Here is a 264,351-nt window from a genome sequence, read left to right on the forward strand (position 1 = left end):
GCAATGCAGAAGTAAGGATGGCATGATACGGTCTGCTGCTTTCTGAGCTGGGTCTCCAGTCAGTAGTGGTCATACTCTGGCCACCCAGCTTTGAAGGCTGCAATGCAGAAGTATGGATGGCATGATATGGTACGGCCATTAGGGATGTAAAATCCTGTTTAATTGGTTAACAGATTAAAGAGGATGATGAGCAGGGGGATCCCTCCAGCCTGGCTGGAGCAGCCTCCCCCCACCCACTGCTGGGCTGGAGCAGTCCCCCTTCCTCACCACAGGCAGGGGCTGCTCCAGCCCTTCCAGAACAGACCCTACCTGTGGCCCCCTGTCTCCATAGTGTGGTCAACTCACCACCGTGATGCCTCCTGTTGGTCACATGGGGAAATTGGCTGTGTCTGTTGAGTGTGCTGCCTCCTGATCGGTGTCTTGCCCGTGGTTGTTCTGCATTCCTTGTGCCCAGACTCTGGCTCTGGCCCCGCATTGCTCCTGTGGTCTGTTGGTGTCTGCTTCAGGAAACTGCCCTTTGGCCGTGCCCGCTATTCTGTTCTCCCTGCTTTTGGAGGTAACAGTAGTACTCAGTCCCAGCACTTGCTTCCATGGCCAGCTGCAGCCAAGATCTAGCCCCTCACTTCAAGGGCTAGCCATAGTCTCTAACAGCTATGCTCCAGTGTGGCAAGGTGCAGTGCAAGGGGAAAGGGGGGGACCAAGGCCCACCCACTACTTTGAATCTCAACCAAGGACCATCTGGCAGCAGCCATGTGCTGCCCTCCTTCACTCCCTTTGACTACTCTTGTTCCCTGAACTGCTTCTCTGTGACCCTTGCATATTCTCAGCCTCTGTATCAAGGCCCACAGCCTGGGAGGTATCAGGTTGGAACTTCTCTCCAGTTCCCCTGAACCTGTCCAGCACTGCTCTGTCCAAGCTGCCACTGATTCCCTCTTCTACTGGGACCCAACTGGTCAGGGCAAGAGAGAGATACGCTCAGCTCTGCAGCCTTTTATAGGGCCCAGCATGGACCTCATAGCTTGCAAAAACCTGACCATTCTCTGTCCTGTTTTTAATCCTCTCCTTGCTGGAGTGGGCTACAGCCCAGTATCTTTACAAACATATTGTTTAAAAATGCTAATTTATAACAATTATATATGCAAAACATATTGCAAAGGGCTTGTGCATGCCCCTCTGGAGATCTGTGGATTCCAAACCCATTTTAGGTTAAAGTGAAGATGAATTTGGAGAGATCCTGCTAGTCCCTCTTAAGTATTTGTATACCTTACTAGACACAGTTGTCATAGCTGGGAGTCCCTACTTACGAGTCACCTAGTCCTGAAATAATAATACTGTAGATCAGTATTGAGGGGCATTGACAAGCTGTACTGAGGACACTTTCACAAGCCCCTCTTTATGACATTAGTTGTTGGCCATTCACAGTAGCGCTGAAATCTATTACAACTGAGTAAAAATGCAAGATTCAAGCAATTTAATACCAGTTTTGGAAAGTGCTATATATTGACCAGATACATTATTTTAAAAACAGGATCAAGCACAATTTAGGCAAAGGAAAATGCTTTTTACTAAGAAAATAGAAGACCAAAACACATCTCCATACAGGTACAATATTATAAAAGGAGAAAAAAAAGAAAATTCACATTTCAACACAATTTGTGTTTCAGCTGACCACTGACCCTCCAGAAATAAATTAAATCCTAGATTGAATTTGAGATCTTAAAGATTTATTTTGTCTAAATTAGAATTGTTCCCACAAACATTCCAGTGTCAGAGAGATTTCTTTATGCCATTTGCAGTATTTAAAATAGACAGCAGTTAATTTTGCCATTTATTTTGTGTGTGAAAGACAGGCAAATCTACTGGAGTAGGGTTACCATACTTTAAATTCCCAAATAGAGGACGCTACCAGGGAAGGGCAAGGTTGAGGAAAAGAAGTTAGTTTCTTTTTACTTTGAATATCTAACATTTATAAACAAGTGTAATGGCCTTAAAATAAGTGAAAATCAAATGTAAACATACTTTACATGCAGTCTGTCCTTTCCAACTCTGCTGCTTCCTGTTGTGTCCATGCATATTTCTCTGTAGAACGTATTTTTGTCAGCACTGTCTGATTGCTCATCAAGTAGCCATAAAAGTCTTTGTGTGTCTGAAGTTGTATAGTACAAGCAGGATCCTTTTCAGCAACTCAACAGTCAATACCATCCCACCCTGACTTCCGGGCTGCTGCTGGCAGCAGTGCTGCCTTCAGAGGCAGCCTGCTCTCCAGGTGCACAGTAGTGAAGGAAAGCGCTACCAGCAGCAGCATCACAGAAGTAAGGGAAGCAAACCTATAAACGATGCTGTGAGGGCCTGCCAGAAATTGCAGTTCTACTAGAAACAAGGTTGAAAAAAGGATAATTTGGGGGGAGGGGGGAGGAATCACAGACATTTGTTCATATTTCAGAATCCACCTATGCAGAGATTGAAGGACCAAAAAAAGAATTAATGTGCAGGAAAACCCTAGATATATGGTAACCCTAGTCTGGAGAATAATTTCAATTTTCATATTTGTTATAAAAGAATTTAAGGACAGGTTGCCATGGAGTTGCCCCTCTCCCTCCCCCCACTGTTGCAGACAAGGGAGGCTGCCATGAAAAACAGCCTCTGTACACGGGCAGGCAGCAGCCAGTGTGTGGAGGGTTTAAGCTCCCTGCTACACAGGGCTCTTCTTCAGGCTTGAAGTGTGCTGTGTAACTCAAAAGCATGTCTCTTTCATCAGCAGAAATTGGTCCCATAATAGATATTACCTCATCCACCTTTTCTCTGCAATATTCTGTGACCAACCTCAGCTACAAACTTCACTGCAAACAACATGCATATTTTGTGCAATTAGGCCATGTTCACTTAGTTACTTTAAGTGTGCATTCCTTTCACTTGTAACACAAATATTTCTCTCTGTCCTCTAATGGACTGATCCTGGTCCCAATGATGTTAATGGGAATATAACTGGGACCAATCCTGGAAGAGGCTCAGTACCCTCGACTCCATTGCTTTTAATGGGAATTTAGGATCCTTGTCACCTTGTTGGAAGTTCTCAGCACTGCTTAGGAAAGCAAGCAGACGAGAGCTAAAGCAGTTGCTATGTGTGCACAAGTCATTGGGAGAGTATGGAGAGCGAGGACAGGATCAGGTCCTAAGCAATGATTTGTAAAAAGCAGTGTATGCCTGTTTTGCACCATTCAGTGCTATAGAATGCAATATCAGTGATAACATTTTATTTTATTTGGATTAAGATAATTTCCTTTATTGAAAAATATGTATAAGTGTCTTTGATAATGGTCGCAAGGCAAAATCAGAATTATGTTAAAGTATGAAGCTGAACATTATGGAGTTTCTTTTCCAGATGACAGATCAGTGAATTTTCAATCATTTAATTAATGCTCTTAGACAGTTTGAATTAACTTATTAAATATGATAATGTATGAATCTCTCTCATCCCTTTCAGCATGCATTTAAAAAATAAAAAGGAAAAGTGAAGTGCATCCAAAGTGTGATTAACTGAGCTGGTATCTCTGTCACAAATCTAAAATGCAGTGGTGATGAATTACATGAGTAATCTTAGGCCCTATCTATGATACACTGATAGCAAACAACAAAACTTGGTCACAAGTTAAAAGCTGCAAGTTAGAGGAGATCTGTATACTTATAACTAAGGTAAAACCTGGCTGTTCTATGATTTTTACCCAGTTGCAGAGACATTACCAGACCCTGCCTACATTACAACTCGGTCAGGGAACCAACTACAGTAAAACTCCGATGGTCCGGCATCTGATGATCTGTCACTCCTGATGGTCCAGCAACATCAGGAACCCGGAAGTGCTCCGGGCAGCCGGACCATTGGAGCTGCTCTGCCTCCAGCTTCCCCGATTCAGCTGCTGCTAAAACTGGCCAGCGGCTGAATCGGAGAAGCCGGGGGCAGAGCAGGTACCAACCCAGCAGCGCCCCAGCTGCTCTGTCCCAGGAGTCCAGATTCAGCTGCTGTTGAAACTGATCAGGGGCTGATTCCAGGAAGCCCAGGGAAGAGCAGCTCTGCCTCGGGCTTCCTGGAGTCAGCCCCTGATCAGTATCAGCAGCGGCTGACTTGGGGACACCTGGCGCAGAGCAGCTGGGGTGCTGCCGGGTTGGTCTCGCTGCGCCAAGGGTCGGCGCTACCGGACCAACCCGGCAGCACTCCAGCTGCTCTGCTGCAGGGGTCCCTGATTCAGTCGCTGCTGAAACTGACCAGCAGTGGCTGAATCAGGGACACCTGGGGCAGAGTCAGACTATCGGAAGGGGGGGGCTATGAGGGGTCTGGGGTGGCACCCCCCCCAGCCCACCTCACCCCAGATCCCTCATAGCCCGCCCCTTCCAATAGTCCGGTATATCTGATAATCCAGCACCCCCTGGGTCCTAAAGGTGCCGGATTATCGGAAGTTTACTGTATATTTTAAATAGGTCTTCTGTTTCAGTTATAGATGTAATACAGACAGGGACTTAGACTCAGGCAGGAGAGCTATGCTTCTTCCTTTCCTTTACAGTGGCATCTTGTATTTCAGATGAAGTTTCAAAAATATTCACAGCTGGTCAATGCCAAAACAAGTCACTTTTGAGCAATGCAAATGCTCTTGGCTCCTACAGCAGGAAAATAATAGAACATGTTTTATGCAAACAGGAATCGAGGTACACACACCTTTATTGGAAACCACTGCCAATTTTTTCAGTGTTTTGGTTGACAGTATTAGCTGCTACCCTTACAGCCTTAGGCTGTAACCTACTGTGATCAGTCTTAAATGGCCTGATTTTCACAAGTGCAGGGTACCTATAGTTCCCATTGACTTTGAATTGTGGCTGCTCAGCTTGTCTGAGAAATAAGGCCCTAAATGGATCCATGTATGTTCCTATTTAGTCACAAGGTATAATAATGGCTGAGCACACAGTCTCCAAGGTCATTGCTGTCCCAAGTTACAAAAGACTCATCTTCAACACATGCCATGCGGGCAACACATGGAGTGCTTTTTTTTTTTGATTTGCTATATTCACATCTTCACTAGAAGAAATGGGGAAACATTTGTTGCATAATGAGGAATTCCACTTATATACAAATAACTAATTCTCAGTTCTTCCTTTGGTGAGATTTGGGTTTTCAGAATATCTGGTAGTTATTTTCTGTACTAAATAAATAACAATCTCAGAATAAGATTCACGTTTAAATTAACGTATAAATACATTAGAAACCAAGCATCACAAAAATAGATGAAAAGGCATTCTTTGTAAAAACACCACAAGTGTTGGTCTTTTTTATACATATATAAATTACAAACCTCATAATTCTCAAAACACAATGTAGAATTTAGAGCCATTACCACACACTGTATTTTATCAAAAGCCTTAGTAAATTGTCAAGTAATTTTCCCATCATTGCTTTTTCCAAATATCTCAGCAGTCTCTCTTCACCTAATTAAAATCCCCTGCAAATTGTACTTTTCTTCCTATCACCTTTTGCTCTTAAAAAGACTAAAGCAATCTATCTATTTATTTTAGGACCATAACAGAGTAAGCAATAAAAAAAGACAGGGGGCTCTACATCCTCTTCAAGGGGGAGGGGGAATGATTACTTATCCTGTTGTGCACACATTTGCCTCACCAAGTTTACTCTTGTACCTGGATCTTGGCTTCTAGCCTATTAGCTCAGGCAAAAGAGTTATTGATTTCTGCCACTGGTTCTAGACACAGCAAAACATCGATAAAGCACGTGGTCCCCTTTGTCTAATCTTATGTTACCCTTTCTCTGGTTTTAACAACATCACAGACAATCAACAATAGCCACATTCTGGGTCTACTAATGTGGAGCACTGGATTTCACTCAGAGAGTATATGGGGAGAAATGAGAAGGAATCCAAAAAATAATAGTCATGTCAAATTCAGGGCTTTCAAAGCAACTGGAGGATAACTTGAATGAATCTGTGAGGGAAGAAAAAAGAGCTAATCTAGCAATGATCTGGCCACAACATCTGACTTTATATGGAATAACTGGATAGAAATGAAATTAAATTCACATTTTGTGGCACGAAGAGGAACAAAGGATCAACTGACAACCTGAGAAAAGTCACACCTTTCAAGACTTCTATTCACACTGAACAACTGGTAGTCTACTATGCAAAGTCTGTAGGAAACAAGCAGCCAAACCATTGGAAATGCACATATCAACAGCTGGTGCAAGACCCACTGTTCCAGCTTTATCAGTACCAGAAAAAAGGGGGGTGAATAACCTTTGTTCAAAGCACCAAATAGGTCTGTTTTGGAGTCATTTCTGGTCAGTGATGTTCCACCTGGCTCTACAAACTCCTCATGTGAAAACAAAAGATACAAGTTTTTGGAAGAACACAATGCTGAGAGGTTTGCTTAAAGCAGCAGAACCTTAAAAAGAAAACATATCAAACTAAAATCTTTTGGCAGATAGTGTCCAAGTTCTGCAGCTAAACTGAACCACTCATAGCTTCTGCAGCTCTCTATAAAGGATCTTCATTTATAAACTGCATCCCAAAAAGTAGAATAATCTGCAATAATTTACCTTCTTTTGCTTACATAAAAAACGATGATGTGATTATTTGCAGTCTTCCCAAGAATCATGTTTTTCAAACTAATTCAGTTTTTTCTGTTAATGAATTCCATACAATGATTAAATTGTAGAGTACAAATATTATTCCAAATTTTAAATTGCACACAACATTGGACACCCTACAGCCAAGAATTTCAAAAGTACAACCACAGAACAGAAGGCTGAATGAAGCAAGGACACCTGTAGCTTTGTTCTGCAGATTGAACAGAATCTGCCATTTGGATACATCTGGCTTATTCTCTTGACAGATTCTTCCTATGGTGTCACAATTCATTGGTTGTGATGACAGTGAAGAAAATAGAAGATTTATTAAAAAGCAAAATCAAATATCTTGGCAATCAGCAATGATGAGATGAAGAGATATAGTTCATTATCATTTGTCTATGGCTAAAATGCCTTTTTTGTTTTTGGTGTGATGAGGGCTCCAAATTCAAATTACAACATTATGTCATTTAAATTAAACTTTGGATAGCTATCCTATTCATGTGATAGGAGCCATTGCCAATACAGTTTATCAGATTTTTATGGGAAACTGTCACGCAAAAGGGGGTAGATAGGAGACAACAAAATGATGGAAAATAAGTTACAAGTTGCAAAAGTCATGATCATAAATTGGTCTGAAAAGGATTCCCTGCAGAGTAGAAGTCAGCACACAAGGAGTGCAATCTTTTGGTATGTCAGTGCATTTTAGATGGCTTTGCCGAAGACGCAGGCCAGTCATACACATCTGGCAAGAAGGATTCATACTCGTAGCTCCAAACCTTTGATAGTATATATTGGCTCTTGTCGGCAGGTTCAGGGTAATGAAAAGCCATGTTGTTTGCGTACATAAATTCCATAACCTGAGAAGTTAAATCATTGCATAGATTGTGCCTATTAATACCATTTGGGACAATATAATAGGAAAACATAACAGAACTTTAGGTAAATTAGATATATTTAAAAGGGTTTGGTTAAGAGTAGTAGATAATGTCAAATTTCAAAAAAATTTAAAATTGCACATTCAGATAAAATATCATTATATACATTTCTAAGGCAGCCATGAAGCCACAACCTACATAAAACATCAACACCATCTAGGAGAATGACCAACTATCTTCGCCTCAGATTAAAGCCAGTTATTTATGGGACCATTCTATAACTTGTAAGTTAGGTGAAGGCATGCTGAAAGAAAATCTTGCAATGTGACCTAAAGGATGTATGGCTGGGTTCATTCTGACTTCTGGTGTCAATGAGTTCCTGGGATGATGGCCCTCAATTAAGAGAGCCATGAGTTCAAATTTTGGCTTCAAGAGCAAGAGAAACCATTATGGGGTATTATAGGGCTATGGTAAGTGGAAGAAACATTCTAGTCCTTTTAGAACATTAGATATAAGGACCAGAACCTTTTAAGGGAGCTAGAAATGAAATAATGTCAAAGAAATCAAAGGAACAGTTTTGACAAGTGATCATTAACAGAATATAAATAAACTAATATTTCATAAATCTCCCTTGTGACAGAATAATACAACTGTAGGGCTAGCAAGGACATCAAGAAGTCATCTGGTGCATCACGCCATACTGTGCAAGATTAAGTATACTTGGTCCAACCCTGACAAGTGTTTGTCTAACCTGTTCTTTAAAGCTTCCAATCATGGAGATTCTACATTCTCCCTGAATCATAGAAGATTAGGGTTGAAAGAGAACTCCGGAGATCATCTAGTCTAACCCCTTGCTCAAATGAGGCCCCATCCCAATTAAATCAGTGCAACCTCAACTAAATCACGATAATCCATTCCATTGCTTAACTATCCTTATAATTAGAATCTTTTGCTAATATGCAACCTAAACTAACTCTCACTTGCCATACACTAAGCCAACTATTTTTGGCCTATCATGGATGGGTGTGGAGGACAACTGCTGTTACATATTTGAGGACTAACCAGGTCCCTCCTTGCCTTCTCAGTTTTTAGTACCTTTCCTCATAGATCAACTTTTCTAAACCTCTTATTCTGTTGCTCTTCTAGATTCTTTAATTTGTTTGCATCTTTTTACGAGTGCAATGCCCAAAACTGGCATAAAACTTCAGCTGAGGCCTCACCAATGCAGAGCAGAGTTAGACAACTACCTTTTATGTCTCATGTACAACACTCCTGTTACTATGTTCCAGAATGACATTTTTTTTTGCAACAGCATCTCATTGTTGGCTCATAGTCAATTTGCAATCCTCTATAACTCCCAGATCCTTTTCAGCATATTGCTGCCTAGTCCAGGTGTCTTAAACTCCTGGCCCGCGAGCAATCCCAGCCAGAGCAATTGTGCAATCCAGCACCAGCTGGGAACGGCCCATAGGCAAGGAGCTTGAGACTCTTGGCCTTATTTCCTATTTTGTATTTGTATATTTGTGCATTTGATTATTTCTTCCTAAGTGTAGTACTTTGCACTTTTATCAATAGCCTGAGTGTTGGTCTGTTCTTTTTGGTCCCAAATATGCTATAGAGCTCAGGAAGTGTATATAATGCACAGTGAACCTTTCAGCTCAGGCCAATCACATCCACTTACTTTAACAGCAATGCAAATAGAGACTTCTTTTATGTTGGACATGGGTGGATAAAGCCTTCCTTGAGCAAGTTCCTCATTAGTCAACTGGTCTGTCAATGCCTGTATTCAAAACATATATTAGCAATTTATTGACCCCTTGCAGGAGGCAATGCACCACTAAGCTGCAAACAGAGGAATATATTTGTGAGTTCTGATTGGTACAGTTGACCTAAAATAAATATAAAAGTGCTTTCTATAAGTCAGTCAAAGCCTCAAAAATTACTGTAATATGCTCTCTGCAATCTGTGACCAAAGCAACAAGCCTCTTCATTTTATTATTAATTATTATTATTTGTATTATTATTATTATGTTACCATCTAAGCCAGTGGTCCCCAACCATTTAAGGTTGCTGGGTGCTAGGGGGCGTGGCCGTTCGCCTGCCAGGCGCCAGAGGGCGGGGCCCCCCCATCTCCCACAGCCGTGCGCCAGGGCCGGCGCCCCCTTCAAGCACCGCGCGCCAGGGGCGGCGCTTCCCCCCCCCCCAAGCGCCGCGCGCCTGGGGCAGGCACCCCCTCCCTCACAAGCGCTGCGCACCCGGGGCTGGCGCCCCCTTCATGCACCGCGTGCCCGGAGCCGGCCAGCGCTCCCCCCATGAGCCGCGCGCCCAGAGCGTGGGCGGCCAATCCGCGGCGCTCCCAGGACAGGCGCTCACCGTGCGCCACATGCCCGGGGCCAGGCCAGCCCCGAGCACTTGGAGGGCATACACAAATGCCCCCGCGGGCACCATGGCACCCGCGGGCACCATGTTGGGGACCACTGATCTAAGCTGATGTCAGATGTTTCTTTGCTAAAGTGCCAACGTCTCTACTTTAATGACAGTAAAAAATTAAATTTCAAAGAAGTCACTGTACTGCAGAGTTGGCCCATTTACGATGGCGGCACAAAATGATGGATCCCCTCATTACACTGACCTTCAAAAAAATCTCACCAACATATATAAGTAAATATAAAATGGAGAAGGGCAAGTGAAAAAACAAAGAGACAAAAGAAGCTGCAGAATCTGATGGAAGAATGAAACAGAAATTACTACCAAGACTGGACAGAGTGCCTTTTCCCCTATGTTTGCAATAAAAGAAACCATACACAATAAAAATCACACATCCTGTATTTCCGGGTTTAAGATTTTTTTTCTACCTTTGATCTGTCTTGTAGCTCCTCTCTGCTCAGGTAACCCTAAAAATTCTGGCTACAAGTTCTGACAGTAACACCATCAAACCATCTCATGGATGATTTCCTCCCTCTCCCTTTCCCCCAAGTGCAGAGACTCTTGTTGGCAAATCAAGTACAAAATTCCCATTCAGCTGAAGAAATGGGTTGTACCCAGGAAAGCTCATGATACCATCTACATGTTTTGTTAGTCTTTAAGGTTCTGCAAGACTATTTGTTGTTTTTTACGTTTTTCCAGTTACAGAGCAACTCGGCTAAATGTTGGACTACACAGGGCACCTGGGGAGAGAAAACAACATCAGCCCTAGACTTGGACAATAAATGGGGCTTTCCCCTACCTCTGTAGAACATTTTTGTTGTTGGAAATTTGAGAACTAAAATATTTTGGCCAAAAAAAGTTAAATACAGTATTTTGATTTACTGCTGCAGTTCCTCATGTGCCCATTATGCTCCATAGGTCAAGATCCCTCAGTAAGCTCCCAGGATGCACCAAGGTCTTCCCTCATGAGGAAGGGTAAATATGCGTTATCAGGATCCCTGGCTATGGTGCGTCAGAGTACAGTGCATTGAGAAGAATGAACCACAAGGTAACCAAACTACAATTTCCATAAGCCACTTGCAGCTGCATTTACAAGTTGAAATATTTCATATTTCAGGAACTCTATTTTTGGACAAAAGTATAAATCTTTGGTCATAAGTAGACATTACCCACAAAAATATTGATAATCCAAACCTGTTTTCCATTGAAAAATCATGTCAAAGGGACTGATTTCGCCTTGCAAAAGCATCATCTATGTTTGAACACATACCTTTGCAGCCTCAAGGAAGACGTTATCACTAATATGCCGAACACCACTGAGGATGACAGCCAGAGCCACACCTAGAATACAATTATTATTATTATTATTATTATTATGATAAAATCATTTTTAATATGCAGCCCTGTTATTGAAAGGGTGCAAGAAATGCAAAAAAGATAAAAAAGGGTTGCAGATTTATGAATGATTTTTAACTTCCTATGTGAAATGCCAGCAGATTCATAACAAAGGAGAGACAGAAGTACTAATTTTGCTACATTAATAGACAGACAGTGGTATCAAGTGTTGCACTGGATTTGGCTTTTTAATTTTAAAAAAAAATTTATTTTTTTTTGGTGAGTGAGCTAAACTCTTGGTTCACACATTGACTTTAACTGAATGTTAAAACACAAGTTCTTAATACTAACTACTGATGTCCTAGTAACATACCAGAATGTTCAAAAAAAATTTGGAGGGCGGGGGGGGAATACAGGTTTTCTTTTTTAAAAAATTATCCCATGATGCCTCTTTTATACCGTTATCTGTACAAAAGTCATTAGACAAACAAACCTGCTTCCAAGAAACAAGTACTTAGGCAAGTGGCCATAAGGAAGCAATATCTTCAATAATATGACTTGGTAATTTATATGTATAAAATGTAATGAAATTGAAACCTGCTAATTGTGCACAGAGACAGCCCAGGTAATCACATATTATGATCACTCATGCTTATCAGATCACGTATCCTTACCAGCCTCCATTTATTTATTATTATTTGCTTAGTAAGTTTTGTCTTAAATTAAACTACACTCTTCAGGGCTGGGAAGGTCTAACTGTGTGTGCCTGTATAACATAGCCTCAGTCCTGAATGGGGTCTTTAGGCAATGCTGCAATATTAGTAACAATTTAGAAATAATCCAATCTTAAAGTGAAATGACAGAATTCTTTATACTACCTGGAAAAATATAGGCATTGTTTCCCTGGCCTGGTCTGAAGGATCGTCCATCTTTCAAAACCACATGCTCAAAGGGACTACCACTGGCAAACAAACACCGCCCCTGTTAAATGAGAGGGAGTAATTCACAGAGTCTGCATTACAAAAAAATAAAGTCACTATGAATGAGAGGCTGACCACACAATGTTTTCACAGTCAGCTAGAACCCAATGAAATAAAGGTACTTAAGTAGGAGTGCTGGAAAAGGAGTGTTAGGTACCATGGCCCCATCACGTGCTAAAGTGGGATATGCCCTCTCACTTTTTACCAGCCATAAAGATGAGCAATGGGGGAAGGCAATGAGGGAGCATGTCAGGAAGAGGCAGGACCACAGTTTGATTGCCAGTTGCCCCCCTACTTTTAGAGTTTCCTTCACTTCTGAACTTAAGCATGAGCCTAATTTTTTTTTCATATGCTTTATGTCAGAGCTATGCAAGTGCCTTGCTGATTCAAAGCTCCAGAGACCATCACAAGAAAACCAAAACTCCCACTACAGCAGCCTCAAAGAGACAAAAATATTAGCAAGATTTCCTTCTGAGGTACAAACATAAGGAAACTGAAAGTAGGACGCATACACGTCAAACTCTGAAGCTTTCTAAGGAATGGAAGATGTCTACTTGTTTAAAAGATATTAATTCCTCTTAATAGGACACAGTTCTCTAGGAAAGTAGGTAGCAAAGTATATGTGAAGTCAAGATCAAAAGAGGATAGAAACTAAAACAAAAAAATATTTCTGCAAAGCAGCAGAGGGCACCAAAACATCACCATACTCTTGTGTGAAATCCAAAAATAAGCAGCAAGAGTTTCTTGATGGTTTCTTGATGCTCTTATGAGGTTTGTCTATGCTGGACTCTCTCATATTAAGTGTTATTTTAAAGTTTCCCATTTATAATGTTTAGGCTATTTCTGAGGTCAAGAAACCCAAAGGGCTAGGAGAGAAGGACTGGTAATTACAAAGACAAATTACAAGGAGAACACAGAGTAATTTTGGATAATCAAAGTTTTGGCTAATAAAGGGAATTCTCCATGTAATTATTAAATGTTTAAGATCATGATGAATTTTTGATAACCAAGGCTGTACTGACTGCACTTGAGAGAAATAAATATTCTAAAAATGGACATAATAGTGGGTGGTAGTATATATAGTGAATAAAGTAAATAAAATTAGAAGGATTAGAAAAATTAAAATCTCCTTTCAATAAATCTTCCGTATTTCACAGCCTTAACATTACAATACAACAGTTTAACACATACATGTGAATGGCAGATTGAAATAATTAAGGCAGCTCTTTTATTGGAGAAAAACAAAAGATTCCCTCCCAACCTACCAAGGACTAATAGTTTTGAGAACTGTCCTGACAATATTTTCTTGGTGTTTACCTAAGGAAAACACTGCACCTGGATCTACCTACCCAGCACTATATTGTGCTGGAAACTGACAGTGGTTTTAATTCCAGGGAGTGCATTTCGGCATTCTACATATACACATGGGGGGATTCAATGGAGACAGGTAGGGTTGCCAGATGGCTGAAACAAAAATACCGAACACCCCCCCACCAAAAAAAAAAACCACTGGGAAAAAATTTTGTTGAAGGAAAAAAAAAAGGGGGGGAACCAAAGCAAAAAAAAAAAAAAAAAAAAAAGACTCTAAGAACCTGGACTACTGCTAGGGCTTACCAGGTAGTCATTTAAAAAAAAAAAAAAAAACGGACACACTTCACGGGTGGGAGGACCAGCCAGGAAGGGAGCAGTGCTGGCCGGGAAGGGGGGGGGGGGCTGGAAACAGCTAACGGGGGAGGGGGACAACGGGGCTAACCAGGAAAGATGGGGGGGCCAACAGGAAGCAGGGCTGGTCGTGGGGGGGGTGGAATGGGGCTGGCCACGGGATATTGGGGGGGGACCGACTGGGAGGGGGCGGGGCGGGGCTGGCCCGGGAGTAAGGGGGCGAGGGAAGCACAGCTGGGGGAGGAGGGGTGCAGCGGCGCTGGCCAGGAGGAAGGGGGGGCAGGGAGAAGTGCAGCGGTGCTGGCCGGGGGAGATCAGGAAGAGGAACGGGCCGGCGGGAAGCAGAGCTGGGGAGGGTGCAGGGAGGCTGGCCGGGGAAGATCAGGAGGGGAAGTGGGGGAGAACCAGCTGGCCGGGGGGGGGGGGAAGGGTGAGCAAATTGGCTGGCAGGGAGCGGAGCTGGCAGGGAGCGGGACTTGCTGCCTGTCCCGCGCAGGCTCCTGGCGACGCACGAGCGAGAAGGAGGCTTCCCCTTCTCCTCACACTCAAGTGACTGAGGGCTCCCGGCCGCAATCGTGGCCCCGCCTCCCAGCTGGGACTCCCAGCCGCTCCCCCCGCCCATGCCAGGCTTCCGTCCCGTGCGCAGCCGGAAAAATCAGAAAATGCTGGACATTGTACATGTCCAGTATTTTCTGATTTTTATTTTACCGGACAGAGCGCGCAAATACCGGACAGTCTGATACAATACCGGACACCTGGCAACCCTAAGCTGTTGTTGTGTAGACTCTCTCTAAAGTGAGAAACAGAACTGGAAGACCCTCAATTAGATCACATGTGGGTAAGTACCCATTATACACATTATTGGAGCTACACTGAATTATAACAGCTGAAGATCTGGCCCTATCTTCTGTTTCTGTTTATCTTCAATGCAAAGTGTCTGAACTGTGAATTTTGAGTTGTATATTTTATTCACCAAAACATTGCCTAAGAAACACCAGGGGACTAGCCCATATACAAAGAATAAATTGTCCTGAGGGACTAAACAAGTCTTATGTGCATGCTGCATAACAACTGTGCATATGAATTCCCTTGTGTTGTAGAAATACAGCACCCAAAAATCCAGATTTGGTCTCTTCCTAGAGTGGGCGTTTGCCCCTTCAAAGCCCCCACTACCGACCGCCTCACCTGGTGGATAGCTAGCAAGACAGACGAGAATCTCAGCTTTCATTGGGGAGACAAGGGTGAAAGGTAAGTTTCAAGCTCTTTAGTTTGCACAATAGCCTTAAAACATATACAGCACTATTAATCAATATGATACCCAGCGCTGAAAGGAACAAAGCACAAATACACATTTCTGCCACAGGAAGCACCTAAAGATCCCTCCCCACACACTTTACTGAGTCACTTAAGTTTGGGATGTTTTCCAAAGAATCAGTTCAGTGACTACCTGCTTCTGAAGTCCCAATGCCAGTCCATGGATGATGGGGAGATCACACAGGACAGGATTCAAAAAGGTTTAAGTGGGAGGCATGGCAAAAAATTGTTTTGCAGGCCAGCTCACAAGTGTAAGCCCAGCTCTGCTGCTCCTTCTTTCTTCTCTAGCTCTTGCCTCTTTGCTCATTTCCTCAAGCAAAAATCAGTCTTATGTGCATGCTGCATAAAAACTGTGCAAGAGAAAGCTTCTGCTGGAACTGAACTGATAGTGGGCTAAGTTAGCTGTAGCAGCACTGAAATCAATTGAATTATACTCGTACAGATTGAACCTCTCTAATCTGGCACCCTCAGAACCTGACCAGTGCCGAATCAGAGAATTTTCCAAACAATGGGAGGTCAGTATTGTCTAGCAGCATTACCAACACTTCCACTGCTTACTGCTTACTGGGCTCTTAGAAGACATTTATGGGTAAATTGGAGCTAAATAACAGAACACAACACTGAAAGCCAGGACTGATAACGATGTTAAATTTCAATTAAGTAAATGAATAGCTGATAGGATTTCCATTGACTATTCAATTAGTCAATAAGGACTAGTAAGGAGTTCAGCCTTTGAAATGTACAAGAGCCCCAAGTGGGCTCTTGTGCATTTCAAAGACTGAAATGCAGAGTGGAGCCTGGTGTCAGCAGGGGATTCCCTGTTGGCCCCAGGCTCCATGCTGCAATTCAATCTTTGAAACGCACAAGAGCCCCTCCTGGGGCTCTTGTATATTTCAAAGTGGAAGCGCTGGATGGAGCCCGGGGCCAGCAGGGAGTCCCCCGCACGGACACCAGGCTCCACATAGCATTCCAACTTTGAAATGTACAAGAGTCCCCACTGGGGCTCTTGTACATTTCAAAGCGGAAGCCCCGGATGGAGCCTGGGGCTCCTTGCAGTGCTTCCGCTTTGAAATGTACAAGAGCCCCAGTGGGGACTCTTGTACATTTCTAAGTTGGAATGCCACCACTGCACTCCTACCCCTTCCCACGGAGCTGGAGCTGGAGAGCTGGCTCACCTCACCATCCCCTCCTCATCCCCTCGCTACCTCTTTGTGACAGAGGCAGCAAGGGGAGGGAAAGCAAATAGTCAACTAGCTGATTAGTCACTTACATCCCTAAGGACTGGCAGCTGTAAACAAACTTTATGGAACCACATTAAACTAGGCCACACCCATGATAAGTGGACATCTGGCTGATTAAAATCATGTGGAAACATGGATGTTGCCGGACCAGAGAGTGCTGGACTAGAGAGGTTCAGCCTGTTTATAAATCCAGAGTGAGAGAGATCAGAATCAGTCCACTTCGCTATGCTTAATTTTAAGTGTTCTGACCAATTCAAATACATAGGAAATTAAATGCCAAGTGTGAGCATTGGACTGCAAGAGACAAGCAGTGACATCCCCTGTTCTGAGGATCCAATTCAATGTTCAGTAAAGAGTGCTTTAACCACTAGGCTGTAGCTAGTTTCTGTCATGACTATTACATAAAATAACTTTCTTTAAAAAGAAAAGCTAGAAATAGTCTTGGAAACGTTAGTCAAGGTTGAAAACAGAAGTTACTTCTAGTAACCAATGATTGCATTTCAATATTGCTGTCAAAACAAACAAGATTTAGACCTCATCACGAAATATTCACTTGCCAAATGTAATAATTTAAAATAAGAGCTACTTTTTAATTTATACCAAGCCAAATATGCATTTGAAACTGGAACACAATGAGCAGTTGTATTCTTTACCTGGAGAAATCTCCAAGTTTAGAAGCTTGGAGGTTTGCATTCTTATTTCATTTTTCTGTCTGTAATATATGTGCATTCACATTTTCATCATTATGTACCTCTGTTAATGTATAAGCTTCTTCAGCAGTGCATTCCGCTTTCGCTGTAGGGTTACTTAGTGCAAATATGATAGGTCTTTCATTGATGGAACCCATTGCTTTGATCACATCATGTGAAAAAAGCCGGCCAGCCCCTGCAACTCCTGAAATAATTTGAAAGATACACAAATTACAGTTACACATGTAACAAAGGACAATGATTCCAAGAACTTTACACTGTATATATTGATGTGCATCAAGATTTTCACGGCTAAGGTCAGTCATGCTCAGGAAAAAAAACAAATCAAAGGCTTTGAACAAATATTCATCATCTATTAAAACAAGTTGAATCTAAAAAATGAGCTCTGGAATACGACTTTGCACTGTCAGGAACTGGACAAGATGACCCAAAAGGGTTTTTTTCCATCTCTAATTTGAAATGCCTTGTAAACTTAAAATCCTACAACATTCAAACCCATGCAAAGATACTATAAATCAGTAAGCTTGAATTTTCAAAGTTCAGATATTTGTTAGTTATTTAAGAGGGGGGAAAGAGGCTTTAGGATTAGGAGTAAAGGATTCCTCCTCCTCACAATCGTTTTTAACCTCAATTTAATGCAATTGATACAAATACAGAAGAATGAATACAGACTTATACATGCACACATGTACTCTCTCAGAGCAGAGACTCAGTCCAAAACCATATTTTGTAGAAAGTTATGTGTTAGGAGATATATGGAAATATAACAGAAGCCATGTTGCAACCTTAACGATTGCAATGGCTGCTAGTGGTTGTTATAATTAACATGTGCATACACACACACACACACACACACACACACACACACACACACATCCACTGACACAATTAATACTGTGGATCAGGAACAGGCTTGTACAGCAGCTGTTTTGCTCCAAATTGCTGGCAGATACTAGTTCAAATGTCAGTGCACCCCACTATGGGAAAAATCACTTCAGTGTAGGGGGTATCGTGCTGAGACAGAGTACATGCAAAGCAGCTCTGACCTATACCTTTCAGTAGAGGTAGGAATGTGACAAGAGAAATGGGGGCAGTTGGGTCTTCTCTATTTCTCATTGAGCGGCAGCTGCAGTATCCTTTGGGGGCCAATGGCAGGCTGTTCTAAGCTACACCAGCAGACTGGCCAACTCAGGATTGGAAGAGGGAACAAAAAAAGTCACATCCCTTAACTGCACTTTGAGCACCTTGGCCATAGCTAAGGAGCTGAGCTGTAGGTATTATGCACATGATACACTGAGCCCCAAAGACATTTTACAAGTATTTTAAAACAGTGGACCAAATTCTGCTGTCATTTACTCCAGTGCAAATGCAGTGTAGCTCTATCAACTTATGCATGGTTATGCCATAAGTATACTAGTGAAAGTAGTAAAATCTCATTATATATTTTGGAAATGTGCAACTACCTGTCTGTCCATTTGTTCAAGAACTCCTCCTAAACGGCAAGAACTAGGACCACCAAATTTGGTATGAAGCTTTCTCTTAACATAACTTAAAGCAAAGTCAGGGTTTGGTTTTGCCAGGATAATGGGATTTGCCTGGAATTCAATTGTTACTCATAAAATGGAAAGGGAGGAGTCTGGCAGGAAGGAGTTATACTGCAGAATGACCACAGGAGGACAATGAGGGGCCACAGATGGGGACTGTAACAGCTATAATTCCATTGGACCAGCAAGAGGCAGGAGTGGAGATTTTGTGTCTGTCTGTTCCCTTACTAGGGGACATGCTCCCCTCCCCTGGCTGTGCCTGTTGGAGCTGCAGCAGCCATGGACAGACACTTCTCACATGGCCCCAAGCTGCTGCAATGAGAGAGATCTGGAGTTTTCCTCTCTCCCCTGGGCATCCTGCATACTGAACCCTCATCCCAACCCCTGAACAATGATTTTCATGAAAAAAAAAAAACCCCAAATCTTATTTGAGTTAAGGACCTGAGCAATGCCGGGTAAATTTTCTAGTTAACAACATACATTATCTAAGGACACTGAAATAAGTTCACTGACCAATAATGGCTGATGGCTGAAGTACATTCACTGCATCTACAAAGGTCTTTGGCACCTGGTCTGGAGGTTGGTGCGTAAATGGTTCTTGATTGGCGTCTACCTTTTGTTCTCGGCCCTACAGATTTAAATTGATTCTGATTGTGAGAAGGAAAGGAAATAAAATGGCAATAAGCACTGTGTTATTCCAAAGGCTTGGGAGACCCTCACCTGAACCAATAGACCATATTTATCAAACATCCATATTTTTTTATACGCCTCTTCTGCAGAAATACCACTTTCCATCATAGCCATAACAATGAGGTTTGCAATCCCAAGAGCAGCCTGGCAGAAAAAGAACAAGTACTTGAAAATAAAGGAAACATCCATAAGTTCAACTTACTAAGAAAATCATTGCACATTTCCATTCACTATGCTAAGAACCAACGATTACTCTCTCTCTCAGAATTATAATTCTGGGGACAAAACCCACCATTGGATGCCTGGGTATATCTTGCTTTATGAAATCCGTGTGGATGAAGTGAGAATCTGGCCCTTTAAAAGTAACCTTCTGTAAATGTTAAAACCAAATTTCAATCTAAACAATAATCTTCTGTAAAGAAGCAATTCCTTTATTTTAATACATTTAATAGGCCCCTCATACACTGAGTTCTGTAAGAAATCACATAGAACACCCATGATCCTTTGTACAGTTCTATGCGGTTTAACTTTTAATTCATGAGAGAGCATTGCAGAACTTACCTCTCCTGCTCCAAGAAACAAAACTTTATGCTCTGTGATTGCTTTCCCAACAACCTTCTGTGCTGCCAGCATTCCTGCTAAGGCCACTGCGGCTGTTCCTACAAAGGAAATGTAACTCTGTCAGAAGAACTGACCAGCCTAACATGACAGAGTATATTTTTAGGAGAAGGTTTTCACACAAATATCAAGAGTCAAAACCAAACATTTTACCCTGAATATCATCGTTGAAGGTGCAATATTTCTCTCTGTATTTTCTTAGAAACCGGAAAGCATTATGATTCCCAAAGTCTTCAAACTGAATAAGTGTGTTGTGGCCATACCTAAAGAATACAGGAAAATATTTTATCAACTGACACAATAAATCAAAACATTCCTATAAATACAGAGTTGTTTGGGGCCAGGTCAACTCTCTTCCTATAAATACAGAGTTGGACTCTTCATGGAAATGGCTACATGCCATCTCTGTCCTACACAAGTATAACACAGAGGACAGGAAACATGCCCGAAGTCAAACACAAAGTCATAGGCAGAACCAGGTCTAGAATTCAGGTCTGCTGATCCATCCATATTTCTGTACTTGACTGCCTTTTCTCCCTATATGACATTTGAAAAGGAAATCATGTGATGTTTTCCATGGCTCACTTCTTGACATATTTCTGAGTAACTAATTCCATTAGTACCATACCTGTCTGTAATGGCTTCCATAAACTCATCAATAAGATCATCATAAAGCTGTGAGCGGTCTCTTTTTTGGTACAGGCCCATGTAAAATGGATCTTTTAACAAGGTCTATAAAATAAACCAAGATAACAGCAGAATGAAACTACTCACTCAATACACACTCTCCAAAGTGTTAAGTAACGTATTTCAGCGACAAAACATCTTGTTAGTCTTTAAAGTGCTACACAGTTCTGTCTTCTGTTTCAGCAATCCAGAGACTGAGAAGGATTTCAGCTCTCTTTCCTTTAGTGGGTATTTTCACAGTTGAGTATCTAGCTAGCCATACTGTAGAAATCCTAGGGTTTTTTATGGCAATTCTCTGGATTTTGTTAGTCACCTATCATTTTTACTCCCTTTCTCTCTCTCCCTCTGCTTTCTTCCCCACTCCATCATATTCACCTGCTTGAACTCTAGTTGCCTTAAATGATAAAGTTTCATGTCTAGCAGAGCTTGCAACTTAACTGGAACTCAAAACAACATGCATGAATCTGAAGTATTTGTGAAAAAGAATTTTTTTGGGGGGGGGCGAGGAGAGATTAGGAAACTTGGGAAACTGGTTAAAATGAAAATGTTAATTAGCTCCTATTTATGCTATTGGCAGTCTCTCCCCCAGATGCCTAATTTGGAGAGATGTTTCAGCACCATCTTAAGTCCTCTCTTTTACAGTTTTGCTAGTAGTTACATACAAATTATTTGCTAAGACACTGGAGTATTGTTTGATGTTGCCTGTAGTGAATCCATCCTCCTGAAACAAAAAGGTCTAACTGGAAACTTTTCACAGCAGGGACTGTGGTCTTCTTCTATGTTTACACAATGGTTAACATCAGGGAGGCCCTGTCTCTGCTTGGGCATTGCTGCAATATAAATAAAATAGATAACAATACTACACTGGAAACACTATGCTTCGCAGACACAGATATAAAGGAAGAAGTTATGAGATTGGCCGATATCGATGGGCACCTGAAAACATTACATCATTGTCCTTACAAATGGGACAAATCAATATTCAGAGTAAAGGTGCTTTAAGAATCTGGTTTGCTCTTCTAGCAGCTTTAAAAAAATCATGTCACCTTGTTCCACTGCTTTGTAGTTGAGACTAGCATTCTGACTAGCAATCCAAATGCACCACTTCACTTTATTTACATAGGGGCTGCTTCTCAGCTATTCAGCATTAAATTAAATTCCTGACGATTTAATATTACACAAAAGATAATTCAATCTTAACAGAGTAGTCATTCAGATATATATGCCCTCTTACAGTACTAAATTTCACTACAAACCACCATTAAAAGTGTTTTCTTTATGGCGGACAAAATACAGTTTAACTTACTTGATTGTCAGTACCAACGTCGATACACACAGGCAGGCATTTATCTGGCCGTATTCCAGCACATGCTGTATACAAACACAGTTTTCCTACAGGAATTCCCATTCCATAGACACCCAGATCTCCAAGACCTAGTATTCTCTCTCCATCAGTTACTACAACAGCCTTAAAATTACACAAAGAATAAAAGTAAACTTTGGTAATTGAGGACATAAAGGATAAAGCAATATTGCACAAAACTTGTCCTGGCAAAATGAAGCATTAAAACAAATTAATATTAGCATGCAAAAAATTTATTCTCTCTAGTGACACCACTTAAGAACTAAGAGCAAATACACAAGGTTACCTCAGTATCTGCAGTGTTCCCCTTTACTTGTCTAAGGTGATCACAGGAATCACCTATCTTGCTGCAAATCAGTGGTCTCCAACCTTTTTACATCCAAGATCACTTTTTAAATCTCAGAACAGGTGAAGATCTACCGCCACGCCCCTTCCTCTCTATTCTCCTCCTGTCCATCACTTGCTGTCCCCAGCCCTTACTGACACACACTTATAAACAGTTTATTTTTAAATTATGCAATACATACAATTAAAATCAGGTGTTTATAGTTATGAAATAAATGGTCTGTTTTTTATTCATGCTATTTAAATCTAAAATGAAGCATTTATAATTATACATTTTGCGGGGACAGAGTTCTGCGGCTGGGGGCAGGGGAGAGGGAACAGGGTGCTGGGAGGGCTGAGGACAGGGTTCTGCAGCAGGGGACAGAGTGCCAGTGGGGACAGAGTTCGGGGAATGGGGACGGGAGTGGGGACAGAGTTCGGGGAGTGGGGACGGGAGTGGGGACAGAGTTCTGAAGCTGGGGACAGGGGAATTGGGACAGAGTTCGGGGAGTGGGGACAGGAATGGGTACAGAGTTCTGTGGCTGGGGCCAGGGCAGTGGGGACAGCATTCTGTGGCTGGGGAGTGGGGTGCCAGTGGAGGCAGAGAGTCCCCTGCATCTCCCTCCTCCCAGGATTCTCCCCTCCCCTCAGGGAAACCAGCCCATGACTGCCCCGGGGCCGATGCCCCCCCCCGCGTAGGGAAGCCCCACGCGCGCGTGCCTGCCCAGGGTGCCGACCCCCCCACCCGCACAGGGAAACCCCGCGCGCACCTGCCCCGGGGCAAACCAGTGCAGGGAAACCCCGCGCGCACTTGACCCGGCGCCTACCCCCCTGCGCAGGGAAGTCCCCCCCCCCCACGCAGAGAAGCCCTGCGCGCGCTTGTCCCGGCGCCAACGCCCCCCCGCGCAGGGAAGCCCCGGGTGCACGCCTGCCCCAGGGCCAAACCCCCACCCCACACGCGCGTGCCGGGAAACCCCCTGCACGCTGACTCACCCCTCAAGGTAAGTAGTGGGGCTTCTCGGGGGTGGGAGGGAAATGGGGGCGGGGCAGACAGGATGCCTTGCGAGCGACTGGTCAAGGCCTCGCAATTGACCAGTAGCTCGTGATCGACCTGTTGGTGATCATGGCTGTAAGGCAGCTAACAAGTTTTTAAATACCATCACTGTAAATATACTTTGTACTTCCATTAAAGTTACTGGAAAGTGTTTTGAGATCCTCCAGTGGATTTAACCTCAGAACACTTCCTCAATTTAAAAAATGAGCAAACAGACAGAGTTTTGTTCAAGGTTGTACAAAAAGTTTGTGGCAGAACTGGGAAGAGAACCCAGGTCTCCCAATTTCCAGTTCTATCCCTTAACCCTAAAACAACCACAGCAGGTACTTCAGAGAAAGATGGGCATACTAAGAAACAAACCTCAAAAGCCTCACCAAATCGAACAGTCATTTGTCAATTTTATTCTAGATCGTGAGGGACCACAATTGGCATAGGAAACACTGCTGATCTTCAGTTTTCATGCTGTAGATCTTGAATGCTAAAGCTTGGATTCAGAGCAGTGTTTCTCAAAGTGGTCCACGAAACCACTCTGAGAAACCTGCTAATTGGCTGTTCCAGAATGTCTATTTATCAGCTCAGCAGCCACAAAGCCTCTTGGCTCCCATTGGCTTCATTTCACTGTTTGCAGCCAAAGGGAGCTGTGGGAAGCAGCATGGGCCAAGCCCCCGTTGGCTACAAATGGCACACTGGAGCCAATGGGAGCTGTGAGGCTCCGTGGCTGCAAAGCCAGTAAATAAACACACTGGAGCGGCTAGTTAGCAGGTTTCTCAGAGTGGTTTCGCGGACCACTTTGAGAAACACTGATTTGGAGTACTACTCCACACATCTGGATGCACATAACTGTTAAATATGATATAAAGCTATCACTGTCATACAATTGCCCTGAATGCATTATTTAGCACCAGCATATCTCTCCATAAAACTATCCACTTTTTTAAAAGATGAATTGGGATTCAAAAAGAAAAAGACAATTAGAAAAAGGAGTACTGTGGCAGTAATACCTTAACATCAGTTTCTGGCCAGTTGTCCACAATTGACCTGATATGACCTCTGTCTGAGATAGAAATAAACAATCCTCTGAAACAAAATCAGAATGGAAACACTTTTATATCTGATAATTAAAACTTTAAGATCGTGTTTTGCAAAGCAGAATTGAAGACTACATTTTTTGTTTAATTAATTCTAAGTTATGCAAATGTTTACACAAAATAATATTAAAAAGCGATAAAGAATTAGTGTTATAATTAAGTCTATACAACCAAGATAACATACTGGATTAAAAACATAACTGTAGAGTAATACAATTGTTCACAGGAAAACCTGGATTCTGTACTGCCATGAGTCAGTCTGAGTCACACACCCAGGTCAAAGTGACCCTAAAGCTTGTGCCAGCTGCCATGGCAGTATGACACATCTCCCAAATAGATGGCAGATCAGTATAGAATTGGTGCATCAATTCTTCTGCCACCCACTTCCCTGCTCTTGATGCAGGCAGTAGCTGGAAGAAGGGGGCATGGCTAGAGCTTCCTTATGGCCCACTGAATTCTGGCTGCCATATCAGCCACTGACTTAACTCAGAGCTGTTTTCAGGCTTTTTTAAATGACAGGTGGACTGGCCAAACCTAGCAAACATCTGATCCAAGATCAGAAGAATGAAAAAGTCAGCTTTATGCTACCATCATGAGCTAAGCACTCCTTAGCCACAGACAAAGAGTGAGCCTTTTACTTTCAATATACCGAAATCTGCACATTAAAGTTTGCCATATAAATTCTGAATTGCAGGAGAAATAAAAATCATGCTTAAGAAAATTACTTGCACTTATTTAAAAAATAAAATTACTGGCCTTACTTTGGTCTCCTAAAGATATGTCCATATTGGGAACAGGCTAAACCTACTGTTGGTGTATAAACTATTGGCATTAATCTCTCAATATCATCCTGTAATATCCTGTAAAATAACTTTTCATTTCGCTCTTGGATTCCCATTATGTAGATATACCTGTAATCAAACAAGAAAACAAAGCAAAAGATTAATTAGGTTAAAATGTTTTGCATCTATCTATATAGAAACATATAGCATGAAATGTCGAGGCATGAACCAAAATGCTTTATTTTTTTTCTAGTTCATGAATTTCTTTCTCTGACCTAGCCTTGAAAAATTGATGTAAATTGGAGAATATACAATTAAACAACAACATCTAAGTACAAATATTGGATAATATACTGAGCTATGTATAGTAACACACCAACCTTTCCATATACACTATGATAGGAGATCAACCTCCCCTCCCCTTTCACAACTGACTTGCACTGTAAAGGTTGATTAATTTTCTTGGGGCTCCTAATGTTAGGATTTCCTATCATCGTTCTTTTTTAAATGAAAAGTTTCCACATTGTGAATTTTTGAACACTAACCAGAATCTCATGTAGGTCCTATGATAAACAAAGGAGTATAATATACTCTCGTGAAGTCATTCTGCCGCTCTACTCTGCACTAGTTAGGCCTCAGCTGGAGTACTGTGTCCAGTTCTGGGCGCCACATTTCAAGAAAGATGTGGAGAAATTGGAAAGGGTACAGAGAAGAGCGACAAGAATGATTAAAGGTCTAGAGAACATGACCTATGAAGCCAGGCTTCATGAACTGGGCTTGTTTAGTTTGGAAAAAAGAAGATTAAGGGGGGACGTGATAGCGGTTTTCAAATATCTAAAAGGGTGTCACAAGGAGGAAGGAGAAAATTTGTTCCTCTTGGTTTCTGAGGACAGGACAAGGAGTAATGTGCTTAAGGTGCAGCAAGGGAGGTTTAGATTGGACATTAGGAAAAAATTCCTAACTGTCAGGGTGGTCAAATATTGGAATAAATTGCCAAGGGAGGTGGTGGAATCTCCCTCTCTGGAGATATTTAAGAACAGGTTAGATAGACATCTGTCAGGAATGGTGTAGACGGAGCTTGGTCCTGCCTTGAGGGCGGGGGGCTGGACTCGATGACCTCTCGAGGTCCCTTCCAGTCCTATGATTCTATAATGACATTTAATTGTGCAAAAGAAACATTTCATTTGTTCTAATATATGACGGTTGAAAATGGATTTTGGATTTAAGATACAATTTGTAACATGCATAGTTTAGAATGGAAACAAAGTAGCATTCTCCAGATGTTTTTTCCATAGTCATCTGAGGTCAAAATGGAAGTTAGAATACAAAAATACAACATTAATTCAGTTCATTCGGGGTTTGATTCTGCAAACACCACAGATTTTAAATATTGAAATATAAACCCTTGTATCTTTGTTTTCTTTATTGCAGTTTAGATTCTAAAGACATTTGTAAGGGTTCATTGGGACAGTCCCAGAAGTATTCCTAATGAAACTATTTCATTGTTCCATTCCAACAGACTATGTGATATGGATTCAAGTTACCTTGTTTTATTATCAGTGGACGCAGTAGGAATCTTGATGTGGTCCTAATGTAAATCAACGATAAACCCCAAGTCATTTTAGCTTTACACTCACTGGCTTTTAGAATATTGCATCCTACTATAAATCAACAACAATATGACAAGAACTTCAAGCTATTGCAACCAACAGGAGAAGCCTTTTAAAAGGAAAAAGTATTTTCTAGGCTAGAGAGTTAAAAATAAGAAAAAATGCCAAAGGACTAATCATTAAGTGCCTCTGAATTGTCAAAACTAGGGATGTAGGAGACTAGTCAACTATCCAATAAGCAGAAGTTTATTGGACAGTCGACTAGTGATTGACTAGTCACCTCCCCCCCTTGATGCCTCTATCAGCAAGAGGGAGCAAGTGGGGGGTGGTGTGTATGGAAGGAGCAGAAGCAGGTGCTGGAGAAGCCAGCTGAAAAGCTAGTTCATCCCCAGCACCATCTCTGCGGGGGGCAGGGGAGGTAGAGGCACAGCTTAAATAGCATGAGTGGGGACTGAAGCAGTCTGGTTCTGCTGCGATTCTGCTTTTGAAAAGCATTTCAAAGCAGAAGCATTTCAAAAGCATTTGAAAAGTAGAAGCCCCACAGAGAGCTTGGGGCCAGTTCCCCGCTGGTCCTGAGCTCCCTGCGGGGCTTCTGTTTTGAAATGTACAAGAACCCTGCCAAGGCTCTTGTACATTTCAAAGGCTGAGGCACTGCAGGAAGTGCGGGCCAGCAGGATGTCCCCTCTCCCTTCCCCTTCTTCCTCCCCTCGCTGGTTCCATGCTCCCTGCAGGGTTTTCTTGCGCTTGTACATTTCAAAAGGTAGCCCTGCGCTCCCTGAGGGGCTTCTGCTTTCGAACTGTAGCAAGAGCCTGGTAGGGCTCTTGCTACAGTTCAAAAGTGGAGGTGCCCTTAGAGACTAATCAAATAGTCAATGGAAATTCCATCAACTATTCAATTAGTTAACTCATCTAAATTTAACATCTCTAGTCAAAACACCTTTTATTTCCTTTAGACATGACACAATTAAATACTTTATTGTTTCTATGTAATTTTTAAGTCCCAAATTGATTTTCTTTCCCCACATTTTTCAAGGAATTTCTACAAAACTCTGAACAAATTACATATCTAGAACCTGCCACTCAACTCATCCATGTTATAAATTCCTAAAACTTAACAGAAGTGTCGCCAGACATGTAATCGTAATACTTCCATCAAGATGCTATAATGCTAAGGCCTGACCCTGAAATTCTAACTGAGACAAATCTCCTCTGGAAGTAAACAGAAGGTTTGCCTGAGCAAGTACTGCAAGACTGGACATTTCCTTTAAGTATATTCTTTTCCAAACCTCATTACAATTATGGAGTAACACACACATCCCCCTGTAAGGCTATGTCTGCATTACAGAGTTTTTCCGGAATACTGGAGGTATCCCGGAAAATCTCTGCTGCGTCCAGGGAACGCATCCGCTTTTTCGGATCAGTTTCTGAAAAAGCGGGCGCATTCTTTCAGAAGCCCTTTATTCCTTATTTTGTGAGGAATAAGGGCTCTTCCGAAAGAGGAGGTTTTTCCCACATTTGGCCCCATGTAGATGGGCCAAATGTCGGAAAAGCCTCTTCTGAAAAAAGAATCAGAAAAAGGGACGCAAAGTGTGGCTCGCAATTTGCGTTCCTTTTTCTGAAAAAGAACTGCAGTGTAGACATAGCCTACACACAAATCAGCACAAAACATAATTAGCAGCACAAGTGTGGGTGATAAATATAGTTTGTGTTACTTTTACATATAATCTGTCAATTATAAAACCCGCTGGATGCAAAAGACTTGCCTTGATATTATAATAAAATAGATTGTCTCAAGAGTCCTTTAAGCTTGCACTAAACATAGGTAAGAAAAATATTAATTCTTACTTTTCCAAGGGGTCACTCATTTTTGCCAAATTCTTATGGAAGCGTAAGGCTTGAATGTCTTGTGTCTCTATTTTAGGAGGTAAAAGCCCTTGTAGCCCAAGCATTTGTCTTTCCTGTAGTGTAAAAGCCATGCCCTGAAAACAAAAAAGGGGAAAAAAAGTTATTTTATTATTTATTGTTTATCTGCTAATACAGGTATTTTGTTTAAAATTTAAATGTATCTCTATGACTATTCATTTCTATGATGTCCATCACTACAGTTTCTAAGCATCTCACAAATTTTAATAAATTGAGCCTCACTACACTGGTAAGAAGGAATCTGTATCCCCACTTTGCTGTTGAGGAAACCAAGTCACAGTGAAGTAGTTGAGTTCTTGGGCAAATCGTTTAAATCGGTGCCATGAACAAACACAGAACCCAGATCTTTTGCCTTCCAGTTCTGTGCTTTAATCATCTGCACATATATCCTCCTTCAGAGCACCTCTCTCCCTCACTGCATATGCAGAGGGAGATTGCTTTGAAGATATGTTACTTGAAGTGTTACTTGCTTCTTGAAATGTTCCTTTTGTCAGGAAAATTTCCCTGCACACTTCTGATAATTTATGTAGCCAAAATTTATTTGCACTGCCCTCACATCTCTGTTGGGATAGACAGCATCTCAACATGAAGCCTTACTTTTTGTTAAAGATAAAACTGATCCTTAATTTCTTCAACTATAATCACCTATTACAAAAAAAAGCTTTAGCTTCCTCCATCTGTTGAAACAAATTAAGTTTATGAAGGAAAAAAAAGATATAAAACATCTTTAGTTGTACTAATCTCAGATGCATACAAATGTCTATGAGTCCTTAAAACATTTTACTCCTTTAAGAGTAAATGATCTTCCTGATATTTTGCACAGACAACTCTTGGGGTGTATCTAGACTACATGGCTCTGTCGACGGAGCCATGTAAAGTAGTTGACCCAACATAGTCAATGAAGTGGGGATTTAAATAATTCCCGCTTCATTAAAATAAAAATGGCCGCCGTGCTGTGCCGACAAACAGCTAATCCAGCACAGTGCAGCATTCGAGACGCGGATCGGTTGACAAGGCAAGCCTTTGTCGACCGTTCCTGTAAACCTCATTTCATGAGGCAGAAGGGAGCCGTCGACGGAGCCATGTATTCTTGACACACCCTTGCAGGTGAAATTCAAAGTATTTTGGTTAATTCTGCTAGTTGTTGTTTGGTTGGACTTAACCTTCAGGCTGATAGATTTATTGATAGTAAATTATTTATTGAATTTACCTTTTTTTTCTGTTCAAGAGTCATTTGGAAACAGATCCTGATTTCTGCAAATGTACTAGTTTTTCCTCAAGCATTCAAATATTTTATGCAAACAAATTTAAACACAGTTTACTTATTAATTGTTCACTTTGACTAGCTGTAATTTTGTTATTTTAAGACTAAATTCAGCATTTTTTCTTTTCACTCCCTATAGAATACTTTTAATACATTCCATAGAAGTAAACATACCCTGGAAAGTTATGTGAAAACAAGCTATGCAAGTATATACATCAGATAACCACTGTTTTTCTGATGTACCTCATTAATTCATTACTGTGCAGCAGTTCATGTTCTATTACATGACCATCCCTCAAACTCCACATTTATCATCAAAAGAACAGGTGCAGAATCTGAAATTAACTGACAAACAGTAACAATATTTTCACCATATTTTAGGCACTACAAAAGTAAAAGAAACATGAAGATTCCTGATGAAAGGAAAAAAGCACAATCTACACTTCAGAAGGTATAAAAAACATGGTTGAATAACACCTTTAATGTCTAGCCAATTTACGCTGTAACCCTACAGTATATTTAGCTGTGCTATAGTAGTCCAAGCTAATATTTTATCCATAAGCATGCAGCAGTATTCCACCATGAAAACTACATTATCTCTGTCAAAGTTCTTGGTTAGGCCCCTTAAAACAATTTACATAATTGCTACTGATACCTTAAATACTTTGTCATGACATTCTCTTAATTCGCCTGTGTAACTGAATCAATGACCACAAGTTTTCTGGTTCCTTAATAAAAAGCTCATGGCTTGTTTAATATACAGTATATCCTTGTGGTGGATATATACCCTTCATGTGACTTGCTTTTTTTTTCTCTTTCACTTTCTGCCTTTAGACATCCTAGAAGTTCAGTGTTGCTTGAGTTGCTGTAGTGTTAACACGTTGGAATTTATTTTTCAAATGACACTACAATTTCCCACATTGTGTATCTGGACAACTCAAATGAGTCGATCTCTGAAGCCAATGATACAATACTTCAGCTGTTTCTCCTACTGGACCTTTCTCCTCCTTCCCACCTCCCCAAATCAGGATGTGACCATATCCAGCCTAGGACACCATTATCAAGATTCTCCAGGGACCTGCCTTCACTTGTTTTCTCTCAGATAGCATGCTTTTTGACTAAACCTTTCCCTTCCTTTCCTAATCTCATCCTCTCCTCCTTACAAATCGCCTCACAAGTGATGATTACCCTCAGTCCACGGTAATTTGAATAGGAGCAGAAGAGCCTACACATCTCTTAGCACTCATTCCCTGAGAGTCATTTTCTCTACTTAACCACAGCCTCTCTCCATTTGTTTGAGGTGTCCTTCTCCACTGCTCTCTCCCTTGACTTTCACCTCCATTAGTGTCCTAATCCTCTTTCCAAGAGATCCAAGAGCATCCTTTCAAGACTGTATGCCCAGGGCAGGAACTGTTTTCTTCCTGTGTAATGGAAATCACCTCACACAGCGGCGGAAACCACAATCTAACTAGTCTTCTACTGATCATTACAACATACTGCTTCAGAACCAAAAGCAGCACTTTGTTCTCTTGTTGAGACCCATCTAGTGAATCCACGGGCACATCTGTGCATTCTGTACTGTGCCTTAAATCCATAAACTCTTTGGCATAGGAACCTGTTCATACTCTGGCCTTTCTATCTGACAACTCCTACGCTAACCGAATGGTGATGTACAAGTGAGCCTTATTACAATGTACTCATCCGCTCACATGAAGGTGACCAGGTAACAAGGTTCCCAGTAAATTGTGCCCCTGCATCGGTGCGCAGCTCCTTTCTGAGTTCTGCACAGAGGTTCAGAGCTCCCACACAGGCAGGGAGCTCAGCTGACCGGCTAAGGAAGGTGGGGGCGGGACATTTACCCTCTTGGAGGAGCAGAAGCAGCAGCAGCAGATGCTGCTGCCTGCTATAAATAGAGAAGCTGGCTCCAGCCTCTACTACAGGGCTGGGCAAAAATGATCTGTAGGCTGGATCCTGCTGCGAGAGCCTCAGCCATTTCCCTGTCTGCCCCACACCCACTCAACACTCAGGAAAGCTAGGTGCAGGGCCATGTGTGTGTTTCTGAACGCTGAGCGCCTGGAGGGAGGGAAGACAGGCTTCTCATGCTGCCCCTGTCCCCAGTAGTTCCCATTAGCCAGTTTCAACCAATATCAGCTGCCTGTTTGCAGAAGAGGCAGCATGTGAAGTGCCCCTCATCCCCAGGGGCTCACAGCATTCAGTTTAGAGCAATAAACATGGCTCCTGCAGCTCTCCTGAGTATGTACAGGGGCTGAAAGGCAAGGACCCTGGCTAAGGAACCTGCTGGGCTACTGGCTTGGATCTAGATAAGGGCACCCCCTCCCCCAACCCCTTGCCTCCCTTCTGCCCTCCTACCCCATCCCATGTAACCCAAACCTTCTGCACCCCGCACCAGCCCCCAGTCACCTTCCCAGACACTGCATCCCCTCCTACACTCCTCCTTGGGTCACAACCCTCCCCCCCAAGACAGACTTTGCACCCCAATCTGCTATCCCTGGTTACAGCCCAAATCCCTGCACCCACGCCCTGCCACCCAGCCCCCACTCTCCAAGTCACAACCCCATCCTAGGCCCTGCACTGCTCCTTACTCCAGTCTGTTGCCCCAGGTCATGATCCCCTACTTCACCCACACTCCCTCTCAGATCCCACACACCAATCCTTTATCCCAAGCTCCCTTCTGCACCCAACCTCCATCCCACATGCCCACACCTCCTCCATTAATATAATGGAAGCGTGTGGCCCTTGACTACTTACCAAATTCTTGGAGTGGCCTCCCAATCAAAAATTATTGCCCACCCCTGTGTTAATGGCTTAAGGTAAGAAAGAAAAAGATTCTTTTAACAGAATTTTTTTGAGAGTTGCAGAGAACTAAAACTCTGATGTTAATGATTTTTTTAAAATTCTGTGTTACTAATTAATACATGGTAAATTGTGTTGCATTAAGGCCAGATCTTTGCTATCTGGTAGAGTTCTGGCTCTCATGAGTCAGAAGCAGCAAGTACTAGGTGTGATGCTAGTTGTTTTGTAGGATGAAATCTTATTTGCAAGATCTATGAAACATGCATCTGTGTATTAGAAAGGATGAGGACGTATGTTCTCCAAGGTCTCAGAGGGGTAGCCGGGTTAGTCTGTAACTAAAACAAACTTAAAAACAATGGTTCTGCGGCACGTTAAACCAACAAAAATATATAAATAGTATTATAAGCTTTGGTGGGCACAACCCATTTCTTCAGCCAAAGGTAGTGTTAATTTTATTTTTATTTTATTTCATATTAAATAATCATAAGCATTGCTCCTTGATAATTATCTCTTATTTTAAATATATTTTCTTCCACACACATGGACTATTTAAAATATATATTTATATCTATGGTTTGTTTGTACTGGTGGGTGCACATTCACATGCTACCTCAATATTGGTGTAGCGCATAAGAAATTTCAACCTACCCAAAAGAAAATTCAACCTACCCAACGATGGAAAATCTTAGAGGGACCACTTCCAGGTAAGCAAAATTCTGCAAAATGGATGATGTTAAGACCAGTAGGAAAGAAGGGTTGGCATTTTTTTAGCAGGAGGGAGGAGAATGGAGGAAACCAATATGTGAAAATATACTGATTTTTTTAAATTATTACCAGTCGTAATAATTTGGTTGGGTGAATACATTTTGTACCAGGGCTGATAAATGTTCATGACCATTTTGCAAAATTAATATAAATAATTATTATTAATTATAATTCATTTAAAGTTTCTGATGATGTGTAAATGCAGGATGCACCAGACCTTCGTTAAACTCTCATTTTCTAAACCTGGTATTTCTTCCAAAACATAAAATAAAAGCCTCTTTAGATTTAGTAGCTTAATATCACAGAGAGCTCTCATTTTACTATTAAACTACTTCCATAAAATTTTACTACACATTAATATAGTTTAAAATATTCTCATTAAAGATAAAACTCAGTTATACTTATCAGAATGGATGACTACAGCACATTTTGTGATGAATAGTGTATTTTTGTGTCATGAGTGGGCTGTTCCTCAGTTCCCCATCTATCAAAAGCAGGTAATAGCACTTCCCTACCTTCCAGGGATGCTGTACGGATGAATCCATTAAAATTATGAAGTGTTTTGAGATCTATTGATGGGAAGAGCTATAGAAGAACTCGGAGTCATGTGCTTTAATTGTGCTTGGCTGTTTACTTGCTAACTCATAAAGTTAATTTTCCACAACGTCTCCAGTCACCAGTGCAAATTAACACAGTTCATTCATATGAATGAAATGCCTATTTTATGTCTCTCATAACTCTTATGATCACAGTTGATTGGTCACATAAATACAACACAAGAAGTATGAATTTCCTGTTATTTCCTTACTTTCCCCATATTTTTAAACTTAATTTAGTGCTTGTGGAGAGCACTGACTCGACAACAGTGATTGTTGCAGATGATATAAACCAACAGCAACACTACAGGTACTGTAAGCTTTCCTGACTTTCCCATCAATGTACTTCACACCCTGACATGAAACTACCAGCTAATTTGGTCTGTGCCCAATGCTTGACCTTGCTGGTAAGACCAGAAGCAAGAATACAAACTGTTATTGTTCCAAATGTCCATTTGCTTGGAACTAGGTGCAAATCACAGATCTAATTCTCAAAGGCCACTAAACAGCCATCAGATAGCCAGGGGTAATTCTCATTAATGATCTAGGTTGAATATGAGCCAGTCACTTAGATGCTGAAGTCTCTGCCTACCAGCACTGATCACCTGAGCCACCCAGGTCCCTAGCACTTATTTTTAAGCACACACTAATTTGGCAAAGCTGAAAATTACAAAGCTGAAATCACTAGTATGATGGACTGTAATTGTTCATCTATCATTTCATCTAGACTGTGCACTGTCACTAACTGACTCAGTTGGAGAGACTTTGTTAAACTGCAGCTCTTCTAAATGAACTAAATGAACTGTCTTGGCTAGGGTTATTGTCTCTTGAAACACTCAAAGGCATCACACATACAAAAAGTTCAGTGGCTTTGAGGAACATGGCTGAATTAAGGTCTGTAATGAGCAGTAAGTAGGGTTGCCAGATGGCTGAAACAAAAATACCGAACACCCCCCCCCCCCACCACCAAAAAAAAACACCGGGAAAAAATTTTGTTGAAGGAATACAAAAACCCGGACACGCTTTATCGGAGAGGGGGGGAGGAGGGGGAGACTGGCCGGAAAGGGGGGGACCTGGAACCAGCTACTGGGGGGGGGGGAGGAAGATGGAGGGGGCAAACAGGAAGCAGAGCTGGTCATGGGGGGCGGGTGCAGCTAATGGTGGGGGGTTGGGCGGAACAGGGCTGGCCACAGGATATCAGGGAAGGGGGGAACCAGCCGGGAGGGGGCGGGGCTGGCCGGGAGGAAGGGGGGCCGGGCCGGGAAAGATCAGGAAGGGAAGTGGGGGAGAACAGGCCAGCCGGGAAGGGGGGGGTGAGCAAATTGGCCAGCGGGGAGCAGGACTGACCTGGGCACTTGCTGCCTGTCCCGCGCAGGCTCCCGGCGACGCACGAGCGAGGAGGAGGCTTCCCCTCCTCCTCACACTCAACCGACTGAGGGTTCCCAAGTGACAATCGCGGCCCCGCCTCCCAGTTGGGACTCCCAGCCGTTCCCCCCCCCCGCCCAAGTCAGGCTTCCGTCCGGTGCGCAGCTGGAAAAAAATCAGAAAATACCGGACATTGCACATATCCGCTATTTTCTGATTTTTTTATACCGGATAGAACACACAAATACCGGACACCTGGCAACCCTAGCAGTAAGTCTGACTCCTACCTACGTCTTTTGACATGTTGAGCACCTTTCTCAAACAGAAAATGAGAACATTTAGGTCCCTTCAAGAACAGATAAAAAATCCTCAACCCAACAGAGGCCATTGTTAAACTTCGACTGCCAGTATGTTTTTAATCTCTTGAATAATCTAAGCACCTACTAAACAATCCTTGTTATAATTCTTATCCTCCCCAATCTCTTGGCCTGCATCCTTGCCTCTTTGCTTATACTTTGAGTGTAAGCTCTTTGTGGCAAGGAGCTTCTTTTTATATTGCCTTTCTGCACTGCCTAGCATAATGAGACCTAGGTACCTGACTGATGGTGTGAGGCGCTATCACAATTTAAATAGTGAATAACAACTTTTATAGTTGCCTACAGTAAACAAATGTATTTGGGTAACTATATTCCAAGCAGCAAAGACGCTTCCATATTTTACACAGCAATTAACTCTGCCATAACAAAAGGCCTTTAAACGTAATTCATGTTAATTGGAATCCTTGTCATACAGCAGCTCTGCAAAGTCAATCATGGAAGAATGCAAAGATAGTTACTGTACGTTCTGCAATTGTTTGGTTGATGTGACAAGGTCATTACCAAAATAGCTTCTGACCTTTTTGGGGCTGCTCTGACAATAGAACTTGAAAGCTGGATTTTGAAACAAACAACTTCAGTTAATTTATGCATTTAGCAGCTGTGGGAACCAGTTCCTGGGCAAAAAGGTAAGATCAAATAAATGTTTGTGCTTGCCACGCAGTGAAGCAGGTGCAGGAGTTCTGGGGTGGGAAGTTAAATGGTCACAAAAGGTGAGGGGGATTGGCTCTGAAATGTCATAAACTGGCATCTTAAAGCTTTTAATGTCATTAATCCCCGTTATTTTGGGTTCCAACCCCCAAATCCCATGTGTTAAGGGAGATTAAATAACATAAGTGAATGAGAATGCAACACAAATAGACCTGCCAACAAAAGATCCTATAATGAGATGACAATCTCAGCAGTTTCACAGCAATGGATACTGAATCTGTTACTATCCATACATTGGGTGCAACAGTGCAGTTTTTCCTCACACCAGTCCAGTCAAAGCTCTCATTTCCACTACAACAAAATGACTCATTTGTCTGAGTCATTAAAACACTGATACAGTGAATAAGTGCGACAACAAACTTCTTCCCTTTAAATATTGCACTCTGCCCGGTTATCATAAAACAGCATCCTTCTGAAATAAAATTTAGAAGCTACTGCCACAAGCAATTGTGTAGGCAGTGCTTGAAAAAGCTTGAGAGCTTTGAAATAATTTCTACCGGTCTGCCAAAAGCTTTGAGCTCTGAGAAGTCACACGACTTGGTATTCAGAAAAGTCATACAATTCTACTAAATCACTCTCCATTCCGTCTTCACTTTCTACATGATTTAGCAGGCACTGAAGATCTCTATTTGTCTACATATTTATACAGCTCTCAGGCTCGAGCATCTGACTAAATCATATAAATCGATGTAAGCAGTCTGAACACTAACATATGCGTTTGTCTTCTCTCCCTCCTTTCAGGGGTAGTTAGAAGTCACTCTTTATCTCTCACTATTCTTTTCTCCACCATTCTAGGAACAGCAGAGTAATGAACTTTTCCCCTCCTACTATGGGTAGGAGACAACAAAGAGATGGGTTTTACATTTTTCCCAAAGCCAGTCAGGTTTGTGATCTTCCTCATCTGTTACAGAAGGAAATGTTTAACCTTAGACCAGCTGCCAAAAAAGACGGGGGTAATGGGAACTTAAGACAACCTAACTTTTGAGAGTTTTGCTGTCCTCGTGGATTGCAGCTGTCCTGAAAAATTTCCTTCTGCAGTTAAAAGGCTGTTTTCTTAGGGTGAATTTCCTCCCCTGTGCAGAAGGCCAGCACAGTGTTGATGGACAACTTAAGTCCCACCTAAACCCTGTCTTTTGCTGGCTCTCATCATAAGGGTGTTTCACACTGAAATGACTTATTTACAGCCCATGACAGTAATGAAGGACTTAGAGAGTTAGAGGTTAATACTTGGAAAATGGAATTCAAAGCTGCTATCGTAGACATAAAATATTGGCTTTGAGCTTTAGTGTTTCTTGCAATACTAATATCAAGCTGGAATTAAACTAAGAAAAAGCAAAAGGATAGTCACAACGATGGTATTTTTAATTCATGATAGAGGATGGGAATATAAATGAAAATGTAATGGCATTGGAAATCAAGGATATGTAGGAGAGATAATGGCAAAAAATCTTTGTTGCTAGCCCTGATATCATAGTTCTGCAATACTGAACTGTAAATCATCACTGAATCATTAAGTCTTTTCTGGCACTGATCCTGCACTGAGGAGAACAAGTTCATGACCTCACATCAGTATAATTTTCAATTCCGGAACAAGGTCCCTCTGGAGATAAGATGTTTGATAAACGCACACTACTAACCTTGTTTGTTCTTGGATTTAACATCAGAGGCTTGCCTTTTTCTTTGGTGTGCACGGTGCGACATGCCAAAACACAGGGAGTGGCAACTGCTCTTAATCGGGAGAGCATTTCTTATAGTTCACCTAATAAAAAAGGAAATTTAAAAAATTCAGCTATAAACATGCTTATCCACGTGTACACATTTCTGTGCCTGTTAACCAGAGAAGAAGAAATAGATACACATCAGATAGTGCTAGCCTGGGGACTCCTAGGCTTATAAGCAATCATATTTTGTGGCAGCCAGTAAGAAGAAAGTATCTTTGTGGAAGGGGACACATGGCGGAGTCTCACAGCAGTCCTGATGTGTCCATACTGCATTACACAGATCTTTTGACTTGGGTCCCTGGCTTGTGCTGCATGCACACTGCAAAACAACAGGGCCTGCGTAACCACCACCAGGCAGATTTGAACCTGGAACCTTTGAAGCTTAGTATAGGAGCCTCTCTACAGCTTGAGCTATAAAGCCACCTTGTACTCAGCTTAGGCTGTAGAGCTCCCTTGTTTTTATCTCTCGCTGGAAGTTGTCTAAGTGCCACTACATGGGACAGGGAACCACACTAGGTGTGTGGGTTACACCTGGACCAAGTGTCAGTGGGACTTGGGCTCTGACTCACCCCCCGTCAGAATCCTGGGACTCAGATCATGAGTGCTTGCTGAACCAAAACAGAGAGATTTGCAAGTGGACAGAAATGGTTGCTGGGTTCAAACCTGAGTCAGAGCCATGGCTTAGGGTAAGTCTAGATTACTACCCTCTTTCGATAGAGGGATGTAAATTAGACACTACAAAATTAAAATGAAGCCGGGATTTGAATTTCCCATGCTTCATTTGCATATTCACATCGTGGCGCTCTTTCAAAAAAGCGCTATTTTGAAAGTCTAGATGTGGTTCTTTAGAAAATAGAAGCCTTCTCCAAAAGATCCTGTAAACCTCATTTTTGAGGTCTCTTCCTTATTAATTTCAATTTCATCCCATTTTTGAGGTTTACAGGATCTTTCGAAAAAGGCTTCTATTTTCGAAAGAACCGCGTCTGGACCGTGGTTTTACTTTCAAAATAGCGCTTTTTCGAAAGAGCGCCATGACTCGAATATGCAAATGAAGCATGGGAAATTCAAATCCCGGCTTCATTTGCAATTTCGAAGTGTCTAATTTACATTCCTCTGTTGAAGGAGGGATGTAATCTAGACACAGCCTTAATGAGCAAAGTAGACATGCACCCAAGTATGTTACGAAAAATCTCCATTCCCGGTAACTCTGAGGTTCTACTGTAGCACAAAGGTACCCCTATATACACAGCAACTTGTCCTGTTTCTCAATCACTGGTCCTTTGTTCACATATTATATACTTTTCATTTTAAGAAAGCATGATTTGAAGCATATATGTGCAGTGAGCTTGTCATAAAGTGTTGGTAGAGAGATTATTGGAAATCTTGGTAGTATTACCAAAGCATGCTGCTTTTAACAGAGTAATTCCTCACTAAACTAGGTGGTGGTGGACTAAACACAGCTGGCCTGTCACAATTAATCAGCAGTGATGACAAAAATAACTTTGTAATGAATAGGGTCTGATAAAATTAAATTTGTGCTACAAAACAGCCATCATGTGTGCACAGCAAATTCAGTTTTGAGTACAGTTTAAATTAATAAGTAGCCACTTATTTGCCATGATCACACAATTTCAAATCAATGGTCTATACAGATGAAACCAAAAATTATTTGTAATTGAAATGCAAAAGCAACACCTTTCATGAGCACTGAGTCTGGTTCCAATTGGTCAATTCCAGAGACCTTAAACAAAGAACTATAATTAAGCCAAACAAACCACCCCAGTCGCTTTCCTGTAACAGAATTCAATTACTTCACAGTGAGCACTTGTGAATAAAACAGTACTCCCTTCCCTCTTTTGAATGCAGGAGATTTAATTGTAGGTAGTGGATAGCCCAATAAAATCTGATTAGTCACTTCTTTATCTCTTTTCCCAAGGTCTCCTTTCTTATTAATTTCAATTTCATTCCCATCTCTCTTATCATTGCCCTGAAGTGACCTCCCTTCATCCATTCTCCTCAATTCACTTCCTCCCTTACAGCTCACATGGACCCCTGCATTTTAAAATCAAAGACCTATATCTTGCCCCACAAAACTTTTTGGCTTCAGTGGGACAACACACATTCAAGGGCAAAACTTAACTCTGAATTTTAAAAATATAAATAAGAGCTACAGTTATTTTCTTCATTATAAAAGAGTTTATTAAGACCAACAGACCCCTTCATTTTCTTAAACCAACAGACCCACATGGGCAGAGTCAACTGCAGGATTGGGCCTCTATCATTTGGACTTGCAGCACACCAGCTTGTCCGATGCAGAAGAATCACAAGGCAGCACTAATGCCTTGTAGATAGCTTGTAAGGGGTTCTGGGAGCTTTTGTAGAGAGGCATGTGTTTTTAAAGAGAAATCTGAGTCATCTGAGAAATCTGGTTGGTACATCACAACCAGGAAGCCAATTGTGGGGAAAAAAATATAAAAAGGGAGGTTTAAAGGAAGTGGAAGCAGAGATTTAAGTAGCAGCGGAGTTGTGAACAGGGATAAGAAGAGAACACAGGAACTGAAAGAGGAATAAAAATACTGTCTAAAACCTGACTCAGCATAATCAAATTCAAAACCAGACTTTTTTCTTTTACTTTCAGTAACTGATAGTACAGGGTAGTAAGCAACAGCTCTAAACAGAAATTGTTTTATGCAACCAGGTTTGTTTCAATATGGCCAGTAATTTTTAGCACAATATTGCTTGCACCCCATGCCACTGTATAACTGAGTCTATGTTCTTCAGCATATTGGATAGCGGTTTTCTGCAATGGAGTATCTTATCAGGAGGCATCTGGCCAGTTCAAACTAATTATTAGCATTATACAAATGCACTTATCTAGAAGCAAATGTTTTTGTTAGTACAATTATGGATTGGTCAATTTCAAAGGCTACTTTTAGGAAAATATATTCATTATACTTCTAAAGGAACGAATTACCTTCCCAATTGAGTCATGTAGTTCACAGCCAATTAAAGCAAAGTCTGTTTCAATTAACACTGAAGCTATCTGGGTCATGAATTGTAGCTTTAATACTTAGTAATATGTTTCAGCAGATTTGCAATTCATGTTCAAAGGCTTTGCAGTCATTCCCCAGTTTCAATGACAATGGATCATAAAAAATATCGCAAGTATTTCTTCCTATAGAAAATTTCAGAGTGCTGGGATAAGCAAATTTGTACAATTTCCCTAAAACATACAGAATGGACTTATGAATAACTGGAACCAGTAATAAATATTTTAAATATAGAGTGCAACCCTTAATTTAAAGGACTCAATGAGACTCGCTAAGCTTCCTCGAGTTTGCATGTGAAAACAATGTTTTATGACAAAGCCCACATTTAGCCAAACTAACATTATTTCACACAGAACAGTAGCAATTGTTTTATGAATCTATAAAATCCTGAATGGCTAAACCCTTTCATTTTCGGTTTAAATCAATTTTTATTGAAAAATTCCTGGGTTTTACAAAAAGCATTATTCTGCCTGGGTGTTTTTTTTTTTTTTTTTTTTTTAATTTTCACCTTACTTTGGTATCATTCAACTATATAAAAACTTGTTTTATTTTAAAAATGCAATACATTGCCTGAGATATATACAATATGATAATACATTTGCCTGTGTATATATACACAAAGCTGCACGTTGAAGTAAGGCTATATATAGAGCCCTACTAAATTCATGGCCACAAAAAACATGTCACAGACCATAAAATCTGACCTTCTCCAGTGAAATCTGGTCTTTGTCTGCTTTTACCCTATACGATACAGATTTCACAGCAGAGACCAAATTGGGGATTCTGACACAAAAAGGAATTGCCGGGGAGGTGGCAAGGCTATTTTAGAGGGATTGTAGTATTGTCACTTACATTTGTGCCACCTTCAGAACTGGGCAGCCAGAGAATGGCGGCTGTGGACTGAGGGCCCAGCTCTGCAGGCAGCAGTGCAGAAATAAGGGTGTCAATGATGTTCCGTGTCATCCTTACTTCTGTGCTGCAGCTGGCGGTGGCTTTGCCTTCAGAGCTGGGATCCTGGCCAGCCGTCTCCACTCTCTAGCTGCCTAGCTCTGAAGACACTGCCATAGCCAGCAACAGCATAGAAATAAGAGTAGCAGTACAGCAGCCCTGCTACACCATAACCTTAAGACCCTCTCCCCCTCACACAACTCCTTTCTGGGTCAGGACTAAGGATGTTAAGGGGGTACTTCAAAGCAGGAGCGCTACACAGAGCCCAGGGTCAGCTGGGGACTCCATGTGGCTCCATGTGACCCCGGGGCTCCATGTGGCATTTCCATAGAACTCGGGATCAGCTGGGGAGTCCCCAGCTGACTCCGGATTCTGCATGGCATTTCTACAGAACCCAGGATCAGCTGGGGAGTCCCCAGCTGATCCCAGGTTCCGTAGAAATGCCGCGCAGAGCCCGGGATCCAGGATTCGCCTGCTGAGGATTCTTGTACATTTCAAAGCTGGCACGCTGCATGCAGCCCGGGTCCTGTGGTAAAATCCTCTGGGTTGTGTTGCATGGGAGAAAGGGCCTTGGAGAAGGGGTTGAATGGGGATGAGAGGGGCCATAACAGAGGAAGGAAGAGGCAGGGTGGGGGCAGAGCAGAGACTGGGGCAGCACAGGGCAGGGCCTATGCAGATGGTGGGGTTGTCCTGGGCCCTGCACCCTCCCTACGGATGGTACTGCCTACCATATACACATTTCAAGCTATTATTAGCAAATAATAGATTAAAGACTTGAAACACTATAATGAGGGAGAAGGGAACCAAAAATCTGTATTGGAATATGTTTCAGAGCACAAGGAAGTATTCCAAGGTTTAAAACAAAGATAGGAGAAAAGGATGAAACTGAGGATATGCACTGAAAATGGTGCTACCCAATTACTAATGTTAATATTTATAGGATAATAGTTCCAAGCCTACATCATTAAGTTTTACAGTATTTGGAGACTAGAGATATATTGTTCTCAAACTCAGAGGTTCAATTATGTTTTGAGTTTGTTTTAGTTCTGCAGCAAACCACATTGATGAATTCAAAGCATTTATTGTATACTTTTGTCTTGCCTTTCCATCCACCAAAATAACCCCAATATTAAAAAAAATTAATAGTGATTGCACTGATTTTCACCTGATTTTGTTCTTGTAATAAACACTGATAAATTCCTGAGAAAGATAAAATAAAAACTGAAAATGAAGAGCCTTAATCATGACACAGACATTGAGGTTTGGGGTTTATTTTTGTTGTTGTTAATTAAACATGGCTGATTTTCCCAGGTATAAACACACACTCTCTCTTCCTCTTCATCACTTTACAGACATAAAGCAGACTACTACTACGAAATTGGATGAGTTCCATGTCTAAATGAATTACAACTTTACAAGTGTATTTTTTAAAAAAACCAACTTCCCTCTACCTAGCAGATGCTATCTGGGCTACTTCACCTGGAGGGAAGTGCTTTGCTGAGTGTGAGAGATAGGGCAATTTTCATTTGACTTAAGAGTGACCTTAAATTACATCTGTGTATATATAAGAGAGCCCAGATTTCCTATTCAGGAATCAAGTGTTCTGAATTTTAGTCCATGTTATACCTCTGATTCACTCTGACACTGGGTTCATCAATTCAATGCTGTGTGCCTCAGTTTCCCCAGCTACGTAACAGGGCTATTTAGACTTGATCTACTCTACCAGGGGCCATCAATCTAAGTACACAATTTCAGATATGTGAACTAGCTGAAGTTGATGTACGTAGATCTACTTACTGCTGTGTCTTTGCTGCAGTAAGTCAACAGCTGATGCTCTCCCATTGACTCCGCCTGCCCTTCTCATTCTGATTGAGTACCAGAGTTAATGGTAGAGTGCTTGGTGGTTGATTTATCAGGCCGACACTAGACACAATAAATTGACTCCCGCTGGATCAATCGCTGCCCGTCAATCCAGCAGATAGTGTAGACAAGCCGTTATGTATGTCTCGCAGAAGGCAACACAATTTTAACTGACATCTGTAAAGCACCTTGAGAGTCTCGGAGGAAAGAAGACACTACAGAATTCGAAAATATACAATGCATTTGCTGATGCCAAACTGCCTCAAGTAGCAATAGTGAACAGGCCATCTGAGACATGTGACCTCTTTTTCCCTTTTCAGCACATGGCACAATCAATCCAATAGAGACTATGCAGCTTCCAACAAGGGAGAAGAAAAGCTTAAGCTAAAGCATTTATATGGGGAACAATGCCTCTGATCTACACAATTTGAAACATTCAGCTTTGAAAAAAAAAAGAAAAGATGGCAGGATACATGTAGACTTAACTACCTGTGACATGAGATAAAGCTAGAGCTCTCAGAGTCCAAACAGAAATACTGGATCATAAGACTGTGTCTACACTACAGACCTTACAGTGGCACGGCTGTAAGTTCTCCTGTGTAGCTTCTCTATGCCATGGAAGAGATTCTCCCACTGACATAATTAAACCACACCCAAGAAGCAGTGGCAACCATAGGCATCAATGTCTAGGATTCCCTGAGGGTATTTCGCCCCCACTCAGTCCCGAGGCCCCGCCCTCAGTCAATCCCTTAGTCTACGGCCCTGCCCTTGCTTTACCCCTCCCAAAGGTCCCTCACCACCCCCTTTTCTCTGCACTTACCCAAGCCTCTCCCTGATTAGCTCACTGGGGGCTCTGCCAAATAGCTGTGGCTGGTGGGTGCTGAGCCCTGGCACAGCCATGGAGTTGGCACCAATGGCGGCAGCTAAGTCAGTGAGAGAGCATCTCTCACTGACATAGTGTTGTCCACACCAGCGCTTTTGTCACTGAAATTTATGCTGGTCAAAGGGGTGTTTTTTTACACCCCAAACCGACAAAATTGCTAATTGAGAGAGAGCTTCTGTCTAGAGTTACCAAGAGGCTCATAAAAGCTCTCATCTCACCACACAATGAGTGAAAAGCCTTTAATCGAGTAACTGATGGTTCTTATTGTTCAGTTCTTAATACAATGATCTTGTTGGGTGCTAAAATAGTCTCATAGCAAAGCAATAGCACTATTTTGTAGAAGGTGCTGTTCTGTTTTTTAGGACTCAGCCATCCAAAGCCTTATGTATGTTCTTAGCTCTACTATCATGAGTAGTTCCACTGATGTTAGGGGGAAGATTGATGGTATGAAAGTGAAGCATGTTCATAAACATTTGACGCAATCAGTGCTCTAAGCCAAAGAATTTTCATAAAGATTGAGGGATGCTAACCTGCTCATGAGGCTCCCCTCAATCAGACTTCCCAATATGGGCGCACTGTGAAAAAGTAGGGTGGGGAGAGAAAGCACGTTTCAAAACAATGTTCTGGGGTATTTCCTGGGGATACCCAGAACTGCAACCCAGAACTGCAACAGACTAGAGACACAGAGAGGGAGAAATGGGACAAAGCCAGAGGATACACATAGTCATTGCTCCCCCTGATCCAGCAGCAGGTCCCCTGCTACCTTACACTTGCAAGAGAAGATACTTTCCTGCAAAGAAGCCCAGACCAGAGTAATGATTTGGACTGCATGCTAAATTTAGATGTAGCCTAAATAGCAGTAACATGGGAAAAATTCCCTGTGAGAGGCTGAGTCATTCCAAACATACTAAACGGCAAAATATGTCTAAACGGTCTCCCACGCTATTCTTGCCAGCAAGTTAAGGGAATGTGGATTGGATAAATGGACGGTAAGATGGATAGAAAGATGGCTAGAAGGCCGGACCCAGCGGGTAGTGATCAACGGTTCGATGTCAGGATGGCGGTCGGTTTCTAGTGGAGTACCCCAAGGTTCAGTTCTAGGACCGGTTTTGTTCAATATCTTTATTAATGACCTGGATGAGGGGATAGATTGCACCCTCAGCAAGTTTGCAGATGACACTAAGCTAGGGGGAGAGGTAGATACGCTTAAGGGCAGAGATAGGGTCCAGAGTGACTTAGACAAATTGGAGGATTGGGCCACTAGAAATCTCATGAGATTCAACAAAGACAAGTGTAGAGTCCTGCACTTGGGACGGAAGAATCCCAAGCATAGTTACAGGCTGGGGACCAACCAGTTAAGTAGTAGTTCTGCAGAAAAGGACCTGGGGGTTACAGTGGATGAGAAGCTAGATATGAGTCAACAGTGTGCCCTTGTAGCCAAGAAGGCTAATGGCATATTAGGATGCATTAAGAGGAGCATTGCCAGCAGATCCAGAGATGTCATTATTCCCCTTTATTCGGCTTTGGTGAGGCCTCATCTGGAGTATTGTGTCCAGTTCTGAGCCCCCCACTACAAAAAGGATGCGGAAGCATTGGAGAGGGTCCAGCAGAGGGCAACCAAAATGATTAGGGGTCTGGAGCATATGACCTACGAGGAGAGGCTGAGGGACTGGGTCTGTTTAGTCTGCAGAAGCGAAGAGTGAGGGGGGACTTGATAGCAGCCTTCAACTTCCTGAAGGGAGGTTCCAAAGAGGCTGGAGAGAGGCTGTTCTCAGTAGTGACAGATGGCAGAACAAGGAGCAATGGTCTCAAGTTGTGGTGGGAGAGGTCCAGATTGGATATTAGGAAAAACTATTTTACTAGGAGGGTAGTGAAGCATTGGAATGGGTTACCTAGGGAAGTAGTGGAGTCTCCATGCCTAGAGGTGTTTAAGTCTCGGCTTGACAAAGCCCTGGCCGGGTTGATTTAGATGGGATTGGTCCTGCCTAGAGCGGGGGGCTGGACTTGACGACCTTCTGGGGTCTCTTCCAGTTCTATGATTCTATGATAAGGGGATGGTTGGATGAAATAACATGATCGTGGTAACTAATTGACCATTCATTATCTGTTGGAAATAGGTCAATGGAGGGATGATAGGAGTTGCTATAGGGAACTTTCTGGGTGTCTGGCTGGTGAGTCTTGCCCACATGCTCAGGGTTTAGCTGATCACCATATTTGGGGTCAGGAAGGAATTTTCCTCCAGGGTAGATTGGCAGAGGCCCTGGAGGTTTTTCGCCTTCCTCTGTAGCATTGGGCACAGATCACAGCTGAAGGACTCTCTGCATGTTGGGGCCTTCAAAGTATTTGAAGGCTTCAATATCTGAGACATAGGTGAGAGGATTATTCTAAGAGGGGTGGGCGAGATTCTGTGGCCTGCCCTGTGCAGGGGGTCAGACTAGATGATCATAATGGTCCCTTCTGACCTTAAAGTCTATGAGTCTATGAGTCTTTCAAAAGTGTTACCTCCTGAATAACAAAAAACAAAACAAACAAACTCTGAAAACACATACCCAATATTAAATACCAGTTCATACAACAGTTGGAAATGGTTCTTTCCATAGTTACTGTTGAAATGGAAACCTCTATTGCAATTTAACAAAACATTTAATGAGCATCCACCGAAGCACAGCAAGCTCTATATGCCATGACAATGGCCCTTTCTGTTAATACTAATAGTATTCTCATAGAACCGAGCAACACTAGTCATAGACTTAGGCCCCATTGTGGTTTGTGTTACACAAAAAAGGACAGTCTCTGTCCCAAAGATCTTATAATCTATAGTCTCATCACATTTCTAGTTTATATGAGACAAGCTTCTAGGTTCTTGTCAAGTATCACCCGGCAGACTCAAATGACACCAGCATAAGTTAATTCCAAGGAGTCAGGAGCTTAGAAAGCCCTTGTATATTAAAAACTGAACACACCAAATTCATGATCACACATACGTACGTAAGCACATCAACAAATCAAATATTCAACTATCAGTAACCTTACAGTAATGTTTTTCTGGAACAGAATACTATAACTTGATCCATATATTAAATGCATTAGAGCTTCCTTTAAATCATGGATGGGGAACCTTTTGGGGGTCAGGGGCTGCTGACCCACAGAAAAAAATCAGTTGGGGGCCGCAGACAAGTGAGAAGCAAAACAAACAAACAAACCCCCACTGAGGAGAAAGATACTCCCCATATTCCCCTCACACACCAGAGCCTAAGGGGGCCCAGGCTAGTAGATTCTGTGTGCCCCAGCACCAAGGTGGGATGGTGGGGAGGTTGGAATGCTAGTACGGGGGGAGCCCTGAGCCTTGGGGGCCAGATCGAAGCAAGCCAGGGGCCTCATTTAGCCTTTGGGCCTGCACTTCCCCATCCCTGCTTTAAATGACTACTGGTCAATGCTATTACTTGACTCTCTCAGTTTTACTCATACAGAACACAAGAATCTTAACATATATGGTAATAAGATGAAATCTAATAAGAATGCAACAAAGGCATTTGAAATCCTCACTGACATTTCTTTTACCAGACAGAAAACAACAGGTCTAACAAAGGACTTGCACATGCTAGTCCTAAAAATATCAACTGGCCTAACATTTCATAATTAGTGGAAATGCTGACACAACATAGGCACTTTTACTTTCAGGGCTTTATGGCTCTGCCATAAAAATTCCCTCCAGGTTGAATGTCAGCACACAAACTTATCAGCTCAGAGACAGGGCTTCAGATATTTCAACAGCACCTAAGCTCTGCATCTTTTCACACTGGCATGACTCAAGAGGCTTCATTTTACAGCTGCAAAGCCTTTCAATTGATTAGTTTGTCATTTTCATCCTCACTTTTACTGTTTTGGAAAAACAACTCAGTAATAACCAACCTAATTTACCGGGTAAACAACATACATCTTGTTTCCTTTCATAAAAAGATTATGTTGTTGATAGGGACCTGCCCGAGATACACACTCCCTTCCTGACTAAGCAAAGATAGTATTAGAAACCAGTAAGAGGTACAGAGGACTGCAGACAGCTCCCATAGTTATTCAAACGGTTTAATCTCAAGAGGCAGCATTTGAATAGAGTAGTCTGCAGGAAGTGGAGCAAGAACAAAGCCTTTGTGAGTAGGATGACCCCAGTACCTTGCTAAAAGGAGAAATCGTTTTCAGTGTAATCTAATTGCAGACCCAGTTTGCTCTCCAGAGGCATCTCGTGAGTCCGGAAATTTGCAGGGATGGTTTAGCAGTAGCAAGACACAGAATCACATCATCCTACATCAATGTCAAGATGGCCTATGGGTAGAGCAGGATAGAGCACGCAGACAAGCTGGGTTTAAGCTCCTTATAATGCTGGTATTTGTGCAGTTTGTGACTGCAATAATAAACAGCAGCAGCCCAGGTGTCTCTTTCCTTATCATCTTGACCACAACCTGAAGCAAACATTGAGACTCTCCCCCATGCCACACACAGAGCACACTGGACTCCCCACAACAACGCTCCTAAGGAGAAAGAGATTCAGGAAGGAACTGACCAGGAAATCAGTCTTATACAAAATGCCCCCAAATGTGGCCTTAAAACAGTAATAATGCTCTTAATATGGAGCGGGAAAAGGTTACCAGAGTAGAAACTGCTGCTGCTTCTTCCTCTGCTTCCGTCCTCTGTGTGATGCTATCCCAGAACTGGAACCTGCCTGTCTCTGCACCAGCCAGCAGCTCTCCTCCACCAGAGACCTTTCCTGCTAGCTGCCGTGAGCAGAATGAAGCAGGCAGGGCAGAGTCTGGGCGGGACACTCCAGAGGGCGGGGCGTTTCCTCTGATTGACAACTCAACTCCACTAGTGAGAGGTGGCGGCTGGATGACGTTCTTCTACTCGGCTCCCGACGCCGCCGGGAGAGAGGTGGGGCTGAGAGCGGGAAGGAGGGAGCAGGTGCTAGAGATGCAAATAAGGCCAGTATGAACAGCCAATCAGCACAGAGTGGGGGGGGGAGATGGTTTAGCTTAGCCCCATGTCCATACAAGCGCATGGCAGGGGGAAGCTAGATGCAGAGACGGGAGGGGGGCGGAAAGGGGAAGGAGTGGGCAGATGATGGGGTGGAGCAAGGGACACGAGGTGATTATAGGGGGACTGAGGTGGTGGAAATGGGGCAGTGGAGGGGGATCTGGGGCCTGAAGGGATGCAGGATATGGGAGCCTAGGGCTCTGGAGTTGAGGGGCCAGGAACAGAGCAGATGGTGAGGTGTTACCCATGTTGCATGCTAAGGGCTGGCTCACGAGTGTTGAACTCAAGCTGTGCAGCCCTAGAGGTGGGGTGCGCTGGCCAATGAGGGACAGGGCTTCATCATTCACACATAGAACTTAAAGCACTGGGGTTCCTGCCATTAGCAAACACAACACTTTCTTGGCATCGGGGTTCTTTGTGTTGGACTTCATTCATTTTCAATGATACCATGAGAGGACCCCAAAGTGTATGGAACACAATGTCAGGACTAAAACCAAGGCATTTGAGAGGACAGAATGTGAAGCCCCTCTGGATTCATCCAAACCAGGCCAGCTTTTGTCGTAAGTAAGACTGTCACAGAAGTTGCAGATATCCCCACCCACTCCAGCCCTTCCTCCAAATCCCTGTTCCTGGCTCTTGCTACACCCACTCCACCCTCACCTCTTCCCACCCATTTTCACCCCCTCCCCTGAACACGCCACATCCTCACGTCTCCTCACCCTCCCCCCACCCAGAGCCTCCTAAGCACTGGGTGGTGCTAAGGGGAGGAAGGGAACTAACAGGGAGACTTCTGGTGGGTGCTCAGCCAGCCACCAATTTTGTCCCATAGGTGTTCCAGCCTTGGAGCACCCATGGAGTAAGTGCCTTGCTGGTGGGAGTGACTCCTCCCCACCAGCAGCTGCCTGCCCCCAGCACCTATGGGGCTAGGCCAAGGCAACCAAGGGAAGCAAGGAGCGGTTTTACTCTGCAACAGGAGTGTGGAGAGAGTGACCTAGCTTCCCTGGCAGGGGATGGCTCGAGGGGGTGTGACTAGCTGACACTGAGCTCTGTCAGAGCAGAGGCAAGCATGGGCACAGGAACAAGGGGTCCAGGGAATGGCAAAACACACCAGATTTTAATCGGGGCTCTGCTGCAAGTTCCCTGTACCGGCACACTGGGTCCCTGCCTGCATACCCCCTTCCTTCCCGTGCTTGGGGTCCCAGCTGCCAGCCCCGCATTTGAGGTCCTGGCTTTCGGCCCTGAGGCTCCACTGTTCCTGGCCCCATGCTCACCCCCAGGCTGATTTTCAGCACCCTCACTGTCCTAAGTGTTTCCGCTCCACTGGAGGCGTGAATGTGTCAGGGGCACAGCTCAGAGCACTGTCTCCTGCCCTTCCTGGAGAGCACATGCCTATGGAGAACCAGCCAACCAGAACCCTGGCTCCCACAGCATGAAGAACAAGGAACTTGAGCATGCCAGATGACTCCCACCAGCTTCCAATCTGCCGGCTCCTGGCAGGAGGCACCATTTTCAAACTGTGGGAAGGTGCACAGTTAGTTTTGGCTCTGGGCAGAAGGGCAGCACATGTGACAGGCCAAACCCTGTAGTGGCAGGGCCCACTAGAGAGTCGCAACATGAAACTGCACAGCAGCTGTTGCATCCCCTTTAGCTCGGGGCCCTGACACAGCATGAACCACCCCTGCTAAAACCCCCTGGAGCCACTTGCTTCTCTTTTCTCTGGGGACTGTACCTTTCCAGTCCCATGCTGTGCAGCCTTATTAATGTTAAAAGATGCAAAGCTATCCATTTTGGCTGGTAGCTGTGATGACTCAGATTGTTCGGCATGCAAATTAGCTCTGTGCAGTTGAGGCAGAGTTGCTATAGTAACAACTGTAATAAATATATATACTACAACCCTGTTTAATCAAAGCTTGCTCTTCTCCTAATCATGAAGTTGTGAGTTACATACACAGCTGCTTCCTCCTTCTCTCCCCACATTTATCAATATGGCTTTGATGTCCCTGAAACAGTTCAGATAATCATAGTGTGGAAGTTGTAAACCAAAAATACTTGTTATAGTAACATGAAAATGCAAGGCTGGGGGTCAGGCTCAGACAGCTTGAAGGAGAGAGACTTAAAAACACTGATCTTCACTGGCCGTACATCAGTGTAGCTCTCTTCATTTCAGTGGTAGTAGTTGAGGATTTGGTCTACTGTGAGTGAGGAATATTAAATGCCTTAGTCACAGTGGAATGTGCTGCAGAATCATTTCTTGTGCTGGGGTGATTCTTTAAAAATTGTCTTGATATTAATCCAAGCAGAATCATAGAACTGTAGGACTGGAAGGGACCTCAGCAGGTCATCTAGTCCAGTCCCTGAACATGGTAGGACAAATATTATCTATGTAACCCCCAAGGAGATTACTTAGATTCCGGGGGCTTTGTGTGCTGGCAGCTCAGGGAGAGGCACTCTGAGTTTGCCTTGGCTCCCTCTCCCTACCAGGGACAGAGTCTGCCTGGCAACCCATAGGGAGTGAGATGCCTCTCCGAGGAAGTTCAGGAGGGGGAAGGAGAGGCCACTGTGGAGGGGAGTCTGGAGCCAGCCAGGGCAAGGGGAAGACTGCTGTGTGGGAGCTAGTAAGCCCCAGGCTTGCATGCAGGGTTCCCCCTGAGAACTAGCCTCTAGGGACCTGAAGGCAGGATCCCTCAGTTGGGTTTTATGTCTCCACTGTTGATTCCCAGTTTGTGGAGTTTGCTGGGAGGCTTCCCCAGCCAGGCTGAGTTGGCTCCAGCTCCCTGGGTGAGAAGAGTCACCGCATGGTCAGCTCGGCTCTAGCAGCAAGTTCAGGGCTGCTGCCTGCTGTGTGGGTCTGAATGCTGGGCTAGGAGGTTATAGTTTGAATTTTGGTGGAGTTGTGTGGCCTGCACCTTGAGCCCTGCACCCCTTCGCAGTGAGGGGAAATTCTGGGACCGAAGCAGCCTGATTCCTGCCTGAAAAGGATCCCCGCAAGGAGAGAGCAGCCCCTCTGCAGTGACTGAGTCATCTCTCAACCTGAGGCTCATTCATGGAGTGTGTGAGTGCACCAATTTTTAGTTAGTAAGTCAGGGTATGTCTACACTACAAAGTTAGTTCGAACTAACGGACGTTAGTTCGAACTAACTTTCATAGGCGCTACACTAGCGCTCCGTTAGTTCGAATTTAATTCGAACTAGCGGAGCGCTTAGTTCGAACTAGGTAAACCTCATTCCACGAGGATTAAGCCTAGTTCGAACTTACTAGTTCGAATTAAGGGCTGTGTAGACCCTTAATTCGAACTAGTGGGAGGCTAGCCCTCCCCAGGTTTCCCTGGTGGCCACTCTGGCCAACACCAGGGAAACTTGTCTGTCCCCCTCCCGGCCTCGGACTCCTTAAAGGCGCATGGGCTGGCTACAGTGCCCATGCCAGGTGCAAGCCTGCCAGCACCCAGCCAGCAGACCCTGCACCTGGCACGGATTAAGCCACCCACCCGATGCCCCCCAGCCCTCCCCCTCTTCCCGGGACCAGGCTGGCGGCTCCCGGGAGCTTGCCTGGGACCGCAAGAGGCGGGCACCCGCCTGGGCTAGTGCGGACATCGTGGACCTCATCCACGACCTCCGCACTAGGCACAGGAAAGTGGCCGGCTAGGGCAGGAGAGCTGCCAGCCTGGCCACCCAGGACCAGGTTTGCATGAAAATCAAGGTGGTCCACTGAGACCCCCGACCCTGAGGGGTACTGTACCTCAGGTTGAGACCCAATAATTTAAACCATCCCGGACAGATGTTTGTTTAACCTGCTCTTAAAAAACTCCAGTGATGGAGAATCTTCAGTGTCCCTGGGTAATTTATTCCAGTGCTTAATTTATTCCACCCTGGCAGTTAGGAACTTTCTCCTAATGTCCAGCCTAAACTGTCCTTCCTGCAATTTAAACCTGTTGCTTTTTTGTCCTATCCTGTTCTTCCTGTTAGGTGATCTGTTACAGCACCATTGTTTTTTACCCTTTTTATCCATACCCAATAAGTCTGTCTCTTATTTCTATCTCAACCTCAGTTCATGTGCACACATTTTTAATATATAAAACTATACCTCTTCCTTTTTCCCCTGCCTGCCCTTCTATGCCAATATTCCAGACATGTGTATTATTATCCCACCTCTTTCATGCTAACTATGTTATACAGGCAGTCCCCGAGTTACGCGGATCCGACTTACATCGGATCCGCAGTTACGAACGGGGCTTTTCTCGCCCCGGAGGACTGGAGCGGCGGGATGCCCAGATGTGCTGCAGTCCCGCCGCCCCCGTCCTCCGGGGCGAGAAAAGCTGCTCCACGTCTCCCTAGTCTGCTGGGGGGGAGTCCCCCCCAGCAGACCAGGGAGACGCGGAGCAAAGCCGCGGAGGACGGCCGCAGCGGGACAGCCCGGGCGCGCCTGGGCTGTCCCGCTGCGGGCGTGCTCCAAGGCTTTGCTCCCCGTCTCCCTGCAGACCAGGGAGACGGAGCAAAGCCGTGGAGGACGTGGGCGGTCCCGCCACCCGCGTCTCCCTGGTCTGCTGGGGGGGGTGCAGCTAGTGACCCCCCCCCCTTCCCCAGCAGACCAGGCTTTTCTTGCCTACGCCTGGGGTAGAGCAGCTGGGGCGCTGCCGGGTTGGTCCCGCAGCGCCGCTCCTCGGCGCTACTGTACCAACCCGGCAGCACCCCAGCTGCTCTGCCCCAGGCATCCTGATTCAGCCGCTGCTGGTCAGTTTCAGCAGTGGCTGAATCAGGACGCCTGGGGCAGAGCAGCTGGGGTGCTGCTGAATTGCTCCAGTAGCGCCAAGGAGCGGCGCTACTGGAGCAACCCAGCAGCACCCCAGCTGCTCTGCCCCAGTCGTCCCCAAGTCAGCCGCTGCTGAAACTGACCAGGGGCTGACTACAGGAAGTTCCGACTTACATACAGATTCAACTTAAGAACAAACCTACAGTCCATATCTTGTACGTAACCTGAGGACTGCCTGTAGTTGTATTTATTAACGAGTATTTCTAATTCTTCCTGGTTATTCTCCATACTTCTCATATTATACAGACAACTGAGGTGCTGATTTGGTTTTCACCCTATGTTCTCTCTTGTCTCTGCTATAACAGCTCTTGCTCCTCTAAATTCTGAGACTTCTCCCAGCTCTTCATGTTTTGGACATAACCTGTGAGCTTTTGTCACTTGCCCCTGTTGAACCAAGTTTAACCAGTCCACACACATTAGGTTCACCATTCTGTATCAAATATGTGGTTCCCTTTCATCAATAGATGGGCCCATCTCTGCTTAGCAGCCCTTCTTGACAGACCCACCACCCATGGTCAAGGAAGCCAACGCCCTCCTGATGACACCATCGTCACAGCCAGGCCTTCATTTCCAGTTAGTGAGATGTGGCAGGTCTGGGGGTCTAAAACTCACAGCAAAAGCTCTCAATAGAAGAGGGGAGTAAGGGATGTTGTTTCATTCCTATACTGAAGGGTCCAGCCAGGCTGTACTTGTGGGGCCCTATGTAACTCATGAAATCATGGCTACATTTATGTGATTTTCTAAATTGCATATAATGAAAGAAATAGCCCCTCACCCCACCCCTTTGAAGCCCGTGGTCAGTGCTCAATCCTGAGCAGCTTATTTTGACTCCTATAATGGAGGTAAGTGTGGGGGCATTCCCTTCATTATTGCCAGAAGAATTACTGGCCCTATTAATAAATGCTGGACTCATTAATCCCAGCTGACCAGACTTCTCAACACCATGTGGTTTGCAGAGGACTCACACCTCTCAATTTTCCAGCTCATAGATCCATGCTGACAATTTAAAGCCAGAAGGGACCATTAGAGTATCTAGTATGACCACTGTTATTATCAGAAACTCTAGAATTACATTCCGTTTTCCCTGTGTTGAGCCCAGCAACTAGTGTTTGACTAATGCATGTCTTCCAAAAAGGCATCCCGGGCTTGATACAAAGACATGTGGAGACTCCACCTCTTCCCTTGTAGTTCACTCCAGTGGGTAATCACCTCCCTGTTAGATGTGTGTACGCAGAGGCACATTTTCTGGCTCGTGAATAATTTTTGTGGCTCTTTTCTATAGCCTCTCCCATTTTTCAATATCCTTTGAAGAATGTTGACACCAGAACCAGATGCAGTGGTCCAGCATCAATGTCATTGCTGCTGTGTACAGAGATGAAAACCATCTCCATACTGCTCACTTGAGGTCCAGGGATAGAATCCAGGCCACCTGACACCCAACGCCGTGTTCTTTCCACTAGTCTGCACTGCCTCAATGTTGACAATCATAACTATCCCTCATCCTAGAGAGCTGGATAATTTGTACCTAACATGCACCTACGTTTCCTGCCTCCAGTCAATAGCATTACACTGAATTTCATATCCATATCCTGAAGTGCGGAATCTGGCTCACAATCTCTCTTCCCACTGGATTACAGACAGGTTTTATTCACAACACAAAGGAAAAATCAGAGAAAAAAATAAAAATAATACTCATTATGTACAGATTCTGAAAAGATGCAGTACAAATATAAATGTGAACAAGAGACTTTTAAGAACAGCTACATTAACTTCTATCTATATCCAACTCTAAATAAAACACCTCACTGTTTAGATGTATGCTGGTGCAAAGACAAACAAACCGTTTTAACTCTGAGCAAAGACCAACTGGAGAAAGTTACCATCCTTTGGTAACAGTCATGCCCTTCACTGGCCTTCCTCAGCCAAGTGGCTTGAGGTTTAATCAGTCTCCGGATAGTCCTTTACCCTCAGATTTCAACACCATCATAATTCTGATTAGGGTTGCCAGATGGTTTCAACAAAAAAATACCAGACACACCTGACATTACATCACAATCTACATTACATCTTATTTAGAAAATACGGGACATTTATATTTTCTCATTTATATTTTCTCAATTTGTTTCATAAACAGAAAGCTCAACTTTCTGGACTGTCTGGTTCAAAACCCAACACCTGGGAACCCTAATTCTGATAGCTAGAGGTGCTGCTAATTTCCCTCCTCAGTTGTCTATCCTGGAGCTGCAGCAGAAACTGCATCATAAAGGTGGTAACTGCCTTTTAATTATGTTCCTGAGTGTGATTCACCAACGCCCTCTACCTTTGTGTCAGCTGACGGTCAGGGCAGTGTGTGTGTGTATGTTTCCGAGAAAAGGTTTAACGTCCGTGCCTTTACTGCTAGGATCGGGGTCCCATCGCAGAGGGTGGCCAGCAGGCCAACAGACGCCCCGTTATATAGGAAGAGCTTATTACATCTTAGATTTCAGCTGCTAGAATTTCATAATTCCTTCGCAGCGGGCAGCCTTGAGGAAAGACTGAAAGATGCCCCAGTGGGTCCTGTCACCTGGGAGTGACACAGATCCAAACGCCCAAGCTCTTCCTATAACTGTCCCTTTAGACCGGCTGAAGTTCTTTTAAATTGTGCTTGGTTCTGTTACAGCAACTGAAGGAGGCAGGTTAAAGCTTAAACAGTTACAGGTTTATTGAGGAAGCTTATAAATCATATGGTTGCAATGGCTATTGTTCTATTTCTTAACTATTAGCAAAATATAGGTCTTAAAATGGTTACAAAGAAGATAAAGATAGAAAAATAGAAATAATGGTACCAAGTAACAGCTTACTCTTGCTATGTGTACACTTAAGACAGAGGACCACATCCAGGTACCATTTTTACCCCCTTCTGTGCCTCTCGACTCCAGCATGTCAGGCCAGGGCCGGTCCCTCAATTCCTAGGAAAGACGAAAATACGAGGTGGGCGTCCCCATAGAACCTCGGGAGGTCAAACACCTAACCCGACCAGCAGGTAGAGGGTAGAATGACACTCAAAGTGAGTGTGTGCTGGGCCCATCTTTTATAATCATGAGGTCACGTATTTCTCTTTCTTATCTGTCATGCCAATTGATGCTGGTCTGTCTGCTGTGAGACCAGTTCTTACAAGGGAGTTGTGAACTTAATTTACACTTGTAAGAGAGAATTGAGATGATTAAATTTTGAAGTACTGGACATTGTTTTCTCAGTGGGAAATTCCTCTTCCTGGGACTGTGTGTTCGAATCAACATAGGTGCCAGCCGCAGCCTCGAGGCCAGCTTATTGACTTAGCTGCTCTCTATCCACATATCTGTGTTTCAGCTTCTCAGGATCAGATGAGCCAGCATAGACTATGCTGATATTATTGCTCCTTCTCTGCCCTGTGCTTCAGAGAGGCAAATAAGATGGATGATATGGGGTTATAGTCTGTCTGGCCACACTTTGTCAAAACAAAATTACTTAGCTTAAAATGGATTGTGTGTGATCTTTTGGCATAGAAGGCTTTGGGGAAAAGAGGGGTAAATTTGATGGGAATTCGACAGGGGGTTCTTCGCAGATGACTTTTTAAAAAGAAATCAGAGGTATATTTCACTCCAGAGCAAGTCTCCTCAACTGGTTTTGGCCCGTCACAACCTGTTTGATTTACAGACTTGGTTGTTACTTGCTCCCTCGCTCAGCGGCTTTGAGTATATTGGGGATGTCTGAATGGTTACTAACAGAAGGTAGTGCTGACACCTTCCCTAATAGCCCAATGGTTAAGATATTCCTTAGGAGCTTCCAGACCCGGGTTCAAAGTGCCACTCTTTGTCTGATTCACCACAGTAACTTGACCCCAACTTGACATAGGGGATTTTATGAGTGGAAATAGGTGCCAAAGGACTTTAAGCAGCAGCTGAGTAGTCATTCTTTGAACGCCACTGGTGCCTAAATGTGGGCCTTGGGCCGTTAGACATTTAAAGGTCCCTTGTAGGGATGTGAATGGTTTACTGGTAAGCATCACCCTAAACAGGCAATGCTTACTAGATACGGTTAATGGGTGGGGGTTGGAGCAGCTCTCTGCAGGCAGGGGGCTGCTTCAGCCCGTCTGAAGCAACCCCATCCACGGCAGGCCTGGCCCAGGTTCTCCACGGGCAGGGGCACTCCAGTCTGGCAAGAGCAGCCCCCATCCAGGGTGCGGAGGCTGCTCCAGCGTGCCTGCCTCCATTTAATTGGTCAACTGGTTAAACTTAATGTTTAACCAATTAATGGGATTTTACATCCCTAGTGCCCTGTGAATCCAGCTTTTGTTGTGCTTAATATAACTTCTCCTACCATAAAAAGAACAACAAATATGTAACTTTGATCACTTTGCTTGTTAACATCAGCTGAAATTTTTGGAGCCCAGGCACTAATTAAAAATCAAGTCCAGAGTCTTCATGTGTTTCTGGAAAGCACCTAGAAGCTGCTGAAATAAAATTAATATCATTAATACTTTGGTGATCTGCAAGTAGGACATCTACTTGGGAGGGCATTTTTCTATCCACTGAAGTTCTTAAAAGAAATTCTGTTTCTGAGTTAAGTATGTGTGATTTTATAGAGCACTGTTTTTCAACCAGTAGTACGAGTACCGTTGGGGTACTCAAGAGAAGTCTGGGGGATACATCAACACAATTGAAATTTGGCGAAAACTGAATTTTTATTTTAAGTTTGACAGTGTTTTATTATTTTTGTACTTTTTACACACAAAAATGTCATCGCCTGCCCAGTTACGATTAAGTTGTTTAAACAAATGTGTTGCAATGGTACAAAAAATTGTGTGTCTGAAAGCTGTAGGTACTGGGGGTACTTATAATTTAAGGGGGTACTTTATAAAAAAAGGTTGAGAAACACTGCTATAGAGCAATAATTTTTGCAATACAGTAATGTATATGATAAAGAAGGGAATGTCTGCCCTCTTCTGGCCATTTGGTATATAATAGATTACGGTTTCCTTTTTTTTTTTTTTTTTTTAAACACCATTTGATTAAAGCAGAGATTAAACCCAGAAGCAATCTAGAGGCAAATTCATATAGATTTACACTCCTTGCAATGCCATTGACTTCAGGGCTTTCCCTGGAGTGTAACTCAGGGCAAAGCATGACATTTTCTATGTTGTTTAATAAGGTAGCATTAAGACTTAAGGCCCAAGAACTAATATATGGCCCTCTCCCCATCCACATGTAAAAGGGCCTGTGCATGTGAACTGCAGAATAAGAATGTGGTCATCCTAGGTACCGTGACATCAAGCTCTCTCTCAAGACAGGCATGACAGGCTCACTAAGAAAAAGTTCCTGCCAGAATCCTCACTATTCAGAGCTGACACCAAAGACTGGGGAGATGTAATGGATAGGAAAGGAGCCCCAAGTGGTTTATTTTTCTTAGCTATATTGATCCTTGAAAGTAAACAATCCTGTGAAAGCTCAAAGTCCTTCAAGGCAAAAAGGCACTCTCATTCAAGGAACCCTCATGCAAGACCTGGACTTTATCATGGGTTTATTGGGTGATGTGAGGTAAGCATTTGGCTCTCTGTGCCTCAGTTTCTCCATCTGTAGAATGGGTATAAAGATATTGCCCTATTTTGCAATGTACTGATATTTAAAATCTCCTCTTTAATGAGATGGTATACAAAGGGATCAGTGAAAGAGAGAGAAAATGTGAGAATGATGCATAAGAATGGCAGAGACTAGACAGACTAAGAAAAAACAGGCTGATAAAAGGAAGAAGTAGAGAGAGAGTAGACGAGTAGAGCTGGATCAGAAATGGTTATTCTTTCCTGGAAAAATTTGAGATTTTCAATTTTTTCCTAGCCTGAATTGCGACAAACTCAAAATCCTGAAAATATCCAGAACCCCAACATTTGAAATAAAACTAAGATTGGGTCAATCAAAATGTTTTATTTCAATTTCAATCTATAAAGTAACTTACAATTCTAGATGGAAAGTTTTTTCAAAGCAATTCCTCCTGTCTCCACTGCATTCACCTTGCTTCACCTGACATTTCTATTTCAAAGATGTCAGAATGGAATGTTTAAACAAATTTGAATTTTTTCCAAAAATATTTTGAGTTGGGAAATTTGTCAAAACCAGCCCTTGCCTGTGGAAAGTTTCAGTTCTGACAAACTGAGCATTTCCCAGTGAATATAAAAACGCACAACCAGCTCTGCTTACCAGTACTATAGTCACCTCTTGCTCCCAAACTTTTTTCTTTGCAGGGCATGTGTCAGATGTCATGTGTAAACAGAGAGGCCAGTTATTGGACAGTGGGAGTAGGAACTTCCTTCCTACAATATCTGGAGAGTTGAGATTATAGAGTGAAACAAATACCTAAACAACCTCAATTTCAAATCCCAGGCAAACGAGATCCCAGGTAGCTGGCTGATTAGTGGCTTGCTTATCACAATATCATCATCCGCATCTGGAATAGCTTGAGACCTCTTTGAGTATCAGGCTAGGGAATGAGGCAGCAGCTCACTGGTCAGTAAGAACTCTGAAAACAAAGGCAGCTTTGTAGTCTATCCACTGTGCTCCCTTGATTGGGAACTGAGCCTGCAACTGGAACAAGATCCAGCTTCTGAGCAGCTCCTGTCATTTTCTGGAAGCAAGGTCCTTTGGTTTTCCCAGAAATTCACCCATGTTCAAATAGCAGATGTTTTCCATTTAAAATTAACTTCTGTGTATCTGTGCTCACAGCCAATGGCTGTCAGGACTGACCCTGAAACTTTAGGGGCTAAAGCCATGTGTCTTTGCCATGTGCCACAAGGCTCTTAGCTATAACTATAGAAGAGACTTCATTCCCCCTTGTTAGTGGCCTCAATGCCTCTGGGTTACATGGGGATCAAAAGGCCCTGAGCTCACATACACTGGTAGGGGTTGGACCTCTATTGTCCGGCACCCTTGGGACCTGGCTGGCCCCGAAGGAGGAGATTTGCCAGACCAGGGGAGGTCCCTCCCTTAATGGCCCGTGCTGCCCTGCTGCCTCCAGGCTAGGGCTTGAGCCTGACCCTGCTGCTGCCCCAGCCCTCCGGGGCTTTCTAGCTTCTGCCACCTCCTGCCACTGCCACTGCTGCCATGTTTACACCTCACGGGGTTAGAGCTGTGGTTTCTGTTCCCAATACCCAGCTCTGCCTCCTCTATATTTCTCTCCTCCCCGGGTGAGCCCCAGTAACAACCACACTCTCACCCTGCAATTCTTCTGCACATCACATGTGATGAGCAACAGGAAAACAATTAAGTGCACGACCAGGCCTTTGCCCTGGATAGTGAGGGTCCATCCCCTATAAACTCATGTGGGGTTGGCCTGTGGTTTTCAGTCAAGGCAGTGGAGCAAAAAGCGTAAGTTACAGCAGATCACCAGCAGAGGACACATATTCCCTGCCTCACACCAGCAGCTGCCTTATATAATCCTGGAAAGTGAAGCAGATTCATCCCATGTAACCTCAACTGTGAAGCTCGGTTCCTTTTTTCACCTATTCAATGGCTGAAGAAAATTGCCCTCCAGAGCTGACAGTCACATTTCCTGTAGAGCGCTCAGACTAACATGTTATAGAATGAGATGTTCCTGCCCTCCAGCTTCCCAGACACCGTTCTGACTGAACCAGCCTACAGCCATCAGGCCTGCCTCAAAATCTTCTGCCTACCACGTTAGGCATTCTTGTTGTGAGCTGATGCAGGACCAGGTGCATCCTAGTGGCCTGTGTGTGCATCCAGACCAGGGACAATCCTGTTGCTTCATAAGGAAGGGTCACATTTTGAGCAGCTTACAGTAACAGAACACACATACTGCATTTTCCTCTTCTTGGCAAAATTTCAACTGACATTTAGCAAGACTGTTGCAGCATATTACCTGGCTGCTGTGTGCTGGAATAATAGGCATAGTAAATGCAGTGTCACCTGTCAAATACTAACTTGTGTGTCTTGCAATGCTCAGAGTGAGCCCCGAAAAGAAGACACCTGTTGAAGCTGGAAGGATTGTCTGTTAGCTAGGACCCTAGCCTAGGAAGTAGGAGACCAGGGTCCAGTCCCCTACTCTGCCACACACTTTTTATGTGACCTTGGGCAAATAATTTTTATCCCCTCTCTGACCCATCTGTAAGCATGGGCTAATAGTACCTCTCACACCCCAACCGTATTGTGAGGATAACTACATTAAAGATTGTCAAGAGCTTTGAAATGTGATTAAGGTGGGTTTCAAGAAGCATGCACAAGAACATTAGATGAAATGTGTTGCTTGGGCTCATTCTTAGGCTGAAAGGTCTTGCTTAAAATGGCATTTCTCTGGGACAAGGACTAGGTCTCCGTGGAAATGAGCATGCTGTGGACACTAGCAGACTCCAAATAAATACAGACTCCAACCGAGCACCTCTCATCATGGCTGTTTCAAATCCAAATAGAAATTTTGCAAGTTAAGATGAACCAGTGTTCCAGATCCAGACACTCCTGAACAGCGGGGACTTTAAGACGGAGCCTGCCTTTTACTGCCTGAGCCTAGGCTGAGTTTTAGTTTGCATTGGGCTCATTTCCCTGAGTATCACATGCAAACTGCAAAATGCCAAGCATAAAGGGAATAGACCCTGGAGTATTCCACCTGGCTTGGAGGGTCAATACTTTGCTAATGGGTGGTGAAGGCTCCCCAAGAACCTGTCATGCTGAACCTTGTGCAAGTTTTAGGCTGGTAACAAAGTGACCAATCTCACAGCTTCAATAGGATCAGCCAAGATTTTAACACTAGGCTCATAAATCCACATTTAGGCACCTACATAAGTGGGCTGATTTACAATGTGTGCCCCTGAGTGCCCCACACTTGAAAGTCTCCTTCCACATGCAAACCTCCCACTGAGAACAATGGGCATTACCCAGGTGTAAATGCAGCAGGATCAGGCTTTCAAAATGCTCCTTGAAATGTTTTATTAAACTGTGCCCATTAAAACATGTTAATGTTCTGACCCAGCATGATGATACTGTGCAAGTCTTAATGACTGGTAGACATAGGCAGAGTTATCAGTTTCTCTCATGTACCAAAAAGATCCCTTGCCCAGACATTTTAGACAGCAGTTCTTTACTCGGGCTTCAATGTGACCTCTCCTGGATGATTCTCAAATAGAAGAATAGTAATTGCCAGATAGGAAAGCTGACAGCAAAGTTACAGTATGCCGGGGGGCTGCGTGAGCAAAATATATGAGCTATTGTTTAGACAGTGATTAAAATGTGCAATATTTTGGAGCTCTGTAAAAGCCACAGTCTAGTAATTTAAATACTCTTTGCTGTCCCCGCCTCCCATCAGTCGCACTCTAATTAGCCACTAGATGGCACTGCAGCACCACAGTTTCCCATTTGAGCTTATCCGAATTTTTGATGATTGGATCCGGCCCTTGCCCCAGGTGGATCAGATGAATGGGATTGTGCTGTAGTTGACAGACTGACTTACATATTTCTATGCTACATATTTCTCTTTGCCAGCAGATGGCATCCTTTCTACTAACCAGCGTTAGCCACCACACTTTATCATGCTCCTGTTGTAGGGGCCCTCTCCTAGCATCAGTGACCCGGTCTGAGGAGCCGGTCTGGCTGAGCAGAAACAGGAACAGAAGAGCTTGTCTCTGGCAGGCTTAGACTCTTTTCTGTTCAGCAGTGTGTTGAGTGGGAGTAACACAGTTCATGTGTGCTGAGCCGATTCCCATCTCTCCAAGTCCGAGTTAGTTTATGTTCTCTGTAGTTCTCTTTCATAGTCAATATATGGTGGCAGAACTCAGCAGTAATGTTTTCTTGGGACAATCACTTGTCAATATGACATAACTGATCGATGCACTTTTCCCTCCCATGTGCCTGTTAAGACTACACCAGACCAGTTAACAGTGGCTGTCAGCACGGAATCTTTTAATTTGTTTTTAAATAAGGAATACTTGTTATATTAATTTGTCATTTCAAAAGCCTATTTTACATCATGCACTGAGTGTCACACATTCCATGACTGAGCCGATGTTGGTTTGAGTGACTGTTTGGAGCTGAATGAAGTGCACAGCATTCAGTCTTCCTGTTGCCTCGGTCTCTCTGCATTCAGCTGAGGATTAGTCCCGGTTGGCTTCACTCCAGCAGCCTTGGTTCTCTAGTTAGACCAAGCTGATGATTTTCATGTTTGTAATCTTAGATTTATGTTCAGTTCATGTTGAATGCTTCGAGAGTGTGCTCAGCTGAATTGTTAGAAGAGTAATAGCCACAGTCAAAATAATATAACAGAGCTGCTTATTCCATCACAAGGATGCACATGACATCAATACTGATGGAAATGCAGCCCTGCTCTGTGGGTTTGCTTGTATATCATTCTGTTCATTGCCATTAAATGTTTTCCCTTCTGGTACAGCATCACAAATGAGAAAGATGGGGTGGCTGGTAAAGGCATCTTTTGGCCATTATGAAAGCTAGAGGGAAGGCTAAAACAGCATACAACTTGCAGTATCTTTCATCATCTGCCATATGTGACCTAATGCTTTAAACTGAGTTTATTTAGTAAACCAACGTTGCATTCAGCATGAAATAGCAATGGCTGATCTTTAGGGAGCATGGAGCATTCCCTGCAGCAGCACAACTCAACTCCATCTTTTCACCTCCAGGTCCTCTCTGCTGCCCTCTGTTTTCAAGGCAGCAAGCTGGGTTGCCTTAAGTGGCCATTTACAGACAGGCTGGAGACAGTGTCAGCTGCTCTGGTGGCCAATATGTGCAAGACAAGAATGAAGGATCTTGGCTTTAAAAAGATTTGATGCTTTCAGGAATTGTTTCATGAGGTGCTTAGTACAGACTGTACTCATGAGCTTTAAGCCATTTTTATTACACTTTGATACAGGATTTTAACACAGCACCAGCAGATTATTTTAATCAGAGATCTCATTATCAGCTGTATGATTAAAAATAATATTTCCCTCTCGTGGCAAGGCCACTTTCCCCAGTCTGGTTTCAGGCAGGCTGCTGACAAGTTTCCCCTCACAGAGGCTGGCTCTGCCCACCTTCCTAGGAAGGACTCATTGCTACACCCATGTTTCTTTCTAGGCCCAGTTTTATCATTCCAGCATAAGAGTAATAAGCAGCGGAGTGGAGGGTTTAAAGTAGCAGTGGCACCTGGAAGCCCCGGGGCCTTTTGAATCAGTAGACCTGGTGCAATTGCCCTCTTTGACCCTCCCTTGTCTGCAGGCCTGATGTGAGCAATAACTGGCTCATGGGTCAAACACAGTTCACTGTTTTTAGCCACCAGCAAGCTGCCAGGTGCTTTGTTTACCTGAGTGTCTGTAAGTACAGCCACTCACAAGACCCAGCAGCCATGATTTGCCATTCCTAGCCAATGGAAGCTGTAGGAAGCGGCATGGACTGGGTATGTCTACGCTACAGAGTTTCATCAGAAAAACGGCCGTTTTCCCGACAAAACTGGAGGAACATCCATGCTGCAATTGCGTTCTTCCGCAAGAAGATAGAAATAAGAGGGGGTTTTCTGGCAATCCTCATTCTGCGAGGGAGAAGCCTTTTTGCAAAAGAGCTCTTTCACAAAAAAGGCGTGTGTGGACAAGGAAGAGGGAGTTCTTTTGGAAGAAGAGGAAAGAGGAAAAAGCACAGGTGCGCTGGTGGCCACTCCATCCATAGTAATCACAGTTTATATGAGACAGCATTCATTGTGTGGATGCTCTCTTTCAAAAAAGCAGTGTGGATGCTCTTTCGGAAGACTTTTTTTGGAAGATCTCTTCTGAAAAACGCTTCTTCTGAAAGAAGCCTGCAGTCTAGACATAGCCTCCGGTAAACAAAGTGTCTGGAGGCCCGCCAGCAGCTAACCCTGGCGAACTGTGTCCAGCCCACAGACTATTTAAAAAACACCATTTCATAATGACTGGTTTTGCTTATTTGATAAATAAAATTATAAGTTTTTCAGTTCAATAAAGTGAATATTATAAACTTTGATTCCACCATCCACAGTTTCCAGAATGTATTTAATGCAGTTTTGTGGTCACTGTTTTTACAAAACTTCAGATGCTTGCAGTTTGAGATTATCAGATTCACCAGAAGTTTGGATTACAGGCAGTCCCCGGGTTACGTACAAGATAGGGACTATAGGTTTGTTCTTAAGTTGAATTTGTATGTAAGTCGGAACTGGCTCCAGATTCAGCTGCTGCCACTGAAACTGACCAGGGGCTGACTACAGGAAGCTGGAGGCAGAGTTGCTCTGCCCCCAGCTTCCTGGAATCAGCCTAATCAGTTTCAACAGCTGCTGAATCTGGAGCCTGGGACAGAACAGCTGGGGCGCTGCCCGGTAGGTTCCCACAGGACCAACCGGGCAGCACCCCAGCTGCTCTACCTGAGGCGTCCCGCAACAAAAGCCTGGTCTGCTGGGGAGGGCGCACTAGCTGCGCCCCTTCCCCCCCCCAGCAGACCAGACAGACCCGAGCAAAGCCGCACAGGCGGAGGGACCCCGCTGCCCATGCGGCTTTGCTCCTGTCCCCCTGGGGTGCTGGGGGGAGTCCCCCAGCACACCAGGGAGACCCGAGCAAAGCCGCACAGGCGGAGGGACCCCGCCGCCCGTGTGGCTTTGCTCCTGTCCCCCTGGTCTGCTGGGGGGGTACAGCAAAGCCGCTGGGTCCCCCCAGCAGACCAGGGACACCCGAGCAAAGCCGCCGCCTGGACGGCTTTGCTCGTTTGCCCGGGAGCAAAGCCGCCCAGGCAGCGGGACCCCCGCAGCCTGGGCGGCTTTGCTCCTGTCCCCCTGGTCTGCTGGGGGGGGTCCAGGAGCTTTGCTGGACCCCCCCAGCAAACCAGGGAGACCGGGAGAAGCTTTTCTCGTCCCGGAGGACACGGGCGGCGACCCGTCGCCCGTGAGCTCCAGAGCGAGAAAAGCCCCGTTCGTAAGTGCGGATCCGACATAAGTCGGATCCGCGTAAGTCGGGGACTGCCTGTATCTCAAAAATCAAACTGCCCCTTTGAAAATGAGAGAGTATTTATGAAAACATGCTACATGGTATATTGGTGCCTTCTTGAGGTCCCATTATAATCAACAGAAAAATCTGGATCAAGTCTTTAATTACAGTAACAGGACAGCCACTTCCTGAGCCCTGCCCCATGGCCAGAGCTTGCCTTGTAAGTATCCTGCCTCAGTTTGCCCTCTTTAGGACTCCTTAAAGAAACTCCACCAGTCAAGAGTCCTTAATACATTTCCCTTCTGGGTCATGTTTATAGGATTCCAAATGAACTCACCCCTGGGGCTTTTCCCCTTTCTGGTAATTCCCTGATTTTGGCAGGCTATTCCCAGCTCTACCTGGCTGAAGTCTTTCCTTCCTGGTGTCTCAAATTCTCTCCTAGAACCTTGTAATTCTCTGACACTTTGCTTTGCCACAATTTCCTCTTTTACAAAACTCAGATGCCTTCCTTTGAGCTTAACTGAGCAGCAAGTAATCCGTACCAGCTGCATTAACTCCCCCCAAAAAACCTCCTATTCCTTCAAGAGCCCAATCACCCTGTGATATTGCTTGCATGCAGCATTGTACAAGATTCCAAAGAGTCTGTTGCTCTGAAGTTTCTCGAATATAGATTTGTCTCAGATGGAAACAGACGTTATAAATCATAACCCATAGTCAGATCTCCAACAACCCTGGAACACCACTAGCCATGACTCTGTTCATGAGCTTTACAGAGGCTTATATAGGAAATAGTAGGATGCCAACACAATCATATTAAAAAGCAGAGTTAAAGTAAATTGTTCACATAACTTCAATGAACAGCCATTTTAATGCAGCTCAGCAATAGTGCCAAGCAATGTTCCATCTAATTTTTTTCATCTCTGTGCAGAATAAATTTTATGTGCACCAAGGCATGTGCAGATGTACACCACCAGTAGAAACACATATTGCCGGCTAAGGGTGCTCTGTTAATCAAGTAGGCAGCATTTGAATCTCTCCTGGCTGGCGTCTGGTAGTAGGACTCTTCAAACAGAATTGTAACAAAAAGGGAATTTCTACTGGTTAAATCTTTGAAAGCAGAACATGAATAGTACAGTGGCTAACAGCAGAATTACTGTGCAGCATTTACAGGAATCTGAGATTGTCAGCAGTCAGAAGTGTGATCCATTCTGGAGATAAGGACCAGAATAGCAGCCATTCTCTAGCTGGGTTGTGAGTTACCCACCTATAGTGAAAAGTCCATTTTTCTAAAGATTTCTGACATTTTCTGAAACTTTTAGAGAAACAAGGTTGTAGTGTACAGGAGATCAAAACTGAGCTAAGGCTACATGGGGGTTCAGTGAGTAGCAATGCTGCTTTTCTTTTAAATAAAAAACTAAAATTTGTCCCCAAAATGATTTTCACCATAAATACCATTTCAGCTAGAAGTAGAAGTAATTTATAAACTGAAAAGGCTATATTGTCCAATCAGGGGACTGCACCAATACTACGTGATTTAGATGGCCAGGCCCTTATTACAAATCTGTAATAATGGTAATGATTATTGTGCAAATAGCCTAGCATATAAAATGCATTCACCAAAATGATTCAAACAATTGAGAGAAATGTGTACAAATAACTACAGTACCTATTTGTGAATAGAAAAAGGGTCTAAAATATTTAGGCTATTCCAAGGAATAGTTCACTTTGCTGTGGGCCTGACCATTGAGTTAATACATTGTATTCTACTACACAACTGCTCTATAGAACCCAAAATAACCTAAATGCAAATATCTGTGCATCAAAACCACTCTGACGTCTTTCATTAGACTGAGTAGCATGAATGGCCAAACAAATCCCGAACAAATAAGAAATCAGGAACACCAATAGTAATACCAAGAGCGGCATGAATGTCACAGCTCAGCGATTATCCTTCATTAAACTGTAGATGAAATGCAACCTTAAGTAAAATGAGAAATCTGATTAGATCTCATCCAGGAGAAAATGACCAACTTACCTCTTTATAAAACCTTAGGAAGCACTCGTCATAATTGAATGCATGAATTTAGAATCGAGTTCTGCAATGAGCTTTTCAAGTGTCTCTCACTCCATATCACAAAAAGAAAAATGACCGAAGACCATCAAGCAGGGAAGAATCAGAACTTAAATTTTATTATAATTACATACATGAGAAAAAAACCTAGAGTGTCATTGGCTGAAAATCAGGTGACATTTCCACTGTTTAGCTCCGGACAGATCAATAATACTGACATTTGGAGTAACCTTAACTGATCAGATCCCAAATCAAAATGGAAAATCCTGAGTAGCTGCAATGAGTTCCATGAAAATGATTATTTACTTCTTTGAGGTTTCTGTTTCTGGCCCTCAAACTTCATCTCCCCATGACATTGCTACTTCCAGCAGGAAAACTGGAAGCTTTTGACATTCATTGCCATAGTGAAGAAATTCCCAGGTACTTCTGATGAAGACATTCAAATTGTATGTAATAAAACACATAAAATGTTTTTTTGTTTTAGGGAACCTGAAGATTTATCGTCCCTCAGGGAAAATACTGATATTAATCAAACAATATTGTCTACTCAGGCTAGTACATATTGATGTTGAACACACAGTTGCTTTTCTATCAATAATACAGTGTTAAAAGTCACTTCCAGCACTAATTACTTGTTCATCCTACAGACTTACTCACTCTGTTGTGTCCCAAATGTTTCCTCCCATCTGCTGCAAGGTGTGTGCATCTCCTGCTAGATGTTGGGCGCACACAGCCTGCTGTAGGGCTGAACCTAGGCCAGGTTTTTATTCATTTAAGGACAATGTCTCTTTTCTGGAAGCTAGAGAGGTGGGATATGCACACCACACATTTTGTAGTACTATGAATAATGTTGTAAATTCCCACAGCTGGTTCACATAAACCGTGCACAAGAGTGACAAGTTAAAAGCTCACTGGGCCAAATTCACCAGGAGGAAACAGGTGTGCCACTGGAAACACACGCACTTTCTCAGTCTGAATTTGGCTCATCAGGAGTAAATGTGCTAAGCGTCTATTGAGGTATATAAATATTTTTAACAGACTTTAAATTATTTCTTCCTGTCCATCCCACTTTTCTCCTTCCAGGATAACATGTCATCTAAAAGTAGGGCAACCAAACAGTCAACTCTGAGAACCAGTGCATAGTTCTCCTCTTTGCTAGATGTGTAGGCAGTCACTTTCTTTGCATTCCAGGTGCCTTTTACCATTACTGAACTAGATTTTCACCTGTACCTCACTCTGTTCAGGTAGCATCCTAAATTGGGCTACTAAGCAACTGGAGTAACAATACTGAAAGAAGCTTAAATACAGTACATTCTTAACAGTAAGAACAAGAACATTATTCGTTTCTTGAATATCTAGCACAGGTTGTCATAAAGCTGAACTTGTCCCTAAATCCTAATTTCCCCAATAATAGAAACGTTGGTTACTAGCATGAGATGCTGCATTAGTCCTCATCAGATTTTCCTTCACCTCAGTGTTCTAATCTTTTCCATCCATGTGCAGATCTTTTCCATCCATGTGCAGAATATTTTTTATGTGCACAGAGTCATGTGCAAATATGTACCATCACTAGAAAAAATTGCAGCTGTAGGTGATCTGCTAATCAGCTGGGTGGCATATGAATCTCTCCTTAGCAGCTGCACAAACACTGCTTCATATCTCTCGGTATTTAATAGACCATTTTCAAAATGGGTAAAAATAATTTTTAAGGTGATGGTAGTGACATATGAACCTTCAGTAGTTTTATACTTTACAAATAAAGGTAATGCCATCATGCTGGGAATCAAAATGGCACAATGACAAGAATACAACATATTTTTTTTAACACTATTTACATGTTTTCAATTTTTTAAAATTTGATCAGGCTGGTTAAATATCAGTATACAACATTTATTCAATATACAAACTCTAGTTAGCTGATTAGTTATTAAAGTGCTCAGAAGTGTGGATGAAAACAGAACCTACAGCAGATCAATTGTGTTTATAGTTATTTACAAAGCAGCGTTGTTTTTCCATGGATTTAGTTACTTTCCAAGGAAGCTGAACGCAAAGGTCCTTGGAAAGATATGAATATTTCTTCATATCCAAAATGTAAATACTTCCTATATATATATATATATATATATCCACACTGTATGTGTATATATGCATTCTGTATATTTACATACACACACAGGATGCGTCTAGACTGGCAAGATTTTGCGCAAAAGCGGCTGCTTTCGTGCAAAAACTTGCCAGCTGTCTACACTGGCAGCTTGAATTTGCGCAAGAGCACTGACTTTGTAATCAGTGCTTCTTGCGCAAATACTTTCACGCTCCCGCTCAGGGAAAAAGTCCTCTTGTGCAAGTATTCTTGCGCAAGAGGGCCAGTGTAGACAGGGAAGAATTGTTTTGCACAAAAAAGCCCCGATGGCTAAAATGGCAATCAGGGCTTTCTTGCGCAAAATCGCATCTAGACTGGCCACGGATGCTTTTCCACAAAAAGTGCTTTTGCGCAAAAGCATCCTTGCCAATCTAGATGCTCTTTTGCAGAAATACTCTTAACGGAAAAACTTTTCCATTAAAACTATTTCCGCAAAATCATGCCAGTCTAGACGTAGCCACAGAGTATAAGAACTATAAGTATATGTACATATATACACTATATATAGGGTAAGACTAATGCCACTAGTAAGGGGATCACCTTTCCTGGTCCTCGTTGTACAACCTGCACAGAGGATCATCTTCAACAGCCAAACCATTGGTTTAAATTATCACTTGAACTTATCTTGAAAGTTTCTAGTTAAAATTTGTTCAAATTTTAGCCAAAGTCAACCAATTTCTGTTAGAAAATGGCATAACAATATTTTGCACCTATATAGTACTGAGGCTCCTCAAAGCACTGTACAAAATTAGGCTAATTTACCCACCCAACATCTATGTGATCAAGGTATTATTACACCTATTTTGCAGATGGAAATTTTGTAATGGGGACAATAAGTGACTTGCCGGAGGCTACATATACCGAGCGAGTGAGTATGGGGGCCCTGACGTCTGCTGCCCACCCCACCCCAGTGCCCTACCCCTGGTAGCCCCCAAGGCTGCGTTCCTTGGGAAGGGGGCTTGAGGAAGAAATACAATTGAGGTGAGAAGGGGGGAAAAGGGTTTGGGGGATAGGGATGGACACATGTCCTTGGGTCGCAGGGACTCCCGGGCTGGACTGTGAAACTGCTTGGGCTGTGGATAGCCTGCGGGGCCATAAATTTGAGACCCCAGGTGTTGGGTCTTCAAAACATGGCAGACTTCAGAGCCACATCTAGACTGCAGAAGGAAAGACTTGTTTATGTGAGGAACCAGATTAGAAGAATGTGCTTATTAGTGAAAATTCTTTCTCCCAATGAGAAAACCAAAATGTCCCTACATTGTGGGTCAAATTCTTTCCCTATTAATATTCTTGCAGCCCTATTTTCTGCCCTGATGGCCAAATTCTGTCCTTAGTTACTTTTCTTCCAACCCCTCTTTCCTGATTTAAGGCAGAATTTGGTCAAAGGTGTATATAGGACTATTTACTTGAAAAAGATACCCTTACATGACTCCTCTTTGTACAGACAATACTCAGATGAGTTCAAAGAAGCCCTCTGGGTCAACATGTTTTGAACCTGTCAAACCAGGGGAATGTCTTGACCATAATGAAGGGATTCCCCTTCATCCTTATTCCTTTAAGATACCATTTATAAAAAAGGAAGTTGATTCAACTTCTGTTTGTAAACTTGTACAGTTATCTCTCCATTGTACATTGAAGTACCATATAGGTACCAGAGGTTACAAGGCAAGATTGGTAAGGCAGCATAAGAAACTCAATATTTCATTCACACCTCTTGACTCCTTTAAGTGTATTTCTAAGGCATCAAAAGGGGTTCTTTTTGAATTGTGCTTGCCTTTCAACAAAAAGGCATTCATTATACTGTAAGAAACTGACATGTTCATGACAGGTCAAACCTTAATTACTGTTCACCATCCGGTAATTGATGCATTATCAAAGACTTACAAAGAGATGAGCAATGAATATCAGACATTGTTTCTTTACCACCTCTCTTTTTGAAACACCTCTGTCTGTACAATCTCTTTGGGGTGCTCTGAAATACAAGCCCCATTGATATCACTAAGCTTACTGTCTGGGAGATCCTCTGGTTTTGTGCAAAGTTTCAGTGCCCTAGAGATGAAAACATCCAAGTCAAACTGAGGGTCTGTTTCACTGGTTACATCGTTGGATTCTTTATGATGATGGTGAGGAGAAGATGTCAGACTCTGTTCTTGAAGCTCTGGAAGAGGACTAGGGCATTCAAGCCCTGCCTGTGTGCTCTTTACCCACTGAGCTATCTCTAGAAAGAGGTTTGATGGTTCTTCTTCCAGTGACAACTCTGTAGTGGGTGCTATAGTCGCTGTTTTCCAGTGTGACAAGTCTAAGATGAGTTTGGGTTCTGAGTAGTGATGGGGCTTGTTGTCTTTCCACAGCAGTTTGTCCAAGTAGGAAGGTGACCCCACTTTGTAATCACATGATTTCCCATAATCAGTATCAAACGTGCGGTCCATCGAAGAATGTGATTGCTCCAAGAACCTCTCTGAGCTGCTTTGAGAATATTTGCGTGGATCAACTTGTGCTTCTTCACAAATGGAGTCGGAGCCTGCTCGTGGGTCTCGTTGCACCTCCTCTATATCATGGTATTTGTCATGTCGCCACTCCAAGTCAGAAGAGATGCTTACTTGATACCTGGGAAAGACATTCTGTTATTAGACGGACAATCGTTGGCTTTGTTTCTAAGCAGAAGGCATGTTCGGGGGAGGGGGCTGACAGCCTTGCTAGGACCCTGGGGAATGTGGGCAGGAGTGGGGGGGAGGTGAAGAGGACTCCATACTTCCAAAAGAGGTGGCGCCTCAGGAGGAAGTGGTAGGGCTGGAGCAGCTAGCCCTCAGGGCTGCCTGGAGTGTTCCAGGCCATAGGTCCCCTGGGCAGCTCTCAGAACTGCCCAGAGCTCACTGCGTAGCGCTCCAGCAGTGATTTAAAGGGCCACAGTAGCAAAGTGGTGGTGGCTGGGAGCCCCGGGCCACTCTGAATCGCCAGGCCCGAGGGCAGTTGCCCCCTTTGACCTCTTAGCCCCTGTTGGGGGGCCTGGACATGTTTAAATAGATGTGCACACCGTGGCTGCTGCTGTTGCTTTTACCTTTCCTTGCAAAAATAACTTTTATCCACAATTTTCAAGGGCCTGGATCCTAAAAGAAATTTAGGCACCTAACTCCCACAGATATCAATGTGTTTTGCAGAGAGTAATTAATTAAACCTTCAAAAGCTCTTGAGAAATATTAACTATATTGTACACATGCGTCAAAGTTAGAGAGTTTAAGTGATTTGCCCAAGGTTATACATGCCAGCAGGGGCAAAGATGGGAAAAGAAACTAGTACTCCAAACTTCCAGTCCCTTCATCTAATCACTAGGCATATGTCTCTTCCTAGGACAGTACACTCTTGGGCCAATATTTTCAAAAGTGACTTTAGGGCTCCATCTAGAAACACTTTTAAAAGGCTTGTTTTTCAGGGCATGGATGCTCACTACTTTCTGAAAATTAGATTTTTTTTTAAAGGTGTCCCACGTTGGGCACCCAAAAATCACAAGTGACTTTTGAAAATCTTGCCTTGTGCTATAAAATATACTTCTTTGTACCAAAAATCTCTAGCTCGCTGAGAGAAGAGTCAATGTAATTTCTTTAATGTCTCATACTGGGAACTATAAAAGCAAAGGGATAAAGGAGTGACAAATTGACCTTGAGATATTGATTTGCTGCTTCAGTGACTGTAACTGACAAGGATCTAGGATATACAGGTCACATTGAAAGCATGATTAGTGAGGCCTGTTAAAGGCATCCTTCAAAAAGTGGAAGTTAAATCCTAGTGAGGAAAACAAAGGATCATAAAAATCTGGAAAACCAAGTATAAAAATATAATTAGGAAGGCCAAAAAAGAATTTCAAGAACAGCTAGCCAGAGTCAAAAAGTAATAGCAATTGTTTTTAAACACACCAGAAGCAGGAAGCCTACTAAACAACTAATGGGGCCACTAGACCATGAAGATGCTCAAGGAGCACTCAAAGGCCACGTCTAAACTACAAGCTTCTTTCGGAAGAAGCTTTTTTTGGAAGAGATCTTCCGAAAAAATGTCTTCCAAAAGAGAGTGTCCACACTGCAAAAGTGCACTGAAAAAGCAATCTGCTTTTCCAAGAGTATCCAGACCGAATGGACACTCTCTTGCATGTAAGGTATGATTGCTATGGACAAATGGCCACCAGGGCACCTGCGCTTTTTCCTCTTTCCTCTTCTTCCAAAAGAACTCCCTCTTCCCCATCTACACATGCCTTTTTGCCAAAGAGCTCTTTCACAAAAAGGCTTCTTCCTTGTAGACCGAGGATTACCAATGCTGGAAAAACCCCTCTGTTCTTTCAATTTTCTTGCGGAAGAATGCAAGTGCAGTGTGGATGTTCCTCAAGTTTTGTCAGAAAAACAGCCATTTTTCTGACAAAACTCTGTAGTGTAGACATACCCAGAGGTGGTAAGGTCATTGCTGAGAATTCTCTGCATTAATCTTCAGGGCTGAAGATGTGAGGAAGATTCTCAAACCTGAGTCATTCTTTTTAGTTGACAAATCTTAAGAACTGTTGTAGATTGAGATGTCATTAGAGGAGGTTATGGGACAAACTGAAAAACTAAACAATAATGTCACCAGGACCAGACAGTGTTTGCCCAAGAGTTCTGAAGGAACTCAAATGTGAAATTGCAGAACTACCGACTGTCGTCTGGAACCTATCATTTAAATCAGCTTCTGTACCGGATACAAGATAATTAATGCAACACCAATTTTTAAAAAGGGCTCCATAGAATATCCTAGAAACTGCCAGCCAGTAAGCCTAACTTAAGTATCTGACAAAGTAGTTGAAACTATAGTAAATAACATAACTATCAGACACATAGATGAACATAATTTGTTAGGGAAGAGTCAACAAGGGTTTTGTAAAGGGAAATCATGCCTCGCCAATCTACAAATATTCTTGGAGGGGATCACCAAGCACGTGGACAAGGAGGATCCAGTGTACTTAGATTTTCAGAAAGTCTTTGATCAGGTCCCTCACCAAAGGCTCTGAAGCAAAATAAGATGTCATGGGATAAGAAGGACAGTCCTCTCATGGACTAATAACTGGTTAAAAGATAGGAAACAGAGAATAGGAATAAATGGTCATTTTTCTCTACTGGAACCAGTCTTATTCCACATAATAATAAAAGATCTGGAAAAGGGAGTGAGGTAGCAACATTTGCAGATGATACAAAATGACTCCCAAGCAGACTGAAAAGAGTTACAAAAGGCTCTCACAAAACTATGTGACTGGGCAATAAAATTCAATGCTGATAAATTTAGCACATTGGAAAACATAATTCTAACTACACATATAAAATGATGGGGTCTAAATTAGCTGTTACCACTCAAGAATGGGATCTTGGAGTCATTGTGGATAGTTCCCTCAAAACATCCACTAAATGTATAGTGGCAGACAAAAGTGAACAGAATGCTGGGAATCATTAATAAAGGGATATAATAAGAGACGGTATGTCTACACTACCCCGCTAGTTCGAACTAGCGGGGGTAATGTAGTCATCCGCAATTGCAAATGAAGCCCGGGATTTGAATTTCCCGGGCTTCATTTGCATGAAGCCGGCCGGCGCCATTTTTAAATGCCGGCTAGTTCGAACCCCGTGCCGCGCGGCTACACGCGGCACGGAGTAGCTAGTTCGGATTAGGCTTCTAATCCGAACTAGCTGTACTCCTCATTCCATGAGGAAGCCTAATCCGAACTAGCTACTCCGTGCCGCGTGTAGCCGCGCGGCACGGGGTTCGAACTACCGGCATTTAAAAATGGTGCCGGCCGGCTTCATGCAAATGAAGCCCGGGAAATTCAAATCCCGGGCTTCATTTGCAATTGCGGATGACTACATTACCCCCGCTAGTTCGAACCAGCGGGGTAGTGTAGACATACCCAGAAAAAAAATATCATATTGTCCCTATATAAATCCATAGAAAACCCAGATCTTGAATGCTGTCTGCAGATGTGGTTACCCCATCTCACAAAAAGATATACAGGCAGTCCCCGGGTTACATAGATCCGACTTACATCAGATCCCTACTTACAAACGGGGTGAGGCAACCCCGCACTAGCTGCTTACCCCCAGCAGACCAGGGAGATGCGAAGCTAGCGCCCCACCCAGCAGACCAGGGAAACGCGGAGCGGCTTTTCTCAGCAGACACCTCAGCTTGAGAATAAAGGACTGAGGGAAGTGAGGTGTGGGAGAATAAAACTGAGCTCTGGAGAAATGTTAGGCTAGAGTTTCCCCTACAATATGTACCAGTTCCGACTTACATACAAATTCAACTTAAGAACAAACCTACAGTCCCTATCTTGTACGTAACCCGGGGACTGCCTGAATAGGAACTGGAAAAGCTCCAGAAAAGGTCAACAAAAATGATTAGGGGTATGGTAGGCTTCCATATGAGGAGAGATTAAAAAGACTGGGACTTATCAGCTTGGAAAAAGAGATGACCAAGGGGGGATATGGTAGAGATCTATAAAATCATGACTGGTGTGGAGAATGTAAATAAAGAAGTCTTATTTACTCCTTCTCGTAACTCATGAAATAGGGGTTACCAAATAAAATTAATAAGCAGAAAGTTTAAAAGTAATGAAAGGAAATATTTTTTCACTGAATGCATAGTCAGCCTGTGGAACTCCTTGCCAGAGGAAGGCAAAGACTGTAAGAGTGTACTGTGTTCAAAAAAGAATTAGGTAAGTTCCTGGAGAACAGGCCCATTGATGGCTATTTGCAAAAATGGGCACGGATGGTATCCCATAGCCTCTGTCAGAAGCTGGGAATGGGAACCAGGGGATGGATCGCTTGATGATTCCCTGTTCTGTTCATTCCCTCTGGAGCATCTACCATTGACCACTATTGGAAAACAGGATACAGGATTAGACAGACCTTTTATCTGACCCAGTATGGTCATTTTTATGAGGCTCCCAAAATTGCTTTTTATTGAATTTAGCTGCTTGCTCCCAGATGCTTGTTCACTCATACGGATAAATTAATAATGTTGAACAGGACAGATATTTTTAAATTAGTGTTTTTAGTGATGGTGAAATGTGGAGAACTGATAGCTCTGGAGACTTGCCTCCCAACCTGATATGGCACAAGTTGGAGTATTGGCAGCTTCTACATACTGCCTGCTGCCAACGTGCCTCTACTCTGACTTGGAAGGAGCAACAATCAGGATTGAATGGCATTAGGTCTCTCTGGCCTATTCTATCCTTGATCTCTCTGCTTAGCCTGTAAACAAATTGCCAGTTAGCCAGATGTTTTTGTGATAAAAGACCCCAGTTCACTAGGAAAAGAACCAGAACAACCACATTCATTTCATATAGGCTGCTGATGAACAGCTGTAACAGATGGTAACTGTTCTTAGTCACTATCCACCTACTGTAGATTTGAACATGGAACCTGGATTTCAAAGGTTCCATAGCTCAGTAAAAATCCTCTGAGCCCTCCAGCCTCTCCAGAAAAGGAGTTAACATTGAAACACAAATTTACCTTTTCATTCCCTCCTCCTGAAAGTTCAAAGCCACTGCCATTAAAATAATCTGCCAAGAACTGCCACAAAGGTAGTAGCTGATATACTGCAATTATTTCTTGTTCCAGGTCTATTGAGAACCTGTAGAATCTCAGGGAGCTCTCTGTGGTAACACCAGGCACAAGTTGACTTTTTCATACCAGCTTTTATATTACACCGCTACCAACTAAAAAGCACTGTTGTAAAAAAAGAATAGCTTCCTAGGCACAATTACACTATCCTCCTGTGTCCTTTGTCCACACTGTAAAAACAAATCATTCTGATTTATTTTCAGTCCGAAGCATCACAAGACAAAGCTAGCAGCATTTTGAAATAGCAGAAACAATGAAAGAGGGTATTGAATCAGCTGCTGCCTCATAAGCAAATGCCTTGTTTAGTAAAGATGACATTTTGAAGGAGCCTTGCAATTAATTCAATTGTCTTGTTCATCTCATCTACCGCTATTTCCCTCAGGACAGAATGGAAGGTAAATTATGTCTCAGGAGAAAAATTACGTCAGTGATGAATTTTAAGTCTGAGCCTCACTTGGATAGCTTTTATAGCCTCAAAATTTAAAAGGGTTAATAACAACCAAGGGATTGAGACATCATTTGACTTGACAAACTCTTACTCCTGGAGAACAAGAGTCTATGAAACTCCATGAAAAGATAATTAATCTTTGGGACACTCAGCAGCTTAGCAGCACTACTCTGCAAAGATAACACACAAGATGAATCCTCTCCAAACTGTAGGGTTTCATTCTGGAAATAGCTACTATATATTTGAGAGAGTCTGTCAAACAAAAATTAATTGGGTTAAGGACCCAAGCAATGCTGGGTAAATCTGCTAGTAGGCTGTATATGTAATATCCAGCACAGAGTATGGCGATTTATTGTTTCAAAAAAATGTGCTGACGGATACACAGAGAAACAGTAAATTGCTCAGCAGCAGAATTATTTAAACATGATTATTGTTGGTAGGGTTCTAGAGCAATTTCTCTGACCTTTGTAGACACGGATGGTTTGTCTGAGAACCATGGAGAAGCTATTTTAATGACTGCCTTGTAGGATCAGCTGTTGCAGAGGTGGGCAAGAGGCTGCCACTGGATCTGGCCCACGGTTGCCTCGCTGGAACCCTTAAGCACGGCACAGCAGCAGCCACTTTAAAAGTGACTGCTTTATTCTGGGAGCCAGGAGGGAGGCTTTATACTCTGTCCCACCCCTCGGCAAAATCTCTCAGCTCCCATCGGCCAGTTTCTGACCAAAAGCAGCTGAGATATTTTGCTGGCGGCAGGGATAGCCAATGAAGCCTCCTCCTTCTCCCTTGCCCTCCACTCCTTCACCCTGTTCAGAGCAGAGCCACATGGAGCAGCTTGTCACTGCAGCCTTCAGATTCCTGCAGGGCTTCTAACTGGGAGCTGCCTAGGTAAACGCCTCCCAGCCAGAGCCTGCCTCTGGCACCCCCATTCCCTCCCCCAACGACGTGCCCCAGGACACCACCCAAACTCTCTGTTCCTCTTTCCTCCAGGTCACAACTCCCTCCCAGACCCTGCACCCTCTCCTACACCCTTCCCCCAGGCCAGAATCCTCTCTGGCACCCATACTCTCTCCCTGACCCTGCACCCCATTCCCCTGGCCCAAGCCATCACCCAAACCCTTAGCACCCCCTTCACACAGGTCACAACTCCCTCCCAGACTCTGCACTCTTTTCTAGAGCCCCTCCCTCAGACCAAAATCCTCTCCCGCACCCATACTCCCTCTGGACTCTGCACCCTAAGCCTCTGCCCCAGACCACAATCCCCTCTTTCACAACCCCCTCCTTCTCTCAAACTCCCTCTCAGACTCCATACCCACATCCTCCTCCCAGTTTCCTACCCCAAGCTCCCTTCCGCACCCAATCTCTGTCCCAGACCCAAGCCCCCTCGGTAGAAATGTGGTCCCTGACCACTTGCCAAAATCCTGCCCCCCATTAAAAATTATTGCCCACCCAGATCTACATCATAGGTTAGCGAGTATAGTTCCCAGAATGAAATAGCCCTTTTCTTATAGTTAGAAGAAGCCACGCTCAAACCCTGTTAGCTACAACTTTGTCAAAATATAATGGAGAAATAAAATAATGTAGAACACATACCATAGTCCCATCCCATTTGTGACTAAAAATGCCTCTATCATCGAGAAGCTGAGATAATTATGTTATAATAGTACACTATTAACAGAATAAGTACTTTTACTATGCAAGCCAAAAGATCAAAGTCATTTTATGTATTACTAGAAGATTTACCTGGTATTGCTCCGGACCTTAATCAATTAATTTTTGGCTTTTAGAAAAGAAAACGAAAATGTACATGCTTCATTTGAATTATTGCTCTAGGGATAAGGACTAGGGATGTTAATTTAGATTAATGGGCTAATCAAATAGTCGATGCAATAATTCCGGTCATCTGAAGAAGTGGGCTGTGCCCATGAATGCTCATGATACCATCTACATGTTTTGTTAGTCTACAAAGTGCTACCAGACCATTTATTGTTTTTTTTTCCATAACAGACTAACTTGGCTATCCCCTGAAGCTTCTCTCAAATATATACTAGATGATGAGGTCATGGTAATTTGTATGGTTTTGTAAATAATGATTGTTCACCTTAATGGTGTACATTAAAAGGGGACTGCAGCACCAATCTTAAGGCTGAATGTTCTGCAGAAAAGTAACTGATAAAGATTTTGTGGCCAATGGGCATCTCAGATTTATGGGTTACAAGTCCAGAAGAGACCACTGCACTAACTAATCTGACCTCCTACATAGCACAGGCCACATGACTCCCCTGAATTAATTCCTGTTTGATCAAGAACGCCCTTTTTAGAAAAAAATCAAATTTTGATGTAAAGATTTCCAGTGATGCAAACTCACCTCAGCCCTTGATAAGTTGCTGTAATGTTTAATTACACTTATTGTTAAAAATGTGCACCTTACTTCATCTAGCTTCAACGCCTCTATATTGTTTGCTTTTGCCCAGATTACCAAGGAACCCACAAAAATGTGTATCAGTGGCCTGACCTCTTTGTAATTTACCACTCCCTCAGTTGTTGGGTCATCTGAAAATTTAATCCATAACAGCTTTGTTTTCTTCAATCCGATTGACTTGACCGTCCTTTGGGGGGAGGATGGATAAGAACACAGGCTGCACTCCTGATTCCTTCACCTTCACTTCCAAAACCCTAGAGTCACTGCTGATCTGCTTAGGGTCAGACCTGGCAGTATCTCTGAATGAGCAGCATTCGGCAGGGGTCAGAAGGAGAAATAAGATTTGGCAACCCTTCTGTGATGGTTTGGCTGCAGGCTCCAACCAGGCAGCACATCTCCTGGGACATCATGTCAAGTCAGCAGTTGGATGCCTCCATCTGTCTTATATTATCCTATATTAACTATATTACCCTTCTTTAATTCTTTATTAATCTGGTCCCAAATCGACCATTACCTTAGTTTGCCTTGCATTGACTTGCATCGGCTGTGTTCTGAGAAAGCCTGTTTCTACCTAGGGAAGCTATAGATTCTCCTTCACTGGAGGTTTTCAGAAGGAGGCTGGATAGCCATCTGTTTTGGATAGTTCAGACTCAAACAACCCTGCATCATGTCAGGAGGCTAGACTACCTGACCCTCCTAACCCAATGGTTCTAGGAGCCAATTGTAAGTGCAGCAAAAGTCTTCTCCACAATTGTGTGAAGCAAATAGGTATGTACCAGTCACGTTCTGGAGCAATTAGACAAAACTGATATTTACATGCATTTGACCTGGTCTGGACATACAAACTTCTAAAACTGAAAGACCCTTGAAAGCGCCACAATTACAACCTCCCACCCCAATGTCATTTCTACTGTCTCCAGAGTGCTAGACCGTTATCAATATCTGCATGTAAACTGAGCTCTTTGGGAGTATGCCCCGTAAATCCTGTAATGAGCTCAGAGAGGGCAACTTAATTGTCAGCTGAGAAAATGTCAAATATCTTGGGAAGAAGTTTTAATTATCCGCAACGCAAAAGTACTAGGATTTCCCTGGCATGCAGCTCCATTCTAGAGGAACTATTCTGCCATCATCTATGTGCCCTTAATATTTGGTGAGTGAATTGGCAGGTTTAAAACAAACAAAAGGAGGTTTTTCTTCACTCAGTGAACAGATAACCTCTGGAACTCCTTGCCAGAGGATGTGGTGAAGGCTAGGACTTTAACAGGGTTAAAAAAAGAGCTAGATAGATTTGTGGAGGTTAGGTCCATCAATGGGTATTAGTCAGGATGGGTAGGAATGGTATCCCTAGCCTCAGTTGGTCAGAAAATAGGTGACAGGGGAGGGATCATGTGAGGATTACCTGTTGTGTTCTCTCGCTCTGGGGCATCTGGTATTGGCCACTGTTGGCAGACGGGATACTGGGCTAGATGGACCATTGATCTGACCCAGCATGACCGTTCTTATGTTCTTAACCTTATTCCCAGCTAAATTCTTAGTTGCTTAAAAACAGGGTCCCTATGCCAGGCCGAGACCCATTCCATGCCCCCTCACCCTCCACCCACCTGTAGCAACCAGGGAGGTTTATCCTAGCCATAGAGTAACTCAGTCAGACTGCACATCCCACCCCTAGAAAGGGAAATGACTGGGAGATGCAAAGCACAAGAGATGGGGAGCGCCACATTTCATAGCTGCAAAACTGTGAGCTTGTTGCCAGTTTGGAGCTCTGTAGCAAACCAGCCTTTCAGCTTCTGCATTGGCTAGGTCAGGCTACAGACCCAGATCTTATGCAGCTTGAAAGGTGGCAGATACAGTGTTCTTAATCAGATCTTTAAGGGTCCCAAAGGGCCCCAAAACTGGTACTATAGCATTTGGACAAAAAAAAAAAAGAGTTAAATTCTTCTCATTCAAAAAGATGCAACTTAGCTGAAACCAATGTAATTCCACTCCTGTAAGAGAGCAGAATACACCCTAGTAATGCACACACACAGACTACAGTTGGTCCCACTGGGAATCAATGACAAAATTCTCATTGATGTTAGTGGGACCACATATGGGCTAGATCTGTAAAATAAACAACCACCGTCCTTCCTGGTTTTAGAGCACGTATTACTGATTCGTATAACAATGGCTCAGAGAAACGCACATGAAGTCAGTGGGAGTTCATGACTGCCTACCCTGCTAAGCTATGGATACTGCACCTGTCCCAGTTGGACATCTGGCTCTGGTTGGCTTCCATCAGTAAAATATCATCAATCTCATCCTCGATCCGGAATGGATTCTGAGAAATCGGTTCATCTTCAGGACAGGAGTAGGGGCTCATGTACGGATGCTGCAAACCCATCTCTGCAGTTAATCGATCCCCGGGGTTAAATGTCAGGATCTTCTCCAGAAAATCAATAGCTGTGTGCCGCAGAGAAACAGGCTCGTTAATTCCCCCAAAGCAAAACGGATAGTATTAGAAGAGAAAGAGGCTCCTGACTCCATAGTGACCCATTGGTTTGGTGTTAATCATCCTTAAAATAAGAATGGAATTAAAGGTTAACTCCTATGTACATCTAATACAGAGGTATATTGGTCCTTGATGCAGATGTACAGATGCATAGGTATTGGGAGTCATGGGCATGCATTGGAATGACATGGTAACTAGGGATGTAATATCCCGTTTAATTAGTTAACCAGTTAAAATGTTATGTTAACTGCCACAGATGGCCACGCTGGAGTTCCTCTGCCTGCAACAGGCCCTAGCTGGTTAACCATAACCAGTAAGCATCACCCAGTAAGGGTAATGTTTTCCAGTTGACCGTTCACATTAGGGATGTTAAACAGTGGTTAAGAAGCCAATCGAGTAGTCAATGGTGGCTCTTACTACATTTCAAAAGCAGAGCCACAGTGTCTAGAACCCCGAGTGAGCTGGGACAGCTGAGTCCCGGCTTGCGCCGTGCGCTGTTTCCCACCACTGCACCTCTGCCTCCCCTGTGGAGATGGTGCTGGGAAGCTTTTAAGCCAGCTCCCTCCAGCACTGGCTCCTGCCTCTGATAAAGAAGTAGCAAGGGGGGGGGGAGGGAAGCAACAAGTTGAGTAGCGACTCAACACACAATAAGTCTAGGCTTATCGGGTAGTTGACTAGTCGCTTACATCCCTTTTAATAGAAGAAAGGGTATGGCGGAGATACAGCTACATCTCCAAGACAGAATTTCAGAGTCAAGGCTTTGATTCAGCAAGCAGATTCTTGTACCTGAGCAATGACCAACTTAAAGATAAGGACCTAAAATGTTAGTGTGAAATACTAATGTCCCAGTCCAGCTCCCACAGAACTCAAATGGACTGTTTATAGGTGGGTCTATAATTCGTTCAATATGGCTAAGAGGGGTCTCTGCTGAATTTGGATGCGTGACCAGTGCTTCCATGCTTTCAAATCCATTTTATGGGCTCATCTCACTACCGGAAACAGGGACAGCTGTCAATTGACTGTTCAATGTTAATGTGTAACTGAGGTGGAGTTAAATTAAAAGGGCTATTTTTAAAGTTCTGGGCATGATCAAGACAATGAAATAATTCTGCCCACTAACATTTAAAGAATTCCCTGTGCTTAAAATGTGTTTCACAAAGTACCGTGCAGCGTGAACACTTTCAATCTACACAAACACATGATGTATAAGCAGGAACAGTGCAATTAAAGCACCCACAATATAATGCAAACACCTATGATACCTGGTGATTTTTCTTTCTCTTTATGCTTCCTTTTCTATAGAGTACGTGAAAATATCAGTGCCTGTTAAGGATGTTTCATTTATTGGGATGATTCTGATTATTAAATTTCAATAATAAAAATAGAGATGATATTTTTTTCCAGTCAGATCATGCCTTTATCATTAAATCCTTCAAATATTAACTTATTATACCTGTAACAATGCAGGTAAATATTCCAGTTCATCTGGAAAGACACTGATCTGAAGGCTTCTTTGTGTGCTCCCAGCAGGAGTTCACAGTTAATCACAAAGAGGAAGGGAAGGGCAATACCTGTTATACCATTGGGTAAATATTAACCAATACCTGTGGTTGTCTCTCACTGGAGGATTTCACTGTTTGCGTTAATTAATTATGAAGGAATCAGTGGTTTTATAAGGTCATTGGCTTGCAACAAGAACCATGATGAAACAATTCACTGAGAGTTCAAGTCATTTGGCAAGAAAAAGTCAGTCAATTATGTAAGCCTGGCAAGTGACATTCCTTCCCATAAATCACGGGAGAGAATAAATCCCTTTAGTACTTAATGCCTAGAACTTGACCCAGACTTACAATAAGGAGGCTGAGTATATCAGTGTTGATAAGGACCAATAATGGGCTACTTTAATTCAGAATCACACTGATATACATACCTTGGTTTCTGCTTTGCCTCTGTGTCCATGTTGATCTTGTCTGTGGAATGCCAGCCACACAGACAGCCCAGCATTAGAGAAAATACACTGCCCCATGGCAGCACTTCAGCAGGGCTTGGTGAACCATGGATTTCAAATAAGAACCCAGTAAGCTGCCTTTTTCATCCGGCAATATGAATGCAAAGCCCAAGACATGGTATTCAGAAGCAGAGAGGTGGCCTTGGCATCCACTCCCTGCCAGTGCTCATGAAGTTGTCCTGCCAAAGGCCCATTGCTTCCAGCACTCAAGCACAGAGACAGAGCTCAGTTTCAACTGGTTCCTTAACCACAGAAGGGACCAACTGTACTATACGTGACTTAAGTGCTACCAGTCATTCTAGGCAGGCAAGTCTTGAAGGTAAATACACCTACTGCCCCAACCCCACAAAAAACAGCCATTGGTTTGGAAAAACTGCCTTGGGACCAGACCTGCTAACCGGGGGGGGGGGGAGGGAAGAGGAGGAGGATGCAAAGGGAGCATGCTAACTCGGGGGGGGGGGGCAGGAGAGAGGAGGAGGATGCAAAGGGAGCAACTGTTCTAGGCCCCTTAAATCACTGATGGAGCCCTGAGGTGTCACTGAGCTCCAGCCCAGCCCCTTCTGCCTGAGGCCCTGCCCCCTTCCCCAGGGGTCTGTTGAGTCTGTTGTCCCCATAGATTGGGACACTAGAGGGGGTACTGGGTTCTCAAATCTACATGGGTAAAATGAATTGTTCTTTCACTGTGCACATACATGTTTATCCAAGAAGAAAGGAGACGAGAAAATTATCCTAACTTGAAGATAAATTCTGGGTAAAGACATTAATAACAACTTCAGAACAGACACAGTTGTAAGCAGGGTCTGAATCAATGCTTCCATTACAGCCAGCTGGAATGAGAATGGAATCCTGGGTGTGGATCACTCTGTTTCTTAGACCTCTAAAGTATTCAACTATGGTTACGTAAATACAGTTCACTCAGTTGCTTAGGCCTGCTAGATACTGCATTCAACTTTTAGAATGGTATCTTGCCTATTGTAACCAATTTGGCTGTTGTTGGGTCACAAACCATGTTATCCCTAAATATAGGAATTGTAAAATATGACCACCAATGCTTGCTGTTATTGGGAATCCAGATTGTGTCTAATTCAGTTCAAAGGAGAAACACTGTCATTGTAAAGAATCTCAGATGGACAAGGCTTTCTCTTCCAAACTCCGTGAAGGGGGCTGGAGGGAAGGGCAGAGCTCTGAACCAGCAGGATACACACCCTCCAGGCATGAGCTGTACGACTGGTTCGACCTGTTTCTCTCACCCCCCCCCCCCGATCTAACGATAAAACTAAAATAGACTCCATATGGAGTCTCTTTATTATTTTAAATTATTCCCATGGATGCTGGAAACTTTTGGCTGGATTGCACTGAGGGCCAAGAGCTAAAATTACTGAGAAGCTGAAATCACAAAGAGTTGAAATCACTAGATTTGGCCCAGAGCCAAATCCTTTACATGGCCAGCGGCCGGTGGGAGTGACCAGCAGGAGCAACTGGCAGGCAGCCAGCAAAGCAGCGCCAGAAAGCAGCGAGCAGATGGGGGGCGAGTGACCAGCGGAGTGGGTGAGATGCCTCCTACATCAGGATGGGAGGTGAACTCTTCAGATTACCTCTGAACTCTGGTCTGCTTTGACCTAGGGCAGCAACTGTGAGTTGGGTGCAGAGAAGGGTTGGGTATGTAAATGGGACACTTACGTTGCTGGGCTTGTGAGCCTAAGAGGAAAAGACATTGCCCAACCTACTCGAGCTGGGATGTTTACTCCTGGTTTGGTTATGAACTCTGTTTGTGGTGTGTTCCCAAATTAATGCCATGTTACTTCTCTCCCTCTTTTACTAAAAGTTTATTTTCTACTCTCAGGCTCTGTGCTTGTGAGTGGGGAAGCATTGCCTCCCAGAGACACCCAGGGGTGTGTGTGAATTTTCCAGGTTACTGGGTGAGGGCTTAAGCCAGTTCTGTGTTGGGTGGATGAAAAGGAACCCCTAGATATTGAACCTGACCCTGGCTGCTGCTGGTGCTACCTGGCAGAAGGGTTACACATACAAATGCAGCCAAAACAGCATTCACCAGGAACCAGAGTGGCAATGTGTCATACTTCACCAGTGTTACACTTCTGAAAAGTAAGGTATCTACTCATACAACACTGCACTGCTGCCTTGTAGCCAGACTATTAAGATAAAACTTCTATCTTAGGATCTAACACACCTCTCTTTTCCCACCAGCAAGAGTGGGGGTGGGGGGCACGGGAGGAAGGGGAAAAGAAATGATCTGGGCGGAGGTTTAATGGAAAGGTGGGAGAAAGCCATCTCTCCCTTCTCTATATGTGCATGTGTGTGATCCATGAAGAGGCGGGGGAAGAGTTTGCCAGTGTGCCTCAACATCATATACCAAAAAACCTACAGCATTTCCCCAGAATTACACTGATCCAGCAAGCATTAACTTAAGACATTTTCCAATGCCCTGACGTGATTCCTTCCTTATGATGGGGCTGGGAACCTACTGATCTGGGGGACACCACAAGACCTAGCTGCTGAGGAGACAAGATGCGTCAGAGGGAATTCTTCCAGCAGCTCCACAGTGCTGTTTGGGCTTGGAGAGTTGTTCCTTATGTGCAGCCTACAGGAGGAGAGCAGGGAGATCTACTCTTAAAATCACGAGGATGAGAGGAACCTGATCAAAATGTGATTTAAAGCTACAGTACCTTCGCCGTTTACTTCGGGGAGCAGCTTGCGTAAAGGTTTCTTCACTTCCCAGGTACTGCTGATGAAAGTTGGCATCACTTTGAGCAGCTCCTCTTTGTCCTCTTCGTGGACTACGGGGATCGTTTCCAGAATGAGCTGCATTTGTTCCAACTCATGGCTCCCTATACAAGCAAACAACAGGTTGTCAGTGCTGGGGAGTTTTTTTTTCATCATTCGGGGCCTCTGTGGTGGTGTTTTGGTTTGGAGCTTTTGAAAACAGAAAGGGTTTTTTCTGATTTTTTTTTTAACCTTAGGAAAAATCAAGAATATAAAGTCTTGAATTCTGTGGGTATTTCTCTCCCCCTCTCCCCCAAGAAGGCTTCCCCATAGGCCCAGAAATGTGGGAGGAGAGCTCTCTCATACTTCAGTTTCCTCACAAATGCTTGCTTTTATTAACTTCAACACCTCACCACCAGTTCTAAATAATAAACATCCACACCCCACTCAGCTGCTGAGCTTTTACTTCCCTGGTACTTGTGCTGTTGTTACCCACAACTTAACTGGGAGTTTCAGTCCAATGACCCAGACTGAATGGACAGAGTTGGAATTTCCTCCTCAGAGATGGGAGCTCTCTAGGTGACAGTCATGGCACTAGTGGGCACTGCTACTGTCTGTGCTGTGCCTGTTGAATAGTCTAGAGGAGGACTTCACTCCCCCAGCCTAACAGCCCCCTGACTAACCCCACTCAGGATGGCCACCCAGAGGAGCACCACCTCTGCCTGCCAGCCCCAGCACAGAGCTGCCAAATTGCCATGGCTTGAAATGAATAGAGATGCCTATCTCCTAGAACTAGAAGAGACCTTGAAAGGTCATCAAGTCCAGTCCCCTGCTTTCACAGCAGGACCAAGTACCATCCCTGACAGATTTGTGCCCCAGATTCCTAAATGACCTCCTCAAGGATTGAACTCACAACCCTGGGTTTAGCAAGCCAATGCTCAAACCACTGAGCTATCCCACCCTGCTCTTGCATGGCCGGGAGACCCTGCCCCTGCCCCTGCCCCTGCCTGGTGCTGATTGGCTAAGAGGTGGGGCAGGACATGCCTCTCCCAATAGCTGAGGAGAGACAGGAGGCACTGGGTGGTGTGCTTCAGCCTGCAGAACTGCTGCAATGTGGGCAACAGCGCAGGGCTAGGAGAGGGGGGCGGAGCAGGCACTGGGGGCTCCAGGGGTGGGGCTAGTGCTGTGGGGCTCTGGATGCCAAGCAATTAGTGGGGGGGGGGGGTTATGGAGACAGGGCTGGCATTGGGGGACTCTGGGGATGGGGCTAATATTGGGGGCTGGCACTGGGGGAGGCTCTTGGGGGTTGGGTGCAGTGAGGCTCTGGAGAGAGGAGGCTGGCACTAGGGGGATTGGGTGGTAGGGAAGCTCTTAGGGGTGGGGGCTGGCACTGAGGTGTTTGGGATGGGGGGGTTGGCACTGGGGGGCTCTGAGGGCAGGAGGCTGCACTGGTGGGGATTGGGTGCAGGGCACTCTGGGGTCAGTAGCTGACAGTGGGGGGTAGGAGGCTCTAGGGATTAGGGCGGTCACTGGGGACTCTGTGGGCTAGGCTTTTGACAGACTTATGCAAATAACAAATATGCAAATAAAACATTATCAATCTGTCAGAAGTCTGTGACTAGGTGTGCCGGCCCTGGTGCCAAAAAGGTTGGGAACCATTGCACTAAACAAAACAAGAGAGGTCCAACGCGGCTTTGGCACCTCCCTTTTGTCCTTTAACAGGATGGATCAATGATGTAGGCCAGGTCTGGAAAAGGCTACCAGGCTGGCAGTGCCAGTGTAGCTAAGCAAGCAAACCCTTCTAGTGGAGATACAGTTTATATGGGGGGGGGGGTGGGGAAATCCTTCTGCTGGTATAGCTTATATAAACCATACCAATAAACACACTGTAGTGCAGATATACCAGGGCTTTTGGACAACACAGAAATATCACACACAAAACTCCCAGCCCTGCCTAATCACACTGCTATGCCAGCAAAAGTTATTATTAGTGTGGGCCTGGCCTTAGGCAAACCCCTAGAGGAGGCAGCACAATGAATGACCGGTGGTATTTCACACAGGGATGCCTAGGGAGCCCACCAGGGGGCGCTACTCTTCCTCTTCTGTTTCAGGCTTGCCCAGTTCTAAGTGCAGGTCTGGAACTGGGGAGTGGAGCTAACTTGCTTGGAAAAGCTCCAGATATAAAGTTCCAGTTTTGGAGGCTGGTGGGCAGGAAACTGATTCTTTATCAGAAATACGTGTATGGGTGACGTGGGTTTCCATAGTGATCTACCAACACAGGGCCAGATCACTCACTGCACAGTAGGACAAGAAGCTGCTGAACTTCTGCTCCCACATGGTACCTGCTGCAGACCTTGCACATCCCCAAGTGTAAGGGCTTCTCCCTCCATGCACTCCAGGTGGCTGAGTATACTCCAAAGAGTATGGAGAGTGCATGGGCTGAGGGGGCAGTTCCAGATCTCTTGCAGCGACTCAGCTATGAAATCAGGCGAGAAAGGAAACTGATTTGATCTCTTGATATGTCCTCTATCATTGGCACCATGTATTAGTGCAGAGCCCCCAGTGCCTCTCAGAAACTAGGGCATGAGTAAGAGGGGGAGACTGGTCCACAGCACCAAAAGAACAAGTCGCCGCTGCTGCCTCATTTCACTGTACCCAATTGCCATGTGATGTTACTGCAGAATCGTTGTCAATTAAATGCCCATCTTGCCTCATTTTAAATTCTCATACAAATGAACAAACTTACTCCTGACACACGCTATTACGATGTGGCTCAATGTCAACTGAACAGTTGCCCGGGTTGCCAGCTTGCAGGCTGGTAGCTGCTCAGAAACCAGCCATGAGAACACTCAGTGACCCTCTAGCTCTGCCTGAACTCCCCATCTGTCTTTTCCAGAAATCACTCGAACAGCAAGGTATTAAAAAGGCCTCTTAGCATTTGCAGACCGGGCTGTTAGCCAACATTCTGGCCTCACATGGGCTTGTCGAGGCTCGTGTTTTCCTGGGTACAGTTAAATGTGACAGCTGAGGAGCATCTATTTCTTTAGCAGTAGCACTTCAGGCTGTATCACACCTAACTCCATATTTGGGAACTGAAATAAAAGTGGTCCAAGTTCCAAAGTCCAGAGACCCGCTAGCTCTCAATGGGATTTTTGGGTGCTCCCAAGAACAGACCTCTTATTTAAACTGATATGCTGGACAAATCACTCCTCCCCATCTGGGAACAGGTGGGTCATAGGATAGTTTAGAACGGTTAATAAAGAATTAGCTGTACCCAGCTGAAACTGCAGGCAATGGGGGAGGCTGCTACAACGGTAGCCTCCCCCCGTGAGATTTAGGTAAGGCTATGCAAAAAGTGCTATGCAATCTTTAATGATTCTCTAATGCTCTGAAATATATGAGGGTATGTCTACACTACAATGTTAGTTCGAACTAACAGACGTTAGTTCGAACTAACATTCATAGCCGCTACACTAGCGCTCCGCTAGTTCGAATTTGAATCGAACTAGCGGAGCGCTTAGTTCGAACTAGGAAAACCTCATTTTACGAGGATTAAGCCTAGTTCGAATTTACTAGTTCGAATTAAAGGGTGTGTAGCCCCTTAATTCGAACTAGTGGGAGGCTAGCCCTCCCCAGGTTTCCCTGGTGGCCACTCTGGCCAACACCAGGGAAACTCTATGCCCCCCTCCCGGCCCCGGACCCCTTAAAGGGGCACGGGCTGGCTACGGTGCCCGTGCCAGGTGCAAGCCTGCCAGCACCCAGCCAGCAGACCCTGCACCTGGCACGGCACAGAGCCACCCACCCGATGTCCCCCAGCCCACCCCCTCTTCCCGGGACCAGGCTGGCGGCTCCCGGGAGCTTGCCCGGGACCGCAAGAGGCGGGCACCCACCTGGGCTAGTGCGGACATCGTGGACCTCATCCACAATCTCCGCACTAGGCACAGGAAAGTGGCCGGCTTGGGCAGGAGAGCTGCCAGCCTGGCCACCCAGGAGCAGGTGTGCATGAAAATCAAGGGGGTCCACTGAGACCCCCGACCCTGAGCTTACAATGGCCGTCCTGGGTCAGACCAAAGGTCCATGTAGCCCAGTAGCCTGTCTGCCGACAGCGGCCAACCCTAGGGACCCTGGAGGGGATGGACCGAAGACAGTGACCAAGCCATTTGTCTCGTGCCATCCCTCTCCAGCCTTCCACAAACCTTGGGCAAGGACACCACTCCTACCCCCTGGCTAATACCACTCCATGGACCCAACCTCCCTGACTTGATCTCACGTCCCTTTAAACTCTGTTCTAGTTGTAGCCTTCACAGCCTCCTGCAGCAAGGAGTTCCGCAGGTTAACTATTTGCTTTGTCAAGAACAACTTTCTCTTTCTAGTTTGAAGCCTGCTACCCATTCCTTTCCTTTGGTGTCCTCTAGTCCTTCTTTATGGGAACTCATGAAGAACTTTTCTGAATGCACCCTCTCCACCCAACCCCTGCTTTTAGAGACCTCTATCCTGTCCCCCCTCCGTCTCCTCTTGTCTAAGCTGAACAGTCCCAGTCTCTGTAGCCTCTCTTCATATGGGACCTGTTCCAAACCCCTGATCATGTTAGTTGCCCTCCCCTCTCCCAGCCTTTCTCTTCCCCTCTCCCACCTCCTTTTCCCAGTCTCCCCCAGTTTTGTTCAATAAAGACAGAGTCAATGTTGGAAGAAACGTTATCTTTATTTTGTACATCAATAAGAAGGGGGGCCAGGGAAGGGTAAGTGGAAGGAGGTGAGGGAGGAATGGGGTATGAGCCCCCGATGGGGAGGACTGGGTTGGCTCTGCAGGCTTCTGGGGGTGGAAGCTCTCCTGCAGCCCCCCGATTGCCCCCTCTCCCCAGATGGCAGCCTGCGGCAAGTGCAGCCGGGCTGATGGCCGAGTGGTGTGATGTGCCCAGTGTGGGTACTCCGAGTAATCCAAGCCAGGACTGCTTTGCAAGCGGGGCGCCCCTGAGAACTGTCTGTCCGGGGTGGGGGTCGGGACCCTTTAAGCGCAGCCCTCGGCTAGCCTGAGACAGCATCTCCACGCTCTAAGTCCTCCTCTGATGCCCTGCCGGCACTGCTTCCGGCCATCCTTAAGCCCTGTTCAGAGTCCACTCAATGTGGACTTGCTAGTTCGAATTAGCAAAACGCTAATTCGAACTAGTTTTTAGTTCTAGACGCGTTAGTTCGAATTAGCTTAGTTCGAATTAACTAATTCGAACTAAGTTAGTTCGAACTAGCGCTGTAGTGTAGACATACCCTGAGTGACCACAGCATTACCGCTAGGGATGTTAAAAATTGTGTGCTAGGATAACCGTGCCACCACTGAAAATCTCAGCGGTGACACAGTTACCTGCACAACCCACAATGAAGCCCCTTCCAGGCCTGGGAGCCAGCTGAGTATAATCAAGACCATTAACCCTCTCTGTTTCTTGTGTTATGCTTAGTGTATTAGCTCCTCTGAGCAGGGACTGTCTTTCTGTTCTTTGTTTGTGCACAGCCTGGCCAAAAGCCTATGACTGGTGTCCCCTAGTTGCTAACACAATAGAAATAACAGTTAAGAGGACATTAGTGGAAAAAAATCCAGTTACTGTAAAAATCACATTTTAGCTTTGCCCATGTTCACACTCCTTTTATGTTTATTTCTCTCAAATATTCAGCACAGCAGAGTTTTCCTGGCATAAATGTTTGTGAAAGTGAATTTCAGAGGCCAAGAATACTCCTCCACGTGAAAGTGAATTTTGCATTCATCAGTATTTGCTCTAGAAATATTTCAGCACTCATCTGAGCAGGGACCAGAAACACTATCATGTGACTTATCTGACAATTTGCAGGAAAGCAACACAGCTGGAACAACAAATAGAGAGACGTGATCTGTCAATTTCAAACAATAGCAGTGTTTTAAAGAAAACCAATGGCATAACAAATGCAAAGGAACCATGGATACTCTATGAGAAAAAAAAGGGCTGATTTTTTCCAATAAGTCCTTATTACAAATTGCCTGGCTCCAGATACTAATATTCCTTCTCAGTTGAGCTCAACAATTTCAGTTTGCTAACAACAGGTTGAATCTCTGTGGCCCAGGACTCTCTGGTCTAGCAGCATCCATGATCCAGTAGGACCACAGATGTTGCTGGACTAGAAAGCTCCAGCACAGAAGTTGCCAGCAGCTGGGTGCAGAGCCAGCCAGCAGGACCAGGCCCCCTGGGCAATCGACTTTGGCAGCCCCTCTCTTTCCTGGCCTTGACAGCTGTGAGTTCTGCTGTCCCCACACTGGCTTTCCAGCTGGACTGGCTGTAGGTTGCCCTGTGCAGAGCTCACAGCTGGCAGGGCCAGGAAGGGGAGGGGGAGGCTTCAGAGCCCACAGCTGGCACGGCCTCAAGCACTAGTAGGGCTCCTGGGACCAGAGGGGCTACGAGAACTTGCAGGGCTGCGGCAGCAGTGGCAGGTAGGGCAGCAGAGCCAGGGGCTGGGGCAGCAGTGGCAGGTAGCTGGGGAGAGGAGCCCAAAGGAAAGGCTGGTGTCCGTCCCCCCTGACTTTCCCTGGTCTGGAAAACAACTTTGTCTAGGACCGGTCAGGTCCCGAGGGAGCTGGACCATGGAGGTCCAACCTGTAGCTGCTTAATTGCAAAGTAAAGGGCAACTATGTTAAGAACCCAGCAGTTGGCGCTTGGAGATTGTATTAAAAGAATCTTTTTTCTTGAAACAGGCACAGGCATAAATAAGAAAAGATTGACACACAGTGAGAATTGCTATAAAGAAAAGACACATATTAAAGCTGCACAGAGAGCCCAGGCAAGGGTTAGCAGGACCAAGGGAAGAAGTTTGTCAGTATATGTTGGATCTCCCTGGGCTGGCACCCTCAGGACCTGACTGGTCCCAGATGAGGGATTTTGCTGGACCAGGGGAGGTCATTCCTGCCCACCCCCCCCCCGCCACTGGCTCCCCAGCCCTGAGCTGTTTAGTATCATCTGCAAATTTTGCCACGTCACCGTTGACCCTGTCTTCCAGATCATTTATGAATCTGTTGACTAGGGTCAGTTGCCGTACAGATCCCTGCAGGGCACCACTCCATAGCTCTCTCTCGTTGATAAAGGGAGCTAACCTATGAGCTTTCCCTGTGTAAAACTTTTGCACAAAAACAGATTTATCTGGGGTTGAGACCCCTTTTGGGGGTGGGTTTCCTGGGTGCTGAGCCCTAGTACTAAGTGCTTCCAAAGCTCAAGTGATTCAGTTCTGTATTGCTCTGCAGGGGGGTGGCAACCCCAAATCTATGCCTAGTCTGGGGGAGACCAGAGACTCTGGCCCAGCACAGCAGGGTGGTATGGAGCCCGAGAGCACAAAGCCAGGCATCAGTGGCATGATCAGCACACAGGGGAACAATCCCCAATGGACTTCTCTGAACGCACCCCGTCACAGTTAGACCGACACAGTGTCAGGGCAGTCACCGTATTGTTTACATCCATTATTGTTGCCTTTCAGCAGCTGTTTCACAATGCCCTACCCTCGTAGTTAAATCAGTGCAAGCGCTCCTGGTGAGGACATGTGCTGCTGACACAGAGAGAGTAGTGTGGACATCCAAAAGCAATTAAATTACTGTAGTTGCTGTTCCTCGACACAACTTAGGTCAACTTAATTTTATAGTGTGGACTTGCCCTCAGTTACTGTACATAAAGTTAAGGGCATGTGCAAAATTTTGCAGAATTGGGAGCTAAATTAAATGGTTTCCATGCAGTAATGTAACTGTCAGTGATACCTCTGTTAATACTGGTAAGTTTCTCCATTGCTAAAAATCCCAAGATTTAGCAAATGACGCATTTGTCCAAGTATTACTAAATTTCCATTTAGAAGTGATTACCAATCAGTGTCAAGAAATAAAGAGCGAAGGAGTTAGACTGGGCCAGAGCTCACTGTGTCTCCAGCTCTTAATAGAGCAAGTCTGAAGCAAAATCACTATTTTAATTGTTAACCATACTCTTTATCAAATTGGATTTTGGACCACGAATTCCCAGGATGGTTTTATTGTACGTGTACTGAGAAGCAGTGCTGCATACATACAGAGTGGTATGATCAGCCTGCTGCCTGCCTGAGTCTCTGATTATAAAACAGTCTGTCACTAGTACTAAGCCTATTAGCCAAGATCAGCTGGATGGCTATAGCTGATAAAAAAGAGGGGATTTTTGTATCATGAAGCTCTTTGATGACTGACTGAATTTTTGTTTCAACAGTGGGCTGCAGAATCATGGCAAGAGCATGGGCAACGCCGGGGGCACGAGGGGGGCATGTGTCCGAACAACCACTTGCCCCATTGCTGCTGTTGATCTGGGGGGTGGGGGAGAGGCCCTTGCTGCTGGCACTGATCTCCAGCCCTTCTAGTCCCACAGACTGTATTGCTTGTGAGAGGGTAAAGTGGTGAGGCGGGGATGAAGCAAGGGCAGGGAAGAGGTGGGCTGTGCTGGCCCTTCCCTAGGCTCAAGGGGGTCCCTCAGCCAACAGATCATTCAGCTAACAGCCCTAGAAATGAGTATGGCAGTGGGTATGTTGCCCCTGGGTTCGTCTAGACTACAGGCTTTTGTCAACAGATACTGTCGACAAAGCTTCTGTCGACAAAGAGCGTCTAGACTACAGCCAGTTCTGTCGACAAAGCAAGTCGCTTTGTCGACATGAGAGTGTAGACGCAAAGGACAGTGTAGATGCAATAACACCTTCTGTCTACAGAACTCTGTCGACAAAAGGCATCATTCCTCGTAGAATGAGGTTTACAGCCGTCGACAAAACTGCTGAGTTCTGTCGACATTATGTCAACAGAACTCAGCGGCAGTGTAGACGCGGGTATAGTTTTTTCGACAAAAGTCCACTTTTGTCGACAAAACCCTGTAGTCTAGACAGCCCCCCTGAGTGCTGGGGAGTTCAAGGAGGTCTTTTGTCTCCTGGTGTTCCATACTGCCCAGGGCTCTCTCTGGAGCATGCATCTTCACACCCCTCTCCCGGTTCCCTGGAGTTCTGCTAGTGGCCTGACAGAACCCTTACACAACATGTGGCAATGAGTTTAAATGGACATTCCAAAAGGCAGTGAATAAACTAGTGCTGATGATCATCATCAGTGTGGGAGACTCATGTAAAGATATTTCTGATGAGGGGGTCAGAAGAGGAAAACAGACTAATTTAAATGATGGAAAGACCTAGCCTGACTTAGCACGAGAGCTGAACACTGCAGGAAGGTGTATTGGAGAAACTCTGAAGCAGAGAAGCAGGTATGAAGTGGGAGGCAGAAATACTTTTTTTTTTTTTTTTGCCACCTGATATTACACTACCACAGTACTTTCTCCTTTAATTTTTCACTCTCAATTTCACTTAGCTTCTTCTTATGAATTCATATATATGGGATAGGTCCAAATTCAGCTCTGGCCCAAGTGGGTGCCGGTCTATTGCTTTCAGTGGAACTGCACCCTATGGCACCAGCTCTGACTTTGGCCCTAGAACTCCGGCACATATGAAGGATGCTGTACTGTTTGATCCCATGCTTACACCACAGATTCCTCCTCTTGTTCACAGGAGAGAAACAATCTCACGTCCAAAAAACATGTTTGTGTGTTTTACTGCTTTGTCGATACATTCTCAAGCCCTACTGGAGCTTCCCTGGGTGGAGCAGCATGGCCCCATCTTGACCTAACACACTGCAATGGGTTTTAAATATCAAACGTGCTTTAAGTTGGCTGCTCTGGGCTGGCTGAGAACAAGCTGAGAATGTGTCAACTTGTTTGCGCTTCTGAGTCCAAACCAGCCTTCTCACCAAAAACTGACCGAGCAATTGCTGTCAACAGCTGACCTCAGGGCGTGGGTTGCTTGGGAGTTAGTGAGGGTGTTTAGAGTGTGGGTCAGGAGGCTACAAATCCAGGAAAGAATCACTTGGGAGAGGTGTTCAGTGGCTTCTGCGAAGCACAAACTAGTGGGTCTCAGTCCTATTCTTAGTGGACATGTCATCCACACATCTGCTGGGTGTGATGCACTGTCCCATCCAGTGGCACTGAAACAACTTACAGAGTAGTCTGCTCTACTGCCTTAGCTACCAGCCAGCTGGCTTTTAGTTCACCCAGTAGAGGCTCGTGCACTAAGCTCCAGAGGTTTGCTTCCCCACAGCTTCCACCACTGCTTTGAGGGGATGGGGGGGGTGGTGACCCCCCTGCTTCTCTCCTGGCAATCCCCAAGGCCATGTCCCTCAGGAGAGAGGTCGAGGGGGTAAAAGGTGCCATGCAGGGGCAGGAATGGGTAGGACTTGGGGGATGGGATGGGGCACACTCGCCTTGGGCCGCAGGTACTCCTGGGCTGGACTGCGAAACAGCTTAGACCGTGGAGGACCCGTGGATGACCAGTTTGAAACCCCCTGGTTTAACTGAAAATCAGGGGTTAGGCAGATGTTGAGGGCAAGGGAAGCAAATAAACATCCAATTCTCTTTCACAAACAGGGGGCAAGAGAGGCAAAACAAGGGGCCTGTTCTTCAATGATTACACAGAGACATAGAAAAGCTGCAAATCAGGCTACTCAGTGCAATCACAAGAGGCCACAGGGCACTGCTATGATTATTCATGAAACTGTAACATTCTATTGAAGGAGGCACTGTGGCCCAATGGCTAGAGCAATGGCTTAGGCATGTGGCAATGCTGGTTCTTCACTGGCGTGCTGGGTGACTCTAGACTTCCCCACCCTGTCTCAGTTTTCACACCTGTAAAATAGGGCTAATGAGATTGTCCTCCTTTGCATCGTGCTTTAAGCTCTACTGCTGAAAAACCCTTTATTTGTGTTCCAGCTCAGAATGATTCATGATGTGCTTTTACATTTCAAGCATTTTCTCTTTGGGGGCCTGGTAAGAACAGGACTCTTGGTAGTTGCCTAGCTTTGAATTCTGTTCTCAAGGTACAAACAATAAATTTGATGCTGGAGGTGGAGAATTTCAGTTTACTAAAACTTCAATTTTCTGATGTATCCTAATTATCCTTTGATGTATTGGAAGCCTTCTAATTAATTTATATCCTCTATTTCTCACCTTCCCCCATCTACTGTAAAATGTAGGCGCAGAGGACAAAAGTCTAACAGACACTAGTTTAAGAGCTGCTGCTTCCAATAATTGATCACCATTATTCATCTAAATTGTTTTAGCATACCAGATAATTTATTGAGCTGATGCTATTGATTGATGCTAAGCAACTAAATTAAACTATATAATTGAAGCATGTAAAAAAAACCAATTAACAGTATAATGTAATCATTAGAGGTCTGCAGTTGTCTCTGTGAGCTATCATGCAATTGTCTCTTATGCTCAATTTACTAGGGAGCCAAGACCATGAGAAATATTCTGTGTAAGCTCAGATGACAAGATCAGAGACCTTAGAAATAGGTACTGTGTTTGTGCAGCAGGGATGGAACAGCTAACCTGAGATTCTATGGGGCCTGATATGCAAACAGCTTAACCTGCAAACAGCTGTAAACCAGACTACTGGTCAAATCCCGTACTTAAAAACAGATTTGTAAAGAGAGAACAAAGAGAGCGCCGCAATTGCAGACAGAAGACTGCAAGGGTGGGTTCCCTGAAAAGAAGGGCAATCAGTCCTAGTGCCAACTCTGTCTACATATCTACACAAGCAAGTCCATCACTGGACACAACCACATCACTCACCACATCAGAGGCTGATTTAACTGCACATCCACTAATGTGATCTATGCTATCAAATGTCAGCAATGCCCCAACTGCAATGTATATGGGCCAAACTGGACAGCCTCTATGGGAAAGAATTAATTGACACAAATCAGATATCTGAAAAGGAAACACACAGAAACCTGTTGGAGAACACTTTAACCTGTCCAGGTTCTCATGAATGGATCTCAAAGTCACCGTGTCGTTTCAGGCCAATTCCACAAGCCAAATGCACAGGGAAGAGTTGGAACTTAACTTCAATTACAAGTTTGGGACACATCACAAAGGTATGAATAAAGACATTACCTGGTTAGCACACTATCTTCCATATCCTAATAACTTAACTAACCACACAATGGGTACTTAAGAACAATTTGCACCTTCTCTATCAGCTTCATGTAACACTCTAATTCACTATTTTTCTTCTTTTCCTTCCTTCTCCTCTCCCTCCCACCCCCTATTTATTTTGAAATTGGACTTTTAATACTCCATTCATCTGAAGAAGTGGTTTGTACCCACAAAAGTTCATGATACAATCTACATGTTTTGTTAGTCTTTAAGGTGCTGCTAAACTATTAATTGCTTTTAAGTTCTTCTTTTCAGGTGTGATGCATGCCATAATAGGTCATGTGCCCCCTCAAATAGCCTGAGTGGAAGAGGCCAGCCAGGAGCTGGCAGGGAGACTAGCAGGGGACCAGCCCCACTCTGAGTCACTGGCAGTGAAAATGAAATGGTGGAAATCAGAAAAACAAGGAGCAAAGCACTATTTTAAATTTCTGTCTCCTCTGGTTTATGCCCAATCCTGCTGTTATGGACTAAAATCTGATTTGGGCTCTTAAAAAACCCAAAAAACAAAACCAAAAAACAAAACAAAAAACCCCCCAAAGCAAGTTTAGATTTTATGGAATAGTATTTCTATTCAGCAGCTGGAAGAGTGCTTCCCAGCATGAGTAGTCAGAGATGTGCTAGTTCTGCTTGAACTACAGGCAGTCCCCGGGTTACATACAAGATAGGGACTGTAGGTTTGTTCTTAAGTTGAATTTGTATGTAAGTCGGAACTGGCGTCCAGATTCAGCCGCTGCTGAAACTGACCAGCGGCTGACTACAGGAAGCCCGAGGCAGAGTTGCTCTGCCCTGGGCTTCCTGGAATCAGCCGCTGATCAGTTTCAACAGCGGCTGAATCTGGACGCCTGGGACAGAGCAGCTGGGGCGCTGCCGGGTAAGTCCCCGCAGCGCCGCACCTCAGCGCTGCAGGGACCAACCCAGCAGCACACCAGCTGCTCTACCCCAGGTGTCCCCAAGTCAGCCGCTGCTGAAACTGATCAGCGGCTGATTCCAGGAAGCCCGGGGCAGAGCAACTCTGCCTCGGGCTTCCTGTAGTCAGCCGCTGGTCAGTTTCAGCAGCGGCTGAATCAGGACGCCTGGGGCAGAGCAGGTGGGGTGCTGCTGGGTTGGTCCAGTAGCGCCGAGGAGCGGCGCTGCGGGACCAACCCGGCAGCGCCCCAGCTGCTCTACCCCAGGCGTCGGCGAGAAAAGCCTGGTCTGCTGGGGGGAGGGGCCGCAGTAGCTGCGCCCCTTCCCCCCTAGCAGACCAGGGAGACGCGGGCGGCGGGACCGCCGAGATGTGCCGTGGTCCCGCCGCCCGCATCCTCCGTGGCTTTGCTCCGCGTCTCCCTGGTCTGCTGGAGGGGGCCCCCAGCAGACCAGGGAGACGCGGAGGACCCGGGCAGCGGGACTGCAGCGCGTCTGGGCAGTCCGCTGCCCGCGTCCTCCGCGGCTTTGCTCTGCGTCTCCCTGGTCTGCTGGGGGCCCCCTCCAGCAGATCAGGGAGACACGGAGCAGCTTTTCTCGCCCTGGAGGACGCGGGCGGCGGGACCGCGGCACGTCTGGGCGGTCCTGCCACCCGCTTCCTCCGGGGCGAGAAAAGCCCCGTTCGTAAGTTCATAAGTACGGATCCGACGTAAGTCGGATCTGCGTAACTCGGGGACTGCCTGTACAGCCCACAGGCTGCCAGCAACTTGGACTAGCCAAGGATGTACCTAGATGGTAAAAAGGCATAGCAGCCACTTACCCGACCAAGACCATCCTGCTATCTAGAGCAGCAGTGCGCAACCCGTGGGCTGTCTTGATCTGGGCCCGCTTGGTGCCTAATGTACATGCAGGGGGGAGAGGCAGGGGAGAGGACTGGCATTTTAACTTAAAGGGGCCACAACAAAATGTTCCTGGCCTTTTTTTTTTTTTTTTTCTTTTCTTTTAACCTCAACAGAACTTCAGAATGAAAAAAGGTTGAGAACCACTGGGGATGGGGGGTGGGGAGGAGGAGGGAGAGAGAGAGACACAGAGAGAGAGCGAAAAGGACAATTTTAATGATCTCTTCTAAGTGACACTGAATGTTTAATTTTGCTTTTGCAAGAGAAATATGAAAGTTGAAAGCTTTGTCCCTTGGTGGAAATAAAATAAAAGGGATAAAGCAATCCAGGCAGTGGCTGCAGATAAAGAGCACAATGCAAGTGCACTGAAATATTTTCAAATAAAGGTTTTTCTGCATTATTAATGGATCTGATGATTTATTTAGAAAAACCTAAGCTTGGCTGCTTATGAACACATTAAACTCCTCCTGTCTTTCAAAATAATAATGGGCAATGAGAATGACAACAGAGAAGGAAGACTATTGAATACCCCAAGAAGGAAGCTAGGTATTTTTGATAGCTTCAGAGTATCTGCTTCATTCTTGAAAAAAATTACTTAATGTCCTAGATTCATATTGTGCTTTTACTGCTAAAATGCTGCTTGTTTTTACCTGGAGCTATGAAACTATGCTTTTTTGTAAAAGGAATATAAGAGTAGGAATGACAGTCATTTAATGTAACCAAATTCTTTGCACGGCACCTTTAGATTTCTATTAACTACCCCCTCCATGTCAGAGCTCAGCAACCATTTTGTTCTCAGAGTTGATTTTGCCTGCACTAGAAGACAGACATGCATATTCTACAGTAGCTGTTGAAGTCAGTGGATAGCAAGCCCTGCTCTGTGACGGGTACTGCCCAAAATTCTCTACAGTGACTAGTGGTTCACTGTATCTATCTACCTCTATCTTGAGTGCTCAACTTTAACTCCCTCAAAGGGGCTTTCTTTGGGCACAACACTTTCTAAAAAACAGGCCCCCTTCAGGTATGTTAAGCTAGACACACAGTATGTTTAGTTGCCTGTAAAAACGTTGGCCATTTCTCATCTTTTCTAAACCTGACCCACTTCCACAGAAACTAGCTCACATCTTATTCTGTCTTGTTGTTTTCCTTACTCAGCAAGAACTCACTTTAGAGCGCACATGGATCTTCTGAAGTTAGTGTACAGAAACAGAACTATCGCCACACCAGCATAAAGACAGTCAATGCCACAGTCTGGAAGGAAGCAAACTTTATCCCCCAACTTCTAATGTGCTCTTTAGTATCCTGTATTCTCTTTATGCAGCTTTGAACAATTCCAAACTTGTCTTCTGATCACACTTTTACTTTTTCCACAGCTTCTCAGTAACTCTCTTTCGCTATGGTTTTATTGCTTCATTTTTATGCCATGCTTCTTTATTTATTTCTTACTGATACAACTTGTCAAAGTGACACACAGCTCGGGGAAATGCTGTTGAAAGAAAACTAAAATCACATGCAGGATCTGGGGGGGGGGGGGCAGATTTATTTCCTTGTGCAAAAGCCTCCACTGATACATGCCAGAGAGGTGCCCTTCCAATGCATTTCCAGAAGCGTGATCCCTGAGGAGTAACCGCCATCTTCACAACAAGAGAACAAAATGATGTCAATTCTTTATCTTGCCTTCCTCCTCAGTCAACGCAGAAGGCCTCTTTCTGAGCTCATTTCCACAGATGTTAATCAGAAGGCAAAACTATTGGAGCGAATGGAGGTAACAGCAACACTGAATGCAGAATAACACTAAAGGAGAGAGAAGCAGGACTTAAAATTTTAGGCTCCAATCTTGCAAAGGTGCATGCATGTGCAGGGGAGCCGACTAGGGTTGCGAGATGGTTGAACCAAAAATACTGAACACCCTCTCCCCCCCACACAAAAACAACGAGGGGGGGGGGGGAATTCTGTTAAGGAAAAAAAAGTGGCGGGGAAGGGGACCAAAAACAACAACAAAAATAATTAAATAATAAAACAGCATGGCCCCTTTCAGAGTGAGTGCAGAGTTAGAATAGGGATAGAAACAGGAGAGCGGTTGAACACTAAGACCCAGGGAAGGCATTGCTTCCCCTTGGTCTTTAGGCTTTTTGCCAGCGGCCATTTTGTGTTCTTGTTCAAGCCAGAACTTAGCTTCCCTGTGGAACCAGGTAATCATGGGGTCGGGGGACTGGGGGTGATAGGGTCCAGGGGAGGGCTGGGGACTGGTCCCAGGCCTGGGTGCTAAAGTTGCCAGGTGTCCGGTATTTTTGCCTCCTGGCCAGAAAAAAAAAATCAGAAAATACCGGACATTTTAGGTGTCCAGTGTTTTCTGAATTTTTTTTAACCAAACAGGAGGTGAAAATTCCAGACTGTCCAGGTCAATTCTGGACACCTGGCAACCCTAGAGGGGAGTTGGGCATGTTCCCAAAGGGGTGGAGCCTCAGACAGAAGGGGTGGAGCCAGGGCAGCCAACCCTCCATTGACATCTGCAGCAAGGTGTCCCCCTCCCCAGCCTCAGAAACGGGCACTGCTCTAGCAGCTATTCAAATGTCTTGGCACTACGGCTGCCACCACTACTTCAGTAGCAGTGGCTGGGAACCCCAGGCCCTTTTGAATCACTGGGTTCGGAGGCAATTGCCCCCACTTCTCCCCCACCTCCCCAGTTGGTGGGCCTGTGCATGAGTTTATGCAAGGGAAGTGCAGTATTATCCTTTGGCTTTAATGCAGGGGTGGGAAATTTTTGGGGGGATTGGGGCCACTGACTCTCGGAAAAATCAGTCAGGGGCTGCACACAAGTAAGAAGCAACAACAACTCAGGTAGTCCCTGACTTAGGAGAAAGACACTCCCCACATTCCTCTTGCACACCAGGGGAGCCAGGCTAGGAGATTTTGTGTGCTCCAGCCCTATGGTGGAATGGTGCAGGGTCCGGATCCAGGCAAGCCGGGAGGGCCACATCTGGGCCCCAGGCCTGAAGTTCCCCACCCTTGCTTTAATGGAACTATGCACAGTGCAGAATTCAGGCAGAAGAGCAGCAGGCACTAATCAGTATACAGTGAACTTCATGTCCTTTCCAAAGTGAAATGTTATTGATGGCAATTTTATAGCAAACATTGGGATGTTCTCTCTCACAGTAGAACAACAGATTTTTAAGATACTGACCACAATTCAAATCCACCACAGAGCACAAACCTCTTGTACCAGAGTGGGTCAACATTTTGCATCATTTATTTCTAAACAAACTAAAAAAAAATTGCAGTAAATTTCCATTTTTGTTGAAAACCCGAACAATCTGAAAAATTCTTTACGATCCAGCTAACGGTGTGCGCATGCACGCGCGCACACATACACACACACACACACACACACACACACACACACACAAATTGCTTTTTTGTGGAAAATAAAGTTCATTTCCTGAGCAGCTCCAGTTTGTGCAGGGTCTTGCACAGGGAGGCCTGGATCTTAAGTGGGGCCTCTAAGTAGTACAGCAATAAAAACATTTAATGATGAGAAGAAATGGTTGATGGCATTCTGTGGTCAGTTCGGTTCCCAGGGGGATACAGAGGTAACAAAAGCCGCCATCACAAGCAGCAGCACTACCACTGTAGGCAGAGTTACTAAGGACTGAATGGAAATGAAGATAGTGAACTATCTTCTCACTCTTTGAGCCTAGCTCCAGGAGTGGAATTTGCACTATATAATATAACACATTAATACAAGTTCAAATATGGTAACCCTATCAAATAGTAAACACTCCAAACTGCTTTAGACAATCACTTGAGGCACAGGATGAAGGGAGTAACAAACAGGAATCAGAAACCTACCAGCAAACAGCATCCTCCCCGAGAGCATTTCTGCCAGGATGCACCCTGCTGCCCACATGTCAATGGCTTTGGTGTAGTTGTTTGGTGAGAGGAGCAGGCGTGGTGATCGATACCATTTTGTTACTAAGCCTTCAGAAAGGTAACCCTGAAAGATTAAAAACAGACATGTCTCTATAAGTTACTTTGGAAAACACTTCACCCATCCCCACTTTTTGGTAACTGCTGGGTGAAGGGAGGGAGTTTAGTTCTCATAATCCCAGCTTGGAAAGATTTTGCATTAACTGGTCCCAATGACATGATGAGGGAGTAGACAGCATTTTTTTTTCTTTCAAAATTCTGTGAAAGAGGAATGCTGAGAAAGAGGATTGTTACTGCTGGAGATAGCAAGACCAACATCCTCACTGCACAGTCAAACTTGATATGTACGTGTATACAAACATGCATGCCCACACAGCGGTGATCTCCATGACAGCTTACTCATTGTATCCATTATTAATTCAAATGAAAGCAGCAAATGGGTTATTTTTGTTACCCCATTCTCCCTCCCTGCCTCCAGACTGTGTGCTCATTTCATCTTCTCTTTTAGACCCACAAGCTCTTCAGGACAGGGACTTGGACTTACACTTACCATGGCCCAGCATTTCGAAAGTGCTCAGCACCCACAACTGGAGCCAGGTTGTTAGAACAGCCAGTACAATGACTGTGGAGCGCTTGGAAAATCAGGCTCGACATGTTTGTAAAGCACTCAGAGTGGCACCCCAACCCCAATATTGGATTATAAAACAATGTGCTAGAGAGAGGTTTTATTCTACCTGTTAGAAAAAAAACTGCCCCCCCCCCAGTAAAAAGTTTGGCCAGGCCACTTTTGCTATAGTGGGCTACAGTACTCCTTGGGAGAAACCGGCCACACCCTTCCTGCATACCATTGCCTTTAGAAAAAGGGAAGGTGTGAAAAGGGGAAAATAGCCTCAGACTCTCCCACCCGTCACCTTGGCGTGAGAACTGCGGGGCTTACCTGGTCACATGAAACCTGCACAGTTTCAGCCCAACCCCTGGGACATAGACCCCCTCCCCACTTGGTGACCGTTGGGCCATATATGGTAATATGCAAGCGCGGGAAAGCGATGTGCAGATTTGGGGATAAATACCCAACGCACAGTTAGCTCGAGGAGGTCTTCGCAACACACTTACCACCGTGTGTGTGCCTCCCGTATACTCCAAAGCACTGCGAGCCTGATCAACCAATCAGCCACCTCCCCCGACTCTCAGGCGTAACCAAGGCCTTTGCAACCGAACCGATATCTTTGAAATGTTCCGTGTGCTGTGTAAGTTGGTATGTATGATTTGATATTTTCTTGTTGTATAAGCTTAGTGTTGTAGTTGTTTTGGGTAGTACATAGAGTTTGTAGTTATCACTGTTATTTAATCAGCGTAGCTGGATATTTTTAGAATAGAGACTATTCCCCTTGCCATTCCCATCCTTATATCTATCTTTAACTAGAAATCATAGAATAAATATAATAAATAGTGTAAATTCATTAACATGGTCTATAAATTCATCACTGTTATAAATATTTTTTATTTGCTAAAACGGTCCACCTGGTTCTGTCCTTCCCCCCTTGGGTATGCATCATCGGTCCTGTGATTCTCGTAACACTACCCTCTACTCCTCCTATCAAATGTGGAACCCTCCCAAGTGCATGAGTCTGAGATGATGAGCCATAGAGAATCATGATGATTGGTTTAAAATTGGTATCACATAGGAGGTAGAAGTAGGAGGTTTACATCACTGGAAAAGGGAAAAGTGCAGCTCTACAATAAGAAAAGCTCTCACTTCTAACCCATCTGTCTTAGGGTTTCATCCTGCTGCCAACCACTGTAGCGTATGAGCCCCTTTCACAAAAAATCAGTAATGAAAGAGATGTGAACTTAAAATCACAACTTTATCTCACGTACCAATGTGGTTTTAGATACTTGTTAACGGTTTCAGAAATGTATTAAACCAAATTCAGCAAAGCATTGAAGTCCACGCTTAAAGTTAAAACATGTGCTTTACTTAACGGGCTAGTTACAATTTTTCTAGTTACAATTTTCTGTCTCTGAAATCTGTACCATGGACCAATTGTTTCTATTAAATCATCACAACCTGAGAGTGGACTGACTGATGAATTTTAAAAACAATGAGTAGTCCCGTGGCAGCACCTTACAGACTAACAATAGGGCCACGATAAGGTGGGTGCATAATTGGCTGGATAACTGTAGTCAGAGAGTTGTTGTTAACGGTGATAAATCCTGCTGGAAAGGGATAACAAGTGGAGTTCCACAAGGGTCTGTTTTGGGACCCGTACTGTTCAATATCTTCATCAATGATGTAGATATTGGGATAGAGAGTACGCTTATTAAGTTTGCAGATGATACCAAACTGGGTGGGGTTGCAACTTCTTTGGAGGATAGGGACATAATTCAAAATTACCTTAGCAAGTTAGAGAAATGGTCAGAGGTAAACAGGATGAGGTTTAATAAAGAGAAATGCAAAGTGCTCCACTTAGGAAGGAACAATCAGTTCCATACATACAAGATGGGAAGCGACTGTCTAGGAAGGAGCATGGCAGAAAGGGATCTAGGGGTCCTAGTGGACCACAAGTTGAATATGAGTCAACAGTGTGATGCTGTTGCAAAAAAACCAAATATGATTCTAGGTTGTATCAACAGGTGTGTTGTAAGCAAAACTCGTGAAGTCATTCTGCCGCTCTACTCTGCACTAGTTAGGCCTCAGCTGGAGTACTGTGTCCAGTTCTGGGCGCCACATTTCAAGAAAGATGTGGAGAAATTGGAAAGGGTACAGAGAAGAGCGACAAGAATGATTAAAGGTTTAGAGAACATGACCTATGAAGCCAGGCTTCATGAACTGGGCTTGTTTAGTTTGGAAAAAAGAAGATTAAGGGGGGACATGATAGCGGTTTTCAAATATCTAAAAGGGTGTCACAAGGAGGAAGGCGAAAATTTGTTCCTCTTGGTTTCTGAGGACAGGACAAGGAGTAATGGGCTTACAGTGCAGCAGGGGAGGTTTAGATTGGACATTAGAAAAAAATTCCTAACTGTCAGGGTGGTCAAATATTGGAATAAATTGCCAAGGGAGGTGGTGGAATCTCCCTCTCTGGAGATATTTAAGAACAGGTTAGATAGACATCTGTCAGGGATGGTGTAGTCGGAGCTTGGTCCTGTCTTGAGGGCGGGGGGCTGGACTCAATGACCTCTCGAGGTCCCTTCCAGTCCTATTATTCTATGATTCTATATATAGTATCATGAGCTTTTGTGGATAAGACTTCTTCAGATGAACATTGAGTGTCTTAATCCCATTTGAAGAAGTGGGCTTTACCCATGAAAGCTCATGGTACTATACATATTTTTGTTCATCTCTAAGGTGCCACAAGACTACTCATTGCTTTTAAAGTTACAGACTAACATGGCTTCTCCTCTGTGACTGATGAAAAACAAGAGTCTAACACTACCAAAGTTCAATAAAGCTTAGCTGTTCTGGTTTTTGTTTTGTGTTATTTTGTTGTACAAACATTTAGAAATATTCCCAAATTAAAAATAACCAGTAATTCACAGAAAGACACACCATGTATTTACTAAGCTCATTTGTTAGTGACTGTGTTTATATACACACAGACATCAACACCTTAAAAGCGTAGATGAAACTGTAGCCAGAATCATAATTATAAAACTGTTAAATAGCTGACACTGCATAATAATTAGCTGTGGAGGAAGAAACTCCGTGTGTGATCCTATATCTTACCTGAATTAGTATCTCAGAGAACATTAACTGATGAACTTGCAAGGTTTTACTTTTTTAATACAATTCACTGTTAAAATTTGCATGCCTTTGTTGGTTTTCTGCAGAGACTTACATTTTATTCTGTAGTTCACATGAATTATTTGTCAGATTTAATACTTTCAGAGGGGTAGCCATGGGTGTTGTCTAGACTACCGAGTTTTGTCGACAAAAGTGGACTTTTGTCGACAAAACTATACCAGCGTCTACACTACCACTGAGTTCTGTCGACATAACATCGACAGAACTCAGCAGTTTTGTCGACGCTGGTATACCTCATTTTACGAGGCATAACACCTTCCGTCGACAGAGTTCTGTCGACAGAAGGTGTTATTGCCTGTAGGGTTGCGTCCAGACTACGGGGTTCTGTCGACAGAGCAGCTTGCTTTGTCGACAGAACTCAATGTGTCTGGACGCTCTTTGTCGACAGAAGTTTTGTCAACAGATACTGTCGACAAAACTTCTGTTGACAAAATGTGGTAATCTAGACGTACCCCATGTTACTCTATTTCAGCAAAAATGAGGAGTCCTGTGGCACCGTAAAGACTAACATTTATTGGGCATAAGCTTTCACGGGTTGGAGTTCACTTTGGCAGATGAATGAAGTAGAATCTTGAAGTTTGGCAGGTAATTAGTAGACATTCTCTGTGCTTGCTTGCTGGCTGGTTGCTGTGGATGACATTTTGTTTTGAAGCTCGGTGTTTGCACAGACCCCTGAATTTCTCCTCTGTTTTAAAGGTGGGTCACTGGTTCCTTATGAGACTCTGAGCAAATCGCTCAACCTTTTTGTGCCTCAAGAACCCCTTCTATAAAATTGGCATGATATTTCCCTGCCTGAAGGAGTGTGAGGGAGGCTTCGTTTGTAAAGAACTACCAGATCAGCACATGAATTGCAATATTAAGCTACCCAAAACACAGGAAGAAAACGTGCGAGGAGACATGTTCTTGCAACCTGCCAGGAAACTCCACGCTGTATTCAGAACATGCAAGACAATCCAAAGCCTTAGAAAATATATTTGTTCAATCTGTGTTTACTCCTTCAATAAAAGGATCTTGAAAATGAGAGAAGATAAACAGTCACTAGCTGGACAAAGGTCAGTGCTTGGGTATGTCAGGGTCAGCACTTGAGAGCACACATTGTTTATGAGAATGGATTTAAAATGTTTATCATTTGATCAGCCAAGTAAAGAAAAGGTCAGCTGTATAAATACATGATACCCCCTAAAAGCAAAGATAAGAACAATTTAGACATTTAAATGGATGAGCAAAGCATACCCACAATACTCCCTGTACAAGCAAGGAACCAATCACCTCCGATTCCCAGCTGTTTGGTTGAGTCGTTTACATTTGGTAATTAGTGATAGAAATGTAGCCGTGTTAGTCTGATGTAGCTGAAACAAACAAAAAACAGGATGATACCGCACTATAAAGACTAACAAGATGGTTTATTAGGTGATGAGCTTTTGTGGGCCAGACCCACTTCCTCAGATCAAATAGTGGAAGAAAATTGTCACAATTGGCATATATGGTTGTGACAATTTTCTTCCACTATTTGATCTGAGGAAGTGGGTCTGGCCCACAAGAACTCATCACCTAATAAACCATCTTGTTAGTCTTTATAGTACTATATCGTCCTGTTTTTTATTTAGTAATGAATTGGCCTTTAGCTACTCTATTTTGGTACATGCTAAGAGCCGTGTGTATATCTCTTCCTGTGTGAGGGCATGGGCAGGGAAAAAGGTACTGGGAGCTCTTCTCACACACTTACTCAGAGGGCGAGAAGAGGAGGAATGACAGCCCCGTGGTTAGGTGCTAACTGGGACTTGGGAGATCTGCATTCAGTTTCTTGTCCTGCTCTAGGCTTCTTGTGCTGCACTAAGACAGACACCTACTCTCTCGGTGCCTCAGTTCCTAAGCTGTCAAATGTGGTGAATAGTATTTCCCGCCATCGCCAGGGTGCTTGACGATAAATCCATTAAAGACTGAGGTGCTCAGAGACTATGGCCATGTAAGTACCTTACACAGACATTATCTGGTGCAGAACACTGGGGAGGAAGAGACAATCAATGCTGCCCCTTTTTAGCCTTCCACAAAATCAAGAGACCAACTCAGAGTCTTAGGATAGCTGAGAAAGAAATGAGCACAGACTGTCAATTCTTGAGGGCAGTGCAGTGTTCCAGGGTGAAGGGCACTGGCATGGCAATGAGCAGAACTAGACTCTATTCCTGTCCTGGTCACTAACCAATAGTGTGATCCTAGGGGAGTCACTTTTTTGCTATCTATCTCCATGCGCCCATCTATAAAATGGGGATACCAGCACTTGCTCTTCTTCGTGCGAAGGGCCGATATCTACAGCTGAAATGGGATATATGCAACTGCAGTGTTATTTATTACACCAAAGCCAGGTACAAAATCACACTTTGTTACTGTTTAAACTGTTGGCTAGATACTGCATTCACTTCTCTCGCCAACACCTCTCTTAACAAGGACATAGAGAAAGGGAGTAGGGTTTCCAGGTGTCTGGTTTTGAACTGGACATTCCAGTATTTGAGCTTTCTGTTCCGGAAGCAAATTGAGAAAATATAAATGTCTGGTATTTTCTAAATAAGATGTAATGTAAATTGTGATATAATGTCAAGTGTGTCCGGTATTTTTGTTGAAATAATTTGGCAACCCTAAAAGGGAGCACAACCAGGATTTTGCTGTTGGTTCAAGACTGCCTGCTTGAGACTTTGAAGAAGAAAGACTGAAGAACTGGATCTTTGCAGAGGAGAGAAAAAGGAGATGTTCTTGCAAAAGTGCTCCTATCCTAGATATCCCACTGAGGCAGGAATGAGTGGACACAAATTTATGGTAAACATTGACACAGATGGAGAGCTCCTATATCACTGACTACAGAGCAGTACTCAGAAGTCAAATTTCTAAAGCTGGTCTGAAAATTGGGCTTTCTCCAGGGGAAAGTTCAGCAAAAATATTTGTTTTGTTTTAACTGAAAATTTCTATGGAAGATTTATATTTTTCAGCAAAATACTGAAAACTGAAATATTTTGACTAAAACACACAAAACATTATAATGCAAAATGACACCATCATATTTCCTGGGCATTGCAGTCTGGAGCCTTATGCTCCCATTCTCCTCTATATGGGCCAACCTCTGTAGCTGTATCTTCTATGATGCAACATTTCCTTCCTTATTGGTGAAGGTAGGAATGGATATGTTACAGTGCATCCTGGGAGATGTAGTCCAGCCCAGCTTATAGAGAAGAAAGGGAGCCTAAGGAACCTGAACAACACTGCCTATGAGTTTAATTAGAATGTCTAAATTTTCTGCAGTGAGCAGACAGTTTTAATGAAAATTTGTATTTATTCAAACCTGCAATTATCCATCAAAAATGTGTCTTGAAAAATTTCAGCCAACCCAATTAGCTCCCCCCTTGATGTGTGTGTCCAATCCCCATTACTGTCCATGGGAGCTATGCTTGTTTATCAAGAGAAATATTAGCTAGCACTGTCCTTAACAACAATCATGAAATGGGTCAACTACTAAAACCCCCATCACAATATTGATACTTACTATGGTACAGCCCTGGATTATACTGCTTGTAATCAAATGGCACATTATGATCCATTTTTCTGCTCAAAAGCAAAGACAGCTAAATTTAACAAATGCTAAAAGAGAGTTATATTTTTCCTGTCTTCCCATAAATGCAGGTTTTTGTTCTTATTCCTAAATGAGTGAGTCAGTACGTTAATCAACAGCATTTTCTATTAAAAGAATGCTGTAATTTCTTTCTCCCTAAGGTACAAATTAATTGAGACTGATTAGCCAAGCATTGGTTGCTGAATCAGATATAGCACTCAAGCCCTGAAGTGTTATCAGATCAGACTATTGGTTTTCACACACTGCTATTATTCACAGCAACAGAGAGATTCTCCTTTATTGGAAACTAGACAAGAAGATCAACAAAACACTTGTTGAATAACATATGGAAATAGACAATTTGGGGCAATTTGTCTTTAAAGTCTTCAAATGCTCAGAAGTAATAAATATTATAAATAAACCATGTGAACTGAATAACAAATCCAATCTGAAAAAACACAACTAGGAAAATAAGAAAACAGCAGCACATATAACCATTGGAGTGTCTCATGTATATTCCCATTATTGCTTGTGTTCTAATTAGACTGTAAACTCTTCAGGCAGCGCTATCTTTTTGTTATGTCTTTGTACATAGACTAGCATTATGATCTCTAATAAGATCCCATAGGTACTACTGTAATAGAGAAATAAGAAAAAAAATACACTCAATGCTCAAGAAGCCTAAATGAACATTCATATGAGCAAGTTCCATAAAGCACGGTACTGTAAACTATTAGAAACTAGGAAGTAGGGATGTAAAATCCTGTGTAATTGGTTAACCAGTTAACTGATTAAAAGGGGTGCAGGTGGGGTAGCTGCTCCACTACAGCTGAACTGAAACAGCCCTCTCACACATTGCAGACAGCCCTTGCCTGTGATGTGTCTGGGCCCACTGTGGGCAGGGACTGCTCTAGGAATAGCTCTTGCATGCCATGTGCCTGGCCTTGCCACTGGTTAACCGGAACCGGTAAGCATCACCCATTAAAAGGGTGATTACCAGTTAACCTTTCACATCCCTACCAATAAGTATTCATGATTGGTTACACAGTATTTTTAAAACACTTTTTACATCCCTATCTTTCAGTGTCTAAATATGGACTTAATTCTAACTTTAAGGCACCCAGGTTTGAACACCACCACCACAAAAAGACTTGACTTTTTGTTCCACCACACTTTTTGCAAAAAGACAGTTTAAAACTGTGGGCCAACCAATCTTGGCAGCATCCTTTTCACTCAAGTCACCAGTTACCTCAAAAATGCTGATGGTGAAGTTTAGAATGGTGGAAGAAATGAACAGAAAACCTAACCAAAGAAAGCAGACCTTGAAAAGCACTTGCTTACACCACTTCCCTTGGCAGCTTGTGCCAATGGTTAATTACCCTCGCTGTTAAAAAATGTGTTTTACGCCTCATTTGAATGTGTTGAAATGTAGACAGACTGGCTACCACAATGGAGACTCTGAGTGGGAGCTCTAAGCACTACCAACATGCAAAGAATGATCCTGAAAGATGCTGAGCACCTAAGCTCATCAATGGACTTAATGCTTCTAACCACCGGACTCCTTGGTTAAGCATTAGAGTCCTTAATGGATCTGTCTCCAACTGCTCTGTGGCCAGGATAGTCCTTTTGTGTTAAAACAGAAGCTAGCACAATGGGGTCTTGGTCCATGGCTAGGGTTAATCATAGAATACTAGGGCTGGAAGGGACCTCGAGAGGTCATCGAGTCCAGTCCCCTGCCCCCATGGTATACAGCATGGCAAATAAAAAACCAATGCTGAAAATAGAACTCTGTTCAGGGAAGAAGGGTTGATATGTTGGAGGGCAGAGATAGGGTCCAGAGTGACCTAGACAAACTGGAGGATTGGGCCAAAAGAAATCTGATGAGGTTCAACAGGGACAAATGCAGAGTCCTCCACTTGGGACAGAAGAATCCAAAGCACTGTTACAGGATGGGGACTGACTGGCCAAGCAGCAGTTTGGCAGAAAAGGACCTGGGGTTTTCTGTGGATGAGAAGCTGGTTAGGAGTCAACAGTGTGCCCTTGTAGCCAAGAAGGCGAATGGCATATTAGGGTGCATTAGGAGGAGCACTGCCAGCAGATCTAGAGAAGATTCTCTATTCCCGTTGATTCAGCACTGGCGAGACCAAATCTGGAATATTGTATCCAATTCTAGGCACTCCCACTACAGAAAGGATGTGGATGCATTGGAGAGGTCCAGTGGAGGGCAACAAAAATTATTAGGGGGCTGGAGCACATGACTTACACGGAGAGTCTGAGGGATTTGGGCTTATTTAGTCTGCAGAAGAGAAGAGTGAAGGGGGATTTGATAGCAGCCTTTGACTGAAGGGGGGTTCCAAAGAGAATGGAGAGAGGCTGTTCACAGTAGTGACAGATGAAAGAATGAGGAGCAATGGTCTTAAGTTGCAGTGGGGGAGGTCTAGGTGGAATATTAGGAAAAACTATTTTACTAGGAGCGTGGGGAAGCACTGGAATGGGTTACCTAGGGAGGTGGTGAAATCTCCATCCTTGGAGGATTTAAGCCCCGACATGACAAAGCCCTGGCTGAGATAATTTTAGTTGGGATTGGTCCTACTTTGGCCAGGAGTTTGGACTTAATGACTTCCTGAGGTTCTATGACTTTGTGTTTTAATGCCCCCTTCCCCCATATTTTTGTGATGTATATTTTGGACTGATCTTCTCATGTCTGTCCATTCAACTTCAGTTAGTCTATAAGGTGCCACAGGACTCCTCGCCGCTTCTGCAGATTCAGACTAACACGGCTACCCCTCTGATACATTCACTGAGAGTTTTCCTAAAATGACAGAAACTGACTCAGCAGAGTTTTAATTTGGTAACAGAGATCAGCCTGAGATTTTGGTTCATCACTCAAGTGAATGCTGAATGGTGGGATTCCATACAAGAAAAAAAAAAAATACAGCCTCACTCCATGAACATTTATGTAAATGAAGCCTTTGTTCAAAGTTGCTCCCTACAAATCACTTTCTAAAGTTAAAATATTTCAGATATTGAACAACTAAGTTTTCTCATTTCCTTCCCCATTTCTACAGGAAATGTGTACTGACAACAAAGAGAATAGTAAGGGGAGAAATGACTGACATGAGCAACAGAAATTTGAAAACAAACAGTTCTTTAAAGTAGTGGATATAGTTATGACAAGACCCAATGAGAGGAAGGTGAGCAAGATATGATCCATGCACTGGATACCATACCGCCTCCTGGACCCTACACCACAAGCCCCTGCTCCAGATCATAATCCCCTCCTTCACCCAAACTGCCTCTCAGACCCCACACCTTCTCCTGCACCCTGGTCTCCTACCCCAAACTCCCTTCTGCACCTAACCTCTGTCTCAGATCCTGGACCTCCTCCATAGAAAAGAAAAGTCTGGTTACCAAAATCTCGGCCTGATCCCCTCCATCAAAAATTATTGCCCATCCCTGCTCTAGATTCTTGAACTACACTAAAAGTCTAACCAAAGAAGTAGGCACAGGCTTCTCTGTGTTCACACAAGGGCTGCAGTTGGGTTGGCATGCATAACCCCAGCACAGCCCGGGTAATTCAGTGTGACAAGAGGTATATGACACAGTCTCTTGAAAAATGTGATGAACTTCTCTCCCCTCTCCCACCAATTTTTCCAAAACTACATGGCAGCCCTACATATGGAGAAATGTCATCATAGCTTAACCTCTGTTCCCAAGGCAATTCATTTGCCCAGTGGTAGGAAGATTATATAAGGGTTTTTAAATAATCTGGCTTTAGATAATTATGCCAGATATTAGATGTACTGTGTCAAAATTCAGACAATTATAGCAAAACTGACAAAGCAGAAAGGCTTTTAATCCTCTGTACTTCTTGGTGTGGTTAAGTTTTCTTTGTCTTCTCATGGGCACACAGCCAAAGTGCCCAGGTCCCATAAAATCTGAATCTCATGTATTTTAATGTAAATGTGCGAACAAGGACTACTCTCTTCATAGGGATAGAAACGTAGCCGCGTTAGTCTGGTGTAGCTGAAACAAAATACAGGACTATGTAGCACTTTAAAGACTAACAAGATGGTTTATTAGATGATGAGCTTTCATGGGCCAGACCCACTTCCTCAGATCAAATAGTGGAAGAAAATAGTCACAACCATATATACCAAAGGATACAATTAAAAAAATGTGAACACATATGAAAACGACAAATCACATTTCAGAACAGAAGGAGGATGCGGGGGGGGGGGAGGGGAAGGAAGGTAAATGTCTGTGAGCTAATGGTATTAGAGGTGATAATTGGGGAAGCTATCTTTGTAATGGGTAAGGTAGTTGGTGTCTTTGTTGAGCCTGACACGACCCCTGCATCCCCCTTCTGTTCTGAAATGTGATTTGTCCTTTTCATATGTGTTCACATTTTTTTAAATTGTATCCTTTGGTATATATGGTTGTGACTATTTTCTTCCACTATTTGATCTGAGGAAGTGGGTCTGGCCCATGAAAGCTCATCATCTAATAAACCATCTTGTTAGTCTTTAAAGTGCTACATAGTCCTGTATTTTGTCTCTTCATAGGGAGTTGCAAAACTGGACCATATTACTTGCTGCTAATGCTTGCTGCCTCCTCCATGTAAGTCTGCCTTTTTTCCGCTATTACCACTTAACCTCCCTTCCCCAATAACAGACGTCACCTTAGACACACACTCTGTGCTTGCTGCTGTCTACACATCAGTCCGCCCAAGCTGGCTGTCAAGAGAGAAGAGGGTCAGAGGATACATTTTTAGGTGGAATACTAGCCACAAGAGGGAGCTATGACTGTAACAATACCTAGCTCAATGGTATCCCACCCTGTATCTGTCTTTCTTTGTGTTGGAAGAAGAGTCAGCTACCATCCTAGTGTAACCCACATGCCTTCTGGATGTGGTGCACTGTCCCGCCTAGTGGCACCAGGTCCGTTTACCGATAGACTAATGGGTCTGCTTTACAGCTTCAGCTAAAACTCGGGTGGCTTTTAGTTCATGCAGTAGCTCATACTGAGCTCATACACTGAGCTCCAGAGGTCCCAGTTTCAATTCTGCCTGCAGATGACTGGGATTTGCTGACATTACACTAGCACAGGGGTGGGAAAATACCAACCTGGTCCACCAGGGTTCACTCCTGGTGGGCTGCCACTCCTATATTTACCTGTGCCTCCACAGGTATGGACAACAGCAGCTCCTGTTTGCTGCAGATCACGATTCACAACCAACTGGAACTGCAGGAAGCCGTGTCCCGGTTCGCGCTGCTTACCGCAGCTCTCATTGGCTGGGATTGGCGATCTCTGTCCAGTAGGAGCTGAAATCACCCAGACCTGTGGAAGCACAGGTAAATGTAGTGGCAATGGCCTGCCAGGGGCTAACCCTAGTGAAGCGCTGCCATTTTATTACCTAGCCCTGCACTAGCATCACTCCCTCTTCCCCAGAGACCACTTCATTGGGTCCAGCATCTGCTTTTGGGGAACAGATCATAAGACCTGGGGTCAGGATTAGGAACATGCCCTTTATATTCCCCACTCATCAACACTGCATGAGAACTGGCTCCTGCGGTTAATACACTGAGAACCCAGAGAATCAAGTGGTGGTACTAGGCACAGGGCTTTATGACCCTGAACTCCTCTTTTGGCTGCTGAACAGTCCATGTGTTTTTGTGGCCCCAAACTTCTACAGAGACACTCCAAAAGAAGAATTCTACTGAGCTTTTTATTTTACGTATCGTATTCTGAATTGTATAGAAACTCAGCAAGAGCCATTTTCCTTCTCTTGTTTTGCCTCCTCTTGGGAACTCTCCACTCTTCTACCTTATTTTTATATAGAAATATACGAAAGCACTTTCAGAACCATGTCCCTAGCCCCACTGATATCAGTGGAAAAACTCCCTGAAGCTTCAGCGTGGCCAGGATTTCACCCTGGATGTACATGGAATCACAAACCCATCACTGAAATGCCGCTGTCTAGAGGGTACAAAGTGGCAGCCTTTGCTCAGAGAGAAGAGAGCCACCTATTATGCAACACACTGGCTAATCTCTTCTGATGGGTTATAAAAGTGCCATGGAGCTGTTAAACTGTATTATGCAATAAATGCATCTTTAGAGCGTGACACCTCAGATATCTTCCTGGAAAGCAGAAACTGCATTTAAGTGTTCAGCCTTTCAGTCCTTTTCAGCTACTTGTGCTTCCATATCACAGTGAAGCTACTGCTACCATTTGACTTTTATGGAACAAATCTTGACTTCTAAGTTCTCTGGAGTTCTCAGTCAGCCTGAGCTCTGAGGTCCAGGCAATTATTAATGTCGCTGTCTCTCCCAGCCCACGCCCAGAGTCTGTGAGCAACCAGTGTTTTTGTTAAAAATGACAGTGGTCTGCATTGACTCAGAAGCTTGGAATACTGCATCAGAAGTAGGTTTGGGGGAAGACACTTAGTGGGGAAAATCCAGGTGAGACTGTCAAAGATGTAAGACAAGTGTAGTTTAGTATCAGCTCTATCACGTGCAACAGAAACTTGTATATACAGCCATAACAAAACAACAGCAAACTCCATATTAAGATTGCATATGTGTTTCCACAATACCCTCATGCTTTGAGGACATCATAACTTTCTGAAGCTGTTACATTTTGGAGCTGAAATATATAATGGAATATTAAGAGACAGTCAACCTGAAAGCTAGATAATTTACAAAATAAATGGCTTAAAGTAGTTTCAGGTGCCTCCGTGGCAATTTTTTATAGTTGTATAGTGTCATTTTTCCTGTTTTCCCCCTTGTAGCCCGATATTATGCATGCGGGCACAGACCCTCAAAGGTATTTGAACACAGTAAGCTAGCTATTTAGCTTTGAGAATCTGGGTCAAGATCCACACAAACCACCTGGCAAACTGACCAATGACCTATACAGAGAAACAGTAAAACTGATACACAGAGGGGACTCTCACCTCTACAGACCCACTGGCAGCAGCACCATTCTATCAGACTCAGTTTCCCCTAGTGAGCTTTCACTAAGTCCCATGAAGCTTATGTACACTGAACAGCATCCACTCTGGTTTGTCTAGTTGATTAACTCAAAGGTGAAGCATTATCCCAACAGGCCTCCATCCCAGCATCTCTAGCTCAAGAGGGAACATGGCTGAGTTCACCCCACAGTGACCAAACCACAACCATCCTTCCACAGACCAGCATATAATTCCTCTCCTCTGGGGCTTCTGTTGCTACCTTGCAAAGTGCTGCCATAGGGATAAGTTTTGCTGAAGTCAGCATTCAACGCCCTGTGTGCCACCCCAGGAGCATTCTTCCTTGGTTCCCTTTCCTGGTAAGACTGTTTACCAGGTTCTCCTTGAGCAGCCCTTCCCTTGGGACCTTTCTCTTTGAGTGTTCTACAGACTGTTCCTCTGCCCAGGAGCCCCGTTCTCTAATCTCTACTAAATGTGTGGGAGGATCTTCCATTTATCAGGCCCAGGTGTTTCTCCACCTAATTAACTTCCTGCCAATTACTCAAGGGGTTATAATTAGTCCCAGGTGAATCTGAACTACCTCATTTCTCCTTGCCTAGCCTGGCAGAGGTAAACTGAGCCCCTGAGTAATTCAGAAGGTGAGCTACTCCCTGACATGACTACATGCAAAGGAGGGTCAAACTGTAGAAGAAAAACTGAAACATGGGGTGGGGAAATCAGTTCATTTGAATTATTCAGCTACAATAATTCTAGATATTGCTTGTAACAACAGAAAGTAAAACATGCTACCGAGTGAAAATGTTAGGGTTTTGTTTTTTGGTGGGTTTTTTTTTTTTTTTTGGCCTGTATCCCTTTAATTTACACAATGACTGGGAGTGACGTTGAAGACAACAACATTTGGTGATACAGCAAGTGAACAGATACACACATGCAATCAAGGTTACTGAATTACGAATGTACTTTGTTCCCTCACACCCTGCCCGGGCGAAGGGGGGGAGGGAGGAGTTTTGGTCTGACCAGATCATAGTTTGCTAATTAATGCACTGGAGAAATGGAACACTCTTACCAGCATGAGCCTTCACTATATGGGGAGACGTTTTGATGAGAACTAACATCCCTTGGGCATGAGTGAAGCGTGACTTACACCTGAGAAGCTTGTTGCGGGGGGCGGCAGGAGGGGATCTTCAGAGTCCCCCATCCTTTTGCTGCAGATGCTCAGATACTTTGTTTCCCCTGGGATTTTCAAGGGAGTCAAAGGACATACGCACATAAATCCTATTGATTTTCAATAACAGTGGGGTGCCTAACTCCCTTAGGTTCATTTGAAAACTGCAGTCTGCAATGCTAGTAATCGGTTTTCACTACTTAATGTTTCACAGGGGTATTTTTTCCAAGGAAAAGATGATAGAAATGTAATCTTTTAAAAATGCAAGACTCTGCTTTACTTTTCTTCCTCTCACAAACCAAGCAGCCCTGCAAGCTGGCCGTTCTTAGGATTTATGGGGCTCTATACAGTACTACTAAACAGGTGCTCTTACAACCAATGACAGCCAGGGGAGGGCATTTTTTTCTTTTTAAGAGATGTGGTTTTTATAATCTTCAGCAACACATTAATGAAGTATTTTTAAAGAAAATTTTAAACTAAGGTCTGTAGACTAACACGATAAATTCAGAAACTGACAGTATATACCTGGTGTTGGCAAATACCTGTTGAACGGCTTCATTACCACTTGAATGGCTCTTTCACAGGTTCCATGTTCTGCTAATAGGTCTGGCAGGCTTTTTTACTTCTAAGTTAACTAGAACCCCTCATGAGGAAGCAGAGCCACAAAACAGGGATAGGAAGAGGCAGATGGGCGCACATTAAGATCCAGTGGCACCCCAAATTTTCCAGTGCCCTATGTAACTGCATATTCTGTGTTTGGGTATGGATGGCTCTGCCTGCAAGCACAAGACCCAAAGCCAACTCATCTTCATTGGACTTAGTCCAGAGTTATATGAGTGTGTCTGACACTGGACCCTGGCCTTTTGAGAAGTGTGTAAAGAGCAGAGTATGGATACAAGGTGCCTATAAAATAGAAATAGGCCACTGTCATATGACAGCTTGTAGCTCCTGCAATCAGTGGGACTTCTGCCATTGATTTCACTAGGAGTTGGAATGGTTCCTGATTCTAAGGACTGCAAAGGGAGAGGGAGAGAATATGAAATAAAAACAAATAAAAGCTTTTGGAATAATGCTGATACAACAGCAGATTGATTCCACTGCAGCTTTTTTTTAATGCAATAAAAAAAAAGTGGGTGACATTGAATTTGTCTGGTTTACAGGCTGAACACTGTTCTGACTCAGAGCAAAGCACAATAAAAACATCATTTTGCAGGACTTAAAAATGTGACATGTATTTTTGCTCTCTTTGGCTCATGGAATCAGTTTATTTAATTATCCTGGCCTATTACAAGCTTCATCCAAGGAAGGAAAAAAACAAAGAGGGGGGGGGGGGGGAAATAGCAAATAACCAAAGTCTTTGCTCTTGAGAGCACTGTGTCCCCAAAGAGCAAGCACAGCCAAGGGCCAGCACATCCGTCAACTGCAATCGAGGCTTGGCACTGTCTGAATGCAAGGCATAGGCAGTACTTGAAGACAGTCCCAACAGGACCACCAGAATACCAAAAGTGAGCTCTTTAGTAGACATTCATTCTGCAGTGATTGTTCAGCAGTGCTGGCCTCGCCAAGGCAAAGTTTACCGCAGAAGACAACATAGGCATATAAAATAAGTACACAAGAAGGGGATGGAAAAAATGCATGTTCTCTCTGGTATTTCCACCTCTTAATAAAGCCATCTGTCTCTCAGTTACACAAACAGAGGATACTGGGTTCCACTCCTGTATCTGAGAAAGGTCCTGTTTCTTCCAATTTTAAAGATTTCCTCATGATTAACCAACTGAGATTTTATTTTTGATTGAGCAGAGAGGGATTATACTGAGCCCATTAGCAAGTGCAAAACAAATGAGAGGCTTTAACTTGCAAGATTTAAAGACACCTTGGAAACAAGTTAGCAAGAGGTCTCTCTTAACAAGGGTGATTATGTCCCCATTAAATGCAAATTCATGCAAATGAAAGTCATAATTAAACTCACCGGTATTAGGAGGAAAGAATTTGCAAAAGAGACTGAAATTGCAGCACCCCGTTATATCATTTGCAGGGATTTGGGGCAAGGTAGATTAACTCTGTTAATGCAACCAGAACTTGGGGGGAAGAGTTATGGGTTCCAGTCCTGATCTTGTCTATACCTGTGTTAAAATAGGAATTTGACTTCAGTGGAGTTAAATGATTAGAAGTCAGACCAGAATCAGGCATTCTGAGTTTTGCACCCGATTGAGTTGTGGGACAGCCAGTATATTACGTAACCTTCCTATTAGCTAAACCAGTCCCAAGTGCTTGAGGTCCATTATACTTCAAATCCCATGAGGGTGCCATTTTGCAATAGCTCCATGGATGAACACACACAAATGCCAGTCATCAGCAGAGGCAGATTCCTTCTGAATGTCTTCCACATGCATACCAAAACCAAAGTGCACTTGCATTCTAAATGAACTTATTTTAGGTTAGCCATTCTACCCGGTTTCCTTACCATGCAGAATGTGCTAGAGATGGTTAGCACAAACCAAATGAAATCATATCCCCTCCAAAACCAACTCCAGGCAATCTTTCCAAATGATAAAAGCAACAGAGACCGTCATGCAAGGATCTTATTAGAACTAAGTGGCCAATAGAGGTAATGGGAGGAGACTGCCCAAGGGTCTGAAATTAAACCACATGGTCACAAGTTCCAAAAGAGCAATTTTCCCATTAGGCTAAAGAGGCTACTGCAACCAGTCTGTTACTTAGAGACAAGCCTGAACTAAAATGATGCCTGAAAATATCCCCCTCCCCCCCCAAAAAAAACCACCCTATGGAAAAGTCCAAATTTCACAGCTGGTCCATGCAAACAAGACACCTTCTCTCCTCCCCTCCCCCCCAAGAAAAAAACAAGTCAAGTTCTAAACACCTGCAAAACAGTGACAACATCCAGATTCACGTTTCAACTCAGGGCCATGAAGTCACTAACTAGGCAGCTATGGTATTTTTGACATTTAAGAAAGATTTATTTGTATAAATCTACTAATTCCACATAATATCTTATAATCATGTGAGACTGTGAAGGTGCGATCATTCTAGCAGGATGTGTAATATTTTTAAACTGACAATTTGTTTTCAGGAAGAGAGGCTTGTGGAGTTTCTACGGAATCAAACAGGACCAGATTTTCCTGTCCCCAGCTTGCTCATGCAGTACCAATGAACTCAGTTGAATTAATCATTCACTCTCAATGAGCCTGGCATTATTTTTATCCCCTTCTCTCAGCTCTGAGCTCCACAGATGGAATCCTTAGCACACAACATTAAATTTCAGTGAACAGGCTTTGTGGCAGTGGCAAACAAAAGGGATGTGGCAATGAAATTCTCCTCTTAGCTTCAAGAGCATCTTTGCTGTCACCCAACAACTGCTGCTCCTGGGTGTAGTCTCTTTGCCTAACCACTCTGGGACTCACAGGTAAACCTGCCAGTCCCACTGTAGTAGCCAAATTTGATTTTTTTAATATCGACTGATACTGTATTACCAACATTTACTCTGAAGCATAAAGGTGAATCTTTATAACCATTTGAAAGACAAATACTCAACAGCACATATCAGAATATACCAAGTAAACATACTTCTATCAAACCCTAGCAAACTCTCAAGCAGCATTTTTCTTACTTTGCCTATCTGTACACTTCAGTTATTATCAATGGAAATATTTGTCAGCTTGAGCATATGGTGAAACCAATCACCGACATTTACCAATACAACAAGTTGTCCTTCCAAGCCTACTTATAGTCCAGGACTTCCACATCTGCAGTAGAGAGGAAGCAGGATTCTCCTTGAAGACTATTACTCCAAGCACAGCCTTATCACAAAGCTAGGAAGTATGGATCAATGGTCATGTTTCACTCCTCGTCAGTATCCGGCCCAGGCTGGGGAAACTAATGATCCAACCCATAGACCAAATTCAGTCATGAATCATGATCACATGCTACCTGAGACGTATTATTATTAACCCCCCTTGTACTATCTCAGATAGTACCTCCACAACTACATACCTCAGATATTCTTAAGCTATTGTGTCCTCTACTGCAGATGGCACTTAATCAACCTATGCAGTTTCCTCTTTTAAAGCTCTCAGTCAATTGTCTGAGTTCCCTATCATTTTTGTTGCTTTTCCCTGAAATGACCTGCTAAATCTGAATTGCTGTTCTATGAATACAACTTGCTTATATTCTTCTGCCCCCAAAACTGAATACAGATTCCTGGTATGGTGGGTTTTTTTTTAAGGCATATTTATTTTCTGTATAAAGATCACACATTTTCTGTTAATTATTTGGTATCTCGATTTAAAAAATGTCTTTTGCTTTTTTTAAAGTAAATCCATTGAACTATTACTAACTTGCTACCTGACCAAGCGTATTAATTTTGAGGACTAACAAACTTGACATTGCCCCTTGAAATCCTGAAAACTGGTATTTCTAAAGGAAGAGCCATACCAGGACATTCGACAAGCACCAGTGGAGATGTCAAAACAAAGATAATCTCAGCTGTAGCCAATGGCAGGGAAAGAGCCTTCACACCAACTCGTGGGCTTCAAAGTTTAAAGTCTTGATTCAACCCATCACAAAATATTTGAAGAAATAAAGAAAAAAAAAAAAAGAGGAGAGAAGGGAAGAAGCGAACGTTTTTGCAGCAACTTGCCAGCTTCTGAGCTGCCACAGAAATTTTAGACTCTTCTCATTAAGTTCCTCTCTTTGCCTGAAATTCACCTCTGGATGCATGTGCACGTTCCAGGGCTGCCAACAGGGTGCGGGGTGGAGGTGAGAAAGCAAATGCCCCGGGGCCTTGCGGGGTGGAGGTTCAAAAGGTCCGGGGTTCCCAGCCACTGCTGCTGAGAACCTTGGGCTCTTTAAACTGCTGCCAGAGTGCGCCTAACAGCACTGAAGGCTACCAGGAGCAAAGGCACAGTGCAATGCGCTCCGTGAAGCTCTGAGGGCTGGTTGCCCCAGTCCCACCCCTTCCAGCTGATGCCCCGCACCTTCTGGGTGTGCAGAGTTGCCCTCCTCACTTTACCCAAGAGCCCAGAAAGTCTGTCAGCTCCCCTGGGACTTTCAACTGACTTCAAGCCATTGGGATGGACTTGTAAAGATTCTGAACAACTTCAGTCCCTTGTGACTTTCATCTGGAATTATAGGACCAGAAGTAGAGCCCTGAGCACATACAAAATTTGTATCCACATCCACATCTGCAAAAACAATCTGCGGATATCCACAGCCATAGCGGCCAATGCAGATATCCACAGATACAAAACAGGTATCTGTGGATTTGCAGGGCTCTAGCCAGAAGTTCAAATGAGCTCAGGGTCAGAGGATAAAGTGTTCAGCTCTTACAATTGGGGTCAGATTTCCCACAGTCTTTGGTACCCAGAAGCCCCAAGGGAACACTTATGACCTGACTTTGGAAAGAGTTAAGGCCCCAACAGGATAAGTTCTTTTGGCAGACACAACCAAAAGAACATAAGATCAAGAACATAAGAATGGCCATAGTGGGTCAGACCGAAGGTCCATCTAGCCTAGTATCCTGTCTGCCAACAGTGACCAACGCCAGATGCCCCAGAGAGAATGAACAGAACAGGCAATCATTGAATGGTCCCTCCCATTCCCAGTTTGACAAACAGAGGCTATCGGCACCATTCCTACCTATCCTGGCTAATAGTCATTGATGGACTTATCCTCTGAGTTTATCCAATTCTTTTTTGAACTCTATTAGATTATGTCTACACAGTGGAGCTATTTCGGAATATCCCTGGTATCCCAAAATAGCTATTCTGCATATTAAGAGCAAGGCCATTATACTGAAATATAACAGGCTTGCTATTCTGATGTCCCTGTAAGCCTCATTGCATGACAGATAAGGGACGTTTCGGAATAGTGTGTTATTTAAAAATTACCTTGAAATAAGCTATGCAATTTGCACACTGCAAATTGCATAGCTTATTTCAAGGTCAGGGTGCTGTGTAGACACACCCCTAAAGTCCTGGTCTTCACAACATCCTCTGATAAGAAGTTGCACAGTATAGTGTATGAAGAAATAGTTCCTTTTTGTTTGTTTTAAACCTGCTACCTATTAATTTCATTTGGTGATCTCCAATTCTTGTGTTATGGGAGCAAGTAATTTTTCCTTATCTATTTTCTCCCCACCAATCATGATTTTATAGAGCTATATCATATCCCCCTTACTATCTTATTTTCTACGATGAAAAGTCCCAGTTTTATTAATCTCTCCTCAAATGGCAGCCATTCCAAATTATGTTCATATATGTGTCTGACAATTCTGTTCTTTGCTATACTGTAGTTTCAACCAATTTGCCTGGTAATTAAGTTGGACTTACTAATTTGTAATTATCAGGATCAACTCCAGAGCTCTTTTTTTAAAACTGGTGTCACATTAGCTATGTTCCCATCATTTGGTACAATTCAAATCTGAACCCATGACCAATGGAATGATGGGGTTAAGAGATTAGGTTTATTTCTGCTCATTATAGGAAAAATGCCCTCTCTGAAATCCAGATCTAGGTTCAGCTTGCAGACTCTCCTCTACCCTGAATTTAGGGGGGTTCAGATCTTGGGTTTTGACTGTGTCCCATCTCTAGCATTTAGGAGAGATCAGAAGGTGAGGGAGGCTGTTTGATCAGAAGGTGAGGGAGGCAATTCCAAATACAAAGGCAGCCTGCGAGAAAGCACAGAATCAGGCATGTATCAGGGAAACAGAGAGAAATGTTACAGAGACTTAAGCAGAATGGTGATAGAAATGTAGCCGTGTTAGTCTGGTGTAGCTGAATCAAAAAACAGGACTATGTAGCACTTTAAAGACTAACAAGATGGTTTATTAGGTGATGAGCTCATCACCTAATAAACCATCTTACTAGTCTTTAAAGTGCTACATAGTCCTGTTTTTTGATTAAGCAGAATGCTGAGTGCAGGAGGGATGTAGGAAGCAATGATATCAGAGATGTAGGAGTGGTACCGTAGGGTGCTCTGAAAATCAGAAGCATGAACTGAATGAATGGGAATATTGAAGGGGAGCTGGGGATTTAAGAAAGGGAAAAGGTAGTCTTGGCTGTGTTTTTGATGGACGGAAAAGGCTTGGTGTAGGCATCAGTGGGGAGGTTATGGCAAGACTGGCATTGATAACAGAAAGGGAAGGATGAATTTAATGTCTTAGCAGGAGAAGCAACAGGATTTAGTGACTTCTGGGATATAAGATAGAAGGAGCCCAGATGATCATCAGTGAGGTCATATCATCAGTGAGAAGGGCTGGGATGAAAATGATGAACTCGGTTTATTTAACATTAGTAGATTTGATATATTCTGTCCTGCGGAAGCATTTGCAAATATCTCAACACTGGGGGACAGCGGGGGGGGGGGGGGGGGGGAAGTAAGTTGATCAGAGATGGGCCTCCAGCCTTAGAATTTGAAGACCCATGTAAGAGCCTGAATCCTGCAGCCTGAGCTCATTTCTGTGATTAACCGAAACCTCTAATTACCTGATGCAGTGAGTACCTGTGAAAAGGTGCAGGAAAACACCTTGCCAAGAAGCACTGTACAAGTGTTTAGAGAGCAACAGAAATGTGTTTTTGTCATTGACCAATCTCAATGATGAACGTGGCCAGTTTTTTCCTCCAGCATCTTCCAGTAGTGGAGCCCCTTTTCATATATAATTATCTTAATTAATGGCTGCTTGCTCTAATTCAGATAAACAAGATTCACTGCCAGGAGAAGACTATTATTAAGCCTGATTTTTTAAAAACTGTACTTTCAGCATCAGTCACAATATAAAGTAGCTATTATCTACCATTTTGTTACTCAGCTGGAATGTTAGAAGGGATGGAGAGACTGGACTGGTAACACATTTGCTTGGCACAGCTGCAGTCTTTTAGGGTGATTGATATACAATCTGCAGGGTCTCAGCTCCCAGACATCAATATAAGCACGTTTCAGTGATGACAGATCACCAACAAACATGCACTAAAGGGTGAAATTTTCTTGTCACAAACCCTTGCTAGTGAAATATTTTTTAAGAGAAACAATTCTGTACTAGCCTCTAAAGCAGAGCTACTCAACTTCGGAAGTCCCGGTGGCCATAATGATACTCACAGCACATGTGGAGGGCTGCAACTTAAGTGTGGTTGTATATACATGCAAATATATATGCAAATATATTCAAATAGCTTCTTACATACTGACAGGCATGAATACAAAGATTAAGACGAAACTACACAACATGCAGGCCCCATTTAAGTCAGTTCTGCTGATATTAATAAAATGCAATATTTACCGGATTTCCACTCATATGACAGCAATGACAGTCCAGGAATTTAACTACTAAAATGCATATCAATAGAAGACCATTATATTGATTCGCTATTATGAAATGTGTTCCCAGTGGAGGCTATGTTGAAAGGATCCCACCTGTGGGCAGTGTGTTGAGCCACGCGTAAACCCAAACCGCACTGTGGGCCGCAAATAAACAGGCTGCGTGTTGAGCAGCCCTGGTCTAAAGGGTTGGACCTGACAGATCTTTTGTGATAATACATTACCTACAGATAAAGCAGTGGGAAGGGGCGTTTGCATTTATTATTATTCTATATTATAGTAGCATCTAATGGACCCAACCAACATGGGCACATAATAGGACACAGTCTTTGCCCCAAACAGCTTACGGTTTAATTGGACAGGACCAATAAAGGATGGGATGTGAAACAGGGGCAGAAAGCATTGAAGGCACTTATCGAAGGCAGTGGTTGTCAAACTACAGGTTGCCACCAACTACTGGGGCATAGAATGTCAGGCACTGGGTTGTGTTGCTGCAAGAGGATCAGGTGACTAGTGGGGGTGCTAAGACTGGCTACATGCCTGTCCTGGAACCACTGACTGCGTTGTGCCATAGAAGTGGCCAGCAAAGATCTGGCTCCTATGGAGGGGACAGGGAGGAGAGCACACAGGAACCACTCAAGGTAAGCCCCTCCTGCCCTAGCTCTGACCCCTCTGCAAAGCCAGGGCCCCATCCTACACCCCAAAACTCTCATCCTCAGCCCCATACTCAAGTCAAATTATGTTGGGTCGCAGGCATCAACAATTTTCCTCAACTGGGTAATGACCAAAAAAAAAAAGTTTGAAAACCCCTGGTCTAAGGGCCATTCAGAAGGTCAGAGGTAAAACAGGGACTAGAACAAAAGGTTTTCTCCAGCCTAGTCCAGGGAGTCTATTCACTGGACCATAGACCCTGCTTATGTCAGAGGTCCTGGGCCTACCACTTGCATCCTGGACCTTGTAGCAATTCAGACTAAACAGGAGCGTGCAGGGAATGTTGCTGCTTCGTTCCACATTTTCACAAGGTATGAGCCGTAGAAACGGACACAGCACTAAAAGAATGGAGGCTGTGAACATTGTTGTTGATGACACAACCCTAATAAGCCTCAAAGGAAACATACCCCAGAAGGCTAAGCTTCTGCCTGTAAGAAGGATGGAGGTAAAGTCCAGATGAGAATTCTCCTAGCATATGGAAAATGTTATATAGCAAATATGGCAGAGCCAAATTACTGAGAGCAGCTTTAAGCTTATGATTCTCTTCTCTGGTTGGCAAATACAGCCCTCCCACCTCCCTGACTGTACAAAGAGCTAACATATTCAAGCATGTGTTTGTGCTAGCAGCTCATAACACAGCCCTTAATTTATAGCACACAGACCCCTGTTCCTGACACTGTCCTAGATTCACAGTTTATAAAGCCAGAAAGGACTACTGTGATTATCTGGCCTGACCTCCTGTATCATGAATTTCCCTGAATTATTTCCTGATTGCACAAGAGCATCTCTTTTGGAAAAAAGTGAATCTTGATTTTAAAACGGCTATTGACAGAGAAGTCCCTTGCTATAGCTCTATATTGTGGGAAACTTTTGGCTCCTTGCTTTTTTCCCCCTACACTTATTCAATACAGACTTTGTCCTACAATTCAAACTCTAACTCTTTGAATTGTATGTCCTTTTTTTCCTGTTGCAGAGCGGGGTGTTTTCATTCCACACCACAATCTCTTGCTACCAGGAGGGAATCAGAAGGTGTTAACATCATGGCATTCTCCAAAGGTGTATCCCACCAGGAGGCACTGACCTCCAGCATTGCTCTTTCCACCAGCACTAGTTGTTATTAATCCAATGGACATCTGCTACAGAAGTGGTTAGACGATGCCTATCATTATCTCTGACGGGAAGATGATAGTCTTTAAGTCAGTTACTTTACGTATTCATGGTGCACAGTGTTATTTGGAATACCTTTCTTTAGGAGTCTCAGAGGGGTAGCCGTGTTAGTCGGTTAACTTTATAAACAACGAGTAGTTCTGTGGCACCTTAGAGAACAACAAATATATAGGATTACAAGCTTTTGTGTAAAACCCGTTTAATCAGATGAGCCCAAGGTACATATAACTGTAAAAGCAGTTACCTGTCAATTGTAAGACCAGTGTTAATGAAGCTATTTAAGTAGACAATGTGTCCCAGTCATTGCTTTTAACGAGAAAAGGCGAATGTCAAAGGCATGGAAAATTGCCTTTGTAGTGTGTTACCAGTTGATATCTTTATTCTAGCCAGGGTAACAGTGTCAAATTTCTCAGAGGGGTAACTGTGTTAGTCTGTAACTTTAGAAATGAGAAGTCCTGTGGCATCTTAGAGACTAACAAATTTATATAGAATGAAAGTGAGTTAGTCTGTACAGGATAAACTTAAAAAACAACAAATAGTCTAGTAGCACTTTAAAGACTAACAAAACATGTAGATGGTATCATGAGCTTTTGTGGGCACAGCCCACTTCTTCAGATGACCGGAGTGTTGGATGTCCAGAACCAAAAATAAATAGGGAAGGAAAGAGGGGAGAGGAAAAAAATGGCGGGGAGAGGGAGACGAGGCAGTGGGTATATCTGTTTGTGTCAAGTCTGTAAATTTATACATGCCTGTCTAAGATGCTTATTTCAAAGGGTAGGAGCCTCTTTCAGGACTAAAAGGTAACAGCATGCAATGACTGAACCAAGCAATTTGCAGTCTGCATTCTTGGCTTCTCTTCCCATTTCTGCCAATAACATGCTGTCTGAGGAAGAGGCTGTGTGGCAGTCTACTGACTGGCCAGCAGGGAAAGCAAATAGAAAAGTTCCAATTGCAGGTCATTGCACATTTGTTCTGGCTCCCCCCCCCCCCCCAAACCAAAGCTCAAAAGCAGAACAAATCTACTCATACCACTGAGTAAATCACCCCAGAGACTTTCAAGGTACAGCCAGCAGAAGAGAAGGCACAGCCTTACTCTAGAATAGCCGTCTTATTTCATTTCCCCCTTTCCTTTTTATATGACCCCCTCCAGAGCAGCCATGTGATACACTAGAACAGAGTAATCCCTTTGCATGCTAAAGCACATTTACACCTTGATAAAATCAGCAGTTTCCCAGAAAGGACCACCTCGTGCTCAGAAGGATCTAGTTAAAGCTTGGCAAACATCCTCTTCTATTGACCTACAACACAATTAACTTGTAATTGTACAAAAAATTAGTTGGGGGTATTTTCTTATCAGTATCAGCAGACATGTGATATTTTGCTCTCAGTTTGATCATAGACACCTGTGATCATATGGAGAAGAGCTCCATGTCTTGGCAGGTCCGATAATGGAAGAATAAATACAGTAGGAAACAGTAGGACCTAGCAGCAGGATAGCTAGAGCAAGTAGCATGTGCTATAGGGTTTGCAATATCCCCACAGCACAGATAATGAAGTTTTGCAGCATAGCAGCATCTATTTCTGATGTAGCATGTTCATTAAATTTCAACCATGCTTCTGCCAAGCTACAGATTGATGTCACGAGGCATTAAGCATCCCAAGCTCCCATTGAAATCAGCTAGTAGCAGACCCTCATACTACAGCAAGTTCTTAAAGCTCTTGTGTTTCCATTCCTCTGGGGGAAGCCTTAACTCTTCACAGGAAGACAGACTGGTACTAGGAAACAAGGAATTTGATCGGTCACTGGAAGTTCTAAACCCTGCACCAATTGGACAAGAGCGCCAGGACTCAGAACTTGGAAACTTGCACAAGTATGTTTAGATGCCATCCCCAGTGGGTCTCCAAAGCTGGTTGGGCCCAACTCCAGTAACTCCTGGCCCACTGGCACATGTAGAAGGCATTCAAGTCCCCTACCCTCAAGCTCAGGCATGGCTTCTCAAAGTATCTGCTGGCATCTCAGGGTGCATGCATAGGAGGAAATCATTTGCCATTGGGGGGCAATTCCTTGATCTGACCACTGAGCCTAATTCCTCTTTTTACCCATCTTCTTGTGGGTCAGGAAATGCAATAAGGAGGACGCAGTGATCTTGCCTTTCTGGCTACCAAGTCTGGCCACCATATGGTCACCATATGGTTGCACCTGTGATAATACATTAACCTGCAGGGCCACACAGCAGTCCCATGATCCCGGGCAGTTTGCTCACATGTGCCTGTTCTGTGACATATGACACCTCAAGTCTCTATGATCTCTCTTTGTTGGTGAGCATAGAGCCACTACTCCGTCCAGAGTCTGATTACAGATTTCCAGAGGGTGGGTGCAGTCTGAGAACAGCCTTCTAAGCAGTGTTCCCTGTTAAGCTGTACGCTTGGGCAGGCAGACAAGAGAGATTCAAATGCTGGCCAGTTGATTATCAGAGCACCCACAGCCAGCAGCATGCGTTTCTCTTGGTGGTGCACATCCACACATGCTTCAGTGCACATAAAATGTATTCCACACATGGATGGAAAAACCTGGAGAGAACATTGCTGCTAAGGTGTCTACTTCTGTGCCTTCATGCTGTGTGGAGTGCAGTCACCCCCTTCTCCTGCTCTCAGACATGGCCCTGGGCTACAGTACCTTGTGAAGCACCCAGGCTTACCCTACGATCCAACTGGGTTTAGCAGTTGGGAGTCTGAGACCAATGGGGAATCAAGTGGCCAGACAGCCTTCTTAAACCAAAGTAGCGTTTACTCTTAACAGTAGAAATAAAAAGCAAAACATAAAAGAAAAAGGATTTTAAAACAACAAAATCTATATACGAGTGCCTTTTCTTAAGGTCTACCACATTACAGGGGCCTGGCTCCATGTTATATGCCCCACCTGTGTACGTCAGTCTGAATAGCTTCTCCACCACATCTACTCCTGACTTCTGGACAGAGTGTGTCTGCAGTTTCTTCGATCGGCTGGCTCCCAGCATCGGCAAAGCAAGCTTTGTGATGTGGCTGGAGCCCAGATACAAGGTCTTCACAGCTGATAAGACATCATCTCTTAACCACTCTGTAGTGTTACCATGAGGCAGCTTATCTCAAGTTACTGTTTCACTGGTTGCTGTTTTGCTCAACAACCTGCTATTAAACTAAACCAACATATTAATAGAATTAACATCCCCATAAGGTCAACCTATAACTTACTGCAGACCAGACAGCTCTCCAGCACATCATCCTTGTCGCCAGAATAGCGTTAGAGAAGAGAGGGTTCTCCACTACAACGTACAGAAAAGGGATTCCTTACTGCAGCTGCTGGACTCAGACAGGACCCTGTAGTACTTTCTGGCTCGTTGACTGCTACTCTAATCAAATCTAGCCTGTGCTGCTACTATGAGCACTGGCCTGGATGGATTCAGAAGTTTTGCAAGAAACAGTGAACTTCAGATAGATGGGAAGTTATTTTCCTATCCAGTGAAATTTGCTGTTCCAATAATGGAGGGTGAAATTGATTTAAATTATTAAATAGCTTGCTTTTCAGGACACTGTCGCTGCCTGTGTCTATATTGCTGCACAGAGGACACTACAGTATATAACTCAGTAATTACTTTAGAGAAAGTTCCACTTTTCGAGCTGGGTCACCTTTCCCATGTAAACCCTGGGTCAGCAAGAGTGGGAAAGGGAAACTAAATTAGCCCTTATTGTACTTCCCAGATTGTTCCATGGGCCGGCGGGACAGCTTTGTTCCCTCACTCCCCATGAAACAAACAGGTTCAAGCATTAGAACTCAGATCTTTGGTACACAATGCATTCGGGCCTCACACCCTGTGCAGTGCGCCTTTGATCTGACAGAGCAACACTTCTGGCCCTCCAATTTGAACAGTTCTGGCTTAGGTAATACTCTCAATGACACAAATAAGAGGTGGCTCTGAGTAAGGACTTCTGGATGTGGCCCCGGCTGGCTGTGGCTTAGTACTTGCTCTTTTTCCTCCTAAGTAGTATTTAGTGGACATACAGTTGTATGACTTTGAGGGATTAACTCTATTCCATTGGCTGGAATGAAGAGGGCATTTGACCTGCCACCTTTCAGCCTTCATCACACCTTAAGCTAGTTATAAAAGGACAGGTAGTTTGGGTATTTACATCACGGTACAACAGAAATCAGCTTAACCAGGATAGGTTCCATGAATACAGCTGGTCCCCTTCCTACTTGGCTTAACCTATAGACAACAGGACAGTATTTATCATGAAACCCTTTTAATGCCAGATTTGTGCAGCTCATCCTTGTGTTTTTATCAGGTCTCTCCAAACAGAAGATACAGTATTTGCATGGGAGGCTTTATACCTTACTCAGTCCTTGACCTCAATGAAAGAACATAATTGCATCTCAAAGGTTTGCTCCTGGTTACGTAAGAAGCAATAAGTGTAATCCAGAGAGAGATGGTAGGTTAGAAATAATGGTATTTAAATAGGTTGCTCATGTTCATCCATTCTAATCACTGCTGCTTTCTCCCTTATAGGGTACAGCATCAGACATCACTCCCCACTTTTGGCATGTTCTGAAGTCAGACAATAACATTCCTTTCCCTCTCAGTTTTACCCTCACGAGAGCAGGCACTGTGTTTTCCACCATATGTTTCTAACAGAGATTGACATTACCACGGCTTTTTGAAATAGGGATCCAAATGGAAATAAAAAATATGAACACCCACCTCCTCCCCCGATGCTCTGAAGATCTCTCAAAGCCAAATCCTGATCCACCACCACATTTAGTGCCTTGAACCTTTTTTCACTAATTTCCTTTTGCACCAGCAGCTCTGCTCAGAGGCATACTTCATCATGTCTTAGCGCAGGCAGGGCATGGCTGAGGTCCCTTCCAACGCTACATTTCAGATACTGCCCTTTCAGCTCAGCTCTGTGTAAATTATTACTTGAACAAAGCCTCACTGCTGAGCCAACAGGAGAGTAAGATAGGATGAAATCCTGGTCCCATTTAAATCAATGGCAAAACTCGCAATAAGGCCAGGATATCATCTATTATACAGCAGCCTTTGCATTCTTTTGCACTGTTTTTTAAATTTCTCAAATGACAGAAAGATGGAGCTGATAGAGGAGGTATCTGAGCTTCTAGCTATCATCTTTTGGAAAATCATGGGAGACAGGAGAGATTCCAGAAGACTGGAAAAGGGCAAATATAGTGCTCATCTATAAAAAGGGAAATAAGAACAACCCAGGAAACCACAGACCAATTAGTTTAACTTCTGTGCCAGGGAAGATAATGGAGCAAGTAATTAAGGAAATCATCTGTAAACACTTGGAAAGTGGCAAGGTGATAGGGAACAGCCAGCATGGATTTGTAAAGAACAAATCGTGTCAAACCAATCTGATAGTTTTCTTTGATAGGATAACTACTCTTGTAGATAAGGGAGAAGCGGTGGATGTGGAATATGCTCTGAACTGTTATTCATGCTTAAATTCGACACTTTACACCTGAGTCTGAATAAACAATCTAATTATCTTACCCATGACAAAGATAGCTTCCCCAATTATCACCTCTAATATCATTAGCTCACAGACATTTACCTTCCCCTCATGCCCCTTCTGTTCTGAAATTTGATTTGTCCTTTTCATGTGTGTTCATTTTTTTAAATTGTATCCTTTGGTATATATGGTTGTGACAATTTTCTTCCACTATTTGATCTGAGGAAGTGGGTCTGGCCCACGAAAGCTCATCACCTAATAAACCATCTTGTTAGTCTTTAATGTGCTACATAGTCCTGTATTTTGTTTAGACTTTAGTAAGGCGTTTGATACGGTCTCGCATGATATTCTTATCAATAAACTAGGTAAATACAACTTAGATGGGGCTACTATAAGGTGGGTGCATAACTAGTTGGATAACCATACTCAGAGACGAGGAGTCCTGTGGCACCTTATAGACTAACCCAGGGGTGTCCAAACTTTTTTCAAAGAGGGCCAGATTTGATGAAGTGAACATGCGTGAGGGCCGACCATTTTGCCTGACATTCTTTGAACCATTAAAATTAAATGCAAATTAACTATTTTATGCAAAGTTTATTGCAAACGGCAAACGACATAACACCAACTATACATGTTGTGTCCAAATATATTTATAACTGATTTAGACCAACTGACATTAACTGAGATTTTACAATGTATTCATCTCAATTGAAAAAAAAAAACTTGCCTACACTAATGTGAAGGGTGAAACTGAGATCTGGACTGCAGTACATAGGCTAGGTCTGGTTCAAAGGCAGTGGTTTTGATGCGCAAAATGTCACGCAGGTGAGAGTCACTTAGTCTTGTCCTCACGCAGTTCTTGTTAAAGTTCATAGCAGAGAATGTCTTCTCACACATATATGTTGAGCCAAACAAGCTCAGCATTTTCTTAGCCAATGTTCGAATCTCTTGAAACTGGCTCTTATCCAGTTGGCGGTAAAAGTTCACAAGAGAGAGCTGTTGGCGACGACTGCGTAACTCGCTGTCACAATGCAGCTCAATGAGCTCGAGCTGCAGCTGATCTGGAGCATCCTCGGGGTCAACAGAGAATGGAGAGGAGAAAAGGCTGATCTCCTTTTCAATAGCTGCAAAGTCCTGAAAGCGCCGTTTAAACTCCCCAGCCAGAGATGCAATGTCTGCTGCATACCTGCTCGTTTGCGCACTGATATTGTCCTGTGGAAAACTGTTCATTATTTCCTGCAACGCTGAAAAATGTATGGTATTGGGCTGTGTTTGTGACAACTGCCTTATGAAAAGTTGCAGCTTTGTCCCAAAGGCTTTGAGGTGTGAATAAAGCTGGTTCACCGCTGCATCTTTCCCCTGAAGACTCGTGTTCAGTACATTCAGATGCTTTGTTATGTCAACTAGAAACCCCAAATCAGCCAGCCAAATAGGATCAGATAGTTCTCGCATTGGTTGTCCCTTTGTTTCCAAGAATTCTCCGATTTCCTTTCTGAGAGAGTAGAAACGCTGCAGTGCAGACCCCCGACTGAGCCATCTTACATCGTTGTGATATAAAACATCTTCGTATTCAGCCTGGATGTCCAGTAGAAACTGTTTAAACTGGCGGTGGCACAGGGCTTTAGAGCGAATAAAATTAATAGTCTTTAGCACCGGTTTCATAACATGATCATATTTGAGATGTTTAGCACAGAGAACTTGTTGATGAATGATACAATGGAGTTTAATAGCTTTGCCTCCTTCTTCGATCACCTTGTTACAGATTAGGGTTGATAATCCACTTCGTTCACCAACCATGGCAGGTGCCCCATCAGTAATAATCCCAGTAACTTTGTTCCAAGGCAGTTTCATGTCATCTATGGCGGAACTAACAGAAACAAATAAATCTTTTCCTCTTGTTTGGTCCAAAAGGCTCTGGAGGTCAAGTAGCTCTTCAGTCACATTCATTTCATCGTCCACCCCTCTCATAAAAATCAGCAACTGAGCTGTGTCAGATAGGTCCGTGCTTTCATCACAGGCTATTGAAAAGAAGTCAAAATCCACTCCTTTGGATGTCAACTGTCTCTTAATATCTGATGAAATCTCTTCAATTCTCCGTGCTACAGTGTTACGAGCCAGGCAAATGTTGGAAAACTCTTGCTTCTTCTTGGGACAGATATTCTCAACCATTTTCATAACGCATTCTTTGATAAAGTCACCCTCAGCAAAAGATTTGCAATTTTTAGCAATTAACGTTGCCACCTCATAGCTCGCCCTTCTGGCATTTTCATTTGACTCACGGGCTCTTATGAAAAATTTCTGTTGTGACATTAAAACAGCTTCAAGTTGCTTCAACTTTTCACTGCGGTCGTGCCCTGTAAGCTTGTCGTATGTGCTATGTTTCGACTGGTAGTGTCTCTTGACATTAAATTCCTTATAAACAGCCACAGTCTCTTGGCATATCAGACAAACACAGTGATTCTCTATTTCAGTGAAGAAATATTCCACTTTCCACCTGTCCTGGAAGCAGCGGCCCCTCACTGTCAACTTTCCTTCTCTTATTTACAGTCGCCATTTTTTTAAATTGACCAGAAGGGGAAGGGATCATGTGAGCGCAGTGCCAGAGGTTTAATACACTGCCCAAGTAATACACTGCACTAATACACTGCCCAACAAGAATTCTCTTGCCTTTGTGGCTGTTTGTGGCGAAGTCTCTAATGATGAGCTCCACGTGCCTGAGCCCGTTTGTGGCGAAGTCTCTAATGTTCGCAGCTCCACGTGCCTGAGCCCGCCAGGAAGCTGACAGTGCGCAGGGCCAATCACAGATACTGAGCTTGAGCAGCTGCGGAGTCCGTCCCTGATCTCAGCAGCTGCGGAGTCCGTCCCTGCACTCTCAGCCCCAAGGTAGAGGGCTTGCAGGGTCAGAGGCGGGCGGAGAGTGCAGGGCACGCTGGCCTCACGGCGGCCCGGGGGCAGGGCGAACCCGTAGCCAAGTGGGGGAGCGTGGCTGCGGACGTGCCCTACATGGAGGGCTTTAGGACCGCAGCGGCTGCCATGGACGGCGGCGGCGCGGCCGGAAGCGGCGCCAGTCAGAGGAGCTCCGGGGAGCCAGGAGAGGGGGAGGAAGCGGGGGCTGTCCCTGCACTCTCAGCCCCAAAGCGGAGTGCAGGGGCAGGGTTTGGGACCGCGGCGGCGGCGGCGGCCCGAAGCGGCGCGCTGAGCGCGCCAGTTAAAAAAGCACCGGGGAGCCGGGAGAAGCGGGGGGCCGTATTAAATCCGACCGCGGGCCGCATTTGGCCCGCGGGCCGGACTTTGGACATGCCTGGACTAACCGAAGTGTAGGAGCATAAGCTTTCGTGGGCAAAGACCCACTTCGTCAGATGCATGTCATGCATCTGACGAAGTGGGTCTTTGCCCACGAAAGCTTATGCTCCTACACTTCGGTTAGTCTATAAGGTGCCACAGGACTCCTCGTCGCTTTTGCAGATTCAGACTAACACGGCTACCCCTCTGATACTTCATACTCAGAGAGTAGTTATTAATAGTTCACAATCCTGCTGGAGAGGCATAACAAGTGGGGTTCCGCAGGGGTCTGTTTTGGAACCGGCTCTGTTCAATATCTTCATCAACGATTTAGATATTGGTATAGAAAGTACGCTTATTAAGCTTGCAGATGATCCCAAGCTTGGAGGGGTTGTGACTGCTCTGGAGGACAGGGTCATAATTCAAAATGACCTGGACAAATTGGAGAAATGGTCTGAGGTAAACAGGATGAAGTTTAATAAAGACAAATGGAAAGTGCTCCACTTAGGAAGAAACAGTCAGTTTCACACACACAGAATGGGAAGTGACTGTCTAGGAAGGAGTATGGCAGAAAGGGATCTAGAGGTTATAGTGGACCACAAGTTGCATATGTGTCAGCAGTGTGATGCTGTTGGGAAAAAAAGCAAACATGATTCTGGGATGCATTAACAGGTGTGTTGTGAGCAAGACACGAGAAGTCATTCTTCCACTCTACACTGGTTAGGCCTCAGTTGGAGTACTGTGTCCAGTTCTGGGCACCGCGTCCAGTTCTGGGCACCGCATTTCAAGAAAGATGTGGAGAAATTGGAGAGGGTCCAGAGAAGAGCAACGAGAATGATTAAAGGTTTAGAGAACATGACCTATGAGGGAAGACTGAAGGAATTAGGTTCGTGTCATTTAGAAAAGAGAAGATTGAGGGGGCACATGATAGCAGTTTTCAGGTGTCTAAAAGGGTGTCACGAGGAGGGAGAAAACTTGTTCATCTTGGCTTAGATAGAACAAGAAGCAATGGGCTTAACCTGCAGCAAGGGAGGTTTAGGTTGGACATTAGGAAAAAGTTCCTAACTGTCAGGATGGTTAAACACTGGAATAAATTGCCCAGGGAGGTTGTGGAATCTCCATCTCTGGAGATATTTAAGAGTAGGTTAGATAAATGTCTATCAGGGATGGTCTAGACAGTATTTGGTCCTGCCATGAGGGTAGGGGACTGGATTCAATCTCTCGAGGTCCCTGCCAGTCCTAGTATTCTATGATTCTATGTGCAGATCCAGGGGCGCTGTCAGTTCCACACACGGTCCAGAGAAGCGTGAGTGAGTCCGGCCACGGCTCCACCATGCGCTCAGGACCAGGGACAGGGCTCCTCCTCCCCCCCAAGGCATCAGACGTAGCCAGAGCTCTTAGCACCGATCGCTCCCTGCCTCCCAGCCACTTCCCCAGCCCCCGCCAGGCTTCCATCCGTTGCCCAGCCAGAAATCCAGGAAATAGACACTCCAATCAGTTGGCACGGGGACACACCAACATCTAATGTGGAGCACCCACCGGGACACAATAGCTGGCTCACCGGGTTTTAAGAGGTGTGACACATGCAGAGATGCCATGCCAGCATTAGACAGCCATTCCTTCCGCATACGATGCCTGGGTGAGCAAAATCTGTTCTTAGCTCTGCTACTGGTTTGCTGGGTGGTGTTAATCAAATCCCTATTCTGAGTCTCAAATTTTCCCTCCTACAAGATGAAAATCATAATACTGATCTCCCTCAAAGCACTTTGTGATCTATAAATAAAATTCATTCAGTCAGACAAACATGTCATCACTAATGGCTTCATTCCATGGCAAATCACAGTCCTCCCCAGCACGAGCAATAATCTCCCTGGCGACGGTGCCTTGATGCATTAAATTCTAGCCTTGCCATACAAAGGCAGAGGTGTGAAGCTCAGTGCTGCAATTTAAACATCAAGCTTTTTCCAACTCCTAGGCGGTATATTGAGTCTTCATTGTCCCACCCAAACAGGTTTGCACCATGCAAGGTCAGGAGGAATTTGCTTTTATTATTTAGTGCTGAAGGCAAGCCCCATAGACGAAATCTTACGGAAATCACCACCTGCATTCCCCCCTCTCCCCTAGAACATACTTTACATTCCACATTCCGTGCATCTCTTTCTTTCATCTGGATTAAAGTGAGGCAGTTACCACCAGCTCCTGCTGAGCAGTAAAACTGTACAGCAAGGCGCAAAGTGCCATTTAACAAGGTACCATGGGCACCTGGGTCTCAGTAACAGGATATTCCCTTTACATGACCATTGCACTGCAATTTGCTGGGTTAAGACAAGTTGATCATTTATCCTGCCCTCAAAAGCAGAGCTGTTTGAACTGGTCCAGTCCAGTCCAGTGTACACGTACACACACACACACACACACACACACACACACACACACACACACTCCAGTAGCAACATGAAGGGACTGAGAAAAAGATACTGCAGAATCACAGCTTGCAATTTAATCCTGGTTTAACTAGTGCCTGAGCTCCATTCAAAATGCCTTTCTAGTAAGCATTAGACATTGTCAATCTGTGGCCACTTAGGACTTCATACTTGTCACTGTGCTGCACACCACAGTACAGCTGAACTTCACAGTGAAACAGAGATCTCTCTGAGCCTTTTCTCCAACTGAGCAGAATGTCCATTAGTTATAAGTTGCTTAAGGCCTGCCTATGACACACAGCTGAGCCATCCTAAATCCTTCCAGGAGAGAGTAGTAGTTCACACATACAACGTTTCCTCAACTCCCGTCCCCTTTCACCCTCCCTCTACCTACGGTACATCGATGACATCTTTATGATCTGGACACATGGCCAAGAAACACTGGAGATATTCCACAGAGATTTCAACAACCTACACCCCACCATCAACCTCAGCCTGGACCATTCTACACGAGAGATCCACTTCCTGGACACCACCGTACAAATCAACAATGGAAAATTAGACACCACTCTCTACAGAAAACCCACCGACTCATACAGTTACCTACATGCATCCAGCTCCCATCCAGAACACACCACACGATCCATCGTCTATAGCCAAGCCCTTCGATACAACCGCATCTGCTCTAACCCCACTGACAGAGACCAGAAGCTTCAGGATCTCTACCAAGCATTTATAAATCTCAACTACCCACCCAGAGAAATAAAAAAGCAAATTGAAAGAGCCAGACGAATACCTAGAAACCATCTACTTCAAGACAGACCCAAGAAAACCAACAATAGAACACCACTTGTCATCACCTACAACCCCCAACTTAAACCTGTCCAACACATTATCAATAAACTACAGCCTATATTGGAACAGGATACCATACTCAAAGAGGCTCTGGGAGACAGACCCATAGTCTCCTATAGACAACCACCTAACCTCAAGATGATTCTTACCAACCACCACAGGACATACCACACTAATACCAACCCTGGTACCTTCCCTTGCAACAAACCCCGTTGCCAGCTTTGTCCACATATTCATTCTGCTGATACCATTATTGGACCTAACCAAGTGAGTTATAAGATCAAGAACACATATTCCTGTGCATCCAGAAATATAATCTATGCTATCATGTGCCGAAAGTGTCCATCTGCTATGTACATTGGACAAACATCTCAGACACTTCGCCAAAGGATTAATGCCCACAAAACAGATATCAGACAAGATCACATAGAGAAAACAGTTTCTTGCCATTTTAACCAGAAAGGACACTCTCTCAATGACTTAACCACCTGCATTCTGCTACAAAGACCTTTTACATCTGCACTTGAAAGGGAATCCTCTGAACTGTCATTCATGTTAAAATTCGACACTTTCCAACAAGGACTCAACAAACATTTGAACTATCTCACCCATTACCAAGATAGTTTCCCCAATTATCACCTCTAATACCATTAACTCACAAACATCCCACTCTCCCTACCTCTAATATCATCAATTCACAGACACTTACCTTCCTTCCTTCCCCCCCTCCCCGCATCCCCCTCCTGTTCTGCAATGTGATTTGTCCTTTTCATATTTGTTCATTTTTTTTAATTGTATCCTTTGGTATATATGGTAGTGACTACTTTCTTCCACTATTTCATCTGAGGAAGTGAGTCTGGCCCACAAAAGCTCATCATCTAATAAACCACCTTGTTAGTCTTTGAAGTGCTACATTGTCCTGCATTTTGCTACACATACACCAGGCACACTGTTACAGAATGAATTGAGCACCCTGGTCATGCTGCACAAGTAGAATCCTGCAAAACTACGGATATCTGTAGATGTGAATGTGGATATCCACCGCTTATTTTTGCTAATAGGGATGTGGCTGCAAATACAAATTTTGTGTCTACAACTCTGCAAATATCCACTTTACATCTGCGTGTATCTGCATCCGTGAATGTCAATGCAGACAGCCACAACTCATTTTTGCAGATACAAATGAAAACACAAATTTAATATCAAAGCAGGGCTCTATGCAGAAGGTCATAAGATAGGAGCTTGCTGGCTGGGTCACATACTTAGTGGTACTGTGTTTTATAATAGTTGCAGCTTCTCCTGCTTAGGGAGTTATATAAGAATCTTAAATTGTTATATGCCACTAATCGGGTATTTAAAATGCAAGTCAGATGCTATAATCTACTTGGTTGGATTTGTGATTTTTCTGGAGTTTACATAGTGCTTTGTGAAGCCTTAAATGACAGATTTTCTGTTTCCTAATAGGCTAGCGTCTAAAGAGAACACAGTCTTATTATTTAGATGTCTCATCTCAGAAACGAGAGAGAGGAACTAATTAGTGGGACTGCCAGGCTAACCAGAGCTGAACATACATACAACAATCAGGATCTGACTGATTTTGTGATAAAGGGCAAACAGATCAGCAAATACTTACCTTTAGCTGACTACAAATATATAGTGAATAAAAGGTGGGATGTTTTTGACAAAAGAAAAACAAAGGGAGAGCAGACCTAGTTCACTAACAGTACCAAAATATGTACTGTGCATTGGCTAGAGATTCAAATAAAGCAGGAAAAGGGCTGCATTGCAGGATGGTGAGCTACATTAGTTTAGGATATAGTCTACGCTTGTTATGCATACAAAAATCCCAGGGGAAGTCAGTTAGCTCCGTGGCTCTCAACCTTTCCAGTCTACGATACCCTTTTCAACAGTCTGCTTTGTCTTGCATATCCCCGTATTTTGCTTCACTTAAAAACTACTTCCTTACAAAATCAGACATAAAAAATATAAAAGTGTCATGGCCTATTATTACTGAAAAATTGCTAACTTTTCATTTTTACCACATAATTATAAAATAGGCATAGAAATACTGTACTTACATTTCAGTGTATAATATATAAAGCCATAGTCAGTTCATCTATGAAAGTATTAATTTGTACTGACTTTACTAGTGCATTTTATGAAGCCTGTTGTAAAACTAGAAAAATACCTAGCTAGGTTGATGTGCCTGCTGGAAGACCTCTGCATACCCACAGAAGTGTAAGAGTCCTGGTTGAGAGTCACTGAATGAGAGCGCTGCCTAGGACCAGGTGCAGTATGTATTTCTATGGTTCAGAAAAGAACTACATAAGTTAAGAGAGCAGGGGTGGTGGGGCTGCTGACCCACAGGAAAATCAGTCGGAGGCCACACAAAGAAGCAAAAAATCCAAAAAACAACCAAAAATCCAACCCATTCCGGTGGCCCCCAACTGAGGAGAGTAATTCCCCTTACACCCCAGAGCCTAGAGGGGCCCAGGCTAGTAGATTGGTGTGCTCCAGCCCCATGGTGGGCAGCGAGGGGACTGGAGCACCAGCCCTGACTCCCCAATGCTGAGGGGCAGAGCCCTGAGAGTCTGGGGCTGGGGACCACATCTAGCCCACAGGCCTGAGGTTCCCCACCCCTGTAATAGAGAATGGATCATCAATGACTATGAGCTAGGATGGGCAGAGATGTAAACAGATGCTCTGAGGGGTCTGTCCCTAGCATCTATGCCAGAAGCTGGGAATGGCCGACGCGGGAAGGATCACGTGAGGATTACCTGTTCCATTCCTTTCCTCTGAAGCACCTGGAACTGGCCACTTTCAGAAGACAGGAGACTGGGCTAGATAGACCAGTTTGATCATTCTTATGGTGTTATCGCTTCACCTCTAAAGGCCAGGCTGACTGCACTAGAGAAATAGGTTTGGTGGTTTCAGCAAAGTCTTAGTGGGTTCCCAGACACAACCTTTTCTGGCAAGATGGTGCAGGTTAGAAGAGCAGGGCTACGTCGGGCCAAGAGTAACACAGAGGAAGGTCAGTGCAGCCGGGATCTGACGTTAAGCAATGTGAAGTGATGGAAATACGCTCTGCTGATGAGAGATCCGAGGCCTGCTCGTCCACTGCTTTGTCCCTCGCATGGTCACTTACATTAGGCAAAGTGGGCATAAAATTCTACTACTAGAATTCTGCAAGCATGAATTGAAAAGTCAGATGTGGCCACATTTTCACAGATATGAATGGCTACATCAGGCACATGTATCACACAATTGAGAAATGTGTGTCATAGTGCTCCTCCTCTTCCCCCAAGTGGCTAGGCCACAGGATTTAGCAGCCTGCTCCTGCTAGCTGTTACCTCCTCCAGCTCATATGTGCTTTGGTGCTGAAGGGCCCAAGTTCAAACCCTGCTGATGAGCTGGTAAGGAACAGAAGAGAGGGAAAAAAAGCTCCTTCGTGTGCAGTTTGCAGCATGTAGATACATCCCCAGATTTCAAGTACCCCAAGAGTAGTTGGGTCTGAGGGATTAGTTTGGGCTCATGCTAATCACTCTTCAAAAAGCCACTCAATTGTGTAGCAAAGAGAAGGTTCTATGGCATAGATACAGCCACCATTCACACTGGAAAAAGGTGGAGAGAATTAGAACCTGATGCAGCACCAACCTCAGAGTTTGAGATGATCTAATTACAACAGCAAAATTAAACAGGCTGTCCTCTCCCCACATCACTGCTGCAAAAAAAACACCGTTGGTGGCTGCATACAACTGCGGTGACTGCATTTGAAAAACAATACACTAGAGATGGATTGCTATGATTTTGGAATAGTGTCAGAGGTTGAGAAACTTTTATGCACTGACACCCAAGAAATATTTGCTAGAAATCCAACAGAATATCAACAGAAAGGAGTTCTGGGCACCTGCAACAGGTGCCCAGAATAGGAACAATAAGTGGTTTTCCCTTAGGAGAAGTGCTGTGGTCCTATTGCTTGCCGTCATAAACACATATCATGCCACGAAGCTAAAGAACCGGCAGTGGAAGCCTAGCTTAGAGTGGGCCTAAGATGCAGGTTCTCCTCTCACACCAATGTTAAGTCAAGACTAACTCAAATGGAAGTCTACAGAATTTCATCGATGCAAAACTGGTGTAAGTCAGACATGTGTCCACTGCCCCAAACGGAACATGAATCCAGAGTGGAGCTCTCCTCAAATTTGTGGGCTGTGATGAGTTTTGGGGATTTGGTTTGAGCCCACCCACTCCCCTGGACCTGGAGAGCAATCTGATTGACACGGAAAGAGCAGCGGTTTCATTTCACATACCTTATGCGAGTAATGTTGATCTACAATCCTTGCCAACCCAAAGTCACCAATCTTCAACACCAGGTCCTCCGTGTTAATGAAAATGTTAGCAGGCTTGAGGTCTCTGTGCAGTATATTAGCCGAGTGGATGTACTTCAGTCCTCTCAGCAGCTGGTACATGAAGAGTTTGGCATGTTCCTCACTCAGCGTTCCTTGCTCCAGCAGGCGAGCCAAGTCAGTCTCCATGTATTCCTGGACTATGTACACCACGTTAAACTTGAAAAGCTCCCCATGCAGATCAGCTCCCTTAGGTCCCAACACCTCATACACTTTCACAACGTTGTCGTGGTCCAGCCGGCGGATAATCTTGATCTCACGGAAGGCATGCTTCATGCTCCGTGCATCACTCAGGGCGATCTTCTTCACAGCCACTTTGCGGCAGCTTTTGCTGTCAACTGCTGACAGGACCAATCCGTTGACACCAACGCCTAGGGGCCTGAAATCAACAAAGCGGCACCCTAGATCATAGCCATACATGCTGGCGATGCAGTCACACTTCTCTGCCATCGTCGGGCTCTGTTCTTCCTTTATCCCTTAGAAAACAGAAGCAGGCAAAGAACTTCCAGATCGCAAATGTATCTTGAAATGAAACGAGTCATTATGACTAACAGTTACATAGAGGGTGGGGGGTTGCTTATTCCGAGAACCATAGTTTCAAAACAAGCGACTTACAGAAACGTAGAAACAGTGAAAAGAGACAGCTGAGCAAAACAATCTATATCAGAATAGATGGGGGAGGAGGAAAAGAGAGACTTTCCAAAGAGCCTGAAATTTGGAATGCAGAATCATTGAAGAAAAAACAATGAAAAAAATAGTTCTTCCTATCAAAACAGAGTCAAGTTTATTTTTCTTGAGGCTATTAAAAGATCCACTTTGTTAAGTTCTTCAAGCCCTCTCATTTTTCTCTCTGAAGCCTACAGTACATTGCTGAAATAAGCAGCTAGTCAGTGCTATAATTAGTGTTTCCCCTGGGTCTTTGTATTGTTCTCACTTACTTCAGGTGTTGCTTCACAGTGGAGTCAAGCTAAGAGCATTTAATGTAATAACCTTGAATTGCTTTGGATCCTGCTAGCTTCCAACCATGACCTTCCAAATTCCTCAGACAACCTTCGAGAGCGTTAAACTTTCCAGAGGTGAATTCGAATGCCAGTTTTTTTTTTGTCTGAAGCCAAAAGCTCAGTAAGACTTTGTTATTCTTTCTGCTGCCTTCTTTCTATATACAGGCCCCATTTTCCATTTGATAGGCAGAAGGGTTGACAGAAGCAAACTGCTTTTCTGACTGAAACTTGTTTTTCATCAGCTGAGCTCAGCACAGAAAATTTCTGTGCTCAATATTCCAACACTTTTCCCTTGTATGTCTTTTGTTAACCAACCCAAGTGTCATTTGATCTTTATTGCCGGTTGAAACATTTATTGCTGGTGGAGTTTCCTGCATCATACCGCCTGGCTATCCCTCAGTGGTTCTCAGCTCTCCTCCTGGGAGGGGAAAAAAAAAAAAAAAAAGAGATTGATTGATATGATAAAAACATCAAATATGCGCCTCTTATGTAAATTCTCTCTCCTTGAAGGTTAAACATGAGCAAAGCAACGGGTGGGAAATATCAGTTGTGACCTTTACTAAATTAATTAATTAGTTATGCTCTCACACACGTCATTAGCAGCTTTTTTTCAAATGCCTAATTCTTCCTTGTTTAAACTAAAAACAAAGGGCCAGTAATACTACTTTATGTTGTGCTGGGTTTTCTAAGATTTAATAACATTTGTGTCTCCACCTGTCCAGTTAGCACAGCCGTGCTTAACTAAATTTCAAGAAAATTGTATTAGTGGTGCATGACACACACAGGGCATTTATGTGCTAAGCAACCCAGAGTAAAGAATGTGTCATGTTTTTCTTCAGTTTGTAATTTATGTTCTTTTTGTTTAAAACCTGGTCATCTTGGGGTTTTTCCTCTTTTGTATTTGGGTTGGGAGGGGGGATACTCCCACAGGTGCACAAATGCCTGGCTTACATTTGTGCTCTGCACAAGCCACGGTAATGGAAAAGCTGCCGCAGCCCAAGCTATGATAATGATCTGACATTTTTGTAATGCCTTTCATTCAGAAAGATCTTAACATGCTTTGTAGATTTTACCAACTGACACGTCAGCTATACTCAGGAATACATTCATCTGCCACTAAACAGTAGGGATGTTAGACAGTGATTAATTGAACAGTCATGTAACCACACAGAATATTATCGGCTATTCGATAGTCTCTGGGGGTGGGGCAGCAGCCAGCACACTCTGGCCCCACTCCCAGGGAGCCCCCTGCCATCCTATGCTGCTGCCTTTGTATCAGCGTGGGGTGGCAGGCAGGAGCCGGTCTGTGCTGGGAACCGGTTTAAAAACCTGATACAGAGGCAGCAGCCCAGAGTGGCAGTAGCCTCTGTCCATGGGGGACCCGCGGCATCCCACAGAGCAGCCTCTGTCTGTGGTGAGCCTGGGCCCGCCAGGGACAGAGACTGCTCCATGGCAGCATCCCCTGCCCGAAGCACTGAGGGCTGCCTAACCCCAGCCGCACCCCTTCAGGGGCATGGAGCAAGGCCTCCCTGTGCCTTGCCCAGGGGCCTGGCAAAGCTGTCAAACTCGCTGTATCCATGTGAAAGAAAGGTGGCTCTTCTCTCAGCAGCAGGTCAGAAGGATGGCTCATCCTTTAACCCACTACCCTAAGGCTTTGCAGAGCTGGCATTAATTCCCTCTCCTGTGTGACCTTGGGCAAGTCACTTAGCACTAGGTGTGGTGGCACGTCGGGGTTCCCCCGCCTCCTGCACCCCTGTAGCGGCACAAACAGACTCCATTGGCCAGTAGAATGAAGGGAGTTTATTGCTTCTCCAGGATACAGCACAGCCTAGATGTCATCTGGTTACAGGGCAGGCCTAGGATGCCTCAGCCCCCCTTGAGATGGGGAAGACTGGGCCCTTAAATCCCAGTTGCTTAGGCTGCTTCCTCCATGATACCAGACAGAAACTGAAACTCTCTTCCAGCCCTGCCCCCCAGCCAGGTGCTGGTCTTCACCCTCCTTCCTTTGTCTCCCTCCCTGGGAGGCTGAGCCTGGGTGTCTGAGTTAATCCACATTTGGGAGACTCAGTAAGAATCTCCCATCACAGTGCAGGGGGAGCCCGGGTCACAGAGCAGACAGCACCCCCACTTCATCACACTAGGTCATGGGTGGACAAGATACAGCCCGTGGGCTGAATTCAGCCTGCCAAGCCATTACATCCGGTCTCTAGCCTGCCTTGCCGCAATCCCCAGCCCAAGCCAATTGAGACGGGGGGATGGGGAGCAGAGGAGAGAGGAAGCATGAGAAGTCTCCTACCCCCACCAGGGGTGCGCAGCACCAGAGGGAACTGCCAGCTGTTCAAAACAGTTGGCGGCTCCCTCTAGGCGCCACACGTCCCTGGCAGGTCTGGGCAGGTGTGAGAGACCTCGCATGCTCCCCTACCCCACAAGGGAGCACGCAAAGTTCCACCCCGCTCGTGAGAGGCACGTAGTGCCTAGAGGGAACCGCCCCTTCCTGGGCCAGCCCGCCACCACTACCAAAATTGGTGAAGTGTTGAGGCCCCTAGAAAAATCACTGGGGTTGACAATGCCTGAGTTTGGCACCTGCACCTGGGGGGAGAGGGGCATGTCAGCACCGGATTCACAAAAGCCAGCGGCATGTCAGGCAACTCCTCGCCTAAGTGAGCCAATAGGTGATGCCAAACCATGGTCTTTGTGCTAAGACCCGCTCCTCTCACAGAGATAAGTGCCTAGAATGAAGGCTTCAGCACGGGGCCTTTCATGTTGTCTGGGTCTCTCAGTGGTGATCCCTCCCTTGGGATTAGGCACCAATGCCATTCTGTCAAGAAGCCCAAGGGGCAGAGGAGCAGCAGCAGAAGCTCAGTCAGGACTTCTAGCCCCAGTGGTTGGGGTACTCACGGGGGAAGGTGAACCTCTGGGCAGGCTCCCCCACACACCGGTGAGGGGGTTAAGGATTTGAACACGGACCTGCCACATGTTCGGTGAGAGCTGTGCTAGGCTATGGGATAGTCTCATGGGGTTCTCCCTTCGTCTCTCCTGCTGAAGCTGTTCCTCTGTGGCTAAACAATGGACCAGAGAGAGAGAGAGAGAGACAGAGACAGAGAAAATGCAAGCACGAGAATGACTCTGTAGCCTGGTAGCTAGAGCCCAAACACGGGATACCCAGGATCTGCTCCCCTTCCTCCAGTGATTTTTTTTCCCCCCACAATTACTTATCTAAGGGTGGAACAGCTTTAACAGAAGGGCTTGACAGCATCCACAGCAGAGAGTACTGTAGCCTTGAGAGGTACAGATGCCACTTCCAATCCCTTCTCCTCAGAGGAGGGGAGATGTGAATGGGGAGGGGGGTGTCCCAAGTGATCACCTTAACCATTGGGCCAACAGTTACAAGGAACACTTCCTCTTCCCTCCTCCTCTCACATGCCAACTCACCTACAGGGGTCCAATCTACAGGCTTGGGCCTTTGAGATGAATGAAGCAGAGGAACATCTATTTTCCCCTGGATCGTGAATCCCTCAAACATCTGGATGCTGGGCATGGGGCTGCAGTACATATGCTCAGAGGCAGAATCACAAGAAACTTTTACCGCAAAAATGTAGGTGCCCAGCTCTGTTGTGCATCTAGCCCCTTCGTTTCAATGTGCCTCTGGAGAGAGGATAATATGCCTTTCGTAAGTCACAGAGATGCCATGAGGATAAATGCATTAATGACTGCAAGCAGCTCAGATGCTGTGGTAATGAGGGCCACAGATGTGCGGAAGGTAACAGTACAGCACAGCTGAACTTTGGGCTGGAGAAGAGTGTGACACCTACTGAGGTTTTCCCGCAGGGACCTTGGAGGTTATGTTCAACACTGCAGTAAAACACACACAGCTGGCACATGTCAGCTGAACTAGGCTCACAGGACTCAGGCTGTGGGGCTATAAAAGTTCAGTGTTAACATCCAAGCTTAAGCTGGGGCCCGGACTCTGAACCCTGCAAGAGGGGAGGATCCCAGAGCCTGGATTCCAGCCCAAGCCTGGACATCTTACACTGCAGTTTTACTGCAGTGTAGAAGCATCCTTAATGTCTGCAAACAAACAAAACGGGCTACACATTCAACACAGAAATGGTTCAGCGAGAAGAGAACATAAGAACGGCCATACTGGGCCAGACCAAAGGTCCATCTAGCCCAGTTTCCTGTCTGGTGACAGTGGCCAATACCAAATGCCCTAGGGGGAGGGATCACAACAGGTAATCCTCATGTGATCCCTCCCCTGGTCACCCACTTCCAGAGAAACAGAGGCTAGGGACACCATTCCTGCCCATCCTGGTTAATATAGCCATTGATGGACCGAATCTCCATGAATCTATCTAGCTCTTTTTTGAACCCTGTTTAGGTTCTAGCCTTCACCACATCCTGTAGCAAGGAGTTCCACAGGTTGACTGTGCTAAGTGAAGAAAAACTTCCTTTTGCTTGTTTTAAACCTGCTGCCTATTTATTTCATTTGGTGACCCCCTAAGGCACCCACAACTCCAGCCCCGCCACACGCATTGTTACCAAACCAAATTGCTCCTTCAGGGTTTAAGAGCATGGTTTCTATAGGCTGGGCTGCTTTCCCTCCAGATCTTAAAGACACGAGGATAAATTCAAAGTTGACATAAGCAATGGCATCTTGCTTTGAATTCAAGGTGAAGTGGAAAATATTCTAAATGTTAGACTTGGTAGGTTGTTGGCCACATGCCTGTGAACTTTGGTGCCTGCCAATATCTTACATCATGTAGACAAACCATTACACTTAATACATTTATAAAGATAGACAAGATCTGGGACATTTACCAAGGAGAACAAGAGTATTATCAAGAGTGGAGTATGATAGTCAGCTAACTATGCAGTTCATTTCTCCTCCAGAAACATTAACAGCCTGGTGTGTTATAAAGGGAGGAGGAGAACATCTTTATGAAGACTCATGCTTTGCGTCATTCTAAGTGGGGTGATTTGTTACTTATTGGCAGTATCTGAGAGGGAAGTGTAACCTGCTAAGTTGTACTTAGGTACTGATCTACCCAGGTAAGAATGGCAGGAATTCCTTCACTCGTGTCTACGTTGCCAGTGACAAATATGTGAGCAGAAAATGAAAACAAAAATTGGCTTGACATGAAGATATTCTGAATAGTAGCATTCTTCTACCACACACATCCAGACTGGAACTGAATCTATATTTGGGCTTTAGTAACTGAAAATGGCCAATTTTTGATTTCAGAAGCTGAAATTAAGCCTGGCTTTGTCCATTCTCTGGGTGTGGGGGCGGGGCAGGAAGTAAGGGGCAAGGGGTTGGGAGAGCGTGGGGGTTGGGGGCTGAAAAGCGGCTCAGGGCAGGGGCCATCTGGTTGGGCCTTTTCGTCAGCTGCTGCACGTAACTTGGATTCCCTACTGCCACGGGAAGGGTGAAGGGCTTATATGAGACCTAACAGGCTAGGGTTGGAGACCCTAATTAGAGCATATAGACTGTTATTTGCAGGAGTCTTTAATACTCCAAAAGGGATTCATTAGGACCCTGTAACTCAGAGTTAGCTGGTAGCCTGCAGTGGAAACTAGGGTGAGAAGAAGACTATTGTACAGAACCCAGATACTCAGAGGTGCTCAATAGGTGACTAACCCTTGACAGGGTCAAATTTTGTAGCCTTTCATTGAGCAAAGCTCCTGATATCTCTTAGTTCAGAGGGAGTGCTGCTCCATTCAAGACCACAGGCAATGATAGCAAGGGCAGGAAAACCAACAAGTTATAACTACCAGCGAACTCTGATCAGAAGTCATTTCAGTTCTTCTTGGGCTTTTATGACCATGTGCCCGTATTTCTGATTTACAGTAGGTAAATGAATATACAAGTTAGGTGCAGCCCTTAGGCTTCTGGAAAGATGCCACCATCACTTTCTGTGCAGAGGAGTCCATAGGTTTACTCTCAAGAGTGAAAGGCAAGCAGGGTTTGACACAGATAATGTGTTTGCATGTTTTACATGAGGCTCCAAGAAAAAGACCTTTGCTTCAGCGAGGCTGGTTCTCATCTTCCCACTCATGATACCCAGCTTAGAATCATGACAACAGATGTCAATCTTAGGTCTGGAAAACAGGCACTCTTTCCTATGTTCGTGAGTCAGTCAATGCCAGTGCTAAACATAGCAGATGACTAGGGTTGCCAGGTGTCTGGTATTGAACTGGACAGTCTGGTATTTTCGCCTCCTGTCCGGTAGAACAATTCAGAAAATACCGGACACCTAAAATGTCTGGTATCTTCTGATTTTTAAATCCCAGGTGCTTACCGGGTTCTGCAGGGGAGCTGTCTGGCCTGGCACAGGGAGGCAAGATGGCGGGCGGCTGCCAGCAGCCTGTTAGAGCCAAAAAGCCTTAAAAAAAGCATTTCTTAAAGAGGCCATGCTGGTTTTTTGTTTTTTTTGTTTTTTTTGGTTTAACAACTTTGGTCTCCCCCCTTTTTTTCCCCTCAACAGAATATTTTCCCTTTTTGGGGGAAGTGGGGAGTTCAATATTTTTTGGTTAAACCATCTGGCAACCATACAGATGACATGATACAGACCTGTAACACTCCCAAATTAGTACTCACATTTTGAAATTTTCATGCATCACCAATTCACCATACATACATGCTTTTGCAGTATTGATTCCCATAGGGTGTGTCTAAACTATACCCCTCTGCCGACAGAGGGATGTAGATTAGGCACAGAGGAGGAGCTGTTCTACCAGAGGAGAAGCTGTTCTACCAGAGGAGAAGCTGTTCTGGATTTGGTTTTAACAAATAGGGAGGAACTACTTGAGAACTTGAAAGTGGAAGACAGTATAGGGGACAGTGATCACGAAATAATAGAGTTCATGATCTTAAGGAAAGGTAGAAGGGAGACCAGCACAATTGAGGTAATGGATTTCAGGAAGGCAGATTTTGATAAGCTCAGAGAACTTGTAGTTAAGGTCCCATGGGAAGCAAGACTGAAGGGAAAAACAACTGAGGAGAGTTGGAAGTATTTCAAAGGGACGTTGTTAAGGGCCCAAAAGCAAACAATTCCGCTGTGTAGGAAAGATAGAAAATATGGCAAAAGACCAGCTTGGCTTAACAAGGAGATCTTGCACGATCTCAAAATAAAAAAGGAGTCATATAAAAAATGGAAACTAGGACAACTAACAAAGGAGGAATATAGGAATATAGGAGGAATATAGGAATATAGGAGGAAGACCAAGGACAGGGTAGGCCCACTGCTTAGTGAGGAGGGAGAAGCAGTAACAGGGAACTTGGAAATGGCGGAGATGCTCAATGACTTCTTTGTTTCGGTCTTCACCGAGAAGTCTGGAGGTGTGCCTAACGTAGTGAATACAAGCAGAGAGAGGGTAAGTTTAGAAGATAGGATACACAAAGAACAAGTTAAAAATCACGTAGGAAAGTTAGATGTCAGCAAGTCACCAGGTCCTGATGAAATGCATCCCAGGATACTCAAGGAGCTGATAGAGGAGGTATCTGAGCCTTTAGCTATGATCTTTGAAAAATCATGGCAGACAGGGGAGATTCCAGAAGACTGGAAAAGGGCAAATATTGTGCCCATCTATAAAAAGGGGAATAAGAACAACCCAGGAAACTACAGACCGGTCAGTTTAACGTCTGTCCCAGGGAAGATAATGGAGCAGGTAATTAAGGAAATCATATGCAAACACTTGGAAGGTAATAAAGTGATAGGGAATAGCCAGCATGGGTTTGTGAAGAACAAGTCATGCCAAACTAATCTGATAGCTTTCTTTGATAAGATAACGAGCCTTGTGGATAAGGGAGAAGCGGTGGATGTCATATACCTAGACTTTAGTAAGGCATTTGATACGGTCTCGCATGATATTCTTATTGATAAACTAGGCAAATATAACTTAGATAGGGCCACGATAAGGTGGGTGCATAATTGGCTGGATAACCGTAGTCAGAGAGTTGTTGTTAATGGTTCTAAATCCTGCTGGAAAGGGATAACAAGTGGAGTTCCTCAAGGGTCTGTTTTGGGACCCGTACTGTTCAATATCTTCATCAATGATGTAGATATTGGGATAGAGAGTACGCTTATTAAGTTTGCAGATGATACCAAACTGGGTGGGGTTGCAACTTCTTTGGAGGATAGGGACATAATTCAAAATGACCTTAGCAAGTTAGAGAAATGGTCAGAGGTAAACAGGATGAGGTTTAATAAAGAGAAATGCAAAGTGCTCCACTTAGGAAGGAACAATCAGTTCCATACATACAAGATGGGAAGCGACTGTCTAGGAAGGAGCATGGCGGAAAGGGATCTAGAGGTCATAGTGGACCACAAGTTGAATATGAGTCAACAGTGTGATGCTGTTGCAAAAAAAGCAAATATGATTCTAGGTTGTATCAACAGGTGTGTTGTAAGCAAAACTCGTGAAGTCATTCTGCCGCTCTACTCTGCACTAGTTAGGCCTCAGCTGGAGTACTGTGTCCAGTTCTGGGTGCCACATTTCAAGAAAGATGTGGAGAAATTGGAAAGGGTACAGAGAAGAGCGACAAGAATGATTAAAGGTTTAGAGAACATGACCTATGAAGCCAGGCTTCATGAACTGGGCTTGTTTAGTTTGGAAAAAAGAAGATTAAGGGGGGACATGATAGCGGTTTTCAAATATCTAAAAGGGTGTCACAAGGAGGAAGGAGAAAATTTGTTCCTCTTGGTTTCTGAGGACAGGACAAGGAGTAATGGGCTTAAAGTGCAGCAGGGGAGGTTTAGATTGGACATTAGGAAAAAATTCTTAACTGTCAGGGTGGTCAATTATTGGAATAAATTGCCAAGGGAGGTGGTGGAATCTCCCTCTCTGGGGATATTTAAGAACAGGTTAGATAGACATCTGTCAGGGATGGTGTAGACGGAGCTTGATCCTGCCTTGAGGGCGGGTGGCTGGACTCAATGACCTCTCGAGGTCCCTTCCAGTCCTATTATTCTATGATTCTATGATTCTATCGCTATTGCAAATGAAGCAGGGATTTAAATATCCCATGCTTCATTTGAATAGAAATGGATGCCGCTTTTTGCCGCCGCGGCACTTTGCTGGCAAAAAGAGGCAGTCTAGACAGCGATCGGTTGACAAGGAAAGCCTTTTCTGATCGATCTCTTATGCCTTGTGAAACAAGGTTTACAGAATCAGTTGGAAAAGGCTTTCCTTGTCGACTGATCCCCGTCTAGACTGACGCTTTTCGCCGGCAAAGTGCCGTATCGGCAAAAAGCGGTGTCCATTTCTATTCAAATGAAGCGCACGATATTTAAATCCCTGCTTCATTTGCAATAGCGATGTGCCTAATCTACTTCCCTCTGTCGGCAGAGGGGTGTAGTTTAGACACACCCTTAGTTGACTGAACTGGTTACTTTCTCCAGCTATGCCATGGACTGTCTGCCATACACTGGCTGTCTTTAAAAACTGACACTGTCGTTTGTAGAAGAGTTCCCCATTACAGAGCTTTCTGTCTCCACCTAGGAATTTGTATGGTTCTGGTCACTGCAATATGCAAGGAGAGGGACTTTTTCAAAAGAAGTTGCAATTGGTCAAACCCTCTTCACACTGATGTCAGCAGGAGCTTAAGCCACGGACTGTTACTAAAACTCAGTGGAGGGTTTTTGGCTGGCTAGCCCCAATATCAAAAAGAAGGGGAAGGGTCAATGAAAAATCATTACCCTGAGCTGAACAGTCCCCAGGACAATGGGAAAGTCCAACACTCCAGGTTAGCCTGATTGGCAGGGCGAGCAGGCTAATAAGGGAGTTAGGAACCAGGGAGGCAGGGGTCCTGTCCTCATGTGAACTGGATTTGCCGGGGTCAGACAGAGGGGCGCAGAGATAAGTAGAGAGCAGGGGCCTGAGCAGAACTTGCCACCCAGAGAGTCAGCGCAGACAGCAGATCCATGCTGGGAGCAGGGCTGCAGCGACAGAGCCGGAGCAGCAGTCTGGGAGCTGGAGGCAGCACAGCATTGTATGTAGCTGGGTGTGGTGAGCAGCAGGGGAGAGGCAAGGGGGGCTCTGGGCAGAGAGTCCAGCACAGGGAGATGCCCTTAGCCAAGAAGCCTTACAGGCCAGACTTGGAGGGGGATTATAACCCTGGATGAGACTGGGAAGAAGATTCTTGCTAGCCAGAGCCTGAAGCAGGGTTGGGCAATAATTTGTAAAGGGGGGGGCACTTGACAAATTTATCGGGTGGCCATGGAAGGGGTGGGGACTCAGGTGTAAGGGGCAGGAGACTTTCAGTGCTCCCCTACCCACAGACCCTGATTGGCCCGGAGGGGGGGGGGAGGAGGGAGAGTGACTTTTTGCCCCCACCCCATCCTGCAAGGGGCACGTGGTACCTAGAGTGAACCGCCAAGCAGTCCCTTCTGGTGCTGCGCACCCCTGGCGGGGGGAGGAAACTTCACGCGCTTCCCCGTCCCCAGGTCTCATTGGCCTGGGAGCGTGGGAACAGCAGGGTGGCCACAGGCCAGAATCAATCTGCTTAGCAAGCCAGATCCAGCCTGCAGAGGCTCTTTTGTCCACCCACTGGCCTGAAGGCATGTGGCCACCATCAGGGCACGTGTCCAATCCACAGCATCCCTGCAGCACCACCAGTGCCTGAGAAGGAGACCTGGGACCTACAAGGAACAGACTGTGAAGAGTGAGGTGTTTTCCTTTAACTTTGCCCATTTTTTTCCTTATTCTTTTAAAAAATGATTGCTGTTTAATAAATTGTATTTGCTATGAACTGTACGTAACGATCAGGGGGTCAGGGAAGTGGCCCGTGCAGAGAGAATACCCTGGAGTGGGAACACCCTTGCTCCTGCCCTAGAGGACCACAACAAGGTTGGGAGTCAAGCCCCCCAGGAATCCTGAGCCCAGCATTGTTGAGGTTGCAAGGTCTCTGACACACAGGACAGTGGAAAGGGCGTCCTTGAGTTCAGGGAGGCCTTGGATAAAAGGAAGCAGAAGCAGGGACTTGGATCCTTTTGCTAGCCCATTTCACCATTGTAATGCAGAAGCCAGGGAAGTCCCCCTCAATAGCAGGACCATTCCCCCACTTACATTAGGTCAGCGCAGAGTGCTTCTGAAAAACCCTACCAACCATGCCTTTGAGTTGTCTCTGAAGACAGCAGAACATTTCAACACAGTAAACTTCAAGTGCAATCCATTATGCATGGAGTCATTTATTTGGCAAGTGAATAATACACATCAGTATCTTGTCCCCGCTCTTCTAGTATGGCTTACATCTGGTCTACACTGGCACTTTTTGTTCCCAAAAACTGCCTCTTGGCAACACCACAATGAGAACGTACACACCATAACACAACTTTTGTTGGGAAAAACACTCAGATTTGGCAACAAAAAACTTCCACCCGAGAGAGACTTTTTGTTGACAATAAAGGGAGGGAAAAAGACAAGAGCCACTGTGGACTCTGCTGTTTGCTTTGTTGATACTTTTGCCAGTATCCTACAATGCCTGCCCTATTGGCCGTGTTCAGTGTTTTGTGGTTTCTGCTGCCTTGCAGGCATACACCCCTCCACTTTCAAAGCTGCAGAAAGTATCTGACCACTGAGTGAGCTGCTCTGTTTGGGGAACAAGCAAAGAACAAATAATCGGAATGCTTCTGTTCTGTTTTGCTGGGAACATAGCTGCAGGCTGACTGCTGCTGCAGGGGAAGGGCTGAAGAGACTGCTGTGCTGGTTTGACATTCCTAGCATGGAGAGCTCACACAGTTACGAGAGAATCCCAAGAAGCAAGGGATCAGCTCTGTCTTGGATAACACTGCACAATGGGATGCTTACCCACATTGCTTTGCTCTGTCAACAGGGTGCTAGCAATGCGGCTATGAAATGTCGATAATGGGAGGCAGAAAACCTGGTTTGACAGATTTTCACTTTTGGAGACTTTTGCATGTCGACAGCACTTTCATCACCAAACCTTCTCAGTGTAGACACAGCCTTAGCTAATTGTATCAATTCAAATCCACACATGCACTATACTTCTCCTGTGACTGTCTATCCAAACATCCTACATATAAGCACAAAACACTCTCAATAGTTGAATCCCTCTTGGATTCCTGCATACCAATCCCTCTCTACTCTGGTGCAGGGGATTCTTTAGCACCAACTGCTAAAACCTAGAGAAGTCTGCCAGTCTCCTGGAGCAGTGTGTATGACACCACGAATGTTTTCATCACTTCAGCACCTGCATTCTTAATGGTTCAGCAGGAATTCCAAGCACATCACAGCTTCAGCTGCCTCTGGGTAACTCCTCCTCTACCTTCCCTCAGTACCTCAGCTTCAGGGCTGCCGCTTTGTCACAAATCATCACCTGAGCAGCCACTTCCCCACAAGTTGTGGGCATTACTCCTGCCAATCTCAAGCAGGGCAGGGGCCTCCTCCTTTCCAAACCCATCTTGCGGGTTCCAATCTGGTGCTCTTGCCACGCATTCAAATCCTCCAGTTTCCAACTGTGTATCTGCCTGCATGCCTATTCCATTTCTTCTGACTCTTCCTTCCACCCTCCCCCCAAACTATTCCCTATCACTACTCAGAGACATGTTTCTATAGCAACTAAGCACAGGCGTTGTTCAAACCATCATTGCACAACTTACACGTAAATGGTCTGCTTGCCAGTTCTGTACAGTATGTACTGCCCTGTGTTTGTAGTTTAGGGTATAGATCCCACATTCCACACATGTTGCACAAAGAGATTAGAGGGCAGGTTTTACAAGATCTTCAGCTATTTTCAGGTGCTTCAGTTTTTAGGTGTCCAATCTGACAGACATGCAGCCTGAATTTCAAAGGTTACTGAAAGCACCAGGAGCTTTAAGCGCTCAGCACCTTTGAAAACCAGGCCCTGGGTGTCTCGAGAGATTTGTTCTCGGCTGCACAGTGAGTCTATGAAAGACCCGACACTAAAATTCAGGAAGTCCTTGGTTTCCAGATCAGTGATCAGTCCACTTGACTTTTGCAGGCAGTGTGGTTAAATAGAACATAGAATTATCCCAGGGCTGAGAGCCGGCCCAAGCTACGGGCTGACCGGGCTACCGCCCAGGGCACCCCACTGAAGGGGGCGCCGCGGCTGGGCTGGGCAGGGGTGGGACCAGACATGCACCACGCGCCTGGGGCGCATGAATGGCTCAGGCCGGCTCTGCTAGGGCTGCTCCTACCCCATTCTGAGACAGTGTTAACACACAGCAGGAAACCACACAGAGACACTGACCTGATCCTCCTTAGTCCGGTATAAACAAGAAGTAACTCCACTGGCCTGAAAGGAGAGTCAGTCCCATCACGTGATCAGAGCAAATCCTATTGGCTGAACTTACTCTGAAGGAAGGACACAAATAACTCCTAAGAACATTTTGTTTATAATTAACGCTGTCATACACTACACCACAAGCAAGATGAAATAGGGGCTAATAGACTCCTAGGGTAGAGGCCTCCAATTCAATTTCCCTTAGAGCCAGAGCCAGTCCTCAAATCCTCCTCGCTGGCCACCCCTCTCTGGCAGTGGCTCTGGGGGAAAAACAATCCCCATGTGTTCCACCACCCCCTGTACATCTCCCAGCCCCCGCCCCGGCTGGCCTTTGCACATTCGCCTCCTAAAAGAGGCAAGGCCTTCCCTTGCCTTGTACCCTGCTGGGAAGAGATCAAGAAAAGGAGCCTTCCCTGAATTGTAGCCCATCATCTGATTTCAAAGCAACTAGGTTTATGTCTCTGACATATTTGGTTAAAATGTTCACTCACATTATTATTTTTTATTTCTTTTTCCATGCACTTCTTCTGCATGTCCTGATTCTGGATGGGCAGAGGAACTGTGACACAATGATATAAAATCTCAGTGCTACCACTGGCTAAGATAGGGGAAGGGATGCTAGGGGGAAGAGAGGCTAGTGTAAGAGGGCAGAGCTGGGGCTGGGCTTGGCAGAAGGGTACAGACAGCCCTCCTCAAGGTTGCAAGGCCAGACTGAGGATCTGTAGATGGCCCAGTCACAGGGTATGGCTACATTACGTAGCTTTTAGCAATAAGGCTGTGTTGACACGACCCTGTCACTAGAAGTTGGCGCATGTGAATGCTTTTTATCTGTGCTTTTGCTGACAATATTTTTCCACCCCCCAACAAGTGGGTTTCACTTTGTCAGCAGGAGAACACTCCTGCCACCAAAGCAGCATTCACCCATGCACTTGCCATAACAAAACTTTGTTGGTCATGGGAGAGGGGGTGGTTAAACACTCATGAATGACAAAAGTTTGGTCAAGCAACTGAAAGTATAGACACAGCCTTAGTGGATGGATGTTGACTTCTGCAGGCCTCAATGTCTGTGTGTTTAAGCCTCTTTTTTTGTTTTTGTTTTTTAGAGAAACACCTCCCACCATATCCCCATTCCCCACTTTGGTGTTTATTAGCTACAGGCAAACAAGAGACATGCACTAACACTGCCTTCCATTGACACTTCCATGCTTAAAATAGGCCAAGGGTGGGTGGAAAAACAAGACTCTGTCCAGGGAGGGAGAAAAGGCAGTAGGGAAGAAAATCCAGAACTAGGACCAAGATGGGATAACATACCAAGGACAGCAGAGATAACAGGAGTCAGGGCTCTTGGTTGCCCAGTCGCCCTTTTGTGCAATCTGATACCACACTCAAGCATGTCAGAGTTAAAAGTGGTACCCTGTTAATGAGCTCTCCCACATGATCTTTCAGCTACTGAATCTGCCCTGACCAATCTCAATGCTATTCAAGTTTCAAGAGACAGGGACTTCAGAGATACTGAGGACAATGTGAACCAAGACAGAGCAGCCATCAGTGGCTACAGGAAGAGACAGACACTTAAGCCCAATTGGTCAAAGATAGTGTCATAATGCTTCCATCTCAATCACACCAAAGCTTCACAAGAGCTCAACATCTTCTTGAATGGAGAATGACTCGTTCATGATCCAAAGCCAGTATATCTAGGAGTAACTCACATGCTTATCTACCTCAGGAAATCAGCTGAGATGGTTAAGAGCAGAACCAGACACCTAAAGAAGTTTGTAGGCTCAAATTGAGGAGCTAATAGAAAATATTGCACAGCTTGATGTTTTATTCTTCCCGCTCAAAACTGGATGATGTATAATTGAATCAAATTAGGAGAACAACAGGGACTATGAAGCCAATATACCCCCAAATGGCTACCAGCCCTAACAGCCTACCTCCTAACATCAGTTGTTAAGGAAATTCTTTGCTTAATTTGACAAAATCCAGACAATACTGCAATTCACACTTTTCAAAGATCTGTTAGAGGCACCTTGCCACTGGCTCATCAACAAAAGACCAATCTGGACTATGTTACCAATCAGCTCTACAGTGGACACTGCCACATTGTGGTGAACAGAATAGGCACAAACTGCTCCCTTTCTAAAAAATTCCTCATCACTCAGGGCATGTCTTCACTATAGGCTGGATTGATTGGAAGCAACAGATTCAGCAGGGATTCATTTATCACATCTAGTATAGATATAATACATCAACCATCGAGGGCTCTCCTGTTGGTTCCAGTGCTCCACCAAAACAAGAAGAGTAAGCCAAGTTCATGGGAGAGCATCGGTTGTCAACTTATTGCAGTGAAGGTAACGAAGAAAGCAGATCAAAGAATGTTGTCTTCAGCTACATTATTCGCATAACTGAAGTACTGTAACTTAGCTCGATGGCCCACCGTAGTGTGGACAAGGCCTCAATCTGATGAGTGACATCCTGGCTTCATGCTGTAATACTCTCAAGCAAGCTTAACCATGTCAAGTGTGAGGTGGCCAGGTGTGAATGACAACTCCTGGGGGGACACCCTATGCATAGCCGCAGTGTATCGGGAGTTCTGGCACAATACCTGAACAGCTGTTCATCTCATACAGGCTTATCAGAAGCCCTTCCCTGACTTGACCCTGCTTACCCAACATTAGTGAATGTCTAGAACAGTGGTCCCCAACCTTTACAGGCTCCCGGGCGCCCGGGGGTGGGGCCACTCACGCGCTGGGCACCCGGGAGCGGGGCCGCGCGTCCGGGAGCACACCAGGGGACTGGGATGCCCTTGCACCCGGTGCCATCATGTGCCCTAGGGCCGGGGCTGGGGCCGCCCGAGCGCCTTGTGCCGTGGGTCCGGGGCCGGCGCTGCCGCCCGAGCCGCGTGCCTGGAGCCGGCACCGGCGCCGCTCGAGCGCCGAGTGCCCACATGTGCCCTGGGGCTGGGGCCACCCGAGCGCCGCGCACTCGGCGTCGGTGCGTGTTGCGCGCCTGGGGTCAGTGCCTCCCGTGCGCCGCGGGCAGCGCCGGCCCAGGTTGTCGGCGGGCGCACACAAATGCCCCGGCGGGCGCCATGGCACCCGTGGGCACCGCGTTCTAGACCAGTGGTCCCCAACACGTCTGATACTTACTTCAGTTGTTCTGAGGCTTACACCGCCCCCCCATACCTCTGATTTACCTTCTTATTTCATACAAAGATTATAACAAACTGGAAAAGCTTTCAGAGAAAACCAATAGTAAAATAACTTAGATTGTATGGGAACCTGACCACCAGATTCCTCTCCACCCCTAGCATCAGGATCAAGAGTAGGGATGGGTTTTAAGTCAATGGGGACTAACATTCTGCAATCATCCTATTGCAATCATCACATGGCTATTCACAAGGCATCTATTAAGCTTTATGTGGCTACTCAGACGCAGCCAAGAAGTTTTTCCTGGCAGTGTGTTGCGTGAAGATCATCTAGCCCTTAAAAAAAAACCCTCAAAGAAGAAAATATAATAAAAGTACACAAACCGCCTACGCTCACCCCAAAATGCATCCAAACAAGGATCTATACCAAAACCACAGAAACAGTAAACTGACTACTCATAGGTGTATGCTTATTTATATGTTCAAAATACACTATAAATGAACTTTCTGGGTTTAATATGAGTTTTTTGGATGCCATGCTCTGAATAAAGGCCTTTAGTCTTCTTGGAAAGGAAGTGTCAGTAGAGTACCTATTCCTTCAATATTCATAGATTCCAAGTCCAGAAGGGACCATTGTGATCATCTAGTCTGATGTCATGGATAACATAGGCATAAAACCTCCCAAAATAATTTCCAGAGCAGGTCTTTTAGAAAAATTTCCAATGTGGATTTAAAAACGGTCAGTGAAGAAGAATCCAGTAGGGATGTTAAAACAGATAACTGGTTTTATCTGTTTAAATAGTGCTTAACTGGTTAACAGTTTTAACATGGGGTCTACTGCCCAGTCGTGTTGCAGCTGCAGCCTTAGGTTCCCACCACCTGTCCCACCAGCCCTACCACGGCCAGAGCAGCTCCGGCCCAGTGTGGCTCGTTGGCAGAGTTAATGGGAAAAGGCTGGTTAACTGGTAAGCATATCGATAAGCCTCAGGCTAGCCAGTATGTTCACCAGTTAATCAGTAAACATCCCTAAAATCTACTTCCATCCTCAGTAAGTGGTTGCAATGGTTAATTTTTTCCCACTGTTAATAATTTATGCCTTATTTCCGCTCTGAATTCATCTAGCTTCAACTTCCAGCCTTGAGATCACATTACAGTTCTCTCTGCTAGACCGAAGAGCCAATTATTAAATATTTGTTGCCCTTGCAGGTACTCGTAGAGACATTAATAAAGTCACCCCTTGGCCTTGGTTTGTTGCTCTAAGACAGGTGGGGAACCTATGGCCTGGAGCTTTCCTGGATCCAGCCTGCAAGCTCCCTAAGCCTGCTGTGGAGGGGGAGCCCCAAGTCTTATGGGCCCAATCAAGGCTCTGCATTGCATGGAAGCACTCTTTGCAGGCAACCCCTCCCCATCACTCCCATTGGCCAATGGGAGCAGTGAGGGGCAATGCTCGCAAGGAATATTTCTCTGGGATGCACAGAGTCTCCTGGGGACTGTGCCAGGTAGGCATCTTAGTTCCTTTCCCCCCTCTGTACTCCCTTTTCGTGCCTAGATCCCAAGCCCCCAACCTGTTCCTGCAGCCTCCCTCCCAGACCCACACCATAGCCCACTCTTGCAGCTTACACCTCCTACCCAGATCCAATACCCCCATCCCAGTCCACTCTTGCACCTCATACCTCCTACCAAGACCCTGCCTCTTCTCCCCTCAGCCAGCTCCTGCACACTTCCACCTGCCCAAACCCCTAAGCTCTTTCCATTTTATCAACATTCTTCTGGAATTGTGGACACCAGACCTGGACATAATATTCCAGCATCAGTGGCACCAGTGCCAAATGCAAAGATAAAATAACCTCTCTACTCCCACCCTAGACTCTTGGTTATGCATCCAAGGATTGCATCAGACCTTTTGGCCACAGCTGTGCACACGGAGTTTACATTCAGCTGATTAACCACCAAAACCCCAAATCTTGTTCTCAGCTGGAATCTAATACTGCAGCATGGAACAAAACACTCACGACATTTGTGAAAGCATAGACAGCAGAAATTAACAGGAAAGGCCTGGTACACAAAGGCAGATCTGAAACAAACTACAAGAGGTAGTGGCACAGGTTCAAAGGGCCACAAACGGTGTTACTCCCAACAGAACAGGACTGGCTCTGCCAATGATTGCTTAGCTATTCTTCAAGTCAGAAGTGTCCCTGTCTCCCCAGCACGACACTGCCACAAGGTCCACAATTTCCTTAAACAGACCAGCGTTAAACCCCAGGAAATTAGTCGGTATCTTACATGGTTCATCCTGGAAGTCTATTAGCGATAGGCCCCAAATGTTTATGTCATGGGTCCAGACAGGAACATCATCCTTTTTTAGAGGTTATATGGATCTGGGTTTTGCTCAAAGTCCATCTTCAAGCACCTTTCTGTCCTGTATGTACTTCCCCTTTCTGCCTATATTATATTGTCTGAAGAGTCAGTCACTATACCATTTATCCCACATGATTTAGCTGGAGAAATGAGGATTCAGGAAGCTCTAGAATTCCCCCTGTTAAATGAGGGGAAAAGAGTAAGACCTTGCTTTAAATCCAATGTACTGATTTAAGTTTTAGAAGCATGTTTAGCTGATCTTTGAGATATTAGCATCATGGATTTAATTTCAAATCATTAGATTTCCTAAAATAGACCTTCTGAAAACTGCTTTGATTCTTTTGAAGTGCTTTCCACCATTAAACAAAGTACAAAAGCACTTGACATGTAGCAGCACATTTCTTTTGCAATGCCTACAGAATAATTAGCATTTTCCTTTCTAATATTCTGGTTGAGAAAGTTCTGGTTAGTAAGTGAATTGCAAAATTTCCTTTTCCTAAGAAGTTTCCCAGTGAATAGTCCAAACCCTCAGCAAAGCAAGAATTGTCTTGCATATTTGATAAATCTTTATTACTAATTTTTATTGAGACCAAGACCAGGTCTCTCAGGATCCACTAGTGCCATCTGTATAAATCAAGAGTCTTTATCTAGATGTCCTGGCCGTAACTCCAATAACCCAAACCTAAAATCTTCCCTTTCAGTTTCAACTGGATAAGGTTTCCAGTCACAGACTCTTGTGTGGGTGCTCATATATTACAGCAACGCTGCTCCTAAAAATATCAACACTGCACTTTCTACAGTTGCCATATTTTACACCAGACATGGATGAATTGTAGTGGTGGATGAAATATTCCTGACAAAGATGATATACACTATTGGCCTACTTCTGAAACTTTTACTTGTATTGAACAGAACTTTACTTCCCAAGCAGTGTCACCAATATTAGCAGAACTAATCAGGGACCAGAGTACTACTCAACATGACAAAAGATCCTAAATAAGGGACCAATACTACAGACTTACTCATATGAATAGAGCTATTGCTGTAAGAGACAGATGTGACAAAGCATTTTAGAATGAAAAGCACAAAATGTAAATGCAATTTATTATTATTTATGTCACAAACAACCTTCTAAACCATAAAAGTAGCAGGAGTAGATTCCATAAGGTCACTGAGTTTTGAACTGATAGGATAGGATCTCTTAGTTATATAACTCATTTATGGCAATTTCCAGCATGCAAACTTTCAAATCACCCATGTTCACACAAAGTCCCACATCAAGTCTCAATTCTAGATCATATCATCAAAAAGTCTCCCATATTTCTACAGCAGCAGTGATGCGATACATTCTTCTACATTCTTTAAACAGAATACAAACTGAGATATACAACCAAAATGATTCATCTGTGACAAATGAGAAATGGTATCTCAAAAAACCAAAACATCAAGAGGAAACTGCTGAAGAACTCCAAACTTTTTTGGAGGTAAGAATACCAAATCAATCATAGAATCATAGAATGCTAGGACTGGAAGGGACCTCGAGAGGTCATCGAGTCCAGTCCCCTACCCCCATAGCATGACCAAATACTATCTAGACCATCCCTGATAGAAATTTATCTAACCTACTCCTAAATATCTCCAGAGATGGGGATTCTACAATCTCCCTGGGCAATTTATTCCAGTGTTTAACTACCCTGACAGTTAGGAACTTTTTCCTAATGTCCAACCTAAACCTCCCTTGCTGCAGGTTAAGCCCATTGCTTCTTGTTCTATCCTCAAAAGCCAAGATGAACAAGTTTTCTCCCTCCTCCTTATGACATCCTTTTAGATACCTGAAAACAGCTATCATGTCCCCCCTCAGTCTTCTCTTTTCTAAACTAAACAAACCCAATTCTTTCAGCCTTCCCTCATAGGTCATGTTCTCTAGACCTTTAATCATTCTCGTTGCTCTTCTCTGGACCCTCTCCAATTTCTTCACATCTTTCTTGAAATGCGGTGCCCAGAACTGGACACCATACTCCAACTGAGGCCTAACCAGCGCAGAGTAGAGCAGAAGAATGACTTCTCGTGTCTTGCTCACAACATACCTGTTAGTGCATCCCAGAATCATGTTTGCTTTTTTTCCCCAACAGCATCACACTGCTGACCCATATTCAGCTTGTGGTCCACTATAACCTCTAGATCCCTTTCTGCCATACTCCTTCCTAGACAGTCACTTCCCATTCTGTGTGTGTGAAACTGACTGTTTCTTCCTAAGTGGAGCACTTTGCATTTGTCTTTATTAAACTTCATCCTGTTTACCTCAGACCATTTCTCCAATTTGTCCATGTCATTTTGAATTATGACCCTATCCTCCAGAGCAGTCACAACCCCTCCAAGCTTGGGATCATCTGCAAACTTAATAAGCGTACTTTCTATACCAATATCTAAATAGTTGATGAAGATATTGAACAGAGCCGGTTCCAAAACAGACCCCTGCGGAACCCCACTTGTTATACCTTTTCAGCAGAATTGTGAACCATTGTGAACTGCTCTCTGAGCACGATTATCCAGCCAGTTATGCACCCACCTTATAGTAGCCCCATCTAAGTTGTATTTGCCTAGTTTATTGATAAGAATATCATGCGAGACGGTATGAAACGCCTTACTAAAGTCTAGGTATACCACATCCACTGCTTCTCCCTTATCCACAAGACTCGTTATCCTATCAAAGAAAGCTATCAGATTGATTTGACATGATTTATTCTTTTCAAATCCATGCTGGCTGTTCCCTATCACCTTGCCATCTTCCAAGTTTTTACAGATGATTTCCTTAATTACTTGCTCCATTATCTTCCCTGGCACAGAAGTTAAACTAACTGGTCTGTAGTTTCCTGGGATGTTCTTATTTCCCTTTTTGTAAATGGGCACTATATTTGCCCTTTATCAGTCTTCTGGAATCTCCCCTGTCTCCCATGATTTTCCAAAGATGATAGCTAGAGGCTCAAATACCTCCTCTATCAGCTCCTTGAGTATTCTAGGATGCATTTCATCAGGTGACTTGCAGGCTCCTAACTTTTCTAGGTGATTTTTAACTTGTTCTTTTTTTTATTTTATCTTCTAAGCCTCCCCCGTTCCCACTAGCATTCACTATGGTAGGCATTCCTTCAGACTTCTTGGTGAAGACTGAAACAAAGTCATTAAGCATCTCTGCCATTTCCAAGTTTCCTGTTACTGTTTCTCCCTCCTCACTGACCAGTGGGCCTACCCTGTCCTTGGTCTTCCTCTTGCTTCTAATGTATTTATAAAAAGTCTTCTTGTTGCTCTTTATTCCCATAGCTAGTTTGAGCTCATTTTGTGCCTTTGCCTTTCTAATCTTGCCTCTGCATTCCTGTGTTGTTTGCCTATATTCATCCTTTATAATTTGTTCTACTTTCTATTTTTTATATGACTCCTTTTTTATTTTTAGATCATGCAAGATCTCGTGGTTAAGCCAAGGCAGTCTTTTGCCATATTTTCTATCTTTCCGACGCAGTGGAATAGCTTGCTTTTGGGCCCTTAACAATGTTCCCTTGAAAAACTGCCAACTCTCCTCAGTTGTTTTTCCCCCTCAGTCTTGATTCCCATGGGACCTTACCTATCAGCTCTGATCTTACCAAAATCCGCCTTCCCGAAATCCATTATCTCTAAGGGTATGTATACACTAGCCCCCTAGTTCAAACTAGAGTGGCTAATGTAGGCATTCGAACTTGCAAATGAAGCCCGGGATTTAAATATCCCGGGCTTCATTTGAATATTCCCGGGCGGGCGCAGTTTTTAAATCCCCTTAGTTCAAACTGACTGCCCGTGGCTACACACGGCAGTCAGAAATTAATCCAAACTAAATCCTTAGTTCAGATTAACTGTTACTCCTCCTGCAATGAGGTGTAACAGTTAATCCGAACTAAGTCGTTAGTTCGGATTAACTTCTGACTGCCGTGTGTAGCCGCGGGCAGTCAGTTCAAACTAAGAGGATTTAAAAACGGCACCCGCCCGGGAACATACAAATGAAGCCCGGGATATTTAAATCCTGGGCTTCATTTGCAAGTTCGAATGCCTACATTAGCCACTCTAGTTCGAACTAGGGGGCTAGTGTATACATACCCTATTTTGCTGTTCTCCCTTCTATCCTTCCTTAGAATTGTGAACTCTATGATTTCATGATCACTTTCACCCAAGCTGCCTTCCACTTTCAAATTCTCAACCAGTTCCTCCCTATTTGTTAGGATCAAATCTAGAACAGCTCCCCCTCAGTAGCTTTTTCAACCTTCTGAAATAAAAAGTTGTCTTCAATGCAGTCCAAGAACTTATTGGATAGTCTGTGCCCCGCTGTGTTATTTTCCCAACATATATCTGGATAGTTGAAGTCCCCCATCACCACTAAATCTTGGGCTTTGGATAATATTGTTAGTTGTTTAAAAAAAGCCTCATCCACTTCTTCTACCTGGGTAGGTGGCCTGTAGTAGACTCCTAGCATGACATCACCCTTGTTTTTAACCGCTTTTAGCCTAACCCAGAGACTCTCGACACTTCCGTCTATGTCCAGCTCCACCTCACTCCAAGTGTGTACATTTTTAATATATAAGGCAATGCCTCCTCCCTGTTTTTCCTGTCTATCCTTCCTGAGCAAGCTGTACCGTTCCATACAAAAATTCCAATCATGTGTATTATCCCACCAAGTTTTTGTGCTGCCAACAATGTCATAACTATACTTATTAGTACTTCCAGTTCTTCCTGCTTATTACCCATACTTCTCGCATTTGTATATAGGCATCTAAGATACTGATTTGACCTTGCCTTGACCCTCTATTCTCTCTGCCATTATAGCCCACGCTCCCTCCCATTTCCGACCCATCTCCCAGGTCTCCATGTTCTCCACTTACCTGTGGGCTTTGCTCACCTGTCCCCGTCGAACCTAGTTTAAAGCCCTCCTCACTAGGTTAGCCAGTCTGTGTCCAATGCATCTACCCTCCCCCATGCTACCACTCTTGCCAATCATATTACCAGCTAATGAGAGTTATTGTATCAATTCCAGCATTAGGTAATAAATATCTGTAGCCAGTAATTGTCAAGCTGCCCTCTTTCCTACAACCCACATTAAAAGCAGACCATTTAGCACAACAGATGCAATAAAACCTAGCATTTGTCTTATTACAGAAAAATAGATACCACATCCAAATCTTGGTCACTTGGTCAAAATCAACCCGGGCAGGTTCCCCTATATCCCAGACAAAAGACTTCAGATGTTTGTGGCATTCCCGTGTATGTTTGTGAGAACTCAAACCGTATACTGTTTAAGTGCAAAGGAAAAGTGTGCTAAGCATCTGACTTACAGGCAGACAGAACTGACAAGACGGGTGTCATTTCTGCAGTGCTGATGGAATTGCTTTTTCTCATTCTATTTTCTTGCAGAGATGCCAATTAGTTTCTTGCATTGTCAGCGTCTGGGTCATTTTTTTCTCATAATAAATTGGACTTGCTCTCTGCAAGTTTGGGTACTAGATGAAAGTATAAAACATCTCCATCTCCCCATCCCCCACCAAAGAGTATCTTTATACTAGCACTAGCTGGAGAGCCAGTATGTGAAATATAATCTTATTGTTTGTCCTGGCAATACAATGATTCTAACACAGGTCACCTCTATATCTTTTGAAGTGTCTACTATTAAAATAGGTCATTGAATCAGTGGTTCTGGCCATCCTCATGATAAAAATTGTTATTTTCTGTCCTGTGGCAGCTGGTTTTAATGAAAGACCTGCCCACCTCAATCAGTGCATACACTATAGGTGATATTTACAATCCTCAGATGTCTGCATGGTCCCTTCTGGAGCTGCAGACACCAATCTGAGAGTCTCTCTGATGTAGCACTTTGAATCCTTGTTGCACAGGTGTAGCATTACACTGTGGGGCTGTTAAAGCTCCCCTGACATTAACAAGCTAAAACAAACTGATATATGAGCATGAGCCTAGGATTCAAACTCTCTTAATACATGACAAAATGCATGCGACACTCCAGTTTTGTTTATATATTCCTGATAGGCACAGAATACATAACTGCTGTCATTAGGTGGAAGCTCCTACGAACCATTCCAGTTGCTCCTTTGTTTCATTAGAACTCCTTTCCCACTGCCAGAATCCAATGCAAATAAGGTGAGCAAAGACAGCCTTATGTAGGGTCTCACGAGCATGAAATTGTATTTCAAAGCCTACTTGAGCTTCTGGGTTTCAGCTGTGCTAACATATGCTCCCAGGAGAGATGGGGAGAATCTCTTCATAAGTCTATTGGTTTTTAAAAGAAAAAAAAACAGACCACAGCTGCTGAAATGATAAGCAGCTTGTTAGCCATGTTCAGATGGAGAAGGTCTCAAGTGGAACAGCTCTACCCAAAGGATTACATGCTAGTGCAGTACTTTCTTCTACATATACTCCAGGGAAGCAGGATGAACTAGTGGTTAGAGCAAAGAGCATGGTTCTCTTGGTGGTCTTATTACCAAAAAAAATAAAATATCTGGGCTTCTGTGTGAATGTAGGTAGGTCATTTTGGTATTATGGGCCTCTAATTTCTGCAGCTGTGAATACTGGATTCTACTGGAAACAGATGCAGATTTACCTGGAGGCACAGTAAGTATTGAAATCCTCTGAAAAGAGTTAATATCCCATGAACTGGAACAACACATGAGTACAGCAGTCTTTAGAGAAAGCTAGAGTTCCATCTAAGTGTACAAACTACTTCCAGGACTTTCAAATTAGTACAGGCTGAACCTCTCTTAACCAGGACACTCTGGTTAAAGTTTTTTTCAATTACAAACTAACACAGTTACCCCTCTGAAACAGCTGCCATTTTGTTGCCTACTCACCCAAACCAGCAAGGTCCCTTTGTAACTTTTTACAGACTACTATAGACTTAACTATCTTGAGTAATTTCATATTCTGCAAATTGTGCCGCTTTTTTGCTGGTCATCCCCTTTCTAGATCATTTCTCAGTATGTTGAATAGCACAGGTCCCTGGACAGATCCATGCAGCAGAAAGGGGGCACCACAGAGGTAACACAGCCCAAGAAAACACTCATGTTCCAATCCTCTACATCAGAGCAGAGTCTGTGTAGGGAGCTCCCCAGCTTCAGCACTCACTATCTATATTGTAGCATGACCGTGCTTTCTGATGGTGGGTATCATCATTCATATTTTACAGATGGGAAGATGAAGTGCAGAGATGAGGCCCTCAAGGTCATATGGCATCCAGCACTTGTACCTCCTACTTTCACTAGGCCACCAGTCCTCTAATATCCATCTCCACAAACAGTTTTGCTGGCTTCCTCTGTCCAAGGCTTTGGTTTGCTTAAAATGGAGTTAGGTCCCATCTACATGTGGCCAACCAAAGGCCAGGAGTGCTGAAACCATACAATAAACTTCCCTTCCCCCAATAACATGTGGGTTATTAGGGGTCTGCAGATGAACACTTGCTAACTCATCACAAGGTTCTTTTTCCTCAGTCTGCCATTCACTAGGATTATTTTCTTCTATGTAATAATCAGCAGCTGACTTCATCATAGATTAGATCAGCGTCTGTAAAGCATTTTGAGATGAACAGCCAGAGAGCACCAAACAAGTGTAGAATGACAATTAGAGCAGTTTGGGAATTTTCTATAAAATTTCTCAGTTGAAAATGCCAATTTGCCAAAACAGAAACTATTTTTGGGAAAGGGATCTTCCCATTAGGAAAAAAAAAGGGGGGGGGAGATCTTCCAATTAGGGGAAAAAAGGGGGGAGGGAGTGTCAAAATTACATAGGGTTCTATTTCTTTCTTTTTTTTTTTAAACCCAAAATGTTCTGGGTTTTTTGGTCTGAAACTTTTTTCATAATTTTAGTTATTTTTAAAGGTGGAAAAAAAAGTTTCAAAGTATTCAAAATAAAGGGACCAGATCAGAATTTTTGTATTTGGATGTTCAGCTTGCGAAAATATTTGAGATTTTTGATTTTTCAACCCATTTGTGATGAGAATTTTTCCAAATCTCATCAAATTCTCACAGGACAGGTAAATTGGTTTTCAACCACACTCAGATGTCTCCCTTTGTACCTGGTTTGTAGGTGAGAACAAAGTCCCATAGATCTGCCAGCAGGTCACCTGGTAGTGATCTATGGGACTTTGTTCTCCAAATCAATTGATAAAGTGGGATTCACCCATGAAAGCTGATGCCCTAATAAATCTGTTAGTCTCTAAATTGCCACAGATTTTTACAGATACAGACTAACACAGCTATCCCCTCTGAGACTATTATAATGCAAGAACCACTCAATCTGTTTATTTAGATCTGGGTTCAGGGTATCAGATTTGCATTTTTAATTGCAGCTCAGTGGTTTCTGTTTTTGAAGTTTTTCTGTCTGAGAATGGCAGCTTACAAGATCAAAACTGTATGCCCAGACAGGTTAAAGTGCTCCCCCACTGGATTCTGGATGTTGCCATTCTTAATGTCGAATTTATGTCCATTTATTCTTTTGTATAGAGACAGTCCAGTTAGTCCTGTAGCTGGATCTCCCCTCCCCTAGCCCAATTTGCTCTTTCAGGTACAGTCTGAATAGTTTCCCTGTAATGTCGAGCAGTGGAAACTCCCCAGTGATGTTAGATGCTTGCTTACAGCCATACTGCTCTATAGAATCAATTGAATGCATGCTTCTGAATAGGTAACCTGTCAATGTATGAAAAATGCACGAGGAAGTGTGGGAGAGAAACAGCCACTCATAAAGCAGTACAGTATATATTATCTTTTACTACAAGGAAAAATCCTGCAAAGTGCATAAACTGATGTAATGGCGGCCAGGTGTAGCTCTCCTTGGAAAAGATGTAACAGCATGCCAAACTCGGGACCAGACCGGAAGCAGAAGAGCCCTCCCGTGGCTCTGAAGGGACTCAGAGGACTCTCGTTGACTCACGGCTGTTCTCAGGATAGCTGTAGCCTGGCCAGCCTCAGATGCCAGAAAAATCGAAAGTAATCTACATCATGCCCACAGCCTGCCTCCAAACTGCCAGTATGATTGTGGTGTGTGTATGAGTATTGCCGTACCATTAAGAATCTGTACCAAAGAACACACTTCAGTGCTGCTCTAGTTCACCCTTCATCTGAGCTTATTCCTTGGCTGGTTCCAAGGACAGGTAACAAGCCCTAGGAATGTTGAATCCTTTTTCTATATATGCCACTCAAAGTGGAAACTTTTGCGCTTTGAACCTATGGTGGAGGGCATTAACTAAAACAAGAAAGCTGTGGCCAGGTATGAGTAGAAGAAACACTATTCTAAGAGAACAGCAGCAAATAAATCAAGAGGGGGAAAAGGTCAAAAGCATGATCAAAAGAGTCACCATCCTGAGTCCATTGGAATATTTTATGTGAAATGGAAGACGTACATTTTCCTTGGCAGCGTAATTGTGAATAACTGGCACAGGAGGAGTTTGGAGCAGCACAAGGCAAAATGCAGTGTGTATTATGAAAAAATAAACTTATTTCAGTCGATGGATACACTGCAGTAGCTATACATCTGCCCCAGTGTGTGCATGTGTTCTGGAAGTTTAGGTATTGGAACTGTCAGGTACTAATGGATACCACAAAGTAGTAAAAAAATGACGTTGAACTTTACTTGCAGCTCAGATGTTCATCTGAACAACCCAGACATGGCTACCACAGGCAACCGCCATCTCCTTTTGCCTACCTTGTCCAATAATTGACGAAGGGTCTGATCTTACTGATCCTAATACAATGGGTGTTATGGGAGGCCACCTTAGTCAGGGTTTGCCCCAATGAAGCTGATATTAACGCACATCTACTTTCTCCCTTCTTCATTCCCAAAGCCCATTGTAATGAGAAAACATAATTTCAGTGGCCTTGTAGGTTTGCTATAGCTATTTTCACAATGATCATCAAAATAGCAGTGATGCTATTTAGCTGTGGATGATTAAATACTTAGTCCACTGAAATTGGACTAGGAACGGACGTTCATCTGGCGTTCCTCTGATTAAAAATCGACTGGACCATAAATCTGCCCCCATGTTAAAGCACTCTGGGGACGCATTAGGGAAAATACAGTAGCCCACTAGGGCTGTCTGTTTTAAAGAGATTTCAGAAGCAGTAAATCTCTACACAGCAGGTAGAGATGAGGAGGAAGCAAGCTTTGTAGCTGGTGGGTTGGGAAGGGGGAGCACAGTAGAAATCTTGTCTGGATAGAATCACTGAAATCTGTTGCTTCCAAAGCTGTCCCGGAGATGGTATCTTAGAAGAACACTAGTGCTAGAACGAGAGAGGGGCACCAGTTGCAGGGCACAAGGCAGCTCAATGTGTGGTTACAGCCCATTTGGTGGTGATCCTCATTTTTCCAATCCAGAGGTGAGGCTGCAGGGACCACAGGCAGCAAGATACCATGATCTCTCTCAGTCCTACAGAAAGACCCCGTAGATTCAGGAGGACACCTGGCCAGTTGTCAGCATAGCCCTTAGCTGAAAAATCTTTATCCATCCATATTTTGCAGCATTTCCATGGAATGCAATTCCAGACATGACAAGGGTCACAAGCAGGAGAGGATGAAAAGGATGTAACCTGTCTTGACAGGAGGAGAACCGCCTCACCAAGTCTGGACAGTGAGTCAGTCCTTATTTTGCTAACAAGTCCACAGGAAAGGTCATGTCATCACCCAGACTACAGGGACCAGTGCTGAGAGTTGGTTTCATTCTGCCACGTGCTCAGGATAAGCTTCTATGATAAATATCACCTGGGTGCCAAGAAATATCATTGACTGATTGATGTGAGACAACCTGCCATTTTAAACAAGCAAGTACTTTGAACTCACAGAAGAAGGTGAGAGCAGACATACAAAAGACAACAGGGTCTATGATAAGCCAAAAGTTTCAGAAGCAGGACAGACGGATTCTATTCCTAAATCTGCCACTGACAGGAGGTGGGAACTTGGGCAAGTCACTTAATCTGTGCACGCCTCAGTTTCCACATTAAGATAAGGATACTCTCCTTTAGGAAGAGCTTTGATGTTGGCAGACAACACATCTTAGAGAGGATATAAATTAGAAATACCTATGACCTACAGAATATCACTGGCAACACTGTAGTTCCTAGCTCAGCTTCAGGCTCCCACCATGATCACAGAATCAGAAATGAGAGAGAGAAGAGGCCTACTGGAACTATTAGCTCATTGCCAGCGCTAGTGCAGCATGGTTCTCTGCAACCTTCTCCAGGGCTTGTAAAACAACACAGGAATCATAGATTCTAAGTGTATTGTGTCACCCAATAACGTAGTTATATTTTAATCTCCTGCATTTGTGGAATAGCACGGGAATGAGCTACAGAACGTCCTCGCTCTTGTACCTGAAAGGAGGGCAGGTTAGAACAGAAGAACAGGTATCCTGGGTCAGACTAAACATCCATCTAGCCCAGTATCATGTCTTCAATAGCCAATCCCAGATGCCCTAGAAGGAGTGTACAGAACCATCAATTAATTCCTCTTCTGTCATCTAGGAGCAGCCCTAGATGAGCTGCCGGCAACTGGCACCCTAAGTGAAATGCGTGATTGGCGCCCCCACCTCCAAAGCCCTCAACATCTGTTTATCTCAGTGCCCTAGGTGACAACCTAGTTTGCCTGTATTGAGGGGCCACCACTGCTGTCATCCGTTTCTAGCCTCTGACAAACAGTGGCTAGGGACACCGTTCCTACTAATAGCCATTGATGGACCCATCTTCCATGAATTTATCTAATACTTTTTCAACCCTGTTGAAGTCCTGGTCTTCACAACATCCTCTGGCAAGGAGTTCCATAGGTTGACTATGTGCTATATGAAGAAGTACTTCCTTTTGCTTGTTTTAAACCTGCTACCTATTAATTTCATTTGGTGACCCTTAGTTCTTACTACACCCCACTTACATTCCCTCAATTGGTTCTTCCCTTATTGTTTGGGCCGTGGGTTGATTTTAAATTGCTATGTGAATTTAGCAGAGTCTGATCATCAGCTATGACAAGCAGCCTTACAACAGCCTTTGTGAAGCTTAAAAATAAAAGGCTCCACAAGAATATATTGGATGAGGATATTGAGCCCTGATAAAGCACTTGGCACTTTCCAAGCACTTTCCAGACACAACTGATTAAGCGGCACAACACTCATCATGAGGGCAGTCAGCATCGTTATGCAAATGGTGAAATGGACATACAGAGAAGTTAAGGCCATAAGGTACTTTCAAAACTCGGAGCTTCAACGTAGGCATCTAGACATAAAGCTTGGTGACAGAGCTGCTGTGTAGCCACGGCTCCCAAATGAAATCAGTAGGAGCCATGCATCTGTAACACCGACAGGCGGAACCGAGCTTTGGACCTCTGGAGCTTACTGTCCACATGAGCTAAAAGTCAGCAGCCTCTCAGCTAAGGCTATAGAGCACACTCATTCTCTTTCTCTCTAAGTGGTCTAAGCACCTCTACATAGGACAGTGAACCACACCCAGGAAGGGTGCGGCTTGTATGTTCTCAGTACCTATGAAAAATCAAGCCATTTTTACTTGTGTGCCCAAATATGGATTTGACACCTCAGAATCATGGTGGTCTACCCATCCAAAGCCATGCATCAACTTTGTGGCACACCTGGTTCCCTGTGGTGTGTTCAGGCCATCACAACAAGGCACCAGATCTTCAAGCAAAAGAAAAAAATTACATTGGGAATTGAGCTGTCAAACTCCCAAGGAATATTTAAAGAAATTTGTAATTTAAATGACAAAATTAATCTTAAGACTTTTTTGAATGGATTTAATCACAACATCAAAACTGAAAAGATGTTAATATCTCAATGAACTTCCCACCAACTTTCTGCACATTTGTGCTGTTAAAAGCGGGCTGTATGTAACTCTGCTTGCTTAGAACTTGATATGACAAGAGCCTGCAACTAGGGCTGCTTGATACGATTCCTACCATATAACCATTAATGAAGAACAATAGTGGCTATTTATTCTGTCTGTTTACTTTGTTCCCTGCACTCTGTTTGGATGGTTAAATATCCCGATTGGTTTCATTTTATGGGTCTCATACATGAGCAACTGTACCTGAATTTCAACAGTGCAAGGAAACGACTTTCAATTTTTGTTTAAAATAAAATATCCATGAATACAGTCATGAAAGCTGGCCAGCTCCCGCTCGCTTTATAGACAGATGCAATCCCACTGAGGCCAGTGGGTAAGCAAAACACGCAGGATTTGCTCCCATGTTACTGCTCAGACTCTTACAGATTCGTTTTCAATTCACCCTGCTTTTTTCTTTAGTGACAGGTTAGTCCCTCCAGCTTACTTAGATTCTTGTGCCAGCCTATGGTATTTAGGGAGTCTTTGATGTTTTCTATTTTTTCTTCTTCTTTGATATGGGTTTTTTTATGCTGTTAGAAGGCCTTTCAACTAAAATTTCTATGTGGTTTATTTATGCCTGGTGAATTGCTAGGGTTCCTTCATATGTAAAGTACAGGCTCCAAAGATATGCTCCGATAAATACTATTTAACAGACAAGCCTTTTATTTTTGCTGGATTTATTGGAAGTTTGGAATTCTCCCTCGTTGGATGGATAATTATACTGAGTGTTGCAACACGATGGTCATTATTAACACAACACCATAGGAGCCAATTAAAGAACTAAAACAGGCATATCCCTTACTTGAGAGCCTTGTATTCTAAAGGTCCTGATCCTGCAAACCCTTACTCATGAACAGACAAAGAGACTAGGCCCTAAATTAAATACTGTACCACAAAATGGGGCTACAGCAGCAAAGACGGCATCCTGGGAAAGACCATGAGGTGTGCTTATTGTATGCACTCAGTTTATTAGCTACTTTAAAAAGCACTATACTCAAGCATAGCATGGGTTGAGCGGGGCAAGAACATAAGATTAAATTCCCCCTTTTCTCCACTTCCCCAGAAGCACTTAATAGTTCTCTCCATCCTCCAACCAAAGGTCTTTAGGACAGCCTTCATTTCTGCCTCATGTCATTATTAGCTGACTAGTAGATCTGTGGTAGCTTCAACCAACGGGGCTGACCAACATAGTGGTAGGAGATGTACAAACACAACAGATGACTTTCCTTGCCCCAAAGAGCCTGAAATCTAACTAAAAAATACAGAACTAGTGAGAGGCAGAGGGGTAAATGAAATAACAGGGGTGTTCAGTACAGACTAGCTGTATGCATGATCCAGAGCTGTGGATCGTTTTCTGTCCCCTATGGTGCAGGCACTAGTGGCAGATGAGAGGTGGGCAAATTCCCTACAGCCTTTTCTTTCTCCAGTGCCCTGCTACTATAGGGCCATCGTGCATAGAGCAAATCCAGCAATCCCAGGAACTGTTGTCCAATGGACTCAATTCTCTGTTCCAAAACCAACTTACCAACATGAACTAGTAGGAACTTGCTGAATACTTGCCTACAGGATTCCCACTGGAGAAGTGACTCAGCCCCTTCCCAAGGCCTGCATTGGTTTCCCCGTGGCAATAACGCCTCATAGGAAACTGCCCCATTCTTGTCAATCTCAGCTATCATGCTGTGTGCAGACTAGGCCGACACCAGAGCATTGGTTTGCACTTGACTTGCATTTTCAAAGCTTTCCCCCACAACCAGGACTGAGATTCTGAAATTCATATGACTCAAGGCCTTGGCCTTAATCTACTACATATTTTAGAAACGTTGTCTGTCTGTGTCTGTCCATCTGCCTGCGAGTGCGTTTGTTCAAGAACTTCTCCTAAACTGTAAGAGCCAGGACTACCAAATTTGGTATGCAGCTTTCTCTTATCATAAGATAAAGGAAGGTCTGGGTTTGGTTGTGCAAGGACAATGGGACGTGCCTGGAATTTGATTATTTCTCATAAAATGGTAAAGGTGGGGTCTGGTAGTAGGGACATTTATACAGGCAGTCCCCGGGTTACGTACAAGATAGGGACTGTAGGTTTGTTCTTAAGTTGAATTTGTATGTAAGTCGGAACTGGTACATATTGTAGGGGAAACTCTAGACATTTCTCCAGAGCTCAGTTTTATTCTCCCACGCCTCACTTCCCTCAGTCCTTTATTCTCAAGCTGAGGTGTCTGCTGAGAAAAGCCGCTCCGCGTCTCCCTGGTCTGCTGTGGGAGCGCTAGCTTGGCGTATCCCTGGTCTGCTGGGGGGAAGCAGCTAGTGTGGGGTTGCCTCACCCCGTTTGTAAGTAGGGATCCGATGTAAGTCGGATCCATGTAACCCGGGGACTGCCTGTACCATAGAATGACCAGAGGGGGCAGCAAGGGGCCAGAGACGGGGGCCACTAGGCCAGGATTGGGATGGGGTGCACAAAGGGACAGCTGTCTCAGAGAGTTTGTCTGTATGTCCACCTGTCCCCCAGCTGGAGGACATGCACCCCTTCCCCAGCTGTGCCCACTGTAGCTGCAGCAGCCATGGACAGGCAGGTTTCACCTGGCCCCAAGCTGCTGTGGTGAGAGGACTGGGGTTGTTCTTTCTCCCCTTTCCCCCCACACCCAGGGAAGCCTGTATACTGAACATCTCATACCCAGCCCCACTCCAGAACAATAATTTAAATGAAGAAAAACAAAATGTATTTGAATTAAGGATGCAAACAACACTGGATAAACCTTCTAGTCTGGTTTTACTTAAACACAGCCACCTCTTCTCTTTTCTAATGCCACTGCTCTCCTCTGCCACCCTTCCAGCCAGAGCAGCCTATCTGCATTTACTCTGCCACATCCCTCAGCATCTCCCCCTCACAGCATTACAGAGGTTGAGCTGCACATTACGCCGCCTCCCCTAGGGGAGGAGGAAAAGCTGCAACTGCCCAGCACTTACTCCTGCTCTGCAAAACACTCTGAGAGCGTGTATCTGGGCTACAGAGGAAGGCACAAAATGGTACAAGCAGAAGGTCTGGATTTCATTGGAAAGAGAAAACTGAGTCCCAGACAACTATTCATACCCCAGGACTGGGTCCAGTCTTAGGGGAGACGTAGCACTTCCCCCACATCAGACCGCGAATGAAATCAGCGATGCAGACAACTTTGTTTTCCAAATGTTGCTGACGAACAAGTGATGCTCTTGTACAGCTTGTCCTCATTTACCTCTACACCAGCATTTCCATTACAGACGTCCTGCCCGAAGGCCCCAAAAGCATCACAAGATTGTGCACCCAGGCACTGGCAGTGAATGGCACTTGGATCCATACAAAAGGAAGTTGCATAATTAGAGGGTTACTGTGCTGAATGCCTCACTGAGTTAAGTTCTCTCTTATTGTGACAAGCAAAGCCACCCCCATTCAGAATCTTCTCCTATTATGCAGGAATTGTTCAAAAGGAGAACAATCAAAGGCTATAGATACTGATGCCTGCATAATGCTCCAGCTGCTTCTGCCCCACCTATTCTCACGTGGATCACCCTTATGGAAGTGGTAAGAGACCCTGGAGAAATTACCAGGTATAACAACAAGGTTCTGCTATTAAACTACATGCTGGCAGCGATTAAGATGTTATCATTACTAGTTCAAATCAATGAGCTCCTATAGGGTTTTGCAGGTTTGGGTTTTAACCTTCATCTTTTCATCTTCCTAAACAGCCTCAGAAGTAGCAGCACAGGGCACAATTCTGCTTCCAGGAAATTGTTAGGCCTAGCAAAGCACAATACACCAAGTGTCACAGATGAACTAGCATCACCTGGTTTTTAATCAATCAGCAAAACAGCTCGTTTTTCTGGGACCCTTCATGCCAGGACAATTTTGCTTTGCAGGATGCTGTGTAAGCAAGAGCTTCATCTTCAATAAAATGCAAACTACCCAGGACCAGATCATAAGTGTTTTGCCATCATGGTGATTTTCGTCACTCTCAAACTAGGATTCCAGGGGGAAGCCAAAGCTGTTGGCTCAGCCTCACCAGGTGTGAAGTCTTATGTTTTTAATCCTTGAAACCTGCAGTTCCCAAAGACCGCAAGGGATTCAGGGGTAAGATAGCCAGGAATATGGGCCTACAGCCTAAAAGTCAGTTTTGTAACAGGTGACAATATACTTCCCTTCTGTGACAGGGAAGTTGAATTCTAACCAGGTTTGGTGATTGTAACAAATGGTCCTATTTAGTCTGTGTTGTGTATTGGGTTGTAGATATAGATCTTGTTGTTATAGTAACTAAGTTAGGTCACTGGGGTCAGTCCAGCTAGTTTGGGCTTGTTCTAGTTAGTTCTGTGCTATGCAATAAAATGGACACTTGCAACTACTCAAGTTCTCTGCATTTCCACTGATTTCTTCCTATACTGTGAAACTCTCCACGACATAACAGTCTGTATGACATTTAAAAGATACCATGGAATAATCTGTAGAAGGGATTTTTCCTCAGGTGTCCAATGACAAAATGCCCCAGTCACTAACATCTTTAAGACAAGATACCCTGCAGCCTGGAAGTGGATTCATGCATATCAGTCCAGTACCCTGGCGGAAATGGTGGCAGAATATTTGCAATTTAATTGGATTTAAGCACACATACACAAAACACACACAGTCACAAAGCACAGCAATACCATTCAGTGTGATCCAACTGGATCTTCTCCCAACACCCACTTACATGGGGGAAGAACTTTTCTTTTTAAATTATTATGCTTATGGCCAGGCCAAGTTGCACTGAGGTAATTAGACATTACTTATTTGGTCACATTAAGAATGGAAAGCAAAGTGGAGCATGCGGAGACTTAAACAGACCTGAAATAGCAGACAAATCTCAGTCAGACAATCTTGGCAATTCAATGATGGCATAAAGAGTCGGATCACATGAATACAGAGCAGAAGTGGGAAAGGATCACATTTCCACTGGGAAATAATGTAAGAAGATGAAATGCTGGCCTAAAAATTATAGATTCCAAGAGAATAGCAAAATAATCCCTTAGAAAAAAAATTATTAATTACATGACCTTGCTAGTCAATGTGCCTTCTGCAATCAGCCCGAATAAGATATTCACATAGAATGTTAAACTGAGAAACACCAGTTGCTAACCTAGTATTAATAATATTCTCTTAGCTGGTCATTTTAACAAGCTAATTCTTACTCTCATAGACCTCACTTTTATTATTTTTATAGCATTCCCAAGTACTTCACAGGAAATAGGCATGGTCTAGCCTTAAGTAGACTGGTATTATAGCTAAAACTTTTTTGGTACACCTGTAAGCTATATTACAACAACTCTTCATTTTCAGCCTGATTTAATTTTGCCAATCTTAAATTTTTGTTTGATATACCACACAGTCTAGAAAAAAAATGTCAAAAGATTTATTGAAATGGTGGAATTATTTTATTAACTAATGGTTCGTTTAGGAATTTCCTCCCTAATTCTCTATTAACATGGGTGAAGACATCATGCTTACTCGTGGCAAATCACTTTACTATCCTGATTTGGCAAGAAATGTGCCACCAGCAGTGGTTGTATGTATGGATTTGTATCTTGTGCAAACTCAAGAAGGAGCAGGCTAACACAAAAGGATACTGTGGTCTTAATTCTGATCTCACACCAGTGCAACACAGCTGACTTCAGTGAAGCTCTTTCTGAGTAACGTTGATGTGCATGCAGAGGTAAAAGTAAGCAGGTGCACCCAGGTGTGCAGCTCTGGTAAGAACTGGCTGAGCTGCAGCAAAAGCCAGCAGGGAGCTATTTAAAGAGCTGGCAGGAACCCAGGTTGCAATAGACAGTACTTGTAAGAAATATTAAGTTACTTACACCACTGTGTACGTGAAGAGGAGGATCCGGCAATGTTCCTGCTATTCCACTGAGATACTAACAAGAATGTTCATGAATTAAAATTCCAGAATATTAAAAGGTGCTACATTTAAAGGCTGTAAATAACAATAAGCAAAAATCCATTTGAATGCTTTCATGATGCAGTTTGGATCTGAACTTTCCCAGTAGTGAAAGTGGTCAGATATAAGTCTCACCTCCAGCTGGTTTGGTTATGTCTGGAACTCGTTCACCCACCATTAGTTTAAATGTGCTTAATATAGAACAGTTAGAAAATTCCCCAATTAAATAAGTTAACACTCAAGTTTTATATACCATTCAGCTTCGCCATGTCCTATACATGCACCACACATTACCAGTCACCACAAGTTACCACGCTCCAGTGTACCAAGAGGAACCATTCCTCCTCTTTTCAGAGCAACATTCTCTTCTAAACACAGACATAGGGGATACAAGTCCTTTTAAGTTACTTTTTCTAGGAACTAATATGATAACATTTTAGGAGCACATGATAATGGGAAACTGAAATCCAGGCACTAAGTGGGTCAGCCCTATGTAATTGGAACAGGCTTGGGGAAGGCACTATGCTGGTCACTAAGTTACAGACTATAGGGCTGGAAGAGACCTTGATAGCTCATCTGGTCCAGCCCTCGGCACTTAGAAATCACCAAGTGTACCTAGGACCATCCCCAATAGGTGTTTGCCTACCCTGTACTTTAAAGCCTCCAATGATGGGAATTCTACAGTCTCCCTTTGAAGCCTCAACCACCATTATAGTTACATGTTTTATTCTAAATCTCTCTTGCAACAGATTAAGCTGATTTTCTTTTTTGGTACATTCACTGGACATGGGAATCAGATGAGCATCACCTCTGATATATATGAAGATTTATCAGGCCCTCCCCTCAGACTTCTTTTTTCCAGAATAAATATGCCCTTCAACAAAAACAACTTTTCTCTTAGGTCAGGTTTTCTAACCCTTTTATCTTTTTGGTTGACTTTCCAATTTGCCCATGTCTTTTAGAGCCAAAATGATCAGGGACACAACCTTATGCTTCAGATGTCCCTAAACTTCCAATTGTCAGAAACAAGGGCCTGGTCTACACTAAAAAATTAGCTTCTTGAGTATTCTAGGATGCATTTCATGGGGCCCTGGTGACTTGAAGACATCTAACTTCTTTACATAATTTTTAACTTGTTCTTTTTTTTAAAAAAAAAAAACAAACTTCTAAATCTACCCCATTTCCACTAACATTTATTATGTTAGGTATCTATTCACCATCAATCTTCTTGGTAAAAACCGAAACAAATAAGTCGTTAATAAGCACTTCCGCCATTTCCTAGTTTCCTGTTATTGTTTCTTCCTCTTCGCTGAGCAACGGGCCAACCCTGTTCTTGGTCTTCCCTCTTGCTTCTAATATATTTGCAGAATGTCTTCTTGTTACCCTTTTATGTCTCTAGCTAGATTGAGCTCGTTTTGTGCTTTCGGCTTTCTAATCTTGCCCCTACATACTTGAGTTATTCTTATACTAGGTGGAGTTACCCGGCGTTGCTCGGTGCAGGCGGTGGGGTTCTGCCGGGGGTGCCCTATGTGAGGGGCGGGCGGGCGGGAATGAGCACAGGACCTAGGGTGGGTGAGGTGGCCCAGCTCACGCACGGGGCTGCAGGTGCTGCGGGAGGCAACAACCCTACCGCCCATCCCAAAACTTTTACCCCGCTACCTGCCGTACCATGGGGCCGGGCCAGGGGCTCCCCTCTCCCGTGGACCACGGCGAGCAGGTGCCGGGCTCCCCGCCATGTGAACAGGAAGCTGTGCCAGACCCCGGGCCGCTCCCAGCACCACTGCTGCTGCCTCCCCACTGGACTTGCCCCGCTGCGCCCGCAACTGCCCCCTAGCAGTGGCCGTGAGCTCCAGCCCACCGCTCAGCAACCCTCGGCCGCCGGCGGAGGGGAAGGGCCTGGGCCAAGTGACACCACAGGCAGGAGGGGGCTCCCCCACCCCAGGCGCACCTGCGCAGTGGAATGGTCTGGTAGAAGCGAGCGGGGCAGCTGTTGCTCACAGTGCCGTCCATCCCCTAGCACCTCTGCCGCCCGCCTTAGTGAGTGACTGTCCCCACTGCTTCCCCCGGGAAGCTGCTTCTCCCTGCACTGCCAAAAGTACCTTAAAACCTTCTCTTGGAGGAAAGGTTACCGCATGCAAAGTTTGGTTGCAGTAGCTCTTATAGTGCCCAAGTTATTAGCGCATGAACATACAAACATTCTCCTTTATAATATTAGATTCATCCTTTGTAATTTGACCTTGTTTCCACTTTCTATACAACATGGTTAAGACCAAGTGGTCTCTTGCCATACTTTCTAACTTTCCTACTCAGTGGAATAGTTTGCTTTTGGGCCCTTAATAATGTCCCCTTGAAAAACTACCAATTCCTTTAAATTGTTTTCCCTCTTAGTCTTGCTTCCCATAGGACCTCACCTACCAGCTCAGCTCTCTGAGTTTACTGCCTTCCTGAAATCCATGGTCTTCATTTTGCTCTTCTTCTTTCTACCATTCCTTAGAATCATGAACTCTAGGATTTCATGATCACTTTCACCCAAGCGGTCTTCCACCTTCAGAGTTTCAGCCAGTTCCTTCCTATTTGTTCCTTCCTGTTTGTCGAAATCAAATCTACAACACTGGAGACACTATCTACATCTGGATAGTTGAAGTTCCCTATTGCCACCAAATCCTGTGCTTTGGATGATTTTGTTAGTTGTTTAAAAAACCCTCATCCACCTCTTCTGACTAGGTATTACAAAAAAAAGAGAGAGAAAAATTGTTCTCCTTGACCACAGAGAAGACGACAAGAAACAATGGACTGAAATTGCAGCCAAGGAGGTTTAGGATGAACATTAGAAAGAACTTCCGAACTGTCAAGGTGGTTAAACACTGGAATAAATTACCTAGGGAGGTTGTAGAATCTCCATCAATGGAGATATTTAAGGGCAGGTTGGACAGATATCTATCAGGGGTGGGCAATAATTTTTGCCTGGGGGCCACTTCAAAATTTTTTGAAGTAGCCCTGGGCCACCCTGGAAGGGGCGGGGCTACTTCACCCCCAGACCATCATTGGTCTGGGGGTGCGGGAGCCCCTTTGCCCCCCTTCCCAATAGGCACCCATACCCTAGAAGAGGCTTGGCATGCTCTCCCACCCCCAGGCCAATCAGGGCCTGGTGGCGGAGGAGCACGGGAAACCACCTCCTGCCCTGCGAGGAGCTTGTGGCACTTTGAAGTGCCACGGGCTCCTTGCAGGGCCAGGGCAGGGCAAAGGAAGCTTCACAGCTCCTCCGCCACAGGCCCTGATTGGCCTCCTCCACTCCGCCCTCCCCTGTGAGCAGCACTTGGCGCTTCAAAGCGCCGCGTGCTCCTGGCAGGGCGGGAGGAGCAGCAGGGCTTCCGTGGGCCTGATCCACCCACTTGGCAGGCCGGATCCGGCCCACAGAGGCCCTTTTGCCCACCCCGATCTAGATGGTTCTTGGTCCTGCCATGAGGGCAAGGTACTGGACTTGCTGACCTCTCGAGGTCCCTTCCAGTTCTAGTGTTCTATGAGTAGGTCCATTTAACAAGGTTGGCCCTGGATGTGAAAAATCCGCACCCAGAAGCGGTGCAGTCACACCGACTAAGTACCCTGCAGAAGAGCTAGCTCAACAGAAAAATTCTTCCTTCAGTCTGCTACCGAATCTTGGTGACCTCTGGCAAATGTGAAGGCACACGGAACCCCTTATAACAAAAACAAAAAAAGGAACTAAGTAGTCTCCCCATGGTTTTCTTTCCTCCTTTAAACCTCTAACTGCAGCCATGCAAGCATGTGAGTTACATAAACTTCTCCGCTGACACAGCTCAGCTAACACACCTTGCCACACCACCACTCCTACAACGCTTTTAAGGGGAGACTAACACAGAGGGCTCCTTTAGGGACAGAATTTCATAGTTTTACTCACAAAAAGTCCTTTCCTCCACAAACATGGTTTTCAATGGGACTACTCCCAGAATAAGATACTACTCAATATAAGAAACAGTATCAGGATCTGACCCTTTAACACAGGCTAAAATCCATCCATACTAGAGTGGAGACTATGCAGCTCATTTTTCTTGTAACCCATATACAACACACTGCAGAAACAAGATGTACATTTTCAGATATCTAAAAGGATGTCACAAGGAGGAGGGAGAAAACTTGTTCATCTTGACCTCTGGGGATAGAACAAGAAGCAATGGGCTTAAATTGCAGCAAGGGAGGTTTAAGTTGGACATTAGGAAAAAGTTCCTAACTGTCAGGATAGTCAAACACTGGAATAAATTGCCCAGGGAGGTTGTGGAATCTCCATCTCTGGAGATATTTAAGAGTAGGTTAGATAAATGTCTATCAGGGATGGTCTAGACAGTATTTGGTCCTGCCATGAGGGCAGGGGACTGGACTCGATGACCTCTTGAGGCCCCTTCCAGTCCTAGTGTTCTATGATTCATAGAAGAAAGGCTACTGCATCAAACTACTCTGCTATCTAGATCCCTTTTCCTATGCATGCCTTCTAGTTACCAAACTGTGGCAATACTCCTACAGTAGAACAGACTCTTCACTAGACACAGAACAGAAAAGCTATTGTTAAAATGGTGAGAATACCAATCCAAATATCCATTCTGAAGTATCTATGGAATGTGCAGAGATAATTTCTTAACCTCAAACATGGTAGCCCAAAAGCCCGAACATTCCCTAGGACCTTACTTAGGGTATGTCTACACTACAGTGCTAATTCGAACTAACTTAGTTCAAATTAGTTAATTCGAACTAAGCTAATTCGAACTAACGCATCCAGACTAAAAAACTAGTTCGAATTAGCGTTTTGCTAATTCGAACTAGCATGTCCACATTAAGTGGACCCTGAAGCGGGGTTAAGGATGGCCGGAAGCAGTGCCGGCAGGGCATCAGATGAGGACTTAGAGCTGCTGCCTCAGGCTAGCTGAGGGCTGTGCTTAAAGGGACCTGACCCCCACCCCGGACAGACAGTTCTCAGGGATGCCCCACTTGCAAAGCAGTCCTGTCTTGGAGTGCCCTGAGTGCCCACACTGGGCACATCACAGCACTCGGCCATCAGCCCAGCTGCACTTGCCGCAGGCTGCCATCTGGGGAGAGGGGGCAATTGGGGCGCTGCAGGAGAGCTTCCACCCCCAGAAGCCCGCAGAGCCAGCCCAGTCCTCCCCATCGGGGGCTTGTACCCCATTCCTCCCTCACCTCCTTTCACTTACCCTTCCCTAGCCCCCCTTCCTGATGTACACAATAAAGGACACGTGTGGTCAAAAATAGAATCTCTCTTTATTTAACAAAACTCTGGGAGACTGGGAAAAGGAGGTGGGAGAGGGGAAGAGAGAGGGTGGGAGAGGGGAGGGCAACTAAAATGATCAGAGGTTTGGAACAGGTCCCATATGAAGAGAGGCTAAAGAGACTTGGACTTTTCAGTTTAGAAAAGAGGAGACTGAGGGGGGATAGGCTAGAGGTCTATAAAAGCATGAGTGCGATGGAGAGGGTGCATCAAGGAAAGTTCTCCATTAGTTCCCATAATAGAAGGACTAGAGGACACCAAAGGAAAGGAATGGGTAGCAGGCTTCAAACTAGTAACAGAAAGTTGTTCTTCACAAAGCAGAGTCAACCTGTGGAACTCCTTGCTGCAGGAGGCTGTGAAGGCTACAACTAGAACAGAGTTTAAAGGGAAGTGAGATCAAGTCATGGAGGTTGGGTCCATGAAGTGGTATTAGCCAGGGGGTAGGAGTGGTGTCCCTGCCCAAAGTTTGTGGAAGGCTGGAGAGGGATGGCACGAGACAAATGGCTTGGACACTGTCTTCGGTCCATCCCCTCCAGGGTCCCTAGGCCGCTGTCGGCAGACAGGCTACTGGGCTAGATGGACCTTTGGTCTGTCCCAGTACGGCCATTGTAAGCTCAGGGCTCAGGGTTGGGGGTCTCAGTGGACCACCTTGATTTTCATGCACACCTGCTCCTGGGTGGCCAGGCTGGCAGCTCTCCTGCCCTAGATGGCCACTTTCCTGTGCCTAGTGCGGAGGTCATGGACGAGGTCCACGATGTCCGCACTAGACCAGGCGGGTGCCCGCCTCTTGCGGTCCCGGCCAAGCTTCCGGAGCCGCCAGCCTGGTCCCAGGAAGAGGGGGAGGGCTGGGGGGCATCGGGTGGCCGGCTCGAGGCGTGCCAGGTGCAGGGTCTGCTAGCTGGGTGCTGGCAGGCTTGCACCTGGCACGGGCATCATAGCCAGCCCGTGCCCCTTTAAGGGGTCCGGGGCCGGGAGGGGGGCAATAGAGTTTCCCTGGTGTTGGCCAGAGTGGCCACCAGGGCAAGCTGGGGAGGGCTAGCCTCCCACTAGTTCGAATTAAGGGGCTACACACCCCTTAATTCGAACTAGTAAGTTCAAACTAGGCTTAGTCCTCGTACAATGAGGTTTACCTAGTTCGAACTAAGCGCTCCGCTAGTTCGAATTAAGTTCGAACTAGCAGAGCGCTAGTGTAGCGCCTATCAAAGTTAATTCGAACTAACATCCGTTAGTTCGAATTAACTTTGTAGTGTAGACATACCCTAAGAAAGTCTGTCTTTCACACCAGTTTGTGCATATTGTACTTTGTACTCCCACTTGAGAGTCTGACTGATGTTTCTGAAGCATTTCAATCAAGCATAACAACAATCCCACTAAGGCAGAGAGTATTATCCCAATTTTACTGATGGGGAAAACTCAGGAAAACACAATTAGATCACTCCTCCTTCATCACATGGGGAATCTATAGCCAGTAACAGAAACCTGAATTCAAAGTTCTTTGGCTTGATCTAAACCCCTTCTCTATAATTCTCCGTCACTCTCATCCATGAAGCATCACTGAGGGTATTCACACTAGCAGCTCTATTATTATTCCAAGCCATATCCAGGTCCCATTTTGCTAGGCACTGCCCAGAAAAAGCACGACAGTCCCTCCAAACCACTTAATGCAACAGACAACGTGTTGGCTGCCTCCTGCATTTTTTTAATTTTTTTACCATCTTGTTTATATTGGCTCTGGCCAGGGGTAAGATCACAGGATGTTAAGAGCACTGTAGATGCCGGCACCCTACGCAAACTGGAGCTGCATACACTGGTGGAGCTGGACCAGGATTAGCAAGACTGGGAACTTTAGGGAGCATGAAGTGTAATTTAAAAACAGCTCTGGAAGCTGACAATGCAGCCTGTGATAGGGAAATAATGCCAAGGGAAATAAAATCAGCATTCACTGCTTTCTTCCTGTTGCCCCAGCAGGTAGAGAAATGGACTATAGTCATTCTGCCTACTGACACACAGCAAGCTGCTGTAACACACAAGCAATCTCCGCAAGATGAGCATCTGATATAATTTGAAACAGTCAGCTATCATTTCACAATTGCTTACATTTATGTCTCTGAAAGCCATGTCTAATCACACCCTTAATCCTGCACTATTCACCAATAGAGCTCATGCTGTATTGCATTGTATTTAGGGGCGCTGCGCTTCATGGCTGGCAGATCTGCAAGGTCAGCTTTTAAACAACACAGTAAAGATAGGTCTTTTTTGAAAAAAAAAAAAGTTGCAATTGTCTGTACAACCCATTTTGCAAAATCCCCTTCCTTACCAGTATCACAGTATTATCCAGAGGCCCAACCACTAGTGAGGCCTCTCTGCTAGGCACTGTACAAACAGAGCAGGAGACGATTTCTGCCCCCAAAGAACTGACATCTTAACAGGGAAGACAACGGGTGGGAAGGGAAACAGAATGCCAGGGAAGTAAAGTGATTTGACCAAGCAGGTTAATGATGGAGGCAGGAATAGAACCCAGGTTACCTGATTCAGTGCAAGTGTTCCATCTGCTAGCCCATAGCATCACCCATTTGCCCAACTTCGGTTCCTCTGTACAAACAGGATCTCTTTCAACCAACGAACACAATGGTACAAAACAAAAGAAAGAATCGGAACCAAAGTGATGAGTTTGGTCTCTTTCCTCCCATATCAGTCCCTACTCCTCCTCCAGCTTTGCCTTGCATTGCTTGCCATCCCTTTTCTTACTTCCATTCTGGAGGCCAGTGCCTATTTTTAATGTGACTGACCAGTACCACCTACCATCTAAAGGCTATAGAAATAAATACTTCTATGGGCTGAGTTTATACCATTGCTTGTGGGCTCAGGAGAGACCAAATGAAAGACCATGGAAAGTGCCTTCCATACAAAGGTGACTTGTGGTAGCTCTCAGACTGCAACACCACCCAAAGATTATGGCCCCCCTCCCGAATCTGAATTGCTAAATGGAGTGCCTCATTGCCCCTCTGTGGTTCCTCTAGGTGGCCCTCCCTGTGCCCCCTCCCTCCACATGCACCAGTGGCCTATGCTTTCATGAACCAAGCCTCTCATGCTTACAGACTTGGCAATTTGGATCTAGATAGGTAGAATGGGGAGGTCTGTACTGACATATGACCTGTTCTGTATTAACAGAGGATTAAGGTTTCCACCCAGCAGCTTTAGGGAACCTGAAGTCTCTTAGGAAGACATGACGTGAATTGGCACATCACCAGCCTGCTCCAGCTTCTCAGTCATTTGTCTTCTTGCAAGAGAGAGAGAGAGAGAGAGAGAGAGAGAGATTTAAGCTTTATATGTTGGCTCGGGCATCCCAGCTCCTCTGAGTATTGCAGATCCACACTGCCATCCATAGCAAAGCTTGCAAAAGCATTCAGGGCCAGACTATGCGCCTGCTATTCAACATGAGTAAGATCTTCCTCCTGAAGTAGTTCCATGCATTTTAAATGGGATTTAGCTGAGGGGTCCAGTTCTACTCTATATGAATAAAGGTACCGGTTTGGTCCTGTACAAGAAATCAGTAATTTTATTGACTTGTGCAGTTTTACACGCAATATTTAGTGCTTTTCCAAGTGATTCAGCTCTCGGAGTCAGATAAACATAAGAAAAATCTCAACTTTCAATCTCATTACTTTGGGGGGGAATGGGGGGGGAAAGCTTGACGCATGATTTTTGAATGCGTGGGGCTGGCAACAACTGAATGCCAAGGGCAATGAAGAGAGCCTGCTGGTAGCAGCATGCCAATATCAGAAATAACGTGGGAAAGTTGTCCAAAGAGAATTCAGAATAAAAATATGACAAGCCCAGATCCCATAACAGGACGAACCAGGACAAAGCGCACAGTGGAGTGACTTCACTATCGACATTTCATGTGGAGAATGCAAAGTTATACGGGGAACAAGCTTCAGCGGCAGCTCAGCACAATCACCTACAGGAATAATGAGATCACGAGGAATAACTCTCTGAGAAGGAGCATGGCTGATCTGAGCAGCCCATCTGTGCCGAGTTTGGCCGAGTGGGGTGACAGAGGACACACACAGCTCAAACCAGCTGGCTATTTTTAGAAGCCACTGCTGTAAATAACCGACCGTGCAAGGATATGGCAAGGAAATAGAGGCACATACGGTAAGAACCACAGCAGCCAGAGGCAGGAGCACTGCACAGAAATGTTGGGCCAGATTAATCCCTGGTGTCTTTCACTGAAGTTCAATGGAGTTGCACCAGGGAGGGGATCAATCTAACCTGCAGTTCTGCATTGTCTTGATGTGAAATTTGCTTTGAAGGAAATTTAAAATCTGGCTGATGTTCTAAGAAGAGATCGATCTGTAACATTCAGCTCCAAAAGTTCAACACCCCAAAGCTCAGGGATATTTAGGGGTATGATAATTGGTATTTGGGAGGCAGAGCTCTGACGATGCCATGCCGTCAAGACACAAAGGAAGACATAAGCCCTGCTCTGAGGAGATTACAGTCTAAGGCCCAATCCTGCCATGTGACCTGGCAAACCTTTACCCTCGAGCAACATCCCACTGAGTTCAATGTTCAATGGGACGCCACTCAGGCATGTCCACACCCACTCAAATCCCCTTGCAGGAATGCACTGGCAACCCCCCACCCCCCCGTTTTTTTTTTTTTTTTTTGCAGGATAGAACACTCGCTATAAAGATAAGGAGTGTCTGCAACAGCTCTAATAGACTCTGAACATCCTGAAAGCACGGGCAGTTCAATAGAGCTGGCTGGAAAGATTCCAATAGCTCAGACCAAAGATTAGACTGGTGCTGATCTCTACTGAAGTGTTGGGTTCATCATTCATTCCCAATTACTAAGCTTGTCCTATGATCTGAGGTTCCTTAAGGTGGATCAGCCACTCCAGCCACTAACAAGATGCCAGCATTCTCCAGAAGTTATTTCCACTCCTGCCTCTGATCCACCAAAGCACACAAATGGGCTTGCGGGCCGTGTTTTTATTTTATCCAGGCAGAGTTATCTTTAACCTTTCCCTGACTAATATATATATACATACATACATACACACATACACACACATACATATACATATACACACACATATGCATATGCATATGCATATGCATATGCATACACACACACACACACTGAGTACACCAAGAAGATGGGCAGGAGTCACTGAAATTCTTGGCCCATATTCATCTCTGTTCTTATTACATTGGCTTCCATGGAGTTACACCAGGGCAATATTGGCCAATTTATTATTCACTGTAAAATATTTCCCAGCTCTATCTATATAGACACAGGGAAAAAGATTGAGACAAGTACTAGATATGCAGGGGGCACCCTGTGGGCTACACTGGGTTTCTGTGCATGGCCCGCAAGATGTTTTGTGTACCATTGCTCATGCACGGGATTGCCAGATTCCTCTGGTTTCCATCCAGGTAAGTTTTTTCCTACCGGTATTACTGAAGTGACACACACGTAAAACAAGGGCACACAGTGAGGTGCATGCTGATTGCACACAACACTCATCATGAGAGCTGTGTGCTCCCTCTGCATCTCATCAAAGTGCTACTATTGGTACACCCTGCAAATTCTAGATAGGCAAGCGCAATTACCAAAACTACCCTAGCCCAGTACAATGTCTTCGTTACAACACTCTTGCAGCCCACTCAACTAGCTTAGGTTGCCCATCACTGTGCTATATCAATAGCCTTAGAGAAAGGTCGCCTGTTTTGCTACACAACAGGAACACCACAAGCAATAAACTGGACCAATATATCACCATGATTTATTGTCTGTATTACTAGAGTGCCCTGGAACCACAGTCCTAGACCGGGATCCCAGTGTGCTAGATGCTATACAAACACAGAACAAAAAGACGGTTCCTGCACCAAAGAGCTTATAGACTAAGAATAGAGACAACAGATAAATACAGACAGGGGACCTACAAGTAAACAAAGACAATATTGACCAGCAGGATAAGCAGGGGCCATTTGGCATTTCATATCCTTGTTGAACTACACTCTGGGTACGACTAGATTACATGCCTCTGCCGACATAGGCTACCCGACATAGTCAATGAAGCAGGGATTTAAATATCCCCAGCTTCATTAAAATAAAAATGGCCACCACGCTGTGCCAGCTCAGCTAATCGTCGGCACAGCACGCAAGTCAAGATGCAGACTGGTCGACAAGGGAAGCCTTTGTCGACCACTCCTGAAAACCGTGTGGCTAGAGGAAGTCCCGCCCCCTCTCCCAGACTGGGCATGCGCCGAGTGCTGGGGCAGTATAAAAGACAGCAGAACATCTCAGTCTGGGTTGGCCAGCAAAGGAGAAGGACCTCCAGCCGGAGCTGCAGCTGACATTGACTCAGCAAGCAAGAACTGGAGCCCACGGAGACGAATGTAACATAAACCCCGTGGAGTACCAGGGAGACTCAGCTGCCAAGGAACCGGAAGCCTGGCTGCTATGTGGAAAGCTGACCCAGCCGAAGTGGTAAGAAGTAACCCAAGGAGGGTGCAGGAGTGGCCTCTCCCCCCAGGTATCTAGGGTTACCAGATGGTTTAACAAAAAATACCAAACACCCCTCCCCCCCCAAAAAAAACACCAAGGAAAAAAGCTTCGCCCCGCTGCCCCCCGAACAGAATTGTTGAGCAAAAACAAAAAAAAAATTAAAAACAATTTTTTTACCAGGAGGCTGTCCCTTTAAGATGGCTGCCATCTTGGGCGCCATATTTAAAACCCCACAGCTCTGACCCAGTAAGCACAGGGAAGCTGTGGGCCACTGGGGGTGTGGGGATAGGAGCAGCCTTCATGAGGACTCAGCCGCACTCCTCACTCCTCTGCCCCCACCAGATGTGCTGGGAAAGAGGAAGTACTGGACATTTCACATGTTTGGTATTGCCTGTTTGTTTGTTTTTTAAACAGGATGGAGCCCGCAAATACCGGACTGTCTAGGAGAATACCGGACAGTTGGCAACCCTACAGGTATCCTCAGTGTGTTTTGGCTGGATTCCCCGCCAACGGAGTAGCAGACCGTCCTACTGCTCAAAGGACCCTGGGTTGGGACCCAGTGCAGCAGGGAAAGACCGGGTCCCCCTACACAGATGCTAACCCCAACCGCTCAGACTCTGGCTCTTAGGCAATACTGCCCTGCTATCAGGTCCCCTCTCAGTCTTCTCTTCTCCAGACTGAAGAAACAATTTTTTTCCAATCTTCCATTAGAGCTCATGTTTTCTAGACCTTGATTCATTTTTGTTGCTCTTCTCTGGATTTTCTCCAGTTTGTCCACTCCTTTCCTGAAATATGGCACACAGAACTGCACACAGCAATCCAGCTGAGGCCTACTCAGGCCCAATCCATGCCTCTGACCTGGATTCCTTTACGAGGACAGATACTGGAGGGCCTTCCAGAATTATCTTCACCAGATCTCAGACTGATTTCCCCGAGAACCCTTATTTTATATACTGGAAAAGTACCTCAACCTGCCCTGTCTTGAAGGGACCTTATCACCAGGGGCCTCAAGAGCCATGTATATGGAGCACAAACTGTCACAGGGCCAGAATGAATATAGGTATGAAGGGGGCAATAAGTGCACTAGGAGCATTCCTCCTTCCCCTCAGAGAATGTCAACAGTGCACTCTCAACCTGGGCTCTGAGTCGGGTTTGAGCCACAGCCCCCATTCTGTCCACACAGGAATCAGTCTGACTCAGTTTAGCAGCACTCTGGAGCAGGCTGTAGGACCCTGCTAGCACGCTGGGTCAAAGCCTAAGTCCAGCTGAGACAGACCCAAGCCCTGTCATTTTGCAGGGCAAATGCAGCTCAAGCTGCAGCCTGATTCAGAAGGTCTGCATAATGCAGTTAGAATGGCTGGGAGACAGGGTCAAGCAACTGTAAACCCAGGGGGTGTGCACTGCTGGTTTGGAAACAGCAAGTCAACAGGCATGGGTCCCACAGGCTGGGCATCCAATGAGTGCAGACACAATCCCAAGCACTGCACTCAGGAGACAGCTACCAGCCATGAGAGGTGGCCCCAACAGGGTAGAGAAGCACTTGCCTGGGAGAGCCAACAGCAATGGGAGTGTGAATCTCAGCTGTCCAAGAGCCCTGGGAGTAACTGTACCTCCCTCTAGCACATTGGCTCCATCCCACCTCTGCAGACCTGTTCATCCAGCAAAGGAGCTGTTGTTCTTCAAAGCCCTGCTCAGTAGGGTGCATCACTGCCCATCCTCTGGATAAAGTTCTCTGATAGAGAGCACAACAGGCCAATTAGAAAATCAACAGAACACCACTGGTCATCACCTACAGTTCCCAGCTTCACCCCCTTCCCCGTTCCCCTCCCCAGCGCATCACTGACAATTTACTACCTATCCTGGAAAACGATCCCACACTCACAGGCCTTCAGAGACAGGCCAATCCTCACTTACAAATAACCTGAAACAAATACTTACCAGCAGACAGACACAGACACACACCCCGACAAACTGTACTGCCAACTCTGTCCAAATATCTACACATGCAACACCATCACAGGACTTAACCACGTATACCACATAATCAGGGGCTCAATACAACTGAATCTTCTAATGTGATATATGCCATCAAGTGCAAGAAATGCTCCTCTGCCATGAACATTGGCCAAAATAGACAGTCTCTGCGACAACGGATAAATGGACACAAATCAGGTATCAGAAACGGTAACGGATAAAACTGTAAGAATTCCAGGGTGATCCGAGTTCTTATATCATTTTAAATTGCTTTTAATTTTTTATGAGACTCCGTAGATACTAGATCAGATTCTTAGCTGGTACAAAGGGCAGTAGCTTCACGAACATCAGTAGAGATTTTTCCGCCCAGACAGCAGTAGAGGATCTGGCCTGCCAGTGTTTTATATTTAGCTGAATACTGCTCAGTAGTATTGCTGCTACCCCAGTGTACAGTAATGACATGGTGATTTGAAAAGAGCAATTAAGGAAGGCATAATCTCAATCAACCTCTGGCCCCAGTGGGAGGTGGCGTATCCATTGCTGGCAGAGGAACTTTGCCAAGAAAACCTACCGAAGTTGAAGATTCTCTTTTCTGTGTGTCTGTCTTTATTATTTTATAAGGATGTTTTGCATTTCCACGGCACCTTTCATCTGCAGATCTTACAGTACATTACAAGGATCAAGGCAGGTTGGAGAGTAAGTATTAGGGCAGGAGAGAGCTGATTTTCTTAATATTTATCACAATAAATTGCATGTATCCCTTACATGCAAGAGGCTCACGCAGAGGATACATTTTGCCATGTAATCAGTTCACATTGCCATCAGTGCTAGAACAAAGGGGCTACATCTACATTGCACGTTGTTGCGCAATATGATATGCAATTGAGGTGCAGGGATGAATATCTCCACGCCTCATTTGCATACCTAATGACCCGCCATTTTGCAGCACGGGGCTTTTGTGCAAGAAGGAGCTGTCTACACTGCTCCTTCTCGCGCAAAACCCCCCCTCTTGTGCAGAGCCGTTCTTCCTGAAAATAAGTAGCAGAATGGCTCTGCACAAGAGAGGGGATTTTGCACAAAAAAGGAGCTGCGTAGACAGCTCCTTCTTGTGCAAAACCCCATGCAGCAAAAATGGTGCCTCATTAGCAGGGCTCGACAATTAATATAATCCACTCGTCCATGGCAAGTAGATTTTAGCCCGGCGCGGCCACACTAAGCGGGCTCACCGCCGCTTGACGAGCCCTGCTCATTAGGTATGCAAATGAGGAGCAGCAATACTCATTCCCCCTCATTTGCATATCTTACTGTGCAACAATGCACCATGTAGACATAGCCAGGGTGTTTTAAGTCATTTCCATCATGTACCATTTGGTTCAATGGCTCTGAGCACACACCCCAACCCATCATGAAACATGGCCATCAATTTAGAAAAAGGGGGGGGTCAGCTAAGCTGGGTTTGATTGCATGCCCTCTTCGCAGATCGGTACATTTTCGCACATAAATGTTAAATATACTGTTCAATACCCCAGTGAAGGAGCAGCAGAGCCAGAGGTAGAATCCAGGAAAATTCAGACTCTCAGCTTCAATCCCTAAGCAGCACTCCAAAAGACAGCCCGCCAGCCTCTCTAGTGAGTGATCAGCTTTCATACACAGGGATTGGTGCTCTATGCAAGAATACACAGACAAATGTTCTTCAGTTCAGTCTATGGGCTGCTTTCCTCTTTCGTCGGTTAAGCACTTTGCTCAAATAACATAAGCAAAAATAGGCCATAGTATTGAAAAGGAAGAAAGCCAAATTTTCCAAACCTTCATAATCATATTTCCCCCTGCTCCCCATCGGCTCTTTGGCTGGATGAGTCTCTGCACTGCCTCTGAAATTTGCCAAAATGTGTGACATTTCTGGATAATGCAAAGGCATTGCAAGCATTACAGAGTGGCATTTCCTTTACGCTTCTTCCTTCTTTTTCAATGGTGTTCAGCCCACTCTGCTTCATTTGTAGAGCAGACCTGATTAACTTTCAAGTTTGTGGTTTTTTAATCATTAGGAACCCCCTTTTCACATACGTAGGGTGGCATTTCTAATGATTTAATGAGACAGAGACCTTAAGCCTTTCAAGAATGTGGAGTCATCTTTGCACTTTGATACATATATAATGAGGTCTTTCAAGCACTGTGCTCATTCCTACCAATTACATTCACAGTGCTGATGAACGTTCATGTCTGTGCTACTGTGATAAAGTTCAGTAGAGTGGCCTTGGTAGTATTTGCATTTTGCTAACGGGTTAGCATTTATCACAGCTTTGAAGAGAAACAAGGAAGGTGAGGAAGTATCTTTTACTTGGACCAACTTCTGTTGGTGGAAGGCACAAACTTTGGAACCTCACAGAGCTGCTCTTCCAGTCTAGGGAAAGAAGCAGAGTTGGAGATAAATGCAAATGGTGCAGATTGTTAAGGTGAAGGGCAATGCAAGCTGGAAGCAGTCAGTTAAGAAGTGGACAACTGGGGAGGGGGGTTAGATTTGTTACACATAAAGGGTTCAAGTTCCCAGGTTCACCTTTCGAAGGTGTAAAGATTTCCTCTGAGAACAAGTACTGGAAGATCAGGCATGGTGTGATGATTTTATGAAACATTTCAGAATGATCAGTCTTGGGTTTTGCTCTGTCATTCCTCTCCCACTCCCATCTGGTCCATTTCTCCTACTTCCCTTGCTCATTCACTGTTCCTAGAGACATTCATCACCTGCACATGCAGGCATATTTAGCACATAGCTGTGCAGCTTCTTCCCACCAGGTGGCTCAGCTTCAGGATCTAGCACAAGAAAGTACTTTCCTAACCACCCAAGTGATCTTATAACAACCCAGCGTAGCCTCGCCCAGGGGCAGGCAAAATACAGCCTGCGATAGCCCGCCACCCCACCAGATCCAGCCCCCCACCATCCCACAGCCCAGTGGGGACATTGGGCAGGTTTCCTGTCTGCCACACCCCCACATACCACTCAAAGCAGCAGGCTGTGGGGGGCCACGTGCTCTCTGCATGCCCCTGGTGGGGAGGGGCTTTATGCACTGCTCCCATTGGTCAGTTTCTAGCCAATGGGAACTGCCCGGGCTATGCTTGCAGTGCAAGCAGCCCACGGAGGACTCCTGCCCCGCCAAGGGGTGCATGATGCACAGAGAGCACGTGTCCCCCACAGCCAGCTGCTGAGTGGTGTGCAAGGGAGCAGCAGGCCAAGAGCCTGCTTGAAGGTCCTGCTGGTCTGCTGGCCAGGAGACATGTAAAGCAAGCACCTCCCAGCCAAACCCTGCACCTGGCAACCCAACCCCTCATTCCCTCCCAGCCCTCTGACGCCCTCCCACCTGCAACCCTGCCCCAAGTCCCTCTGCAACCCCACTCCTGTATCAATACTCCCTCCCAGATGCTGCATTCCAACCCTCTGCTCAAAGTCACAACTCCCTCCTTCCCTAGGACACAACCCAAACCCCTGCACCTCCTCCTGTACCCCTTACCCAGGTCACAACTTGCTCCCAGAGCATGCACCCCCTCTTGCACCCCTTTTCCAGGTCAGAATCCTCTCCTGCATACATCCCCCCCAGACTTTACACCCCAATCTCCTGCCTCAGGTCACAACTCCCTCTTGCACCTCCATCCCAGACCCCCCGCCCCCACCCCCACACACACACTTCCTCCACAAATATCAGGAAGAGTGCTGTTGTGTAAAACTTACATCCTGTCCAGTGTAATGTGAATGTAACTTTGTATTTTAAGTCATGTCAGTTTCAGCCACTGTGAGTCACATCGCTTTCTGCTATTGCAAGCCATGTAATTTTCATGTAATGTTTCAAGTTCTGCAACTTCTTGAAAGCTTAGTAACTTCCACTATTGCTTGTGCAATCTTTAAGCTTTGTAACATTCTATCCTATGACAAGGACGTTCCTGGATGTGTATGAATGGTGAGTGGGCTGTGCCTTTGTGGAAAGGAGCCATGAGGCTACAGGGAGGAGCCAGAGCTAGGTGAGGTCTGATGTAATCTTTGCTCGCACATGAGAAAGGCAAGAAATGGGGGTGCAGTGAAGAGGAGAAGAAGAAATGAATATGCATCAGGAGAATGAAATCCGGGAGGGTCTCTTGGTGAGTGACACAGGAAAAGAACTCGGTGTATGTGATGGGGCCACCCAGCTGAATAAAGGCAAGAGAGCCTACAGACCACGGGGCGTACGATCAACTTGCCAATCCAGATTGGTGACTGCAGGCAGACACACTGGACCCACCAGGCTTGGCTTCTTCTGCGCTTTCCACACAACTCAGAGTGCATGAGTGTCTGAGTCTATGCACGTGTGTGTGTGTGTGCGCGCGCATGTGTGAAAGAGTTCCATTCCCTTTTCGCTTGATCCAATAGCGGCACTGAATACATCAGAGTAAGTGTAACCAGTTGCTCTCCAGTGAAATCTGGTAACGAGTGCAGCCCTTGCCCACTTACCAAATTCTTGGTGTGTGTGTCCCCCCGCCTCAAAAATTATTGCCCACTTTTGACCTAGCCCCACTGTCCATCTCCCAAATTGGCTGGGACAATAAGAAAGCAGCACTCCCAGCCCTGAGTGGAAGTGGAGATTTTCCAATCCATAAATCTTGCCAGGTCACAGGGAGGCAACTTTCATCTTAGAATAGGCTCCCAGGGAAGGTCTGTGAATCTAGTAATAGCCAGTAGGAACAACTGGCTTTGACGCAACATTGTTCTCTAAGAGGGGACGCTCTGGAAAAAAGAGTTTGTTCTCTGCTGAAGTCAGTGAGTGTTAAGATACAGTCTGTATTTTAGATGATCTGATATTGGCTTTAGGTTTCCTGTACCTATTGTTCCTGGCTTATTTCATCACATTCCTTGCTTCTCTGAGGTTACTGCAGTACTCTAAGTGAATCCATCTTTGCTTTCACATGTCTCTGAAACATGTCCAACAAATCTATTTGCCTATTGTAACAAATCCATAGTCACTCACGGCTTGGTGGTTTGCGCTACAGTACACACCATGACCACTCAGAACTGGACAGAACCATCAGCAGTAGAACAGATTCTCCTGCTCCATCAGCATAGGCCTCTACTTCTTGGCACTCAGGAAAAATCTCCAAAATCTACTAGTAGTAAACAATCTGCAATATACAGAGGAGTACTTCTCACCTCATGTAGTAGAGGACAGATGTGCACAAGGCAGTTCGTTACACTACTAGCAAATGATAGAAAAGATTAGATGTTTTCTAAAGCGGATACAATCTGGAATCGTAAAAAACAAAAGATAGATTAAAGGCTTCCCTCTTCCCTGAATTGCATGAAGCAGAAAGAATGGCAACAATGTCATAAACATTAAGTCAAAGTTTCAGGGTAACGGCATCTTTAACCACCCCGCTGTAGTCTGCTTCAGGAATGCTCTCTCAAGTTCTCAGGCTGTTAGCTGCCAACTTTCTCTGGATGAGGATCCGTGTTCTCTTCCGCCAGACCAGGGATTTAGAATGCAGTCCCCTTGCATCTTCTTGAGCAGGTCTGACTAACATCCAGCTCTCTGCTTTTTCTCCAAGAGCTAGGACTAGTGTGAGTTAGTGGTTACGGGTGACTCAAACAGGTCTTCCAAAGCAAAGTACCTTTATTTAAGGACAAAGGCATACACAGCAAACAACAGCGTCTAAACATACCTAAAGCACATACGTATGGAGGACCTGGCACGTTCCTGTCTTTCCAACTGTTCAGCAGAGTGGCGTCCTCCCTGGGAAAAAAGACCATGTCTGTTTATTAAGTCAAAAAAGGTCAGATTAAACTCAGATTTATGACAGACGTTAGGTGCCTGTTGGAACCAGTATACTTCTCTAGAGCTGTTTAAAGTCCCAGCAAGGCAAACAGATGGACACAAACATAGTTTTCTTAGTTCCTGGAGGAACTGTAATTCTCCCCCCATGGAGCTGAATTTAATCCCAAACCCACAAGGATGTAGAAAGCATCCCTCAGTGGAATACAACACGGTTCTCACAGATACAGCATGTGGCTGCAACGTCTGTCACAGAAACTCCCTGAAGGGTACTTAGGGCCAGTTTCAGCATTTGCACAGACATCTGTGACAGGGTCTTACACTGGAGTCTACAGGGGACCGTACAGCACACAGACAAGTGCTCAAGGAAGAACAAGAGCTGCTCTTCAGTCCCTCCAGGGGAAGGGGGACAGGCCTTCAACTGGTCAGTTCCTCCCGGCCCATTACTCTCACTTGTACATTGGGATCAGCCTCACTTGAGGCAGATCCAGAAGAGCCATAGAGCTGCCATACAGCTTCAGTATCCCTCTAGGCACACATTTGCCTTTGCATTTTAGCACTGGCCTTCTCACAGCACAAAAGGGTTTTACTGAAGTCTTGACACAGAACATACTATGTAACTTTCCAAACTTTCCACTGGCCTGGATGGCCCAAGAGGCGAGCTAACAGATGACATGGCCTTTCATCTGCAGGTGGCTGGCTCCAATCCAGCTCAGCTGTAAGTGACTGTCCTTACAGGGGATGGCTGTTGACGGGCCCACATGAGGGCGGTTTCCTGGACTCAGACTAGTTCCCCCTGGGTGCACCACACACGAACACCACTAATTGGCCCCACTTGGCATTTGCAGTTAAGAGGCCTGGACCTGAATAGACGTGATGAGACCGAACTGCCAAATCCCATCTAGAAGCATTTGCTTCACACCAGGCAACTGCCTGGGATACCAATACAGGACACACGCTGTGCTTGTTTGTTGAACCAACACATATCACTAACATTAAAATTCACTCTAACATAGGAAGAAGAGCCTTTATCACAGACTAGTGCTAGAGTCCCAGAAATCAGGAGCATGGTATCCCTACAGACCCTTCAGGCAGAGAAAGAGCCAATTCAGTGGTGGAGCCCATAATGGGTATGTTCGGACAACAGGCAGCAGGAATTTCCGCCACACGTAGCTTGTTCAAGAATGCCCTGGGTGCAGCAGAACATTTTTCTCTGGTATCTTAGGAGCAGCAAACCAGGATAACTCAGCAAATGAAAGAGCACTGTACAACTCTTGCACTCCTAATTCCCGTTCCTCACCGCTTTGCTGAGACACAGACCATGCTAAACCTGGCCTTTCACTCCTGCCATCTCCAGAAAGACTCACACAGTGGTGACTAATGGTTAAAAGCTTTTACTGGAGCTCTGCTTCCGTCATCTCACCTCGCAATGAACCTGCCTGTCTGTCCTGCAGCTCAGAAGATCTTCCCAAAACAGCACCAGCGAGTAGAACTCAGATTCATCCTTGAATCAGTAGCTGCAGCAAGGAGCTGGGATTTGCACATGGCTTTCAAGCACAAACTGACCTGTGCTTTGTCCCCCTCCCCCACCCCCATATCTTATCCTATGGAATCTAAAAGATATTCTCAAGAACCACGGGAAGCTCACAATCAATTTGGGGAAAATACACCCTCCCCTTTCCAAAGATGGCACGTGGAAAAAAAAAAATTGAAACGATCTAATTCCCCAAGGTGGCCAAAGCAAGATTGTTCTCTATGGTATGCAGTTTGAAGGCTCCTTGGGGCTGAGACTCTGGGTGGAATCCTGGCCCTCCACAAGCCAATGGAAGTTTTGCCATGGACTTCAGGTGAAGACAGGATTTTGCCCTATAACTTCTTACCTGTCTGTAAGGCACTTAACCCTTTGCTGAGGATATACCAACAATTACAATCACAAGGTAAATTTGAGAGTATACTGCATTAGGTAATACAATTTAACGCCTCTACTGGGAAACTATTTTACTGCCTGATAAATATAACTATTAGGAAATTCTTCTTAATCATCAGCCTAAACCATGCTCTAAATGGTATTGTGGGCGATATTACAGACACGTGCAATCTCTTTGCAACCACTGTATCAATTTTATACATTTCACCTGTATCTCAGTAATCCACAGATTGTATACTGGTTCCATGCATGAGGGTTAAGGAGCTTCCTCTAGAAACTAAAATCAGCCAGGGATAATTACTGCAGATCCTGGGCCAGAGAAACAACTTCAGACAAGTACCATCTCTTGGTGAGAACATACTGCTTCAAACTGCATTCAAGAGACTCAGGAAAGAAACAAAACTTGTGGGCTTGTTGCCCGTCTCTCATTTCGATCAAAAGAACCTAACATGAGACGGTAGACCCTGCTGGAAGAATCTGAAAGACTCTGAAATCTACCAGATTCCCCAGGTAAAAGATGGCTGACTTCTGGTAAACCTAGCGCACGCACATGTAGATTGTTCATTGTTTTATGAAGTATTTTCGCCAACATGCTTTTGTTCTATAATAAACGTACTGTGCTCTGCAAAAGCTGGTGGATCATGGAGACATGCTGTCAGAGCTGTGTGAGCAAGAAAGCAAAACTTTGGGGTTTAGACTAAAGGACAGACCTGTGGGGATAAACACAGTGAAGTGCAAGGGAACTGCAAGCATAAATCCTCCATCAGAAGGGAAAAGGATGTGGACCCTAGCCCCGTCAGAGGTGAGGCCTGTGGATCTGAGCTGGTGTAATTCAAGAGACAAAGGGGATAAGAGGTGCTGTTAGCCTGGTAACCGTGACAGGCATCATACACAAGTGTTACCCCACTTTAAAGTGTCAAGTCTCGTTAGACGTCCAATAGGGAAGTGTCAGACAACACTAAAAACCAAGCTAGTCAGCTATTTCTGCACCTACCAGGGCAAGTGCCAATGGAATGGTCAAACCATTCATTGCCGGAGGACCTGTGAGTGTGTCAGCATATATATTCTGTACGAGGCATATATCGTTCATCTCCAGGATGCAGTCACACCTCACTCTCAATTGCCCTGCAAACAAATGGAAAATAAATGCATGGGACTGACAGACAGTGTGACAGCTCCTTAGCAATGTCAGACTGGCCAAGATACCAGTGCTGCAGCCATGTGAAAAGAAAAAAAGGCCAAATTCTACCCTGACTTACAGAATGTGGGCAGTTTACTGAAGGAGCTGGGCTGAACAGGCTGCATGTGAGTCTAGAGATTTTTGTAAGTAGATGTGAACACACGATGGAAGACCGAAGCAAGAGATGGAAGAAACTGGGTAGCTGTGCCCTTTTGGAAAAATTAGGATCTGACTGGGGTGCCAAGCTGTTAAGAATGTGGTCTTTCTACGCAGAATTGCCCTTACTATCGTACACACTCCCATTGGGCTCAGGGAGCCTGTATAGCGTATAGTAAGACACTTGGGAGGATTAAGCCCCGAATTTCTGTAAAATGCTGTTGAAGCAAAGAGCTCGGTGCTTGGGGAGCTGTTCTGACCAAGTACAGGCAGTCCCCGGGTTACGTACAACATAGGGACTGTAGGTTTGTTCTTAAGTTGAATCTGTATGTAAGTCGGAACTGGTGTCCAGATTCAGCCGCTGCTGAAACTGATCAGTTTCAACAGCGGCTGAATCTGGACACCAGTTCCGACTTACATACAGATTCAACTTAAGAACCCCAGGCGTCCCCAAGTCAGCTGCTGCTGAAACTGATCAGTAGCTGATTCCAGGAAGCCCGGGGCAGAGCAACTCTGCCTCGGGCTTCCTGTAGTCAGCCGCTGGTCAGTTTCAGCAGCGGCTGACTTGGGGACGCCTGGGGCAGAGCAGCTTGGGTGCTGCTGGGTTGGTCCAGTAGCGCGGCTGCTCCTCGGCGCTACTGGACCAACCCAGCAGCACCCCAGCTGCTCTGCCCCAGGCGTCCTGATTCAGCCGCTGCTGAAACTGATCAGCAGCAGCTGAATCAGGACTCCTGGGGAAGAGCAGCTGGGGTGCTGCCGGGTTGGTCCAGTAGCGCCAAGGAGCGTTGCTGCGGGACCAACCGGCAGCGCCCCACCTGCTCTACCACAGGCCCCGGGCTTTGCTCCACATCTCCCTGGTCTTCTGGGGGGGGGGGAGGCACTAGCTGAGTCCCCCCCCAGCAGACCAGGGAGACGCGGAGCAAAGCGGCGGAGGACCCGGGCCGGACCGCGGCGCTTCCAGATCAGCTGGAAGCGCCGCGGATCCGGCCCCGGGTCCTCCGCCGCTTTGCTCCCCGTCTCCCTGGTCTGCTGGCTCCCCCAGCAGACCAGGGAGATGGGGAGCAGCTTTTCTCGCCCCGGAGGAGGCGGGCGGCGGGACCAGGCGTCCCACCGCTCCAGTCCTCCGGGGCGAGAAAATCCCCGTTCGTAACTGCGGATTCGACGTAAGTCGGATCCGCATAACTCGGGGACTGCCTGTACAGAGCAGAAATATCACACCACTACCTGAGAAATGCAGCCTTGCTCTGAAAACAGCAGAAATTTCAGCTTATGCAGCTGACAGAAGCCACAAGCAACTCCCTTTAACAGCAGAGTCCTGGCTCTTAGAGCAAAGAGCTCTAAGGTACTCTTAGGCTGAGCAAAGACCTCAAAGGTACTCTGTGGCCAGCAAGCAGATTTCCAGACACTGACAGGCAGATGGGGAAAAGCTTTTCATAGCCAACCATCTCCGAACAATCAGCATGATATCATTTAAAATGGGATGAAAGTATCCAACTCCCTCAAACTCAGCAGTTCAGCTTGGAGGAGGAGGAGAGAAGAGCAGAGGGAGAGGGCCTGACGGCTCTCTGTAAACAGGCCACACCACTTATTTACATCAACCAAGGCCTGAAAACACATACACTGCAAAAGTTGAGTGAGATCCTAGAAATAATCCCACAATCAACAAGATTCCCAAGATTTCCTAACCCCTCTAATCCAGCACCTTGCCTTTTGTGGTTGCCAATACCATTTCAGAGGGAAAGATTTAAAAAAACAAATTCATCTACTCTACTGTGCAATTACATGGGAAAATACTTTTGTGACCCCTGAAAGGGATCCCTTTGCACCCTGAAGGATGAAATTTAGTTACCCGTATTATCTTTGTTTAGATAGCTAATTGTTCCAGGGATGTTAGTTACCATGTAATTAATGCTACTGCAATATCAGGTGTAATCAAAAACTGGTTTGTTCAGAAAACTAAAAGTGACAGTAATCGATGGAAACCCATAATTGTTGGCTACCCCCCCCATCCCCAACACCAACACTATATACTGGCTCTGAGCATACCTGGTGTACATGAGGGAGACTGAGAAGATGACCAAGCTAGTTCACTTTTTAGTAGGGAGATTCTGGATGGCTTAGGGTAGATGATCCTTTTTCCTCTCTTCCTGCTTACCCATGCCAGACCCCTTCCCTGTGGTGGAGAAGGGCTCCAATAGGATATGATGTGGGATGGGAAGCTTGTTAGCACGAAACATGGTTCGGGACTGACAAAAAGTTATTGTTACCGGATGGCAAAGTTGACTGCGTGATAGGGGTCTGCGACACCCAGGCTGAATGCCCAGCTATGCCACAGATTTCCTGTGCAACTTTGACCAACTCCCTAGAGGGAAAACATTTTCAAAAGCACTTAAGTGACATAGGCATATGGGTCCCATTTTCCGAAGTGACTTGGGAACTCAGAGGTCCAAGTCTGGATGACTTTCAGTGAGTCTCAGTCCCCTAAGAGCTCAAGTTGCTTTGGAAAATGGGACTTAGGGCACTACATCCCTTGGGCACTTCTGAAAATGTAAACACTGGGGTCTTCATACCTCAGGTCCCCATCCATAAAATGAATATGGTGCATCCTTAATTAACAGGTGTGATAGCACAATGTGTATTTCTGATCATGGGACAACCATATACTATAGTGATGGGAGTCAAATAAGTACCTAAGTAGATGGCTATTTGGTAGCCTATTTGGTGAACCAAGTTAGTGGTTTCAGTCCAGTTCTTCATTCCACAAATCATACTCACAAATGCCTCTCCGGGGCATAAGCATCTTGCACAAAACAGGGGTTTTGCGCAAAAGACTCCATCCACACTGCTTGTTTTTGCACAAAAACCCCTTGCACAAAAACGGCTTGAATAAATCATGCTAATCAAGCACTGCAATATGCTAATCTGCGCTTCATTTGCATAGGCAAAGCCGGCAGTGTAGACGTAGCCTCCATGAATTTTGAAGCTGTGACAGGCTAGGAGAAAATGAGTGTGAAGATGTAATAAGATAAAAAGAAAGATCCCATGCTTACACAAACAGAATAAAAAATTAAAGCAAAATTAAGCATCTGATTTTCTCCAGCAGTGGTACTGCTAATTGCAACAATATCTTCCGCATGCTCTTAGGCCATAACCATGGGATTTCACGCTACTTCATAATACTAAATTGTAATCTAATATACAAAGTAGAAATACTTGTTGTGGTTCATTGTGCCTGCAAACCATGAGGGGCAAATAAATACTATGATGATAATAAACAATGAATAATCAATAAAGAAACTAATAAACCAGCCCGTAAATCTTTTGGCAGAAAAGCCAGTGGGAATTCCAAAGTTTTATATTTTTGGAAGAGCTACAGAGTGTCTAATGTTTCAGTACTACTTTCAGCATGATGTAAAATACAGTATTACTGAACTGGTCCCACACAGATCCAGAAAAATTGAGGTTCTACTCTTCCTATATTAGTTGTAGAAACAAGCATAATCTAATTCCAGTTTGGCCATTCCCAGGTGCTCTGCAATGCCTTAGTGAAAGCTGAGTAAGCGCCAAGGCCAAGCTAAGTCTCTTCAAAAGGAGTATTTATTCCAGTGATTCTCAACCTTTTGGGCTCAGGAGATGAGATCCATTTGTAAAGGTTTATGGCCTGTTGTGACCCACTAAATAGTCTGGTGGAGACCTTGTGGTGGTTTGAGTGAGATCCTACTCCCTGGGGGGATTTGGTCCTAAACAGTACTCACCCCTCAGTGATGGCTCCTGCAGCCCCTGTGCTGAAGGCCTTGCTTGGGTGACTTCTGGCTCTGGGGTTGCAGCAACACCCAGGTTTGGCCCTCAGTCTTGACCAAATTTGTGCTAATGGAGCTGTGATCTGGCTCATGGGGTTGCAGTGCTTCACTTATATTTGGCCTACCAGGACTCGCATCATCATGCCAGCTGGGCCAAACCTTAGTAGAGCTGGAACCCCAGAGGTCACAATGCCCAGTGCGGGGAACCGAGCCCAGCCACAGGACCTTTAGAAATGTTCTGGTGACCCAATTTTGGCACTCCACCCACGGGTTGAGAACCATGACTTATTCCTTTGCTCAAGCCTCTTGCAGGTCTGTGACCGACTTAAATCGCCGCTTCATTTAAATTTACATGGCTGCCGCGCTGAGCCGACAAACAGCTGATCAGCTGTTTGTCGGCTCAGCGCGGCAGCCACGTAAATTTAAATGAAGCGGCGATTATTTAAATCGCCGCTTCATTTTACTATGTCCGGTACCCTAATCTACATGCCTCTGTCGCCAGAGGCATGTAGTCTAGACGTACCCTTAAATTCCACTTAACCCTCCTTGGAGGACTTAAATGGAATATGGGCCATTGCATAAGGCAAATTCCATTTTAAGTCAAAAACATATCCTTAATCAGGCAAAACATACTCAGTGAGTTGTAGATCTAGAACACCTTCTATCCAGGGATCTGAACGTTCTTTACAAACATTAACTGATCCTCACAGCAGCCCTGTGCAGCAGGAAAATAGCATCCTCGTTTAAAGATGTATAAAGACAAATGGAGGTCAAGGGCAAAAACTGGCACACAGTAGATGCCCAAACAGAAGTACAGGCAGTCCCCGGGTTACGTACAAGATAAGAACAAACCTACAGTCCCTAAGTTGAATTTGTATGCAAGTCGGAACTGGCTTCCAGATTCAGCCACTGCTGAAACTGACCAGCAGCTGACTACAGGAAGCCCGAGGCAGAGTTGCTCTGCCCTGGGCTGCCTGGAATCAGCCGCTGATCAGTTTCAACAGCAGCTGAATCTGGACACCTAGGACAGAGCAGCTGGGGCGCTGCCGGGTAGGTCCCGGCAGGGGCGGCGCTGCGGGGACCAACCGGGCAGCACCCAAGCTGCTCTGCCCCAGGTGTCCCCAAGTCAGCCACTGCTGAAACTGATCAGCGGCTGATTCCAGGAAGCCCGAGGCAGAGCAACTCTGCCTCGGGCTTCCTGTAGTCAGCCGCTGATCAGTTTAAGCAGCGGCTGACTTGGGGACACCTGGGGAAGAGCAGCTGGGGTGCTGCCCGGTTGGTCCAGTAGCGCCACGGAGCGGCGCTGCAGGACCAACCCAGCAGCCCCAGCTGCTCTACCCCAGCCAAGAAAAGCTTGGTCTGCTGGGGGGTGCACTAGCTGCGCCCCCCAGCAGACCAGGGAAACCCGGACGGCGGGACCGCGGAGATGCGTCGCGGTCCCGCCCGCATCCTCCCCAGCTTTGCTCCGTGTCTCCCTGGTCTGCTGGGGGGTCTCCAGGAAGACGAGGAGCAAAGCCGCGGAGGGGCTCGGGCAGCAGGGCAGCCCAGGCGCTTCTGGGCTGTCCTGCTGCCGGCTTCCGCCGAGGCTTTGCAAAGCCACGGAGGGGCTCAGGCAGCCGGCAGCCCAGGCGCACCTGGGCTGCCGCGCTGCCCAAACCCCTCCGTGGCTTTGCTCCGCGTCTTCCTGGTCTGCAGACCAGGGAGACGCGGAGCAGCTTTTCTCGCCCCGGAGTACACGGGCAGCGGGACCGCGAGGTCACGCAGTCCGTGTCCTCCGGGGCGAGAAAAGCCCCGTTCGTAACTGCGGATCCGACGCAAGTCGGATCCGCGTAAGTCGGGGACTGCCTGTACTCTGAATTACAAATGTTAATGAAAAGTGTTTCAACTCCTCTGAAAGTCAGGGCCCTTATTTAGGTGTCTAAATATGCTATTGAGTTCTTCATTTGAACACACAAGTTTGGAAGTTTTGCTCATGTAAGTTGCCCACCCCACAAAGGTAGAACCATAATCATAACTCCAAAATCCTAGCTCCCTGCTCTTAACACAAGGTCACAAATTCCTTTTCTTTGTTTTAAATAGATTTTTAAAAAAAAGTGTAAGTGAGATCACAGTTGTATTTTTACATACAGAGGCTCTGGTCCTTTGCACAGGATTTATTCCAGGCTATCGTCTGCTCTCTGGCTCAGTAAGTGATTTATTTTTATACATTAAATAAGGTAAACTGGCTTGTGTCATCTAGTGATTTAAATCTCCCTGAGCGTAAAGGTTTCTCTGCTTAAACACCTCTCTGAATAGGAATGCACCATGAGACATCTCTGCCTCTAGCAAAGGTATTTCAATACCCAAGGGAACGGAACTGGTTGAGGTTGTTTGATATGCTCATTACTCTGTTTCCTTTAGTCTGACCAGTGGGGAAGGAAGGGCATTTGAGTGGAGTTCAGTTGCTTGGCTCACAGCCAGGCTGAATATCAGGACAAGGGAAGAGTGTATGGGATGACATTTCAAAAAAGGACATTTTCATTATCAAGAGCATTGGGCCCAGTCTTCAAGAGGCTGAGGTCCTGCTGAGGACAACAGGAGTGGAGAATGTTCAGCATCTATTAGAAGACTCTCAGCACCATGTGGAACTAGGTCATTGTTAGTTGTGATGGGTAAACCAGAGAGAGCTGAGAAGGATAGAGTCACATTCTCAGAAATGTCCATATCACCTGTCTCCAAAACAAGTTGGAGACTTCGTAAGAAAAGGCTCGCTCATGAGACTCCTGGTATTTCTGGCTACTTATCTGCTAGAACATTACATAGCACAGACATATGATGAACTAGATGGATTTGTGAGAGAGAGACACCCAAGTGTTTCAGAGCCCCCAAAAAAGGTTTGGTTCTAATAATGGACCGTGGCTCAATTTGAGGGAAGGCTGCAGGTGGGAGAGGGACTTAGAACTGGTTTGCCCAATTCTAGGGCTACTAACGTCAAGGACATGAGCCCAGAACCTGAAAAGTATTTAGGCACCTAACAATGGGAGTTAGGAACATAATTAGTCACATAACAGTGGATTCAGGATCTGAGCCACTGTTATGAGTATAGTCAAGTGCCAGTGGGAGCATAATACATGGTGTGAAGGCTTCAAAGTTATGTCTAGGCTGCAATTAGACACCCACAGTTGACCTGTGCCAGCTGACTCAGGCTTATGGGGCTGGGCTAAGTGGCTGTTGATTGCAGTGTAGATGTTCCAGCTGGGAGTGCAGCCTGATCTCCCACCTTACAGGGACCTAGACCTTGGGCTCCAGTCAGGTCCAAACATCTGCACCACAATAAAACAGTCCCTTAGCCAAGCCCTATGAGCCAACAGACCAGCCATGGGTTTTTAACTGCAGTGGGACACATGCCTGAGGAGTGTAGGTCGTGCTGGATAGACAGGAGCAAATATAGTGGTCCACAAAAAGTAAGTGAAGGACATAATATATTGCCAAAGCATGCACTATTGGAATAAAAATTAACCCAGCTAAAAGGTTAGTAACCTAGATACTCTGGGGAGGAGAACCCTATGATTTTTAACACTGCTATTTATTCAAGCTACATCGGTCTAGTTTTAAGGTGGACGCATACCAGTGTATTATCTAAGTGCTGACTTAAACTACATCATGTGCTCATATGAGATTCACTTCAGTGAAGGACAGTAAAACCTGGACATTTGCCACATGCAGCATTAAACAGAACAGTTCACATACTCTCATGTCAGAATGATTTATAACAAAAAACAAAATAAATCAAACCCAGAACTAACAGAAGCGTTTCAGAGAGAGAAGAGAGTTCCCTCTATAAAACAATCTTCTTGACTCCCTCAGTAGACAGAAAAACAAAACCGTGTGAAGGTACAGTGCACAAGAAAAATCATAGTTCCCATAAAGGCACATAGTTAGTTGCAATATTTCCCATTCTAGTTATAGGAAATAGCATGACAAAAATAATAAATAGCAACCCACATAGGGTGGTGTATCACTTTTTAAAAATATCACTCTCTACACCACACTGAGTTGGATGACACTATTTCACTGCACTGGGAATACTGTCAGAGAGAGAGAGTGCGCACAGGAACTAGAAGAAGGGTGACAAAGTGAGGAAAATTGAACTCGATTTGGTTCTGCGGGGACTTGGCCTTATATGTCAAAGCTATTTACAAAACCAGAGAGAGATACAAAGACAGAGAATGTTTGTTTACCATTTGGGATTGGTGCCACAGAAGCCATGGTAAACACCTCATAGCTAGGTTTGGAAAATTCTATTTTTATAGTTTCAGTGAATATTTTCAATTTTTATATATTGAAATTTTCACAGTTGAGGAAAAAGTATGGGTTTTACAATTTTTATATTCTCGTTCAATTTTATGGGATGGGGGGGAGGAAGAGAAATCAGTCAATTTATTTGAGATTCAAAAAGTTAGTCTTAAAACCAGTAAGACACAAATGGTTAAAACCGCACCCAAAATATACAAAGTAAATAGCCTTAAATCATGCAATAATAAGTTATCAACCAACATTTTTCTTACTTTGACTGCCTGTAAATTTCAGTTCTAATCACTAGAAATGTTTTGTCATCTGTTTGTGTGAGGATGGTGAATTCTGTCAATTGACATTTACCGCCCCCCCCCCAAAATCTAGTCCTTGCAAGCCCACTCATATCTTTTAAAAAATACCCAATTTCAAACATTGGAGTCTCCAGTAAAAGTAATTCACCCACCTACACCATTCTGCAGTTATTAAACTGCCCACAACAAAATCAAAACTCAAGAATCCAGCTGTGTCTTCCTAAGCCAACAAACCCACTACCAATAGTCACCTCCCACAAAAAAATACAGTTGCCTCTTTCCCACACACAAAACACAACACCCAGATGATCTTAGTACCAGCCCTGGAAGGGTGAAGATCACAAAATACTTGGGTATAAACATTAAATAAAATGGAGAAGCTGCTCTGGACAACTGCTACAAAATCCTAGGACTGAAGGAGAGCAAAAATAATAAAAACCCACAACCACCATAGACAGTTATAGTGTCCAAACCTGAAACTCATGCATTCCTAAAGGACCCAAATGTACTCTAATCTAGATCAGTGTTTCTTAAACTGTGTACCGTGGCACACCGCAGTCGGAGGTGTACCAAAGAGAACAGAATTCAAAATGGCCACCCTTAAAGGGGCAGGAGACCTTGTTTTTTTCTGCTCAATAACTTTCCCTCGTTTTTTCCCCCTCAATAACTTTTCCCCCGACCCTTGTCCCCCACCCCCAAGAAAAAATCCTTGGTGTTCCTCATTAAAAAAAAATTACTGTTTGGTGTTTCTTGTCTTAAAAAGTTTAAGAAACACTGATCTAGATTGTAATTATGACAGGCCTACGTATATGGCACTTCATGGACAACGATGGCTCTCTGTGTAGGGCCAGGGAGTGTGGAGTTACACCAGGGAAGGGCTGGCTTATGGGGCTAGGCTAAGTCTTATGGGGCTGGGCTAAATCTCACAGGATTGGAGTGGAAACTTTAGTTTATATCTGGAATGCAGTAAGAGCTCTGTCATCTGAGGGACTATGCTAGATCTGTGCTTTTTCCAATCACTGCCCATCCCTCTTTTCTCAACTGTGTGAGCCCCTTCACAATCCCTCAAGCTCACTGGTGGGCTTTCCACCTCAGGGCCCTTCATGTGGCCTTACGACAGCAGCAACCAGCAACAACTAGTACTAGATCTAGCCCATCTTGGTTCAGCAGTGCTTGAGAAGGCACAGTCCTCTGCCCACATAGTAGCACAGCAATTCTAACTATACAAATACCATGGATTAAGCAACAGACATGGGATACTCCGAAGAGCATAAGCACCAAGGAGAAGGCAGGGGAAGAGGAATCCTTTTCATTGGTCTAAACCAGGGGTCTCCAAACTTTTCAACCCGAGGGCCGCATTAACTATCAAACAGCAGTTCGGGGGCCGACTACACACTTGAGGTCCAAATAAAAAACAATCAAAACATGGATGTTGTTTTTAATTATTTATGTAATATTATTTTATTCAGTTATTATTTAATAACACATTAATACACTACACATGAACACCTGTATTAGTGTGAATGGTGAAATTGTTTCCTGGATGCCAAAATAGCAGACATTTCTGGCTTTAGATTTGTTGTCCCTAACATCAACAGTGACCTGAGATTATCATCGGACAAGTTTGTTCTCAAATTGTTCTTCACGTAATTTTTTTTCCGTAGACAAAAAGGTCTCCACGGGCCGGATGAGAGGGCCTCGCGGGCCGCATCCGGCCCGCGGGCCGTAGTTTGGAGACCCCTGGTCTAAACGGACGTAACCATAAATAGTCCATGCAACCATCTTCCCAGGAAAGGAGTCCTTTAAAGCTACGCTGGACAATACATTGTAGAACACAGACTGTAGCGAACAATTCTGCTAGATGACCCCATAGGATTTCTCTGGAAGTAGTATTGAAAAAGTGTGTGGGATGAAAGTTACTGAATCAGCTCATCCCCTAGAACATTAGTGACTTACACCTGGAACCATAGCCACTGACTTTTATTGTTCCCGGTGAGCGCTCAACCGCAAGGCCTCATCTCCACTCTACCCTTCCCCTGCCCGCACAAGGCCCTCACTCTGTCCCTTTTCCACCCCTCTTCTGCCCCTTCTTCAACCCCCCAAGCCCACCCATTTCTTGCTCCTCCAAAGCCTTCTCCCACTTGCAGCTGACTCCAATCTGTCCCCTCCCAAGTGCCTTCCCATCAGCTGCTAAACAGCTGATTGGTGGCCAGCTATGGCAGGTGGGTTCCCAATTTTTTCCCATTGGGTTGCCCTGGGTCTCAAGCACCTTGGAGACAGCAACTATGCCCAGAACAGCAGATTTTGTCAGTTTCACTTAGAAAACTGGATTATTTTTAATCGTAGCTCCAATTTCTAACTTGAAATGAATGGGGAAGGACGAGCAATTTGGAGGAACCAAAAACAGCCTGACTATCATGTTCTCTTTCATGTGATAAACATACAGTTGTGCAGCATTATCGGAACTGTGCCGTCTCCCAAGAAAAATCCTTAAAATTGGCAAAAGAGAAGGTGCGTAGGGGAGTGAGGAATCTGAAGAATAGCTGGAGAGTGCTAACTGATGTCACGTTTCACATGCTGCCATTTCATAAGGCAGTGCAATGAAGCAGTGACTGCCTTAGTGAAAAAAAAGCCCCAAACAAATACACAGCTATGAATATCAGTCCTATACACAGAGAAGCTTATTTCATTCCCATCTATAGTCCTTGTGCATGTCCTCTCACTTCATCCGCTACCTAGAATGTCCTACAGTATTCTTTGTAAGCTGAGCACTTGTGTGACCTCTCAGGAGAGATTCAAATGCTGCCCAGCTGATTATCAGAGCTTCCACAGCTAAGTTTTGTGTTTTTACTGCTAGTGCGCGTTCATGCATGCCTCAGTGCACAAACATTTTATTCTGCACATGGAAGGAAAAGATTAGAGGGAACAGGTGTATCTATCTCTTCAGCACTGGGGGTTAGCAGAATCAGGATGGGATTGTTGCTCAGGTCGTAATTGCCATCTATACCTTTTGCCACTGTAAAACACTATGAAGACATACATGGCTGGTGGTTTAATCAGCTGCTAAAGAGAATGTGTGATTACTCAAAAAGATCCTTTATTGTAGCTTGGTAATCAGCAAAAACTTCAGACAGTTATTTTTCTTTCATTTTTCTCATCATTTTTTTAAATGATGTTCTGGGTAAGCACATATTGCTGGTGTGTACTTGTGAAGCAGAGCTAATAAAAAGCTCCAACCCCATGGACAATATTCAGTGGAATTGCCTCAAAGCACAACACGCGTACCAGATCGCGTGGGCAAGCTGCAGCTTCTTCCTTCTCTCATTCTTCCAAAACAGGCTTTTATCAAAGCCTGGGGTACGGTTGCTTGATTGTCTTTTATTGTCAAATGAGGCTTACAGTTCAGAGGATCAGCAATACTATTCACCTTTCCAGCGATTTCTGGCTTACCAACTTTGCAGCACAAAATCTCTTTGTTTCCCTTTCCACATTTATTCGCTATTTTAAATTTGAGCTCTGGATATGCACAGTAGTTTTCCTCTAGGGTTTGTTTGTTTTTTCTGTGCAGGGTGGGGAGGGGAGCAGGGGAGTGCCCATTAGAAACAACACAACAAACTTAGCCTCCCTTACTATATTAGTGCAACTGAGGATGCACCACAAATGTAAGTGCATTCAAACTCTTCCTGAACTTAGATCCTAGGGCACTGTAGTATTAATCAATTGGCTCTCCAGCTCCAATATTGTTCGGCAGCTACCACTGCCCTTCGTTACATGTTCCAGTCCCACTCATTGCTCCTATCCCAGCCACATGAACAACATAGCCAGGAATGTGCCTGCTGGGACCACAAAGAGGATCAGTCCAGGACTGTGGGGGAGGCAACGCCGCTGCTAACAGAATTACCCGGCCTCTGGGCTCCATGCTCCTGGAAGGGACAGGGCCTTGGGCAGATAGGGTGGGGTAGAGGTTGGGGCCAGCCAGCCCTCAGTAGTGCCTGGAACGTGCTATGCCTCCACTCCCCATTAATCCTTATTGCTGCTCGGAACATGCCACACACCCCTCAGCCAGCCCTTATCAAGCGTGCCACCTGGGGCTCCAGCAACAATTTAAGGAACCAAGGGCATACTAGTGGTAGGGACAGTAGGGAGACCTGGGCCCTTTTGAATCTCCAGGCCCTGGAGCAGTTGCAGGGGCACACTTCTGGGGAGATCAGAAGGTGCAGTAGCTCCCCCGCCCTTCCACTGAAGTTTTGATCCCTGTATTTAAAGCACATGTCCTACCCCCAGAGGCAGCTCTTAACACCACCAGAGCTTGTGCTGCTCCCAGTTTTGCATTTGGGGCAGGAAGTTTGTTTCTAAACAGAGGGAAGGAGAGTGATTTCAGATGATAAAATGCTCGTCATTCAAGTAATTGAAGGATCATTCGATCATCATAAAAATATTACCAGGTATCCACTTAAAAGGTAAGAGGGAAAGAGTTGTCTGCATTGGGACCAGTCCTATTCAACATATTCATAAATGATTTTGAAAAGAGGATAAACAGTGAGGTGGCAAAATTTGCAGATGATACAAAAATTACTCAAAACAGTTAAGTCCAAAGCAAATTGCAAAAAGTTACAGGAATAACAAAACTGCAAAGGGATCTCACAAAACTGGTGATTGGGCAACACAGTGGCAGGTGGAATGAAACGTTAATAAATGCACAGTAATGCACAAAGAAAATTATAATCCAACTATACATATAAAACATTGGGGTCTAAATTAGCTGGTATCACTCAAGAGAAACTGTTGGGGATAGTTCCCTGAAAACATGCTCAATGTGCATTAGCAATCTAAAAAGCTAACAGAATATTGAGAATCATTCAGAGAAAAATAGGTAAGATGACATAAAATATCATATTACCTTTATATAAAGTCATGCCTGGCCCACATCTTGATTACTGCATGCATGCCTGGTCACCCAATCTAAAAAAGATGTATTGGATTTGGAAAAGGTACAGAGAAGGACAACAATCATGATCAGGGTTAGGCACAGCTTCCACATGAGGAGATATTAACAAGACTAGGATTCTTCAGCTTGAAAAAGAAATGATTACAGGGTGGGGGGATATGTTAGAGGTCTAGAAAATCATGAATGGTGTGGAAAGTTTGAATAAGAAAATGCTACTTACTCCTTCACTAACGTAACACAAGGTCACCCAATTACATTTATAGGCAGTGGCTTTAAGACAAAAGAAATTATTTCTTCTCAGTCAGCCTGTGGCACACTTTTCCAGGGGATGGTGGAAAGGCCCAAACTGTAACAGGATTCCAATAAGAATGAAGTAAATTCAAGGAGAATAGGACCATCCATAGCGAGTATCCAGAATGGGTAGGGATGGTGTCCCTAGCCCAGTGGTCTCCAACCTCTATAAGCACAATATCACTTTTTGAATTTAAGTACAATCCAAGATCTACCTCAGATACAAATACTCTGGCCCTGCCTCCTTTGTACCCCTTCTTCGAGGCCCCTCCCCTGTTCACTCCATCCTCCCTCCCTCCCCCATCCTCCCTCACTCTCATCAGGCTAGGGCAGAGGATTGGGGTGCAGGCTCTGGTCTTGGATTAAGGTATCTGGCATGTGAGGCAGGCTCTGAGCTGAGCTTGGGGCAGACCATTGGGGTACCAGAGGAGGTTCTAAGTGCAGGTTCTGAGAGGGCATTTGCTGCATGGATGCTCGAGGCTAGGGCAAGGGATTGGGGTGCAAGAGGGGGTTCGTGACTGGGGTAGGGTTTCAGGATGTGGGCTCCAGTTGGGCACTGCTTACCTCAGGTGGCTTCTGGGGTGGAGCCTCCCAGTGGGCTAAGGCAGGCTCACCCCTACACTGGCCTTGCACCATTCCCAAAAGCAGTCCGCAAACTGCATCCCAAGTCCTGTTGTGCCCCCTCTCTGCTCTGTGGCGATAGGATGCAGGGTGAGAAAGGGAGCATCCTGACATCAGCACCCTCCTTTCCCTCCTCTTCACAACAAGTAGGAGGCTTCTGAGGAGACAGCTCCAAGGCAAAGGGCATGAGATGAGCAGCAGAGAGGGGAGGGACAGCTGAAGTTCTGGCACTTGACAGCCTCTTGGCCAAACCAGTCAGGATCACTTGTAAGAGGCTCCAAGATCTACCAGTAGATCCCGATCTACTGGTTAGTGACCACTGTCCTTGCCTCTGTTTGCCAGAAGCTGTGAATGGACATCAGGGGATGGACCATTTGAGGATTACCTGTTTTGTTCATTCCTTCAGAAGCACCTGCCATTGGTGCCTGTTGGGTGACATGATAGTGGGTCAATCGATCATTGTTCTGACATTATTATATAGAACCCATAAGTATCTGTCCCCTGCTGTAACCTCATAGACTCCTCCCCTTCCAGAGAGGAAAGAGAACCCAGGAGTCCTGACAGTCTCTCTCTTCTCACTTTGTTACAAATTCTGCATGCATGTTAACATTTTAAACCTAACCAGTGTCCCTTAAGTGACTTGCCACAAGATGTCAGACCATGTTAGTAGAAGATCTGAGTGGGTCTAATATTTATTTTATTTTATATAGGAATTAGATACAGTGCTCATGTCAGCCAATTGCTAAGTTATCTGCCAAAATACTAGAGTTTAAGTGCCTTAATAGCCCCTAGAAAGAGGTGATGTGTGAGGGGGAGAGTGGACAGGTTGATCCCTCCCTCCCCTGACTGACTGCTTAGCTTGTAAGTGAGCACGCTCAGTCATACGGTAGAAACTGCTTTCCTCAGTCTGCCCCCCCATACTCTCACTCTGCCCCCCCAATCACAGCATGCAGAACGTGAGTCTGATTCCCCCCCCACACCAAAAAATCTGAAACGAGTTGCCCCTTTTACCTCCTGCCTCCATCAGTGGTTTTGACTGCTGAGCTGCTCTGTAAGCCTAGAAGCAGCAGACAGACCCCCCAGTAGTCCTGGTCAATGAATGAGTGAGCGAGGCCATGACAGCTAGCATACAGGGGGAGGGGCACCCTACACAACTGAGGGGCCAGGATACCAGACTCCTTAAGGCTCTATGTGAGGAGGAGGCTGTGCTTGCCTACTACTGCCCATGGATTTGTCGTCAATTGCTGAGTGCCAGGTGAAATTGAGGCTAACTAGCAATTTAAATAGACTCTTTCCAAGCCTCATGAGAAAGCGAATGTTAAAGGGTGACTTGATTACAGTCTACAGGTATCTATGTGGGGAACAAATATCTAATACAGGCAGTCCCCGGGTTATATGGATCCAACTTACATCGAATCCCTACTTACAAATGGGGAGAGACAACCCCGCACTAGCTGCTTCCCCCCAGTAGACCAGGGAGACGCGAAGCTAGCGCCCTCCCCCCAGCCCAGCAGACCAGGGAGATGAGGAGCGGTTTTTCTCAGCAGACACCTCAGCTTGAGAATAAAGGACTGAGGGAAGTGAGGTGTGGGAGAATAAAACTGAGCTCTGGTGAAATTTTTGGCTAGAGTTTCCCCTACAATATGTACCAGTTCCGACTTACATACAAATTCAACTTAAGAACAAACCTACAGTCCCTATCTTGTACGTAACCCGGGGACTGCCTGTAATGGGCTTCTCAGTCAAACAGAGAATGGTATAACACCATCCAATGCCTGGAAGTTGAAGCAAGATAAATTCAGGCTGGGAATAAGATGCAAATTTTTAATCGTGAGAGTAATTAACCATTAGAACAATTTACCAAGATGTATTTCGATTCTCTACCACTGGCAATTGTTTAATGAAGATTGGTTGTTTTCTAAAGATCTGCTCTAGGAAATACTATGGGGAAGTTCAATGGTCTTTGTTACAAAGGAGAGCAGACTAGATACTCACAATGAGCCCTTTTGGCTTAGAACACTGTATTATTGCCATGAGTGGTGTCTGTGGGTGTTTAGGCAGGCAGACAGACATAGCACAGGGGTCCAGCAGTGCTATTGGCTACGCTGGCTCCTGCCCCTCCCCCACACCGGGGCAGCCAACCCCTAACCCCAGTGGGGCTGGAGCAGCCCTCCATGCATGGCCAAGTGCAGGCAAGGGACTGCTTCAAGGTACGAGTTAATCGGTACCAAGTAAATGGTTAACCATTCACATCCCTAGTTTTAAGTATAGTTCTGGGGTAGAAACCATGCGAAGCTCAGTGGATTCCATGCAAAGCCCACTGAAAACTCACCACTTTTTTAGGCTGAGTTTTGCTTTAGTTTCCAGATTTGTTCAATGCAGAAACTGAGTATCTCAGGAAGAAGGAAAGGACTGCTGAACCCCCTTGCAACTGAAGTCACCCTGATTTATGTATTTCTGCTCATAACATTCATCCTACAGCCTCCAGAAAGACATACTTCTCACTATACAAACCATACATGTACTGTACAGACTTCAGAACTCTACTCATATACACTGGGAAAAGGCCAAGTCTAGTCGAACAAGCATGGGGCTAGAGGTCACAAGTTCTAGGACAGGCTCCCAAACTTTTTTGCTGCTCACACCTCCCCTACTTAAAAAATTCATGCCCCATGAATCCTCCGCCCACTCTCTTCCCCAGTTTGGACCTGTCCCCCTGCTCTGCTCCCGTCCACCCCAGCAACTCTCTTGCTCTCATTCTCCTGTGTTGCTTCATCTATTCATTAGGTATTGAGTACATTAGCTGTTTAGAATATTTAGAATTCCTAATTAATATCCTAAAATTTGGAGGATTCTTGTCCCAACATTCAGCTCAGTATTATCAAAATTAAAGACCCAATGTTCATAGCAGTGACAACAACACTCCCATGCAGGAAAAACCATTTGAAGTTGCAGATTTTGTATTATTATTATGATTAGTCCTAGAAGACAGACAATCCAAACAAGTAAGGTGAAGTAATACAATCCCATGATTACTTCCGGCAGCATTACATGCGTATGCTCAGCTTAACCTTTTTAGTCCTCCCCAAGGAAAGACAGATCCTAGTCTGACTCCAATATGTGGCTAGAGAACTCCAGTGATGTAAACCCATGATCAAAGGTTGTATAGGTCTTGATGTCCATCATGCATAGTCATGAGTGACTCCTCCCAGTGTCACCATATTTTAACTTCCACACCCTCATAACATTGGGGTCCCTTAATCCCTTAGGCTAGTAACAGGGGTGGCTGACCTGTGGCTCCCCTGTGGCTCCAGAGCCAGATGCGGCTCTTCCGAAGTGAATATGTGGTTCCTTACATAGGTACCAAATCCAGGGCTGGAGCTACAAGTGCCAACTTTTCACTGAACCAGAGGGTGCTCACTATTCAACTCCCAGCTCTGCCCTAGACGCTGTCCCGCTCCATCCTTTCCCCTAGGATCCTGCCACATCCTACTCTCTCCACTGAGCCTGTCACAGCCATGCTTCCCCCCATCCAGTGTCTCCCACTGAGAGCTGATCCCAGTGAGCAGGAGGAAAAGGAGGAGGTGGCACTGACCGGTGGGGCTGCCACTGGGCGGGATGTGCTGAGAGTGGTGGTGGGGAGATGATCAGGGCTGGTGACATAACTGTTGCTCTTTGGCAATAGACATTGGTAAATTCTGGCTCCTTCTCGGGTTTAGGTTGGTCGCTCCTGGGCTAGTACATTAGTTAGTTCAAACTCATTATATGTCAGTTATAGTTACTGGCATTTAGGCCTCTGCTGATGTTTATCCCCAAAATGCTGTAAAATGGGTACAGGTTGCCTTCTTGTGGTTATTTGGCAGCAGTTTTATGCTTAGTTTCAGAATTTTCCAATATTGCAAAACAAAGAATGTGAGAAAGTGCTACTTTCCATCAGGTCCTCATGCCTTCCCACCCTCCCCCCCAATAACTTCATGGCTACACCTGGCAAGGAGGTGCCCTCCAGTTTGAATATATATGTTCTAGTACAGAGATGGGCATCCTGCAGCCCATTGGGGTTCTAGGTGTGGTCTGCAAGACATCTGGTTTATCATTGCTCACAGGCAGGGTTGTCAGATTCTGCTGGTTTCCCTCCACATAGTTTTTAAGGGTTTTTTTCATTCCAGTGTTACTACAGTGACACACATATAAAGCAAGGGCATGTAAAATGAGGTGCATGCTGATTGCACACAACCTTGGGAGAACTCCCCTGCATCCAATCAAGGTGCTGATATCGGCATACACCACACAAGCACAAAAACTACCCTCTCTCGGGAGACCGTCTTGGCTAGGAGAACCTTGTGGCCCATGGGGATGAAGAAGGGCCACTCGTGCAGCACACTCACTAGCCTAAGTGGCCCGTCACTGGGAGCTCTAATCCCAGCCCCATCAACGACTTGAAGCAGCTTGCTCAAGGCTAGATGGCATCTCCCTGCCTCTTAAATGAGATTTGTCATGCTGACCTGTCCCAGAGTCTTGTCATCTGATAGTCATACATTGCTTTACAAGTGTGAAGTAGTTAACAAGCACCACAATCTTTCATGGAGGGCAGCAGCAAAAATCGGCTGCACATTGTAAGTCACCGATGGGGATTTATTTAAGAGGATCTGATCATTAGTTTTATGCAGCCAATGACAGAGCAAAGAAGTGTAAGAGCACTAAGCCTGGCATTATCTAACACCACTAAGGTTAGGTCATTTCTCAGACAATCAGGCACCTATAGCTCCCTCTGAAAAACAAATCACAAAATTTATTTCAATATCTAATTGTAAGCACCCAGACAGGCATAAATAAGACAGTCATGTTTTGATCCAGAAACACCATACATTTATTAGAGATAGATAAATCATAGTAGGTCACCTACTCCAGCCCATTGGTGCAGGATTATTCCCATGAGTACAGAGAACACTTGACATCCAACAGCTTTCAGGTGCAGAAGAGTGACCATTTCCATTCCTTGCTTCAGCAATTCAGAACGGCATTAGTAACTGTGTACAGCTACAAGCTAGTGGATCACTTGCACCACGTCACTCCGGGGTTCCAAAAGTTCAGCATTATTACTCTAAAACGTGCCTTTCCCACACAGCCAGTGAAGTGTTAAAGCTCCAGCAAATGAAATGTCTGAGGTGATGCTACACTCACAAAGTCACGTTCATTTATGCAAATACAAGTTAGCCATTTGGTCTTTAGTGCACGCAACTAAACAACACAGGAACCTTGATTCTTTGCACACTTACAGCACCTGTGAGTCAGAAGTAACTCCACTGAATTCAGCGGAGTTAACTGAGGTAAGGAAGAGATGAATCGAGCTCATAAGGTGGTAGCTCACAGAAGTATTTTAAGCCAAATATATGAAATGTAATAATAGAGGGATGTGGTACTGATAGACTCATCATCATCCCCCATCAAACTTTTTAAAAAACCACTGAAGTGTCAAGTCAATGCCTCCCACAAGACAAAATGCTTAAATACACCAGTTATCACCTCTCTTTGCCCCTATCGGACACTGTACATGTGTCCCATGGACCCTCCTGCCTTCAGTTAGCAGCAGCCTTTGTAACCCAAATAGGGACAGCAGATATGCATTTAGGATTTCAATGGCACAAACAGAGCTTGTGAAAATGATGGTACCCTTCTCCTCTAACATGCCAGGTCAGGCCCCAGCACACACACCTCCACCCCAATGCCTCCCCTTCCAGCCCCTAGGCAAAACGAGAGGGCACCAAGCCCTTTCCCCCTGGGGAATGCCACCTCTTCACAGAGCCCACTGTCCACACAGAGCTATTACAGGATGGCACGTCTCCAGTGCAACCCTGCGGGAGACTGAACTACTTGCCCACACAAGAGGATACAAATGCAGCAGCCCCATTGTCCATTATAGGGGGCAGGGAAAGGGCTACAGAGCCCGGACAGCTGTATGGGATGGCTGCCTGGGGAACTCACTTCATCCCTGCTCAGCCCTCCCCTGCCCGTCGGGGCTGGAAGTAGGAGCAGGAGCGCAGCAGCCCCAACCTGAAGGGGTGTCCTTTATACACAGCCTTGGCAGGTTGGTTCAGTGGCTCGCAGCACCCGCACTAGACAAATGATTCCAGCCCCCCTGCCTCTGCCCATCACCCCTCCTGCCCCAGCCCCTCACCCGCAGGAATCAAAGGGCCCCGGGAAAGCAGGAGAGAGCGGGGAGCTGGAGCCCCTGCTGCGGATTTCCCGTCTCCCCAGGGGCAAAGCAGCACCTCAGCCAGGGGCAGAGCATCCCCGGCCCATGCACTTACCTGCAGGGCGAGAGCGGGCTCGCCTCGCTCCTTCCTCGCCCGCCGCCTTTGCGAGCCGAGCCGGAGCAACCCGGCACATCTGCCCCGCGCCCAGCCCCTGCCTCTGCCCCGGAGAGCCCCGCCCTGGGCCCCGCCCCCCGCCTGACGTCAGGGCAGGCCTGTCCGTCACGGGGCGGCCACCTGCGCTCGCTCAGCCTGGCGCCGCAGCTGCCCCCCGGGGAGCCGGCAGCTGGCTCCGCTGCGGAGCCGCGCGCCCTGCACGCGCATCCCGGCCGGCTTCTTCCCAGCCCTGCAGCCCCCACAGGCGGATTATCAGAGTCCCTCCCCCGCAGCGCCGCCTGACGGGCAGGATTCTGCTCTCACACGCCAGGGGAGCCGGCCCCCAGCCAGCCCGCCTGGGGAAAGGCGGAACTCACTGCCACAGTGACAAGCAGCCAGGTTGGGTGTTGGCTACGTCCCTGTGAATGGCAACAGGGGGAGGCCCTGGGACAGGAGTGGGTTTTGCTCTCCGCAGACCCTTCCACAGGCCGGCCTGGAGACACTTGGCAGACAAGGCATGGACACAGGGAAGTAGCCATAGCCCCGATGGAGGTGTAGGGTGCTCAGAGGCTATTGGGCTATAGATGCCACTAGCCAGCTACAGAGCTTTGATTAGATTTGGGGGCAATGAGGCCAAGAGAGAGCGGGTGACTTGCCAGCGTCCCCCAGGAGTTTCTGGCATAGAAAGATCCCAGCTGTCCCAACTCCCAATACTGTCCTTTAACCACAACATCCACCTCCATATTGGGGGGAGGAGGAACTGGGGAAATTAGGATTCCCCATATCCCAAAGCTCTCTGTTCCCTAGCCAGAGATGTTCTCATCTCTTTTTGATGAGTCAGACCCTAGCCATTGGAAGCCCTTCACAATGAACAGACCTATGGCAGTGGGGGAGTTGTGGTGACTTATGAGGCTTTCTCTGCTTTGTTCAGAGGCCAAGTACGTTATAGTAATGAAGCACAGGTGTGAATTAGCTTCCCGAAATGGGAGGGGAAGGGCAGGGTAAGAATGGGGTTATGGAGCTGGTTCAGCTCAAACTCTCAGGCTACGTCTACATTGGCAAGATTTTGCACAAATACTCTTTAACGCAAGAGTTTTTGCGTTAGAGTATTTGCGCAAGAGAGCATCTACACTGGCATATGCCTTTGTGCAAGAGATGTGCTTTTGCGCAAGATCATCCATGCCAGTGTAGACGCTCTCTTGTGCAAGAAAGCTCCAATGGACATTTTAGCCATTGGGCTTTCTTGGGCAAGAAATTCACGTTGCCTGTCTACACTGGCCTCTTGTGCAAGAACACTTGCGCAAGAGGGCTTATTCCTGAGCGGGAGCATCATAGTTCTTGCGCAAGAAGCACTGATTTCACACATTAGAACGTCAGTGTTCTTGCGCAAAAACTCCCCGCCAGTGTAGACAAGCAGCATGTTTTTGTGCAAAAGCAGCTGCTTTGGCGCACAATCGTGCAAATGTAGACACAGCCTCAGTGCCATGCATCTCCATCACGTGTGGATCTGGAGTCTCACCTGGTTATGTCACATCAGAGACAGTTTCTGCTGTATTGGTACAGGATCTGCTGGTGACAGATAAAGACCCATGGTTAATTTATTAGCTGCATCAGCTATCTTTGATTCCAAGAATCATGGAGTGCTGCTAATTCATTGGCAGATGATTGGAGCGGTGGATGAGGGAAGACAGACCAGCTGCCCCCTCAGATAGCTTCATTCTTCTCTCCGAGAAGCAACCCGAGCAAACTTCCTCATGTAGGGAGAGCAGAATTCAGTTCCACTAACCCTTCTGTTCAAAACATCCCCAGCATCACCAACTCTCCTGACTTTATCACTAGTCTCATCTTGCTTAGTGGTTCCCTTAAGCCCCAGATCCTGGAGTCATATGATTATGAGAAAAATCTCAACTTTTTTTAAAGAGGAAGTTTCTAGATTTTGTGGTTTTGGAGTAAACCTTGAAATTTTGAGCCCTCAAGGCTCAGAATCCAGGAGACATACAAAAAAAGAGTCTCATGTTTATTATTTTTAAAAATCACATTCTTCTAAGGCATGGGGAGGAAGCTTAGACCTGGGGACCGGATGTGGCCCCCAACTAGGTTGGCTCTGGCCCCCAAGGCTCAGGGCTCCCCCTCAGCATTGGGGAGCCTGCACTAGCACTCCAGCCCCCCTGCCACCCTTCCATGGGGCTGGAGCAAACAAAATCTACTACCATGGGGCCCCCTAGATTCTGGTGTGCAAAAGGAATGTGCAGAGTGACTTTCTCCTTCTCAGTTGGCAGCCATATCAGTGACAGGGTTTTTTTGCTTCTCATTTGTGAGAAGCCCCTGACTGATTTTTCTGTGGGTGAGCGGCCCCCGACCCAAAAAAGGTTCCCCACCACTGTTTTAAGGTAATTGTATGTGCACACAGTATGAGAGCAGGAGGAAGATCAGTGAGGAGATAGCAGCTGAAACACCTTCACTATGCTGTGACACCCACTTTTATATCCCTGCATTTTCTGTCCAGAAACTAGTTGATAACGTCTCGGGAGCTGCATGAGATAATACCTAGGCTTACACACTACATTTTCATAGGTAAATGTCAAAACATTTCACAATATTTAATATATTTATCTTCACACCACACCTGTGAGGTAGGGAAGTGCAGGGCTGTCCTTAGACATACACAGCTCCATAGGGTGCCACTAAATTTGGATGCCCTAGGTAGCTGCGTGCTGTGCCACCGACAGGACAGCAAGATCAAAAGCACTTTATTGCCCCAAAACTGTATTGAATCCAAAATGCCTCTAAACTGTCTCCTAACTGAAAATGCAAGTGAAGCCTGGCCCATTCAGTCAATACCTCTGGTCTCCCATAGATACCAACAGAAAGTTTCCTCCTCATTGGAACCCCTGGATCATCTGCACTTCAGCAGCTCTGGGCTGTGCTCCCATTTTACCAACTGATGAGAACAGAAAGCTCATTACTCCCTAAGGCTTCAAGCACAGAACTTACATAAGAAATAGCAATGTCAGAGAAACACAAAGCACTCTTTGGAACTTCTCTGCCTCTCTGCTGTGAACGCAACAGTGACAATTCTCAGTCTCAGTGTGTAAGAATTCCTGTCGTCTACTGAAATGAAGCCAAGGCTTGTGGGTGACTCATCAGCTGGTTTGCAGACCATCAAAAACACGACACGAGGCAGGGAGCAAAGACTTCTCTTCCACTCTAAGGACACTTGAAAAAAATCCATACTAGATTGCTTAAAGGGAGACACCTAATGGAAGTGGCCTGATTTTCAGAAGTCACAAAGTGCTTATCACCTCTGAAAATCAGGTCATTAGTTGTCTAACTTTTACTACTGAAGTCGAAAGAGTAGCTTAGAATTTCAAACTGTAAACTGCTAGATTGTACAGACTTGTTTTTTTCTGTAAATGTAATAACATTATCTACTCCAGGGTGGAGGGAGGGACAAGTCCCCAGTCAGACCCTCATGGGCAAATCCCTCAACTTGTGTGGTCTCATGGAAAGGTATGGACTGCAGGGACCTAACAGCAGTGGGATGTTAAGAGGTGGGTAATTGGCTAATCATGTAGGAATCTGACAAGGGAAGGCGCTCTGTCCTGGCTCACTCTGAGTCCAGAAGCTACCCCTGCTGAGGCTCTGCAGTTTAAATGTAGTAAGAGCTAGGTGCACAGACAGCCTAGCTCCTACTACATTTAAACTGCAGAGCCACAGTGGAGGTAGCTCCCAGATCAGGCACGAGCTGGGACTGAGCCAGGCTTGCTCAGTCCCAGCTCATGCTGGATCCAGCAGCCCCTGTCCATGGTGGCTGGGGCTGGTCACAAACAGAGGTTGCTCTGGCTTTGCTCCCAGCTCCTCGGCTTTGCGGTAGCCCTTCCTGCCTCCCTTCCCATGCTGCTGCCTCTAATAGAAGCAGCAGACTGGGCAGGGAGGCAGGCAGCATTCTACAGTGCTGGAGGGAACTGTCTTTTAAGCCAGCTCCTCCCAGCACCGGCTCCTGCTTCCCTCCCCTTGCTGCCTCTGCTGTATCAGAGGCAGCAAGGGGCAGGGGAAATGTGGGTAGTTGAGTAGTCGACTGTTCAGCTATGCTCTTGCATCCCTGAACTTCAGGATGGGGGCTTAAGTGCTTGGTGAATGGAAGGGGGAAATTAATAATTTCCTAGACTTTCCTATTCTACCCACATACCAACCAGAGGTTATAGAGACTGTTAAAGAGACAGTTTAGAAAAGAGGAGACTGAGGGGGGATATGATGGAGGTATATAAAATCATGAGTGGTGTGGAGAGGGCCGATAAAAGTTATTTATTAGTTCCCTAAATAGAAGAACTAGAGGACACCAAATGAAATTAATGGGTAGCAGGTTTAAAACTAATAAAAGAAAATTCTTCTTCACACAGCGTGTAGTCAACCTGTGGAACTCCTTGCCAGAGGAGGCTGTGAAGGCTAGGACTATAATAGAATTTAAAGAGAAGCTAGATAATTTCATGGAGGTTAGGTCCATAAAAGGCTATTAGCCAGGGGATAAAATGGTGTCCTTGCCCTTTGTTTGTCTGAGGCTGGAGAGGGACGGCAGTAGACAAATCGCTTGATCATTGTCTTCGGTCCACCCTCTCTGGGGCACCTGGTGCTGGCCACTGTCGGCCGACAGGATACGGGGCTAGATGGACCTTTGGTCTGACCCAGTACGGCTGTTCTTATGTAACCAGATGCTATCAAAAAACTCTGTATTTTAGCTTGTGACTCAATGTTTAATTTATCAAGTGTCCTATGTATTTGCTGATTCCAAATTACATTACTATAATCCATACTTTCTAAAAAGTAAAAATAAAACACACAACCACATTAAAAGGATTTCAGGAAATATCTCCCTTGCCTGAGGCTGATCCTAAGAGTTTTCCATGCATGGACCTCTCATTAAGGTGAAAGGGGTTTCATGTGATGTGTTTGCAGGATTTGAGCAGTAGTGACTACAAACTAATAAGAAGCATCCAGTTTACACTAGGGATGTGAATGGGTAGCCGGTTCCCTGGGTTCCTAATCCTGTCAGGACCCCACACGGGCCACCAGCCCACCCCATGCACCTGGGGCCAGAAGCTGGCAGCCAGTCCCACACTCTCCCTCCAGGGATCCCACTTAGTCAATCAACCAGTTAAATGTTAGTTTAACCTAACATTTAACTGGTTAATTGATTAATCAGGATTTTGCATCCCTAATTTACACTCCATGGCTGAAATGCTTTCATTGAACAAATGTATTTATTTATTTATTTTTAAATCTCATGATTTTTCTGGGGCCCAACTTATGGGCTGTGTCTAGTCTGGAAAGTTTTTCCGCAAAAGCACTTGCTTTTGCGGAAAAACTTGCCAGCTGTCTACACTGGCCACTTGAATTTCTGCAAGAACACTGACGATCTCATGTAAGAAATCAGTGTTTCTTGCGGAAATACTATGCTGCTCCCATTTGGGCAAAAGTCCTTTTGCGCAAAAGGGCCAGTGTAGACAACTCAGATTTGTTTTGCGCAAAAAAATCCCGATCGCGAAAATGGCGATCGGGGCTTTTTTGCGCAAAAGCACCTCTAGATTGGCCACGGATGCTTTTCCGCAAAAATTGCTTTTGCGGAAAAGCATCCTGCCAATCTAGACGCTCTTTTCCGCAAATGCTTTTAACGGAAAACTTTTCCGTTAAAAGCATTTGCGGAAAATCATGCCAGTCTAGACGTAGCCATGGTGTTTGAACATTTGAGGTTGGTGTAGTATGTGAGTGAGACAGAGGAAAAAATCACAGTCCCCTGACCACATGCAGAAGGGGAAATGAAAATCTGGTCATCTTAGTGCTGCTATTAGATCATATAAAGGCAGCTGGATTTCTAATTAGATTTTCAGTGTGTGCAAGTAAGGACACATGCCTTTATTCAAAGGGGCTGAGGTTGGGAGGACCAGGACTTTAGCAGGGTTCAAAAAAGAAATACATTCATGGAGGATAGGTCCATCAGTGGCTATTAGCAAGGACAGGCAGGAATGGTGTCCCTAGCCCCTGTTTGTCAGAAGCTGAGAATGCACAACATTCTGATGATTCCATATTTGATGATTCTCTCTGGGGCACCTGACACGGTCCACTGTTGGAAGACAAGATACTGGGTTGGATGGAGCTTTGGTCTGACCCAGTGAGGCCATTCTTATGACAAGACATTGACATTGGGACTAGGTAAAAACTCTGCTCCGGCACAGTTGGGCAAAGGAGCATGAACAGAGCAGAGAAAAAAGAAAAAGCATTTATTGTCAAGTTGGAGTGGTTTTCTAGCAATGAGGCCCCTGCAGGATACTCCTGCTTCATCTGTAAGGCAGTGAGAGTGCTGCAGAAAAGTAGATGTGCAGAGCTAAGGGTTGATCGGGGAAATTGGATAACACAGGGGGCGATTTTGACAATGGACAGCACAGAGCAGTGGCATCAGTTTTGAGGCGACAGACAGCACAAGTGGTGATAGATGGAGAAGAGTTGGGACAACTTAAGCTGATGCCACAGAGAAACCCCAAAGACTATGGTGTGGGCCTCCTACCCAACAGTGAAAGCTGCACTCACCTCACCCAGATCAGAGGGTGGAGGCTCCTGAGCAGCATTGAGCTGGTGAAGAGGAATTGGATAGAATGCACCAGCCATTCACAAGTGCCAGGAGGCCTGAGGTTGGGATGATGGTTAAGGCACCCTTGGGATGGGATTCTTACCTCACAGAATTTATTAATTACTTAATTTCTGGTTTTCTTACATTTATTCTGTTGTCTCCTCCCCCCTAGTTTTCCACCCTTAGTCAAATTGTCAAGTTCTCCCTGATTTAAGCACAGGACTCTATGCTCACAAAAGGGACACACAGGCTGATAGATATAATTTCCCAGATTTCTGCATAGAAATGTGCACCAGTGTTAATGTAGTCTTTAAGGAAACCCCTAGAAAATAGAACCTACCCCTTTCTGCTGCCAATAACACCTGGCAGAAGGGTACATTTGTAATGCAGAACAGCAATACTCTCAAACCCCAAAGCAGGCTGCAGAGGCACAACTTACTTTACCTTAGGCAGGCTGGCTACTGCTAGGCCCAGGTCACAGGCATAGCCCCCAGCCTACAAACAGTCACAGGAAAAACTTCTGAGCATTTTTAGTGACAACTTACAAGTTCGAGATAGTTTGCAATACACCACGGCTGGAACAGCTGGTAAAGTTCTCTGGAATGCTTCTGAATAAAGAAGGTACTAAAGCTATGCATACCCAACACAATGGGTCAAGTGCAGCCTACCACAGTCAACGGAAAACGTGTGAGCATAGTACACCTGTTCCATCTCTCTGATCATATGGCTGTAACTGAAGGCAGAATATGGACCAATACATATAATTTGTAGTTAAGTATAACAGTGGTACTGACATTATGCAATTGAGATGGAATTCCTCTTGCAGGAACCCTTAAGTTCCAGTGAAACTTGTGTTGAACCTTGGCACAAGTGTGAAGTTTCATCCTCTGAATAAAATACTGTAGGCATACATTCTGGCTCAGGGGTATGAAAAAACACCTACACCCAGCACAGCAAGTTACAGTGCTGTAAAGTGCCAATGTGAACCAGAGCTGGGAGCCACATTCCTAGCACTGTTAGCTACTCCCCTTATGGAAGTGGTTTACATATAGTACTGGGAAAGCTGTCTCTCAGCGCTTAGGCCATAGCCACACTTTCAGTTTAAAGCGCTGCCGCAACTGCACTTTAAACTTTTAAGTGTAGACAAACAAAACCATAGACATATTTGTGGTAATGTGGGGAAACAGTGGCTTGTCAGAACCTCCATTATTGGCATATGCTCTAGGAAACAATGTTAATGAAGGTGCTTTGATCAACTAGTTTGGCTCCCTTCTCGCCAATCACCACAAATTCTGTGTAAAAAATCAAGCCTGTTTCAAGAGCTTTGATTTGCTTTGGTTTAAGAGAGGCACAATTCCTCTGACATTAATATGCAGCACAGACCAGCTATTATCAAATCAGGCTAGATAATATTTAATTAAGTCACTTAACGGTGCTATCACCTGTCCTCGCCCCATCTTGTTATTGAAATATGCTCCATTGATATCTGCTTCCTGCCTGACACTCGGTTGGCTGCAGTTCCCCAGTGAACTCCTCTTCCTTGTAATATTTGCTGTCGCTCCCACTAGCGTTCTCAGCTTGCTACATGAAGTATATAGAAGCTGTATGTATGTGTGTAATGATATCACTAATTGCTGCAGGTGCCAAAGCCTGTATATGCAGCAGTCTCAGCTGTCAGTTTGAGATCCAGTGGCAGACTGTACTGTAAATACTGTATATTCATTAATTATGCCTGCTTGTTTAATGATTAGTGAGCTAATTACAGATGTTTTGAGTTACTGCCATTCAACCATGCTCTTCAAAAGGAATCTTCTTTATCCTGATAACATCAGGACCCAATTCAGCAAACACTATCGCGTGTAGCACTTGCTTCTGTGACAACCCATAGGACAGCTCTCTGAACATTATGCAGGGCAATACATATCTGCAGAATACTGCCCTTCTGCTGCACACCCTGGCTGCGTCTAGACTGGCATGATTTTGCGCAAATACTTTTAATGGAAAAGTTTTTCCATTAAAAGTATTTGCGCAAAAGAGCGTCTACACTGGCATGGATGCTTTTTTGTCCTGGATAAGCAAAAAAGGTCTTCACAGTAGCTGCAGAGAAGTCAGAGATATCTTCACCATGAGCCTAGTGTCCTTATGTTCAGTGAAGCAATAATCCATAGACAACATCCAGGATGAAAACAGTTTTGATCCAAATATTTTATATTAATCCCGTTGTGTATTCCATTCTGTTCCTTTTGACAGTTTCTCACATACACTTGAAACATTCTTTCTTTGCTAAGCTTGTCACCAATAGACTCGGTAACCTTCTGTAGGCTTAGCAGAGTGTGTGTGAGGAGGGGAATGGCGGGGGGGCGGAGCCAAAAATATTTTATGGCCACAGCACTACTCAAGACATTATTTATCATCTGCATAACCGTAGCACCCAAAAGTTCCAGTCATGCACAAGGACCACATTGTGCTAGGTGCTATACAAACACAGAACAAAATGCAAAATAAATTTTGTTGTGTGCACAAAGCATGTGCAGATGTGCACCACCAATATAAACACGTTACTTGCTGTGGATGCTCTGCTAATCAGTGGATCAATATCTGAATCTCTCTTAAGTGGCTACCCAAGAGCTCAGCTTACAGGGAACACTGCTTCCTGCGCCAGTGAACTTGCAGCCTAAGTATAGGACAGAACAGATTAGGGATGTGAAAGTTTAACCAATTAACCAGTAACCGGTGAGGGCTGGAGCAGCTCCTGTCCCATTTTGTCCTGTCTGGCATCTGGAGCAGCCTGTCTGCATGGCACAGAGATGTCACAAACAGGCTGTTCTGGTGGGGGCTGGGAGCTGGGGGCAATACAAGGAAGCAATGATACAATGTCTAATTAGACAAGAAAGGGGGAAGTGCTTTAACATACCAGCAGAGTGAACAAACAGATGATGGCAAATGGCATGTTAGTTTCACTATTGTTTATGTGCGAGGGGGAGGGATTACTTAGAAGAGGCTCAGTTAAATGGAAAGAAAAGGGAGAAGAGGTTGAGAGAGATGGGACCACAGAGGAGGGACCAATGTGGAACAAAGCTGAGGTGAAGAGACTCAGGAGGGATGGAGACTGTTGGAGTAAGCAACCCATCAGCACCAGGCATGGAAAGTCAGAACTCTGAAAATTCTACAGATTAGACCAGAATGTTCAGAGGTCCCTGCCTGTATGCACTGTAATTTGATGTGTGCCAAAATAGTTGTCCTAGGGTTTTTTTATTCATCATGTTTAATACTCCCACGAGTCCCATTACTGATATTATCCCTACCTGGAAAGTAATTATATGTGGGGGCTTAAGCACCACTTTAATGACTTCCTGCTCTTAGATGAACAAATTGGGGACAATATTTTTAGTCTCAACCCCGTGAAATGCAAGAGTAGTCCGTCGCACATTACTATGCCTCAAAAAGCAGTTTAAACACCTTTATTCCCTTCTATGTAATTCCTGTGGGTTTCAATGTACTGGATCATGTCCCCTTTTTTCCTTCACTGCTTTCCATGCAGAAGACTGGACAGGTTCTCTTTAGCCTCTAAAAAAGCCATACCCTCTTGATGGAGAGGGATCAATAATTATTGAACTATAATGCTTTTTTCACTTAGTATGTTGGACAGAAATAGCTCCCTTTAATTATTCTTTCACATTGTAAATATACTGTATTGTGTAGTATTTTCCATTAAGACTTATTTTCCATTAAGACTTCTCAGTGAATCATAGAATCCTCTTAATCAGAGATGGAAAAGGCTTCTGCGACCTAGTCCATAACAAACCTAAAACCCCTGGGTTTCTTGCAATAATTTGATTTAGCTTCCCCTTGACTTGTCTGTCAAATTTTCAGGCCCCATTCAGTGAAGCACTTAAACATGGGATGTTAATATGTACATAAGTGCTTTGGAGGCTTAGGGCCTTTGTGAGGAAGAGACTCTCTGAGAATATTTAAGACTATCACCAAGATGTGAGAGGTTAATCCTGCCCCTCTGGCCAACTCTAGCTTTGACTTCAATTTTGAGTTTGAAGTAGTGGCAGTTACCTTCAGTTTAATCACAGACTCCTGGAACATTGATTTGCCACAAACATAGATTACAGGCTCTGGAAATCAATAAGTAAATATGTATTTACAAAAAAAAGCAATGCAATATATTTTGCTCAGGAAAAATTACAGAAATCAGCATCAAAACTACTACAATCAATCTGCAATCTTTTGACCCTGGATTTTTGAGGGGTTGGATCAAGAACAATGCAGGCCAGACGTTAACTCGAATCCTCTTCTGTCCCAGAAGACAGACACATATGCACATTTTAATAGAAGCAACTAGTAATTGGGGGGCTTCAGTTTTCTGTGCCTAAGAAGAGGCCTAATTTTTCAGGAAAATCTGCTGAAAACACACTGAAAACGTATGGAGTATCAAAACAGGCACCAAACTTTCAAGTCACTTATAAAAGTCTTGCCTGATAAGACATAGGCCTTGATTTTGGGGTGAGCTCAGCATGGGCGGAATGCTGCCTGGGCAAGAGATAGAGATGACAACTAGTAGGCTAGGTAGCATGGCTCGCAGATAAGTGGAGAAGAGAATCTAATGGCAAATTACATGTGCAGAGGCAGAAACGGTTCAAGCAACAACGGAATATGGGCAGAGAGAGAAGAGAACCATCTGGCAGAAGGGAGAGGGAAACAAGTGTTCTGAGGGGGAGATTCAAAGAGACGAACAAAAGCATGTAATGGAATTAACTTTCCACAGAAAGGATACAACGTGTGTGCCTTTGCAGACAGTGAAAAATACCTGTTTACCTTCCTCGCATGGTTTTTCCATATACATAACCACTGCAGCTGCCTCGGGTGTATTATATGATCAAAAGGGATGTAGGAGGGATTTGGGCTATGTGTTCAAAAATGGAAGGAGAAGTAGGCCTCATAAGCATTCATTAAAGCTGTATCCCACGGAAGTCTGAGAACTCTTGACCTATGGCACCATTCTCCTGCCAGTGAAGGCTGGCTCCCTAACATACCTTTCTGAGTGTGTCATCAAGTCTGGATTTGGATGTTCCAAATTATGGAGTTTCCCTTCGGAGACTATTCTAGTACATAATAGATGGAGCCATCGGATAATTGCCCTGTAGTATTCCTTGTTGGTTTCTTCTGTCACTCCCAGATATACCCCTTTCACTACCCTAAACAATTCCTCTCTCTGCTTGACATTTAATGAAAGTTACATTCAAATGGACTAGCTCTCATAGGAGAAAACACTGAGTATTGGGGATCAGGTTAGGCTGTTTGCTAGTCTCAGGATTTTGAGAATTAAGCTTTGCCACATAAGAACTTGCTGCTGATCCATGGAAGTGAATGGCAAGACTTCCATTGCCTTTAACAGCGAGTAGTGCCAGTCCCACAGGGTAACTAGAACAAGACCGTAAGGAAGCTTCTTGATATTTTAGCAGTTCTATATCAGCTTTACAGGGTGGTGTTTGCACACATGAACCACTCACAAAATCTGCATAATGGGGCAAAGTGCAATCAAGCACAAAGAACTGGAGAGCATGTACTCCAACCAACCAGTCAGCTGGTTGACATCCTGCTGACATCCCATATAAAGAGTTGCACAGAGATCATGTATTATACTAACCTTAACTATTCTACTATTAAAAAGGTTCCCGTTTCCTTTTAATAACTGGTTATCTAAATCCAGGCTTGGAAAGAAACAAATAGTGTTGAATATTTAAAGATCACTTGGATTTACTAAGCTTTGTTAAAAAGAAAATAAATATTTTTTAAACCAATAAAACTATTTCCTAAGTCCATGCTTCCTATTCTAACTTAATTGACTTCTGTAAAGGTTAATTTATATTTCTAGGCACAGTATAATACACATTGGTTTGGCACGGGAAACAAAACATGCTGATTAATAAATGTTCATTGAAAAGTGCACCACCTAAGAGACACATTTATTAAAAACTTTCCCCCCCCACAGGAAGTGAAATAAGAGACAAAGCAATATCAGAGATAATATTTTCTGCAAAGAGTGAAAGTTCAGCAAGACAACTATAGAAGCACTTGAAATGTTTAGTATCTGTAAATGGGATGCCCTAGAATAAGAGGTGGATTGTGAATGGGTTTCAGCTGAGCATGGGAACTGGCCAGATGCTGTGTGATGGTATGTAGTACAGAACAGAGGGTACCCATTTCATTCTTGTTTGATTAATTATGATTTCTTCTAGATAATAGGCTAAACTCCAACAAAATACATGAGAGTGAAGCTCCCAGGAAATTCTCTGGATAAGATTCAGCAGTGACATAAATGATGATGCAACTCACCACTCAAGGCCTTGATCTGATTGTGTTTACACTGATATTAAACCTCCAACATCCATGGAGTTATTTTACACTAGCATTTCCAAGAACAGACTCAGGCCAAGGGGTTGGTCAATTCCCAGTGCAGTGTATGTTCTATGCATTGGTCTATTAGATTACAAGCCAGAGATTGTTATTTTGTGTCTTTTACAGAGTTGAGCATATTGTTGGCCCTAAATAATCAAAACTAGATATAGCAGGTGGGGGCTGTTACTTAAAGCAGTTGTACCTCCAGAACAGCATTAAGACTTTCCAACAGTGACTCTGCACCTACTGGAGAGAAATCTCTCAGAGGAGATGATCTTAGCAGATATCTCTCGAAACAGTCTGCTTTCTACTTATTGCTGTGCCCTGTTAGTTTACCAGGGCCTCCAAGGGTGAGCTACACAAATTGCCCAGCTTATTTCAATTCAATTTCAAAATAGCTTATTTTGTAATTTGGTGCTTTCTACATGGTGCCAGATTTTGAATGACCCACTACTCTGAAACATCCCTTACTCCTTGTGGAATGAGGTTTACAGGGACATTGGAATAGCGAGCCTGTTATATTTCGAAATAACAGGCTTGCTGTTAAGACATGGGATAGCTATTTTGGAATACCAGAGGTATTCCAAAATAGTGCTGCAGTGTAGACATAGCCTGAGTGAATAGTTACTGTTTAAAAATTTTGAGTATGAATGAAAGAAACAGCTCTGATTCTACAACATCATCATCATATGCATATTGTGTCTTTGTTCAGGTTAGGCACGTGCATGTCATGATTGTTTCACCCAGACAAAACAATTGTTCAAACAACCACATGACCATATTATTCTAATCCTTGTTCTTCCCAATCTAGCCCCGTCCTACTACAGTCATTGTAAATTTCAGGCATTTATACTATGTAAGCTGAGGGGAACAGGGACCATGTGTATTTCTTTTGTAATTTGGGGAGCTGGAGAAAAAAAGCAAGCATGGCTGTTTCGGTGTTGAGTGAATTCAGCGCCTTGTATGATGTGATCCACTGTCAGAACCTTTTTATCTTTATTCATATGCAAATATTAGTGTAATTAGATTTGTACAAAGTTGCCAGTGAGCATTTAGCATATTAATACATCCCCAGAATTGTAATATAACTTCTGTCTAAAGCACAACAAGACAGTAAGGTAGACATAGACGAACAGATGAGAAAGATCAAATATAACTCTATGAAAATCATTTCCTGTTCTTCTCTAAAGATCCAAAGCATGCCAAGTCTCTCTTAAATGTAAATAATGCAAGGTGAAAAGGGTCAAGATATAGAAACTGTTACCAACATGCATGATATATCACTAAGTGCTCTTTAAAGAATGGAAAATTAAATGGATAAAGAATGGTCTGAGATATCTAAGAGCTATAGTGAATGCAGGACTACATAATGTGATGGAGGACAACTAGGGTATGTCTAGACTACAGGGTTTTGTCGACAGAAGTTTTGTTGACAGATACTGTCGACAAATCTTCTGTTGACAAAGAGCGTCTAGACTACATCCAGTTCTGTCGACAAAGCAAGCCGCTTTGTCGACATAACAGTGTGGATGCAAAGGACAGTGTAGATGCAATAATGCCTTCTATCGACAGAACTCTGTCGATAAAAGGTGTTATTCCTCGTAGAATGAGGTTTACATACGTCGACAAAACTGCTGAGTTTTGTCGACGTTATGTTGACATAACTCAAAAGCAATGTGGACGCAGGTATAGTTTTGTCGACAAAAGTCCACTTTTGTCGACAAAACCCTGTAGTCTAGACACACCCCTAGGGGCAATTGATTCAAAGAATAATTGAGGATCTAACTAGATTTGGCACCTGGAAATCAAGCTCATGTGTCAGCAGCACAATTCATTTGTTTTACATATGCTCCCAAAGCAGCACGTGCTCTTCCCTGCACAAAGCCAGGTGGGCTATGCGCAGAGAAGCTAATAATCCTCCTTCTCCACACAGAGTGGGGGCTTAGAGCCACTATGCAGACTTTCCATTGTGGTTATTGGTCAATAACTCCCTATGCAAGGAGCAAGCAGACACACACCGCAGGCTGAGGTGCTGTTCTATGCTTCCTGGGACAGCAGTTCTGTGCAGCAATAGGTACCAGTGCAAGGTGAATGGAATGTGGAGGGAGCAGCAAAGGTGACAGGAGGCTTCCTCCAAACAAGAAGAGCGCCAGGAAGCCTGTGAGCACATGGTTAGAATGTTAGTGGCAGCTGCAGCATCTCTGTAAATAGTTTTAATAAAGAGGCGGTTTAGTTTTAGAAGCATGGCTTTCTTGTCATGTTACTCATGAAGGAAGTACATGAAATGTGAAACTTGCAGCCCAGGGGAGGTAGAGACTATAGGGCTTTGTCGACACTACTGGGCGCAAGAAGCTTTTTGTGGAAGAGATCTTCCACAAAAACTTCTTGCGCAAAAGCGCGTCCACACCTCAAAAGCGCATGGCAAAAGTGATGTGCTTTTGTGCAAGAGTGTCCACACTGCATTTACAGAATGGCCATCAGAGCACCTGTGCTTTTTCTGATAGGCTCTTTTTGTGCAAGAAACCCCTGAGGATTGTCCACTCGTGCCTTTTTGCGCAAGAACTGTAGCACAAAAAAGAGCTATTCCTCGTGAGGAGAGGATTAACTCTCCCCGCAAAAGCCCTCTGTCCTGTCAATTTACTGGAGGAATTTTTGCTCAAAAACGCACTTAAGGTGTAGATGCTTTGTCGGTTTTTGCGTAGAAACCTTGTAGTGTAGACATAGCCTAGTGGTTTTAAGCCACCTTTGTGCTCTCCTGACCCTGGGCCACTAAGTTCTACACTACACATCAACTCCCTTACTCCTCATGAGGAGTAGGAATACTAGCACTGACAGAGGGCGCCCTCTGTGTTCGATTGAGTGTGTCTCTATTAGAATGACTTCTGAAACCAGAGTAACTAACAACCATACCGTGAGCAGCCACCAAGTGGGTGAAAAGAGCAGAAGCCCTGTGACATTTACAGAATCCAGTGGCATTTAAAGATTTTTTTTTTAGATTTTTGCCCAATTCAAAGTAAAAATTAGTTGTAAGGAGAGGGTTCTAGCAAGGCTTTGATTTCCAAAGCTGTCAACGACTTTGCATCAACTTCCTTAGGAGGCTTCTTTCCCTTATTAACCTGACCTAAAACTGCCAAAGCAAAAAAAGCTCTCTGTCTGCCACAGTCTAGGAGACACCATTTTCACAGAACAAAAACAAAAACCTTACGCTTCACACAGGCATCTTTGCAAGTCCCAGAGAATCGGGTTGCTACAATTTACTCAGAGGGAGCTTGCCACCCTAGAGCCATTACTGTTGTGGGATTAGATTATAATCATTTGACTGATGCTGATATTAATGTTTTAAAAATATTCTGCAACTAGCCTTTAATATCATGCATCTGGCACATAATTAGTGTGGGTTTGTATGTGTGCGCACATGAAAGTAAAAACTCCCACCAACAGAACAGCTGTTCTCTGCTTTATACCACTTCTAATCTGCAAGAAACTTGGGGAGAAACCAAAAGGTGAATATTTTATCATGCAGACACTTTTGCTGTGGTGCCATCAGTTCTCTCAGTTGCCATTACAGAATCAGGTTATTTGGTAATTGACAGCCAGAGGTTTGGGTAGCCTTGCATCGCATGCTTCCAGCCAGAGGTGACTCATGGTAGCACCCAGGAGGTGCACTGCCCCTTGGTGTCCCTGCCAAAACTTTGATTGCTAAATGGGGTGATCCCTCATGCCCCCTCCATGTTCCTCTGAGAGGCCCTCCCTGCATCCCCTCCCCCTAAAAACAAGTGGAAACACACAAGATGTTATGGCTCACATAAATGCCTCTGTCAGACTCATATCTATCATGGTGTCTATAAAAATTGCTATGTGAGAAGAGCTAGCTAATAGGGAGAAAGCTTGTTTCAGGTACCAGATTGGCACTCAACTCTAGATCCACAGACTTCCTATGTGACTTTGGCCAACTCGTTCAGGGCCTTGCTGAAACCACACTGAAGTTAATGAAAAGATTCACATCAGTTTCAGTTTGCTTTACACTATAGTACAAATAAATTAGCTCCATGAGCCAGTAAGTAGAGAGTTCAAGCAATGGAAAAGCCAAGCTCAGTGTTTTGTCTGGGTGAAATTTGGCACCAAAGAGTCCAGAAATGGCCCCAGTGTTGTAGGGGAGTCCCACTAGAGTCCTTTTAAGAGGGTCATCTCACAGACTTGGTCCATACGATGATACCTCAGTGTAGTTCCCAAAACATTATTATTTTAATGCTGTCATATCGCTCTGCAAAATTATATCCAGTTTGCTGCTGATTTTCGTCCCTAGGATTTTCTCTTAACTGCAGGCTTCTGCTTTATACAGATGTATTACACTGCATTTGTCCAAACTCAGAATTCATTTGCTTTCCTGAAGACATTTCTACTCTCTTTTCCTTGAAACTATTGCACTGCCCTCACCATCAAGCACAACACTTGCCAATTTACCATCAGTTGTTACTATATTAGATTAGGGATGTGAAGGACTAGTCGACTATCTGATAAGCAAATGCTTATTGCATAGTGGACAGACTAGTCGACTAGTCACTTCCCCCTCCCACTGCCTCTATCAGAAGGAGGCAGCAAGGGAGGGTGGGAAAGAGGGGGTACTTGAAAGCAGCAGCACTGGATCTAGCCTGGAGCCAGATCCCTGGCTCCAAGTGGCGCTGCTGCTTTGAAACGTCAGAGCCTGCTGGGGGGTTCCCAAGCTGCATGCGGCATTTAAAAGTGGTAGCACCGTGTGGAGCCCGGGACCAGCTGGGGACTCCCTCGATGATACTGGGCTCTGTGCGGCACTGCTGTTTTGAAACGCCACGTGGAGGCTGACGCTGGACTCTCCACAGCGTTTCAAAGCAGCAGTGCCACATGGAGCTCAGCATCAGCGGGGGAGTTCCCAGCTGACCCTTGGCTCCAAGCGGTGCTTTCGCCTTTGAAGTATAGCAACAGCTCTAGGGCTGCTGCTACACTTTAAAGGCAGAGGCGCCCTATTGACTAAACGAATAGTCAACGCAAAATGCATCGACTATTCGATTAGTAAATTACTCGCAATTTAACATCCCTATATTAGATGTGCTGCTTATCCCTATTGTCTGTTAATAAAGTTGTTTAATAGAACCAAGGCTGAACACCAGTCTGGGATATCTTGCTGCCTATAGCAAACAATATAATCCTCTGTAGCAAACAATATAATTATTTCCATTGCTTCTGTTCCATAAACCAGTTTTCACTACAATCTCTCTTGACAGGGCCATAAGATTTGTTTAATCATATGTGTATGCCACACAAGAACAGGAGAGAATGCGAGGAAACGCATATGAGTGAGAACAGCTGGAAGAAAAGGATTTTGGAAGCCAATCCTCTGTGTCAGACACACTATGGATTACTCAAAGCAATCACATCAATAATAAAAAGTCCAGCCACAGGAAGACAAATCAATAGGATTCTTTTAAAACTAGTATTTTACAGCTTAAACTGAATTGTTATTGTGAAAAAATATACTTTTTTGTTTTTTTGCAAATGCACCTTGCACCTAATCATTTTGTTGCCCCTTTCTGAACTTTTTCCATGCCAAGATACCTTTTTTGAGATCAGGCAACATCATCTACATGCGGTATTCAAGGTGTGAGCGTACCATGGATTAATATATAGGCAATAAGATATTCTCTCTCTTATTCTCCATCCCTTTTTAATGATTCCTATAATAGACTGCTTTTTTTTGACTGCTGCTGCACATTGAGGGTGCGTCTACACAGCAGGGCTTAACTCAAAATAAGCTCAATTGCGTAGCTTATTTCGAAATAGCTTATTTCGAAATTGGGAGTGTCTACACAGCACTTATTATTAAATAGAGCACTCTTCCTTCAACTTCCCTTATTCCTCATACAATGAGGGTTACAGGAGTCAGAGTAAGAAGCCCTCCAGCTTTATAATATTTCAACATTATTTTGAAATAACTGCCTGCTGTGTAGACACGGACTAAGTTATTTCAAAATAACACTAGTTATTTCGAAATAATGTTGCTGTGTAGACGTATCATAAGTGAATAAGAAACACAGAAGGAACAATGGGTGCATTAGAGTCAGGTGCCTTTTGCTTCCCAGAGATATTTCCCAGGAGTGAAATTATTTCTCTTACGGGATAGGAGAGAAAAGCAGAGCAAATGCTGTGATTGTTTCTAAGCTGGGACTGCTCTATCCTGAAGGCTTTTGTTCTTGTTAGGTCTGGATAGGTGCACTGTGAATGTGTGGGGGAGAAAACATGCAAGGGTAGGCCTATATTCGTGGCTGTATGTACAGACACTGCAAGCCCACCTAGTGGTTATGAATAGCATGTAGACTCTGAGACACTGCTTAAAGGAACTGAGTAAAGACATACATGAACCCAGAGCTGGTGCTAGCCCACAGCAGGAAAATGTTGCCTTCCTCTCAATACTGAAGCAGGCAATTTCTTATAATAAAAAGTGAACAGGAGGCACCTTTCAGCTGCTTGAGGCCCCAAGCAATTGCTTAGTTTGCTTATGCCTAGCACTAGTTCTGCCTGAACTTCTAAGTTACATACCCTCCACAGCTTTCACATGGCAAAACAGTAATTCACATGTCTACACTGCAATTTTTAGTTGTGTAGCATCTGGCTGCCACCTCAGTTCAGCAGGGAAAAGGCTCCAACTGCTCCCAGCTGTCTGCTCTGATATGACCAAGTCCTATTCCTGGGCTTGCTTGGAGGTGAAAGATTACACCTTCTATTAGCAGTAACCTTGAGAAACCAACCTTGCTGCTCATCTCTTTCACTTCATATTCAAGCACATCAGTCATACTAATGTGCAGCTATTTGGGCTCTCAAACCTGTGGCAGGAGTTCCAGGCAAGTAGGTCATTTTGCTAAAGTAATGTTTGGGCAACTGACTTACAGTAGCTGGGACATGATTTCTGCAGGGCTTGGCAGACTGTCTGGCTGTGTCTAGACTGGCCAGCTTTTCCGGAAAAAACTTGCCAGCTGTCTACACTGGCCGCTTGAATTTCCGCAAAAGCACTGACTTCCTACTGTAGGAAATCAGTGCTTCTTGCAGAAATACTATTCTGCTCCTGTTCAGGCAAAAGTCCCTTTTGCACAAAAGGGCCAGTGTAGACAGCTCAGATTTGTTTTCCACAAAAAAGCCCGGATCGCGAAAATGGCAATTGGGGCCTTTTTGCGGAAAAGCGCGTCTAGATTGGCAGGGACGCTTTTCTGCAAAAGGTGCTTTTGCGGAAAAGCGTCCATGCCAATCTAGATGCTCTGTTCCAAAAATGCTTTTAACTGAAAACTTTTCTGTTAAAAGCATTTCCGGAAAATCATGCCAATATAGACGTAGCCTATAGACAGATTTTACTTACTTTTATTTCCTAATACTTGACATTCACTTATCGCCCAAAAATTCAAGCAGTGTGACAAGCAACAGGAGTGTCTAACATCACCAGGTTTCAACCATGCACCCCAAAGTATGCACTGGGTTCATCTTGGCAGACAGAATTAATCTGGAGCTCTGAGAGATCATGCAATAGTCCTGTCCTAACACAGTCTTTTTCCTTACAAAAGTTTTAAATTGGCAGTGCTATGTACTTTCTGGAGGTATGTTAATGTATCTTAATTTGAAGCTCAGCAAGGCAAAACTGATGTACTGTGATAAACATTGGTAAGAGGAAAGTTGGGTGCTGGTCCGCCTGTCTGGGGAGATGATGATAAGATGGCCTCTCCTCCTCAGCTTTCTTGAGATCACGTGTTATGGTGTTCACAGCGCCATAGACATTTTTAGAGGAGTAGTTTGCAAGAATCATAATATGGGGTTCCGTGATGTTACCTTCACATTCTCATCCCTCTAACCTCTCTTGTGGGTACTCAGGAAAGAAGGAACAAACTTAACTCCTTCGTGGACTCAGAGCTAACACCCATTCCTGGTGGACTCAGGGCTAACATCCCAGGGCTCCACAGGTCTGCACAGCCTTTTCCCAGTGAAGGAGCCTTACACAGTAATATCCTTATGCTGGGTTGCCTTCCCCTTTAGCGGGGGTGCCATCTGATGTATCAGGGTAAAATTAGTTATGCAACAGACAGAAACAATTAAAGAATCAGACAAAGACCATCTAGTTAAATACAGGCAGTCCTCGGGTTACATGAATCCGACTTACATCGGATCCCTACTTACAAACGGAGTGAGGCAACCCCGCACTATCTGCTTCCCCCCAGCAGACCAGGGAGACGTGAAGCTAGCGCCTCCCCCCCCCCCCCCCCAGCAGACCAGGGAGACGCGGAGCGGCTTTTCTCAGCAGACACCTCAGCTTGAGAATAAAGGACTGAGGGAAGTGAGGTGTGGGAGAATAAAACTGAACTCTGGAGAAATGTTTGGCTAGAGTTTCCCCTACAATATGTACTAGTTCCGACTTGCATTCAAATTCAACTTAAGAACAAACCTACAGTCCCTATCTTGTACGTAACCCGGGGACTGCCTGTACTAGGGAAGTAGGAGCCATAAAGGCAAAACAATAGAGGAGTACAGACTTCACAATCACAGTTGTTGATAACCAGTTTTCCTGCAGGTAGAATATTATCAGTGCTTCCTATAAAAATCTGGTGATGGTCAGTACGATTAGGACAGGATTACCTTCCTAACAGCCTGACTTTATCTTGTTCTAGTGCAATTTAAATGAACCCTGAGGATGTGACTCTCTGCAACTTAGCTTGTGGCTGCTGTCTCTCACTCTGGATGCTGTTTTCACTGCAGACAAAGGTCTCAGATCTAACAATGAAGCCACTGATGCAAGATTCCCTAGAACCCACACCACATGACAACTGAGTTTTTATATAAATTCAACAACATTCCAGCCTTCAGTACTGAGCAATTACAGGAAATGAAGTGCAATTGCTTTCTCAGCAACCACTGGTAGCAGAGTTGGTTGCCTTTCGCTTGAGAGTGGTTCTGCTTTAGGAGAAGACTTAAAAGCCAGGATTGCAAGTATCCAGGAAAGGAAGCAAGGGAAACTTGGATTTGGCGTGGTATTCCCGAATGGTTCAGAGAGCGGAAGGCAAATGAAAAGAACCCGACATGCATTATTTTATATCATGATTTCTTGAGGTCCCCCTGATGATTTTCAGGTGGATAATTCTGCTCCATGTGTTCCTGAAAGCAGTGGGGTTCTCTAAAGTAGTGCTGTTACATTGGTCTGACCAAGAACAGATTTAACCCTAAGTAATTACCCAGAGACAATGTCACCCAGAGGTGATTCTTATAGCACAGAGCTTGTTAACACCATGTTAAGGTATTTAGTTCAGTCCTGAGTCAAAGGAAACAAGCCTCCACTGAGTCATCCACACCACTTGCTACAGCACCTAAAAGTTCCTTGCAGGTTGCTCATGTAATTTTTTATTTTATATGCTTGTTTTGTATGACCTTTCAGAACAAGGGTATGAACATATTTTGTTATTGTTCACACCAGAGAAATCACTGCTCTGTTGCATGGGTGTGGCTAATACTGTGTAGCTGGCTCTGTTCAGCCATCCTAAATACCAACCATCCTAAATTCTTCTAAAAGGCTGGCATCAGGCTCCTGCACTCAGCTGGCTGCCCTTGGACTGCCCCAGGATTTGCCATGTGCTTTGACTTGTATCTTCCCTTTCTTAATAGCATTTGTTTCAGCTCACCTGTAATGCAGTGCATTCTGCACTCTCTTATGCACAAGGAAATACATTCCAGTTCATTGGCAGTACAGAATATTTTGCGGCTGACTAAGCGATTTTGATCAAATGAGCATGGATTTGCTCTGCACGGCATACGTGCCATGTAATTTGTGTCAGGGGCTGTTGCAAAAGGTGTGCAAATGAGGTTTTTGCAACAAAATTCAAACCTAAAATGGAATTTAGGTTAGGGCAGGAAAGCTTAGGAGGATCCTAACACACCTAAACCATATGTAAGCGGGGGAATGGTCCCGCTATTGTGGGGAACTTTCCTGACTTCTATACCACCCCGGTGAAATGGACCAGCGAAAGGATCTGAGTCCCCGCTCCCACTTCCTTTACCCCACGGCCTCCCTGATCCTGAGGGCTCCCCCTCCACTCTCCTGAGCCCTCGAAACCCCAACAAGGCTGGGCCCAGGTTTCCTGGGGCTTAATCCCCGACCTTGTAGTCACTAGGGGCAGGAGTTAGGGTGTCCCCAGTCCGAGGTGCTCTCTTTACACTGCAGGCCTTCTTGGCCCAGTGATCACTTCATAAGGTTCAAAGCAAATACAATTTATTAAACATCAACTGATTAAAGAGAAAAGAATAAGAAAAAATGAGAATGGTTAAATGAGAACACACAGCCCTGCTCTGTAGCACAGGGACATCAAAACAGCACCTGCAGAGTGTAAGGACAGTCCACAGTCTCTTCCTTAGAGGCCCCTTAGAGGCCTTGGATGTGCTGCAGGGGGGGCTGCAGGCTGCACACGCTTGCTCTGGCAGTGACCACACAGCCTCAAGCTCTAAGTGGCCAGACCCCTCTCCCAGTCCAGAGCCTCTCCTCACACTTTGCAGTTCCCAGCTGCTCACCACATCCAGCTGCAGGCTGTGCTGCTTGGCCAGTCTCTAGCTTCTTGCGTTGCTTCTCTGTTCCTTTTGGCTCTCTGAGCACTGCCAGTCTGCTGCTCAACACAGGGTCTATGCTCCTTGAGCTGTGTGTGTCTGGCTCAGCTGCTGCAAAAACTGCCCCTCAGCACACAGCTTGCTTTGCTTGGGCTGTCTCTCAGCTCTGTTTTTGCAGGACTTCTTCTGCACACAGCTTGCCCCCCCTTGGGCAGTCTCTCAGCTCTCTGTTTGCTCAGAGAGAGCCAGAACAATCCCAGCTCACAGGGAGGACGGGGCCTGGCCTCTCCCCTTCCTCACTGGCCTGTCCAACCTGTCAATCAGGCTGAGCTGGAGTGTTGGCTGCTTTCCATTGTCTCTGGGGTCTGTCAGTCTCATGAACCCTTCCCCTTCTGAAACTGGGAGCTGGCAAACCAAAAAACTCCCACAGAGTTTTAGTAAGGGGTAACAGTCCCCTTACACATATTAGGGATGTTAAGGACCGGTTGACTAGTAGACTTTCCGATAAGCAAATGCTAATGGGATAGTCGACAGGATAGCCAACTAGCTGTTTCCCTCCTCCTCACTGCCTCTATCAGATAGAGGCAGCAAGAGGAGAAGATAGCGGGGTACTTCAAAATGGCAGCACTGCACGGCGCCAAGGATCAGCTGTGCGGCACTGCCCCTTTGAAATGACGCTTTAGCGTTTCAAAGTGGCATCACTGCATAGAGCCTGGGATCCATTGGGGAGCCACTTTGAAGTGCTGGGGAGGAGCCCAGGATCAGCTGGGAACTCACCAGCTGAACCCAGGCTCTGTGCAGCTTTGAAATGTACAAGAGTCCCCAACGGAGCCTCTTGTGTGTTTCAAAGTGGAAACGCCCACGTGGAGCCTGGAGTCAGCGGGACTTCCTGCTGGCCTGGGCTTCACACAGCGTTCCAACTTTGAAATGCACAAGAACCCCTGCAATGGGGCTCTTGTGCATTCCAAAGGCGGAACACGGAAATGCCTATCGACTAGTCAAATAGTCGATGGAAACTCCATCGACTAGTAAATTAATCACTAGTTAACATCCCTAAACAGCATCGCTCTTAAATCCAGAATCTCCTACCTACACTTCTCATTCCAGAAGTCTGATTTACTCTCACTTCATGGCTATTCAAATTATCATCAGTTAGGCCCGTAGGGCCCCAAAGCCTACTGTTAAAGGTACTTGGGGGAACGAGTGCCTTACTTGACCCTCCCCTTAATTTCTCAGGCTCCTTCAAAGATATTTTCAACAACAACTAGGGATACCAGCCTATCAGCTGGGAAGAGAAGGGAGAGAAGGGAAGAGAAGGGAGCAAGCCAGCTAGCAAGTGGCTAAAGAAATCTGGTATTAATTAATGCCATGATGCCCCCTGAGGCTTCCCTCAGCACCCAAGAGAAGCAAGATTTAGTGGAATCACAACAGCAGCAGAGCTATCACTATAGGATAGAGGTTCAAGAGTGAGATGGTCCCTTACATTGGGATTTCTGGGGCAGCAGATCTCCAGGAGAAACAGTAAGGCCAAGGGGAAAGAGGCAAATGCCCATCTCCAGAAAATGTCTGGAGGGATAGGTCGTCACTGCTCCACCTCTGTCTCAGAGACAACTAACACAAGAGGAGACCCATTGATGGTTTCTGGGGGTGTGGGCAAGTTTCTTCCTTTTCTGATACCATCATGAAGTGTGACAGTGTGCAGGGCAACAGCAGGTGATGCAGAACTCTAACCGCTGCAACTCCAGGGAGCACTATACCCAACTGATAGATTGGAATAGGATGGAGAAGTAAAGGGCTAACTCACTCAGCCCAGAGAGCACAAAAGGCTCAGGAAGGAAATGCAAAAAGGGCAGGGGGATGGGTAGAGTAAGTGAGATCTCTCCCCTTTTCAACTTAGGAGCCGAGGGCTCCAAGGTACAGTTGATATGCAGCGGCATACTCTGTTAAGGTGCTAGGAACGAACACTGTAAGAACAGGAGGCATTTTACCAGAAGAAAGTCTCTGATCCCTTTGTGGGCTAGGAATTAGACAGGAACATGTCATCCCTGCCACCTGAAGCCAGTGAGTTTCACTAGGATACATTTGAGTGTATGGGTTCATGCAAACCTGGAACTCCAAGCAAACTCTCAGGTACCCATGAACCCTGTATTGTGGTTTGAAATTCACACACGGTGCTATTATTTGGGCTATGGCATGTGTGATACTTCCTCCTCTCCTCCACAAAGATTCAAATGTACATTGAGCTGCCTTCGTCTCAGAATCCTGTCTCCCCTAACTGACTGCAAATGACAGAAATCAGAGGGCCATTAATATTTACACTTCTTGGGAATGAAAAAGAGGAAGGAGCCCCAGAGAGGAGACAGGTTGTGTGAGCTATATGCTGCAGGTGATTTTTTAAACCGGGATGGAAAAATCAAAAATCTGCTTGAGAAGGATGATCCTGCACAGCTCAGACTCTAGCAATCCATTCATTTCATGCATTTTTCATAACATTCTTGTCTTTCACCAGCTGTCTACCTCCTTTTCTCATCCTACACAAGTACCTCAAATATGCCTGTGTGGAATTCACTGCCTTGGGCTTCTGCTATGTAACAGGAGTCGCAGTTCCACACACAGGACACAAGATAACTAATGAAAAGAAATGAAAAAAATGCAAATATCTGGAAAATGGGTGGCAAAGTCGGTCAGCCCTCACGAGACCAGTCCCACACTCTCACAATCCTCAGTCATGAACAGAGCTTTTTATTTAAGGCATAAAACAGGAAAGCCAGTTTATCTTCATTTAGCAAAGAGCCCTTCAGACAGGCAAGGCAAGGCTTGAATTTATTCTCAGCTTCCCCTCATCGTGGTGTCAATAATAGATGAGGATGCTCAAGTCTGCTGGCACATGTCTGAGTATTACCCTGTAGCGTCTCCCACCAACAGAGGGATTGAATACACTCGCACTGCCTTGTGTTACTTTGAAAACACTGGGTCACCTAACCAGGGCTTTAACAAATGAAGGGACTTGTGGCCATACATAAAAGTGAAATATAGCTTCCTTTTTGTACTGCTCAGGTAATAAATGAGAGAGAGAAGAATGAGCTCAGTACAGGAGGCTTCTTCTCCTGAGCCTAGGGTGACAAACAGAGGAGGCTGCAACACTCTCTCTTTTTTCTCACAAAAGCAAAGTGCACATAGCGTCTTTCTCCTAATTCTTCACCCCCCTTGCTCTCCCCCGCACTAAAGGGAGAACCATTCATTTCTACTGGCATTCTATTAAGCAACAGGGCACTGAGGGTATGTGCAATGGAATTTAGGGGCCAGCCAGATGTGATACATATCCTCAGATCCTCTGATTTCTGTATCAAGCCCATGGCCAAAAGGTCAGTGAGTCTGACCTCCCTCACAGGCAAGCATACGTTGAATGGAACACAGGTCTCCACATCCAGCTCTCGTTACCTCCACAATCCCACTTTGTCAACATGCCTTCACCACCTCTCAGAACCATCCAACATCAACCCCTAATGGAAGTTGACTTCCTCACAAAGCAGAGAACATCTGTTGCGCTACCACTGGTAAAGGGCAAAATTTGTACCAATCTATAAAAAGGGTGAAAAGGGGCAACCCAGGGAATTATAGATCAGCCAGCTTTACTTTGGAACCCAGAAAGATACAGTAACTTGATCAAATAATCAACACATACATTTGTAAGTATTTAAAAGATAATAAGGGGTTAAACCAACCTCATATCTTTCTTTGACAGTGACAAGCCTTGTAACTAAGGGGAAGCAGTAGATATGTTATGTCTTGACTGTAGTAAGGCTTTTGATGTTGCATCTCACATGACCTTCTCATAAGCAAACTAGAGAAACATAACCTTGAAAATTTACTGTAACATGGCAGCACTACTGGTTGGAAAACCATAATTAAGGAATAGTTATCAATGGTTTACGGTCAAGCTAGAAGAGCATATTGAATGGGTTTCAGCAAGTATCTGTCCTGGGGTGGGGGTTTTTCTATTCAATATCTTCATAAATAACTTAGAAAATAGCATAGAGAGCAAACTTATAAAGTATGCATGTGTAAGATGCTGGGAGAGGTTGCAAGTGCTTTGGTGGACAGGATTAGAATTCAAAATGATCTTAAATTGAAGAAATGGTCTGAAATAAATAGGATGAAATCCAATAAGAACCAATGCAAAGTATTCCACTTAGGAAGAAATAACTGACTGCACCAATACAAAATGGGAAATGACTGCCTACAAAGCAATACTGAAGAAAAGGATCTGTGATCACAAATTAAATATGTATCAACAATGTAATACAGTTGCAAAACATGCAAACATCATTCTGCAATGTATTAGCAGGAGTATTGTAAGCAAGATATGAAATTATCTGTTATTGGACCAATTTCTCTTAGTAACAGAGACAAGCTTTTGAACTACACAAGCTCTGCTTCAGCTCTGGGAAAAGGATTTAGAGATTCACAGCTGAACACAAGATTGAACAGGCAACTTAGTATAAATAGTTAGCATACATTCACATATTTTCTAAGCAGACACGACAGACACAGTGGGAGGGAAAACAAAATGGAAAAAACTTGCCAAAGTCACATACAGCAGGTTTGGCAGGACAAGGAATAGGCGCAGCTTTCCTGATTGCCAGCAACATAAACCTGATGTAAGGTAGTAGAGAATCAGAGACTCTGGGTATGTCTACACTGCAGTGCTATTTCACGATACCTCTGGTATCCCGAAGTAGTGACCCTGTAATCTTTTCAATGCATCCGCTATTTCGAAATATAGCGGATGTGCTATTTCGCCATCCCTGTAACCCTCATTCTATGAGGAGTAAAGGATGGCATGAAATAGCGCATAATTTTGAAATTTGGCGCTGTGTAGATAGTGCCAAATTTCAAAATAGCCTATTTTGAAATAGACTCAAAATAAGCTACACAATTTGTGTAGTGCAAATTGTGTTTCTTATTTCAAGTTTCAGGTGCTGTGTAGATGCACCCCTAATCTCGTTTCCCAAATATTGGGGCTTGCCCAGAAACGGAAATCTGTGCCCCAAGCAATAATGTTGCAATTGAAATGGCATCTTCTTTGAAGGGGTGGAAAGATCACCCACCAAGCTCTTTCAGTTAAGCAGTGCTTACAAAGCAATTACCCCTTGCCCGGAGCCCTCCTCACTCCAACCCTTACTCTCACCCCCCAAAAAATCCTCTGCCCCGAGCCCCTCACAGCCCCATTCTTCACCATCAGGCAATGTTAGGAAAGTTGTGTGTGTATCGGCTATCAACAGAATTTTATCAACAGAACTATCAATTGAAAAGGATGATGCAGGGTGATTATGGTACCTATCCTTCAAGAGGAAACACATGCTTAATTTTAAAGCATATTTAACATTAAGCATATGAATAAGTGTCTGCAGGACCAGAGTCTAAAAATTCTGTTTTGGGCTTTCATTGGATTGCCTCCACAGTATATAAAACAAAAGGAAGGAATTACATTTCATTTTAACTTCCAAGCTCTTATGTAGCCTTTAGGTAGCGTCGCTAGGTTTTTTCCTCAAACCACCTACTTCAGAGTACTCTTTCAGGCCACAGCCTGAAACATCACACACAGAGTTAGTTGTTTTTCCTAAGCACTTACAGTCATATTTCTTTTTTAAAAAATCTAAAAATATGTTCTCTCCAACAAAATTCTTCTACTGCAGCCACAAGATATGTAACATCAGAAGAAGAAGTTAAAACTGTAGATAATCAAATTGCTGTGGCCTGAAAGAGTACCCTGAAGTAGGTGGTTTGAGGAAATAAGCCCCCTTATTTTGAAATAATAAGCAGAGTGTCTGTATTACCAAGCCTATTATTTCAAAACAACAGCCCTGTTATCCTGAAATCTGTACTCTTGCTTTCCTGGGGGAATAAGCTTATTTCAAAATAGTTATTTTGGGAGTTATTAGTTCAAATTAGTTATTTCAAAATTATTTCCTAGCATAGATATGCCCTCACTTGCTGGTGCGGCTGCCCCCAGTGGTCACTCTGCAGAATAGCTCTCCCCACCCTGCTCACGGCCCCCCAGTGGCCACTCTGCAGTATAGCATCCCTCCGAACAGCACCCTGCCGTTCCACATTATGGGAAACGGTCCCATTCCAGGTACATCCTCTTTTCCTGGCACAAACAAACCCTGATCTTGCTTTAAGTTAAGAGAAGAGGAAGCTGCATACCAAATTTGACAGTGCTAGCTGTCACCATTTAGGAGTCTTTGAACAAGCGGGCTCGTATAGACAGACAGACTGATGCACATTTCTAAGATGGATAGATAGAGAGATATCCCTGGCTTTCTAGACAGGAAATCCTCAAATGCAGATACTTGAACACTAGACCCATCACTTTTTACCAGCTGTAATGGTGAGCTATGGAGGAGAGGGAGTGGAGAAGACAGAGCAGGGGGCAGGGTCTTAGGGAAAGAAGTGTGAGGTTGAGCCGGGGGGGGGGGGGGGGGGGGGGGAGGGAGCAGGTCACAGTTCAGGCACCCATGAGTGCTCCTCTTTTAGAGCACTTCTGCACCATACTATCTTGGACAGCTTTGCGCTGTGGTGTAAAAGTCTAATGAACAAATGTGCCTTAAACATGCCACTTTCCTCTTCCTTTCACTGCACCCACTTAATGATGTTCCTTGGCTACTCTCTTGATTCACTGCTCATGCTTTGCTGCCTTTCAGTGAGGAATGACAACAAGGGGAAGTGGGTGCCCCCATTATTTCCTGCTGCTCCTTCAACTCCTCCAGCCAACTGGCAAAACAGCATAGCAGCCCTGGTGGTTTGTTCTCTTAGAGTGTGTGAGCTGTAACTGCAGACATGCCAGCTCCTGTGATTTATTCACAAGAGAGACGATTTCAGACACTGGAGAGTTCTATCTCCAGGTCATGAGTCAGGATTAATTTTACTCAGAAATCAACATAGTGTGCAAGGCTCCTGCCGTCAGCCCGCCCCTGACCACCTGGGCTCCCGCTGTCAGTCTGCTCTGGGACTGACAGCAGAAGCCTCTCCTTACAGCGGCCAGGACTGCCATTGTCACTCCCAGGCAGCCAGACCTCCCCTGCCAAACTGGGAAGTGGAGAGGGGACCCCACTGCAGTCCCCCAAGTCAAAGGGAAAGTGAAGAACTGTAAGAGGAGCAAAGGTTAGGTTGGGAGGGCAGCCTACAGGACAGACATCAGCAGAAGTGAGATGCCCCTGCTTGCATGGGGAATATCTCCAAAGGCTATGTGGCTGCAATACACAGACACACCCATGTTGTCTTCCCCTCCCCACCCCCAGCAAATAGGAGCCAGAGAAAGTAGCTGGGAGGAAGGCTGCTCACGGCCAAGCCAGCCTCCCCTTGCTTCCTGGCCAGGGCCAGTAGTAGTAAGTCCATCTGCAGGGGGCATGGGTGGCAGGTATAAGAAGCCAGGGAAGGCTCTGCATTCCCTGGTTGCAGCCACTGCTATGGGATGCTGGGCTGGGCTACTCCAGCTGGCACAACGGGGACTGCTCAGGCTGTGGTTTGGATCTGTCAATTGGCTTGGCCCAGCCCAGGCCTTCTCTGACCATGGGTGTGGGGAGACCCTGAGAACTCTGGTGGAGAGGCCTTATGCAGAAGGGGCAGGGCTAGCCTCTGTGAATGTGGGAAAAGGAGGGCACAAATGCATAGATCTTTCTCTTTTCCAGGTGATCTGCCCCTGCAAGCTTGGGCTGTGGAGTGGCACCATCTCCCCCGCAACTCCTTCCTGCTGCATGGACTCAGCCGGGAAAAGAAACCTGGCCTAGGAGGTTTGACTCAGACTTGTCCAATACAATAGCCTGCAAAATGGGTCTGGCCTGAATTCCTGTCTGTGAGGCCCCCTATTTCTGAATAGAAGAACCTGAACAAAGATTTTTAAAATGTCATATGATTGATAAGAATTTCAGAACTTTTCAGCAAACAGAAGCAAGAACTCACTTACCAAGACTTAACCTCAACTTCAAATATAGGCTTCCTTTTGAAAAAAATCAGCAGGAGAATGCTTTACCAGTAGTACCACCAAACTTTGTTGCTTAGATAATGACAAAGAAGATTGTATCATAAAAGAATTAAAATGGCACATTCAGAATCAGTTTCTTCATGGGATGAAGAAGAGGTGGAAAGACACGACTGGGTGATACGGTGCCATGAATGGAAACTGGAAGAGAACCTATCTGGTAATAAGGTAAGCCTAGGAGTAAGAGTAGACCCAGGGCCAAATTGTATCACATGGCCCTAAACAACCACAGCCAAAGACTTATCCTCAAACAAAATAGAAAAGTGAGTGGAAAAGTTTCTCGAGAGGGGTTGGGTTTATATCCATGAGTCAAATACTGCCAAATGAAATCAATGGCAAAGGATGCCGGATTCTGACAGCATGAAAACAGTCAGAATCACAGGAACTGTCAAGAATTGTGTCAAAAATATTCAGTCAAAAGGCAATAATGGTCTTTCAGTCCAGTAGCAAATTATGGATGCATATTTTGCTTTTGTGCACAAGAACCTCATGAATATCGAAGTTGTGGCACATTTCCTGCAACTCACTGTAGTCTGGGAGATTGCTAAAAGAGGAAGAGTGAAAGCACCAAGGGGAACTTCCTAGAGCTCCTGACTCTAATAGCAAAATACAGCAATGAGATCTGAAAGACAACTGAAAGTGGACTATGCAATGCCAAATATACCCTTTTGTCAATACAAAATTAAATCATTCACATGCTGTACTTGAATACATAAGCCAAGACGTGAAAGAGACAAATGCTTTCTCTATAACGGTTGATGCAACTAACGA

The 264,351-nt window shown here is 44.7% G+C and overlaps 2 protein-coding genes across 11 annotated transcripts; both read right to left on the minus strand.

Annotated features, from left to right (window-relative positions):
• Positions 1-2,111: 2,111 nt before the first annotated feature.
• ME2 (malic enzyme 2) lies at positions 2,112-49,985 on the minus strand. Its single transcript, XM_075932656.2, has 16 exons — positions 49,844-49,985; positions 38,376-38,497; positions 28,772-28,905; positions 25,296-25,445; positions 24,448-24,523; positions 22,012-22,173; positions 20,647-20,750; positions 20,172-20,281; positions 19,962-20,059; positions 19,431-19,544; positions 19,224-19,338; positions 17,208-17,350; positions 12,138-12,240; positions 11,195-11,265; positions 9,179-9,277; positions 2,112-7,479 (listed from the first exon to the last, which is right to left on the minus strand). Exons 2-16 carry the CDS (start codon positions 38,481-38,483, stop codon positions 7,315-7,317), a joined length of 1,752 nt encoding a protein of 583 aa, XP_075788771.2. The 5' UTR covers positions 38,484-38,497; positions 49,844-49,985; the 3' UTR covers positions 2,112-7,314.
• A 20,141-nt stretch (positions 49,986-70,126) lies between these two features.
• On the minus strand, positions 70,127-232,231 carry MAPK4 (mitogen-activated protein kinase 4). 10 transcript variants are annotated; one of them, XM_075932665.2, is made up of 9 exons: positions 231,866-232,226; positions 210,970-211,100; positions 207,939-208,009; positions 157,174-157,257; positions 149,778-151,292; positions 107,583-107,727; positions 89,852-90,013; positions 84,885-85,110; positions 70,127-74,783 (listed from the first exon to the last, which is right to left on the minus strand). In XM_075932665.2, the coding sequence occupies exons 5-9, from the start codon at positions 150,321-150,323 to the stop codon at positions 74,096-74,098; spliced, it is 1,767 nt and encodes a 588-aa protein (XP_075788780.2). In that variant the 5' UTR covers positions 150,324-151,292; positions 157,174-157,257; positions 207,939-208,009; positions 210,970-211,100; positions 231,866-232,226; the 3' UTR covers positions 70,127-74,095. The 10 variants fall into 10 exon arrangements, with proteins under 10 accessions (XP_075788780.2, XP_075788779.2, XP_075788778.2 ...); XM_075932664.2 differs by lacking the exon at positions 210,970-211,100 and adding an exon at positions 224,598-224,659; XM_075932663.2 differs by lacking the exon at positions 210,970-211,100.
• Positions 232,232-264,351: the final 32,120 nt, after the last annotated feature.

Source organism: Pelodiscus sinensis, chromosome 6, assembly GCF_052426305.1.
Source record: "Pelodiscus sinensis isolate ZL-2025 chromosome 6, ASM5242630v1, whole genome shotgun sequence".
In the NCBI taxonomy this organism is placed as follows: domain Eukaryota; kingdom Metazoa; phylum Chordata; order Testudines; family Trionychidae; genus Pelodiscus; species Pelodiscus sinensis.

What these genes read in the sequence shown, in the direction of transcription:
- ME2 (XM_075932656.2), bottom strand. Translation starts at nt 38,483, where the DNA reads ATGCTCTCCCGATTAAGAGCAGTTGCCACTCCCTGTGTTTTGGCATGT. An exon ending in TCTTCCTTGAGGCTGCAAAG is followed by an intron (nt 9,278 to 11,194) that starts GTATGTGTTCAA and finishes TTTTGAATACAG; the next exon opens with GCATTGACAGACCAGTTGAC. An exon ending in CTATTTGCATTGCTGTTAAA is followed by an intron (nt 7,480 to 9,178) that starts GTAAGTGGATGT and finishes TTAACTTCTCAG; the next exon opens with GTTATGGAATTTATGTACGC.
- MAPK4 (XM_075932666.2), bottom strand. Translation starts at nt 150,323, where the DNA reads ATGGCAGAGAAGTGTGACTGCATCGCCAGCATGTATGGCTATGATCTA. An exon ending in CCCCGAAGTAAACGGCGAAG is followed by an intron (nt 85,111 to 89,851) that starts GTACTGTAGCTT and finishes TGCGGCACACAG; the next exon opens with CTATTGATTTTCTGGAGAAG. An exon ending in AGTATCCATAGCTTAGCAGG is followed by an intron (nt 74,784 to 84,884) that starts GTAGGCAGTCAT and finishes TGTCTTTCCCAG; the next exon opens with GTATCAAGTAAGCATCTCTT.